The sequence below is a fragment of the Bos indicus x Bos taurus genome, chromosome 4, assembly GCF_003369695.1.
Source record: "Bos indicus x Bos taurus breed Angus x Brahman F1 hybrid chromosome 4, Bos_hybrid_MaternalHap_v2.0, whole genome shotgun sequence".
Classification (NCBI taxonomy): domain Eukaryota; kingdom Metazoa; phylum Chordata; class Mammalia; order Artiodactyla; family Bovidae; genus Bos; species Bos indicus x Bos taurus.
Genome location: NC_040079.1, coordinates 43,423,882 through 43,712,239, shown reverse-complemented (window position 1 = coordinate 43,712,239; position 288,358 = coordinate 43,423,882). Strand labels below are relative to the sequence as shown.

The 288,358-nt window shown below is 47.5% G+C and overlaps 4 protein-coding genes across 4 annotated transcripts; 2 read left to right on the top strand and 2 right to left on the bottom strand.

The window, feature by feature from the left end:
* The first annotated feature begins 90,138 nt into the window (after positions 1-90,138).
* IGFBP3 (insulin like growth factor binding protein 3) lies at positions 90,139-98,625 on the top strand. Its single transcript, XM_027539295.1, has 5 exons — positions 90,139-90,709; positions 93,661-93,887; positions 94,362-94,481; positions 95,532-95,668; positions 97,215-98,625. The coding sequence occupies exons 1-4, from the start codon at positions 90,307-90,309 to the stop codon at positions 95,655-95,657; spliced, it is 876 nt and encodes a 291-aa protein (XP_027395096.1). The 5' UTR covers positions 90,139-90,306; the 3' UTR covers positions 95,658-95,668; positions 97,215-98,625.
* A 6,421-nt stretch (positions 98,626-105,046) lies between these two features.
* IGFBP1 (insulin like growth factor binding protein 1) lies at positions 105,047-110,038 on the bottom strand. The gene is made up of 4 exons (XM_027539294.1): positions 109,575-110,038; positions 107,867-108,051; positions 106,620-106,748; positions 105,047-105,758 (listed from the first exon to the last, which is right to left on the bottom strand). The coding sequence occupies exons 1-4, from the start codon at positions 109,918-109,920 to the stop codon at positions 105,627-105,629; spliced, it is 792 nt and encodes a 263-aa protein (XP_027395095.1). The 5' UTR covers positions 109,921-110,038; the 3' UTR covers positions 105,047-105,626.
* Positions 110,039-121,986: 11,948 nt separating this feature from the next.
* On the top strand, positions 121,987-131,759 carry LOC113890900. Its single transcript, XM_027538434.1, has 5 exons — positions 121,987-122,140; positions 122,240-122,351; positions 124,097-124,322; positions 128,620-129,093; positions 130,122-131,759. Exons 1-5 carry the CDS (start codon positions 121,987-121,989, stop codon positions 130,206-130,208), a joined length of 1,053 nt encoding a protein of 350 aa, XP_027394235.1. The 3' UTR covers positions 130,209-131,759.
* Positions 131,760-140,557: 8,798 nt separating this feature from the next.
* Positions 140,558-247,536, bottom strand: ADCY1 (adenylate cyclase 1). Its single transcript, XM_027539292.1, has 20 exons — positions 246,796-247,536; positions 232,601-232,750; positions 219,349-219,467; positions 213,223-213,334; positions 201,817-201,944; positions 193,300-193,458; positions 190,310-190,451; positions 188,474-188,629; positions 181,745-181,939; positions 181,491-181,588; positions 180,415-180,499; positions 176,832-176,921; positions 176,092-176,348; positions 175,686-175,812; positions 160,555-160,671; positions 159,597-159,743; positions 158,881-158,979; positions 152,558-152,672; positions 150,628-150,752; positions 140,558-148,679 (listed from the first exon to the last, which is right to left on the bottom strand). The coding sequence occupies exons 1-20, from the start codon at positions 247,438-247,440 to the stop codon at positions 148,341-148,343; spliced, it is 3,405 nt and encodes a 1,134-aa protein (XP_027395093.1). The 5' UTR covers positions 247,441-247,536; the 3' UTR covers positions 140,558-148,340.
* Between the last annotated feature and the right edge of the window lie 40,822 nt (positions 247,537-288,358).

Genomic DNA, 288,358 nt, shown 5'->3' with positions numbered 1-288,358 from the left:
AGGGCCCATCCTAACAGCCTCATTTTGCCTGAAGTGTTACCTCTTTTAAGAACCTGTCACAAGATATAATCACATCTGAGATGCTAGAGGGTTAAGACTTCAGCATGTGTACTTGGGGCATAATTCAGCCACATCAGGGCACAAACACATAAGTTTGGAAATTGAATACTGTTTCTAAAATTTCAAATAAGCATCATGGCTGATCATTCTATTCGCTTCATTATGTGAGGTTTGGGGCTAATCATTCAAACTTTTCTCTCCCCTGAGCACCCTCTGACTATGCCCAGATTTAACACAAATGTCGCTAGAGCCAAGAGGTCCACGACTGTTAGGAAAAATAACACATCCACAGAAAGACCAACATCAGCTCAGTACACACTGTTCACTCAGGGTTGTTTGGGGGAAGGGAATCTAGTCATCACATCATTGTCAGTGACACAGGTGAAATTAGGGCAAGTTTGTTCCGAAGAACCTTCCAAGGAACAACTAAGAATTATTTCTAATAGGACCAAATTTGTTCTCCAAAATAAATGATTTTTAAGATCTGAGCCATTACAAAAAATAAGTCCATCATTAATAGTGATTTTCTAAGAAAGGTTTAGAATAACGTGCATATGAAATAACATTTTATTAACTCAAGGTAGATTTATCCTTTCAGTGAAGACTGATAGGAAGGGCTTGGACTGAAGCCTGCAAGAGATGTGGAGCTGGGATATAGGGTCACTGCCTCAGAGAAACTTCTAGTCATAGGACCAACATGTTTCATTGTTATCAAAGGTATAAAATAACTTTCATCCCAAAGAATTGCCACCTGAATCTCAACTGAGAGACCTACACAACCTAATTCAGATCCATTAACAATAAACATTAACACATTTGTTAAAGGTGTGAGTTATTTACACAGGGATTAAAAGAATGCATAAACCAAACTGTTACTTGAGTGAGAAATAGCTTGGCTAAATGATATCAGATGTAGAAAATATGATTATTACTTTTCCCTAACTCATGAACAATGAATGATGAAGTAGCAGACACCCAAAGACTCGTGGACCTTCCGTTCAAGAAACTCGCTCCTGAACCCATACTAGATTTGTGATCCTCAAGGAGCTCCATGAGCCCCTGTGGAGCTCACAACAAATCTTCAAGGAGTCCAGTAGTCAAATTAGTGTCACAGTAATAATGAGATGTGATTTGCCTTTTTCAATTCCATTCTCCCAAGAATATATAGACGTTGTTTCAACATGATGTGTAATATCATAAAAACTGGAATTCAGACACTGATCATGAGACTCTGTCTTTCATTGAGCCAGAAATTCAAGAAATTTACAGAATTATGAAACAAAGACATTTCTGTCATTACTTCTTTTAGAAAATGCATTTTTTAAAGAATACATTATGTGCATCCATGTCATGGGTTTATTGTTAGTTTTATAATTTAAGATATAATTATTGTTACATGTAAATATCAGTAGATGTCATCCACGTAAACCAAAGCTCTCTAAGGTCCTCAACAATTTTTAAGAATATAAAGGCACCTGAGGCCCAAATTCTTGCAAGCTGCTGCTCTGTGTGAGAACGAGGCTGGATGTGAGAAACATCCTCTTCCTGGATGTGAGAAACTCACCAGCTTCTGAAGCATCCGGGCTATCATCAAGCTGCTCTAACTTTATGGATTCATTTTCTTTCTGTTGAGAACAAAATAAGACATGTTGTTCTATCATCAAGCATGTGGGTAGGGTGGGGTTTAATAGCTTCTCTTCTGTTCAATATTTTTTATACTTTCTAACTGGAACATTCTGTCTCTTTACAACAGAATGTGAGGCTGGGGCAGCAGTAAGTTACTTCTCTCTCGAGGATTTCTCTTGACAGATAGATGCACATGTACGTAGATAATATTGAGTTATTCACTGATTCTACAGTTAAATCTGAAAGAGTCCACTTTAGCACACTTAGACTAATCTAAAAGTTTTAACAGCACTTACCTTTGGGGAGGGAGAAGGCAATGGCACCCCACTCCAGTGCTCTTGCCTGGAAAATCCCATGGGCGGAGGAGCCTGGTAGGCTGCAGTCCATGGGGTCGCACAGAGTCGGACACAACTGAAGCGACTTAGCAGCAGCAGCAGCAACCTTTGGGGAAAGAGAACGTGGTTTGAAGCAGAATTTTTAAATATTGGAATCAAGTTTAAAACTTCTATACTATTCTGCATAGATGCATGCAATCCATGTCATGCATGGTTATCTGAGTGCTGAAATTCTGGATGCCTCTGTTCATAAGTTTAAAAGTAATATTTTTATGTATATCGAATTATAATATTTTCACTCTTAAAAAAATCATCCAAGTGTTTCAGTTTTCTGTGCAGAAGCTTAAAAATTGCTTTAGTCAAGAATCTTTTAATTCCCCTGCCAACTTGTATTTAAATACTTCTTTTCCACATATTTTTGCCTCTTGAAGGAAATTACTAGATTCTTTTTATCACATTTATAGACTCTACCCTGCTCAATGAATGTTAGTAAAGCTAATAAATATGAGCAGAAATTTTTTAAGACAGAAATAACCCAGTAAAGATTGCACCAGCACTGTAAGTCCTCTGACACGTCATATGAATGAGCTCAGTAAATTACAAGCTATGGTAGCTCTTATGACAATAAATGTCAACTCAGCAAAGTAGGAGAGGAAAGAACTTCTTCTAATTTATTCATAGTCCCTTTAAAATTACCAAATGTTTCCAATTATAAAGTAATGCATTTGGAGATCAACTTCTAGAATGGAGGAGTGCAAACTTCAGTGAACTTGCACTTTCACCAAAAAAAAAAAAAGCAAAAAACGTAAAGCCAAACAAAGAAAATTTACCATTTCAAAATTCAAGCCATTAAACAATATTCAGAACAGAATAAACATCCTTCCAGAAGAAACTGCAAACCTCAGCAGGGCCATAGTTAGTGATGTTTTAACTTGGAGCTATTCCTCCAGCTCAGTAAAGAGGTTCCACAACCTGGAACATTGCAGACAACAGATATGACCATTTTAAGAGCTCTACAAAGAGCACCATCCCCAGATCACAAGCAGTACCTTGTTTGAACTTTCAGGTGACTGAAAAGTCAATATTCTTAGAATATGATGACTGATTTGATTTGCTTCAGAGTTCAGCTCAGCAGGGGTGGGGACCTACTCACAGGGCATTACTGTAACAGTTATTTCTGGCAACATCTCAACCACCTAAAGCCATGATATAAGTGAGAGCAAATAAGAACCTGGTGGGGAATATTTCTTTAGTCCTGTTTAACTAGAGGACCATAGGGAACTTTGAAAGGCTACAGCATATTCCTAGGCACCTAGACTATAGGCATGACCAGGAAGAATCTGAATAAGTAGAAGTCACCAGTCACTCACCCCTGGTTCATCTAGAAACTCCACACCACCAGGAAATAATAGCTAATTAGTCAAGAATTATGAAATCCTTTAAGTTTGAAGGGCTTCCCTGGTGGCTCAGAGGTTAAAACGTCTGCCTCTAATGCGGGAGACCTGGGTTCGATCCCTGGGTTGGGAAGATCCCCAGGAGAAGGAAATGGTAACCCACTCCAGTATTCTTGCCTGGAGAATCCCATGGATGTAGAAGCCTGGTAGGCTACAGTCCACGGGGTCGCAAAGAGTCGGACACTACTGAGCGACTTCACTTCACTTTAAATTTGAATGCAGACCTTGGCAAAGGGGAAAGTCAGACAGACAAAGCATTTAGGAATCTGACCAATCATAGTGACTGTCCACTAAACTATATTGACCTCAGTGTTATCCCCAGGAAGTTGATTTTAAAGTTAAGAAAATAAAGAAACTTAAAAAAAAAAAAAGATAGCAAAAAATTCAGTGGATCCTCATTGCAGGGAATACAGAATCTATAAATCTGTCCAGGAAAGTCACTAAGCAAATAAGCAGCAACAACAAGATATCAGATACCACAGTTTTTACAAAACAAATGTCTAGATTTTAGACACACATGAGACATACAAATAAACAGGAAATTATTCCATATATACAATAAAAAGAGAAGTCAACAGAACATGACCTCAAGATTATCTAAATTTTAGACTTAGTGTACAAAGGCTTTAAATAAGCTATTATACATATGTTCAAAAACTAAAGAAAACTATTTTAAAGAATTAAAGAAAAGCATGACAATGATGTCTTACCAAGAGATATCACATACAGAATGACAATAAGGAGATCAAAATTATAAAAAGGAATGAAATTCTGGAGCTGAAAAGTGCCATGCTCCGTCACTTCAGTTGTATGCGGCTCTTTGCAACCCCATGGATTATAGCCCACCAGGCTTCTCGGCCCATGGGATTTTTCAGGCAAGAATACTGGTGGGTTGCCATTTCCTTCTCTAAGGAATTGTCCCAACCCAGGAATCAAACACATGTCTCCTGCATTGCGGGCAGATTCTTTACTGCTGAGCCACTGGGGAAGCCCACTGAAAAGTACAATATCAAAACAAAAAATTCACTAGTAGAATTGAACTGTCAGAAAGAATAATAATCAGCAAACTTGAAGATAGCTCAATTAAGATTATTCAGTCTGAGGAGCAGAAGAAGAGGGGAGAGAGAAAAGAGTAGGAAAATATTTGAAGAAATAATGGTCAAAATTTTCCAAATTTTATCAAAAATATCAATCTACATATACAAGAAGTTCAACAAACTACAAGTAAAATAAACTTTAAAAAGATCTATAAACCTATACATGCCACACCAAATTGGAAAAATGTCAAAGACAAAGAGAGAACCTTGAGAGCAGCCAGTGAGTGGGGATTTGCCATGGAGGAGGCATCTCAATAGGATGAACAGCCAATTTCTCATGGAGAAACATGGAGGGCAGAACACAGTGACATGATATCTGCAAAATGTAAGGGAAAGACCACCAACCTAGAAATCCATTTAGTTAAAATATCCTCTAAAAACAAAGATATTAAAACCTTTCCAGATGAACAGAAAGTGAGAGAATGTGTTGCTATCACAGCTCTATGGGAGTCCTTCAGTTCAGTTCAGTTCAGTTGCTCAGTCGTGTCCAACTCTTTGAGACTTCATGGACTGCAGCATGCCAGGCCTCCCTGTCCATCACCAACTCCCAGACTTTACTCAAACTCATATCCATTGAGTCGGTGATGCCATTCAACCATCTCATCCTCTGTCATTCTCTTCTCCTCCCGCCTTCAATCTTTACCAGCATCAGGATCTTTGCCAATGAGTCAGTTCTTTGCATCAAGTGGCCAAAGTATTCGAGTTTCAGCTTCAGCATCAGTCTTTCCAATTAATATTCAGGACTGATTTCCCTCAGGATTGACTGGTTGGATCTCCTTGCAGTCCAAGGGACTCCCAAGAGTCTTCTCCAATACCACAGTGCAAAAGCATCAATTCTTTGCTGCTCAGCTTTCTTCATAGTCCAACTGTCACATCCATACATGACTACTGGAAAAAGCATAGCTTTGACTAGATGGACTTTTGTTGGCAAAAGTAATGTTTCTGCTTTTAAATATGCTGTCTAGTTTGGTCATAGCTTTTCTTCCAAGGAGCAAGGGTCTTTTAATCTCATGGCTGCAGTCAAAATCTGCAGATATTTTGGAACCCCAAAAAATAAAGTCTGTCATTGTTTCCACTGTTTCCCCATCTCTTTGCCATGACGTGATGGGACCAGATGCCATGATCTTTGTTTTCTGAATGTTGAGTTTCAAGCCAACATTTTCACTCTCCTCTTTCACTTTCATCAAGAGGCTTTTTAGTTCCTCTTCACTTTCTGCCATAAGGGTGGTATCATATGCTTATCTGAGGTTATTGATATTTCTCCGGGCAATCTAATTCCAGCTTGTGCTTCATCTAGCCTGGAATTTCACATGATGTACTCTGCATATAAGTTAAATAAGCAGGGTGACAATATACAGCCTTGACACACTCCTTTTCCTATTTGGAACCAGTCTGTGGTTTGATGTCCAGTTCTCACTGTTGCTTCTTGACCTGCATACAGATTTCTCAGGAGGCAGGTCAGGTAGTCTGGTATTCTCATCTCTTGAAGAATTTTCCACAAGGTGTTGTGATCCACACAGTTAAAGGCTTTGGCATAGTCAATAAAACAGAAGTAAGTGTTTTTCTGGAACTCTCTTGCTTTTTTGATGATCCAGCAGATGTTGGCAATTTGATGTCTGGTTCCTCTGCCTTTTCTAAATCCAGCTTGAACATCTGGAAGCTCATGGTTCACATATTCTTGAAGCCTGGCTTGGAGAATTTTGAGCACTACTTTGCTAGTGTGTGAGATGAGTGCAATTGTGTGGTAGTTTGAACATTCTTTGGCATTGCTTTTCTTTGGGATTGGAGTGAAAACCGACTTTTCCAGTCCTGTGGCCACTGCTGAGTTCTCCAAATTTGCTGGCATATTGAGGGCAACACTTTCACAGCATCAACTTCCAGGATTTGAAATAGCTCAACCGGAATTCCATCACCTCCACTAGGTTTGTTCATAGTGATGCTTTCTAAGGCCCACTTGACTTCACATTCTAGGATGTCTGGCTCAAGGTAAGTGATCACACCATCATGATTATCTGGGTCATGAAGATTTTTTTTTTTTGTATAGCTCTTCTGTATATTCTTGCCACCTCTTCTTAATATCTTCTGCTTCTGTTAGGTCCATACCATTTCTGTCTTTTATTGTGCCCATTTTGCATGACATATTCCCTTGGTATCTAATTTTCTTGAAGAGATCTCTAGTCTTTCCCATTATATTGTTTTTCTCTTTATTTCTTTGCATTGATCATTGAGGAAGGCTTTCTTATCTTCCCATGCTATTCCTTGGAATTCTGTATTCAAATGAATGTATCTTTCCACTTCTTTGGTTTTAGCTTCTCTTCTTTTCTCAGCTATTTGTAAGTCCTCCTCAGACAACCATTTTGCCTTTTTGCATTTCTTTTTCTTGGGGATGGTCTTTATCCCTGCCCCCTGTACAATGTCACAAATCTCTGTCCATAGTTCGTCAGGCACTCTGCCTATCAGATCTAATCCCTTGAATCTATTTGTCACTTCCACTGTATAATCGTAAGGGATTTGATTTAGGTCATACCTGAATGATCTAGTGTTTTCCCTAATTTCTTCAATTTCAGTCTGAATTTGGCAATAAGGAGTTCATGATCTGATCCACAGTCAGCTCCTGGTCTTGTATTTGCTGACTGTATAGAGCTTCTCCATCTTTGACTGCAAAGAATATAATCAATCTGATTTCGGTATTGATCATCTGATGATGTCCATGTGTAGAGTCTTCTCTTATGTTGTTGGAAGAGGGTGTTTGCTATGACTAGTGCGTTCTCTTGGCAAAGCTCTGTTAGCCTTTGTTTGCCCTCCTTCATTTTGTACTCCAAGGCCAAATTTGCCTGTTACTCCAAGTATCTCTTGATACTTCCTGCTTTTGCATTCCAGTCCCCTATAATGAAAAAGATATCTTTTTTGGGTGTTAGTTCTAGAAGGGAGTCCTTCAGGCTAAGATAAAAAGGCTCTAAACAGTAACTCAATTATATACAGAGAAATAAAGAGTGCTGGTTTAAAACACTACATAGGTGTTAGAAAGCACAATACAAAAATACTTTTGTTAATAACTGGTTTTTTCTGTTTTAAAAATAATTGCATAAAGTCATAATTATATGAACTCTGTTGATGGGTTTGTTAAGATGTCTTTCATATGTCAATAATAATACAAAGCAAGAGAGATGAAACAGATATACATTAGAGCATAACTTTTGTATACTCTTAAAATTAAGTTACTATTAATTTCAAATACTAATCAAACTCAATTAAAGTTAAGAATTCAACTGTGACCCAAATCAACCACTAGGAAAATAACTCAAGAAAATAATTCAAAATTTTTAGAAAAGCAACAGCAAGAAAAATTAAAAGGTGCACTAGAAAATATTTATTTAGCACAAAAGAAGGTAGGATTCAAACAAACAAAAAAGGAATAAAAAAGACATAATACATAGAGAAAACGTGGCAAAATTAAATCCTACCTAACCTACAAGGACATGCTATGTAGCACAGGGAGCTCTGCTCAATGTTACGTGGCAGCCTGGATGGGAGGGGAGTTTGGGGGAGGATGGATACATGTATATGTATGGCCGAGTCCCTTCACTGCTCGCTTGAAACTATCACAACATTGTCTATGCCTATATCCCAATACAAAATTTAAAAAAATTTTTTTTAATTAAATCCTATCTTCCGTATTACTGTTCAATGTTAATAGATAAAACTCTCTAGTCAAAAGGCAAAGATTGGCAGAATGGATTTTTCAGACAATTCAATTATATGCTGTGTAAGAGACACATTTTTTTTTTAACTTTACAATATTGTATTGGTTTTGCCATATATCAGCATGAATCTGCCACAGGTACACACGTGTTCCCCATCCTGAACCCTCCTCCCTCCTCCCTCCCTGTACCACCCCCTGGGTCGTCCAAGTGCACCAGCCCCAAGCATCCAGTATTGTGCATCGAACCTGGACTGGCAACTCATTTCATATGATATTATACATGTTTCAATGCCATTCTCCCATTAGACTGGAAGACATAAAGGGGATGAAAACAAAAGGATAAGGAAATACGTACTGTATAATCAATAGTTGAAAGAAAGCTAGAGTACCTATATGAATAGATTTTAAGACAAAAATTTTCACTGGAAACAAGAAGAGCATTTTTAGTGATAAAAGCATCAATCCATTAGAAGATGTAACAACTATAATACATATATACCTAAAAACAGAGTCTCAAGATGATGAAGCAAAACCTATAGAAATGAAGGCAGAAAGAGACAATCCAACAGCAATCGTTGGCAACTTCAACACCCCACTTTCAATAATGAAGAAAACAACTAATCAGAATAGCAACAAGAAAATAGAAACCATCATCACTGTGTACTTGATAGGCATATATGGAGCACTCCACCCCCCAACAGCGATTATACATTCTTCTCAAGGGTGCATGGAATATGCCTCAAGACAGAGGCCATGAAACAAGCATCAGAAAATTTAAAAGGAATTAAATCATACCAAGTATGTTCTCCAACCACAGTGAAACTAAATTAGAAATCAGTAAAAGAAGGAAATTTGGAAAATTCACAGATGTGTGGGGATTAAATAACCCATTCCTAAACAACCAACCGTTCAAAAAGAAATCACAAAGGAAATTAGAAAAGACTTTGAGATGAATAAAAAATAAAAACAACATACCAAAACTAATGGCAAACAGTGAAGTATTTAGAAGGAAATTTAGTAGAAGGAAAAATATATTTAGAAGGAAATTTATTCCTGATTTGTTTTTATTTTACATACATTATATTTTTGCTTTTATTTACCTTTCAGGAAATTCAGAAATTAAAAAACTTTTCAGTATTCTACTAGTGAATAACTTTCATTTTTAAAATATTTGAAACTATATTTATCATACCAGTTCTTATTCAGGATGAGAAGCAGAGGAAAATATCCTTCCCATTATATTAAGAAAATTTAATTATACATTACTGGAGAAGGAAATGGCAACCCACTCCGGTATTCTTGCCTGGGAAATTCCATAGACAGAGCCTGGCTATAGTCCATGGGGTTGCAAGAGTCTGACATGACTTAACAACTAAACCACCACCACCAATCATACTTATATGCTTTGGGAATAATATGAGAAATTAAGGATATTTTTCCAAGTCCTTAATTTCAAAATGTATTAGCATATGTATAGAATTTTAGACCACCATTAATGTTTCTATATCACATAATGACCCAGAGGGATGGTACAGGGAAGGAGGAGGGAGGAGGGTTCAGGATGGGGAACACGTGTATACCTGTGGCAGATTCATGTTGATATATGCCAAAACCAATACAATATTGTAAAGTTAAAAAATAAAATTAAATTAAAAAATAAATAAAATAAAATTTGTTTTAACTTCAATAACTTCTAATACTTAACCTCAATTATTATATTTTCTGCAGTGTTGAATTTGCTCTGCACTCCTTCATTCATTTTTTTAGGGTCTCAGCTCATCTTCCCTTATTTCAGGTGAATCCATCTTACAGCTTATTTTAATTTTTTTCTTGAATCTACTAAGAACTTTAACTTGAAAAACTTTAATATTTCACCCAGTTTTTTTAATGAGTTTATTTTTATGGAAACATCTCCTCTATACTAAAGTGCTTTCTCTGTTTTTAACAGAGAAAGTGGTGACTTCCTCTGTTGGTTCATGCCTAGAAATGTAGTTCCAAGCTTAATATCAAGTAGAAGATGCAGAGTTAGAGAGTGGTGGGAGGCCCTGCCCAAGCCTGATGAATAAGAAAGTGGCACTGCCAGCCACCTGTTTGATGGGTCTTCTACTCCAGGTGGCCTTGGGCCTGATATTTGGCTCAGCTAATCACTGCACCAACACTGAGAAGTTCTTGGAGAAATGATAGGAATGTTTCCACTGCTCCCACGCAGGCTGTTCTGGTGCAGATGGGAAGCTATGTCAGTTTTGAGTCTCATGCCACATGCTGTGGACACCTGAAATCACTTAAGTGATCTTGCTCCTGCTGTCCTGCGCTCAGTCACGTCTGGCTCTTTGCAACCCCATGGACTATAACCCACCAGGATCCTCTTCCGTGGAATTTTCCAGGCAAGAATACTGCAGTGGGTTTCCATTTCCTCCTCCAAGGGATCTTCCTGACCCCAGGGATCGAATCCGGGTCTCTTGTGCCTCTGCATTGGCAAGTGGATTCTTTACCTCTGCCACTTGGGAAACCCACTAAATGACTTGAGTATGTACAAATTCACCCCTAGTTTATATTTGGTAGGTTCATTTTTGTGAGATATTGAGAAAGCAAATTCGGCGTTCATCCTATTGTCACTACTCTGTATAGAAGAAAAGGGAGGTGGAGCCTGGTATAGGCATTGAATCTACTTCCAATGAAACAAAAGCTGCATATACATTCTGACGTGCTATTTCATAGCATACACAAATGCAACTGCAACTAATTCTATTTATTGTCATGTGTCTAAGCACATGAGCTCTACACTCTACTTGAATTAATTCACCTGTTTCCCCATGGAAACCCACCAACAGGAGTACTGCTATTATCTCCATTCCACAAAAAATAAAATTGAAGCTTAGTAAGGTTAAGTAAGTTTCCTAAAGTTTAGATGAGCCAACATCTAAACTCAGGCAGTTTGGATCCAATGCACATGTTCTGAACCATTGACTGTTAATGAATCCTTGACCACAAAATGGATGCTAGTGAAGTTGCTCTCTGAGTAGTTCCATGTCCTCTAACAGGGATGGAACAGCCTTGTATACCTGTTTTATTTAGTTATTTCCCCCAAAGCCCAGAAAACTGAAAAACCAATCATCACACCTCTCCTATTAGTGCAGGGCTATCTTTCCAATCCTCCTGCCTTTCTTCTCAAGGTGGGTATTTGATCATCATATGACAGCTGAAGAACCTGAGACTCAAAGACTTTGAGTCTCAGTCTTCCTCATGTTCACCTCCAGTCTCAGTCCTCTTTACCACCTCCAAAAAACTGTTTTATAGGATTATATATCCTAGGGAGCAAGAAAAAGTGATTGAATACTGTTATTTTCTCAATCTTGATGTGGGCCTTATGTGAACAGAAGATACGTACAGGATATGAGAGAAAGGAGAGTGCATCAGAACCTAGGAGACCTGGCAGGAGGAGAGCCTCACTGAGTAACTTCTGTCCTCCAGATTTTCATGTTTAATTTATAAACATGAGGGTTCATGTATGTGAACTGTAATGTCCCCTCTAGACACAGCCTTTGTGGGTGGCATGCATAAGACAAGGAAAGACACTTCGTAATATTTTTATTCATGTTTTCACTTCCTCTATGTGAACTAGGAAGGTTTCCCTGGTGGCTCAATGGTAAAGAAACCACCTGCCAATTCAGGGAGATGCAGGTTCAATCCCTGTTTCAGGAAGATCCCCTGAAGAAGGAGACGGCAAGCCACTCCACTCTGCTTGCCTGGGAAATCCCATGGACAGAGGAGCCTGGTGGGCTGCAGTCCATGGGGTCACAAAAGAGTCCAACATGACTTAGTGACTAAACAACGACAATGTGAACTAGACAGATCCATGTGAATAAAACCTGAATACAAACTTTTTCGTAGCGTGTATGTCCCCATGTGCCTCCATGGCACCCGTGGCCCAGAGGGCCTTCAGGCCCTCCCTTTGTTTCTGGCCACTTAATCAAGTTTATTTTAAGTTGCCATTTGGGCCTCACTACATATTTTCCAAAGTCTTTGAAGCCATGAGTTCATTCATTAAGAGTTGCAGCTCCAATTAAACTTTAAAAAGACTCTACTGAGAAAGGATCCATATATAATTGGATTGAGCATTACTAGAAAGAGAATTCCAAGAAGGACAGCTCAAGATGTAATACGAAGCGAATGTTAACACTCCACACACAAGCTCAAATTAAAGGACATGTTTCATTTTCCAAATCAATGGAAACCATATTTTGGCTTTAGGGATACATAATGGCATTTTGCATACTTATTCAATTGGATAATTCCAAACAGTTGTGATACGAGGTAATCTGTAATAGAAATTCAAGTTTTTGCCATACATAATGACATTAAAATGAAAGTACAATGATTTTTAAATTACATTTTAAGGAAAATATAACTAGTTTAAAGTAATAATAAAATAGTCAAAGGATTAGGCTCTGTTGTTTCATGCTAAGCTTATAAATGAAGATGTGAGCCCGTGATTCAAGTCCTCCAGGCCCTACTGCCCATAGAATGAGAATAAGATTGTCCTAAATGTTCCACGAGTGTGTTGTAAGGAACACATGAGTGATGTTTAAGAATATGCTTTACGATTTTCCGGTCGATGGAGCTGGGAATTGTGCCCAGACAGGGTGCCTGACCAGAGAAGGCCATGACACCTCACTCTACACCAATTCTCCCACTTGGGAATGAGCATAAAGGTCTAAACCATCCTTAAAACTCGTCCCTCTTTAAAGTGCCATTCAAGGCAAAGTCCCTTCCTCTTACTTTAAGATGAGAATATTTATTAGTTAACATGATGGCTGGTTTTATGTGTCAACTTGACCAGGCTAAGGGATGCCCAGATAATTGTTTAAGTATTATTTCTGGATGTGTCGATAAGGGTATTTCTAGAAGAGATCAGTGTTTGAATCAGTAGACCTAATAATGCGGGTGGCTCTCCCCATTGTGGATGCCATCACCCACATCTGAGGGGCTGAACAGAGCAAGAAGACAGAGGAAGTTTGAGTTCACCCTCTGCCTGACTAGATGAGCTGGGGCATTGATCCCCTGCCCTCAGCACTCCTGGTTCTCAGACTTCAGACCTGGACTGGAATCTACTCACTCTCAGGCTTTCAAACTACATCACTGGCTTTCCTGGGTCTCCAGCTTGTAAAGGGCAGATCAAGGGACTTCTCAGTCTCCATAATTAACTACAGGAGCCAATTTCTCATAATCTCTTTCTCTCTCTCTCTTATAGGGATATCACAAGGGTGATCAGCTGTGACAAGATGATCAGATGCCCAGGGACACTTCATGAAGACAGATGTGGATTTCAATTTTCCTCTGTGCATGAGGATGAACAAAAAGACTGGGTAATGGATAAAAAGCTGGGGGTGAGCTGCTCCTCACTGAGTCAGGGTAGTACCAGCCCCACAAAAAAACATTGCCCCAGTACCCAAGCCAAGAGCCAAGGTAACCCTCGGAGAAGAACACTGCTGACCAGCCTCAGGCTTCTGTCACTTGGCATTTCCTACAGCTTACTGGGAGTTAGCAAGGTCACTTCTGTCTACTCCTCACTGCTTTTTTCTCATTCAGTGTTGAAAGATAAACTGAAGCATATGAAAATTCCCAAGCGTTTATCTGAGCATGCGTCCATTCCAAATGGCAGCACCAAACCAAAGGTGGTTACAACCATCCCCCAAGAGAAGCTGGGGAGAGGTTTTACAGAGAAGATGAGGAAGCATCGCAGATGATTTGACTGGTGATGGCTTACACAAGTGCCTTATTTGGGACAGCCTTGGTGGCTATGTGTGACCAGCTGTCCATTTTTCCTAGAGTCAGTACACAGCTCCAGCTTATGTTGCTGTTGCTTGCATAGGTACCAAGATATCAGACACACCCCGTCTAGTGGCTCTTCCCTCAAGATATCAGACACACCCCGTCTAGTGGCTCTTCCCTTAATTACTGCAAGAGCCATGGCCTTAGGCACCATGCTGTACAATCCTAGCTTTTGTTGCCAGGAAGTAGCTCTGCTTCACATTCTTCCATCATCACAAGAGAAAGTGCATTTGTTCCTTCCCAAATTGGTTTCCCTTTGGACCTGGAAAATGGCGCCCACTTCATTTGAAACACTGTATGGCTAAGGCATCTCCTTCTAATTTACGACAATCAAAAGTATTGACCCCAGCAGTTCTTCAACATCATGGAAACTTGGCTTCCCAGGTGGCGCTAGTGGTGAGGAATCTGCCTGCCAATGCAGGAGACATGAGAGGCATGGTTTCAAACCCTGGCTCTGGAAGATCCCCTGGAATAGGAAATGGCAACCCACTCCAGTATTCTGGCCTGGAAAAGTCCATGGACAGAGTTACCTGGTGGGCTATAGTCCATGGAGCTGCAGAGAGTCGGACATGACTCAGCAAAGTGACTAAGCACTAAGCACTAATTTTTAATTACTAGCATTCCCTGCTGTGTGTCAGGCAATGTGGGAAATGCTTGAATTGTTTCATTTAAGCTTCTGAATACTCCTGCTGGTAGACAGCATCATCATTCTTGGGTCAGCGTGAGTCCCTCTGCTCCTTCCACGCATCCGGCAACACTTACGTCTTCACTCTTTTGCTGCTGCTGCTGCTGAGTCGCTTCAGTCATGTTCAACTCTGCGAGACCCCATAGATGGCAGCCCACTAGGCTCCTCCGTCCCTGGGATTCTCCAGGCAAGAACACTGGAGTGGGCTGCCATTTCCTTCTCCAGAGCATGAAAGTGAAAAGTGAAGTTGCTCAGTCGTGTCCGACTCAGCGACCCCATGGACTGCAGCCTACCAGGCTCCTCCATCCATGGGATTTTCCTGGCAAAAGTACTGGAGTGGGGTGCCATTGCCTTCTCCCTTCACTCTTTTACCCTTGTCTCATTCTTCTTTTTCTAGAAAGGGGCTCAGGCTCACTTTCTGCCTGAAAGTGAGAAAACATATGCCAGCCCAGGCACACAGAGGGACTGCAGAGGCTGGGGCAGCCCTGGCTGGGAGCCAGGGAGCAGGAAAGGATGCACTGAGGAGTTCCTGGGGGTCCTAGAAAGATGAAAGCTCTGAGTATTTTATCAAAATAGAGCAACCCAAGAGAAGCTGAGTTCTAGAACCAAGACATGGGTGAGATTGAGTGTGACAAATAGGACCTGACTCCTTTCCCACCTCTGTGTCAGGAGTAGGTTGACCCTACCAAAGGTACTGAGCAGCTGCAGCCTGGAAGAGGGGAGCAGACAGAAGGGCTCCAGCCATGAGGGATTCCTGCTCTCAGGTAGGCTCTGCATACATCCTTTACTTCTTTTCCTCCCCACCCCCACCCCCCACCCTGCCTACCTCACAGGATCTCAGCTATGCAAACTTCGCTGCCCCCCTGCTGCCCAGAAAGAAGACATCTTTCTTGTTTTTAGAACTCAGATAATTTAAAAATGGAACTACTTCTGGTTCCTTCCTTACAGACTTATTCTGTGTGCTCACATGCACTTGTACATATGCATACACGTGCACATACACATATGCACACCTATCCATGCGTGTGTATACACGAGTGTGCATGTGTATACACAAGTGCACATATGCATGCGTGTATGAGCACACGTGTGAATATGTACATGTGTGTGAGTGCATATGTGCATATACACAAGAACACATTGACGTGTACATGTATTTGTGTGCATATATGTGTGTTCTCTAACAGCAGAGATGCCATATACTGGGTAACAAGTACATGCAGTCATCATGTGAGATCACCTAGGCACATTCTCACTAAGTCCTTATAAGCTTATATCCTCCTCATTTTACGAGGAAAAGAGATTGTGGGAGGAATGCCCTTGCTCAGTGTCAAGTAGCCAGAAACATCCAAAGCAAGCTAGGGCGGGCATTGTGATTCTCTGAGGCTTGGCTGCTTCTCAGGCTTCTCAGCTGGCCTAAGCCTTCCTCTGGACCTAACTCAGCTGCAGGCCCTGGAGGAAGGAACACAGCCCTCTGCAGATGTCCAGGAAGAGAGAGGAGGAAGGAGAAAGGTGGGGTGGAGATGGATTGGGGTGAGTTACTTCAGAGGGGCCGCTGGGGGTTTCTAGGGGTGACAGCCTGAGCCTGTTAGCTCACTCTTCCTTACTGGACTGGTCTCATTTACACATTTTCCATCCCTATATGAAGAAGCTACCATCTAGTCCCTAAAAAGAAAGCAGCGACACCATCTGTTCATCCAGAAGCACTACCAAGTCCCCGGCTGACAGCCCTACAAACATGATTCTGAAGAATAAGAATGAAATGCTCCAGTTCAAGCCATAACAGTGATATGGCCCCCACTGCCCTCTGCTCTTTCTTGGTGTGCGGTCTGGCAGCCCTCACTCATCAGGCAGAGAAGGGTGGCCCCCAGTCCCCACGTCTGGCCTCAGTGTCTTTCAAGTCCATTCAACTCCATGAGCACTTTTCCCTTTTTTTTTTAGTTACCCTGGTGATTTCAGATGTTGTGCTATATATTACTGTATGGAAATGTCATCTCTCCTGAAGCTGGAGACTGAAGCACCAGAGCCATGCCAAGGTCAGGTTGGAGGTATTGCTCTGGAGTTTGCAGACGTGGATGATGGAGGAGTCTTGGACCTAATCTTGGATTGCTTCCTGAAAGAACTGCGGGGTGGTGCCTGGATGGGCAGCTGTGCAGACATCCTCAGGTGCCACATGCACTCAGTGTGGAAGCCAGTCCCGGACCTGATGCTGGTACTTGGGGATGAATTATGGAATCCGAGCTTCAGGGATGCAGACGCAGAAGAATGAAGCCTGGAGAATATTTTCTTGGCATGGTCTCTGGCAACTTGAAATGGGCTTTACTGCAGAAGAAATTTCCAAAGAAAATAAAGTATAATCAACTAGATGGTTGAAGTCTCTCCAGTGGAAAATGGTAACAGTTTGGGCTCCAACTGACAAAGCCAGTATAAAATGTGGCTGCTATTAATAGCAGGTAGAACCCTATCAAACTAAGATGGTGATCTTTTTATTTCTTCTATTCACCAGGGAAAGCCAGGGAATATCCAATACTACTGAAAAATCATTCTGATGCCACGTGTCAACGGATTTCGTAGTCAATTAAATACCTCAGGAACCAAAAGGGATCAACCAAGCTCTTAACTTGTGTGTGTGTGTGTGATATCAATCAAACCACTCAAAGAGACAATGTTATCTGCACAAGGTAACACGGGAAACAGACCTTTACTAACTGCAGGCCCAGCATCAGCAGTACACTCGTGGCAGACAACAACTCAAATGTGTATCTTTTGTCTTTGAGCAGGTTGATGGCAGGTGGAGATGTAGCTGTCCAAGAACAAAGTGGAAATGTCAAATTGCAAGCCTGGAGGGCATCACTAACCCTTCCTCCTCTCTTTCCTTTAGCCTCTAATGGCCCCACTCAACTGCATTCAGAGACTGTAAACTATAAACCTTTGATATGTGTTTCATAACCAGATAAAATCTTATTTTAATGTGCAAGTTTTATTCATTTGTTCATTCATTCATTTCATCACCCTTTATGGAAAACTCGCACTGAGCCAAGCACGCTACTAGATGTTAAGGAAAAAGGTGAACAAAGCATGAGTGCTTATCCTGATTCAACAGAGGTCTTATAAAGAAAACCATAATGTTCTATCTATACATATACACATGTGTGTGTATGCACAGACATATCCAATATATATCTATGTTTTTATGTATATGAATGGTGTATCTATGCACACACTCACACACACATACACACCCCAAACTGCAAATTGTAAGAAATTTTGCTCAAACTTCACTCTTTTGTGTCACCCCATTCCCTTGATGAAAGCCCACCATAGTTTCCCACCTCCACTGACGGAGCTCTTGGGTGAAGAAGTTGGAGACTGGCATCCACAGCCTCTTCACTGAGAACAGTCTTCCACTCAGCAAAGCACATCTTATGAGATCTCTGGTTCACATCATCTTTGAACAGAAATGATCTGTTCAAGAATGGAAAACTGAATCCAGTCTCTCCGTGGGAAGTCTTGTGTTTTACACTCTAAAAGGCACCTGGTCCTGTGGGAGGAGCGTGGAGTTCTCAGTTTAGCAGAGCTACATCAAATAACTTTCTGCTGGTTTCATTTACTGAACGTGATTGTAGCACATGCTTATGAGACTCAAAAATAATCTATGAAAATCTGCTAGAACATTTCTAACATTATTGTCAAGTCTGGTTACAAAAACGTGAGTATTTTAACAACCATATGATTTTTTAAATGATGTATTCTGTAAGCACTGGGAAATGCCTTTTCAAGTGTTTTTCAAAAGATAGAAATCATAAAGTGAAATCTTGCATATTGCCAAAGTAGCAAAGTTTAAATGGAAAACAAACAGAAGAAATGTTTCACCCATATCCAGCTGGGGATCACAGAGGTCTGACTGGGAGAGCTGAATGCTGCTCCCATCTCTTTCTGGTGATGGACTTGGAGCAAGTGGTCCACTTCTTTGAGCCTCTGTGTGCTCAGCTGTGGAAGACAGTTGGTGCTAGCTCCTGGCTCAAAGGTTATTGCTAGGACTACAAATAGGAGGGGGAAAGGTCATCAGAGTGAGCACCACAGGCATATGGTTTCAGTAAAAGGTGGTTGTCATGATGGTAGATGGCAAATATTTGCAGGCTCCCTGAAAGGAGTCAGCTGTAGAGAAACAGGAATTTCCTAAGACTCACAGAAGGCAGTGGTGGTGAATGCTGGTGTCCTGGGGCATCAGGCAGGATATAACCTGTGTGTCTACCTGACTTACCATCCAGACTTGATTCCTCCATAAGAAACAGTTAATGATGGATGAACCTAGAGTCTGTTATACAGAGTGAAGTGAGTCAGAAAGAAAAAAAACTATTGTCTATTAGCACATATATATGGAATCTAGAAAAATGGCACTGTGAACCTACAGGGTAGGTTGATGAACCTGTAGGGGAGCAACGGAGATGCAGACATAGATAACAGACTTATGGACACAGCCAGGAAAGGAGTGGGTGAGACAAATTGAGAGAGGAGCATTGAAACATGTACACTACCATGTGTAAAATAAATAGCCAGTAAGAGTTTGCTATATGATGCAGGAAGCTCAGCAGGGTCTCTGTGACAAAGTAGAGGGGCCGGATCGGGTGGGAGGTAAGAGGGAGGTTCAAGAGGGAGGGGACATATGTATACCTATGGCTGATCCATGTTGACATATGGCGGAAACCAGCACATCTTTGTAAAGCAAATATCTTTCAATTAAAAACAAATTAAAAAAAAAGAAATATTCACATACTACCACATTATCCTGGCGATTCTCTGGTGGCTCAACTGGTAAAGAAACTTCCTGCAATCCAGGTGACCTGGGTCCAATACCTGGATCAGGAAGATCCCCTGAGGAAGGAAATGGCAACCCACTCCAATATTCTTTCCTGGGAAATCCCATGGACAGAGGAGCCTGGCGGGTTACAGTCCATGGGGTCACAGAGTCGGACAGGACTGAGCAAACAACACTTTGACTTTCTTTCACTACATTATCCTTACAAATCCAATTCTAAAATTATTTGCAGGTTTGGATAATCTGTATCCAGAATTATAGCCATTGAACCAATAAAAACTGTACACACCCTCGACCACAGTTCTTGTCTTCGTTTGGTGGGTGTTCCCTGGAATGCCAAAGTCATATCAAAATCAGAGCATCTTTGCATCTAGAACTACCTCTTTTATAGTGGTCAGGAAATACCCTGGCAAAATCAGAAGAATGTGAAATCCAAGATAGCCTTGTTCTACCCTCCAAAAGCTACTCATCACCCATGGCAGACACTCAAATATACCAGACAATTTGTCTGACAAGACATGTGAGCTGTGAAACCCAGGCACCGCCCAGAGCCAAGAACTCATGAATTGACCCGAACGTTTTATAAACACAGAGCAACCTCTTCCACTTATGGAATAATTCCCAATTCATTAAGCTCTTTCACAACCTCCCAGTATGGCGATAATAACAAACTATCTATTTTCTCATAGACCTTTAGACTGAAAAAACCTCCACATGCTCTATCATGCCACCTTCAAAAAGTTGTAAATAAGTGGACATGAACATCCCCTGTTTTCAAGTAAGAAAATGAAGACACAGGGACATGAAGTAATAATGCCTGCAGGCTCAAAGGAGGAAATAAAGAGAGAAGCCCACATCTGTATTCTAAACACCATTGTTTTTCCTTGATGTCACAGCATCCTCCTTAAACCTTTCCCCAGTGGTCTCCAAGGGTGAGCATTAGAGAAACCCACCAGAGTACTGATTTCCAGATAGTATTCTGAAGTGGGGAGGGAATATTACAGAAACGGGCAGAGTTTGACCCATCAGTGAACCACACTAAAGGATTAACTTGTCAACCAGAGCCCTCCAGAAGACCCTCCCCCTGTAGGCAGGGATCTTGGAGAGAGGACCTAGCCCCAGCCTCTGATAGCTTAGCCTGATTTGCTTGGAGGCCTCACTCTGCAGTGAGTCTGCATGGCTGCTCTTCTATACCACAGCTGGCCTACCCTACCCCTTCCCCTCATGTGTCTGCCAGTGTCTTCACTTACATTTGACCAGTTGTAGGTTGCTCCTTTTCTCCTTCCTTTTCTTCCTTCACACCCCAGATCCCATCAGCAAGTCCTACATCTCTACCTCCAAAATATAACTCTAAAATGGCCTTCTGCACAGTCCAAAAGCTCAAACCATCCATATCGCTGACTTGGCCCAAACATCCCCACCCCGACCCCTGCTTCCACGCTAAGGGCCAGTCTCCACAAAGCACCAGAGCCATCTTGCTAACAGCTTCCATTTCAATCAGTGAAATCCAAACCCTGTACCAGTCAAGGCCACCTGCCTCTCAGGTTCCACCTGCCCTGCTCCCCATCCCCACATCTATTTGTCCCTCTAACCCTGCACTTCTCAAAATGTGAGCCCAGACCAGCAGCATCAGCATCACCGATGGAACTGGAAATGCAGACTCTTGGTCCCAGACCTCTGAGCTGGGGTCTAGCACCTCATGGTCTCACCAGACCCGAGGGGATGCTGAGGCAGCTGCAGAGTGAGAACGCTGTTCTAAGCTATCAGGATTCTTCGACTCCCGCCTCAGGCCTTGGGCATCACTGTTCTCTCTACTTACACGTTTTTCCCACTGGTTCAGCACATGTCTATTTCTCACAAGTCACTTCTGAGACTATCTTAAGTACTTACTTGTTTTCCTGTCCATTTTCTGCTTTCCTCACCCAATGGGAGTCTAAACCCTATGGGAAAAAGGGGCCAGCATCCTATATGCCATCGTTTTTCTAGAACTGGTGTGGAAGACCCCATCAGCACATGCCATGGGTAAACACATGAGCACAGGGAACACCTATAACCCGGGAAGCACATGCTGGACACTGTTCTCCCCACTTCACAGGTGGTCAAACTGAGGCTCAGGGGAAATGATCAGCTGGCCTTAGATCTAAAAGGCAAGCAGTTAGTAAAGGTGAAACTTACACATGGCATTTCCACACGCTTTTACTGCATGTTCTGAAAACATTACTTAGGGCTTCCTCCCCTGTATTTAGACTCACCTCCACGTCATACACAAAATCTCTGAAATACTTAGCTTTTTCCTCATCCACACCCTGGGCCTGGCACTTAAGATGCACCAGTTATAAACAAGTTCTGATGGTGGGAAGCTCATTCACTCTGCTTAACAAACCTGACAATGTGTCCCCATCCACTGGGACCTGAGTCTGGGTTAAATTGGCCACCACAACTCTTTGCAAGTACAGGGAGAGTACAGGAGGGTGCTTTATGAGATGGCTTTGGCTACTTGGTTGGACGTGATCTGGCATTCAGATAACCCAGAAGTGCTGCCCAAAAGATTTTGAACATTTTTATGCTTTGATCACACCCTGATATTTGACTTTGGCTTACTTTTCCATGTTTAACATTCCTACTACTCCTGAGCTTTTTCAACTACCATTTTTCTTTCTTGACTTTAAAAGCATTGACTTTTTTCAGAAAAATCGTCTCAATTAAGATCCATACGAGAAAGAATTACTTACGAAGTTGCAATTGTGTTCTGGGAACGTGGCTGTGCCCAGCATTACAAATGCTTTGGCAGAATTCTAGGTTGCTTGAAGCTCACCCTTGTTCTACTGTAATGGATTGAAATTTGAGACTTCAGTGACCGCATTCCAGATTCAGAACAGCTGGGTTTAAATTGCCTGTGCATTTTCTTCTATATACATTACCTTCTTTCCTGGAGCCAAGCCACTGTAACCTTTCTTGTCTACAATTGAAGACAAATCCACAGGGGGGAAAAATAGCTCTTAGTGGTACCAGCAGGGACTGAAATGTAAAATGACATTTTTATCTAATTGTGACTCATTATATCTACAAAAGGAAAACTAGTCATTTAAAATCTCATTTGTCGATTTTATGGCCTAATTTTTCTGAGTTGTTTCCAAGACCCTGGTAAGTCATAGAAAATATAATGTAGGAAAAATTGCATGCATAATTAGCTAAGGAAATTAAGTTTGCATGCTATTTTGTGGTCTGACCAAGGAAAGAAAGGAAAAGACACAAGTTCCCAGGGTCGAGACCATGCTCTGGAGCCTCCTGGGCTACAGAATGCTACACTTGTTCTGGGGAAACTTCACATTAGAAAGATGCTTCCTCACTTGGCTGTCACCTGGAGGGCAGATGGTGAGGCTTCTCATCCTCCTTCTTTCAGATGCCAGCAGGGAACTGACATTCAACAGCATCAGTGTCAGTGGATCAATCTGAGATCCATTCTCACCAGCCTTGAATGTGTCATCCTATGAGAATGTTGCCTATCATGATGGTGGGGTTGATGGCATATCCCTAGGAAGGGGTAAAATTTGGCAATTTCACACTATATCACAAACACACATTTAATCTACGCCTCTGGCCATGATATGTCTGAAATTTCCAGTTGTTGGCATCTTTCTGCAGCCCTCAACCTCCCGGGGCGCCTCAACCTGAATCCTGTGCTCTGTCATGTCCGCAGCTGCCCTCCACTCTTCTCAGCTGTGCAATGGCAAGGACCTCTCTTCTGTCTTGGCCTTGAGCTTCTCCCAGCCGATCTCCACCCTCCCCCTCTACAGAACTGCCAGTTCTCCCCTAATCTCCTTGGCACAACCTAGGACAACTTTCATATCTGATTCCAGATGGTATCAGCAGGCTCACCTGTGGTACCGGAGGACCTCTTGCTTTCCTCAGCATCCCGACTCACCCCTCATCCCTGTGTGGCTTCTGAGCTCCCTCTCTTGGCGCATTCTCAGTTCCCTCAGCCAGGGATTCTGACCTCCACTTAATCACACTCATCTTTGAGCTGCATTTTAGATGTCACCTCCTCTCATGAAGTTTCTGCTATATCCCAAATCAGTCAGGGAACTTTGCGTGATGACAGTGTAACCTCTATGATAAATCCCAACTCATGTTCTTCTGCAGTAAGAAAGATGTTTGTCTTGTCTCCCTGCCTGTCACTGGAATCCAACAACTATTTATGCGGGAGAAATTGAAGATTAATGGTATATAGAACAAAGATGGTATGTATGTGTGAACTTGTGTGTGTGTGCATGTGTGTGTGTGAGTGCACACACATTATTGAAGTGATTCTGTGTCATACTGGGAGCTGACTCTCTGTACATGAAGTTTGAGAATCCTTGGTTTCCCAAGAGAGTTCTGAGATACAGGAAATATCACTGGGGCTATAGTCCCTGCTCTGAACCAGAAAAAAAATGTGCTATGGATAGGAACATGATCCAAGGTGGATGTGGTTTTCCAGGATCAAGAACAATGATTGAGCCAAGTCAAAGGCCCTACCACAAAGTGTCAGAAATCTTTAATGAATTAAAGCTGCAGCCACTCAGTGGGAAAAGAAAGAAAGAACTCTGTTAATTTTGTTGATGCCACAAAAGATGACTTTACATTCTTGAAGATCAATATATTTGTAGACAAATGTACATCTAGTGTCTTAAAGGACATGTGATGAGTATTTTAGCATGGAGATCTACATATGAGCAAAGAGTGTAGTACTGGGAATGAAGGATAAAGGGGCGGAAATTCAAAAAAAGAGAATTGCTAAATATTTCAATGATCATAATATTTGTAAAATAGTGTTATTAAACCAAATTGGGTATATGTGAGATTTGAAATATATTAGACATCACTGAAAATGGCAGAGTAGGAAACTCCAGATCTTTCTTCCTCCATAAAAACAAATAACGAGCTTACGAAACTGCCAGAATCAACATTTGCAGACCTCTGGAATCTAGTCCATAACTTGTGACAACCAGGGGAATCTTAATGAAGAAAGAGGCACTGTGTTGCGTCAAACAGTGCTGCGGCATTTTAAATTGCTCTCCTACTGTCCCTGCTCCCAAGAACAGTGGTAGTCATAAGAATGGTAGCTTCCCCCTCAACCCTAGAGGAGGCTGCGGGTGCCAGGGGGCTGGATGAGTTCTTAGAAACGGCCTAAGAGGACTCTAAGTTTTCATGCCTGGCTGACCCTCCAGGGTTGTGCAAATAGAAAGTGAAGGCCAAGCAAGGCAGGACTGTAAATGTGCAGTGAGCATGAAAAGAGTGCTCCAACACAGAGCCAGTCTGCAAAAAGTCTAAGATAATAGGTCACTTCTGCTCAGAGCTTGTCTCCCAAAAATAGGGACACAATTGTCCCTCCTGTCACTGAAAGGGTGTGGGTAACATGGGGGAGAACTGGGTATTCCTTGAACAACAAATGTCTCATCCACAAGAATAGGTAATAATGTGGAGGCCCAACCTCATGCCCTCCTCAAGTTGGAGAAGTCCTAGTAATTCAATATGGCTGGTTCATTGGGTGCACACGGGGTTAAAGAATCATAAAAAGCAAGCCTGCAGAAGAGGACAAGGGCGGAGAATGAACAGCCTACACAGCATGGTAGGAGCCTGGACTTCCTCTGGGAGGCAACAGGGGGTTAATGCAAGATTTTCTGCAGGGACCCAGGTGGATAAAACAGACCAGCATGTGGTTAACACGGTTCAAGAATTTCCTAACATGTTGGACATTCAGGTGTTTCATAAAGGGAGGCAGAGGTGGATGGCAGATGACTCACCTCTCCTGTTCTCACCTCTGCTTTCCTAGGATAAACCCAATATAGTCATGACATCTGATGAATATTCTTGGCTTCAGTTTACTTAAGTTTAAGACTTTTGTATCTGTAATGATGTGCTGGTCAAGGTCATCAGCAACATTGCCAATGCAATGTCAAATTTCTATGTTCATTTTGTGTAATCAGTCTTGTTTGACTCACTGGACCAGTGACTCCTCTTGGCCACACTTTTTCATTGTGTTTTTTAAAGTGTCATTCATTCTTGATTCTCTGCCAGCTCCAAGGATCACTCCTCATCCACCCTTCCCACCAGCCCTGCTTTTCTTCCTATTAGAATGCCTATCTGTATTTCTCTCACGTTCTCTCTACCCTAACTCTCTGAATAACCTCAAAGAGACACAGAACTTCCATTCAAAGTTAATGACTCTTTTTTCCTCTCCCCAGCCCACACACTCTCCTGAATTCCATGTGTTTACCCAGTAGCCCAAACAACACGCACACTAGGATATCTAATAGATCACAAACTCAATATGGTCAAGACAGCCCTCACTCCTCATCTTGCTTCCTGCAAGCTGCTCCACCAATAACCTTTCTTGTTTCCATTTTGTATGACAACTTCTGCTTGTTCAAGCCGAAAAATCTGGAATCATCTCTTTATTTCATTAGACATAAGTGCATCCTGGGGGCTCCAGGTTTAAAACAAGCCAAAAGTCAACCATTTCTCACCATCTTACAGCTGGTGTCCTTCATCAAGCAAACATTCTCTCTGACCTGTATCACTCTAAGAACCTCCTAACTGGCCCCCTTATTCACACCATGGTTTCCTACCATCAGTTCCTAATAACTTAACCTTACTGAAAAATCAGAGTTTATCACTCCTTGGCTCAAACCCAGGAAATGCCAGATCATCTCATGTAGAATAAAAGCCCACGTCCGTGTGATGCTGAGAAGGCCCCATGTGAGCATCTCCTATACCCTCTCTTACGCTGTTGTAGACCCTGGACTAATTTTTCCTAGTCTGTGCTGGGTAGGATCCAACCTGGGAGCCTCTGGAGTGACTGTTTCCTCAGCTTGGGTGCTCTTCCTTCACATAAATGCATGCCTTTATCATGGGGTCGCAAAGAGTCGGACACGACTGAGCGACTGACCTGAACTGAACTGAACTGACCCTTCACTCCCTTCAAGCCATATCAAAAAGTCATTTTTAAAGTTCACCCTAAGTTTAAATTGCAAAGCCACCCCCCACTTGCCAACAGCACCCCAATAAAACTTTAATCTGCTCTGCTTTATTCATTTCATTAATCACCCAATACACTAAGACACCTACTCCCTTATTATATTATTATTTTATTTCTCCCTTTTACAAAGGGAGCTCCATGTGGACAGAATTCTTCATCCGGTCTGTTCCTTGATGTATCCTGAGCTTCAGGACAGTGTCTGGTGCTACATGGTAGATGCTAGTGAAATGTAACAATAAATGAATGAATAAGTTGTACCTATAATTTTTTGTTTTCAGGTCTTTCTCTAATTGTGGGTCAAGATTATTCTACATATCACAAATGCTTTTGACAATTTTTCTCCCTATGGTATATTCTTTTTTTAACTTCTTTTTTATTTTTGACTGTACTTGGTCTTCATTGCTGTGAGAGGGCTTTCTCTAGTTGCAGCAAGCAAAGGGTTGCTCTTCATTGCGGTGCCCAGGTTTTTGTTGCAATGGCCTCTCTTATTGACGAGCACAAGCTCTAGAACATGTTTGGGCTGAGCAGTCGAGGCACACAGGGTTACTTGCCCGTAGCATGTGGAATCTTCCCAGACCAGGGCTCGAACCTGTGTTCTCTGCATTGACAGATGGATTCTTAACCCCTGGACCACCAGGGAAGTCCCCTCCTAAGGAATGTTCTGTGACAGCTTATAAAAGGTTAAATGTAGATTTTTCCCTAACTTTGTCATAGAATTTAGTTCTAGAACAGTTTTTGCCTAATATTTTAAACTAATATTTCTCTTGAGTGTCTTCTGGCTAAGTTATATTTTTTCTGAGAAATTTTCAATTTTCTTTAACATTTTTGGCTTTCTTCACATAAAATAATTCATAGTGTTCTCAGATGAATTTTTAAATTTCTCATTTATCTTTGGTTATTTATTCAATTTTTAAATAACCAGTTTGAGTTTCTTGGATTCTTGATAGTGTCTTTAATGAAGGAAAAAGTGTTAAATTCTAATAAAATTCAACTTATCAGCTTTATTCTTTCAGAGAGAGTGTTTTAGTATTGTATCTAAAAGTTCATCACCAAAACTAAGAACAAGCAAATTTTATCCCGTTTAATAAAAATTTTATAGCTTTGTGTTTTATGTTTAGGTTTGTGACCCACTTTGAGTTAATATTTGTGTATGGCATGAAGTAAGGGTGGAGTTTTCTTTTCTTTTTTTTTTTTTTTTTTTTGCCTGTATATATCTACTTACAGCAACACAACTTGTAGAAAAGACTCTCTATTATTCAGTAAATTGCCTTTCAGTTCAGTTCAGTCACTCAGTCATGTCCAACTCTTTGCGACCCGATGAACTGCAGCATGCCAGTCCTCCCTGTCCCTCACCAACTCCAGGAGTTCACTCAGATTCACGTCCATAGAGTCAGTGATGCCATCCAGCCATCTCATCCTCTGTCATCCCCGTCTACTCCCTCCCCAATCCCTCCCAGCATCAGAGTCTTTTCCAATGAGTCAACTCTTTGCATGAGGTGGCCAAAGGACTGGAGTTTCAGCTTTAGCATCATTCCTTCCAAAGAAATCCCAGGGCTGATCTCCTTTAGAATGGACTGGTTGGATCTCCTTGCAGTCCAAGGGCCTCTCAAGAGTCTTCTCCAACACCACACTTCAAAAGCATCAATTCTTCGATGCTCAGCCTTCTTTACAGTCCAACTGTCACATTCATATATGACCATAGGAAAAACCATAGCCTTGATTAGACAGACCTTTGTTGGCAAAGTAATGTCTCTGCTTTTGAATATATTATCTAGTTGGTCATAGGTCTGATAGATAGAATGCTTGATGAATTATGGAATGAGGTTCGTGACACTGTACAGGAAACAGGGCTCAAGACCATCCCCATGGAAAAGGAAGGCAAAAAAGCAAAATGGCTGTCTGGGGAGGCCTTACAAATAGCTTGGAAAAGAAGAGAAGTGAAAAGCAAAGGAGAAAAGGAAGGATATAAGCATCTGAATGCAGAGTTCCAAAGAATAGCAAGAAGAGATAACAAAGCCTTCCTCAGTGATCAATGCAAAGAAATAGAGGAAAACAGCAGAATGGGAAAGACCAGAGATCTCTTCAAGAAAATTAGAGATACCAAGGGAACATTTCATGCAAAGATGGGCTTGATAAAGGACAGAAATGGTATGGACCTAACAGAAGCAGAAGATATTAAGAAGAGGTGGCAAGAATACACAGAAGAACTGTACAAAAAAGATATTCATGACCCAGATAATCACGATGGTGTGATCACTCATCTAGAGCCAGACATCCTGGAATGTGAAATCAAGTGGGCCTTAGAAAGCATCACTACGAAGAAAGCTAGTGGAGGTGATGGAATTCCAGTTGAGCTATTCCAAATCCTGAAAGATGATGCTGTGAAAGTGCTGCACTCAATATGCCAGCAAATTTGGAAAACTCAGCAGTGGCCACAGGACTGGAAAAGGTCAGTTTTCCTTCCAATCCCAAAGAAAGGCAATGCCAAAGAATGCTCAAACTACTGCACAATTGCATTCATCTCACACACTAGTAAAGTCATGCTCAAAATTCTCCAAGCCAGGCTTCAGCAATACGTGAACCGTGAACTTCCAGTTGTTCAAGCTGGTTTTAGAAAAGGCAGAGGAACCAGAGATCAAATTGCTAACATCCGCTGGATCATGGAAAAAGCAAGAGAGTTCCAGAAAAACATCTATTTCTGCTTTATTGACTATGCCTTTGACTGTGTGGATCACAATAAACTGTGGAAAATTCTGAAAGAGATGGGAATACCAGACCACCTGACCTGCCTCTTGAGAAATCTGTATGCAGGTCAGGAAGCAACAGTTAGAACCGGACATGGAACAACAGACTGGTTCCAAATAGGAAAAGGACTACGTCAAGGCTGTATATTGTCACCCTGCTAATTTAACTTACATGCTGAGTACATCATGAGAAATGCTGTACTGGAAGAAACACAAGCTGGAATCAAGATTGCCAGGAGAAATATCAATAACCTCAGATATGCAGATGACACCAGCCTTATGGCAGAGAGTGAAGAGGAACTAAAAAGCCTCTTGATGAAAGTGAAAGTGGAGAGTGAAAAAGTTGGCTTAAAGCTCAACATTCAGAAAGCTAAGATCATGGCATCTGGTCCCATCACTTCATGGGAAATAGATGGGGAAACAGTGGAAACAGTGTCGGACTTTATTTTTCGGGGCTCCAAAATCACTGCAGTTGGTGACTGCAGCCATAAAATTAAAAAACTCTTAGCATATGGCTTTACTATTTTGGTCATCTGGTATAACTAAGCTAAGACACAATATCATCTCTTGCTCTGAATCTCTCTCAAGGCACGAATGTAAAATTGGATAGTCCTCGTGTCATTTTATTCACAAGGACTGTTTATTTTATTTATCCTGTTTATTAATCCCTTCATCCTGAGCTCCTCTTTCTCCTTCTTCTCTCCATTTTTCATTGACTTTTTTACCCACGCTTTTCCACTTTTGGAAGGGATGTTTGCTTAGTGCTGGTCCAGACTGCAGGAGGCAATATGAGTCTAACAATGCCTCATCCTCAGTCCAAGCTCATTTGTGTAGGGCAGGGTTACATTGAGCCAGAACTGATGAGCTATCTAAATATGAGGCAAACAGCTGCATTCACTGTCAACTCCAATTTTTCCAGATGAGGATTCCACTAATTCCTCATTCTCTTATAGAGGCTAAGATCAAGAATCCCTAGGAATTATGCCATAAAGTTTAAAGATAAAGCAGTTTTTTATTTAGGACTTGTGGTTGCTCTCAGTACCTGCTTTGCATCTCTGGTCCTGGGACAACTGCATCAGGTAGGAAAGAGAAAGCTGAAGTCAGGCTGAAACCCTGGCTCTTTAGTCAACACTTACACTAATGAGTTTAGGTGGCTCAGATGGTAAAGAATCTGCCTGCAATGCAAGAGGCCCAGGTTTGATCCCTGGGTCAGGAAGATCCCCTGGAGAAGGGAATGGCAATCTGCTCCAGTATTCTTGCCTGGAGAATTCCACGGACAGAGGAGCCTGGTGGGCTATAGTCCATGGGGTCGCACAGGGTCGGACACAATGGACTGTCTTTCATTCACTCGCTACACAGATTAGTTTATAGGACCATCAACCAAGACAATTCAAGTTCAATTTTCCCATTGTCTCTGAACCTTCTAGCTTATTTAATTCCCCCAAACTAGGGCAAATACAGCAGATTTATTTTGGACCTTTCAATGCTGGGGAACCAGCAGGACTTCCATCTACCCCCACAGCCTCTGATAGTGCTGCACTAAGACCTTTGCTTTCCCCAGCAGTGTTCACTTTTATTTTTTAAATCTCATTTCTTAATAACCAATCAGAGTGTTCCAACTTGCTGGAATTAGTCCCTTGACCCTTACTTTGTCTTTCCTAATTCTCTTACAAATCCCACTAACCTTCTTAGCTATCTGGCATCTCAGTAAGACTTTCTCCATTGATGGCAACCTTGGGGTACTGGCTATAGGTTAGACTTGTTGGAATTCAGGATCTTCCCCAATACCTTACTTTTAGCTATTAAAAAGTACAAGAGCTAAGAGATTGTATATTCTGCTTATTTCTCATTACTTTCATGTCTTTATGCAATCAGTGAACCAGTCTTCTCAGGAGTTGCATCTGTCACCTCTAAATTTCATCGTCACTGTTAACCTCCTTTAACTGGTTATAAGCACAGCTGCCTGGAGAAGGCAATGGCTTCCCATTCCAGTACTCTTGCCTGGAAAATCTCGTGGTGGGAGGAGCCTGGTAGGCTACAGTCCATGGAGTCTCCAAGAGTCAGACACAACTGAGAGACTTCACTTTCACTTTTCACTTTCATGCATTGGAGAAGGAAATGGCAACCCACCCCAGTATTCTTGCCTGGAGAGTCCCAGGGACAAAGGAGCCTGGTGGGCTGCTGTCTATGGGGTCGCACAGAGTCGGACATGACTGAAGCGACTTAGCAGCAGCAAGCACAGCTTCATTTTCATACCACGGGTGACACCAAGGCCTTCCAGATACCAAATATTTGTCAGTTCTTACCACCACACTCTTTATTTCCCCAACCTACATATTTCAGTCAGAAAGGGTCAGTCTAGTGAATCCCACTTTTAACATCAAATACAAAGTTAGAAGGGAGTCTGGGGGTTCTCAGGACCAACCTCATGTCTACTAGAAGGATTCATGGAACTCTCTGAAAGCTGTTATCATGTTTGTGGGTTTTTTATAAAAGGCATGGATTAAAATCAGAGATGGGACAGCTAAGGCAGAGCCTAGGAGAGTTCCAGGGCAGAGCTTCCTGTTGTCCTGTCCCAGTGGAGCTGAGAGCAGCACCCATTACTCCCAGCAAAGACATGCGACAGCGCACACAGAGTTCTGCCACACAGGAAGGTCACCTGCACCCCAGGGGCTTTGTCCTCTGGGCAGCCTAACCATGTGACTTATGATAAGAGTTTGAGCCATTGCAACATCACTGTCTCTCTGGATAGGCTGAAGGTCAAAGGTTGGTCAACCTTGCCTATGTGATCAAGATCCAGGAGAAACTTGAATCCAGCAAACCATGTACATTTCCCTAGTCATCAGTCCTGCGGGTGTACTATCACATGTCACTACCAGCAGGAGATAACGCTGCTCACATTCCCTCAGGAGAGGACAGCTGCAAGCTCCCTGCTTGGAACCTCCCTGCTTGGAACCCTTCCCAACTCTGCCTCTGCATCCCTTCCCTTGACAGATTTGAATCTGTGTCCTTTTACAGGAATCAACCATAGTCATGAGCAGAGCACCTGCCAAGTGAGTTCTGAATCCTCCTACTGAGTTATCAAAACATATAGCTCAGCAATCCCCTAACTTCACAAACACAGAGAAAGAATCTTTTCCAGAAACACTTATCTGCACATGAAGCCTCTGTAGGATTGGCCCAGCTCTCCCTGCCCTCTGCATGGATGGAGCCCATACCTCAGTATGGGCAAGGTGAATATGGTGTCATTACCTTCATTCCACTCAGGAGGACAGAAATTCATCTGCTTACTTAATAATCCTGGGAGCCAAGAAAAGAACAAACACATTTTAGAAGAGGAAAAAAGAGTCTTGTCTAAAATAAGTTCGACAACACCTCACACAAACATACACATAGAAACATTTGTATCATCTTTCTTAGGAAAATACTAACTTATGAAAATGCACATTTTTATTATTCATGAAATTAAAACTGGACTTCCCAGGTGGCTCAGTGGTAAAGAATCCTCCTGCCAGCGCAGGAGACACAGGTTCGATCCCTGGGTCAGGAAGATCCCCAGGAGGAAGAAATGGCAGTCCATTCCACGATTCTTGCCTGAAAAATCTGGGTGGAGGGGAGGGGTCTGTTCAGCACAGAGGGGACATAGGTATGCTCATGGCTGATTCACATTCAGTTCAGTTCAGTCGCTCAGTCGTGTCCAACTCTTTGCAACCCCATGGACTGTAGCATACCAGGTGTCCCTGTCCATCACCAACTCCTGGAGTTTACCCAGACTCATGTCCATTGAGTCAGTGATGCCATCCAACCATCTCATCCTCTGTCACCATCTGCAGTGATTTTGGAGCCCTCCAAAATAAAGTCCTGTCACTGTTTCCACTGTTTCCCCATCTCTTTGCCATGAAGTGATGGGAACAGATGCCATGATCTTAGCTTTCTGAATGTTGAGCTTTAAGGAAACTTTTTTACTCTCCTCTTTCACTTTCATCAAGAAGCTCTTTAGTTCTTCTTCGCTTTCTGCCATAAGGGTGGTGTCATCTGCATATCTGAGGTTATTGATATTTCTCCTGGCAATCTTGATTCCAGCTTGTGCTTCATCCAATCCAGCATTTCTCATGATGTACTCTGTGTATAAGTTAAATAAGCAGGGTGACAATATACAGCCTTGACTTACTGCTTTCCCAATCTGGAACCAGTCTGTTGTTCCATGTCCAGTTCTAACTGTTGCTTCTTGACCTGACACAGGTACACTTATGGCTGATTCATGCTGATGTATGGCAAAAATCATCACAGTATTGTAAATTAATTATCCTCCAATTAAAATAAATAAATAAATGTTTTTTAATCCCATGGACAGAGGAGCCTGGCAGGCTACTCTGTCCATGGGGTCGCAAACAACTCTGCACAAGATTTTTAAATTAAAGTTAGATTTTTAAACCATACAAAACTTCAAGAAATAGTCATGCCAACGTCTGCCCCCTATACCAGCATCATAAATGTCAACACTTCCCAGTGTAAATGAAGGCAAAGGGTGCTGTGAGAGAAGAAACCAAAAGAAAATGACTGAAGAAGAGAACTACAAAGAGCATAACAAGGGAAACAGGAAGACAATGAACCATCAGTCAAGAATGGACAATCAACCAAGCCCAGACAGTCTCAGAATCTTTTTCAACACAGTCCCCAGTCCCCATGAATAGATAAGATATGAAATGCCTTCACTATTCCATAATTAAATTAATCAGGATTAGAAACATGGATGAAAGGCATAAAAGACCAGGGTGAATTCCATTAGTTCATGCCTGGCATTGCAATGGATTCAATTGCATATATTCATCTGCTGGTGACTGCAACCATGAAACTAAAAGACTCTTGCTCCTTGGAGAAAAAGCTATGACAAACTTAAACAGCATATTAAAAAGCAGAGACATTACTTTGTTGACAAAGGTCCATCTAGTCAAAGCTATGGTTTTTCCAGTAGTCGTGTATGGAAGTGAAAATTGGACCATAAAGAAAGCTGAGCACTGAAGAATTAATGCTTTTGAACTGTGATATTGGAGAAGACTCTTGAGAGTCTCTTGGACTACCAGATCAAACTAGTCAATCCTAAAGGAAATTAGTCCTGAATTTTCACTGGAAGGACTGATGCTGAAGCTGAAGTTCCAATACTTTGGCCACCTGATGCAAAGAATTAGCTCATTGGAAAAGACCCTGATGCTGGGAAAGATTGAAGGCAGGAGGAGAAGGGGATGACAGAGGATGAGATGGTTGGATGGCATCGCTGATACGATGGACATCAATTTGAGCAAGCTCTGGGAGTTGGTGATTGACAGGGAAGCCTGGTGTGCTACAGTCCACGATGTCACAAAGTGTTGGACATGACTGAGCAACTGAACTGAACTCGGCATCTTCAGACTGACCCTTGTTTTGAAATGAGGATAGTAAGGTATAGCAGGAGAACGTGACAAACCAGTGTCGCGGAAGCTGAACTGTGTAATCTAGGACAGGGGCTGGCAAACTGCAGCCCACACACCCAATCCAGCCCTTTGTCTGTTTTTTTCAGTAGAGTTTTACTGGTACATAGCCATGATTATCATTTTTGTATTATTTACAGCTGTTTTTGCAATAAAAGGACAGATTTGAGTATTTGCAACAGAGACATTATGGCCTGAAAGGTCTAAAATATTTACCATCTGGTCCTTTTCAGAAAAAGTGTGCTGACCCCTGGCCCAGGACACTTTTCACTACACACAGTTTTAAAATCCCAGAATATAAAGCACTGGCACTTGTACTTCATGTTTAGCATTATTTTAAATTAGGGTTGCCAATGATCAATTTCTTATTTTGTGAGAAGAGAGTAAAAGAAGAAAACACAGGGCAAAATACTTTTCTTGCCAACCCTCTGACCCACAAATTGATTTCCAGAAAGTTAGAATTTTATATCCCAAGAGCATTTGGCATATGACAGTTCTAGACATCAAAAGGAAAAATATCAATGTGTTTGAGGCCCTTCTAGAGTTGAGAGACATTTTATTCTAAAAACAGTGATAGTTACCATGAATTAAGTATTATGATGAACAACAAACTTGTTAAATGCTACATAGTACTTCTTTTTTTTTGGAGAAGACTCTTGAGAGTCCCTTGGACTGCAAGGACATCCAACCAGTCCATTCTGAAGGAGATCAGCCCTTGGATTTCTTTGGAAGGAATGATGCTAAAGCTGAAACTCCAGTACTTTGGCCACCTCATGAGAAGAGTTGACTCATTGGAAAAGACTCTGATGCTGGGAGGGACTGGGGGCAGGAGGAGAAGGGGACAACAGAGGATGAGATGACTGGATGGCATCACTGACTCGATGGACGTGAGTCTGAGTGAACTCTGGGAGTTGGTGATGGGCAGGGAGGCCTGGCGTGCTGCAGTTCATGGGGTTGCAAAGAGTCGGACACGACTGAGCGGCTAATCTGATCTGATCTGATTTTTTTTCTCTACCCTTAAAACAAATCAATAAGACAGGTAAATTTTTGCCCTCTTACAGAGGCTGGTAAAGGTAAAAGAATTTTCCCTAAGACAGTCAAGGAAAGAGACCCCCTGTATTCAAACTCAGGGCTGTGTGACTTGAGTAGGCACACTGCACCGTGCAGAGCAAGGACTCTGGAGTGGAAGACAAGGGAGCACCAAGGCGAGGGGAAATCACCCCTGGTGCCCCCCACTGCTTCAGGCACCAGAGCCAGCCTTGGGACCTCTGCGCACACATTCCTCCCTCCCTGCTTCAGACGGAGAAACTGAGGCTTAGAGAGGCAAGGATGTCCCCAGACTGTTCTCATTCGTGGCACATCTTCCCCGTCTGCTGTGCTTTGGACAATCCATGATAACATCACACATCATTCATCGACTTTATACCAGCATTCCACAATAAGATGGGGCATCACTGAGTAAGCCATTCTTTCTCTTGAGAACCATTTTCTGCAATTATGACACATCGCTGGCCACATCGTTGCCCTTGTTTCAACATGTCCAGCAATCTCTCGCACCCCTGAGATGAAGCATAGCCCAAATAGAGAGAAACTCACAGGAAAATGCAGCCAAGAAACCAAACTAGCCACCTGGACCTCAATTTTCATGCTGTGAACCAGAAACTCCTCTGCCAACTACAACTGCAGAGACCATGTAGAGAGCTTGTCAAGGGCCCTTTTCCTTTCGTTTCCTTGTTAGTATCCTGGGAAACAGACAGTAAACATCAAGACAACAGGACAAGGAAATAAAACCTTAAGTGACTAATTATTGTAAAAAGCTCCACACAGGTTCCAAGATTGAGGATTAACAAGAAAAGTGTAGGACTGGATAAACATGGTTTTATGTGATTTTATTCTTCCAAATTCCTTCTATATACAAACTCCAAGTGGAGCCCAAGGCTTAAAAGCTGGGCTGTTTTACAACACTGTGGGGCTGAAAGCTCGAAAAGGGGCTACAGCCCAGACCAGTAAGCCTGGAGCTCAAGAAGGTGCCTGCCGGATCAGGCAGGACAGGCCACACAGTGCCCGTGCTCTGCAGGACGCTAATGTAACAAAGGTCTGCACCAGGAGACAGGCAGTAGGGTTCAAACATTTACTGTGGCACTGGTGACGTTTAGCTTCTATAATCTATTTTTGCCTTTTTAATTTTAAAATAAACACAGGCCAAGGAATGCTTTTCTCCCCAAAAGTTGTATTATCATGAAAAAGCTATTCTCCCATTTGGTTAAAAAAAAAAATAAATTCTCACAAACTCCTTGGAAATCATACATAACACTGTTTCGAGAGGATATGATGTCATCCTTGCTTTCTGAAAAGCAATCAATGTGACATTTCAACGGGCATCAAAAACAGGAGAATGTATCTCTCCTTGCCTCAGTTCAAACAAATCTTCCCTAAGGTGGATCTGTTTATCTTTGACTGACGTCATAGTCAAGTCAAGGATGAAAAGTGAACTAGACCATCAAGGAGATTACTAGCTGATTCACATCAAAAGGTCAGGGCAGCACCCACGTCATGGCTGGGTCTGATTCAAGCAGACTATTGTGCTTTCTGTGATAATTATTGATTCCGTTGCCACCTTGGTTTGCTGCTGTGATGCATGGGTTCCCACACTCAGCTCATATCCACTGATCATGTTCTGTGTCCCAAACACTACACTGGGCACCAGTGGCTCAGATGACAGCAGGTTTGACAGAGGCTCACCAGGAGCTGATGGTACCCCTAGGGGACAGCCTAGCCGGGTGGTGTAGAGAAGTTTCCTGATCCTCTCAGAACACCTGAGCAAAGTTCTGGAAAATTACCAAGAGTTATTCCCATGGAGATCAGGAAAAGGGCATCCCAGGAAGATGTGCAGGGGAAGATCCAGAATGGCAAAAGCCAGCATTAGTCTGCTGGGCTGCTGTAACAAAACCCCATAGGTGAGGCAGCTTAAAGAGCAGATATTTACTGTGTCACAGTTCTGAAGACTGAAAATTGGAGATCAAGGCATCAGCAGGGTCTGTTTCCCCTGAGGCCTCTCTCCTTGGTGTGTGGACAGCGGTTCTTCTCCCTGTGTCCTTACAGCTTCTCCTCATCACATTTAGCCATCCTTCCCGAATCTGGACCATAAGGTCTAGCTTGACTTCTTTCACTCAACAAATATTTATTGAAGACTATCTAAGTCCTGAAAGTTCTGAAGAGAAGAGAGGGGGAAAAGACAAAAATTCCTGCTTTCACTGGGATTATGTATGGGATTCCAAATGCTGCTGGAAAAAAAAAAGATCACAAATTTAGTGACTTCTTGTTGCTGTTCAGTCATTAAGTCATGTTTAACTCTTTGCACCCCATGGACTGCAGCATGCCAGGTTTCCCTGGCCTTCACTATCTCTCAAGGTTTGCTCAAACTCATGCCCATTGAATCAGTGATGCCATCCAACCATTTCATTCTCCGTCACCCCCTTCTTCAACTTAAGTCAACACAAATATATTCTCTCACAGTTCTAAAAGTCAGGAGCCCAAAATGCTTCCTTAGGGGCTAAAAAAAAAAAAAAAAAAGACGTCAGCATGACTCACTTCTTCAAGAGCCTCCAGGGGAAAACTTGTCTTTACTTCCTTCAGGTCTAGAGGAGGCAGCATTCCTTGGCAATTGGCCACATCACTCCTCTCTGTGCTTCCTTCACCCCATGCCCTTCTCTCCCTCATTTTACTTATGGTTAGTATTCAGATGGAATATCTTGGCCATCTTCTTATTTGTATAACCTCCATTAGTGAATCTGTCTTTTCCAATATTGAAAGTTTCCACTTCAAAATTTCTATTTGGTTTATTTTTATATTTTTTATCTCTTTGGTAATATTCTCCACTTGTTTAGACATCATTTTCATGGTTTCCTTTAGTTATTGGTCTATGGTTCCCTTTAGCTCATTGAGCAGATTTAAGATCACTGATCTAAAGTCTTTTATAGTAAATCCAACACCTGGACTTCCTCAGGGAAAATTTCTCTTATTTTGTTTTTCCAAAGACTGGGTTATACATTCTTGTTTCTTTGCACAGATTGCAACTTTTTGTTGATAATTGGACATTTTAAATATTGTAATGTGGTAACTCTGGAAAACATAATCCCCTTCTCATGAGGGTCTGTTGTTTGCTGCTTTATGTGGGTTGCAGTTGCTTGTTTAATAACACTTCTAAACTCTTTCTGTAACAACTGTCCTTTGTCATGGTGATAACTAAATCCCACTTCTGTTAGTTTAGTGGTCAGCTAGTGATTTAACAGCATTTCCTTAAATGCCTGAGGCCAACATAATGACATATTCTTCCAGTCTTTGCACATTGGTTACGTGTTTGGGCAATCTTTCAATGCTTTTGCCATTCACAACTCTGCCTTAGCATTCATTTCCAGCTTGAGCAGAACCTAAAGATCAGCCAGAGATAAAATTTAGGGTCTTCCCTTGTCTTCTCTGAGCTACATTCAGCCCTGGGCACACACGTAGCCTCCTATATTCTCTAGAATATGTGGAAGCTTTGTGAAGCCTTATTGCCTCATTTATATCCTTACCCCTCCTCTTCCTAAGGCTTCCAGTCTGTCTGTTGCTTGTCCATCTGCTATCCTCTGCCTCAAAGTAGGTAGGTACATGCAGAGTCACTTCAGTCATGTCTGACTCTTTTGCAAGTCTATGGACTGTAGCCCACCAGGCTCCTCTGTCCATATTGGAGTGGTTTGCCATGCCCTTCTCCAGGGTATTTTCCCAACCCAGGGATTGAATCCACTTCTCTGGCATCTCCTGCATTGCAGACAGAATTTTTTTTTAACCCACGTGAGCCACCTGGGAAGCCCTGTAGCTAGTATGCACGTGTGCATGCTAAGTCTCTTCAGTCTTGTCTGATTCTTTGCAACCCCTGCTACTGTGGCCCACCAAGCTCCTCTGTCCATGGGATTCTCCAGGCAAGAATACTGGAATGGGTTGCCATTTCCTTCTCCAAAGGATCCTCCTGACCCAGGGATAGAACCCACGTCTCTTGCATCTCCTGCATTGCAGGCAGATTCTTTACCCACTGAGCCACCTGGGAAGCCCTATAGCTAGTATGCTGCTGCTGCTAAGTCACAGGTAGTATATTTGCCTCTAAATACTTCTGATAAATGCCATCCAGAAGACTACTCTAGCCCCAAAAAAATTCCAAGGGAAGTGAAAAAACGAGCCCCGACCAATCCCTCAGGGAACCACCCGACAGACACACAATCATACGTATTTGAGACCAAGGTCTATACTGCCTCCTCTGGAACCAGCCAGTCACATGAGGAATACAGGTCAACATCCCCATAGCCACTATGGAGCTGGGAACTGGAGGGTTGTAGGTGGGTGAGTTAAAATGCCACGATGATGCTCTCATGCTGAAATCTAGGAGCTTCTTCCTTCATAAAACACTCTCCTGGTAGTTGTAAACTTTTATTAGATTCTAGAATATGAAAAAGTTGATTCCTATAGCTTTTTTTTTTTTCCAGCTTCATTGTTGTTTTAGTGGAGGAACAGAGGTCTAAGAATCCTTAATCTGTCATGTTCAATGATATCACTCCCCTGACTTACATTTTAGAAGATCCATTGGTGGCTGCGTTAAGGGGAGACTAAAGGGAGGCCTGAGGCCAGGGAGCAATAATGAGATCAGATGTGAGGGTACCTTAGACCAGGAGCAGAGGAAGCGATGAGACACAGACAGGTTCTGGAAATTTTGGAAGTTATAGTCAGTGGATTGTAAGTGATTTGAACTTAGGTCATGAAAACCGTGGAGCTGAGATGCCTGATGAAGGATGGATACACCATCTGACCTGGATTCCTCCAGAAACGTCCTGACTGGTCTCTCTGCTTCTATGCTGAGTCTTCTACTGTGTATTTTCAACAGAGTGAGCCTTTCCTCTTCTACTCTAGTGCCCTATCCCAAATCCGTACGATGCCTGCAGAGCCCTGTGTAATCTGGTTCACTGAGACGTTTCTGTTCACATCTCCTAACTCTGGTTCAGCGCTGCTCCGTGCTGGCCTCATTGCTGTTCTTCTAATTCACCATCCAGGCTTCTGCCTCGGGACCGCTGCACTTAAGTTCCCTGATACGCACGATTTCTCCCTTACTTCTTTTTTTTAATTTTTTGGTTATGTTGGGTTTTGGTTGCTGTACATGTAGGTTTTGTCTTGTTGCAGTGAGCAGGGGCTACTCTCCAGCTGCAGTGCACAGGCTTCTCGTTGCAGTGGCTTCTCTTATTTTGGAACGTGGGCTCTAGGTGCGTGCACTTCAATAGTCTCAGCACATGGGCTCAGTAGTTGTGACTCACAGACCTCAGAGAGCATGGGCTTCTATAGTTGTAGCACACAGGCTTTCGTTGCTCTGCAACATGTGGCATCTTCCCAGACCAGGGGTCGATCCCAGGTCCCCTGCATTGGCAGGTGGACTCTTGTCCATTGTACCACGAGGGAAGTCCTCCTCTCTTATTTTTTTTTTATGGATCTATGCAATGTCACTTTATTAGAGATGCCTTCTCTAACTGCCTTGGGTAAGCCAGCAAATTTAGCCACTCCAGCTGCCCTGACACTGCCGCTCCTCTTTCCTCTGCTGCATTTTCTCCACTTGTCACTTAGCTGTTTCCTTATTTGATTATTATCCTTCTGTACATCCCACCCCACAGGTTAGCTCCTTGAGCATAAGACAACCACTTTCCTCAGGGTTGTATCTCTAGCACTTTGAACAGTACCTGGCAGGGGGAAGAGTTAAGTTTATCCTTCCTGAGGTCATACATTGAGACAAACAGTCCCATGAGAGATAGAATCATCCTGTTCAGGGATTCCATGTTTGAGAAGGAAAGAGAAACAAGCACCCCAGTGATCACACTGAGAGCATGGCTCCCATGCTCAAGATGGGCACAGGGGAGCACGGATGTCCACAAGACGTTCTCAGGACTCGTGTAACCAAGTTGGCACAACTGCACCAGGGGAGAGGGACAGCCCCCCAGGCCCCATCAGAACTATTCTGCCCTAATTGCCTCCTATTGTTGGCCCACATAAGATTGCATTTGACAAAACATTCCTTAGCCTTAAAGTAATGTTTAAAATGACAAGTCTAGGCAGAACTCTCTTGCTTGCCCACATGCATCTCTGACAAAGGTCCTGTACCAATAAATTTACTTCTTGCCTATGACTTGGCCTCTCACTGAATTCCTTCTGCACTGAGATGCAAAGAACCTGAGCCTCAGTTAGTCCAGACACAGGCCAAACACTGACTCAAACTGCCCACCCTGGCCAGGCACCACAGTAACCATTCGCATGAGTTACTTTACAAGAGGAGGTCCTGGTAAGGAACATGGAACTAACAAGCCACCACCAACCAGAAGAATTCAGGAAAGGTCAAGAGAAGATGCCACTTGTCCTACCAACCTCCTAGGACCCACCTCTCTAGAATCCATCTTGGTTGAGCAATGCATGCATCTCCAAGAAAGACCCTGAGTCATAATGACTGTCCAGAGACAACCCGGAAACTAATTCCCTCACCATAAAATCTGAGATTGTGAGCCACGAGGCAGGGCAGTCCTCCTGGGTTCCTTCCCCCTCCTGCTCTCCACTCAGTCACCCCTTCCCAATAAAGTCTCTTGCTTTGACAGCAAACTAAATAAATAAAATGACAGGTCTATCCTAGTTGGTACCTAATTCTTACTGGTTTGAACTAATGCACTACGCCAGCCTGCTTTGGGTGAGTCCTGCCACAAACCGCTGGAGGTCCCAGGGCACCACTACCTATTTCTTAATTCTGGAATGGATGTGTTGGAAGAGGTTTCCGTTGTGATCCCTGAGCTACAACATTTGTAGTCTGGGTCCCTACACACTAGGCCAAAATAAGACAAAGCATCCTAGTGATAGAAAACAGTTAAAACCAAGAATTTGTCGACTACTTTATTTCTCCCAAGAGAGTTTCCAACACTCTTTGCTTTTGCTATTATTCCTTGGAATTAAGTTTAATGAGCAGATGTGATTTATGCCATGTATTTATAATAATCTGAACTTCGATATTACATTTTCCATCATTGGCTTCCTTGAATTTGAGATATTTGCACCAGGTTTAGAAAGGCTCTTTTCTCTGTTTTGTTTACAGCAGATGCTAGAAAAATATAGCCAAGAAAGAAAAAAGCAGTCATCACTTATCTGCATAGCCTCCCACCAGTTTCTCAAGGAGATTTGAAAAATACTGCATCAGCCATACAAATAGCACCGAAATGCAAAGGGGTCATCCTTTCTTAAAGATGCACAATCCTTGGGTCATATTTTTTTAATCTTTTCAATTTAAAAGTATGCCTCATTCATATACAAGCTGTTTTTGAATAATTCTGATAGACTGGTTACACAAAAACAAATTCCATGTGGTTCTTTAATCATTAAAAGGTTTACAGATAGGCTTAAAAACTAGGAATCATCAATATTTAGAAGCACCATACTGGGGAATGGACAGTGCTTGCTAATGGATAATGGGCTTTTGTTGGCAGAGAGGGGGGTGTGACAAAAAGGTTCTAAAATAAGATTGTCATGGGGGTTGTACAACGCTGTGACTACACTAAAAAACACTGAATGTCCAATATAAATAGGTAACTACAAGGTATATTGGCAAATGAATTACACCCCAATAACAGTGCTCCTCTAGGGGGTCGGCATAGGGCTTAGTGGGTCACTGAAGATCTGAATCAGTTTTGATTAAATAAAAAGTCATATTTTGAGGCAGGACAAGAAAAATGTAAACCTAAAGCTTTTCTCTGCCCACTGCAGGCCACCTCCCTTCCCTCTAGTGAGCACTGTGCGTCTGCATGATGCATTGACACCCCCCATCCACAATGACAGAGATACCTGCTCAACCATAAAGATCAACTTTACTTCATTTTCCTCAATTTCCTGACAGCCTTTTAACTCCCTAAGTAATAACTCCTTTCTCAATCCTGTCACGGGTCACCATGACCCACCACTCATCTTGTACATGTAGACATCTTTGCTGACCTCTGCACACAATGCCAGTGAGCCATTTCCCACAAAGACAGTGACTGGGGCAGAAGAGACTGGTCAGATGACCTGGGGAGACACTGGCCAGGCTCGTCTGTCCATGGGATTCTCCAGGCAAGAATACTGGAGTGGGTTGCTATTTCCTTCTACCCAACCCAGGGATCAAATCCACATCTCTTGTGTCTTCTGCCTTCACAGGTGGATTCCTTACCACCAGTACCACCTGGGGAGCCCTAATTTTATGATACATTGTTACCAGCTGTATTACTTGTGTTCTGCTATTTTATAAGATTAGTTCCTTGCATTATCCAATGTGTGACCAAGTCACAGATGATTAGGTGATTTGAATCGATTGATCAAATATATAATTCTATAAGATCAGTGATTGAAAATAGTGTCAAAACTACAGATATGGGGGGAAAGCAACAAGAGGGAACCTAGGAGTGAACATTCTAAGCATTGCAGGACAACTTGGTCACAGAATGCCTCCCAAACCTTGGTCGTAATTAAGGTAAAAAGGGAAGGGATTGTAAAACAAAGATCGGTGCCCACCATTCAGTTCAAGAACCAAATCATTAACACTGCAGTCACTGACTTACAATACACCCTGAAAGGAGTCTGGGGCAAAGATCAGGATGAGGCACTTCGTGCACTAAGAAAACTGGGGGGAAAAAACTAGTCCTCAGACAGTTAGATATTTTCAGGAGCAATTTTTTTAAACCTAGTTTCCTGCCTCTTCCCATACTTAGAAGAGCCTTGAGGCCACTAATTAAGATACCTGTTTCTGGATAATAGCAGCAACCTTCCACCAAGATGTGTGCCTGGTTGTATGTACGCCTTTGTCAATCACATCTATCCTGGCCGCCCCCTTTACCACTTCAGAACAGTCCTCAGAGCCCTCTGAAAGACCATCTCCCAGGTTATAAAGCTCAGGTTGGCTCAAATAAGTTTTTCCATCTCTTTCTTAGATTGACTATTGATTAATTTTTTCATCAACAGTTCTCTTCAGGGAGAGGCAGAGAAGGCAGGATAGAGACCGCTTCACACAGAAGTCAGACATCAGACTCGTGTATTCCCCTTCCAGCACCCCTACCCATGGGTTGACTAATCTACATCTCACACTCCACGTGCCCACAGCTGATGCCTAGTCTCTCCTCCAGACCCCTTGATGGGCAGTGTTCCACCTCTGCTGACTGTGATGCTGTCACTGGGGGACTCTCTGTGAAATCCCATCATTACCTCCATCCTCACCCCACCCTGGGATGGGTCATTTGTCTCAACAGGCTTGTTATTTGTCTCCCTCTGTCCAACTTTATCCTCCAATGACCATTCTCAACACAGCAGCCCAACTAATACTTTCAGGTGGATGTCATCTGCTGGAGGCATTCCTCAAGACGCTGACAAGTTCCCACCTGCCCCAGGTCAGGGTCCTGTCGGCCCAGTGCACCCAAGGCTGCTTTAACGTGTGTCTGCCACAGGTGTCTGCTCTCCCCTCCTCGCTTCCACTTCTGTGAGCTTACATATAGTGATCATTTGGCTGACAGGGCCTCCTTTACTTATAAACCAAGTCAAGAAAGAGAAACTTGAAACAGAGATAGATTCACAGACCTAGAAAATATACTTATGGTTACCAAAGGGGAAAGGGTGGGGAGGGATAAATTAGAAGTTGGGATTAATATACATAACACTACTATATATAAAATAGATCACCAACAAGGACCTCCTGTATAGCACAGGGAACTATACTCAGTCAGTATCTTGTGATAACTTATAATGGAAAGGAACCTGAAAAGGAATAGATGGATAAACACATATTTTATGAACGTTCTCAGTTCAGTTCAATTCAATCACTAAGTCGAGTCTGACTCTTTGCAACCCCATGAATCGCAGCACGCAGGCCTCCCTGTCCATCACCAACTCCCGGAGTTCACCCAAACTCATGTCCATCAAGTCTGTGATGCCATCCAGCCATCTCATCGTCTGTTGTCCCCTTCTCCTCCTGCCCCCAATCCCTCCCAGCATCAGAGTCTTTTCCAATGAGTCAACTCTTCGCATGAGGTGGCCAAAGTACTGGAGTTTCAGCTTTAGCATCATTCCTTCCAAAGAAATCCAAGGGCTGATCTCCTTCAGAATGGACTGGTTGGATCTCCTTGCAGTCCAAGGGACGCTCAAGAGTCTTCTCCAACACCACAATTCAAAAGCGTCAATTCTTCAGTGCTCAGCTTTCTTCACAGTCCAACTCTCACATCCATACATGACCACAGGAAAAACCACAGCCTTGACTAGACGGACCTTTGTTGGCAAAGTAATGTCTCTGCTTTTGAATATGCTATCTAGGTTGGTCATAACTTTCCTTCCAAGGAGTAAGCGTCTTTTAATTTCATGGCTGCAGTCACCATCTGCAGTGATTTTGGAGTCCAAAAAAATAAAGTCTGACACTGTTTCCACTGTTTCCTCATCTATTTCCCATAAAGTGATGGGACTAGATGCCATGATCTTCGTTTTCTGAATGTTGAGCTTTAAGCCAATTTTTTCACTCTCCTCTTTCACTTTCATCAAGAGGCTTTTGAGTTTGGTGTCATCTGCATATCTGAGGTTATTGATATTTCTCCCGGCAATCTTGATTCCAGCTTTTGCTATTTCCAGCCCAGCATTTCTCATGATGTACTCTGCATAGAATTTAAATAAGCAGGGTGACAATATACAGCCTTGACGTACTCCTTTTCCTATTTGGAACCAGTCTGTTGTTCCATGTCCAGTTCTAACTGTTGCTTCCTGACCTGCATACAGATTTCTCAAGAGGCAGGTCAGGTGGTCTGGTATTCCCATCTCTTTCAGAATTTTCCACAGTTTATTGTGATCCACACAGTCAAAGGCAGAGTCAATAAAGCAGAAATAGATGTTTTTCTGGAACTCTCTTGCTTTTTCCATGATCTACTGGATGTTGGCAATTTGATCTCTGGTTCCTCTGACTTTTCTAAAACCAGCTTGAACATCAGGAAGTTCATGGTTCACATATTGCTGAAGCCTGGCTTGGAGAATTTTGAGCATGTCTTTACTAGCCTGTGAGATGAGTGCAATTGTGCAGTAGTTTGAGCATTGTTTGGCATTCTCTTTCTTTGGGTTTGGAATGAAAACTGACCTTTTCCAGTCCTGTGGCCACTGCTGAGTTTTCCAAATTTGCTGGCATATTGAGTACAGCACTTTCATAGCATCATCTTTCAGGATTTGAAATAGCTCAACTGGAATTCCATCACCTTCTCTAGCTTTGTTCGTAGTGATGCTTTCTAAGGCCCACTTGACTTCACATTCCAGGATGTCTGGCTCTAGGTCAGTGATCACACCATCGTGATTATCTGGGTCGTGAAGATCTTTTTTGTACAGTTCTTCTGTGTATTCTTGCCATCTCTTCTTAATATCTTCTGCTTCTGTTAGGTCCATACCATTTCTATCCTTTATCGAGCCCATCTTTGCATGAAATGTTCCCTTGGTATCTCTAATTTTCTTGGAGAGATCTCTAGTGTTTCCCATTCTGTTGTTTTCCTCTATTTCTTTGCATTGATCGCTGAAGAAGGCTTTCTTATCTCTTCTTGCTATTCTTTGGAACTCTGCATTCAGATGCTTATATCTTTCCTTTTCTCCTTTGCTTTTCACTTCTCTTCTTTTCACAGCTATTTGTAAGGCCTCCCCAGACAGCCATTTTGCTTTTTTGCATTTCTTTTCCATGGGGATGGTCTTGATCCCTGTCTCCTGTACAATGTCATGAACCTCATTTCATAGTTCATCAGGCACTCTATCTATCAGATCTAGGCCCTTAAATCTATTTCTTACTTCCACTGTATAATCATAAGGGATGAATGTTCTACTAGATATGAAATCAGAAACTAGTGACAACTTGTTACAAGACTGTTATTTTCAAGATTATATTGGTTATGTTATTTGGGAACTTAAATTTCAATGAAAAGCATTTGTTGCAGAGTCTGTACCTCTGTGTTCGGTTCCTTAAACCCAGCTTTCCACAGCCTACCTGAAGGGATAAGCCTTCCTAGGCTCCTGCCAGCCAGGCTTTGCCGAAGTTGACAGATCTCTGTGCCCACAGATGGTGACCCCAGATCAGCAACTGATCGAGGCATGTACTCTGGAAGAGAACACCTAGAGAGCATGTATCCATCAAGCTTCAAAGTTAAAAGGCACACCCTCCTGTTTATTCTGTCTGGCAAGTTCTCTATCTTCTTCATCTCCAAATCAGTCAATGAATAGCTGAGAAAGTCACTGTCAGGATTAGAATAAGTGGCCTGCACATTTTCAAAGATTTTCCCCAATGATTTGGGAAGTGTTAAAAGTCCATTTGGGGGGCACATCCTGCTGGCAGGAGCAGGTGGACCACCAGAATCAGAGCTTCCTCCCCCAGCAGCACCGAGACAGCTGACAGATGTTGATGCTCTGCCTCATCCCCCCGAGTCTCAGGGAGACACCCACCTTCTGCTGTGATGACAGAAGAGTGACTTTAGTTGGGATGCAAACCCATGGATAAAAGCTGGTATTCCTTGCCTTCGAGGGTCTTTACAAGCCTGATATTCGGTCTTTTCCTAAGGATACCTCCTGTTCACCTTGATCAGACTCCAGAAAACACTGCCGTCTCCCTCCCCTTTCACAAAGTGTCCCCCAGCATGGGCCCCTGAGGATGGATGCACACACCGTCCTGCCATCTTTCTCAGGAGTATCTGAATTCCTCAGGACCCCTTTAGATCCAAGTAACACAAATTCAACTCAAATCAGCTTAAGCAAAATGACAAACAAGAACTACTGCTTCACATTCAGGTGTGGACTTCAGGAACTGCTGGATCCAGGGGACCAAACACAACCAGGCTTTGGTCTTTCTCCAACCTTTATTTTGCCAACTTCTTTGGTTTCATCCCAGATTCCAAACTCCATCAGCTCAAAGTTTCTAAGACAGAAAGAACCCCAATGAGCCCACCTGCCTACTGGTTTTGAAGAAACTCATGTAGCCTGTGTGCCCCCAAACTCAAAAGTTAACACCCCTACTCTTGCCCAGCCCAGGGGACCTCAGTGATGCCTACCAGCCAACAACCCACTGTCAAAAACTTCTGACCTTAGCAATGTTTACAGCCTTACACATGCCCCGTTCCAAGCTGCAGAATTTTACAAGAGTAAAAGCAGCTTTGTCTTCTGCCAGCCAGAGCACTCCTGGGATCCAGTTTGGACCCAATTTGGATGGGGCACTTGAGGACAAGGCTTGTTGGGTTGCTGCTCCAGGTTCGAGCCCAGTCATGGAGAGAAGATCAAGGAAAAAAGGGTTCTTATATAGAGAACAGTTCTACTCAGAGATGCATGAGAGTGGCCACTCCTGCTTTTAACTTGATTATTTGACTCTGGGAAAGTCATTTCTGAAACGTCTGGGAAGGGCCCAGGGTTACACCTGCTGACCAGTGAGGACTGACCTCAAGACCCTCTCACCCCAATCCACATCTGCAGCCCCAGCCCTTCGGTCACAGCCCCTCACAGTGATGGGGGGATGCATATCCACATGACCCAGGGGAGGTCACCACAGAGCCAACCAGGGTCCCTGCCAAGAGGTCAGGCTCTGAGCCCCCCAGGACTGAAGAGAGGGTGACACCCCAGGGGCCATCTCACATCCACAGCTTTGTCTCCTGCCCTTGGCCGCCCCTGAGCCCCTCCCCCTCATGCTCTGCCTGGCTCATCCCTCCGACTGTGGGTCACCCCAGTGTTTCTCAGAACCCGGGCCATGTGATAGGAAACCAGAGGTCCTTGTTTAAGGAGTCAAGGCGTGCAAGCCCACCCTCCAGCTCTGTGATGGCCCAGTTTCTGCTGCCTGGACTCCACCTCTGTGCTGGCCTAGGGATCCTTCTGGCCTTTCACCTTGTGAAGTCAACTTCATGCTCCTTCTGTCTGGTGTGCCCAGGCACTGCCTTGACTATGGGGTTCCCCCTCCATCAGCACGCAGCCTCTGCCTGTGCCAGTCACACTCCTCGGTCCCAGGTTCCTGGGGGCCCTAACACACCTCTAATCAGGAAAGCTGTCCCATGGTCATACATGCAGGATTGGACGAGCCACTGTCTTATAGGCTTGCCCCTCAACTTGGGGATGGGATGCTAATTTTGTCCACCCATCAGTTTAGGTTAAGATCCAATGTGGGAACACAAAGGAGAGTTTTGAAAGCTGTCAAGAGCTGTGAAGGTATCAATAGGGAAAGCATCCAACTCCCTCTGCTGAGATCCCAGTGCAGCAAAGTAATTCCCAGTCTGACGGACCAGGCCTCCCATCACAGCCCTGCCATGCATTGGCCCTGCAACTTGGGCATGGGACTTTCCTCTGAGCCCCCATTTCCTCTTCTTCACATGGGACAATGATGTCCCATCTGAGACATGATGGGAGTGGAATGATAGAAGCAATGCAGATGGTGCTCCCTTCGTGGCCAGCACACTCCAGCTTTCAGCATGTCATCCATTATTTCTGTGTGCTCCCAACGCTACCTTTTTCCAACTAGAAAACCCCAAACAGGGACTTGAATCTTGGGGCAAGGGAGGAAGGAACGGGGAGGGAAGAGGGAGAGGGAAGTGGGAGGTGGGTGCAGAGCATGAGGCAGGTCTGACCTGATGATTCAGCAGGGAGAGGAACAGAGAGGTCCCCCTGCTCCCATTCTGAGAGTTTATTACATGCAAGGATGCAGGGAGGAAGAGCAGACAGAGGTGCCAGCTCCCCAGATCCTGGTGCAAGGTGGCACCGAGACAAGGGGGCCAGAGAACAGACAAGCAGTAATGGGACACCCTGGTCCACTGCAGAGAAACAGTTCTATCATCTAAAGGGAGGTGAGCAGAAGACTTCACACCTCCTCAAAATTCAGGAGGCAGTTGAGAAAACATCGAGATAGCCTTTTTGATCCAGGGAAGTGACTGAGAGATGGAAGCCCCTCACAACCAATCCTGGAGTCTAGGAAGACCACAAGGCATTCTGAAAAGACTGGAGTTCAGCCATAGCTCCAACCCTGCTCCATGGTCTATGCGGACACCTGAGAGAGGCCTTGGAGAAGCTGACCTCCTTTCAGGGGAGAAGGTTCCAGGTGGAGTGGGGTGGACAGCGTGGTAAAAGACAAGACTGCATAGTGAGAGCCCTGTTCAGGGCTGAGATTTCCTCCAAAGGGCATCGGCAGCCCTTGGGATTTGAAGCATCCCGATTTTGCTTATTTGAAGCAAAATAATCTAATCAAATTGGCAACATTTGTCTGTTATGTTTCCTGAAAGCAGAAAACTCTGAAGAGAATGAATATTCAAATCATCCTTAACAGGGGGGGTAGGCTTTTTGTTAAATAATACAAAATAGCAACAGATTTTAAGTTTGGCTCTGCATAAAATCTAAACTTCACTACTCAAGAAATTAAGAAAGATATTTTGTAAGATTTTCTTAGTGGGTTATGATGTTTCCCAGACTGCATTGGGCTTCCTAAGTTCTTCCGGGTTTATTTTACGAGATACCAGCTTTTTAGCAGTCAGTCCAAAGAAGGGGATTGCTACAGGGGAAAGTTAGGATGCCATTAATGTAGTTTTTAAAAAAACTGAAGTTTGGGCTGGAGACAGCATCAACTTTGTTAATATTTATTTAGTATTGCAAAGTCAGATCTGACTTGAGACGTAACAGTCATGGAAAGGATGCTATTCTTAGAACTTCTCCTGGGATCTCTGCCCCTGATGCCAGGAACTCGGGAGCCCTGAGGCACCAAAAAGGCCTGAGCAGGGGACAGTGGCCAGTTGTTTATTACATGCAAGGATGAGGGAGTAAGGTCCCCCGCCCTGGAAGGAAAGAGGGCTCACTGAGGGCCACTGTCTGGGTTACCAGGTGGGGGCCAGCGTTGCCTCTAATTGTGCTGCCCCAGCGCCTGGCCAGAACAGAGGCAGATGTGCTGAAATAGATGAAGAAGCAGCTTCTATAATCCATTCCTTCTTCTGACGAAGAAACGAGGCTCAAAGAAGTAGGGTTTCCAGTGTGGACCAGCCATGATGCTCTCCTCTGATCCCATAGCACGCAGCCAGCAGCCTGTGAACAGGGCAGCTGCCCAGACGCCCCGCCTCCTCACCGCAGCCCCATCTGGTCCCTGACCTGCCTCCCGCTCATGGGTGGGTTCCGCCGGCTCTGGTTCCGCCCGCACATGTCTGACCCCCACCCCCAGCCACACGGGACAGCTGCAGGCTGCTGGTCAAGGACTTACACTACAGGGCCAGTCACTCTCTTGTAAATAAAATCTCCCTGGAGCCATTTCTGGCAAATGACACCTGGACAGCTGGAGTCTGTGTGGTTTGCTTTTCAGAGATTTCCTGATTTCTGGTGGTGGACAGCCAAGGCGAAATCCAAATTCCCATAATTTAGACACAAAAGCCTTGGGACGGTGTGCAGCTGATGGGACTGAATCCCCGAGTTCCCATCTAAGGGTGTGAAAGGGTTTATCTTTGTCAATCAATCCAGAACAACTCACACTTGAAACAGGGAGATTATGGACAACAGGTCAGAGACACACCCCAAGCCTGGGTCCTCCTCACTGCCTTCACTCCCCATGGCCATGGTCACTATTTGTCTTCAAAAATACATTTCATAGACTACCTTCTTGTAAAATAGCTAGCAAAGAGTGGAGGAGTCTTCTTTTTTGGCAACTGTCATGACTCAACATGACAGCAATGTTTCAGCCAGCATAATTCTGTTTTCCTAATGATTCTTCTTGGTTTCATGAAATCAAGACTTGCAATGTCAGGAAGGAAGATGTAAAGGCTGTGAAACAAGTGTACTGAACAGGGACCCAGTTGAATGTCTGCACTTTGCAGTGGTTCTTTCACAGGTCATTTGTGAGGATCAACTGCCCAGATCCTTCCATGTGCCCCCATGAATCAGACATGTGCGTGTGTCCTGGCTTCTCCCTGGGAGCACCTGCAGGGCTTGACAACCCCAGACCAGTGACTCAGGAGTTCCTAAAGGCCATCAGGGGCCACCCAAGGATCCTTCCTGCTTCATCCTTTCCCAAGGGAACTCACCTAAGGTCTGTATTTGAAGCTGCTGAGTTGGTTCCTGAGTCAGGACCTTTGCAAGCTCTTGTCCTGCCTTCAACACTTTTCTTGGCTCTTTTCACGGCTGATCCCCACATGGTTCAGACTTAAAGCAAGTGTCATTCTTCTGATAGGCCCTCCTGTCATCTCTGTAACTCTGCCTTCATTTATTACAACTCTTGATGAAAGTGAAAGTGGAGAGTGAAAAAGTTGGCTTAAAACTCAACATTCAGAAAACGAAGATCATGGCATCCAGTCCCACCACTTCATGGGAAATAGATGGGGAAACAGTGGAAACAGTGTCAGACTTTATTTTTCTGGGCTCCAAAATCACTACAGATGGTGACTGCAGCCATGAAATTAAAAGACGCTTACTCCTTGGAAGGAAGGTTATGACCAACCTAGATAGCATATTGAAAAGCAGAGACATTACTTTGCCAACAAAGGTCCATCTAGTCAAGGCTATGGTTTTTCCTGTGGTCATGTATGGATGTGAGAGTTGGACTGTGAAGAAAGCTGAGCCTGAAGAATTGATGCTTTTGAACTGTGCTGTTGGAGAAAACTCTTGAGAGTCCCTTGGACTGCAAGGACATCCAACCAGTCCATTCTGAAGGAGATCGACCCTTGGATTTCTTTGGAAGGAATGATGCTAAAGCTGAAACTCCAGTCCTTTGGCCACCTCATGCGAAGAGTTGACTTATTGGAAAAGACTCTGATGCTGGGAGGGATTGGGGCCAGGAGGAGAAGGGGACAACAGAGGATGAGATGGCTGGATGGCATCACTGACTCAATGGAAGGAGATCAGCCCTGGGATTTCTTTGGAAGGAATGATGCTAAAGCTGAAACTCCAATACTTTGGCCACCTCATGGGAAGAGTTGACTCATTGGAAAAGACTCTGATGCTGGGAGGGATTGGGGGCAGGAGGAAAAGGGGACGACAGAGGATGAGATGGCTGGATGGCATCACTGACTCGATGGACGTGAGTCTGAGTGAACTCCAGGAGTTGGTGATGGACAGGGAGGCCTGGCGTGCTGCAATTCATGGGGTCAAAAAGAGTCAGACACAACTGAACGACTGCACTGAACTTAACTGAAAGTCATCTTGGCCATTTTGGTTTGTTCCCTGGTGGCTCAGAGGTTAAAGTATCTGCCCGCAATGAGGGAGACCTGGGTTTGATCCCTGGGTTGGGAAGATCCCCAGGAGAAGGAAATGGCAACTCACTCCAGTATTCTTGCCTGGAGAATCCCATGGACGGAGGAGCCTGGTGGGCTACAGTCCATGGGGTCGCAAAGAGTCGGACACAACTGAGCGACTTCACTTCTTCTTCTTCTTCTAAAAGTCATCTTGGCCATTTTGGTTTGTTCACTGCATCTCTCCACTTCACCTACCTTAGAAAGCAAGACAGGACCTTCTTCTTCCTGCCGCCTTCCTACAGTCACTCAACAAAAAACCATTGAGTGTTTACTCTGTGCTGAGTGGTATTCCAGAACTGTGTGAGCAGGACAGCCATGGAGCTGGTATTCTGGGTGTTGTGGAGACCAGGGTGAGGGTTGGAGCTTTAGAAGAAGATGGGGGAGGCTGTTTTAGTCAGTGGTCAGCAAAGGTCTCTCTGGGAGCCCAGGTATTGGGAAGGTGCCAAAATCCCTGAAGAAGTAATCAAAGGACAAAGAGAAGCCCCCAGGTATTGAAAGTCCATACCTCCAGCCCCCCATGGTGCCTAACACGTGTCTGGGTCACTGTCCAGGGTCCTGAGCCAGACTGTCCAGTGGTGTCGGGTTGCCTAGGCAAAGGTCTAGGCGGAGGTGGAGGCAGAAAGAGTAGAAGCTTCGGGGGCTTAGATCTTCAATATAATTGAATAGCTGGTTTCAATCCCAGCTATTTCCTACCAGTAACTATGTGTGAGTTAGTTTCTCAGTTGTGTCCAATTCTTTGCCATCCCAGGGACTATAACTCACCAGGCTCCTGTATCCATGGAATTTTCCAGGCAAAAATACTGGAGTGGGCAGGCATTCCCTTCTCCAGGGGATCTTCCTGACCCAGGGATCGAACTCAGGTCTCCTGCATTGTAGGTAGATTCTTTACTGCTGAGCCACCAGGGAAACCCAGCAGTGACCTTGGATAGTACTTAATCCTTGTATAATGGGGCTAACAGACCTACCTTGAGGGTTGCTGTGAGGCTAAAATAAAGCCCTGACACACAGCACAGGAGGTGCAGCAGCAGAGTCATTGTTCCTTATTACCGTCAGGGCAGGGTTGACCACTGAGGCAGGAGGGAAGCTGAACTCAGCACACATCCCACGTTTTGCTGTCAGAAGGGCTGTTTGGGGTATTCTGGCTGCCTACCACCCAAGGCTTGAATCCCACCATGGGCAAGAGTTACTCATCTCTCCCACATGCACAGGATGGTGGGGAGAGGCAGCCTCAGGGTAGAAGAGCACCTATTTGGGGTGGAATGTTTGCTTCAGATGAGCCAGTCTGTCTCCTTGCAACTCCTCCATCCTGGCCCTCGTCCTTCGTGCTGATGGCCACAGAGAAGCAGCACGTGGCCTTTCTCAAGGCATCTTTGCAGGATCTCCAGGCAGCCCCGACAGTTTCCTGACTCCAACATGGACTCTGCACATCACCATCCACCAGCCCTGCAGGGGAAGCACAGGGGAGGCACTCCTGACAGGGGCTGTGACGGAGGTCACAGGAGACGGGGTTTGGGGGCAAGTGATGCTGGCAGGACAAGGAGGTGGACAGACAGGCACTGAGGCTCAGAGTTGCTTCAAAGTCACTGAGAGTGATTCTCACAGCCCAGGTGTGTCCATGACATCAGCTCCTCACTTCCCCTTCTGGGACTTTAATTCTCATCAGTTAAATGTGACTGAATTAGCCCTCCTGAAACCCCATCCACCTGGGAGCCCGGTGACATCATGCTCCTACAGGCGCCCACCCCCCACCCACCCAACCCTGCCATTGCCTGCTGCGCCTGCCCCTGAGCTGTTGTCGGACTGAATTACCCTGGTTATTAAGATCTCACACAATGGAATGACGAGCAGCTGGCTCTGCCGTCCAGCCCCAGAGCATTGAGTTTCTGTAACCCTGCTCCCAGCTCTCAGTGCCGGCCTCTGCCCAGGAACAGGAGGCCCCCAGTGGGAATATGCTGTTCTCTATGACCTCTCCCAATGCCCAGACTCAGCTGCTGGAAATTCAGACTCAGAACCTGTTCACAGACATGTGTGCCCACCAGATCCCCAGCCTGAGCTCCCCGGGGGAGACAGTGGGGCCATGGCCCACAGGCCTGCCTAGTTGGAATGCTCAACAGGGCGCCCGTGGAGCCTGGTGCCCTGAGGCTGGCCACCCTCACGGAACACTCCCGGCATCCTCAGCGCCCTGTCCTGCTGGGTCCTGGTGGACACCCCACTCCATCAGTGGTCCACAAGAAGACAGAGAAGGGGCGAGTGGGGTTGCCCAGAGCCGCCTTGAGAGGAACCTCAGGTTTCAGATTCCTCTGGCGCCCCAGCCATGTTGTCAGTCTCAATTTACGCTTCCTCCAAAATCCATAAAACCTGGAAGGGGTCTGAATGCTGCCCCCTCACCACCAGAGGACTCGCACTTTCCTCCCTCGTGGGCTTCATCCAAAGCCACTCTCTGAGGATGCCTGGTAAAGTGTAACAGTGTGAGGGGAGACCCAGGGCAGGAAGGAGATGGCCTGGCCCCAGGAGGCCTGGGGCACAACCCAGAACATCTGTGCCCTTCTGTGAGCTGTGGGCCTCCTTGTCGGGCCCTCGGGGTCTCAGCACCTGTGGGAAGTGGAGGTGGCAACGGTGCTGCCTCTCTGCCTTACTGTAGGACTAGAGGCAAAGCCCGAGCACACTCAGTGGCCCCCTGGGTGGGCCCTCCTCAAAGCAGGGACCCTTCGGTGCTGTGGCAAGAGCACACTTGATTTGGGACAGAATTTTCACACCGGTGTTCTATGGTGCCTAAACCCTCACTGCTCCCACCCACCAAGGCATCAGTTCTTGAGGAAAAGAACTCTTCCTGCAAAGGGGGAAATTGAATGCCGAGGAGAAAGGCAGGTCCTGGGGACCCCTGACAGCTCTGAACCCAAGGTTTGCCACCAAAGACAGACACTTAGATGTATGTCTGCAGAAGCGGGCCTGAATCTCTCTGAACATTGGCCTCTCTGTCTCTAAAAATGAGATAACACCCACTTCAAAGGACAACTTTGAGAATAAGACCATGTAATGCAGGCTTGGAGCCCTTGTTGTTTTTCAGTCGCTCAGTCATGTCCAACTCTTTGCAACCCCATGAGCTGCAGCACGCCAGGCTTCCCTGTCCTTCACCATCTCCCGGAGTTTGCTCAAACTCATATCCGTTGAGTCAGCGATGCCATCCAGCTGTCTCACCCTCTGTCGCCCCCACCTCCTCTTGGAGCCCTTGGATGATGCCTGGAGATGGTGAATTTGGATCCTTCGTACCACATTGTTTCTGGAAGAGAGCAATGCCCTTGGCTCTGACTGCATATCTGTGGTGGCTGCCTCTGGGGCAGATTTTAACAGCTGTGGCCATGTTACCTATTCCCCGACTCTAGAGTAGTGAAGAATCTCTGGGATTTCCGGCCTCCACACAAGGAGTCCACAGAGTCCACATCTTTTCCTGGGCAGTGGCACCTAGTGGTCAGCCCAAGGCCCCGGGTGATCCACAGCTCATACTTCCCCACTCACACATCATCAGACTCCACAGGGACAGCTGAGGCTCCCTCCCAGCAGCACAGAGGAGGAGTGGGTAAATTCGCCATCCTCTCCTGAAAGTAGAGGACAGGATCCACCCAGGGACACTGGATTCCAGAGTCAATGTTTCGGGCTGCTGACTCCCAAAACAGAACTGATGTCTCCTTAGAACTCCAGGAGAAGAGACTTGTCTAGAGGTCACCTCCCGGTTTCCCCCAGCAGCCCTTCTGCCCCTGCCCCCACATTGAGCACCACCGACCATGCAGACCAGGTCGGTGATTAAAGGGCTCCACACAAGTGCAGGCAGAGAACTAGAGTGTCTTAGTGATCTTGGGCCCCTTAACTAAGTCCAGGCAGCCTAAGCATTGATTGCTTAGGCTTCTGAAGGTGGGAAGGCTGAGATTAGGTTACCAAAAAGTTTGGATTCTGGTGAGCACTCACTTCTTGGTTTGCGGACAGCTCTCTTCTCATTGTGTCCTCACATGATAGGGAGAGGGGAGAGAGAGAAAGGAGCAAGCATTCTGGTGCCTCTTCTTATAAGGACACTAATCCCATTGTGAGGGCCCCATCCTCATGACCTCATCTGACTCTTAGCACCTCCCAAAGGTCCGACATCCAAATATCATCCCACTGGAGTTAGAGAGTGAGGTCTTCAACATATGGGATTGGAGAACAAGAATATTCAGCCCACAGCACAGGGTTTCAGGATACCACCTGTCAAGGGAACCCAGGATTGGGGGTGCCTATTGACACTAAGCATGGGGTAGAGTTCCACCATTGTTTTGCGATTCACCTTTTTTCAGGACACAGGGCACCATGCCATGGGCACTGCAGGCCCTGACCCTCAGGAACTGCTGGCTATTTTTCTTCCTATCTGGTTGAGATGGAGGTTTTGTTCTGGGACATACAATGTGACAATAGACTCCTAACTCCTCTGGGTCTCCCTGAATCCATTTCAATGTGAAGTGGAGGTTCCAGTAGTAATAATAACAAAACCCACCTTGAGACACTGCAGTCTGGGTTAAATGAGATACCGCAGCATTAAATTTCCTTCATAGTAAACAGTCTAAAACATGACACTTACTTAAAATAAAAAGATATATTACAGTGTAGAATACAAGGCAAGCACCTACTTTTAATGTAGATTGTGAGCACTCGAGCTCTGTGCCTACTCCCTCAGGGTGTACAAGCAGGAGGGGCTGTTCAAGAAAATTTTACACTCAGCTCAGGCCTCTGTGAGACTAGTCAGCTTCTGGGCTTATGGATCCCAGGACCACAGATACTGCAGCTGTGTCTCAGGGTCCCTGGGGCCCTTGTGCCTAGAGCCCTGCCTTCAGACCTTTGCTCTCTCCTGAATGGAGAAGCTGCACCTGCAGGCGTTGGGCAGAGGGGAAGTGGGATGTGCAGCTATTTCAGAAAGCAGCTGTATTCCTTCCTCTTAGTCACCTCTCCTCTTGCCCACATCCTGGGTCTCTCCTCTGAAACAGCTCTGGGTCCCCTCCTACTAAGGGAATGACCTTGACCCGGGTGTTCCCCCAGTTCTCATGCAGACACTGACAGATGACCCAGACACACCCTAGGCTCCTCCTCCATGAGTCTCACCCCACACCTGGGGGCCCTGGGCCCAAACACAATGTGTCCACACCCTCACCTGGCCCCATGGCTCCTTGGGGCCTCACAATCTAATGACTGCCATCCATGCTGGTCTGCTGAAGCTCCAGTCAAGGCCTGTACTGTTTTAGGCAGGTGCTTTGACCTCCCAGCCCCAAAACCCAGCCACAGAGCCAGCTTCATGCTGCTCTGCTCTGCTCACTTGACATCCCCAGCTTCATGCTGCCATCATCTTTCCACTGAGGCCCTCCACAGCCAGGGCTCATCCAAGAAACATATCTCTTCCTGCTCTCAGGGTCCAGCCTCCTGGTCCAACATACAGGACGCAGAGAAAAGAATATCCTCCATCAGGAGGGTCACAGGCAAAGCTAAAGTAGATAAATCAGAGAGTGCGTGTGCCAAGGGTGCGGGGGATAAGAATCAAGCATCCAGAGGGCTTTTCCTAAAACAGGGCATTTGGCAGGGGACCTGTAAAAGACTTAGCTTTGAGGTTTCAGGCCCAACCCAGCTCTGAACATTTCCTGGGCCCAAATGCCACATGTCCCTGTTCCCAGCTCAAGGTAAATGCCCCCAGTTTTACTGCATTTAACCTGCCCTTTGAAGCGGTGAAATGTGGGCATCATGAAGGAAAGATGGCATCTGCAGCCCCAGGGCACACATGAGAAGGTGCTGGGAGAGTCAGAGTCAGCTCATTTCAGGGACAGTGGAACACGGGGGACCCCCCCACCTGTGCCCATTTCAGCCAGCAGTTTCTGTGCCCACCCAGGGGGACCAGCAGCCACTGGGTCCTGGACAGGTGGACTCCTACAGCACTGTCTTCCTTGAGGTTGTGGTTGTTATTCAGTCACTCAGTCATGTCCGATTCTTTGTGACCCCATGGACTGGCACACCAGGCTTCCCTGTCCTTCACTATTTCCCAGAGTTTGCTCAAACTCATGTCCATTGAGTCAATGATGCCATCCAACCATCTCATCCTCTGTCACCCTCTTCTCCTCTTGCCCTCAATCTTTCCCAGCATCAGGATCTTTTCCAATGAGTCAGCACTTTGCCTCAGGTGGCCAAAGTATTGGAGTGTCAGCATCAGTCCTTCCAATGAATACTCAGGACTGATTTCCTTTAGGATTGACTGGTTTGATCTCCTTGCTGTCCAAGGGACGTTCAAGAGTCTTCAACACCACAGTTCAAAGACCTTCTTGAGGAGCAGAAAACAAATAAAAAGAGAAGCACAGAATGAGGTGAGTGCTTTAAAGGAATTGCTGGGAATTCACAATTTGGAGTGAGGACAGGGTCCTCTTGAGGAAGCAAGCCAGCTGGCCTCTCTGAAGAGAGCTGGGAAGGGCCGAGGTACCACCCTGAGGCCTCCTACATGGGGAGGGGCTCAGGGAAGAAGACACTAGGAGAGGGCCAGGGGCACCAGGAGTGAGAATGGGGCCGCAGCCCCAGGGGCCGTGCCCCACTGACCATGAAGGTCCAGACACCACACCACTTTTAATAGTAATCCTATGAAGGGCATGGCAACAGGTCAGAGGGAGCAGGTGAGGCGCAGGCGAGGACAAGAAGACAGTGAAGGGACCAAAGGAAGGGTACAGCCCCAGATGTAAACATAATTGAGCCTCTATTCCTTGTTGGTGATGGTCATTCTTTCAGGGAGGTGTTACCCAACTCAGATTCAGCTGCTCGCTCCTTAAAAGCCAATACTGAGAGACAAGTGCTGGGGAAAAAGACAGACAGCTTTACTGAGGAAGCTGGCAATTCTGGGATGAAGGTGGACTTATGTCCCAAAGATTCAACTCCTCACTGTCAATCAGGTGGTGGTGGCTTAGTCGCTAAGTCGTGTCTGACTCTTACAACCACATGGACTGTAACCTGCCAGGCTCCTCTGTCCATGGGATTCTCCAGGCAAGAATCCTGTAGTGGGTTGCCATTTCCTTCTTCGTGAAAGATTCCCAACCCAGGGATGAAACTCAGGTCTCCTGCATCACAGGCAGATTCTTTACTGACGAGCTCTGAAGGATATTGTCAATCACAGGGCAAGAGCTTTCAAAGGGGACTTCCAGGGGTGCAGAGGCTGGGGAGTAGCTACATGCAGAACAGCACTGTCAACTCTAAAAATCACCTTGAAATTAGTAATGCAGTGGTCTGATCAATGTCATCCTGATTGTTTTAAGTACATTTAATGTTCAGTTCCAGAGTCAGTGTGTTCCCATTTCCTTGAGGCCAATTCTCAGCATTGTGCATGATGGAACAGCTTATGTCACGGCTACTGTCTGGTCATCATGTAATTAAGTTTTTCCACCTGATTGGGGCCTCAGTATCTGCGAAACAACTCAAAGGATACAGCTCGGAATATTATCTATAGCCCTCCTGCATGTGTGTGCGCTCAGTTGTCTCCAACTCTTTGCAACCTCATGGACAGTAGCCCACCAGGCACCTCTGTCCATGGGATTTTCCAGGCAAGAATACTAGAGTGGACTTCCATTTCCTCTTCCAGGGGATCATTGAGCCCTCGAGGAGGAACTAAAGGTCTTTGATCCCTTGTTTAATGGCTAAACTGCTACCACTTTGTCTTATTTAACTATTTTCTTTTGTTTCTGCATTTCCTCCCTTCTCTGATTAAATTTGTTGATAAAGTTTTTCTATAGGTAAGAAGCAGGCAGAGAACGTGGTGAGGACAGGTGCAGGTTCTGACCTGAGAAAGCCCTAGAGGGTCCTGCTTTGTTATAGAGGAAGTCCTTCACCCTCCTCCATGAGGCTGGAAGCCTCTCCAGGTCTACAACCTGAAACTTTATAACCACAGGGGATACCTGTCCTCCCTGCCAACTCCACACAGAAAAATCTCCTGGGAAGCACTCCTGGCTGAGAGCAGGTCATACGCCCATTCCTGGAAGGAGGCATTTGCTTTAGGATGTCTGATTGAGCACTGCGAGTGCCCCCACCTAAAACGTGCTTCTCATGGGGAGAGGCAGCCCCTCAAAATGAAAGGGATGCTTTTCTGTGAGAAGACACTGCTGGAGGCCCTAGAAGTCCCGAGGAAACCTAGAGCAGGGACAGCAGCCCAGGTCTCCAGGAAGATGACTTTGACAGAAGTGCAGGCTCTGTGGGTACACAGCTGTCACTGAAATTAAATGAGAGGTGACCCGGGACATTTTCTCAGAAATGAGAGAAACAGACAGGATGAAGGAAGTGAAACAAAAGCAAACAGAATCAAAGGGAGGGAGTGAGACGAATTTCAAGGCCAAAAGGCAGAGTGGAGGGACATGGCATGCCTGGGGTCATTGTTCTTGTCCACGGATACTTGCGGTCAAACCTGTCTTATGTCGGTTCCCAATTCATCAATAGGTCTCAGCTACTTCCCTGCCTAAGACCAGAGCACTTCACACCCACAGAGGTCTTGTGGCCCACACCCAACATTTCCCTTCTGAACGAGATGAGAAGTGCACACAGCAGCCCAAACCCATTAGCTCTTCTGGCACTTTTCAAGGTGGCAGACTTGGATCCAGGCAGGAGTGCTGACCCGGCTTATGAAGCTTCTGCAGAGGGTCAGCAGCTCTGGAAACAGAAACCACACTGGCCCCAAGGAAGAAGCCTGCGAGGGCAGCACCAAGCAGGCCCTCACGCTTACCACAAAGGGCTAGAATAACAGTCAGGTCCATTTTTAGAAGTCCATCAAAATGTCCTGCCAAAATGAAACAAAAGACAATAACATAAAAATTCATGGCAGCAGGGTATGAAAATGAGGGTCAGACACAGTGCAGGCCACACAGGGGACCACCCACTGTCTGGTCCCAGAGGGCCCCCAGACTTCCCTCCTTGACCTCACAGAATTCTCCCTTCATCCCAAACATGCAGCATCTCTGAGCCTCCTGCACCTCTGCTCTCTCCACCACTCCGGGCTGCAAATGCCTAGTTACCCTTGAGGCCGGGTCCCAGCATCGCTTGGTCTGGGCAGCCTGCCCTGAACCCTCCCCCATAGTTCTCATCTCCCAGCCCCAAAATCACGTCCCCAGAGGCCATGATGCTTGGGCGGTGTGCCCCTCTCCACCACTCTGTATTCAGCCTCTGTCCTGGCACCTGGCACCCTTCACACTCAATAAATGTCGGGTACCCGTTTGGTGATTGATACAAGGCCTCTGGCTTAAAGGCAACTGCCCTAAGGTCATTTTTCCATTCCAAAAACAACTCCAAAAGGCCAGAGGCTCCAACCCACACCTTCTCCTGGTGCCAAAACCCATCTGAAAAAGAGCACAGCACCAGGAAGTCAGCTCACACTGGATGGTTTCTGAACAGCAGTGCTCTGAGAACACCTTCCCCAGGGCTGGTGGCCTCACTGTCAACCTCTGAAATAGCACAAAGCCATGTCAACTTCAGAAACAGTGCAATAAGAAGTGGCCAACACTAAGGCCACAAAAACAGCAGGGTTTTAGAAAAGGAAGTATCTCTATGGATTGGGACATTTCAAACCTTTGCAGGAGGATGCCCATGAAAAGTATTAAAGGAGAAAGCTTCCACTTACCTGGCTCATTTGATCAGGCCCCTCCTTGCCCCTCAGTGGGCATCTGATGTGTCTTTTCTGATGGTTCAGGAAGGCAGCAAGAGACCGCTAAGTCCCAGGAGGTGGCAAGCACCTGCACAGACAAGTCGCCTGCAGTGACTCGGGGCTAGAACCACTGTCACCACTCCCAGTGTGGTGAAGCTTCAGAAACCTTCTCCACCTGAGCCATGGCAGCTCTGGTCCTCACTGAAATAGAATATTTCGTGCTGTGCACAGGAGGAGGACAGGTAGCTAAAGCCAGAATGTTAACCACTGATACACTTACGCACTACGTATGGTCCTCTCAGACTTAACAGCCTGGTGTGCGGTGTCACAGAACACGCATGCTCAGAGTCGAAAGACTCTATACTGACTTGAGAGCCAGACTGCTTGGGGTTCCTCCTTGCAAAGCTTTTGGGAAAGCGAGGGGAGCTCTGCGCACAGGGAAGGTACACAGAGAGGAGAAAAGCAAAACAGAACACAATACAGCCTCATCTCTCTGCAACCAAATTTTCGAAATGGTCACCTAGACACCTCTCAATTAATGAATATTCTTCATCTAAAGAGAACTGAGTTTTCTTCACAATTCAACTTTATCAGAAAAAAAGAGTCAGTTCTATAATAACATATGGGGAAAGAATCTGATAAAGAAAGGATATAAGTATATATGTAACCGAATCACTTTGCTGTATGCCTGAAACTAATACAATATTGTAAATCAACTATATTCCAATATAAAATAAAAATTAAATTAAAAATAAAAGAAAACGATGAGTCAGAAGGGAAAGGAAAGCTCATTTGGAAAGCTTGGCACCCAATAGATACTCTTGTTGATGTCCAACACCAGTCATGGTGATTGCTAGCTGATTAAAAGCTTCACACCATCATCCCATTGCTATTGCTTAGTCACAGATCATGTACCTGCCTGGAATAAAAGGGGGAAGTTCAATATATCAAGTTTTATCCACCATGCAAAATACCCCGCATCCATTAAAAGAATGAAACAGATGTCTGTGTGCTGTCATAGAAAGAGCTGGAGACCTACTGTAGGAACAAGTCATGCACACCTCTAGGGACATCGTGATCCTGGTTATGTGCGCGTGTGTGCTCAGTCACTTCAGTTGTGTCTGACTCTTTGGGACCCTATAGACTGTAGCCCTCTAGGCTCCTTTGTTCATGGGATTCTCAGGCAACAATACTGGAGTGAGTTGCCAGGCCCTCCTCCAGGGGATCTTCCCGACCTAGGGATTGAACCCATGCCTCTTATGTCTCCTGCCTTAGCAGGTTCTTTACGACTAGTGCCACCTGGGAAGCCTGATCCTGGTTAAATCCTACTCAACACAGAAGTGCATTGGGGGGGTCCTGCAGGACACTTACCAAGCAATAGCCACACCCACCTCTGGGAGGAGAGGGAACAGGTGAGGGTGGGTGAGGACATGTGAGGTCAGGTTAGGGCATGAAGGGACAGGTGGGGAACAGGTAAAGGCAGGGTAGGGCAGTTGGTGACTGGTAAGAAAGAGCAGGTTAGGGCAGGTGAGGGCAAGAGGGGACAGGTGAGGATAGGTGAAGACAGGTAAGGGCAGGTGAGGACAGGTGGGGTTTGGTGAGGGCAGGTCACGGCAGGTGGGGACAGGTGGGGGCAGGTCAGGTGAACTGGCTCATCCTACTCTACACTTCCCGTGTTGCTGGCATCTTTCTCTGAAAAATGGGAGGGAAAGACTTCAAGCTCCCCCTAGTCTGTGCCCCTCGATACAAGAAGACCTTGCCAAATGCCCCAACGTGTACCCCAGAGGAAAAGGAGGACAATGACCAGCTGGTGGAGCAGCTGGCAGAGAGGAGTGAAAGGCAGGCTGGGCCAGGCGCCATGAGGGGAGGGGGCAGGAGGCTGCCTGGCACCCTCTGTGGGGCAAAGGGGACGGGGTTCCTGCTAGGACCTCTCTCTTGTGAAGTTGACAGGTCAGACGGTCAGGCACTAAAGGTGAGGTGGAGTCTGACCACGGATAAAATCAGGTTGAGCCCCCAACTTCCGGGGAGGGGTAGCACTCAGAGGCATCAATTCCTCTCTCCTAATGTTAAGTTTTCGACAGTGAACACAGGGTCACAGGGAGAAGCTGTTCCAAGACAGAGAATGCAGAGTTGCCCAACACACTCCCTCCATGGCAGCCAAATGTAAGCTCACAGGTGAGTCACACAGGCCGGCTGCGTCACTTGAAATCTTTCATCTGTACCGAGGATTAGACTTGGGTGTGAGACAACCTGGTCAAGTTCAAGTCAGATCTAAGGGCCCAGAGTCCACTTTGGAGGAGGCAAGCTGTTGGTGAGTGCCAGAGCAGCTGGGTTCTCCTGGAGCAAGCCTTCATTCTTCACTCACCCTGGGGGGCTGCCACTCATCCAGCTACTCTGCAGGGAGGGATGACTTCACACTGGCTTTCAGGGACCTGGAGAGTTCAGTGTTCTTACAGGAACAGTTAATAACATAGTTTTGCAGCAAAGGGCTCCTCCCCACCCCACCCCCCAAAAAATATGAATTTGACATCCCCCGTGTCAGACAATGAGGTTCTGTTCTCTTGGCCCAAGTCCTTTCTCACTAAAAAATCCAGACCAGACACTTCAGGATATGTGCCAGGCTGGTCCCTCCATCCTTGGCTAGGGAAGGCTGCAGGGAGGGCCGGAGAAAGAGGGCCTGTTGGAGGGGAAAGGAAGATGGAATTTGAAAAGTGAACTCATGTTTTTATGTTGATCCTCTTCCTCAAGTGGAATAATGAATTTGGTAAAGAACTATATCCCAGTTTACAAAAAAAAAAAAAAAGATGCAGGAAGAAGGCTAAAAGGAAGCCCAATGGTGTGTCCTCTTTGTCTGTGGAAGACCACAGTGCACCCTCTTTTTGGTACGGGAATGCTGAGCTTGGACATTCTGTAGGCCCTGGGGCTGCCCCGTGTATCTGCAGCCTTAGTTCCTGCCAACAGGTGTGCACAGAAGTAATTCATGCAGAAGTGGGACAGTGGCCTGGGAGCAATTCCAACATCACTGAAAAGAACGACTAAAGGATGCTAAACCACAAACCAGAGGACCTGCCTCGGTTGTCTCAGGACCATCGGCTCACCCTGTACCATCAGCCGTATCTGCCCACTGAGTCAGCCACTGTAGTGAATCTCTTCCTCAGCCTTCAATCTAAAATACGTTCATCCTTCTAAAAGCTTCTGTAATAAGAAGAGTAACCAAAAAAGTAATAAAATGTGCCCTTTAGGACTTAAGTTAGAGTTAACAAGACTGACATATGCAGGAGTGGGGCTTCCATTCCAGGAAGGAAAGATATTTAGCAGATATTCTAGAGTCCAAATCTATTAATACCTGGGGAAATCTATGATCATAGAAGCCAATTACCTTCTGGAAATGTCTACTCTGATATAAAATGGTGGTAGTAGGTGGTTTAGTTGCTAAGTTGTGCCCAACTCTTAAGACCCCCTCCTTGGACTGTAGCCCATCAAGCTTCTCTGTCCATGGAATTCCCCAGGCAAGAATACTGGAGTGGGTTGCCATTTCCTCCTCCAGGGGATCTGCCTGACCCATGGACTGAATCCACGGTTTCTGCATTGCAGGTGGATACTTTACCACAAAACCACCAGGAAAGACCTTGACATAAAATGGTTATATATAACTGTATTTATTACCTTTTCCTAAATTTTCTTAAAGGTAAATCAGCATTTTAATTTCTTTGAGGTGATTACATAGTACTTAGTATTTCCAAATAACTGAGTTTCCACATCCTGTAGGATCATAGTAAAGTACTCATTTTTAAAAAAAGAATAGAAAAAAATCTTGTTCTGTTTAAGCCTGTCAATGCATCTGTACAGACCTTCACAATTCTTATTCTTCATTTCAAACTGGCAGCCATCAATGAAAATGGACAAAGAACTCCATTCATTCACCCGACGTTTTAAGAACCTCAGATCACAACCAAACACTTAACCAGTTTAGTTGGCCAGGCTGCAGCAGGCAGACTCCACTTAAGATATTTCTGTGGTTTCCTGCTCCAGATGAAGCTGAAAATCCCCTCACAGTGGATTTTCTGGTGGGTTTCTACCCAATGCTAATAGCACTCCTTGGAAACAGTTACTGCAGAAAACAAAGTTGTAACCACTCACTGGGAATTTAGTGGCATCTGGTCTGTGAGCAGAACTGTTTTCCAAGAGCCACAAACAGTCAAGACCACTGTAAGGGATCTCACAAAGGAATCAGGGGCCAAAAAGTGTGTCTCCAACCACTCCCCAGGGCAGAGAGAACCTGCTAGGTTCACATGATATTCTAAAACGGGCTGTATCATCAGCTTTTTTATGGATTTGATTAATACGTTAACATATTGGGCTAGTGTATTTTATTATAAAATATACATAATTTGATCTTCATCCCCTTTCTGGCACAGAGGTACTAAAACCCTTGGAATTTCTTGTGATATGAGTTATAAAGGTATCTCATTATGTTAATGAGGTGGTTTTGGAAAGTACCTAAGGATGGAGCCTGGTTGCCAGGAGAACAAACCACGTGATTAGAGGGTTAGAACTTTCTCCATCACTGACCTCCATTAAGGGAGAGGGGCTGAAGGTGAAATCAGTCACCAATGGCCAATAATTTAATCAAATGTTCTTACATAATAAAGCCTCCATAAAATCCCAAAGGACAGGGTTCAAAGGTTTTCTGGTTGGTGAACACACCAACCAGATTTGGGGAAGTGGTGCTCCTAGAGAGGACACAGAAGCTCCACACCCTTCCCCCTAGCTTGCCCTGTGTATCTCTTCCATCTGGCTGTGAAATAAAATTCATATCTTATGGCAAGACAAGAAAAATTTTAACATAAAAATTTTCTCTGCCCTTTGGCCTCCTCTCTCTCCCCACTGTGCATTGTGCATGGACTTAACCTCCCCATCCATATGAATACCTGCTCAACCATAAATGGCAACATTCTCCTAGCATCAACAAGACAACTCCTTAAAAGGTAGCCTTCCTTCTTGATCTTGTAAGGGGTCATAATGTTCTTGAACCAAACTTGGGTCCATTCTCCAACACACAGTGAAGCCAAGCTACTAAACACCCAGTTGTGGTTAAGGAAAGTGCAGCGTTTGTCATAAGGCACCACAGGAAGAGAATGGGTGGCTCAAAAACCCTGAACTCCCAGAAGGGCTTCTGAAAGGCATTTTTAAAGGCCAGGTTGGAGGGGAGGAGGGTGAGATTGGTAATCAGCCTGTGCACAATTCTCTGGTTGGCTGATGGCAAGATAACAGGGCAGTGTCACATGGGTCAACATTATTGACCCTTAGGCTCCGGTAAGCCTGGAGGGCTACATGCTCATGGTCATCAAGTGGTTAATTCTTCCATTTGGTGGAAGGTTTAGCATCTGTAAAACAACTCAGGAAAGGCACATCATATGCTATTATCTAGGTACTTCAGAGAGGAGCTACAGCAGAGGATATGGGGAAGGAGTCTGTCCCAGGAAGGCCCCATAGTATCCTGCTCCCTTACAATGATGATCCACCACTTTGTACTCGCAGATCTGGATTTTGTAAACTGTCAATAATACGTCATTTAACATACAGCCCTCAAAAAACTTATATAACCGTGCTTTGACTTCTAATGAGCTGAACAGTTCTTGGGGCTTTCTGAGATGCTCTTCCAGGGTTATAATCCTCAATTTGGCTTGAATAAAATTTTCCATTTCTTTCCTAGATCAACTGATTAATTCTTCATCAACAATGCCCTTTCACCATACCTAGCCATATGAATCTCTTCCATCTGGCTATTTCTGAGTTATATGTTTTTATAATAAACTGTTGCTCTCGTGAGTAAAATGTTTCTCTGAGTTCTAAGAGCCACTCCAGCAAATTAATTGAACCCACAGAGGGGGTCATTAGAACGTCCCATCTATAGCCAGTTGATCAGAAGCACAGATGACAACAGGGAACTGGTAACTGCCCTCTGAAGTTGGGGCTCCCAACTTCCTGGGGTACAGTCTTGTAGGAAAGAGTCCTTAACCTGTGAGGTCTAATATTCCTGAGGGTAGACAGTCAGAATTGAGCTGAATTGCAGGCTACTCAGTTTGGCGTCACAGAATTGCCTTTTTATGGGAAAAACTCTCAACATGGTAATTGGTGATCTGATACATAGCTGGTGTCAGAAGAGCACATACTGACTAAACATTAATTTGCATTAATGTATTAATTAACAAACTAATGACTTTTTGACTAAAAAAAAGATTTCAACAACCTGAGTTACCAATGATAGAATAACTTTTCCTTAGAGTACTATTTTCTTCAAACTGGTTAGCTGGATAAGTAACCAGTAGGGCTTCCAAGGTAAAGAATCTGCCTGCCAAACAGGATACACAAGAGACATGGGTTCCATCCCTGGGCTGGGAAAATCCCTGGAGGAGGAAATGGCAACACACTCCAGTATTCTTGCCTGGGAAATCCCATGGACAGAGGAGCCTGGCAGGCTACAGTCCATGGGGTTGCAAAGAGTCAGACATGACTTAGTGACTAAACCACCACCACAGGGTCACCATAGCATCCTTCATGATAATGTAAGTCTGAATCCATGGAAATCCAAAGGTTGTGAGCTGATAAGGGCTCTACCTGTCAGAACAGATCAGGATACAGACAGACAGGTCTGTTCTAAGGATCAGTCTGTGAAACGAAATCTTCCCGTAAGTGCTGTATGTGCCTGCGTGCTCAGTCATACCCAAGAGATGTCAACAAGGCCCACCAAGGCACACTCAGTCAGTTGATAAATTATGTCTGACTCTTTGTGACCTCATGGACTCTAGCCAGCCAGGCTCCTCTGTCCATGGAATTTTCCAGGCAAGAATACTGGGGTGGGTTGCCATTTCCTACTCCAGGGGATCTTCCTGACCCAGGAATCAAACCCACATCTCTTGCATCTCCTGCATTGGCAGGCAAATTTTTTACCACTATGTCACCTGGGAAGCCTCTCAGGGCTATACGGACCATGATAAGAAAGAGAGTCAGCCCCAGGACTTGCAGGGGAACAATCTCCCCAAAGTCCTAAAGACTGGCGTCACTTCATAGCTCGAGGGAAAAGTCTTCCTCAGGAAAGAAACCACATCAGATCTTTCAGTATGAAAATGTCGACTGAAAAAATGCACAGCCTCAAAGTTGAGAATTATGTTTCATTCAAGGTCCTTGCTGAGGACTATAGTCCAGAAGAGAATCTCTCAGATAGCTCTGAGAAAACTATTCCAAAGAGGTAAGAGAGGAGCCAGGATATAAAGGAGTTTTTGCTGAAAAAATACACTAGTGAAAAGGATCACCACTAAACATAAAAAACAGACAACTCAAGTTAATGACTTTAGTCATTAACCTTTAGTCATAAGCCTTTCTATGTATGGGGAACAGCAGGAGTCTGGACTTACTGAAGTTATTCCTTTGATATGTATCGTAACTATGGTATTCAGTCGCTCAGTTGTGTCCAACTCTTTGGGACCCCATGGACTATAGCCCACCAGGCTCCTTTGTCCATCAGATTTCCCAGGCAGGAATACTGGAGTGCGTTGCCATTTCATTCTCCACCTTAACTATATCCAGGGCCAGTTCCTACTTTTCTCATCCTGAATTCCCTCAGGGCACATCGTGGTTGGGAAGAAGGGTGCAGTGGCCGATGGCCTGACAGCAGGCAACATTTGTTGCTCACCAAAATAAACCTGTGGGTGGTGTGATCTCACTGTGATGAGTTGTGCATGTTTATAACCCAGCCAAGTGGAGAAGGCTGTCATACCTGAGGCTCATGCAGAGGCTGTGTGAACTCAGCTACCCCAGAAATCAGATCCCATCAGACACTTTAAACAGGTCTGGACTCCTAATTACTCAACCTCCTCTAGGGGTTTTCCAAATAAGAATAACCCTCAGGTAAGTGTGGCGATGGGTTTCCCTGGTGGCTCAGTGGTAAAGAATCTCCCTTCCTGTCTGCCTGTAGGAGACACAGTTTGATCCCTGGGTTGGGAAGATCCCCTGGAGGAGGGCATGGCAACCCAGTTCAGTATTCTTGCCTGGAGAATCCCCACAGACAGAGGAGCCTGGCGAGCTACAGTCCAGGGGACTGCAGAGTTGGACATGACTTAGCAACTAAACAAACAAAAACAAAGTGTGATAACTCATGAAGATGGTGTGATCATTTGAATGGGGACTCCCTTTGCCAAGAGAGCTCTATAGGAGGCTTTGGAGGTTCCTTGCTGGGAGCAACTTGCTTTGCTCCTTGAGACTAGGTGGGTCCAGGGTCATAGGTTGGGGTCTCATAGGCCAATCTCATGAGGCCTTCGTGACTGCCCTGCCTGTGCTAGGCCTGGACCCTGGAAGGGAAACTCCATAAGGGGAAACCCCTCCCCAGGAGGGAGCCCACCACTTTCTCCCAGGAGAGGCCATGTTCTGGGTCTAGCATAGACATTCAACCATTCATCTGAGAACACAACTTTGAGCTTCAAGACAGTAGGCATTTGGATTTGCCTCACTGCCTTTCCCTCATCACACAAAGTAGAACCCAATATGCTCTCAAGTTTAGGATTTAGGCAAGGTTTGGGGGCTTCTCCAAAGCCCTACCACTTCACTCTAATCAGGCAACATTCTGTAAATTTCATATAGAATATAGACCACAGGACCGCAGGAGTGGCCACAAGACTGGAAAAGGTCAGTTTTCACTCCAATGCCAAAGAATGCTCAAACTATTGCACAATTGCACTCATCTCACACACTAGTAAAGTAATACTCTAAATTCTCCAAGCCAGGCTTCAGCAATACATGAACAGTTAACTTCCAGATGTTCAAGCTGGTTTTAGAAAAAGCAGAGGAACCAGAGATCAAATTGCCAATATCTAATGGATCATTGAAAAAGCAAGAGAGTTCCAGAAAAACATCTACTTCTGCTTTATTGACTATCTCAAAGTGTTTGACTGTGTGGATCACAACAAACTATGGAAAATTCTGAAAGAGATGGGAATACCAGACCACCTGACCTGCCTCCTGAGAAATCTGTATGTACGTCAAGAAGCAACAGTTAGAACTGGACATTTGGAACAACAGACTGGTTCCAAATAGGGAGAGGAGTACGTCAAGGCTGTATATTGTCACCCTGCTTATTTAACTTATATGCAGAGTACATCATGAGAAACGCTGGGCTGGATGGAACACAAGCTGGAATCAAGATTGCCAGAGAAATATCAATAACCTCAGATATGCAGATGACACCACTCTTATGGCAGAAAGTGAAGAAGAACTAAAGAGCCTCTTGATGAAAGTGAAAGAGGAGAGTGAAAAAGTTGGCTTAAAGCTCAACATTCAGAAAACTAAGATCATGGCATTCGGTCCCATCACTTCATGGGAAATAGATGGGGAAACAGTGGCTGACTTTATTTTGGGGGGCTTCAAAATCACTGCAGATGGTGACTGCAGCCATGAAATTAAAAGACGCTTACTCCTTGGAAGGAAAGTTATGACCAACCTAGACAGCATATTATAAAGCAGAGACATTACTTTGTCAACAAAGGTCTGTCTAGTCAAGGCTATGGTTTTTCCAGTAGTCATGTATGGATGTGAGAGTTGGACTATAAAGAAAGCTGAGAGCCGAAGAATTGATGCTTTTGAACTGTGGTGTTGGAGAAGACTCTTGAGAGTCCCTTGGACTGCAAAGAGGCCCAACCAGTCCATCCTAAAGGAGATCAGTCCTGAGTGTTCATTGGAAGGACCGATGTTGAAGCTAAAACTCTAATACTTTGGCCACCTGATGTGAAGAGCTGATTCATTTGAAAAAACCGTGATGCTGGTAAAGATTGAAGGCAGGAGGAGAAGGGGACAACAGAGGATGAGATGGTTGGATGGCATCACCAACTCAATGGACATGCGTTTGGGTAAACTCCAGGAGTTGGTGATAGACAGGGGGGCCTGGCATGCTGCGGTCCATGGGGTATCAGAGGTGGACATGACTGAGCAGCTGAACTGACTGATAGACCACTACCTGGGGTTCACTTCTATCTGGTCTGCCTCTGTTGGGCTGCGAATTTGCCTATTTGTTTGTAGCTTGTTAGAGAAGATACTACTCTTATTCTTAATTTATTTCATATATCTCAATGTGTGTTTTTTGAGTGCTTAGTTGCTAATGAATTTTTGACGCTTACAAAGACCATATTTTAAATAAATCTCACATTATCCCAGGATTTTAGCAAAAGATGGAGGAGTAATCAGAAGACTTTACACGGGTTTTATTTTTTAACTCCCTCAACCTAAAATTAATGAAAATTACTCACTGCACTTCAACAAAATACAACCTATTTTGGCCATTAAAATTGTTTTCAACTTGATGCTTGCACTTTTGCCAATCTTGATAATTATTGCTTCATTATGGCTTCAGCTAATACTCTGTTAAACTAAAAACAAGTGATAAAATCAGAAAATGTGGATTTGTGTCCGCATTGCACAGGCACACACACAAAAACACACCCATAAACTCCCAATCACACACACTCCCACACTCATGTGTCTATCCACACACTCAAATGTGTGTATGCACAAACACACCCTTACAAGTTCACACACACATATAAAATCCTCAAGAAGGCTGTTTCATGTGGAATGAGGAAAACATCTGAGATCAAAAATCTTTTCCATTGCCTCACTGAGAAATAGAATCTTGTTCAACAATAAATATTCCAGCAATTCTTTAAAAGCAGCTGATGTACCCATGCAACGGGGGAAGTTTTTAATTTTTTTTAAGTCCCTGGGATATTTAACCACGAAAGCCTCCTCTTATTCTCTTAGGCTTTCTCTAAACTCCAGGTTCTGGGTCCAGCCCAGGACTCCACACTTAGGAGGCTGTCTTTGCAGAACCCAGAATGACTAGATCCTCCCAACCGCACATGGCTGTAACCCCCAGTGCATTTCCTGTGGGGCATGGCACTCGAGAGAACCCTCTCATTGTTCTGCACGTGTACTTAGCTGAAAAACCTTCCAGATTAATACAAATTACTGAAATAATAATCAAGATAAAACAAATGAAAGACTTGCCACCATGTTGGGCACCTGTACATTTGCTCTCACAGTGCTGCTGGCTCCAGGTACCCACAGAATCTAGGCCAATGGCTCTGAGGTCTGGAACTGCTGCATCCCAGCTACCCTGTGCCCAGGCTGCAAGCAGGGACCATAGGCCATTCCCACACAGGAAGTACTGGCAGGAAGAAACCACAAGGGTGGCACCCAGTGGACTCAGGGGAGAACTCCTCCTCCACTCAGGGTCAGTCTGGCCATACAGGGGCCCCTCCGCCTGCCCTGGCAGGGGCAGGCTGTGCAATTAAGAGACATATCACATTTTTTTAAATGGAGTGCAAAAAGCAGAACATGGACCTTCCTAAATAACCTACAGGGGGTAAAATCCCACCCATGCCCTTGTATTGGTGGTGTCCCACTGCCTCAACCACTTGACTTCCAACACCTTCCTGGGTTTCACTCTGTGGATAACCGGCTTCTTTTTTTATCCTATGTCCTCAAATTCAAAAAGTAAGAACAAAGTTCATCTATTTGGTGAATAACAATGGCCTCTGCATAGAGAAGTCCTACTAGAAACTGCACTGGAAGACAATCATAAATGAAGGCATGATTCTACGGCTGAGAATGGCATGTACTTCAAGGTAGGAAAAAACAATGCACCCTTAGGGTCACCACTACCCACTTTAATGGCCTCTTCAGAGAGACTCTCTGAGTCTGATTCCTGGTCTGAAGAATTCTTCCAAAATAATTACTGCAAGGATTGAACATTATAAACTGAGTGGTCTAGTACAGAGAATACCACAAACAGATGTCCAAGGAATGACTGATCTTGCCTTTATGTTCCATACCTGCACCTTCCTCTCCACCATGATTCAGCTGCAAGATTACCACAGCAGCAGCCCATCGTGATCCTGATCCCAAATCAAGGTTCCTGCCTTTCCTATAGTTACCTCTGACTTTTAAACACTCCTACCCCTGCTTCTAGTCACTGAGATACCTGATACTACTGTCATGGGTTAAAACCCCTGATATCCCAACTGCCCTGGAGACAGAGCCAAATGACAAGTCTTTTCCCCCTCTTTAAAACATCCATCAAGCACCTCAGTGCAGAACCTGAGATTTGATTCAAGATATGAGTAAGAACTGGTCCCTGCCCTGAAGAAGAGAAACAGACATGTAGTCAGTACTCTGAAAGGCAGAATATAGGAATGATGGGAGCACAAGAGAATCACGAGGGCAGTAGTAAAAAATATCTAGAGGTGGTAACTACCCAGCCTTGTTTTGAAGCTCTCAGAAGGAAGGGAAAGCATTGAGGGCTTACCCAAAAGACAGGAAACAGCATGGTGTGTTCAAGGCATATTTAGTGTGGCCAAACAAATAAAGGGGATTACTGGAAGATAAAGCCGTGCCAAAGAAAATCATCTAGGATCCTGCATTAAGTCTGGAATTTACCTTATACATACCTTATAAGTAGAAAAAAGAAAAAAACTGATAAGTACAATTGTGTCCAAAGTGACTATTCATGTCTTCAAGAATTAGATTCTAGATAGATCTTCAAAAGTCTACACAGAACATTAAAAAAATAGGAAAATAATTCAAAGGTAAAATATTTGTAACCTATATTACAAGTGATATAAAAATATTAAGTTCCTTACTATAGAAAAGAGAGAAGAAAAAGAACAAGAAATCTATAGAAAAAAATGACTTAAGAGATATGAACAGACAGTTCACAAAAAAGAATTGAAAATGACCTTTAAAGTTTATGAAAACATGCTCAACTCACTCAGAATAAGAGGAAAGCAAATTCCAAATATACTGAGTTAACTGTTTCTCACCGGTCAGGTTGGCAAAAATTCAAAAGACTGACCACCTATAATGAGGCAAGACTAAAGAAATACACTCATATACCCAGGGGGAATGCCAAGGGCACATGCCTTGAGGCGGAAAATTTAGCTAACTCATACATGTATTTACCCTTTAACCCATCAACGTCATTTCTAGGAAAGCACAGGCAAGAATTTTAAAAGATATACGCATAGGGTTACTCACTGTAGCACTATTTTACAAAAAGATAAAAAAGAAACAAAAAAGGCTGTAAACAATAGGTCTTTAAAGGCACTGTGGCTCCTATCCAGTTGCTCTCTGTCTCAGACGACTTGATCTGGGAAAGCCAACTGCATGTCATGAGCAGCTTGATGACCCAGGTGGTAAGGAATTGAAGCCTCTGGCCAACAGCCATGTCACTAGCCATCTTGGAAGTGGGTCCCCATCCCCAAGAGGCACATGATTGAGAAGGACCCAAAGCAGCATCACACATGTTCTCAGAACTGAACTGAGATTTAGACCAGAGCTCATAGGGTGCTTCCTTGGTGGCTCAGATGGTAGATGGCTCAGATGCAGGCAGATGGCTGCCTGCAATACAGGAGACTCAGGTTCAATCCCTGGGTTGGGAAGATCCCCTGGAGAAGAGAATGCCTACCTACTCCTGTATTCTTGCCTAGAGAATTCCATGGACAACGGAGACTAGCAGGCTACAGTCCATGGGGTCACAAAGAGTTGGACACAAAGAGACTAACACACACACATCACATCACAGAATAACCCCTATATGATTCAGCCCTGACGCAGATCCAAAAGAGTATCAAAAATCTTTAAAGCAGAACTGAGATTAAAACCACTGGCCACAGACAGTGAAACAGAATTTATGGTTGAACCTAACCAAGGTGATAACCTGCTAAAGCAAGAAACGGATAAACAAAGCATCAACATTTAAGAGGACCCTGCAACTAGAGAGTCTAGAGAATATACATTCCTCATGTGCAAGACACAGCTATAAAGCCAGGAGAGTATGAATAACTCTTAAGAGAAAAAACAGTCGACAAAGGCCAACCTCCAGGCAACTCAGATGTAGAAATGATCAAAGACATAAAGTAGCTACTAGAACCATGCTCCATGAGGTGAAAGAAAATAAAATCTAAGGGAAAGAAAAGTGTTCAACAGAGAAAGGAAATGTAAAAATTACCCAACAAAAATTTTAAAAGACAGAAATGTAGTATGCAAAATAAAAACTCACCGGATCAGCTCAATAACAAAATGAATATCAGGAAGTAAAGAGTAAATGGACTTGAAAATAGATTATTAGAAATCCAATCTAAAACAATAGAGAGAAAAAAGATCAAAAAAAAAAAAAAAAAAGAAAATGTGATGTGAACAGAGAACCAGAGATGTATATAAGAATCTCAAGGTAACACAAAAGAAAACAGGAAAAGATTGGCATAGAAAAAAGAATTTGAAAAAATAATAGCTGAACGCTACCCCCTCACAATGCAAATTTACAGATTCAAGAAGTGAGAAAAGGGGGAGGATAAACTCCAAGAAAACCACACCCAAATACTTCATGATCAAACTGCAGAGAGAAAAAGATAAAAACAAAAATTAAAAAGCCAGAGAATGTGATGTGTGTTTGTGCTCACTTGTTAAGTTGTTTCTGATTCTTTGTGACCCAATGGACTGTAGCCCACCAGGTTAATCTGTCCATGGGATTCTCCAGGCAAGAAGACTGGAGTGGGTTGCCATTTCCTCCTCCGGGGGATCTTCCCCACCCAGGGATAAAACCCACATCTCCTGCATCTCCTGCATTGTCAGGTTGAGTCTTTACCACTAAGCCACCTGGGAAGCCAAGAATCTGATGCATTACGTAAAAGAGAACGGAGATGTTCTCTAAGGATTTTCCTTCAGAAATAGGAAGCCAAAAACAGGTTACGAAGATGGCCACGGATTAAAAGTAAAGGGAGGTTTGTCAAGTAACCACTTGGTTGTCCAGATGTTCCCATGAAGACTTGGAGACCTGTGGTTGGCTACTAGTTGGGAAAAGTGGAATATTAAGGTTCATCCTACCCTGAATGTGAGCACACAGACTTCTGATCACCACCAAGGTCTCTATCAGAGCTGAGAAACCAGTGTTTAAACAATGTTTGGAGAAGCTGCCTCTCCATCTGCTGACTCTAGATTTCCAGGGTGGGGATCTGCAGCCTAACTACAGCTCAAGGCTAAAAGCCACAGATAAATGCTCCTGACTTTTTATTATGAGGCAGTCATCCCAGCAGATCTCCTGCTTATGTCACTTTCTACCTGCTTTCAAGAAAGCCTGGGGCTTCCCTGGTGACTCAGTGGCAACTACTGAGCCCTCTCATGCAACTGCTGAGGCCTATGCACCTTAGAGCCGATGCTCAACAGGAGAAGCCACCAAAATGAGAAGCCCATGAGCTGCAGCAAAGAGTAGCCCCTGCTCACCGCAACTAGAGAAAAGCCCTCCCAGCAATGAAGACCCAGCCAAGCCAAAAAATTAATAAAATTATTTTTTTTTAAAGAAAACCTGTTGATTCTGCCCCAGTGGAAACAGGGAGCTCTGTCTATAGTATAAATGTTTATACTGTGTTTCTAAGACATTTTTTGAGGCAAATTATCTGTGAATATGTAGGTTCTCTTTTTAATAACTCTTCAGCACAAACTGCATATTCTTATTAAATGGACACAAATATTCAGGACAGTTTATACTTCATACAGAATTGAAAATCTTCCAGTGAACACTAAGTCATGATTTTAAAAGTTTGCTTGCTGATGGTAGAAACTACTTGACTGAATTAAGTATCTGGGATTAATCCTTGAAAAACAGATATCTCCACACCTTTTAAAAAAGAATGACTTCATTTTCTAATTCTCAAATTCTTCTAAAAACAACTGTCTAATTCTTAAGTGGGTCAATTTAAAAAAGAAGAATGGGGAAAGATACAGCATGCAGGCAATAATCAAAAGAAACTGGAGTGTCTAGATTAGCATCAAATAGGCAGACTTCAGAGCAAACAAAGTTAACAAGACAAGAAGGAACACTGCGTGATGGAGAAGCATCAATTCACAGAAATCCTAAATGTATATGCAAAACTCAGAACCTCAAAATACTTGAAGCAAAAGCTGATCAAACTGAAAGAACTGATTTTTGAGCTTAAATTCTGTAGCCACTCACAGCCTGCCTGTCTCGATTTCTGTTCCACCTCCCCCCAGCTCAACCTCTTGGGAAAACCACTCCCAGTTAAATCCAACTGTCTGACAGCTCTTTGCACCTGTTGCTGAATGGAGCTGGAGAACAGGACACAGTCATGCTAATTAGGCTTACTTTAAATTCATGACATTCCAGTGGATCCTTAATGTTACCATTTTCCCAAGCCATTCCTCTACCCCCCTACCCCCTGCAATGAGATCTCTATTTTCCCTCCTCTCCTCCCACCTGTGTTGGTTTTTCTCTTTTCCCCACTGATAACTCAGCCTTTTTTTTTTCTTTTTTAGTTTCTCATGACCTCACTCACCACTTCAGTAATTTCATCCAATCTCATTGTTTCAAATACAAAATATATTCCTTTCTTAAGGCTGTATTACCACAAATGAGGTGGCTTAAAATAACAGAAATTCATTATGTCTGAGTTCTGGGGGGCAGAAGTCTGAAAGAAGGGGTCAGCTGGGCCAGTTTCCTCCAAGACACTAAGTAGACTCCTTCCCCCTGCCCGCTAGCACACGGTGGTGCCAACAATCTTTAGTGTTCCTTGGCTTCCAGCTACCTTTCTCCCATGTCTGCCTCTCTTGAGAGGCATTCTCCTCTCTGTTTGTATCTGTGTCTTTTCCCGTCCATGGACACCCCTCTCTGGATTTAAGACCTCCTCTCATCCTGTGTAAGCTCATTGTATCTAATTACATCTGCTGCTGCTGCTAAGTTGCTTCAGTCGTATCCGACTCTGTGTGACCCCATAGACGGCAGCCCACCAGGCTCCCCCGTCCCTGGGATTCTCCAGGCAAGAACACTGGAGTGGGTTGCCATTTCCTTCTCCAATGCATGAAAGTGAAAAGTGAAAGTGAAGTCGCTCAGTCGTATCCGACTCTTCGCAACCCCATGGACTGCAGCCTACCAGACTCCTCTGCCCATGGGATTTTCAAGGCAAGAGTATTGGAGTGGGATGCCATTGCCTTCTCCGAATTACATCTGCAAAGATATTTAAAACTAAGTTCACCTGCCATGTGTACCTGAATTTTGAGGTATCACTATTTAATTCAGTATACTTCACTCTCTGTCCTCCAAAAGTTGACATCTGCCATGCATACAAAATACATTCACCTCATCTTAAAATCCTCCATTCCAGAATTAACTCAAAATTTCATCTAAATATGATCAACTCAAAAAGTTCCCAGTCCCATCATCTACTTACCTAAATGGCCCAGATGGTTGATACTGAGGGTGTGACCCATCCTGGGGCAAAATCCCTCTTCATGGGTAGACCTTTTAAACTAGAAAGAATGTTATCTGCTTCTGAAATGCAATGGTGAGACAGGCATAGGATAGGCATTTCCATTTCAAAAGGGAGAAACTGGAAGGAATGAAAGGGTCATGGGTCCCAAGCAAGTCCAAAACTCAGCAGGGAAAATTCCACTAGGTTTCAGGACCTGACAATAATCCACTGTTATTTGATTCTCTACCCTCTGGGCCTGCAGAGAAGAAAATCAAAACAATTAAAAAACTTCCTATAAAGAGAACTTCAGGCCCAGATGGTTTCACTGATAAACACTACCAAATATATAAAGTAATATCAAGATTCTATACAAACTCTCCCAGAAATAAGATATTACCAGGGAAAAAACTATAGATTAATAACATTCATGAACACAGATGCAAAAATTCTGAAAAAATATGTTAGTAAACCAGGTTCATAAATACATAAAATAATACACCATGACCAAAGGGCTGGGGGAAGAGATGGGGGGCAGGGGTGGTTGCTATCTCAGGAATGCAAGGCTGGTTTAACATTTGAAAATAATTCTATGTAATTTACCAGACTAATAAACTAAAAAAGAAAAGCTACAGATCACTTTAATAGATTCAGTAAGGCATTGGACAAAAGTCAATATCTATTCCTAAAAATTGCTCTCTGTGCAAAATAGGAAGAGAGAAGAACTTTGTCATCCTGCTAACTGTCATCCATGCAAAACCTATAGCTAATATCAAACTTGATTATGAAAGTCTGAATGTTTTTCCCCCAAAATCAGAAACAAAACAAGGAGGTCCTCTTTTACCATTCCAAATCAAGCATCATACTAGAAGTTCCAGCCAAGGTAACGAGGCAAGAGAAAGTAAAAGCATCAAAATTGGAAGAAAAAAAAAGAAAAGAAGTAAAACTTTTTTATTCACAGATGATATAATAAATAATAGAACTACTAGAACTAATAAGTAAGTTTTACATAGTTGCAGGATATAAAATCAATATACCCATATTAATTGTATACTAGCAATAAAAACTTAGAAATTTAAACTTTAAAAATATACCATTTACAACCACATCCAAAAAATATGATATAGTTAGGAATATGTCTGAAAAAACATATGAAAGACTTAAACACTGAAAAATACAAAGTATTGCTAAGAGAAAATAAAGAATTCCTAAATAAGTCTATACATATATACTGTGTTTATGAGTCTGAAGACTCAGTACTGTTAAGGGGTCAATTCTTCCCAAATTGATCTCTAGACTCAGAGAAGTCCTAACCAAAATTCTGGTAGCCATATTTATAAAGAGAAAAATTGAAAATTTGGTTCTAAAATGTATGTGAAAATTACAAGACTTGAAAAGCCAAAACAATTTTTTAATAAAAAAAAGACAAATTTGGAGGATTAGTACTATATGATTTTAAGATTATTATAGAGCTACAGTAAGTAAAAACAGTATGATACTGACATAAAGATAGACATATAGAGATGGCTGATAATGGACTGATAATGAACTGATAAATGGAACAGAACAAAGAATCTAAAAATACACTCATACATATACAGACAACTAATTTTCATCAAAGGCACAAAAGCAAGTCAGTGGAGAAGAATAGTCTTTTCAGAAAACGATGCTGGAAATAAAGATATACATATAACTTCAATTCAAACCTCACACCATATTTGAAGATTAACTCAAGTGGACCATAGGCCTAAACGTAAAAGCTAAAATTGTAAAACTTTTAGAAGAAAACAAGATAAACCCTTTGTGTGTGACCTTAAGTTGGCCAAAGATTTCTTAAATGCAACACTAAAAGCATAATTTATAAGAGAAAAAAGACAAACTGCACTTTATAAAATTAAAATCTTCACTCTCCATAAGACCTTGTTAAAACCTTGAATGACCAGCCACAGACTGGGAGAAAACAGTTGTTAATCATATATTCAGTAGAGAAGGAATTGTATCCAAAAATATATAAAGAAATCTCAAACTTCAATAAGAAAACAATCAGCCCAATTTTTTTAAATGGATAACAATTTGAACAGACACTTCACAAGTGAGAAGATACACAGACAACAGATTAGCACAAAGCAAATGCTCAACATCCTTAGTCATTAAGGCAATGCAAATTAAAACCAAAACGAGATACCATTATTTAACTAATAGAATGGCTAAGATTAAAAAGACTGCCCATCCCAACTGTTGGCAACTGGAACTCCCACGCACTACCGGTGGGAATGAACATGATATAGTCATTCTGGAAAACAGTTTGACAGTTTGTTCACTTCACAAACATCAAAAATATATATATGTATATTCTATATATGAATATATATGAGTGGACATATATGACTATATATGTTACATATATATGATTATATATAATATAATCCAGGTATTTCATTACCAGTATTTACCTAGGAGAACTTAAAACTTGCATCCATACAAATATTTGTCCATGAATCTTCACAGCAGTTTCATGTTTAATAGCCAAAGAATGAAAACAACACAAATATACACCAACAGGTTAACAGACTTAAAAAACCAGGATTGTACCTATACAATGGGATTCAACTCCACAACAACAAAAATGAACTACTTATTTATCCCTGACTCAACAGGGATAAATCTCAAAATATTAATAATTATGCTGAGTAAAAGAAGCCAGACTAAAAACAGTCTATAATGTATAATTCCATTCACTGAAAATTCCAGAAAATGCCAACTAATCCAGAGTGACAGAAAGGAGATCACTGGCTGGGAGGTGACAGGATGTATGTTGGTGCCAACCAAATGAAAAATGCCCGCCAAATCTTCCTTGCTCCCTATTTGCCAGGGAAAGACTTTGTTATGTCCATGGACAATTTGAAGACTGCATACTATCCCCAAAGAGAGCAGAAACTAAAAACATGCAAACATTTGAACTAAGGAATCAGGCATCTGAGGGGAGCAGGTGCTCTGTGCTTCCATTCATTTGAGAATAAAACTTCTAATATAAGGTTTGTTCAGGTGGCTATGAGAATACAGGAATAAACTCTTAACTTCCCACAGAGTGGGCATGACTGTTTCCAAGAGTTAACCCTTCCATAGATGCCATGAGATCCACAACAGCACCCTTTCAGAAACCTGTTCCAGGTCAGAAGCCAGTAAGGGGAGGAAAGAGTCAGCAGGTGGGCAAACATTCAGATTTCCTGTGATCAAGGTCCCAATCTCCTTTTTTGTTCCCGAAGTTTCAGCTTGAACAAAAGCTGGATTTGAAACACACATAGGAATTGCCCTACTGTGAATAACCAGAACAGAGAAACAGCCCTTGCCCTGTAAATGACTGTGTGGACATGGGTACTGGGCCCATGGGAAGAACAATGCTCTTGGGAGAGAAAAGGCTGTGGCACAGAATCACTGTGCTGGACAGAAACCTGCCTTTCCACCCCTAACCCCTGGAGAGCAGGGGTTGGGGGGCGGGGCAGTCCCAGAAGGCTTGTCTTCTGCTCAGAACATGCCCAAGCCCTTTCTCTGGAGGCCTTCCATTCATCTCCAAATTGTCAGCAAAGCAGGATGGCACTAACTTTGAAGTGCCCACTCTAATGCCACCAGTGCCACCTTCTCAATTCAGTTTATTGAACTTTTCTCTCTTCTCTTCCACACCTCAGAGGTCCACTTCCTCTGACACATGCCAACACCAGTGCTGTCCATTCCAAAGCCTCCCTCATCCCTCCAGGTACACAGAGCTGAGGTCCTTGCATGCTCATCAGTTCAGTTCAGTTCAGTCGCTCAGTTGTATCCGACTCTTTGCAACCCCATGAGTCGCAGCATGCCAGGCCTCCCTGTCCATCACCAACTCCCGGAGTTCACTCAGACTCACGTCCATCGAGTCAGTGATGCCATCCAGCCATCTCATCCTCTGTCGTCCCCTTCTCCTCCTGCCCCCAATCCCTCCCAGCATCAGAGTCTTTTCCAATGAGTCAACTCTTCCCATGAGGTGGCCAAAGTACTGGAGTTTCAGCTTTAGCATCATTCCTTCCAAAGAAATTCCAGGGCTGATCTCCTTCAGAATGGACTGGTTGGATCTCCTTGCAGTCCAAGGGACTCTCAAGAGTCTTCTCCAACACCACAGTTCAAAAGTATCAATTCTTCAGCACTTAGCTTTCTTCACAGTCCAACTCTCACATCCATACATGACCACTGGAAAAACCATAGCCTTGACTAGACAGACCTTTGTTGGCAAAGTAACGTCTCTGCTTTTGAATATGCTATCTAGGTTGGTCATAACTTTCCTTCCAAGGAGTAAGCGTCCTTTAATTTCATGGCTGCAGTCACCATCTGCAGTGATTTTGGAGCCCCCCAAAATAAAGTCTGACACTGTTTCCACTGTTTCTCCATCTATTTCCCATGAAGTGATGGGACCAGATGCCATGATCTTCATTTTCTGAATGTTGAGTTTTAAGCCAACTTTTTCACTCTCCGCTTTCACTTTCATCAAGAGGCTCTTTAGTTCCTCTTCACTTTCTGCCATAAGAGTGGTGTCATCTGCGTATCTGAGGTTATTGATATTTCTCCTGGCAATCTTGATTCCAGCTTGTGCTTCTTCCAGCCCAGCATTTCTCACGATGTACTCTGCATATAAGTTAAATAAGCAGGGTGACAATATACAGCCTTGACGTAGTCCTTTTCCTATTTGGAACCAGTCTGTTGTTCCATGTCCAGTTCTAACTGTTGCTTCCTGACCTGCATACAAATTTCTCAAGAGGCAGGTCAGGTGGTCTGGTATTCCCGTCTCTTTCAGAATTTTCCACAGTTTATTGTGATCCACACAGTCAAAGGCTTTGGCATGGTCAATAAAGCAGAAATAGATGTTTTTCTGGAACTCTCTTGCTTTTTCCATGATCCAGCAGATGTTGACAATTTGGTCTCTGGTTCCTCTGCCTTTTCTAAAACCAGCTTGAACAACTGGAAGTTCACGGTTCACATATTGCTGAAGCCTGGCTTGGAGAATTTTGAGCATTACTTTACTAGCTTGTGAGATGAGTGCAATTGTGTGGTAGTTTGAGCATTCTTTGGCATTGCCTTTCTTTGGGATTGGAATAAAAACTGACCTTTTCCAGTCTTGTGGCCACTGCTGAGTTTTCATGGGCATGCTCATACCCCTCTTTAAATTCAACTCCAATGCCACCACTTCTTGAAGCTCCTTCCATAGGAAAGTCTGTACCCCTCGTCCTCGGAGTCACAAATAGACTTAGTAAACTCTGCTGTATTTCCCAGGTCATACTGCCCACCACTGTCTGGTCCCCATCAGTCTTTCCAGCAGCCTGTGAGACCCTGTGGCCAGCACATGGAGGTGCTCAGTTCGAGGACAGATAAACTCTTAATGGTGTCATTTGTAGGTTATGGTGATTTCTAGTGTTCTTCCCAGCAGTAGTGTCCTCCATGCATGCGTGATCAGATAGCTTCAGTCATGTCCGACTCTTTGCCACCCTATGGACTGAACCCGCCAGGCTCCTCTGTCCATGGGATTCTAAAGCCAAGAAGACTGGAGTGGGTTGCCATGCCCTCCTCCAGTGGAATCTTCCCGACCCAGGGATCAAACCCACATCTCCTGTGTCTCCTGAATTGCAGGCAGATTCTGTACCTCGGAGCCACTGGGGAAGCCCAGTGCATCCCCAAATTCAGGGATGCATCCACAAATTCAGGAGGCTTACCTAGCAGACCATCTGATAGAGGAGAAATTAGGTTCCCTTTCCCTACCCCCACATCTCCTAGTGGGAAATGGCAAAGCTTTAGGCAGAATGGCACCCATCCCTGAAACAGGTCTGTAACATCACTCCCCTCTAGGAGTTAGAACGTTTCTGTTCAAAGCCTACTCTGGCAGGTAAACCTGACAGCTACACCTCTGGGATGTGGAAGAGAGAGCTCGCTGCTAGAGGCAGGGAGAGAGACGGTAGGGTGGCATGTCCAGCTAGGGCAGAAGAGAAGCAAGGGAGGCAGATGTCATATGGAGACAAGGTGTCTGTGAGCTGAGCAGTGGGCTCCAAGAAATGAGCGGCTTCTGTCATGAGGTGAAGATAATCAGGCTGACCCCAGCAATCACCAATCATAACCAGGCCAGCTGAACTCTGTTAGTGAAAAGGAAATGTCCCATCCTGTCTCCTGTCCTTCATGCCAATGGTTGTCTGCTACAATTCAGCAACTGTATGCCAAGTACCTTCCCCAGGGGGAAAAGCCATCTTTCCTACTAACTGCTATAGTTTATGTTATAACCATAAACTCCAGATTAATTAAAGTTGAACAAAATTAGTATGCCATAAAATTAAGTTTTATCCCATTCAAGATCCCAAGTTTACCCTGCAACAATTACATTGGAGGGGGGGAAGGGGGGCCATGGGGAGGGGTGTGGTTCCCTGCAGTTGTGTCAAATAAAAATGACTAAAATTGAAATACAATTTTTCCCACATCACTGCCACAGATTTACTTACTTCCTGTTGCAAGATTTCAGAAAAAAGGCCATGACAGTCTATAAAACGTGGTTGTGGAATGTTATTGAAAGTTAAAATATAACCTTTAGTTTTCTTGGTCTTTGGTTTGTTGGAGGACATCCTGGCGCTTAGGCGCCCCCTAGGGACTCCCTCGCAGAACACTCACCTTTTTTCCAAATGCAAGGCCAGGGTGACTTAGACATTCTCCCTGGGCGTCCCTTGTCCACTACTCAGATGATAATGCTGGTAAAAAGTGTCATACTGACCAAAGACCAGCTCATCCCATGTATAACACAGTACTAAACAGAGGTGGACTTGCCACTCCAAGATTCTTTTGATGTAGAAACCATCTAAAATATCAGTCAAGTTATCCATGGTTAATTATTAAGGAGCAAGTTTTGTTTCCTTTAACTTTCCAATGAAATTGAAGACTCTGTTCTTGTTCTTGGCTGTCAAAGCAGATGACATACGGATGCAGAAGTAGTACAGGAGAAAGGGAATAAAGAGTAATGGTTATGGCACAGTTCACAATAAAGAGGGCAATCTAGTCTGAGTTCTGGGTGGGGTACAGTGGGTAACAGAAACGAGGGGCTGTGGCTTTGTGGACTGGGGGAGGCAAAATCCTCTGTTTGCCTTTGATCTCCTCTCCTTTGTAGAACCTCAATAATTGCGTGTGTGTGTGTGTGTGCGTGTTAGTCACTCAGGTGTCCAACTCTGTGCGATCCCATGGACTTTAGTCAGCCAGGCTTCTCTGTCCATGGAATTCTCCAGGCAAGAATACAAGCATGGGTTGCCAGCCCTTCTCCAGGGGATCTTCCTGACCCAGGGATCAAACCTGGGTCTCCTGCATTTTGCAGGCAGATTCTTTAACATATGAGCCACCAGGGAAGACTCTCAATTATTACTATTATTATTTATTTGGTATGAGTAAATTGGCCTTGCCAATTTCTAAAAGGAGGCTAGCTATGGTGATACACACACACACACACACATACACACACACACACACTCAAAGAGGAGAGCTCTGGCCAGGGTGGAGGAAGAATATGGGAGGTTTCTGTCATGAGGTGAAGATAACCAGGCTGACCCCAGCTATCACCAATCATAATCAGGCCAACTGAATTCTGTTAGTGAAAAGGGATATGTCCCATCCTGTTTCCTGTCCTTTATGGACAAGAGGGAACGCAAGGAGGTCCTCATTTGATGTTTCTACTGCAAACTGCAAAAGGCTCCTCCTAGATGCCTATCCTCCTCCTAGCCGGGGAGTATCCGTTTTCCGCAGCGTCCAGGAGACTTCGCTCCCGTGGTGTTATCGCGGGTTGCCACTGCTGATCCACAGGCTCTTTTTAAGAACCTTGAAAGTGTATTGATAATTCCCAATTCAATCCTGGACCACTGGCGTCCTCTGTTGGTCACCTAAGGAAGGGGAGGGCAGACACCCTTGAAAAGACTCGCACGGAGCTGGCCCACCGGATTCGCGGAGACTTCGGGGAGCAATTGTGCCCTCCGGCTCACCACCCCCCGCCCCCCACCCTGCATAATGCGAAGTGTTCAGATTACACAGACGAGCGAGACTCCCCGAGTCTCCATTTAAACGCACCGCTGGGAACTTGAAAAAAACTAGCCTGAAAAAAAGTGAATATCAACCAATTTTAAGGACTGTTCAGTTATTAATTACGCTTCAGCAATGCTCGTTTTATTGTTTTTTTTTATATATATATTCTTTTGTTGTGAATATAAGCTCTATTTGAAAACCTCATCAGGGAAAATACCTAAAACAAAGACAAGCGTGATGTCAAATCTCTGACAAACCCATTTGCCGCCGGTCCACTTTAGTAACCAGGGACTTGCAGACACCCGTAAAGTGCGAACCCTCATGGCATTGAGAAGTCTATCTGGAAAGAGGGAAGACAACGTGCGCACCTGCAGACGCGCATTTGTGGGGGGCGAGGTGCTTGTGGTAAAGCCCCAAGTCCTTGGCTCCCTGAGACCTAGATGCGAATCGGGCATCCTCATTCAGAAATGCATCCTCCACCCCCCGACCAGAGGAATTAAATTTTTCAAAGTTTTGCAAAGTACACACGGTGAGAAGCTGCGCTCACCAGTTTCCTTGACACCATTTCGACGCGGAGCGACCTCAGCCTGGGCCACAGAGAGAGAAGGGCGGTTGCAAGGGAGTGGCCCAGGTCAGGGTCGCTGGCGTGGCCTGGGGCGCAGGAGACCCCGGGACGACCAAGACGCCTGTGTGGCCGGAGGCACCTGGGACTGCAGACTGGTGGGGCTGCCAGGTTTCCGGGAATGGGGGGGGCGGGGGGCGGCGGTGGTGGGGGCGCCGGGCTTGCAGTAGCGAAACAGGTGCCTGCTGGGGCGGCCGCGGGCTATGCGCCCCCGCACTCGACCCTGCAACACAGGGCTAGGCGCTGGTCGGCGGAGCCGGGTCTGCGCCGGCCCGCCCCCCGCCCCGCAGCCGGCGCGCCGTTCCGGGGCGTGTCCTCGGCCGCCCGGCTTCTATATAGCGGCCGGCTCGCCCCGGACCGCCCAGATGCGAGCGCAGCAGCTATTCCAAGCTGAGTGTCGGCCCTTGCCGGCCCCGCTCGTACAGCCTCGCTCAGCTCGCTGCCGCCCAGTCCCCGCGCCCCCCGGCCGGACGAGCATCCGGCCCCCGCGGCGGGCGCCATGCTGCGGGCACGCCCCGCGCTCTGGGCTGCGGCTTTGACCGCACTGACGTTGCTCCGCGGACCGCCGGCGGCACGAGCTGGGGCGGGCACGATGGGCGCCGGCCCAGTGGTGCGCTGCGAGCCGTGCGACGCGCGTGCCGTTGCCCAGTGCGCGCCGCCGCCCCCCTCGCCCCCGTGCGCCGAGCTGGTGCGCGAGCCGGGCTGCGGTTGCTGTCTCACGTGCGCGCTGCGCGAGGGTCAGCCTTGCGGCGTCTACACCGAGCGCTGTGGCTCCGGCCTCCGCTGCCAGCCGCCGCCTGGCGATCCGCGCCCGCTACAAGCGTTGTTGGACGGCCGCGGGCTCTGCGCCAACGCCAGCGCCGTCGGCCGCCTGCGCCCTTACCTGCTACCGTCCGCGTCAGGTGAGCTGCCCGCGCCAGATGCGCTGCCGAAGCGCAGCCCTGGGCTAAGGTCAGAGGTGGTGCCACTTCGTAGCTCTTCCCGCCCCAAGGGTTGTACATGGGAAAGCTGAAGCCTCAAGACTCGAGGGCGCTTGCCGGAGGTACCTTCCCGACCGGCCTTCTACTCTCTTCGTTCTTTGAGTTGCGAGTTCTTGTAAATTGTAAACCTCTTTAGGCGAAAACGGATTATAGATTCCCTGGGGAGGGAGGGAGCAGATTTGGAGGTTAGTGGTCAATGGGGAGGTCATGGACGGAGGAGACTCTCCGGCCATTCATGCAGGCGCCGCGCGGAAATGTGGGCGTGTACTGTGTGGCCCAATTCCGATTTGGGTTTCCCACGAGCTAAGAACGAATGTGTCCGCGCGGACGATTCTTGCGGACCTAGAGGCGCAGAGGACGGGACTGGGTGCATTTGGACCGGGAATGTGGGCAGGCACGTTGTAGAAAATGGTACCTGGCTTTAACAGTACTAAGATATGCACAGATCACAGTTTGCAAAGCAGTGTCCCGTCCAGGGTGTCCCAAAACCAGGGAGGTGGGAACCGGGTATATCTTCTGCAGTCGGACAACCTGACGTTCAGAAAAAAGTGACTCTGGAGGTGGCAGGTGTTCCTCTAACTTTGAAGCATGCTTAGCCAGCCTCAGTCCTGTGAGTGAAGAAGTTTCCACATCGCTGAAGGCGAGGAGAAAAAGCCCCCACCTCCAACCTCCAGCTGTACAGAGCACAGTAGGCTAGCCTCCACCCGCCCCAACATCCGTGGCTAGAAGGATGGAAGTCCCCTTCTAATTTCCCTCCGTGCAGGTTTCCTCTCCCAGGTGAGGCTATTTCCTCTCCAAGACTAGTGGAAAAGGTAAAATTACAACTGCCTAAAACTTACACTGGCTATAGTAGACTGTTAGAATTCCTGGGTGTGTTTGACACTCAGGGCAGTTGGGTCATTTGCTGTGTGTGTACTTCACTGCTACTGTGCATTTTTGGAAATTCAAAAGGTGATCTTAGAAGTTGTTACAGATATTATCATTTGGGGCCAGACTTTCATAGGCATTATGATTACTGTCATAGGATCTCTATAGTATAGGTTGATGTAGTTTATTATAAAATTACAAAAAGATCTAAGTGACTTCTCAAATTCGCTTGAGGGGGGAGAAGTAAATTTAAGTAAGTCAAAAGTTTAAGACCATTATCTGTGGCTTAAATGGAAGGGGTTGCTCTTTGTGCTTGTCAGCAGGCATTAGAAAGAAACCAAAAGAAATTACTCAAGAGTTCTTGAAAAAGAAATGCAAATACATTCATTTACATATTCTTAGCATTCCCCTTTGGCCCAGTACTTCCCTGAAAAGAGAAAACTAAGATGAAAGGAAATTGAAACCAAATTAAAAACTTACTGTATCAGATCTGAGCTGGTTGAATTTGTGCTTTCCCAGACACCAGACCCTTTGGGAACTTTGCCACTTCTCTTCAAGGAACTGTTTCTTTTCCTGGGTGAGGAAATCAGAACCAGAGGGAATGGGGACTTCTCCAAACTCCCCGGTGAGCACACCTGTCCAAAGAGCCTCCTGAAGAGAGAAGGGTTTCTGCAACAGAGCAGAGTATCTTTCAACCTTACTCAACCCTCCAGAAGCATTCTCCAAGCTAAAGCGAGACATTTGCTCCTCAGAGCCCGGAGCCAGAAGCCTTGGCGGGCTTCCAGGAGGGTGGGCAGGCTGCCATCTCGAGAGATGGATGTGTTCTCGGGAGGGTAGAGAACAGGTCAGCTGCAGCAGTACACTCGGCACCTCAGGTGTAGTAGACACGGGATCAGACAGTGAACTGAGCCCCACCTGGGAGGATGGCCTCAGGACACTGCTTGTCAGAGTGAAGCCATCCTGTGACAGATACGTGGCTACACAGAACCAGGCAAAAGGAAGGGGCTCTCTACTGGCCCTTCTCCCTTAACATCCCAGGTTCATCCAGGAAAAGAAATGGGCAGAGCATCCTGGCTCCACATCAGCTGTACATTTAGTCAGAGTCCTTGACATTCCAGTGGCATTGTGGACATTCCAATGCCCATAGCAAGTGTGTCTGCATTAGATCTACAGTCAGAGATCTGCAGGAAGTGGCTTCCTTCCCAGAGTGAAGCTCTTTGGCACAGAGGATTGTAAGCCTTGAGAGATGGAGATGTCCTTGTCCCCTCTGCTCCTGTGCAAAGGGGGTAGGAAGGACTTACCCAGGACAGTGCCCCAGGATGCACGGGGTCTGTGTAGCTCTCCTGAGTGTTCCAGACCCTACCTGGACAGTGAGTAAGAGATGCAACAGTGAACACCATATAGAACACTACCAGACAGGCCTCCTGAGTCCAGGTGCCTGAGGTAAAGCTGCTTTGCAGAGAATTCAGTTTCTCCATCTGAGCCCTTTACCTGGTAGCGCTTAGGACAGGCTGGAATCAGAATCCCTGGGGCTTGCTGACTCCCAGATGCTGCCATCACCCAAGTGCTTCTGATGCAGCAAGTCCAGGTGGGGCGAAGATATGCTTGTCCACAAGTCCCACACCCCCAGGAGGCCTGCTCTAAAGTAGCCCTACCAGAGTTCTGAATGGGCCTGAGCCTTCACTGACTCAGGTCTGGCCCCTCCTGGTGGAGGGTGAGAGATACGGAAAAGCTGAGAGCATGAAAAGCATTTTCTTCAGCAGCACGTATGTTGTAGAAGCACACCACATTTAATTTTTAAAAGATGACTTCTTGAGGCCAAGGGAGTACCATTCACCACTAATATTATGGAATAATACTTTACCGCGGTGTTTTTTCTAAACTTATTTGGAATTGTTGAGTCACGTTTCTGTATAGATCAGACTTGATCAAAATGGTAAGATTTTGAAAAGACGGTCATTAAATATCAATGACCGTCAAGTCTGTGCCTCCTTGTGTCCTCCAAGGAAATGGCAGTGAGTCGGAAGAAGACCACAGCATGGGGAGCACAGAGAACCAGGCTGGCCCCAGCACACACCGGGTGCCCGTCTCCAAATTCCACCCCATCCACACCAAGATGGATGTCATCAAGAAAGGTCATGCCAAGGACAGCCAGCGCTACAAGGTTGACTACGAGTCTCAGAGCACAGACACCCAGAACTTCTCCTCTGAGTCCAAGCGTGAGACAGAATACGTGAGAGCTTTTCTTCTTGCTGATGTGGGGGTGGGGCCACCTGGCCTGGGTATCCAGAGATCACAGGGTCACCATTACTCAAGAGCCCAGCAGTTACTCCAGTGGTCCTGCTGATGCACCAAGCAGCTGCAAGCCCTTCCTTACAGAAGGGATATTGACCCTCCCCTATGGCAGAGATCCCAGGAGAATCAGTGCACTGCTCTCCAGGCCTCGGCTGGGCAGAGCAGTGTTCTCACAAAGCTGGCCTCTTTTTGTCACTTGGCCTCTGAGTGTCCTGGCCTGTGTGTCCCTGTCCCAGTCCTGTAGCTTGCCCTGGGGAATCACAAGAGAGACAGGGCTGTGGTTGGCATCTGCACAGGAACGGTGACAACTAAATCAGACAAAAGATACTCGAGGAGCACGTGGTCAGTTCCCTGGGCGTCACAGGGTTTTATCAGACACAGAGTTCCCAGGTAACCCGTGCCTCCTCCCCAGGGGCCCTGCCGCCGGGAAATGGAAGACACGCTGAACCACCTCAAGTTCCTGAACATGCTCAGCCCCAGGGGCATCCACATTCCCAACTGCGACAAGAAGGGCTTCTACAAGAAAAAGCAGGTGAGCACCATCCAAGCAACTTGCTCCTATCCCTCCTCCACTGACATGGACGAGGGAACAGGCTTCCACCTGAGTCGTCTGGATGCAGCCCCTGCTCCCGCTCCTATCCCCTCCCCCCCCCACCACACCCAAGACCTGAGGAGCTTCACATGAGTGTCTTCTCACCGTCCATGACTCCTTCCCAACCCGCAGAACAGTGTAAGGCCTCCTGGGACCCCTGTACTAGCCGTGGAGGGACCAGGACATGTTAGCATTGCACCATGGAGGGACATTTTTTATCAGCAATTGTAGAGAATTCCCAAGAAGCCTGATGTGATGTCCTATGGCAGGAAGCTTCTTCTGAGGTCCCATGTTGGACCCTTATACACCCGTGCCTTCCTGATGGTGCCCAGCTGTACAGGATCAGACACATGGGAGATGTGTTCATTTGAAGGCACAGGGAGTGCACCTGTGTAGATTTCAGATCATGTTCTAACAGCATCTCAACTGACTTTTTAGTGGGACAACTCCTACCACAGTACCTACAGAATTAATCACAGAACAGCACAGCCATGTTCAAAGTGTTGGTAGTAGTGACCTCAATCAGAGGGCCCCATCCTGTTCAGTGATCACTGAACAGATCTCGTTGGCCTCTTTGTATATTTCTATTAATCACTTATTTAGCAGACTTACCCTGAGAAGGTACCACGTACACAGCTCAGGGCGTACGCTGAAAGACCCAGATGTGACAAGCACAGGGAAGATGGGGCATTGTCATGCCTCCCCCATTCAGCAGATAGACTTTGCAGGGCCAACAGGGTCCAGTGTCCACCCCTGTGAGACCCTGAGGGACACAAAACCACCAGGTCCCCTCGTTTTGGGGGGCACTCACATCCACCCATCACAGCCCCAGACACACGCTGTGCACACAAGGCCTTAATCAGTTGTGCTTTCTGAGGGTAGCAGAGACCACACTGGGAAGCCATCCTGGGTGCTGACCACCTGCCCCATTGATAGGACCCTCAAGGCAGGGCCTCCTCAGGGCTCATTTAATCTGTGCTCTGCCTGCAGTGCCGCCCTTCCAAGGGCAGGAAGCGGGGTTTCTGCTGGTGTGTGGATAAGTACGGGCAGCCCCTCCCGGGCTTCGACGTGAAGGGGAAAGGGGACGTGCACTGCTACAGCATGGAGAGCAAGTAGACTGTGGCCACGTAAGTGCTGGGGACTGGCAGATCCACAGGGGCACAGGACCCGGCCCTGGTGGGAGGGGACACCTGTAGATCCCAGGGGTGGTGGCCTACACACAAGACAGAGCTCTCAATCTGCCCGGACAAGAGCAGGAGGGAGGGTCTGTGGCCAGGTTGTCTGAGACACACCTCACATGCATGCTCCCACTGGGCTCTTCTGTCCATGGAATTTTCCAGGCAAGAATACTGGAATGGGTTGCCATTTCCTTCTCCAGGGAATCTTCCTAACCCAGGGATCGAACCCACATCTCTTGCATTTCCTGCATTGCAGGTGGATTCTTTACCACTGCGCCACCTGGGAAGAGACACTTTGCTTCATTTTATTTTATTTTATTTTTTTTTCCACTTTGCTTCATTTTAAAGAACTTACAACACTTAAACATTCTTACACATGCAGTGTAAGATTTCCAAAGTTAAGCTTTTCCCCCACGAGCCTCATGGTTCATTTAATTTCACATGTAAATTGTTTTCATTGTTGAAAGAATGAGTTTCTAAAAGATGGTAGCATTTTTTTTTCTGGTAAAATACATTACAGGTCTCCTGAGTCAATGACTTGTATCATTTTAATATAAAGTTTACTTAAATCTAATATGAATGGAGACGGGAATGGCAACCCACTCCAGTATTCTTGCCTGAGAAATCCCATGGATGGAAGAGCCTGGCGGGCTATACTCCATGGGGTCGCAAGAGTTGGACATGATTTAGTGACCAAACCACCAGCACCACCAAACATAAAATTGGCCTTGTCCTAATTATACTTTGTTTGGTGACACTCTTAAGAGCCACAGAAAAATCAGATCAGTAAGATGAAAGTGTATCTGATTGTAGTATAAAATACTGCTTTTAATGAAAGATCTTATCAAAAATTAGTATCACTTAAAGCCCATGAGTCATACTTAACACTGCACTATCGTAGAACAAAACTCCTCAAGCAACAGGTACCAGCCCCAGGTTTTAGCAATGATGGGAACAATGAACATGTTTTTGGTTGAACTTTTTGTTGAACTTTTGTTTTCAGGCTTTATGAAAGGTATTTCCTTTGCAAACTAGTGACTGGTTTTGACTTGTGATTTCCTTGATTTTTGAGCAAGCTCATTAATAAATGAATCATTTGCTAAAAAAAATAATATGAAAATGAAATTTCAAACCATCGTGTGAAAGAATAAAATCATATTTCATTTTGTTTTCTTTTCATAACTGAGAGCCATTGGGAGAAAAAAAAATATATTTCATGGTCTCAAGACAAATTTAAGTAAACAGAAGAAAATGTCATTTTTAGTGATCAGTTCTGTTTCCTTGCAAGTTAAAAAAAATAATTGAATTTTAGGGTGACTATGTTAGTGGACATCGTGGGCATCTCATGGAGTCCTCTGCTTCATTAAAAAGTGCAGGGTGAGCCCCTGCCCTGCCAAATGTGTGGGTGTCATGCCTGTTATCCCAGGGTGGGCGTTGAGACCTTTTGATTTTGGGGAGATTTATTTCAACACATTCCTTTTTCTTTCTGTTTTAGTTAATGTGGAGCTCAAATATGCCTTATTTTGCACAAAAGACTGCCAAGGACATGATCAGCAGCTGGCTACAGCCTCAACTTCTATTTCTTTTTGTGGTGAATTGATTTTTTTTTTTAAACCAAAGTTTAGAAAGAGATGTTTGAAATGCCTAGTTTTCTTCCACATGGTGAACCTGGCATCTTTCCACTTTCCAGTAGTCAGTGAAACGCAGTTTGATTTTTCTCGTTGCTTCCTATAAAAATACTTGTAAGCTCAAGCACGGTGCAGCCGTAAGCTCATGCTGCCCTGGGACCCTCCCCACCCATTCACCGCAGCCAACCCTCCACTTCATGCCTTAGCAACGCGTGTGGCTCATGTAGACGCGCTTCGTCTGCACTTGTAAGACGAGACAAGGCCTCATCAAGAAGAGGAACGCCCTGTCCTTTAATGCCTGCACATCCCGACACACCCACCCGGGGCTACCGGGGCCAGGGTCCCTGGACCAAGGAGATATTTTGTATCTTCAAGGGGCCTGCACTGCTTGGAAACAAGTGGAGAGAATCAAGTGGAATCTTGTTTGGAAAAAAAAAAAAATGACAAGAATGTTCTAGGGAACTCTGGAAACCGACAAAGGCGGGGATTTCTGACCCTTCTTTGTCAGGCAGCTTTCTGAAGACACGGGCTTTGCTGAAGCCCCATAGGGCAGGGGGGCAGGGCGACTTGCCAGAGGCATCACAAGTAATAGCCTGGCTCTCCAGATGACTGCGGAAAACAGTGTTTTCCCACTCAGCCATTCAAGAGCAAGTTTATTCTTGAAGATAAGCTCCTTGAAGGCAAAAAAGGTTTCTTTTCATTTCTCCCCTTTTGTCCTCCTTGGCACAGTATAAAAAATAATCATCCTGTATAACCTGGAAGACGAGTGGCTTGTTGGGGAGCCGGTCAGGGACGCTGGGAGCACAGAAAATCGCCCTTGCTTGGTGCACTTGGACTTCCTCCTTTTCTTTCTAAGTCACAAGTACACACAGAGTACCCTCTTCCTGACTGTTCACAGTGTATACGTCATCGTCCAAATATGATAGCACCTATACTAGATAATCCTAGATGAGTTGTAAGCATTGCTAGAGAATATAAACACAGCCACGACCGAGGGAGGGGGCTTGTGCACGGGGCTCGGCCACTCTCCTGGGGGCGCCCTCCCAAGTCTGCAGGAGAGCAGGGAGGGGTCCCTGGCCACCCCCCTGCAGCCTCTGGTTGGATCCATGCTGCACACAGCCCTCCTGGAGAACACAAAGGGATCTCAAAGATGTTCCGCCTACCTATTAGCTTTCCTTTATTTTTTTAATTAAGTTTTTGAGAAAAAAAAAGTATTTTTGAAAAGTTTGTCTTGCAATGTATTTATAAATAGTAAATAAAATTTTTACCATAAAGAAATCCCCCTTCCTCCAGTTTTTGTGTTACTAACTAACCAGAGGGCAGTGGGGTTCCGGCTGTAGTTGGAACTTTCCAGCTTTCCCTGCTTGCGTCTCTGGCAAGAGAACCCAAGGAGCCACCCCAGGGCTTTGCTGGTTACCCGTGGGGGCACTGGGTATGTCTGCAGTGAGCTGCTGGTTCTAGGAGGCCAGATTGCTGACCTGAGTGACCACCTGACCCTCGTGGCCTTATCCTGTTGTCCTGTCTGTCACCACTCCGGGCAGCCTTCCTGGCTGAGCAGAAGGCAGGGAACACTCTGGAGCGTTCAGCCACACATCCTGTCCTGTGATCCACTCAGCCAACCCCTCTCTAGTCTGCAGAAGGGAGGGGATGCAGCCAGAAAGGGATAGAAACCCCAGGAGACACTGGGCGGGGTTCCAGGATCTCCGTCCCCTCTCTGCAGCCTTGGAACAGTTGCCCCTTGTCACAGAGCCTCTTCAGGCAAAGTTCTGAGCCCGTGACTTCTGGGCATCAAAGGGTGAAGTGCACATCAAGCAATCTCCTGACCTGTTAGTAGAACATCTAAGGTGGGCCCTTTATCGCAGAGCTGTATGTGCTGAGCAGAGAGCTCTGTGGGTGCTCTGGGAACCGGGGGTGTGGGAGGTGGTCCTGGGGACCTGGGCAGGAACCTGGCAGGGCCTTTGGAGCCATTATGAGCTGTGAGCTGCTCAGGATGCTGAGTCTATAAGCCCTCTGGGCTTGTCTTCCTGGAAGCCCCCAAATCACATGCCCTTTCTTATCCTCATTCTCCACCTCCTTCCACACCTGTGGTCACCTTTTCTTCCAAATGCTCTCCTGCCACGTCCAGTAAGCATGCGAATTGCACCCACCTGGTTCTTCCCCATACCTTCCCTTCCTCAGTCACCTAGGTAGACCTTCCACCCTTAAGCTTCAGCTTTTACCAGCCCTGAGTGCAGGTCCCCAGCCACCACCCCCAAGGGCACAAGGAAATGAGTGAGGGGGCTCTCTACTCACCGAGGCCAAGGCCAGGTGTTGACCTTACCATGTTTCAACCAGAAAATCAACACACTAGGAACATCTCAATCACTGATGCTGACGTGGGTGTCATGAAACGGGGCTTCTCTGATGAGGCAACTTGTCCAGAGTCATTTTCTCATGTGGTCGAAACTTGAACCAACCATACTTGTACAGAAACTTAGCAGAAAGGCCTAATTGGAATGTGCCCAGAGACCACAAGGACATTTTAAACTGAAATAACCTCTGTAGAAAGGAATATTATGCCACTACTAAAATGCTTTTTATGTTAACAAGACATAAAAATGCTCATGGTGAAGTAAAGAAAAAGCAGAATGCAATTATGTATACACACACACACACACACACACACACACAACTGAATGGAAATACACCCAGATGGTAACCTGGTTATTCTTTGAATGTAGATAACATCCTTATTTTATTTCTGCTGCTGCTGCTGCTAAGTCGCTTCAGTCATGTCCGACTCTGTGCAACCCCATAGACAGCAGCCCACCAGGCTCCCCCGTCCTTGGGATTCTCCAGGCAAGAACCCTGGAGTGGATTGCCATTTCCTTCTCCAATGCATGAAAGTGAAAAGTGAAAGTGAAGTCGCTCAATCATGTCCGACTCTTAGCGACCCCATGGACTGCAGCCTACCGGCTCCTCCATCCATGGGATTTTCCAGGCGAGAGTACTGGAGTGGGGTGCCAATTGCCTTCTCCTATTTTATTTCTATTTCATTACAATTTCAACAACTTCCATAGTGAACATGAATGAATTCCTTTTATTTACCGGAGTATCCTGCTGGGGTGTGGGGGAGGGGTGGCCCACTGCCCAAGAAGGCATCTGCTCCCAAAGTTGGGGGTGGGGTGTCTGCCCTGTGGCCATCTCAGGCTCCCACTCCCACAACTCCAGCCCAGCCATACCCCCAGCACTGAGAATGGCCTGGCCTCCTCTCCCAGCCCCACATTCCACCAGTAATGTTGTCCACGTTTTCTATCCTAGAACCGTCTGTATGCAGAGAACAAAACCCAGGATCACTGCTCTTGTAGAGAAACAGTAAACAAGACAAAGCAAGTGGGCCGTGCAGCTGGTGGGGAGTGAGTGCAGGGGGACACAGGGGGATGAATAAGGTCCAAGGCATCATTGATGCTGTTTTCCCTTCCCTTTGTTACAAGCTTGGGTCCTTGGACTCCTTAATCAAGAGAAATTGATGAGAGGCCTGATGAGAAATTCAGGCTGGGGCTCCTGCTGCAGCACCAGGGTGTGAGAACAAGTAACAAGTGTCCTTGCTGCCTTCCTGAGATGGGTCAGGAGAGTGGGGTGAGCCTGTCCCTTAAATGGAATAAGGTTAGGGGCCGATAGGTGGGCTGGAGGGGTGGCTTAGGTGGTCCAGCCACCCCCTTGGTGTGCAGGGATCATGCGCAGTCCCCCACTTTTGCTCCCAGAACCTCAGAAATGGCAGCTGGGTTTTGGCCTTTTTGTATCTTGTTCAATCACTCAGTCATTTCTGACTCTTTGTGACCTCATGGACTGCAACACGCCAGGCTTACCTGTCCTTCACCATCTCCCGGAGCTTGCTCAAACTCATGTCCATTGAGTTGATGATGACATCCAACCATCTCATCCTCTGTCGTCCCCTTCTCCTCCTGCCTTCATGCTTTCTCAGCTTCAGGGTCTTTCCCAATGAGTCAGCTCTTCGCATTAGGTGGCCTAAGTATTGAAGCTTCGCTTCAGCATCAGTCCTTCCAATTCAGGATTGATCTCCTTTAGTATTGACTGGTTTGATCTCTTTGCAGTCCAAGGGACCCTCCAGTCTTCTCCAACACCACAGTTCAAAGGCATCAATTCTTCAACGCTCAGCCTTCTTTATGGTCCAACTCTCACACCCATACATGATTACTGGAAAAACCGTATCTTTGACTAGACAAGCCTTTGTTTTCAAAGTGATGTCTCTGCTTTTTAATACGCTAAGTTTGTCATAGCTTTTCTTCCACAGAGCAAGTGTCTTTTAATGTCATGGCTGCAGTCACCGTCCGCAGTGATTTGGAGCCCAGGAAAATAAAGTCTGTCCCTGTTTCCGTTTTTTTCCATCTATTTGCCATGGGGTGATGGAACTGGATGCCATGATCTTATTTTTTTGAAATGTTGAAATTTAAGCCAGCTTTTTCACTCTCCTCTTTCACCTTCATCAAGAGGCTCTTTCGTTGCTCTTTGCTTTCTGCCCTTAGTGTGATATCATCTTCATATCTGAGGTTGTTGATATTTCCCCTGGCAATCTCGGTTCCAGCTTGTGATTCATCTTTAATTTCTTTCAAAGCTATTTTGTAGTTTTCAGAATACAAATTTTGTATTTCTCTTGTTAAATATACTACTAAGTATTTCATTCTTTTTGACACTATTGTGAGTGAAATTTTCTTAATTTCATTTTTTGATTGTTGCAAGCAATTAATTTTTATATATTGACTCTGTATCATTTATTAGTTCTAATAATCTTTTAGTGGATTTCTTAGAATTTTTTATGTATAAGATCATGTCATCTTCAAACAGATATAGCTCTACTTCTTCCTGTATCTAGATGCCTTATATTTCTTTCTCTTGCCTAACTGACCTGACTAGCACCTCCCACACAATGTAAGCAAAGTCATGAGAGCAGACATGCTTGTCTTGTTTCTGATTTTAGGGGAAAAGCATATAGACTTTCACCATTAACCATGATGTCAGCTGTGGTGTTTTCCAAGATGCCTTTTGTCCGCTTGAAGAAGTTTCCTTCTGTTCCTGGTTTGTCAAGTGTTTTTATCATGAAAAGATGTTGGATAGTATCAAATACTTTTTCTGAGCCTATTGAGATGATCTGTGGGGGTTTTTTTATTTTATTTGTATGGTTTATTACGTTAGTTGATTTTAGGATATTAAAACAACCATGCCTTCCTGAGGTAAATCCCACGTGATTACAGTGAATGATTATTCTAACACGTTGCTGGACTTAGTTTGCTAGTATTTTGTTGAGAATTTTTGTGCCCATAGTCACAGGAGGTTTGGGGCTGTAGTTTTCTTTTCTCATGATGTCTTTGTCTAGTGTGGAATCAAGGTAAAACTTTAATGCATGTAGGCTTTAAAATGAATTGAGAAGTGTTCTCCCATCTTCTAAATTTTGGAAGAGTTTGTAAAGAATTTGTAGTCTTTAAGTGTTTGGTAGAATTCTTCAAAGAAGCCATCTGGGTCTGGGCTTTTATTAATGGGCAGTTTTTTCTTTTCCTAATTCAATCATTTCACTGGTTACAGGTCTAATCAGATAGTCTATTTCTTCTTGTGTCCATTTTGGTAGTTCATGTGGCTCTAAAATGTTTCCATTTCATCTCAGTAATCCAATTTGTTCGTGTACAGTTGTTCATAGTATTCCTTTATAATCCTTTTTATTTTTGTAAAATCAGGGGTAAGGCCACCTCTTTCATTTCTGATTCTACTTACTGGAGTCTTTTTTCTTGGTCAGCAGAGCTAAAGATTTGCCAATCATGTAGATCTTTTCAAAGAATAAGTTTTGATTTCACTGATTTTTCTCAATTGATTTTCTATTCTCTATTTATTCATTTATTTCCCTCTAATCTTTCTTATTTCCTTGCTTCTGCTAGATTTAGATTTGGTTTCACCTTCCTTTTCCAGTGTCCTAAAGTTTTTTGAGATTTTTTTTCTTAATAGGGGCATGTCCAGCTGTAAATTTCCTTCTAAGCACTGCTCTAGCTGCCTCAGATTTGACGGAGTCCCAGGCTCAGGAAGTAGGGACATGTTATCCCAATTTAGACCCATAGAGTCAAAAGCATGAAAACCAGGGAGAGTTTCCATTGGTACCTTCTTCCTCTGCTGGCTGTGAGGACTAAGAGCAGCAGCGCTCCAGAACTGACGCAGCCACAGAAACCATCCTGTTAATAATGCTTATGGCCTGGATCAGACATGGAAGAGTTTCCAAACACATCTGGGGCAGAGGTCCTTCTGTCCCGCCAAGGAGCTGTCCCCATAGCCAATGCCCCCAGACACCTGTGTGCACCCATGGGACTTGCTGTTGTGACTACGTTCTCCACACGTAGGTGCACAACTTCTACCAGTGAACAGAGAGAGCTGCCCTGTATATCAATAGGACTGACCCAAGGGAGCTGCTGAGAGGTTGCTGGAGAATCAGGTGGACACAACAAGAAAAGATGCGGTAGGGGCACTGAAATCGCGAAGGACCCTTAACTCAGATGCCCTCACAAATGCCCATCAGCTCCTGATTCGTTTGAGAGAAACTGGAGCTAGAAATATAAGACACGGTGGCCAGTTATGCCTGATCCATGAGAGCATGTTCAAAAGCCTTGGGACTGGACAGGGCTGGGCCCCGCATCTAAGACAATATTGATACTTCTATAGTTCAACTGATACTTTCAATTAAACACCTAAGCAAGGCGGATGAAAGCCCCCAACTTCGGCTGAGATGAGGACCTCTATAGGCCCTGCTGTGATGGTGCCTTCAAGTTTAGAGTTGAGTCCTTTCAGTTTTGCCCAGAAGATACCTCCCACACGTCATGGGAAGGGAAGTCCACCTTCCCCCAGCTCTGCTCCCAAGTCAGGCCCTCAAGCTGGGTCCTACAGGGGTTTCATGAAGGCTCAAGTGCTGAGAATGCTTCCACTGCCATCGTGGGATAATGGGGACCACGATGCTGTACACTTTTACCAGGGTGGGATGAGGCTATCTATGGTTGACTCACATCAGACTGACTGGTACAATTTAAATGATGAGTCTGAGAGCTGAGTTCACAGGGAGCCCTGGGGACCGGGCAGAGGGAGGGTAGCAGACATGGGGTCAGAGAGTGAAGGGGCAGACCCAAGATGGGGAGCCCAGACCAGGTAGGGACCTGGTGGGATCCACTAGGAGCGATGAGATGCCCATCCAGAGGAGACAAGGAAGGAGCAGTCAGCAGGGCAGGCAGGAATGAGGAAGGGGCGGTGTCAGGAAAAGCAAGCAGAGAATAGTTAAAGAAAGAAAGAAATCCACAAAACAGAGGACTCACGCTGTGAGCTCAGGGCTTAGTCAGGCAGACAGAGGGGCAAACGGTGCCATCATGGAGGACACCACTGGAGCCTGCAGGGGACAGGGTCTGGGCAGAGTCAGGGAACAGACAGGTGAGGGGGAGGTTAAGGAAGTGATTCTATTTTGCACCGAAGATGGGAGAAACCCTGGGCTGTTTTCAAGAGGAAGGGGAAGAGCTAGTGGAGAGGTTAGGGCTTGCAAAGGGAAGGGTGCCCGGGGCAGCGGGGTGGGCAGAGCAGACCTGCCAGCTGTGGGAGCAAGAAGCCTGCAGACTGTAATCACCAATGCTGCACAAGGAAGGGGCAGGCTGGAGGACAGAAGGGATTCAGGAAGGAAGAATTATGTTCAACCAAGGTCCACCACGGTAGCAATGTTCCAGGGTGGGACATTTATTCCAATGTTTACACTGTGTTCCCATGTTTGACAATATACCCAATGCATATTTTAACATTTAATGACATCATCACATGTAACTTTGACTACATAATCAACATTTAAGTTTCCCTGCCAATTTACGCTAGACATGGTAAATAAAGTAAATCATTCTTACATGCAGCTTAAACATTCTCCATTGAACCACTTGAAAAAAAATCATTGCTACTTGCTAGGCAGTATTTTCCTATGCTCTTTAAGACAGAAGCATGAACCTCTGAAGAGCTAAAATACAAGTATTTACATACAACATGATGGGAAGTGTTTCATGATATATAAATTAATATAACACAAGTTACTGTGTAGAAAAAATAAATTTATGGTGAATAAATAAACTACAAGTAGTATGTGGAGTATAAAAAAGTAATTCCTACATATATATACATATACATCTCTCTATATAAAAGTGTGTGTGTATTTCAGACTATAAATATACTATGTACTTAAATATTTCATGTGCCGGAATTCAATCATATTGCATCTGTTTTCAGTTCTGTAAGTTAAAATACTGTTGGCATTTGGGGTCCCCTCTGACGGCCACAGACCCCAAGATCCTCTTCCCACTCCAAGGGTAGACACACCAACAGAGCCCAGGCTCTCCCTCCAGCGACGTCTCACACTGCAAAGAGAAGGAGCAAGGTCAAGAGCAGGCCCAGGGAAGCTGAGGGGGAGGGGGAGTTCTGTGCTGCCCAGCTGAGAACCAACCGTGAGCAACCCCGCTGCCACCAAACTGGCTGTGACCATGACTGAGGGCAAATCCTACATCACAATGGAAGCAAAGATCAAGTGGCCAGTGCAATAAGGACGTCAGGTGTGTGTTGAATGGTATAGCATGTGTGCAACTGTCTGCTTCACAGCCCATACATCAGAGCTTCTGAGCCCAGAGGGAGCCTGTCCGTGCATGGCAGACCTTCCCTGACAAATTCCTCATCTGTTACAAAGCACTTCCTGGTCCTCAGTTTCCTCCAGAAATATTCACAGAATCTGGGCTTCACTGAGTCTGAAACTGCTCTTCAAAATTAGGTCTTGGTTTGTTAATCTCATTTATTATCCAAGAAACAATGCTATTGTATTGAATTAGAAAGTTCATTTATTTTCCTTTGTAGGGAGAAAAATGTGAGAGATGTCAAAGCAGATAATCATTTTCCTAAGTAGAATTGTCCCCTTCCTCTCTATTATGGTGAGAAACTGAGATCCTGAGGGGCCTGTGAAGGTCCCCACCTGCTCATACTTGCTGGATGACGGAATAATGCTCAGCCCAGGACCCCTGAGTCTCGTGTCCCCCACTGACTGTAAGCACCAAGCTGATCTTCAGGCTCCCAGGGGCTAGTGGCTCCTAGTCCCAGAGAAATCAGTCTTACATGATATGATCAGTTATGGGGCTTCACGGTACTTACTTGGAGCTGGACACCCTGTTCACTGAAAGACTGGCTTAGCAGATGTGTGAGTAGCAGGGCCCATCCTGTGAGGATGCACATACCTGTTTGCTGTGATAGAATCCATTCTTGTTGCAGTTTGGCAGATAAAATTTGTAAAGTTTGTCTCCTGCCTTCTGCTGCTCCCTGGCTAATCTGTCCAGCACTTTGTAGAGTTCTCGCTGGCAGGGCTCCTAAAAGGATAAATTGACATTGGGATAAAGGACAGTGTACTGTCAGCCTCAAGTGGAGGTGAGGAGTGAATGCAGAAGGTTTTGTGTGGGCTCTGAGCACAGGCCTGGACTCACCTTCCCTGGGCCTCACTCTCTCACCTGTAGAAGGAGGGTGGCTAATCTCTGTCCTGAATTGTTAACATAAAAGATGGGAACCCCATGCCCTCCCTCCTGAACATTTGCTAAGCACCTAAAGGAGTCAAGAGCATCACTAACCCCATGAGCTCTCTGACTCTCCTGCCTCCCCTCCCCACCATGGATAATTCTGCCACCAGTCATCTGGGCACAACTTTGTGAATGGAGAACTTAGTAGCAGAGGCTTCTAAATTTTGTACAACTTTCCTCTACCAGGTTAGTTCACGTAAGCCAAATTCATTGAGGATTAAGGTATTCATTTGAACAATCTGAAATAAGGATGAACTTTTCCCTATTGTTATCATTTCCAGATGAAACTCTGAAGTGCCTAGAAAACAGTTCAATCCTCACTTCTCTGACGATGCCTGTTTGCAGAAGAGATTTTTGGTTTCACAAATGAACCCTCACTCCAACTCTGATTATTTGTCGCCCTCAAGTGGTAGAACTGAAAACAGACACCAATTAAGATGCCACCCGGAGTTTGTGTTTAATGGGGACAGAGTTTTCATTTGGGAAGATGAAAAGGTTCTCAAGATGGACAGTGGAGACAGTGGCAGAATAATGTGAATGTACTTAAAGCCAGTAGACTTTATACTTTAAGATGGTTAAAGGGCTAACTTTTGTGTTATGAATATTTTAACACAATTTCTTAAAAGTGGGGAAGAAGATGCGACCGGAGCGGAAGATAAGAACAGCTTAGCGCTCTTTAGACACTGCTAGTCTGACACCCTTATTTTAGAGATGACCTCAGAGACATGAAGTAATGCATCGAAAGTTGCACAGCATGGACTGCATTTTCTTTCTATCCAGAAGGTTCCTTTGTTGAAACTGAGAAATGTCTGCTAGGCTTTGGGGAAGTATGTGCTGCTCGCCAGGGCTCAGGACCAAACTGGCAGGGCCCAGCAGGTTCAAGCTAGAGGTTCCACCTGCTTCAAGGGTCTCACCTTCCACTTCTTGACGTCACTGATCTCAAGAGCCCTCAAGCTCTCATAATTACTGATGGCATTCCAGAGGATGGGCAGGTCCTCACTGGACTCGGCCATCAAGTGGAAATTGTCCAGAAGCTGCTCCTGAGTTATCTCTGAGCTCTCTGGGGACACATTCTCTGGGCTGGTGGTGTCTTTTGTATCTGAAAATGGAAAAACAAAAGCCCATGAGCCCCCCTCACCGAAGCATCTGCATTTGTGACCCCCTGAAGTTGCTTGCCTTTCCACAAAAGCAAATGGGGACAGGATGGGCATACTGACCCAGAGTTTTGCCTACTTCATCTTTAAAGGAACTTTTAGTGGTTTGGGGTAGAGGGGTAACCCAACAGTAATACAAAAGGCAAGAGTACCCTGTGATTCTGCTTCTAATGTAGCCAAATGCACATTTGTCAAAGCCTGGGAAGAGCCCTGAGAAAGCCATGGGTTACAGTTCAAAGAGAGAAGGAAATGGCAACCCACTCCAATATTGCCTGGACAATCCCATGGACAGAGGAGCCTGGTGGGCTATAGCCCATGGGGTTGCAAGAGTTGGACATGACTAGCGACTAAACCACAATTCAAAGCCTCACCCCATCCTCTTCTTTTCCATCCATAAAATGGACATTTTAGTAATTCCCTATGAACAGGTGGTAGGATTCATTCAGAGGTGGGGTCTAGACTGCAGTTCTACCCTCTTCTTTTCCAGGGACTCTGCCTTCCCACAGTCAAAGTGACTTCTTTGCAACCCTGGAAAGAGGAGAGAGGGTCACCAGATTTCACACAGAGAGTCCTAAGGTTTGGGTTTGGTACATGGACAGAATGATGGAGAACTGGCTCTCCTGTGGGACTCCCCTGGAGTGGGGGTGCCCTATCCTTTGAGGGCCACGGAGATGACTCTATTTCATTGACTCTGAAGGCAGAGAACCAGAAGAAAAACCATCTCCCCTCCAGCAGATCCCCATCAGGACAAAGAGCCACAGAATGGCTCCAAGAATCACAGAACCACACTGGACACGCAGCTGCCGGGACAGGGAGGTAGGGAGAGAGGGTAGAGAAGGGGGTATTTCCTCTGCTTCCCACTACAAATAAATCACTGCTAAATTCAGGAAAGCTCTAACTGTCAAGTTCTGAGCAGGCGGCACACATATCAAACACCATTTTTCTATGGCAATGAATGCAAGTGATGTTTTTAACCTAAACTTTCACATTATGTTCTGTAAACATCTGGTAAGCACATAACGGTCTGCACAGGACGTATATTACAAAGGACATTCCAAACACTTCCCCGGAGGTCAGCAGGATGGGCTCCCACTGCACGCCTTCTGGAAAATGGCAAAGAGGAGAGCCAGGGGCACCTGGAGTGGCACCCACTGCCTGGGCATCCCCATGACCTCCCTCCTTTCTCCTGTCCAGGTTTCTATAGATCAGTGGGCTGCCAAGGGGGGTCTGGGCTCCCTCCCCACTCTCTCACCAAGCTGTGTGTGTCCTCCTAATCCTGAGCGCCCCTGCAGGACCACACAACAATAGAGTTCATCTGGGCGACTTAAAACCCTTTCCCCTTCCATGCTTTGGCTGTAAGCTCTGAGCTTGGCCGGGTTTGCTCTCTACTGGCTTTGGTGGAGCACCCTTCCCTGCCTTGCCCGAGCCTCCTACCCAATCTGTCCCAGGGGAGGAACCCAGGTAGTACCTGTAGCCTCATCGCTGGGCGTGGTCATGCAGGCGCCCTGGCCTCGGGTGAGGGCGTGCAGGGGCCTGGGCTCCCCCGGGAGGGCGCGGCAGCTGAGCCCGCGAGCGCAGCGAGCAGTGGCCACACCGCATGCGGCTCCGAGAGGCAGGGCGCACATCGGGCAGCAGCCGCAGCCCGCGGACCGGGTGAGTTCCGGGCAGGAGGCGGGCACGGGAGGGCAGAGCGCCATCCTCTCGGCGGAGCAGGGCGCACAGCGCCAGGGTTGGGGAGCTCCGACCGTCGCGCCGAGCTGAACGGCCAGCGATAGCAGAAGCGGCCAGGCTCGGACAGCAAGGACTTCGGGCATCGCCAGCGGTGGGTGGCAGACAGGAACCGGCGCTCACTGGGCGGTAGGGGCGGCTCGGTTGGCGGATGCTGCCTGAGTGGTGGCGGTGGCGCAGGAGCGGTGGCCGATGCTCGCTGAGCACCGCGTGCGCCTTTTGAAGGGCGCGGGCTGGGCCGCCTCAACCAGCGGTTAATGATTGGCAGCGCCGCGTGCTCTAGGGCAGTGTTCAAAACAAGTTTGTTTGTTTGTACGTGCACAGCCCTGCGCAAACCGTGGGTGGAAGGAGGGCAAACGGTCCACGTTTCAGACTGTTTGTCCTGTTGTTAAGGTTCAGACCCGGAGCCAAAGTGCAATTCCAGCCAGGAGCGCACAGCCACGTGATGGATGGCGCTTGCTTGTTTTGTTCAAGGGATGTCTTCAGATTGAGCCTGCCAGTGCTCCCTGGACGACCTAGGGAAAGCAGGAGAGATGAGTTGGACAAGGCCAGCCCACTGGCCAGTTTTCAAGTGGGGAAATCAAGGCCCGGGAATAGGAAGGAGCGCTTTGAACCTAAGTCTTTGAAAGCCTTGTTTCTCAGTAGCAAAGCCGGAACTGTTTCTGCTTCTGCAGGAAAAAGACGAACAGGCCCCTCAATTGCTGTCTTTAGAGCCTTTCTCAGGAGGAAAGAAGGAAGGAAAGGGACAGTACCTCCCAGGACTGATGCCAAGCTCCGCAGTCTCACCATAGCCCCCAAAGCCCAGTTAACAGAGCTTCCAGAGAGTAGGACTCAGAGCCATTAAGAGAAGGGCTGAGGACTTCCCTGGTGGTCCAGTGGTTAAGACTCTGCACTTCCATTGCAGAGGGCACCTGTTCTGTCCCTGTTTGGGGAACTAAATTCCCACACACCGCATGGTGTGGCCAAAAAAAGAAAATTAAGTTAAAAAAAAAAAAGAGAGAGAGAGAGAGACAGGGCCGAGGCTAAGTAACTGAGCGCAGACCCCAGTTTCCTCTGCCTTTCAGCCTCAGATCAGATTTTTATCAGGAGTCAATGTTCATGGCTTTCTCTCTCGTTAAAATTCCTGTCTCTAGATATCCTCTTAGATGGAAAGAAAAATGTCACTGTAGCTTCCGAGAGAGTGAGAAATGGCCCTGCTCCCATCCAGACACCAGGCACTCTCTCTGGCACCCAGTCCTTGGAAACCAGGTAGCTATTGAGAAGAAAAAGGCAGTTCTATATTTACTGAGAGAGAAAAATCTCCAAGGTCTGTAAGATTAGGCAAGTAAAATTTCCCAAGGCAAGTAAAAATAGGAAGGCACAGAATATGCTATTGTTTGTGCACAAACAAGTAAAGTGAATGTGTGTGCCATTGTGATTTTAAATGTATGGACTATTTTAAGAAGAATGTGTAAGAAATTGGCCCGCCTTGCAGGGGAAGGTGCGAAATTAGGCAACTGAGGAAGAGACTGGTCTTCCCTTCACACTCTTTTTTTAGCCCTCTAGATTCACATTATCTAGTAAATACTACATTATTTGGTATAATCAGGTCCTTACATTATCAGTTATATTATCTATCTCAGGAATCTTGCGTGCTAAGACACTCCAGTCCTTGTTGGGGGCCAGCGTGAGGCACTCCGCCCGTGGCAAAGGTCATGAGGAAGGAGGCTCGACATATGCAAAGGTGGGATCGAGCCTCAGGAGTCCCCCTGGAAATCCTCGAGCATCTACCCCCATAACCAGAGCCTGCCTACTTTACTACTTTGTGCTCTCACCTACACCTCTGACTTTACGGGGGGCTGTCCCCCACCACCTCTTTCGGAGAAGGAGTTAACTTAGAGCTCCAGTTAATAAAAACTCCTGGGCGTGACAAGAGTGTTTTAACCTACAAACTCCTCTGAAGGTTCTCTAGCCTGCCTGACAGGCTTGTCTGGCCACATGTGATTGCTCACAGCCTCCCAACCATGAGAGGCATAAGATGCTTTAAACCTTCTAAAAACAGGTTCCTTAGAAAAGTTAGAAAACCATTAGTATAAGTATAGTGGGCTGATTAGAAATTGTATTGGTGAAGGGTTTTTCATTTGTTGAGCCAATGTTTGTTGCTAAGTCTCCACATCCCCTGCCCTTATACACATTAATGAATATATAGAAGAAATAAGTATTAACCTTTGATATTAATCACGTTAGATCTTAGGCTAAGTAAATTCTTTCCTTAACTAAAACCCACTACACCCTCACCCTATAGGAATGTAACTTTATTTGGGTGGCGTCTGTTTTAAGAATAATCACCCCTGGAGAAATAAGTGTCCTCGTTGACTGACCGCTGTCACAAGGAGAGGGTCATAAATTGTCAGCAGGCCTCCCTGGCCAGAAGATGATGTAACACCCCTAAGACTTCTGTATACATTTGTATGAAGCACCTGACTTTGATAAAAGTCAGGACTGCTGACCCCGTGTGACTTTTGCATAACATCTCAGTGTATAAAAGTAGACCATGGAAAATAAAGAATTGGGATCAATTTCTGGAAATACTGGTCTCCCCATGTCGCTCTCTCTCTCAAACTCTGGTTGAGTCTCCATCTGGAGCACGGAACCCACCAAACTTACTAATTTTGCCTGGGCTTCTAAGATCCGACCGGGGAGGCCTCAGGGTCTCCTCTCCTTCGGGAGAACAGAAGGACGCCTGCGGCCTACATAAAGTGGTGCAAACTTCTTGTCTTGAAGTTTTATTGATCTCCCGCATAAACCAAGCTACTCAGCCTCTTTTCTCCACTGAATTTTCCTACTAAGCTATCCTCATTCTATTACTCTTTACCACTCTAATTAATATCTAATTGAAGCTATTGTATCCTGATCCTCGCTGACGCCGTCCCCGCTTCTAACTCCCTGGATCAGCCGGGGCTGGACCCCGGCAAGTCCTGTCCAAATCTATGCAACCCCATGAACTATAGCCTGCCAGGCTCCTCTTTCCATTAGATTCTCCAGGCAAGAATACTTGAGTGGTTTGCTGTTTCCTTCTCTAAGGGAATCGTCCCGACCCAGGGATCGAATTCATACCTCTTATATATACCTGCATTGGCAAGCAGGTTCTTTACCACGAGTGCCACCAGGGAAGCCCCACCTCAAGAAGAACCAAGTTAAAATTAACTCACTAGATCTTTTTCCAGCCATTTCACTGGCTCTGTGGCCCTCACCAAGGTACTTGCCTTGTGTCTGCCACTACTGTATCAGGAAATTGTCACACACACACTTATCCTTGCCCCCAGCATCTCCTCAACAACAATAAAATTAAGGTTTGTGGGGAAAAAAATATTGCAATCGGAAGTTCACGGTCATTTTGGTCATATTTTTACAGTTTCTGGTTCAGGAGCTGACAACAGTTCTGAGTTTATAATTATTTTGAGGTGAGTTCCTAAAGGATTTTATTTCCCCCAAAGAATCTGTGCTCTGAAGTTTCTCTCTGACCTCCTCAATGTAGAATTAGAGTACCCACTTGAAACCTATTTCCAAAGCAGGATTAGAAACACAGACATTGAGAATGGACATGTGGACACAGTGGGGAAGGTGGGATGAATTGGGAGGCTGGGATAATAGGACCCTGCTATAAAGCACAGGAAGCTCAGCTTGGGGCTCTGTGATGCCTAGAGGGGTAGGATGCTGGTAGGGTGGGAGGGAGGTCCAAAAGGGAGGGGATATATGTATGCATATGGCTGATTCACTTCATTGTACAACAGAAACTAACACAACATTGTAAAGCAATTATATTCCTTCTTTTTTAAAAGAAATGTCTTCTTAATGACACACATGAAAGAGAGAATCATACAGTAAATATCTGGGGCCTGCCTCCTGTGTGCCTGGAAGTTTGCCAGCCCTGGACAGTTCACCCAGTTGTGCGTTTGCCCAGTGAGATCCCTCCCTCCCTCTCTGAGGTCTCAGTCACCCTGCACGTAGTGGAAATTCACGGAAATTCCTCTCCTGGCTGATCGATTTCCCAAACATTTCCCCAGCTTGCCTCATAGCAGCAGTAAACCAAATGGCCATCAACCCAGAGAGAGAGGTCTCCCTGCTCCCGACCACATCAACACAAATGGACAGGGCCCTTCCTCGAGGCCTGTGCAGACCACTTGTCCCTCTGTCCTGTGAGGATGAGCTGCCCTCCCCTGGCAGGTCGAGAGGTGGCTGCTCCTGTGCTCATTTCTGGGTGCATCCTGGATGCCAGGTCCCGCTGCCCACTGGCCGACATCCACAGCCAGGACAGGCCTTCCATGCCCCCTGTGGTCTGACTCCCAGGGTCTGGCCTCTGTTAGCATGAGGAGGCACTCCTGACAGAGGCCCTGAGGTATAGAGTGGGCCAGAGAGGGAACCCCTCCTTAAGTGTTGTAGCCTTGGAACCTCAACCCACCTCCCGTCTTCTCAGCCCTGCAAACCCCTGCTCATTTTCCAGGCTTAAGATCTCCCCTCCCCACACCCATGGAAAAAAAAGAAAATTACTGTCATATCTTCATGACTTTCTTCTTGCTGTTCTCCATGCTCAAATTTTCCTCATGCCCCCACCCACATCTCCCTATCACCCTAATCTTCATGGTATTAGTCCTGCTCTTCCTGACACCCAGAACTCCTTCCTGCTCCTTTTCCATCCTCCAGGGCCCACCTGAAGCTCCTCTCCCCTGAGACGCTTTCTGCCCCCCTCTGCACTTCCAAAGAGTGTGATAGTGGGTTACAGGGATACCAAAGAGCTACATAAACCTGCATTTACCCGTGTGCCTCCTGACAGGCTGGGTGGGCAAGGGACAGGCTCCCAGAGGCCCCTGCCCCATCCATACCTGGGACACTAACAGATGGCCCAGCCCATCCTCCCAAGGACTGTAGAATCCAACAGCCAGGCTCAACTGGAGGCAGGGCATGGAGAGCAGAGAGTGGTGGGGGAATGGAGAGCTGTGACTTCCTATACGTGCACGGTGTGTACCTGGCACCAGGCTGTGCTTGCCAGAGTTGGCAGGGGTCCTCCCCAGGAGCCCTAGAAGTAGGGCTTATCACACCAGCAGGAGGGAAGCCCCCTTTGCCCAAATCAAAGCTGGCACCCTTCAGGCCAAATCACATAGAGACATTTGATGTAAGGAAGGGTCAATACTGTCTGTGCCTACAAGGGCAACTGGGAGTGTATCTGGGGGCGGGGGACAGGGGTGAAAAGCAGCTTTAGGGATATATGTGGGAAGTTTTCAGAGCTGGCTGTGGAATTTGTATTTTATCAATTAGGCAAAGTGCCAAAGATGCCTTGCAGTCCACTTCCCTACCCGCCATTGTAAATTTTCTGCCTGCAGAGGAAAGGAAACCACTGTTTCCATTTCAGAAAAGCAAAGGAGCCCACATAACCCGGGCAGTCTTTCCAAGTGGCCCCAGGAGATAGGACCTGAATGGGGCTGCACACAGCATCTTTGCTGATCATTTCATAACGATTTACAGCACACCATCTCTGGTTGCAGCTCCAAGAACCCATCTCTGAGAGTTTCATCAGCCCCTAACAGGCAGGCATGGGAGCCCCCCAGCAAGCCCACCTGTGCTGACACCTTGAATTTCATGTCCAGCATATTGTGTAACCTCCCTGGGCCTCAGTTTCCTTGTCTGCAAAATGGGGATAATGCAGAGGCTGGCAGAATCAGCCCTAAACAAATGTAAGCTGTCACCACCATTCTCGGCCGCAGCGTGTATTCACAGAGCAGAGGTACTCCCTGGATGATGAAACTGTGTGGGGCCTTCCGTCACCCACTGTTTCCAATTCTGCCTTCACACCGCATGCTGCTTACTCACCAGCAGCCGGAAAATTGGGCAATCCCTGCTTTGAAAAACAATGCAAAGATCAAGGGCAAAACCAGGCTTTCAAAGGGAGAGCGCTGCAATCCAGGGGATCCTCGAAGGGAAGTTGTTTTTAACCTGGGGGAAAAAAAACAAAAAGATGTTCTGTTGTGTTCCCAATCGATCGACACACTGAATGATGTAAATCTTGCAAAGGCCTGGCCTGCTGGCCAGCTCCTAAGCAATGAAGGACACCGCTCCACAGACTGAGGACGAGTCTACTCCCCCAGCTAGTCAAAGTGGAAAAGTAAACCTTACTCTTGTCACGTCAACACAGCCCAGATCCCAAACACAGGAGCTCAAACAGAATGCCCGGGCAGGGCCAGTGCCCAAGGGCCCCACGGAAAGACCAGGGTTTACTCTGCTTTGGCAGGCCACCCATCCTGCATTCCCATTTGGGGTGCCATTGGGGCTTCAATACAAGTGCCAAGCACATGGGCGGTGTTCAAGGGTGATCATTCCCCACCCTCCTCCTGCACCAGGAGCCTCAGTCGTGGTCTAGACTAGTCTCACATCACCTGAGTCTGGATAAAAATGCTTATCCTCAGGCCTCACCCAGACACTAACTCAGAACCTCTGTGGTGGGGGCTGGTCCTGTTTTCACAAGCTCTCCAGAGGACCCTGAGGCTCACTAAAGTTTGATGGCACAGGTTTAGAAAACTCCCCGCATCCCACTCCCATTCAAAACCACCCCATGAGAAGCTGGGAATGGAAAGTTCTGGGGAAGAGGCAAAGGATAGAATGTTGCTGGAAGTGGGTGGGGTGGGCTGCATGGGGCTATGGAGAGATCTTGGAAGGACCCAAGAGACCTGGGCCCTCTGGTCTCAGTTCTACTGCTCAGCGCAGACAAGCTGTGTGAGTCATTTCCAGCAAGACTTCACTGCCCCGTGTACAAAGGAAGAGTCTTCCCCAGACCCCTGCATGAGCTGTGGGAAATCGGTAGCCTCTCTGCTACATTAGGCATCATACTGTGGGGTTAAGCGTTGATGGTCATTTCTTGGCAATGAGGCCTGTGGTTACATAGATGGATAAAGTGTCCATGACTTCTATGAGTAGGACAGACTGCTGCACCAGACTGGCCCCATGACATCCCTCAGTAGGTCTACCTCCCCACTTATCCACACAAAGACCTTAATATGTCTATGGGCCCATCAGTCAACCTCAAACATTCAGGATCCCCCTCACCAAACCCCATCCAACCAGCCCAAGGGCAGCAGGACCTCTCCCACACACACAATGTGGCAACAATGTGCTGTTTCACTCACGCCTACCAGGCATGAGGTTGCTCAACTCTGCTAATTCTCTGACCTGGGCAAAGGGCAGGGACCCTGGGCACAAAAGTAGGCGACGGCCTCCTACATTACAATCTCTAGCAGTTACCCACATCAAGTGTGTACATCACAGGGGGAAGGGTCTCAGCCACATTAGAGAGTGAACATCTGTGGATGCCCTTACTAGGAGTAAACAAGCGTTCTTTTGCTCCACACATCTTCATCAGTTGGTATTGTCGATATGTGGATTTGGGTCATTCTAATAGTTGTGTGGTTGTATCTCTCTGTCGTTATTTTCATTTCCCAGATGAAATATGAAGTGGAGCATTTTTTCCATGTGCTCAGTTACCATCTGTTTATCCTCTTTGTGGATGTGTCTCGTAAGGCCTTTGACCGTTATTAATTAAGTTGTTTTCTTATTTTTAAGTTTTAAGGGTTCTTTTAGCATTTTATCTAACAGTCCTTTATTAGATTTGTCTTTTGCAAATATTTTCTCCCAGTCTGTGGGTTTTCTCCTCATTCTCTTGACATTTACTTTCTCAGATCCAAAGTTTTTAATTTTATTGAAGTAAAGCTTACGGATTTTTGTTTTCATGTATCATGTGTTTAGTGTTGTATCTGAAAAAGCCATCACCATATCCAAGGTCATCCAGGTTTTCTCCTAGATCATCTTCTAAGAATTTATAGTTTTGCATTTTACATTTAGTTCTGTGATCTATTTTGAGTTAATTTCTGCAAAGAATGTAAACCTGTGTCTAGATTTTTTATTTTTATTTTTTTGCTTGTAGATGTGTAGTTGTTCCAGCACCATGTGTTGAAAAAATTATCTTACTATATTGTATTAGCCTTGGTCTTTTGTACAAGACCAGTTGATGGTATTAATGGGGCTCTATTTTGGACTCCCTAAACTTCTGCATTGCCTTGTTTGTCTATTAATTCAAATACATTATAATCTATTTACTGTAGATTTATAATAAATCTTGAAGTCCTGTAATGTCAGTCTTCCAACTTTGTTCTTCATCAATATTGTGTTAGCTATTCTGAGTCTTTTTCCTGTCCATATAAAATTTAGAATCAGTTTGTCGACATCTACAAAGTAACTTAGTGATTTTATTGGTATTGTCTTGAGTCCATAGTTGAAGTAGAGAAGAACTGACATCTTGACAATATTGAGTCTTCCTATCCATGATTAAATTCCATTATTAATTTTATTAAATTATTTATTAAATTTTTCTTTAATCTCGTTCATCAGAGTTTTATCAGATCAGATCAGATCAGTCGCTCAGTCGTGTCTGACTCTTTGCGACCCCATGAATCACAGCACACCAGGCCTCCCTGTCCCTCAGCAACTCCCGGAGTTCACTCAGACTCACATCCATTGAGTCAGTGATGCCATCCAGCCATCTCATCCTCTGTCGTCCCCTTCTCCTCCTGCCTCCAATCCCTCCCAGCATCAGAGTCTTTTCCAATGAGTCAACTCTTCGCATGAGGTGGCCAAAGTACTGGAGTTTCAGCTTTAGCATCATTCCTTCCAAAGAAATCCCAGGGCTGATCTCCTTCAGAATGGACGGGTTGGATCTCCTTGCAGTCCAAGGGACTCTCAAGAGTCTTCTCCAACACCACAGTTCAAAAGCATCAATTCTTCGGCTCTCAGTCTTCTTCACAGTCCAACTCTCACATCCATACATGACCACAGGAAAAACCATAGCCTTGACTAGACGGACCTTTGTTGGCAAAGTAATGTCTCTGCTTTTGAATATGCTATCTAGGTTGGTCATAACTTTCCTTCCAAGGAGTAAGCATCTTTTAATTTCATGGCTGCAGTCACCATCTGCAGTGATTTTGGAGCCCAGAAAAATAAAGTCTGACACTGTTTCCACTGTTTCCCCATCTATTTCCCATGAAGTGGTGGGACCGGATGCCATGATCTTCATTTTCTGAATGTTGAGCTTTAAGCCAACTTTTTCACTCTCCTCTTTCACTTTCATCAAGAGGCTTTTGAGTTCCTCTTCACTTTCTGCCATAAGGGTGGTGTCATCTGCATATCTGAGGTTATGGATATTTCTCCCGGCAATCTTGATTCCAGCTTGTGTTTCTTCCAGTCCAGCATTTCTCATGATGTACTCTGCATATAGGTTAAATAAGCAGGGTGACAATATACAGCCTTGACGAACTCCTTTTCCTATTTGGAACCAGTCTGTTGTTCCATGTCTAGTTCTAACTGTTGCTTCCTGACCTGCATACAAATTTCTCAAGAGGCAGGTCAGGTGGTCTGGTATTCCCATCTCTTTCAGAATTTTCCACAGTTTATTGTGATCCACACAGTCAAAGGCTTTGGCATAGTCAATAAAGCAGAAATAGATGTTTTTCTGGAACTCTCTTGCTTTTTCTATGATCCAGCGGATGTTGGCAATTTGGTCTCTGGTTCCTCTTCCTTTTCTAAAACCAGCTTGAACGTCAGGAAGTTCACGGTTCACATATTGCTGAAGCCTGGCTTGGAGAATTTTGAGCATTACTTTACTAGCATGTGAGATGAGTGCAATTGTGCGGTAGTTTGAGCATTCTTTGGCATTGCCTTTCTTTGGGATTGGAATGAAAACTGACCTTTTCCAGTCCTGTGGCCACTGCTGAGTTTTCCAAATTCGCTGGCATATTGAGTGCAGCACTTTCACAGCATCATTTTTCAGGATTTGGAATAGCTCAACTGGAATTCCATCACCTCCACTAGCTTTGTTCGTAGTGATGCTTTCTAAGGCCCACTTGACTTCACATTCCAGGATGTCTGGCTCTAGGTCAGTGATCACACCATCGTGATTATCTGGGTCGTGAAGATCTTTTTTGTACAGTTCTTCTGTGTATTCTTGCCATCTCTTCTTAATATCTTCTGCTTCTGTTAGGTCCATACCATTTCTGTCCTTTATCGAGGTCATCTTTGCATGAAATATTCCTTTGGTATCTTTGATTTTCTTGAAGAAATCCCTAGTCTTTCAGTTTTCCTCATATAGATCTCATACATATCTTGTTAGATTTATACACAAGTATTTCATTTTGGGGGAATGCTAATGTTAATGGGTGTTGTTTTTAATTTCAAATTCCATTAATTTAATGCTGTTATTTTCAAAAGGGACTGACTTTTGTATGTTAACCTGTATACTTTTGTATATTAACCTGTATACAACTTTTGTATATTAACCTGTATACAACCTTGCTAAAATGACTAATTAGTTGCAGGAATCTTTTTGCTGATTCTTCCAGATTTCTTTTTTCCTAGACGGCCATGTCAGTCTGCAAATAAACCCAATTTGAATTCTTCCTCCCCAATCTGTATGCTTTTATTTCCTTCTCCTGTCTTACTGCATTGCCTAGGACTTCGAGTACAATGTTGTCGTGTAATGGTGAAAGAGGTCATCCTTTCCTGTGCCTACTGCTATTGAGAAAGCTTTGAGCTTCTCACTATTAAGCATGACTTAGCTGTAGTTTTCTTGTAGATAATCATCAACAAGTTGAGAAAGTTCCCTTCTATTTTTAGTCTACTGAGTTTTTATCATGAATTGGTGTTGAATTTGTCAAATGCTTTTTCTGTGTCTATTGGTATTATTGTGTGGTACTTCCTTAGCCTATTATGTGATAGAGTACATTAATTTTAGTGTTTTTTTTTTTTTTTTTTTAGTTCTACCAGTTTATTGCTACCAACCCGTGACCCTCCACCCTCATGCACACACACATGCTCAGTCATGTAACCCCATGGACTGCAGCCTGCCAGGCTCCTCTGTCCATGGACTTTTCCAGACAAGAATACTGGAGTGGGTTGCCATTTCCTTCTCCATAATTTTAGTGTTGATCCAGCCTGTAAACCTGGGATAAATCCTATTTGGTCAAGTCATGTGATTCTTTTTAGTACACTATTGGATTCAACTTTCTAATATTTTGTTGAGAATTTTTGTTTCTATGTTAATGAGAGACATTGGTCTGTAGTCTTCTTTTATTGTAATGTCTTCATCCATTTTTGGTGTAATGGTAATGCTGGTCTCATACAATGGACTAGGAATTATTCCCTCTGCTTCAATATTCTGCAAGATTATTATAGAGAATTGGTATAACTTCTTCCTTAAATGTTCAGTAGGATTCTATGTGGGCCTGGTGCTTTCTGTTTTGAAGAAAATTCTGGCATTTTCTCTTTGAAAATTTGAATTATATTAAAGCAATATTTGTACTTATTTATTAACTTTATGGATGTTATTCTCCTCCTATTATTGTAAAGTGGTACCAACTATTAGCCTCTTATTTGTAACCTGGAGTCAAAGGCAACCCTGAGCATATTGGTTGTGTAGAAACAGTACTAAGATGTTATGTTTTGGGTATGGAATTTTAAAATTGATGGACCACAGGAGTAGATCTGAATAAATAAAATATGTATTTCGCTCCCAGGTCCTGGACACAGGAGGTCCAGTATGCCATGCAGAGCCACAGGAGAAGCACCAGAGTGGCCAAGAGATAGAGAACAAGAGCAAGGGAGAGATCAAAGCCATGGCCTTTCCTGAGGTCTCCATGGGAAAGGCAGGGCAGAGCAGGGTGAACAGCTTAGGACTGGCTAGTTTGGATAATGCTAGTGGCTTTAAGGCATAGGGGTGGCCTCTGGTTGTCTGGTATCTAGCCCTGGGGTGACTAACACAGAAGAATTTTGCTTACAGGGAAGCACAGCCTAGATAGAATAGGCCTGGCTCTGGACTGATTGGTTCTTATATCAAAAACATGCTCCTGGATGAGCCCTTTTCTACCTAAGGAGAGCCAATATCTCCCCAGCCAGAAAGTTTCTAAGATGCCAAAACATCATCTGATGCAGAAAATAAAAATACATATTATACAATACAGAAACAAGAGATAATTCATCGTGCTGGAGTTCAGAAGAGGCAGCAATGTGAGGTGCGAATGGAAACCACCAATGGAGGATGACAATCGTAACAGCATGGGCAAGAGTCACACTGACTCATGCCCATCGCTGAGGACTTACCACACGCCAAGCGCTGTACTGAGGCTTTCCTACACATGACCAGAACACACCGTGGCGTGACTCTCATCCTGGGCCCACACCTTCAAAATGCCCAGACCCAAGCTCTGAACCAGCCCTTCTACACCAAGAGCAGTATTTGTACCTATAATGCAGGTTTCTGTGTGGCAGACTAGCAGGCATGTGCGTGCCTGAAACTTGTACTTGAATCACACTCGAGTTTAGCCTCTCCAGGTCCTCGCCTGCACAGTGAGGGGAATCCGGGTTCTGGGCTACTGAACCTCCGAGGGTCAACACAAGGAATGTACTGGGCTGTGGGCAAAGATGAGGAGCTTGGAGACCGCGGGTCAGCTGCTGCCATGGGCCAGGCTTGGAGCCCCTGTGGGGCCTTTGCACATGCCCACACCCCCATGTTTCTCCCCAGAGGGCTGCCCCATGTCATAGTGAAAGGCACTGCTCACAGGTGACCCTGTGTGCTAGACTAATGCGACTCTGGACACACACTGCAGATTTCACAATGTTTTTATTCACAAACACAAACAAAAGAGGCTTACATTATGCTCAAAGCAGTGTGCCTAAGTGCCATGAGGTCAGGAGGACCGTAGGGGTGTACCGATGCAGCAGCAAAACATTGACCCAGACCTCAGGACACTGGGGTGGTGTCCAGGAAGCCCCCACCTTATTCGTCCAGGACTTTGGGCAAACCCTTCCCCTCTGCAGCCCTCAGTTTCCCCATCTGGAAAATGATCCACTGTACCAGGTGAGCTTTATTTTTTTAATTATTGTTTACTAATTTACATGTTCTTTTTAGAAAAATATAAAATGGATTTAAATGATATTAAAATTTACCTATTATGCTGACACCTAGATGTTACCAATGTTCCCATCTCCACGAATCTCTTTTTGGGTGTGTGTGTTTGTGTCTGTGTGTGTGTGTATGGCATGTACTGTGTAATTTTAAAATGGGATCATGTCGTACTATCTGTTCTACAGCATTTTTTCATTTAATATATTACGAACATTTTGTCTACAGTGTGTATTTACATCCACAGCATATGTGTGTGTACATACATGCACGTGGACGCACATATGTTGAAACACAGATTGCTGGCTGCAGAGCATTCCTTGTCCTTGGATGTGTGTGCACTTCTGTCGGGGTTCTTAAAGACAGCACTCCACAGATATAACACAAAATGAGTGACTACTTGGTCTGATTGCTTCCTGGTGCTCCTATAAGGGCCTTCCCCTGTGGCTCAACGGTAAAGAATCCGCCTGCAATGAAGATGACTCAGGTTCGATCCCTGGGTCAGGAAGATCTCCTGGAGGAGGAGTGGCAACCCACTCCAGTATTCTTGCCTGGAGAACTGAGCCTGGCGGGCTACAGTCCATAGGGTTGCAAAGAGTCGGACACGACTGAGCAACTGAGGACACGGGCATGCGTGCTCCTGTAAATGGAACTGCTCTGTCAAAGGCTGAGCACGCTCTCAAGCCTTGCACCTAGCTGACCTGCCCTCCAGAAGGGCTGTGTCCACTAAGAGCCCCAGCAGCATGGTGAAGAGGGCTCCCTTCCACTGCCCAGCAGCACTTGAATCTGAAGCGCTTTCTCAGTTGTGATGGTCTCTGCTAACGTGTGGGGAAGGGTTCCCTGGAGAAGCCTCGTCTCTGACAATCGCCTTCAGTACTCTAGGGTGCCTCCAGGATTCAAAGATCTCAGAACGTTAGGAAAACTATGACCTCAGACATTGCCTAAATTTATAGACAAAGGAAAAAACAGTGACGACATCCATCCACCCAAAATCACACAGTGACTTACGGGCAAAGCTCAGATGGATAACACTTTTTAAAAATAGAAGATTAGTAGCAAGGGCAAGAGGGTTGCCATGTCCTTGGTCTCAGCGCCTTAGGGGACTAAGTTGGAATGATGATCTCCACTCCTTTGAGGATGTTGATAAACCATTTGGCACGTGGTGAGAGTGCTATGCTTGGCCCATTGTTGGAGGCCGTCCCCAGGCACCCATGGGCCCTGACTCCCTGAGTTAGTACTCACAACCCAGGGACACAAAGGCAGTGAGCCAGGTGAAGACCCTCAAGGCTCGGTGCCCGGCCTCCACTCCTCCCCCGCTCCCCCCCTCCCCCTCCGCCCCAGCTGCCCTGCGCCTGCGCAGTCATCAACGGAAGACTGCGCACAGGTGGGCTCCTGCACACCTGCGTGGGCCTGCAGCACCGACACCGCAGGTACTTCAGGGCGCAGGGGCTCTCGGAGAGCGCTGCCGGCATCTGGTCCCCGCTGGGAGGCAGGATGGAGCATGGGGCGAAGGTAGGCCAGAGCATGATGTGGACCAGTTTGGAGTGAGGACTGGAAAGGGGCGGGGGAGGCGGGTGCCGGGAGGTAGGGTCAAGGTGGGGCAGTGGGGAGGGAGGCTTCCGAATGTGTCCAGGGGCAGGTAGGCAGGGACAGGATGGGGCTGGGGATGGGGGAGTGGAGGGATGCTTCAGGGGGCCGAGATAGAAATCCCCGGCTCCTGCCGCGCTGGAAACAGCCGCAGAGTCCTGCCTGAGCTCCAGGTTAGTCAGACAGGCCCTGAGCTAATAATATCAAGGGGCCTCCTGCTCCTTGTCCGAGGCGCTACACGACTTCCCTGGTCCAGAGACCCCTGTCCGCTTTTCTCCCCCCGCCAGCGACCTGTGCTCAGAACCCCGACTTGCCTGGGTACCACACCCAGGGCGCCATCCCAGAGACATCAGAGGGGATTCCCCTGTTCAGCCACACAGCCCCTTCTGCTGCCCCCTCCCCACTCCTGCGGGGGGGTCCAGGTGGCTCGCTAGTGGTGAAGAATCCACCTGCCAATGCAGGAGAGGTAAAAGATGTGGGTTCCATCCCTGGGTTGGGAAGTTCCCCTGGAGAAGGAAATGACAACCCACTCCAGTATTCTTGCCTGGAAATTTTCATGGACGGAGGAGCCTGGCGGGCTACAGTCCACAGGGCTGCAAAGAGTCGAACATGACCAAGCGACTCCACCTCTCTGGGGAAAGCCTGGAGGCCAAGGGAATCGATGGGAGACAGAGGGGAACCCAGGCGTTGCCTTGTCCCAGATGCAAAATGGAAAGCAGGGCTGCAGAATTAGGTAACAGGCCCCAGGTGAAGTTCAAAACCTGACCTTCATAACCTGTATTTTGGCTCCAGTGGCACCAGCTGACTAAGGAGCCCTCGATCACTGCACACCGCCCCCCCCCCCCACCCAAACCAGGGATTTTCTTGGGATTTCTTGAGTTTCTGTGTCTCCTCACCAGACAAGTAGGGGCTTCTTTTTCCTTTTTCATTTGTAAATAGGTAACACATGCCCCTGGTTTCAAAATAAAAAAAACATAGACAAGTACACAGTGACTCCCATCACCCTCTGTCCACCTTTATGTTTATACCTTAAGTAAACATCATGTTTTTAGCCTCTTCTAGAACTTTCTTTAGATTCTTTTTTCCTCAGTTTGTACAAAAGAATTCTACCTAAAACAAAGAGATCTTTCCTTGTCAGTATATTTAAAACACTGTATATAAAACACTGTTAAAGGTCCTAGCATATTTATCCTTTAGTTTGTCAGCTTTCTCCTAGGTATTAGAAAGATTAAGCCCTTATTTATCTCTTCTGAAATGTGTGGTTTACCTATCCTACTTAGTATATCATCTTTTTAAAAATTATATTTAGTTTAATTTTTTCTTTTTTATGGCTTCTGTATTATGAGATAGTTAGAAAACCTTACTTCTGACAAATTTACAGAGAAATTCACCATTTCCTTCCAATACTTTTATAGCTTTGTTTTTTTATATTTAAATCTTATATCCATTTGGAATTTATCATGATGAATGATGTGAATAAGAATCCAACTTTGTTTTAGATTTTTTTTAAATTATTGTTTTTTTTCTAATAATCTATGAATTTTTAAAGAGTATAATATTCAATTCCTTGTAATTTATTTTATGTAAGGCATGAGGTAGGGGCATGATTTTACCTTTTTTTTTTTTTTTTTTCCAAATGGCCAACCAGGCCAAACAACATGTAATGAGAAAAAGATCTCTCTTCCCTACTCCTTTGAAATCCCAGTTTTTTCCCATTTCTCATGTGTATGACTAGGAGATTATTTATGTAAAATAGTACTTTTTTTTATCTGTAAGCTCTGTGTATAAATATTTGAAAGCAATACTAAATCATTTTATCTGTAAACTTTCAATATGTTACAATATAATTGTATTCAAATTTCCAGAATTGAATTACTGGTTCTTTTTTCACTTTCATAAATGGGTTAGTTAAAGGTAGCTCTTTTTAATAAAAAATATCTCTCCTTGAAGTTTCTCTTTTGTGAAAGTCCCAGTTTTCCTCCTCACCCCACGTCTTTATTCTGAGATCTTGGTCCCTGTTTGAAGTAGAAGACTTAGTCTCCTTTCACAGGTGCTGATTATCTTCCAAGGCGTTTAGATCATTTCTTTTTCTCCTTGATCTGCTGCTGCTGCTGCTAAGTCGCTTCAGTCGTGTCCGACTCTATGCGACCCCAGAGATGGCAGCCCACCAGGCTCCCCCATCCCTGGGATTCTCCAGGCAAAAACACTGGAGTGGGTTGCCATTTCCTTCTCCAATGCATGAAGTGAAAAGTGAAAGTGAAGTCGCTCAGTCATGTCTGACTCTTAGCAACCCCATGGACTGCAGCCTACCAGGCTCCTCTGTCCATGGGATTTTCCAGGCAAGAGGACTAGAGTGGGGTGCCATTGCCTTCTCCGTCTCCTTAATCTAGCAGGGGCTAAAAAAAGAAAAGTGAATTATCACTACTTCATTTCTGTTTCTCCTTATTTCTCGAATTTTGTTCTATGAATGTTGATGCTATACTATCTGGTGCAAAGATAATTATAATAGAAAATTTTTCACTTTTATTTTTTATTACACTGTACTTTTGTGGTCTTGATATATTAATGTATTCTGCTATGAATTCGGCCTTTTCTGATATAGTGAAGTCCCTCCATTGTTTGATCCTACTTCGAAACTTTCTTGAGCTTCTGATCTTTAGTGCATCCTACTGTATACAGTTCGAAGTTGGATTTGTGTTCTAATCCAATCTGAGAGTCATTGAATAGGTGAGTTTATTCTAGATGTGGCAGCTGTTTGAACTTTACTCCACCAAACAAGATAGATAGTGAACATCGTTTCATTTATTTACCATCATTGGACATTATAGAAATTCAAATGAAGACTACTATGCAAATTAGATACCACTACTCATATATTAGAAATACTGAAATTTAAAAAAAAAAATTAAAAACAGACAATACCAAATGTTGGTGAGGATATGCAGGAACCAGAATCCTCTTGTGCTGCCAGTGGGATGGAAGACAGTTTGGCAATTTCTGATGCCAACTCGATTCTCTGGAGTAAATCCTATCTTTCAGGTCAATAAGAGTTGCGGCTGCTGCTTAGTGACTTAAGTCATGACTGACTCTTTGTTATCCCCATGGACTGAGCCCGCCAGGCTCCTCTGTCCACGGGATTCTCCAGGCAAGAATACTGGAGTTTATTGCCACTTCCTTCTCCACGGAATCTTCCTGACCCAGTGATGAAACCCAGGTCTCCTACTTGGCAGGCAGATTCTTTGCCACAGAACCACCTGGGAAGCCCTAGTTAGAGTTACAGCAATCTATTTCCAAGGGTTTTTGCTAAATGAAACAGTGTTCAAAAGGACCCCAAGTGCTGCACAGTAGACCGTGTGTAAGTGATTGCGATTAGCTCATCCTCCCAAGCGGAGGGAGCACTTTCTCCCTGCTTTCTGGCCCAGCTTGAGGCATCTTGATGGGTGTAACCAGGCATCCCCGAATGTGGGCATCACCAGCTCTGGTCCACAACTCAGCCCTGCTGCTTACCTGCTTCCAGTCACTCACCCCACCTGAACTGGACTTCCCCTCAGTTCCTGGGTGATGATTACACCCACCTCGATTTTGAAAGTTCCAACACACTCCATGAATTAAATGTTTCCACAGGAAACCCTCTCTAGACTGTACTTTCAGCACCTCTGATGGTTTAATCAAGGGTTTATTTTGGAAGAAGAAAAGTGGCCATGATGAAATCACTACCACCTATCAATATGTTTGGGATAGGGATATTATCAAGATTTTTGAGAAAACATCCTACCCCACTCTAAGCACCCATGCCCACCCAATGTGATTGCATTTACATACAAAAAAACCCTGCAATTTTGCTTTTTCATACTGAGTTTCAAGGTTAAGATGATTTCATTGACATTTCAAACTTTTTTTCTTAAAGAAACATTATCTAAAAGTCATCTGTTTTTCAGTCTATCCTTAAAAAAAGAAAAATCTTTTTGATGGATGCTTAACATTTTAACCAAAAAAAGAGAGAGAACTAGTAAAAAGGCAGACAGAGTATGAGGGTGGTCTTGTCCTAGGCCGGGCTTCAGCTTAGTGCTGGAGGCTCCCCTCACTGGGGAAGAACTGGAGGGCCTGCCTCATAGTGGTCACACCTCAGGAAAGTTCCCCGGAGGCTTGGTGTCCAGCCCAAGGCTCGCCCTGGCTGTGACTGACCTTCTGGGACGCTGACCTCTGTGTTTTGTTTTGACAGGCTTCTGGGTTGAGCTCCCCTGAGGATGAGAGCCTTTCTTCCGTGACCAGACGGTCATCCCTGAGGTGGGCCCTGAAGCACAGCACCCCAGCTGGAGCTGCCCTCAGCTGGCACTCAGGGTTACAGGGTGATGTCCCCAGCCACCAGGAAAGGGGCCCTGCAGGCAGGTCCCCACGACCTGCACGCTCCTCCTGGGACCTCCTGTCATCCCCAGGAGGGGTCAGCCTCATGGCCTCCTTCAGAAAGAGGCGGCTTTCTACCATCAAGGCCTCTGAAGTGTCCAGTGAGCAGCTTGGATCCAACTCAGACCCCTTTGCTTTTGAGGAAGACCCGCCCGTGCCAGCCTCAGTCACCCAGCAGCAGCAGCAGGGCAAGTCCCCACCAGCAAGGAGATCGCCACCAAACTTGGGATTGCCCGGGATCCCAGACACCACCAGGAGGAGGCCTCGGGACCTAAAGAGGCTGGCTGCTGTGGTAGGACGCAACCCGACCCCAGCCCATCCCCCAGAGCTTGGAGTCCCTGCCCAAGGCCCCCCATGGAAGGCAGCCTGGTGACAGTTGAGAGAGTAAATGCTGCTCTTTCCTCACTGATGGGTCATGTCCTGGGCATCATGAGGTCACCAGGACTGAAGGAGACCATCCAGCCCAGGGCCCTGCCTGTACCCACCCTTCCCCGACTCTGAGGGGTCCCCGTGACCCCACAAGAAGGACTTTCACTTGTACCTCCCACAGTTCCCATGTACTCCTTGAACTCCATAGCACACCTATCAGCCTGTCCTGGAGCTGGGGGGATGGAGTGGAGTCCCTGGAAAGCCGCTCTCTCTGTCCTCCTCTGAGCTGTGACTTGTCCTCTGAGATCCAGCCCTCACACCACACACTACCAGATCAGGCTAAGCCATCTGAACTTTGCCCACTGTGTTTCTACGTGCCTGTACCTTGTTCAGCAGCCTGAGTCATCCCACCCCCGTCTTCTCTACCTTGTTCAGCAGCCTGAGTCATCCCACCCCCATCCCACTGTCCTAGGGGCCCTTCCTCCTTTACCTGCCCTCAGCTGCCCTAGAAGAGCCCCTAGAAGACATAGCAGGAAAATGGCCTGTCTAGACAGCCTCACACACTCATTTGCAAGTGCCCACCCCAGCCCTCACACTCTCTGCCCATGCCTGGCGGATCCCTCCTTGTTCCTGTCTCCTCCCCTGCAACCCCTCTCTGCCCTTGTCAGATCCTGGGGTCCTAGCTCCCTCCATTCTCTCACGTACCTGCTTGTCCTCACACTGGGCTCAGTCCCCTGGGGTCTGACTGGCTCCATCATGAGGTCATAGTGCCTGGCATGCAAAGGCTGGCCAGGCTGGCTTTCACTTGTCAGTCCTGCATGGTGCCCAAGAGCAGGCCTATGTGAGGGCCTTGCAGTCCTGGATGGGCACCTGCTTTTCCTACCCAGCTTGTCTCTGGCAAAGATCAGTGTTCTTACAAGGTGGACCTCAGAGATGCCTTTCTGTTAACAGACAGAGCGAGTGAGGCAGTGGGAAATCCACCTGCTTCAGAACATCGAAGAGGCCACCCAGCACGAACTCACCATCGAGGACGACTGAGTGCTCAGCCCTGGGCCCAGGACGCAGCTGTGCTCAGAAGCTCCTGCCATGGCCTGACTTACTCATCTGTCCGTCCAACCATCTGTATGTCTGTAGACCTTCCTCAGAACTTGCCCTGGGTCTGACCTTGCTCTCCATTGTGCCTCTGGATGGGGTGGGAGGAACTGGCTGATGATCTTGTTACTCAGATTCCAAACATGGGGTCTTCATCCCCAGCAGAGATGAAGGGATGTAGGGGGCGGTGGGCAGGTGTGGACAGGGGAGATGGATGCCCCAGGGCCACCCTGGAGTACCCGGAGATGAGATACGTCTTCTTCCCACCCACCCTGCCTCCTTCCCCAGCACAGCCAGGTGAGTGTAGGGAACAGTGTAGGGAACAGGACCAAGTTTAAGGTGGGCTGCCTAGCAACCCACCCGGCTTCGGTGGACAAGCCTTCACACCTAGCAGGCTTTGAACACCATTCCAGGAAAGACCAGAGCAGTGGCTCTCATTTGGAAGATATTCTGACAGTTTGCGGGCACTGGTTTGTTTAGTGTTGTTGGGAGAGGAATTTAACCCCCTCTAGTAGCAGAGGCCTTCTCCTGTCCTTTTCTAGAGCTGAGCTCTCTGCCTCATTGCTTAGGATAAGGATCCCACCAAAGGGCTGGAGGTATCTATGACCCTCATGCTATAAGGAAAACGAAGCAGGGTGCCCGGGGCACTTCGATCAACACAAACCTCGCATTAGCCTCCCAGGTCCAGATGTCTCTGAGACTTGTCTGTTAGTGGACACATTGTGGTTACCAACATAGAGCTAGTTTTATTTTTGCAAATGCTTTCACGCCCCACTTTACCTTAAAAAAATGTTTATTTTCTGCCTTCTAAAAAACAAAGATTGCTTATGTTTTCAGTACCATCCTGCACACCTCCACACAGCCCCTCCTCCAGGCCAGTCCTAGGAGACCTGGCTCTTCTCAGGGACACAGATAAAGCCTATTGCTAGAGCAGACTCCAACAGGGCACCCTAAACAGAGTCTCAGGCTGGCCGGACATGACAGGAGACAGGACATGGCAGGTTCCAAGGGCAGGCACGGTCAAGGATGGCCTAAGAGAAAGAGGAAAGGCTTACTCTGGAGCTGCTGGGTGGGTGGAGGGCATTCCAGCTCAGGACATTGATTCCTGGAGAAGCCTCCGTTTTATGCAGAGGTTTTTGAATAAAGAAGGAATGATGTAATTCCTCATAAAGTATTAGATGCAGTTGGGGGCTGCAAGGATGAAATAGTTACTTCAAATGTGATTTGTGGGTGTTCATTTATATGTGGTAAGAACTTACTTCCTGTGTAGTGCATTTAAACATTTAAGTTTTGTGAGCTAGTTCTTCCTTTATATGGCTATTCGATGTGTTCACTTTTTCCTTTTTTATAGCAATTATCAGATTATAGAAATAAGTTTATACTTTTGTAAAAATGTAAGAAGCAGAAAAACTGACTTTAATCAAATAACATGGAGATAAACACTGCAATGTAATTCTGCCCACCTTTATTATTAAAAATAAATTGTTTTCATGAGAACTGTTTCCAAAGCCTGTGTCTGATGCAAAGTGATTCTGATGTGTAACCAAATGACTTTTATCTCTCTTCATCCTTTGAAAAATTCCTATTGAGAATGAGTCCAGGAAGGAAGGAAAAATAATGCAGGGGCTGTGGGAAAACTTGTTTTTGAAAGATTGGGAATTACAGGTACTCGGGAGAAAGTTTTACCCATGAGATAAATTCCTAGATATTTTACATTGAGTTTTCTCTTATTGACTGAAAAAAAGCACAACCTAAAAGTTGACAATTGTTTTATTCTGCAGATTTACTGAGAGCTTAAGCCCACTATACAGCCTCTCCAGTCACTCGGAGAGACTGTTTCGAAGAGGTAAAGGAGGAGCCAGAATATATTTGAGTCTAGGGGTGGCAAGGGGGAAGCGTGGTCAAACATAAGATTACTGCTAATTAAAGAAACAGACATCTCAAAGCTTTTAGTGCTTTTCTACGTATGAGAGATGCAAGAGTCTGGACTCGTTGAAGTCATTCCTTTGATCTGCACCTTAGCTAACAAAATCATTTGTTTACTGAAATGGCAGGTGACATTCTTAGTCCACACTCTCAAGTATTAAGAAAACAGATTCTTGACTTCCCTGGTGGTCCAGATGCAGGGGGAGTGAGTTTGATTCCCAGTCGAAGAACTAAGATCTCACATGCTACACAGTGTGGCCAAAAACTAGATTAAAAAAAGTTTTTTTTTAAGCCAGGGACTTCCTTGGTGGTCCAGTGGTTAAGATCTGAGCTCCCGGTGCAGGGGGCACTGGTTTGATCCCTGGTTGGGGAACTAAGATCCCACATGTCATGCAGTTTGACAAAAAAAAAATTCTTATATTTATACAATTGGAATATATGTAAGTATCTGTAGGCCCACTCCTTAAAATGTTTAAAGTGCAGTTCTTGTGACTTTCACAAATAAAACAGAGTGTGAGCATGTTCCGTCCACAGGAGGGCGCTGGTGGGAAGCAGACTGAAGAAGTTCCTTCTTCACACAAGCCAGTGCTGGCCAGTCTGCTGCCCGAGGGCAGTAAGGTGCGGTCAGAGTGGAGTCCCTCTGACCTCCAGCAGTCAGCTGTGTCCTCAAGAAGGGCTGGCCCTGGAGATGCTGGGAATGAACTGGAAGGGATATTCTCAGACCAAGGCACTCAGGACAATGGGTGCTGCCACTCAGGTGGCATAATGAGAAGCTACAAGATCTCGAAATGAATGGTTGTCTGTGGGCAAAATGACAAACCTCTGATAATAGCCCCTGGGAATTACGCTAATCATAGTCGTTTAGAGGCCAGCATGGGTGTGACTTGGACCAGCACTGGATTTCCTTAATTCTTGTTTTGTTTGCAAACTCATATGTCCTGCAGAAAATACAATTTTAAAATACATGAGCAAAGGAAATACATGCTGTTTCCTGGTGCAGTTTCTATTTAAAATGAGCAGTTATCTCAAATATTTATTTAAATAATAAGTTTTTCCCTAAAATCCTATTTATACACAATGTGTGTATTTGATGTCCACAGACCCCAAGCATTCCCCCTTGTCATCAAGCATGGTTCAGAAAATTGCTCTGTGGAGACTGCATTTGTTGTATGAACATGCCCACCTCATGTGTTCCAATTTCCCTATTGCTGAATGTTTGGTTTGTATATTAGAGTACCTTACTTTCTGTTGTGTTTTAGTTTTCTATGACTTCACAACAAATGACCACAAATTTAGCAGCTCCATCCACCTATTAGCTCAGTTCTGATGGCTCAGTTGGGCCTCTGCCTGGGATCACTCCAGGTGAGATCAAGGCAGGCTCTCACCTGGAATACCTGGGCAAGAACAGAACCCAGTTCCCTGTGGTCATGGGACTCAAGGTCCTCTTTCCTCGCTTGCTGTGGGCCAGGTGCTGCTCTTAGATCCCCAAGGCCACATGCAAAGTGGCCAAAAGAAAGTTCCCTGCTTTTAAGGGCCTTCATGAGGTCTGGTGTGCCTGGTGATATAAGCAATCGCACAGCTGGAGGTGGGGGTTATATCTCATCCCAGTCACAGGTCTGGAGATTAGAAGGCATGAAGTCTTTGGTGGGGGGCAGCTTTAGAATTCTGTCCACCAATGTGTTCCCAAGTTTTCATCATTAAAAATAACACTGTGATGACAACTTTGGTACAAAATGCTTTGTGCCCATGTCTACTGATTTTGTTAGGTAGAATCCTAGAAGTTTTTACCGGATTTAAGAATGTTAGCACTTTGTGGTCTGTTTTGTGTTACCAAGTGAGTTACAAATTCCCAAGAGCAGTGCCCAAGCAGGAGTTCACTGTGGTTTTGCCAGTGTTAAAAAGTCTTCTAGGAATTTCCCTGATGGTTCAGTGCTTAAGAATCCACCTTGCAATGAGAAGACCATGGGTTCAATCCCTGACCAGGGAACTAAGAACCACATGCCACAGAGCAAGTAAGCCTGCATACACTGCAGTGAAAGATCCCTCGTGTTACAACAGAGACCCAGCAAAGCCAAATAAATACTTTTTAATCTTTTAAGACATTTACCAAATTGAAAGGTGATAGGAAAATTGTTTTCTATTTTCATTTCTTTCACTGGTATAGTTCTGTTGAGCATATTTCCTTATGTTTTCTAGTCAGCTGTATTTTTTCTCTGAAAAGTCTGTAAATGTCCTTTTTTCTACTTTGGGGATATTGTGCTTCTCAGAATGATTTTAAAATCTCTTTCCTATGAGTTGATTTTATCTGAAATTAAAGACTCTATCAGAGAAAAACTGTACATCATAAGTGATGGTTAATTTTATGTGTCAACTTTGCTGGGATATGGTGCCCAGTAGTTCGGTCAAACATCAATCTAGATGTCACTGTGAAGGTTTTTTTTTTTTTAGATGAAATTAACATTTGTGTCAGTCGATTTTTGAGTAAAGCAGATGACCTTCCATATGCGGGTGGTCCTCATCCAATCAGTTGAAAGCCTTAAGAGAAAAGGCTTGGGTCCCATGAAGAGAGGATTCTACCTCCAGAGGGCCTTCAGACTCAAGCTGCAGCCTCCACTCTTCCCTGGATTTCCAGCCTGCTGACCTGCCCTGCAGAATCTGGACTTGCCAGTCTCTACATCCTTGTGAACCAATTCCTTAAAATACATTCCTTTCTTCCCCTCCTTCCTTCTTACCCTCCCTCCCTTCCTCTCCCTCCTCCCCCCACCAACCCCAACCCCTGGACCACACACACACACACACACAGTTGGTTTAATTTCTCTGGGAACCCTAAGACAGCATAAAGGAAAAGCAATTTGACTGAAAGATTTCTCAGCAGCAGTCACAGAAGTCATCCCTCACTATAAACTAAATTTGAATGGGATATTTCAGAGAAAATAACTGTCAACCGATAGCTGTGTCTTCAGGTTTCTTTTTTTAACCTTTTGAGAAGGGAGATGAAGAGATTTACAGATGAACATAAGGTTAATTTATCACGGAGGCCTGAGGTAAATGATCTCCTAAAAGATGAAAGAAATACTGTTCCATCAGGATAGTCTGAGATGCAAGAACTGGTGAAAAGTGGGGAGTACAAGTGAAATTTTCTAAATTATCAAAGTGAAATACAAGCATATGTCATTTTATTGTGCTCCACATCATTGCGTTTTACAGATCACACCTTTCCTACAAATTGAAGATTTGTGGAACCCTGCAATGAGTAAGTCCATCAGAGGCATTTTTCTAACATTTACTGACTTCATTTTGGTAATTCTCATATTATATCAAACTTTTCAGTATATTTGTTATGGTGATCTGTGATCAGTGATCTTTATTACTACTATGACTTGCTAAAGTCTCAAATTACAGCATTTTTTAGCAATATTTTTTAATTTTTATTTCTTTTAATATATATTTATTTATTTGACTGTGCTCTTAGTTGCGGCACACCAGAATCTTTAGTTTTGGCATACAAACTTAGTTGCAGAATGCAAACTCTTAATTCTCTGACTAGAGATTGAATCCAGGCCCCCTGCATTGGGAGCATGAAGTCTTAGCCACTAGATCAACAGGGAAGTTCCAATAAAGTATTTTTTAATTAATGTATGTGCATTTTTAGACATAATGCTTTTGTATACTTACTAGACTATAGAATAGTGTAAATATAACTTTTTTTCTGTGCCAAAAAACATAACTAGGAGGCCAAAAATATTGTGCAACTTTGTTGTAATATTCACTTTACTGTGGTAATCTGAAGCAAAACTTGTAATATCTCCAAAAGCTATCTTTTTGTGAAATTTTAAAAAGCACAGGACTAAAATAATAGCTAATAATAGCGTGTTATTAGGGTGGGACAATGATGACAGTTCAAGTATCTATTTTTCAGTAACAACATCATCTTGTTTTTACCTTTTGACCCTGAATTATTCAGAAGTGAATGCACTACTGCTTCAATGAAAACACTTTTTCTTTTCCCACTTGCCATTTTTCTTACTTTGTTTTCATGTTTATCAGAGCACCCAAAACATTCATTCTCTCTCTTATCAATAATTCAACTTTTTATAAATCATCCTCAAAGGCAGGGCAGAATAAGGCTGACTGGCATCTATCACTTGGAAGAACATGCAACAGGAAATAAGATTCCAGCCAAGCAAAAGGCTCTCGGTTGCTTTATTCTTCCATTTGACTGTTGGGTTAACTTTACCAATTATATTCTCCAGTGTTTAGAGGAGATGAGAATAGAGGCAAAACATCATTGCCATCTTGGCACTCAGCATTGTATATTGAGTGCGGGATAATGTAGCAATTAATACTGTGAATAATGAAATTTTCTTTTCCCTCTGGCAGTCTTAATACTGTGGGCTTCCCAGGTGGCACAGTGGTAAAGAATTCACCTGCCAATGCAGGAGACTTAAGAGATGTGGGTTTGATCCCTGGGTCGGGAAGATCCCCTGGAGAAGGAAATGGCAACCCACTCCCGTATTCTTACCTGCAGAATTCCATGGACAGAAGAGCCTGGCGGGCTACAGTCCATGGGGTTACAAAGAGTCAAGACATGACTGAGCAACTGAGAACACATGCACATCTTAATACTTACAATAAAGTGAATCAATAAAAAGGGAAATGAAACAAGACTAGGGAAATTGAGAAGCAAGATTGTTCAAGTTCAAAGATAGCATAAACAAAATAAACGGGTTGAATTCCCTGGTTAGAAGACAGAGCCTCACACTGAATTTTTTTAATCAAGTCATGTGATACTTTGAAGATAGTGACGACCTTTGCGAAAGGTGGGAGGCATGGGTAGCTTTGGAGGCTAAGATGTTCTAACTATTGAAGCGTGTGCTGGGTACGGGGTGGTTTACATACTGGACACTGAGGGTCTAGGTGCCCCCCTAGAGTTCATGCATGCAGCCAGGCCCAGAGCCCCAGGAGAAGATGGAGCACCACCTCAAAGAAAAACACTGAGGCACACCATTAACACCCAGCCTGTCCCACAGGAGATGAACCCCACTCATATATGCAGAGCTTTTAAGATGATGGCAAATACTCATTTCAAATGACAAAGAGAGACTGAAGTACATAAAGAGCACAAGAAACAGGTTACGAAGGCAGAAGAAAACATCAGAGAACCTAAAGTTTGTCTTCAGGGAATAATGATGAAATAATACGATGCCACACAAAGACATACCCAGCTAATAAAAGATGCCTCAGAAATTTAAAATTTAACAGAATTAATTGCATAACAGCATTAGAAGATGAAACTGAGGAATTCTCCCATAAAGAGTCCAAAAATGCAAACTGAGGAAAAATAAGATTAGAGGAACAACATCGCCTATCCAATATCCAAATACTAGGAGATTAGGAAAGTGAAGACAGAGAAACGGAGAGGAGTTACTTATCAATAGAATCATTCAAGAGTATTTCCCAAAAAGGGAGAATGTGTTTTCCATATTAAAAGGCATGGGCATGCAGTGTACAGCGTACAGCGGGGTAAGCCTGATCCATTCACACAGCACAGAAATTTTCAGCACACTGGACAGAGACCTGACCCAAGAAACCTCCTGAGAGGAAAACCCTCCTACAAAGTTTCCCACTGAGGATCCTATGGGTCCCACTTCTCCAGGGCTCGCTGGGAACCAGGAGGTGGCAGTTAATGTCCTCAAACTTCTCAGGGGACTGACTTCCAGTCTAGCATTCCAGCCCCCGGACCCAGAAGAAGGGCTGCCTTCTGCACAAACACCACCCAAATCTGTGATCTGGACCCACCGAATAAGTGAAAGGGGAACATGTGGTTTGCTTTTCTTGAGCACTGAGTCATGTTGGTTTGCCTGTTTTTCTCTTGGACTGTTTCTTTTCTGACCCATTTGTCTTCGCTTTTCCTGTGCTAGTGTTGGGACATGACCCTGTGTCTGCTAAGGGAATAAACACTTTGGTTTTGTTAGTGGTGGTTTTTCAGTCCCCTTGGATCATTTGCCCAGTCATCAGATCCCCTCATTCCTGCCCCTTGGAAACCCTCGGTCGTATCTCTTCCTCTGCCCTCCCACTTGCCCCTATCTATATTCCTTCCCGTTTCTTCTAGACCCGCCCCCACTCAGCACTGCTTATCTGACAGCTACACCAGCAGGGACTCCCAGCTGGGACAGGTTCATTGCTGGAATCTGTGAACACCTGCCTGGGGCATCCCTCTACTCTGGGCCCCTGGGATGCTGGGCAGGCAATGTCAGCCCAGGGAAACAGCAGCTGCTCAGGAAAAAGCTACTCACCTGTGTTTCCCTAAAAATCACTGTCTCTTCAGAGGCATAAATGCAGATTCCAATGTGACCACACCAGAGCATGGATGTGAGGAGGGTAAATGGGTTAATGCACATGGTGCTCAGAGCTCTTCTGATGTTGCTGCTGGTGCTCCTCCTCCATCTCCACCTCCTCCTCCTTCCCTACCATCATCATCACCACTGTCATCACCACCACCATCACCACCATCATTATCCATGGGCTACTCAAGTTTTCTCTGCTGTGATCCTCATTCAACCTTGACGACTTCCATAAAGACCTCATTTTCAAGCACAGCCACAATGGAAGATAGACTTCAAAAATATGAATTTGGGGTGCACATAATTCAGTCCATAGAAAATCTTATTTGGAATAAGGGTCTTTGCAGATATAATAAAGGTACGGGTCTGGAGATGAGATTATCTGCACTAAGGTGGGCCCTTACTCCAGTGGCAGACAGCAAAGAAGACACAGACACCGAGGGAGAAGACCACATGAAGACAGTGGCAGAGACTGGAGTGATGGGACCACAAGCCCAGGACCCCCGAGGCCACCAGAAGACGGAAGAGGCTTGGGACAGGGTCTCCCTCAAGCCCCAGGAGGAATCAACCCCATGATACCTTGATCTCAGACTTCTAGCCTCCAAACTGTAAGAGAGTAAATTTCTATGGTTGTAAGTGCCCCCTAGTTTTTGGTAATTTGTTACAGGAGACTAATACAGCCACCTAAATAGTCACACTGTTTATTCATTGATTCATGAGATAAATTTCTATTGAGTAGGTGAGTACAAAGGACAGAACCCTACTCTCAGGGGCTTACCTTCCAGTGAGGAGTCAGGAAGTGGTACAGAAAAAATCTATATACTGTACGTATATTCAGAGGTGATGATGGGCAGGAGAGAGTAAAGTGAGGCAAGGGGTGGGGAGGCTAGCTTTAACCACAGAAGTGAAGGGGCCCTTTGGGAAAGCTGACATTTAAGCAAAGACTTAGAGGAGCAAGGAGTCCAATGGGAACCAGGGAGAAGCATCCAGTCTCATATCCACATGACACAGAACCCATTAGATATTTGGGCGCTTCCAGAGCCCGCGAACCCCACCTCTCCTCCTGTCCCTTCTCCTGAGCCCACCCCTGCCACGGCTTCCTGGTAGTCCAGGCTCCCTACGGGTAGATCTCGGCGGTCCATGGTGACTGTCACCCGGCCACTCTTCATACCACCCCACAGCCTCTTCCGGCAGGAAGCTTTGCTCATCCAGGGCAGAGATACAATTTAACCTGCTCTCAAGGAGGGCCATGATATGGGCAGGGTGTCCACTGACATTCTCTGAGGATGCCTGAGTTTCAGAATCAGCCACAACTAGGGACCACACTCCACTCAGGGCTGGAATAGAACTTTTTTCCTAAATCACAAGACAATCATCATTCAGTCCGCTAAATGCTGTCCCCACAATCCCAGGGACAGGGGAGCCTGGTGGGCTGCCGTCCATAGGGTCGCACAGAGTCGGACACAACTGAAGCAACTTAGCAGCAGCAGCAGCGGAAGCCCTGAGATATGCTGCATCACTGTGGCCTCTGCCTGGAGGTGGTCATCCCCACCTGCTCAAATGGCCCAGGACCCCAGAGCCCCTCCACTGACTAGATCTGTAGGAGTGCACAGCAAGCCAACAGTAAGACTGAACCCCAACTTTCATATTTCATTCAAGACAGGCAAGATTTTTCCCTGTTCTTTTATAAAAGATTAAGCAAAAGGACACTCATTAGACAGAGAGAGACTAGTCAAGAGGAATTCCAAATAATACAAATTATCTTCCCTGGATTCTCATGTTTAGGTGAAGAAGTTAAAAAGAACTTAAGTGTGTCCATCCATTGCTCCCACTTGGGAGCAATTGCTCGTCACTCGAGGGGGCTGTTCATCAGAGGAGCAGAGCCCACACTGGGGGCCCAAGGAAGGAAGGGGTGACAGCATTTTAGAAAATTACACTCTCTCCCCGCAGGATAAGTTAAACAAATAGGGGCGTCTTTAAAATATCCACACAACCGACTGCTTTTCTATTAAAACCGCCAAGGAGTTTAGTCAAGCAATTTTTTTTCCTTTATTTTTGTTAAATAAGATTCCAGAAAGTATAGTGCAAACACTCAGTAGAAAAGTTGCAATTAAGAAATGTACATTCACATTTAACATTTCAGTCCATTCACTGTTTCAAATAAAAATAGGACAAATTATTCAATTACTTGTCTCAATTTAATAATCTTGGAAAAGACTGGAAGGTATTCTACAGTGTTCAGTGGACGTAAAAATAGACCCGTATTGATTATACAAATCTATCATGAGAAGTTACCCAGTGATATTGAGTTGTTGTCGTTCGGGTACAGACATTTCGTTTCCGCGTCTAAAGAAGCATTTTCCGTGAGCTCTACCAGCGGGACAATGTGTCACCCCAGCCCACTCTGCGCTCCCTGGAGGGACACAGGAGGGCGAGGGGTTCACACAACCCTTCTCAATGAGTAAAGAAAATCCAAGAGTGAGCTTTGGGTTTACCTTAAATGGGAGTGGAATCTGCTGCTAAGAGATGGTCAGAATTGGTACATTAGCTCTGCTTGTGCAAGATGGGGTGCAATTGGTGTGAACGGTGTGCACGAGAGACAAGGGGAGTGCACTGAGGCTGAGAGGAGACACTGCAGAAGGGGTGCAGGAGCTGCACAGGCTCAGGGTCCAGGATCCGCCGAGGCGGGACGCACTGCGGCCAGCCAGCAGACGACCCGTGGTGGCCTGGGCCTGTCCCTTTGCACATGCTGCGTGTTTTGGAATCCAAACTAAGTTTTACACGGTTAGGAATTTCACAGCATGCAATGTTGAGTGCAAACGGCTCACGCAGCCACAGTTTCAAAAGAGATGAAGGCAAAACCACGTGCCTCTCTGGGGCTAATGCCCAGGGAGCATCGGTGACCCTGGCCCGTGGAAGAGGCTGCAGCAGCGGCTTCATCAGGATTCCCAGAACATAGGAATGGTGCCCTGAGACATGTGCTGCGTGCCTGGGCCAGGAGTTGCGTGGGGGTTGCTGGTGGGAGGCAAAAATCAAGTTCTGGCTACTGGTGGGCCTGCTGCCCGTGGAGTGCCATCTGGAGCTTGAGCCCCAGACATGGCTCTCTGGCTGGCTGGTCCCGCATGCTGCCCTGCATGCACTTATGAAGCCCAAGGGTGGGCAGATCTCTGGGGGTTCGTCTAGGAATTCCTCTCTGCTTAAACATCAGTTCTCAATAAAGGACTGCCAGCTGTTTTTGGAATCCAATCCTGCTGAAGATGAGCAGCCAGCTCTGGGAGCCAGCCAGCCCTGGGGGAGTCAGGGACACCTGTGCTCCAGGGGCACCCAATCCTTTACCATCCACCACGTCTCTGCCTCACCTTCTACACGTTCTCAGTGAAACCTGCTCTTGGACGCTAATCCCCAGAAAGGAACACTGACTGCCTCCTCCACGCCGTAGCGTGACAAGGACATCAGAGGATCCTGACCTGGTAGAGCCCCTGCTGGGGACTGGGTTGGCTTCATGTAAGTGGGGAACTGTGTGCAGCTTGGGAGCGTCTGAGGGCCTGGTTCTCTCCCAGGCCGATGGCAGAGAGGCCTTATAGGAAGTGACAGGACAACAGTCCTCCTCACTGAGGGACAGTTCCTAAGACACAATGGCAGACGGTACTGCAGGATTCAGGTTTAGGACAGAAAGGATGACAAGACAGGGCAGGGATTGCAGCCCGATGCTGTAAGTCTTTGCTGGGGACCAGCTACTGGAGCAGGGGCAGCACTGAGAGGAGAGAACACACACTGTCTTCATCTCACAGTGTCAGGCCCAGCCTGGCATGCACCCCCACCACTCATGTGCACACAAGCTAAGGGCGCCATTAAAACCAACACAACTTCCCCAATTTCACCGTGAGTCAAGAGGCGCTGAATAGAACTGGAAACCAGGAGCTCGGAACGGACAGGAACAGGGTGAATCCTCGTCCTGCCGCTCAGGACTGTGTGACTTTGTCCACGTCTGTAGCCTCTCTGAGCCTCAGATTCTTCATCAACAATGTGGGGAGCATGGCCACACCTCCCCCTGCCGACTGTTTGGAGGTGGGCGGGGTGAAGCCCAGGTAAGATGCTCCGTCACCTACCGAGCTAGACGTGGGTCTTAGTCATGATGGTTTCCTTAGTTTGTGGTCACATGAAAAGTCCACCGGAGATGTAGTTTAACTGCACAGAGGAGTGATCTACCATTTCCCTGTGGTTATTAGTGTAGAACAAACTGAATCTAGGGAAGTACAGGGATTTCACAAAGGAATGAAGGATTATATTAATAACTACATGGACAGTCATTATTTGTGGCTGAAGAATAGGAGCCATCTGTAATCACAAGAGATCCGGGGCTTCCCCAGCCAATCGTGGCCCATTCCCTAGAAGACCATCTGTCCATTGTTTTCTCCTTCAGCCCAGAGATTGAAGCCAGACCTCCAAGTGGCTCCCCAGGTACAGGGAGGTGGGGGTGCCCTGCCAGCTCCTTCCTCCAGAACTCCTGAACCAACAGCCACCCACCTGCAGCTCTCCCCACAGGCCTCCACATATACCAAAACCCAAACACAACAAAAATAAAACCACCACACAGATGACAGGAAGTGGAATCAGGCTGGGGTCTTGATGCCCTGAACTTTATACTGATACTGGAGAGAGATTCTTTTAGGAAAAAAAAAAAAAGAAGGGAGGGAGGGAGGAAGCCTCCTTACTCTCTAGTAGTTGCTGGAGATGGAGGCTTGGGTTCCACCTGGATGCCAGAGGGGGTCAAGGCCCCCCTTTCTGTCCACTCCTCCCGGCCCCCTGCTTCCAGGCTCGGGACCTCTAGGGGCAAGCAGGGACGGCTTCACCTGATGCCCTGGGGGGCAGTCATCTGTCTGTATTCCTAGTTATTCCTGTATTCCTGTAGTCTGTATTCCTGTATTCCTAGTTTGTTTCTTATATGAATCCATCCTGATTCCAGGAACAAATAACTGATTCTAATTTTGCTTATGCCACGCCATGCAAACACACACGTGTGTGCACGCGCGCGCACACACACACACACACACACAGATTCAGATTAAGTTAGGCCTCTGGCAAAAAAGTTATCTTTGATCTTAGTGAACACATGTGTTATACTTTCAGGAAAATTAAGGAATATGAATGTCTGAGTTGTTACCATGAGGTCAAGCTGTTTAGGGAGGTCCAGCCCCAAATGGGGTACCTGAAATTGGGCTTGTTAATTTCATGAGCTGAACAAAGAAGACAGACTTCCTCTCACCATCACAGGACCTGCCTCCCACCCATGTGAGCACAGACGGAAGGACAGAGCACAGACCAAAGGAAAAACCGCTGAATCCTTTCCAAAGCTTCCCGGGGCTTCCTGGAAGTGAGAAGTCCCCAGGAGCTCCCCTGTATGCCCACAGTCTGGGGTGTGCCCCTGACCTGAGAGGGAAATATAGATCGGGTCCCAGCCTCTGGGGCTGAGCCCATGGTCCACAGCTGGTATGACTGACCACCCTGCTGGGCATGCCTGCCTGGCCCCAGCCACTCAGCTGTCCCCTGCATCCCACTCACCCTCCCACACTGTCTCCTTGGCACCAGGCTCCCAGCCATCAGTTCACAGAGAATCAAGGATGCCCTCCCTGCTTTTGAGGGTGGGAAACAGCTGCCTGGTAGCACTCCCCAGGTGCCACCTATGCAGGTACACTAGCCCCAATCTCCTGAAACCACTGGGAAAAGTCACAATTCCACTCCCCCCACAGCACACAAGGCCAACCCTCGGGCACCTGGCCTGGTCTCTGCTCACAACAGACCAAGAGATGTCATCGGACCCTGGGCACTGTGTCAGCGAACTTCCTAGGGTAAAACCCATCTCTGTCTCCCAACTCAAGGTGGAGGCCTGAGCCATTACAGCTAGCCTCCAAACACCCAGGCCTAGGGCCCCCTGTCCGGCCTGCTGACCTCCAGACCTGGGAGCACAGCCCCCGGTGGACCTGGAATCTGACTTAGACCCACCCCCAGCCTAAGGTTCTGTGAAGGCAGATGCAAACCCAGGAGGCTGCATGAAGAGCTGTCACATCTTTCATCGTTCACAATGGAACCGGGAATGTTACATGATAATCTAGGAAGGCTAATGCACACTTGCAACTTTCAAAGCAAACTGCAGCTGGCGAGGGGGACGTCCGGGCCCTTGGACACGTTCGTGTCCTCCAACTGCCACCAGCCACAGTCCACCTCTCATTTAAATATTTCACCAAAGCAAATATTTTGAAACCAATTGCCTCTACGAAGTTTAGATTTGGGGGTTATGTTTTGTTTTGTTAATTGAAGCCATTACAAAACCAGGGCACGTCAGTTTTCTGGGTGGGGGCTAGTTATACACAATCGACGGGCCTGCACACTTCAGAATGACAAGTGTGACAGCAGGTCTGTGGTCCCCTGTAAGGGAACTGCTTGATGCAGGGCATATCATGGGAACACGCATTTCCTATGTGCGTGATGGATGTACACTTAGGCAGCGTTTGCCTTATGAGTCAGGCATTTTGTCCCCAGCAGGACCTGCCACATAGGGAGAAACCTCCAGGATCCCAGACTCAGGGAATCACAGACACGCCATGTGGAAGGGCGGACACACCCTGGAAATGAGACGGGTCCGCCTGCCAGGGAGAAAACCTAAACACAGCTGCCAGGCCAACCCAGCTCTTCCTTCCTGAGCGGCAGGCGAAAGCAAGGATTCAAATATTATATCCAGGTGGCTGCTGGGACAATGGTATCAGATGGAAAGCAAGGAAGGCTGGCTGGACCCTGCCCAAGCCTGCACATCGGCCAGGGATTGTGGGTATCAGCGCCCCACAGTGCCCTTCGGTTTGGGGAAACGTACACATGGCCTGTCTCTGACACCAATCTGCTTTGGACCAGACCTGTCTCTACAGTTTGGAGTTAGAGTTATTGCTTCGAGTGACAGAAAGGATCGGAAGCCCTGGTGGCTCTGGAGTCTGATAAACACGGCAGGCTCACGGCGACTGGGTCTGGGGGCAGGCGTCCACCCTGTAGGACACAGACCTCCGAGTGGACCGGCCCAGGGTTGGGGGCCGTGGAAGCGTTCGGAAGTTCAGGGCTGTGTTCTAATCTACTGAGGTCAGGCACAAGAGGCATGCAAGGGTCTTGAAAGGACACAAGGACGGGGTCATTCCAAAGGGTAGCAGCCAGGCCAAGCAGGGGGATGCGTTAGGGACCTCACGCGTAGGCTAAAGTGTGCTGTTCACACCGGGAGTTGGGCTTGCCTTCATTTTGGTCAGAAGGGAGCAGGCAGCACCTTACCCAGTGCACTATTTACAGAGCATCTTAAAATAAATAATTTAGAGAGAATCCTACTCGGGAGGCTCTAACATTTGTACATGATTATTGTACAAGGTTAAAAATAAATAAGGCAATATCATACAGTCTTATCACAAATAAAAAGGAAATTGTTGACCAAACCCCAAGGAACGTTATGGCTGAACACGGCCCCTGTGCCCACAGGAAGCAGGTAGGGTTTGGAGCTGCTGATGATGAAGGTGGTTCTGCTCATCGAAGGGGAGACCTCGCCGTTTCAGAACAGCTGAGGCCCCGATGGCTTCCCGAGGTGGCGGTGACGGGGGGCCACGTGTTCCGTGGCTTTGCCAACCCACGTGGGGATCCCACGGCTCTGTGGACCCAAGGTCCCAGCACAGCAAGGCTGGGATCTCACCCCAGGCTCAGCGTCCATTTCGCTCAAGTCGATGTGAATTCAGAGCCCGTGGCTGTGGGAGCAACGACTGCTTCCTCACTGGCTGATGGCTGGGCCATCCTCACCTTCGACCAACTGCAGCCCCTCATCTTTAAACAGAAACCTCATGCTCAGAATATTCCTGACTGCCTACCTGCCTCATCCACTTCTAAGGGGCCATGTGATCACATTGGTCACACTGAGTTAACTCACGTGGCCCAGGATCCTCTCTGCAGCTTACAGCCTGCACCCTGAATGGAGCGCCCCCTTTGCTGGGTGACAGAGCATATTCGCAGTGTCATGCTCCAATATGCCGTCCACCTCCTCCCACCATGCCCTGGGGTGGAAGCTCGGCCATGGTGAGCAGATGGGCAGCAGGACCCTGGACAGCATCTCAGCCCCACGGCTTGGCACAGATGTGCACACCTGCAGAAGCCATGTGCTCTGGAGACGACTTGGTTCTGCCCTGTCTGTAGGAGGCGGGTGACCACTCAGCCAGGGTGCATCTGAGGAAACACTGTCCACCTGCCCGCCTCTGTCACTGGCCCATCCACACTGGCTAAGCGGCCGACTCTGTTGGCTACTCGCCCCCACAGTCACAAGACACATGCCCAAAATGGGGGGAGCCCAGAGGACATGGGGTTCAGTCCAAAGTGAGCCCCTGTTCCAATACAGCAAAGTCAGAACCCCCAGAGAGGGGGTAGAGCCCTTGGAGACCAGAGAAGAGAGGGACACCCAGGCTGCTGACTCTGCCAAGCAGGGCTCCCCTGAAACCACAGGACCTCCTCCAGATGCTGTCAAAGCTCTGGGTCTCAGATGGACATCCCCCCCACATTGACTTGCCTGCCCAGAACCTTCCCTCCAGTTTCAAGCTGCCCTCCTCCCTGCGGTCAAAAGTCAAGGTCTCCACGTCCAGCTATTTCTAGACAGTTCCTTCCTACTGGCCCTCCTGCACCCCTGCCCCCTGTAACAGCATATTCCAGCATGGTCATGCTCCTCATCTCCATGGCAACCACAGAGATACACTGGTAGGAGATTCCCAGACTTGCACAGAATTATTTGCAGTCACTTTCCCCGCAAATTAGAGCAGGGACATCTAAACTGACAGCCATGAATGCCAAAACTCCACATCCAGGGGACCGGTTCTGCTGGAGGAACACCTTCCATCCAGGAAGAAGCTTTCTCATGCTTGTGAGGTTCACTTATCTTCAAAGTCAATGAAGCCTTGCACTGCTGTTCAGCATACAGGAACCCAAGGTGCCACGGTAGAGAGGTAAGAAATGACACCAACCACCTTCTCTCCTTTGAACAAACAGTGGCGTGGGCAGAAAAGGGAATGTCCAGGTTTCACAGGAGCTGCTGCACTCAGGCGGGGCAGGTGGAGAACGCAGAGGCAGAACATGAACTATGCTGGTCACAGAGATGTGGCTGCAGGGCCCCCAGGAATTCCAGAAGACCCACCTCTGACTCTCAGCGAAAACTCAATCTGAAGAAAGCCAGTGGCCACCACCACGCATGCAGTGGGACAGGGGCTTCTCAATTCTTCCCAAACCATCCCCTAAGGCCTGTACAGCTCTGCCCTGCTGAGAGAGTCCTGACTCCCACTCCGGGCTCTGCAGGCCACTGCCCAGGGCTGGAGCTGCCCCCATGGGACCCACACTGCTGGGCTGACGCTGATCCATCTCAGGGCACAAGGTGGGCGCCCCAGTCACTCTGCCAGCCAGACCTCTGAGGCTCTCACTGTAGCCTATGGCCCTGGAGAATGTCCTGAACGTTCTGACACCTGGAGCTGACCCAGCCAACCTCCCTCTGCCACTGAGGTGAGGACAAAGCAAACACAGTCGCCGCTAAAACCTCGGTGTCCGTGCGGTCAGGGTTCGCCCCTCACCCGACTCACTGCTGGACTCACTGCCCAGCTGCTTCAAGTCATGCCTGGACTGTGCCCCTTCCCCAGCCCAGTCACCAGCTCCCAGCCCTGCTCTGCTGGCTGGGCTGGTCCCTGGGGGAGCCCCAAAGACCCCCAATACCTCAAGCATTTGTGCCCTGTGCCCCAAGCGGCTGGCATGGGCTCCACTAAGCCTCCTTCCCAGAGGCTCCAGGGGGCAGGTGTTGGCCTGGGGGGCCTGGGGCAAGCCCCGAGCCCTGCAGAGCCCCTGGCCCAGCTCCAACTGGGAGGCCGGCTGCAGGAGGTACCGGGGGGTGACCCGCAGCCAGTCTGGTCTGGAGGCCAGCTCTTCCGAAAGGATACATTTTCCGCTCTGAGTTCAGGGACCTGGTTTGGGAGCCATTTCCATCGGTCCTGCCTTCCAGGAAGTATGTCAGCATCTCACCCTTGCCCTTGACACTGACTTTGCCTCGGCACACGAAGCGGTAGGAACCCCGCCGCAGCAGCCGGTGAACTTCCTCTGTGACCTGCAGAGGGGAAAGGCGGTCAACAGGGAGCCCACGGGAGGGTCCCTCCTCCCCCAGCACTGCCCACCCCAGCTCTGCCTGGAGGCTGAGTCATGCTCCTCCCATGGTCACTCTGGTCTCTCTGTGAGAAGGACATGATCATGCAAAGAGCATGGGACTCAGAGGGGCCTTAACGGGGCCCTGGACAAACAGGAGACGACAGCACTCACCATGAGGAATACCGAGAGTGGACGATCAGACTGGACGGGCCCACAAGGACCCAGCCTCAAGGACTGGCATGTGAGCTCTGTGGTCACCCCCGAGCCAGATGCCTGGACACCAAGCTCCAACTGAGGGCCGGAGCTACATGGCCTTACGCGGTTCCCCAACAGGCTCAGTGCACCCCAAAGTCCTTCGTGGAACTGAGCCACAGACTAGCCGGTTACACAGGGCAGACGCTATTGTCAGAAAGGTCACCTCTCAGATGAGGCCTCTGAGATGCAAGGTGGCAAAATGTACAGTGATAAAAGTCTCTTTCCTTTCACACTGAACCCACCATTCATCCATTCAAAAAGATCTGCACTCCCTAGAACCCTGACGTCCAGCTCAAGCCCAAATATACACACTGACAAAACCCTCTGAGTCTTATCCTTATGGTGAGCTCCCTCCTTTCTTGCCTTATGAAGAATAGGAGGCAATGAAATTCCCAGATCATAGCACAAAGAATTGCTGGAGGTAAAGGTAATCCACCACTACACACAGTAAAGTTAAAAATGAAGGTTTTAGGTTGGGATGGGCCTGGGTGTCCTTCCACGTTGCCTGGGAGCTCCAGCCACCCCTGTCCTCTGCATCCCTCCACCTTGAGATTCGAGCCAGGAAGTCCCAGGCTGTGAGTCGGGGCTGTGCATGATGTTGCCGAAGTGGGTCCCAGAGAGGGTCCAGGTCAGGGGCTCAGAGACACAAGGTCCCCAAGAGGCTGAGAGGGCATCCGCAGGAAGTCTGATTTTTAACCATCTTCAGGAGAATCCCTATATTTCCCAAGAGGCTGACTAGGAACTCTCCCTAGAGTTCTCTGTGAGGCCTGGCCAGCATCAGGGATGGGGGGACACCTGCTCTGCAGCCACGTCGACCTCACTCTGTCTAAGAGACAGTGCTGGACCCCATAGAGGAATTCCAGGGAAGTACCTGCTTGATCCCCAAGCAGATGGCTGAGGTGGAACCTGGGAATCGTCACAGGTGCCTGCCTGAGAGTTAGTGCCCAATGAACGGGGGCGGGGCCCCAGGAACTGAAGGTGCATGATGCGGGACAGCCCCAAGCCGCAACCTTCTCACTGAACTGCAGCCTGCAGGATCGCACCCCAGTGTCTCTCTCAAACCCTAGGGTGAATGCACGGGTCTCTGGAGGACCGAGTGAGAAGCTGTGATAAAGTTAAAGGACCAGCATTAACTGGCTGCAAGGTGGTGATTGCTGGGTGTGCAATGCTCAGAGGCCGCCTCGAGGCCCGACCACAGCAGGAGGGCTTGGCCCTGCTCACCCAGCACTACGTTCTCTGCCACTGTCTTTCAAATCTTCAGTGCCGGCTGGAGTCATGGCACCAAGTCTCGTCCCCCATGAGCCACCCACAGGTTCTCAGGTCAGGTGGCCCCACTGCACTCACCTTTCAAAAGGCAAGGAAGCCCCTTCTCAGTTCTAGGGAGCTGTCACTACTCCCAACTAACTGTCCCCTGCCACTCATCACCCCAACTCTGCTCCTGACCACAGAGGGGTCACCCCACCCCCCCGCCGCCGAAGCCACAGACACACTAAGCCACATGGTTCAGTGGCCCCACCCAGAAAAGGCAGACAGGGACAGGAGGACGCAGGCTGCTGGACTGGGTGGCCACCCCAACACGACCCTTGCTCCTCCCACGGCAGTCTCCCACCGCCAGGATGGACACCTGGGCCCTGGGGACTTCTGAGTGAACTGACCTGGATCCTGCCCTGGACGCCGGTACTGTCCATCCGACTGGCCACATTGACCGTGTTCCCCCAAATGTCATACTGCGGCCTGCGAGCCCCGATCACTCCAGCCACCACGGGGCCAACATTGATGCCTGGAAAACAGCCACGGCGTGGTGTCAGTACAGAGGCTTCCGAGGGGAGGAGCTGCCCCTCATGAAGTCACGGCTTACGGGGTCATCGAGCAACACTCCTCCCCAAAGCAAGGACCCTACAGCATTGCCGAGGGGCAGCTCTCCACTTGCATCCCACACCATTAGCCAGCGGTCCCCACCACAAGAAGTCCCATTTCCTGGAAGCGCGACCTCATGCTGAGTCCTGCTGCTAAGAAAGCTAAGCTTTCAGTCTGCAGGTGTGTTCCCACACCCAGCTCCCTCTTCCAGAAAGGGCAGTAGCTCCTGTTTCCCCAGATGGGATCCCTCTGTTCTTTCTGGTGTGGGGCCCAGAACTAAGTATTTGAGGATGCTCTAGAGAGAGTGAGGCCCCTTTCTCTTTATGCGGTCAGGGTCTAACTGGCCTGGACAGTAACACAGGCCCATGTGCCCCAAATCTCCCCAGATCTGAGCTGATGGCACATCACTCCTTCTGACTCTGTAGTCTGCATCAATTTTTCTGAGCTTACCCAAGCATATTAATAGCCTTTCAGACACTGACCCAGTCAGGCCCCTGAAGCCTGGGTAGCAGGTGCTTGGCATCTTCAGGAGGAAGCGGAGGCAGAACAGGCTGAACTGAGCCGGGAGGCTCAGGCTCAGTGGATGTGGGGACCCAGGGAGAAGCCCCAAAAGGGACACTTCCAGATGGCTGGGGGAACCTGGGGAGCCCCCCTCTACCGCCCTGGAGGCCCTAATCCATGTGGGTGAGGCTGAGCCAGGATCCAGCCTCCTGTATGACCAGCCACCCAGGCACGGAGGTCCAACTGGCCTGTGGGTCCTCAGTAGGAGAGTAAGAAACAGAATCTCCCTGATGGACCCTTGGATCTGTTTCCTGTCACATCCGTTCATCTACGCATCTGAGCCCGCAGCCCCGGACGAGAACTGAACCCTGCAGGTGAGGCACAGAGGGCGCCCTGCTCCCACCTCCAGCACATCCCGTGGGCCGGGCACCAGGCTAGGTCAGCTCTCGTGTTTAAGCTCATCAGAACTTCCCCCACCCTGGTGGACACTGGCTACCACCCCTCAAAACCACTCAAACCCAGCTCTAAGTTCTGTTTTTAAGGTCACTAAACGTTTAAAATAAATGTCCAGTTTAACTGTATCATAGACTAAGGGGTAAGGGTGGGGAGAAAGAGGGGAGGGAGGAACAGACAAAGGAAGGAAGGGAGGGAGGGAGGGAGAAATCTCTAGTTTAACTATATCCTCAACTAATACAATTTTTTCTGCTAAACCTATCTACCCAGGGGGGAAAAAATTAATTTAAGACTAAAAAAAAAAAGAAACCCTATAGTTTGGAAAGAGCTAGAGAGGAGCTCAGATCCCAGCTGGTTTTCCTCCTCACTCACAGGCAAGGGACAGGAGCCCAGGAGGACCGAGGGCCCAGCCTGAGCCTACACCGCTGGGCTCCTGCACAGCGTATGAGATACCCAGGCCTGCCGACAGGAAGCGGGGCATCTTCCTCCAGGTAAGTGTGGGCTCAGAGGTATATCTGAGAGTCTCTAGGACAATCAAGATTTCTCCTGTGTTGTGTGAGCTGGACAATGATTCTTCCAGGCTCTAAGTCATGGATACCCAGTGTTCCCTGCATCCCTGGCACTCCTCTGGGTGGCGCCATCCTCCTTCCTGTGAGATAAGGGAGTCTGGACCAGTGACCCCTGCTCGTGAGGAAAGGCCCAAGCCACAGGCTCCCAGGGCAGTAGAGAAAGGGTGAGCTGGCCCAAGTGATGGGATAGCTTGCCGCCACATACCAACACGGAGCACAAAGTCGTTATAAGACTGGTAGTTGATCTCATCCAGGACATCAAACATCTCGATGGCAAAATCTGCCAACGTGCTGAGGTGGGAGGAGATGCACTTCTTAGCCTGGACGTGAGCACACACAGGTTATTACATTTGAGGGGTGTAAGGGCAAAGAGGACAGGGACACTCAGCCAGTGACCTGCAGAGGTGAGGGGACTACCCTGTACCCCCTCATGGGATGAGGGACTTGATCCCCATGTCAATAGCTGGCTGGGGCTGGAGGCTGGCTGGGTGGTTCTCATCAGGGATTGAGTGGCACCCTACAGCTGCCCTAGTGTGTATTTATCATCCCATTCTACAGGTAGGAGACTGAAACAGAGGTAGAATAGTATTGCTCAAGGCTTACAGCTCCTGAGAGCAGAGGCTGATGCCACTGGAACCTAAGCAGAGCCCTTCTGCAGGAATGGGCTGGTGGGATGGGAGAGGACCCTGTTGTGGGAAACCAAGTGTCCCACTGCTCAGACAGTGCTGCCACTGGCCCACTGTAAACAAACAAAGCAAGGTGAGCACAGTGGATGGTCAGCATTCACACAGCAGAGAGCAAATCCAACCCTCCTTCCTCACACTGAGACTCTCTTTCATTGTGTTGTATCTCCTTGGATACAAATCAGGTGGTTTGCAAAGATTTTCTCCAAGTCTATGGATTGTCTTTTCATTATAGTATTTTCCACAAGTTGAATTTTAAAATTTTAATCAAGTCCAACCTAACAGTGTTTTCTTTCACAGATCATGCTTTTTGTACCTCATCTAAAAACTCATCGCCAAACCCAAGGTTACCTAGGTTTTCTCCCATGTTATCTTCTAGATGTCTTATAGTGTTGCATTTTACATACAGGCCTATGATACATTTTGAGTTAGTTTTTGTGAAGAATATAAGGTCTGTGCCTGGATTCATTTTACAAATATAGATAGCCAGATATCCAATTTTTTATAGCACCATTTGTTGAAGACTATCTTTGATCCATTTGTCAAAGATCAGTTGATTATATTTATGCGGATCTATTCCTGGGCTCTCTATTCTGTTCCACTGGTTTATTTCACTACTCTTTTGCCAAAACCATACTGTATTGATTACTGCAGCTCTATAGAAATTTTTTAATATTACTTCTTTATCTGGCTGTGCTGACTCTTAGTTGCAGGATGCGAAATCTTTGATCTTTGTTGAATCATGCAGGATCTTTATTTTAGTTGGAGTATGTGAAATCTTAGTTGCAGCATGTGAGATATAGTTCCCTGATCAGGGATCAAACCTGGGTCCCCTGCATTGGGAGCCAGGAGTGTTAGCCACTGGACCACCGGGGAAATGCCATAAATCTTGGCGTCTGACAGTGTCAGTCCTCTAATTTTGTCCTGCTTCTGCTATGCTGTGTTGACTACCCTCAGTCTTTTGTCTTTCCATGCAAACTTAGGATCAGTTGGTCAATATCACAAAATAACCTGCTATACTTTTGATCAGGATTGCATTGTCTACAGATCAAGTGAGAATAACTGACATCTTAATGATATTGAGTCTTTCTATGCAGAAACACTGAGTAGTTTTTGACTGATTTAGATCTTCAATCTCTTTAATCAGACTTTTATAGTTTTCCTCCTAGAGATATTATATATATATATTTAATTTCTACCTAATATTTAATTTTGGGATGCTCATGTAAATGGCATTGTATTTGTTATTTTAAATTCCCCTTGTTCATTGTTGGTATAAAAGAAAGCAACTGACTTTTATACCCTCTTCCCACAACACAAGAGAAGACTCTACATATGGACATCACCAGATGGCCAACACCAAAATCAGACTGATTATATTCTTTGCAGCCAAAAATGGAGAAGCTCTATACAGTCAGCAAAAACAAGACCAGGAGCTGACTGTGGCTCAGATCATGAACTCCTTATTGCCAAATTCAGACTTAAATTGAAGAAAGTGGGGAAAACCACTAGACCATTCAGGTATGACCTAAATCAAATACCTTATGTTTATACAGCAGAAGTGACAAGTAGATTTAAGGGACTAGATCTGACAGACAGAGTCTCTGATGAACTATGGACAGAGGTTCATGACACTGTACAGGGGACAGGGATCAAGACCATCCCCAGGAAAAAGGAATGCAAAAAAGCAAAATGGCTGTCTAAGGAGGCTTTACAAATAGTTGTGAAAAGAAGAGAAGCCAAAAGCAAAGGAGAAAAGGAAAGATATACCCATTTGAATGCAGAGTTCCAAAGAATAGCAAGGAGAGATAAGAAAGCCTTCCTCAGTGATCAGTGCAAAGAAATAGTGGAAAATAATAGAATGGGGAAGACTAGAATCTCTTCAAAAAAAAATTAGAGATACCAAGGGAACATTTCATGCAAAGATGGGCTCAATAAAGGATAGAAATGGTATGGATCTAACAGAAGCAGAAGATATTAAGAAGAGGTGGCAAGAATACAAAGAACTGTACAAAAAAAGATCTTCAAGATCCAAATAATCACGATGGTGTGATCACTCACCTAGAGCAAGACATCCTGGAATGTGAAGTCAAGTGGGCCTTAGGAAGCATCACTACGAACAAAGCTAGTGGAGGTGATGGAATTCCTGCTGAGCTATTTCAATCCTAACAGACAATGCTGTGAAAGTGCTGCACTCAACATGCCAGCAAATTTGGAAAATTCAGCAGTGGCCACAGGACTGGAAAAGGTCAGTTTTCATTCCAATCCCAAAGAAAGGCAATGCCAAAGAGTGCTCAAACTACCGCACAATTGCACTCATCTCACACGCTAGAGTAAAGTAATGCTCAAAATTCTCCAAGCCAGGCTTCAGCAATACATGAACTGTGAACTTCCAGATGTTCAAGCTGGTTTTAGAAAAAGCAGAGGAACCAGAGATCAAATTGCCAACATCAACCAGACCATTGAAAAAGCAAGAGAGTTCCAGAAAAACATCTATTTCTGCTGTATGGAGTATGCCAAAGCCTTTGACTGTGTGGATCACAATAAACTGTGGAAAATTCTGATAGAGATGGGAATATCAGACCACCTGACCTGCCTCTTGAGAAATGTGTATGCAGGTCAGGAAGTAACAGTTAGAACGGGACATGGAAGAACAGACTGATTCCAAATAGGATAAGGACTACGTCAAGGCTGTATACTGTCACCCTGCTTATTTAACTTATATGCAGAGTTCAGTTCAGTTCAGTTCAGTCACTCAGTCATGTCCGACTCTTTGCGACCCCATGAATCGCAGCATGCCAGGCCTCCCTCTCCATCACCAACTCCTGGAGTTCACTCAGACTCACGTCCATCGAGTCAGTGATGCCATCCAGCCATCTCATCCTTGTCGTCCCCTTCTCGTCATGCCCCCAATCCCTCCCAGCATCAGAGTCTTTTCCAATGAGTCAACTCTTCACATGAGGTGGCCAAAGTACTGGAGTTTCAGCTTTAGCATCATTCCTTCCAAAGAAATCCAAGGGCTGATCTCCTTCAGAATGGACTGGTTGGATCTCCTTGCAGTCCAAGGGACTCTCAAGAGTCTTCTCCAACACCACAGTTCAAAAGCATCAATTCTTCCGCACTCAGGCTTCTTCACAGTCCAACTCTCACATCCATACATGACCACAGGAAAAACCATAGCCTTGACTAGACAGACCCTTTGTTGGCAAAGTAATGTCTCTGCTTTTGAATATGCTATCTAGGTTGGTCATAACCCCTTCCAAGGAGTAAGCATCTTTTAATTTCATGGCTGCAGTCACCATCTGCAGTGATTTTGGAGCCCCCCCAAAAAAAGTCTGACACTGTTTCCACTGTTTCCCCATCTATTTCCCATGAAGTGATGGGACTGGATGCCATGATCTTCGTTTTCTGAATGTTGAGCTTTAAGCCAACTTTTTCACTCTCCTCTTTCACTTTCATCAAGAGGCTTTTTAGTTCCTCTTCACTCTCTGCCATAAGGGTGGTGTTATCTGCATATCTGAGGTTATTGATATTTCTGCCGGCAATCTTGATTCCAGCTTGTGCAGAGTACATCATGAGAAATGCTGGGCTGGAAGAAGCAGAAGCTGGAATCAAGATTGCCGGGAGAAATATCAATAACCTCTGATATGCAGATGACACCACCCTTATGGAAGAGAGTGAAGAAGAACTAAAGAGCCTCTTGATGAAAGTGAAAGAGGAGAGTGAAAAAGTTGGCTTAAAGCTCAACATTCAGAAAACGAAGATCATGGCATCCAGTCCCATCACTTCATGGGAAATAGATGGGGAAACAGTGGAAACAGTGGCTGACTTTATTTTGGGGGGCTCCAAAGTCACTGCTGATGGTGACTGCAGCCATGAAATTAAGAGACGCTTACTCCTTGGAAGGAAAATTATGACCAACCTAGACAGCATATTAAAAAGCAGAGACATTACTTTGTCAACAAAGGTCCATCTAGTCAAGGCTATGGTTTTTTCAGTAGTCATGTATGGATCTGAGTGTTGGACTATAAGAAAGCTGAGCACCAAAGAATTGATGCTTTTGAACTGTGGTGTTGGAGAAGACTCTTGAGAGTCCCTTGGACTGCAAGGAGATCCAACCAGTCCATCCTAAAGGAGATCAGTCTGAGTGTTCACTGGAAGGACTGATATTGAAGCTGAAACTCCAATACTTTGGCCACCTCATGCAGAGAGCTGACTCATTTGAAAAGACCCTGATGCTGGGAAAGATTGAGGGCAGGAGGAGAAGGGGACAACAGGATGAGATGGTTGGATGGCATCACCAACTCAATGGACATGAGTTTGTGTAAACCCCGGGAGTTTGTGATGGACAGGGAGACCTGGCGTGCTGTGGTCTATGGGGTCATAAAGAGTAGGACACGACTGAGCAACTGAACTGAACTGATTTTCATTTTTATTTAGTTCGAAATATTTTCAACTTCTCTTGAGATTTCTCATGTGTCCTTTGTATCATTTACAAGTGTATTGTTTCATCTTCAAATATTTTGTAATGTTCCAGTTATTTCCTGGTAATTGATTCTCCTAGCAAAGGTTTCCTTGGTAGCCCAGTGGTAAAGAATCTGCCTGCCAATGCAGGAGACACAAGGGATGTGGGTTCAACATATGGGTTGGGAAGATCCCCTGAAGAAGGAAATGTCAACCCACCCTAGTATTCTTGCCTGGGAAATCCCATGGAGAAACGATCCTGGCAGGCTACAGTCCATGGGGTCACAAAAGAGTTGGGCAAGACTTAGCGACTAAACAACAACAGTAGATTTCTACTTTAATCACATTCTAGTCTGAGAATATAGTGTACATTATTTCAATTCTTTAAAAATTTTTAAGCTTGTTTAATGGCCTAGAATGTGATCTATCTTGGTAAATGTCCCATGTGAGCTTTAAAATAAGTATATTCTGCTGTTTTTCAATAAAGTAGTCTATAGATAGCAATTACATCCAGGTGACTGATGATGTTGTTCAGTTCAGTTCTCTTTACAGATTTCCAGCCAACTGGATCTACCAATTAGCAACAGCATGGGACTGAAGTCTCCAACTATAATAATGAGTTCATCTACTTCTCCTTGCAGTTCTATCAGTTTTTGCCTCCTGTTGTTAAGTACATAAATATCAAAGATTTCTATGTATGCTTGGAGAATTAACTTCATCATTCTGTAATGTACCCCTTCATCCTTGATAGTTTTCCTTGATCTGAAATTTGCTTTGTCTAAAATTAAGATAGTTACTTGAAATTTTAACAGGGCTAGCATGGTATCTCTTTCTACATCCTTTTATTTTCAATGTATCTGTGGCTCTATATTTAAAGTGTACTTCTTGCAGAAAACCTAGTTGGGTCTGAATTTTAGCAACTCTGTCAGTTTCTGCTTTTTAATTGATGTATTTAGACCTCTCACATTAAAGGTGACTGCTGATTCAGTTAGCATCTACCATATGTATAATTGCTTTCTATTCATGGATTTTTCTTTTTTTTACATCTTCCTCTCTTTTTCCTGTCTTTTTATAGGGTCAGTCTGGGGAGATGAACACTCAGTAGTGCCATTTGCCAGGATAGCAGTGGGGGGATGGTGGGGGGTGAGGAGGCAGGGCCAGAGGAAGTTTCTTTGTTCAGCCTTCTGCACTGATTTTTCACAGAAGGCTGTGACTACAGAGAACTGGCCACTGACAAGACAGCCTTCAGGCTGCTCCCTAATCCAATGCAGAGGAAAAACTGAGGCCCACAGCAGGGAGCCTGCCCATGGAAACCTGGGCAGCTGGGGACAGAGCCAGGACCCAGTCCCTGAACAGGGCACACCTCTCAGTCCACACTCACCTTGGTCCCAGCAGTGGGCGCCAGCCCCACAGCAGCCATGTACGTGCTCCCAATGGTCTTGATCTTCTCTAGGTCCTTGTAAAAGTCTTTGTCCATGAGCTTTGTTTGAAACACAAAACTGTTAAATGTTACATAACATTTTAGACAAGTCACAGCAGTGTACAGCCGCCGGAAGCAAGCACAGAGCAGATAGGTGCATTCTGGAAAGCAATGTGTCTTCTTCATACAGGCACAAGACAAGTTCTGGGATTGAACTGAGAAATGCAGGCCTCAGGGCCTCTAACAAAGGCATTTAAAAGAGGCACCAAGGAAGAACCATGCAGAACACACCCCCATCCTCCAGCAGCTGACCTCACGACCACCCAGGAGGAGGACAGGCCCCAGGGAGGGAAGCAGGCACAGACTGGAGGCCTGCTGTGGACAATGCAAAGATACCTGCCCGCCCATCCTGCAGGTGAGGCTGCCCACCTGAGCTTGGCATTCACAAGGAAGAGCACAGGTACCACCACTCACCCTCCCCGTCTTAAGGCAAAGTTTCTTCCTCAAATGTCACGATCAGCTGGCATTCCCAAGGAGACAAAATACATGTCTCCCCCTGGTCCCATGCCATCCGCAGAGCACATACTACATCAGTGGACACAATTCAGGACTCTGTTGGAGGGGGCACCCCAGGACACCCAGGCCCCAGGGTGTCAGGACTGCAGGGCAGCCCTTACCTCATCAAAGTCAGCGATGATCTCATTCAGAAGGCGTAGACATTCCACCCCCATGTTGTTGCCATCCAGCTCGATGTAGAAGTCATTGAAGTTGGGGATGGATGCAAACATGACCCCCACCTGCGAGTATGACTGGTAATACAGGTCCTGGGGGGTGGGGTGGTCAAAGGTTGGGTCAGGCAATGAATGGGCAGCCAGAGCAGCATTCAGGGCTGGTACTGGGGGCAGGCCCTGGAGACCAGGTCCTGAGATGTGGCTGCCAGGATGTGCTGGGACTCCCAAGCCACACCAGGAGGGGGCTCAGAGGATCTAGGATGATGGGTGGTCATTCAGCTCACAGATGGGTGCAGAGCCCCTCAAGGAGAGGCGGATGCACTGAGGAAGGACATACTGTTTGGGGAAACAATTGGCCCTCGATGCCCCAAGTCCCAGCAAGACAAAAAGATGAGCCCCAGATCTATTTTAGGTCAAAGCTGGTCAAGCTGAGCCTGGGGGCTTGTGCCTTTAGGGCCTAAAAACCTAGCCTGAGCCTCTTTATTCTTGAGTCCGCTTTTGTAAGCCCCGCTCTGTGCTGTCCAGGTGGTTTCAGAGTTTTACTGCAGCAGGTTGTGGCCATTAGGATGTTCAGACCAACCAGACAGCACTGAGCACAGAGCAGGGAGTGAATAGCCAGGCAGGCGGGGTGTGGTTTTGAAGGCACCTGCTGCCCAAACTCAGCCAAGAGGGGGCCACCCAGGCCTCGAGGCAGCGTTCTGCAACCTCATGTGTGACTTACTGCAGCATCCTGCCTTCCTTGTGGGGACAGTGGATGCTATGCTCTCTCCCAGGATCAAAGGGGAGGACATGCTAATTCTGAGCACCTGTCAACCCCACGTCCCAGGAGTCTTGGATCTGGCCCTGCCCTGGAGGGTGGGCAGAGGGGCCACTGCACCTCAGGGCATGCAGGCCCTAGGCTCACCATGTTGCGAGGGTTGGACATTAGGAAGTGCTGGGCAACGTGGGCTGGCAGGAGGTTGAAGAGAATCCTCTTGTTGTCCAGCTTCACTTTCTCCATGTCATCCCGCTCCTCCTCTGCCTGGGAAGGGGGTCCTCCATTAAGTCACCCAGCCACCCATTCATGCCTCCTTCCCTCACTTGACAGCCCGCCATATGACACTCCCTTACTTGACACCCCACCATGTGACAAGTTCTCACCTGGATCAGACTCTGAACCCTCTTCCAACAGGGTCTTGACTTTGGGGTGTTCGTGTGTCTAGTTTTAGCAAGAACCCTGCTAAGTCAGTTTAACCAGAGACCCCATCCTTGACATCTGATCACCCCAGATATCTGATCAGGTTCCTCATCTCCAACCCTCCCCAGGTGATGTTAGATCACCTTGACCTACCCTCAGCATGAATCCTATTAGGTCAGTTCGGCCAGAACACACCTCACCCCAGATGTCTCCTCTTAATAATTTTCCATCCACCATCCGCCACCCTGCTCCCTGACTATAAACCCCCACTTGCCCATGCTAAATTTAAGGTGAAGCTTCATCTCTCTCCCCCACTGCAGTAGTTCCTACACCTAACACAATGCTCCTGAATAATGTCTACCCTACCATCTTTAACAAGAGTTCTGAATCTACACCTTTAACACATTCTTCTCTGTAATCATCCAAACTAAACACCAAGTGCACCGATGGTCTATACCAGGTTCATCTCCATGGTCCCACCAAGAAGAGGAACTAAATCAACATTAGGGGCCCCGAGGATCCATGAAATTCTGGACCAGTCATCACCCAGATAAGCTGGAACTTTCAAAGGCCAGTGAGGGGCTCAGCCCCCATTTCCAGGCTGAGAAGCCCCACCATCTGCCATCCGCAAACTGGAGGCCCAGGAGATCTGGTGCTGTAACTCCTGGAGGTCTGAGACATAGGAGGGCTGAGGGTGGAGATGTCCCAGATGGTGCAGTCAGGAAAGAGGGGCCCCATTTCTCTCTTCCTCCACCTTTCTGTTCTATTCAGGCCTCCTTCAATGGATGGATGAAGCTCACCCACATTAGGAAGGAAAATCTGTTCTACTGAGCCCAGATTCAAATGCTAATCTTGTCTAGAAATACCCTCCCAGACCAACCCAGAATAATATATGGGCAAATAACTGGACACCTCATGATCCAGCCAAGCTGACACATAAATTAACCATCATGATGTCCTCTTCCAAAACCCTCCTGTGCTGTCTCACTTGCCTTCTGGGGTGTACAGGCCCCTCTTTGGGGCACCAAGGCTCTGAGAACCACCTTCTCCTGGAGAAGCACAGAGAGGGAAAGGATCTTTCCAAAGCACACAAAGTGAGAAGAACTTAATCTCTAACTCCGGGGCAGTCTCACTTGAGGAAAAGGCCCTTTGTGAGACGTCTGCACGGACAATCATCAGCTAGGCAGGGGATCAGTGCTGGTGCTTGTCTCCACAGAGAGCAGGTACACTGCAGAGGGGAAGAGTGTGGAGATTCAGAGGGGACCAGGCTCGTCAGACCACATGGGGGACAGAGGAGCCCCCACCCCACTGTCAAGAGGGTGAAACACGAGAGGAGATGGGGTCAGAGGAACATCAATAAAGATGATAGCAATATCGTAAAAAGCAATGCCAGACAAAAGACAGTGGAACTGTATCTTTAACACATGGAAAATAAAAAAAAAAAAAAATCAAAAACCCATAATCCTAAACCCAGCAAAAGTATCTTTCAATCATGAAGGCAAAATGAAGAGTTTTTCAAACATACAAAAGCTGAAAGTATTCATCACCAACAGACTTGAGAGAACCATATGCCCTTGAGGCAGAAGGAAGATAACACCGGACAGAAACCTGGAAGTCCACAAAGAATGAAAAGTACCAGAAATCATAACTAAGTGGGTAAACAAAAAATATTCTTTTTCATTATAATCTATCTTTAAAGTAGACTTTAATGTTTATGATGGAAATAATAATATATTTGGGGAGTTATAATATATGTACAAATAAAGTCTATGATGATGTCAATGCAAAATCCCTAGGATGGAAAAAATTGAGGTATATATTGTTATTAATATTAAGGTTCTTATATGTAAGGTAGTATAACACCACTTGAAGACAGAAAATGCTAAGTATCTATTAAAATAACACAACAAACAGTTGGAGCTAATAAAAATACAGATCAAGTAGAATAATAAAAATATTTAATTAACCCAAATAGGTAGAAAAAGAGGAAAAAGAAAACAAATAGATGGGCAGGTGGGACAAATAGGAAACAGCAACATGGAAGATTAAAATACAATTGCATCAATAATCACACTAATTGTAAATTATCTGAAGACCTCAATTAAAAGGCAGAGATTTAGGAATTAGATTAAAAGGCAAGATCCAATTGTATGTTGCTTACAAGAAATCCACTTTAAATAAAAAGATACAATAAGGGGGCACTCTCCGTCCCCCTTCTGATGTCTATGTCAGAAGCTTTCTCTTCTCACTTTAATAAAATTCTGCTATACAAAAGTTCTTGAGTGATCAAGCCTGGTCCCTGGTCCCGAAGCTAAATCTTCTTATTCGGAGATCACAAATCTGACATCATTCATCATAAGCTATCTCAGGGGCTTGTCTGGGATCTTCAGGACAAAGTAAAAACACTCAGAGCTCTAGCCTCTCTGCTTTCTCAGTATGCACGTTTTCTGTTTTACTTTACTAAATCTACGGTGTGTTTGTGTGAATGAATGACACGCCCTGCACGAAGCAAGTCATGAGCCCTCCTCTGCAGTTTCCCGGTGCCTCATAATGACTAAAGGCAGCCCCAAAAAGGGGAGCCTTGTCCAGAATTTATACCAACCTGCCAATGCCAAGAGTCACCCAAGGTCCCTGCTAGGGGAGAGGCCAGAGATGGGCAAAGCATGTGGACCGAACTTTCCTTTCTCAGTCACCTTTTCCTGGTCTCTTTGACCATTTCATAATTTCGTGGGGAATCAGAACTACTAACATAATCTGTTGGATCATAGATTATGTGGACTTGTGATTCATGCCGTTACTATGTACTTTTACTCAGACCCCAAACTTGGTAGTCACGGAAGCGCCTAGTCTTGCTAGGAGCCAAAAGTTACAAGAGCATGTTTGGGAGCGAAGCGGAGCTCTAGCTCCAGCAATGTCTCTCAGGCTAGAGGTCACTCTCTTCGCTGCCTGCCTCAGGGACAAGCAATCTGACAAAGAGTCGTTGTCATGACTGTGTCTCCTATCTATGTGGATAGAAGCACTGCTGGTCACCACGAGGTTTGAGGACACAGATCAGGAGTTGCAGGATCTGGTCAAATTGGAAGTGCAATGGGCTTCTTCCTTTGGTAGCACTAGCTCTTAGTGGACCAGAGGAGGCTTCCTGGTGGCTTTTGTCTCAACTCCTTAGATATTCCTTTTGTGGAATCTGTGGAAATGAACTGGAAGGATTGGCCCTAATAGCTCAGGAACAAAAATCACTTTTTCCTTGCTAGCCAATCCTCCACCACCTCTTTTGCTATCATGTATACTGGCATGGTGACACTCAGAAAGGACATCGTGGTTGCTGTTCATCCCTTTATGACTCACCGCTTCTACTTCGGTCAGGACTGTATTCAGGAATGTGCATAGGCACATCCTTCCCCTAGGAGTCCTAGCTTGGGAAACATTCTGGGAAAACTACTCTGCTCCACCTCAGGTGGCATCAGAGAAAAGGGCAAATCAAACAAAGGTCTTGGTGGTATGAAACTAAATCAGCTTGGGATGCTATCTGGAATGCACCCCTGGTGCATCTCCACCCGGCCTCGGTGGTAGAACCAGGAGGAACAAGTAAAATGCCTGCGTTGGTAAGGGACAGACTAAGTCCGACCAGGGAAGAAAAGCTTTGGTGGAGAGTCTGTCTACACCCCCATCTAGAAAAGGGAAGGACACTTCCAGTTGAAAAAAGCCACAGCTGTGGATGCTGCTTTTTTCTCTCTTACAGATGGGAGCAAGCAGTTCCAGAACCACTCCTTTAAAATGTATTTTTTACCCAATTCTCAAGGCAGTTACACAGGATGAGTTTTCAAATTATTGGATTCTCATAATCTCCACTTAATGATTTGTCAATTACTAGTTTTTCTTCTCAATTTTAAAATTTTTACTAAACAATAAAGACAAGTGAACCCACTTATGAAACATGCAAGTAATTTTCACTGGCAAATGTGTATCTCTCACAAATACATTACAGATGGTTCCACTAAAAAAAATAAATAAATAAATAAATAAAATGTATTTTTTAAAAGCTGGGACAAGTTTGATCTCCAGAGTTTAAAAAGACATGCCTGTTCTTCTGTGATATTGAATGGCCACAGTATCCTTTAGAAGACAGGGAATGCTGGCCTGTTGAAAGGTCTCTTAATTATGATACTATTTTATAACTAGACCAGTTCTGTAGAAAACAAGAGAAATGGGTAGAAATGCCATAGTGTTGCTCTTTATCTCTGCAAGACATGCCAGACCTATGTCCTAAGGGTGCAGATTTGGGTGTGAAACCTTCAGCTCCCTCCTGTCCTCTTACTTTGCCCCTGTATCTGGGGCTCCCAACTGAACAGGCTGAGCATCAAAGGCTCCCTTTCAGGAGGGGTTTCCTCAGTCTCAACAGAAATTCAAACCATACCAATTGTGGCCCAGACTTTCTAGAGGATCCAGAAAAGTTCACAGAAGCCTTTATAGGGCTAACTTTGTGACCTTATGTTATGTTATGTATGTCTTGGGACATACATATGTCTTGGGATGTTATGTATGTCTTGGGATGTTATGTATGTCTTGGGATGTTATGTACGTCTTGGGACAGACAGGCTAACTCCTGACTCGAGAACTCGAGTTTTGGGGAAAGCTACTACTTTTGGAGATGAATGGCTTGAACGTAAGACAAGGGAAAATAAGGATCATGAAATAGCCCTCCTTCCTACTGGGAGCCAAGCAGTTCCCATAACAGAGCTGCTTTGCTGGATGTATTCTTGAAGGACTCAAGCGAGCACAAGCTAAGACTTTAGACTATGCTAAGTTGATTGACAGAACAGGGAGAGAAGGAAACTCCTGATAAACTCCTACTAAATTCCTAGACAGACCACGGGAGGCTCTCCGCAAGTTTACTGACGTTGATCCTAAAAGCACAGAGGGAGAAATGGTCTTAGAAGATAAATTTCTCTCTCACTAAGCTCCAGACATCTGCTGTAAGTTACAAAAACAGGCGTTCGAACCAAATCAGTCTTTAGGAAAACTGTTGTAGCTGGCTCAGGCAGTATATTATGGTAGAGAATATGAGGAGGAAAATAGCAGGCAAAAAAGAACCAGGCAATAGACTGAAGCCCCAACAGTGGCAGTTAGACCTGCTCTGAAACAGGCTGAGGAAAAATTCCCAGAGGGACCCAGGTGAAAAGGGAGGGGTATCTCAAGTGGGATTGCCATCAGGCATCTAAGCCACCCCCAGCTCCACGTCCTATCTGCAAAGGACCATACTGGAGAAGAGACTGCCCTCCGAGGTGTAGGCCCCAGAGGTTAGGCTCTCAGGACAATCAGGACCAAAGGTGCCCAGGGGTCCCCACACAAGCTCCCATCCTAATGATACCTGAGGAACCCCGGGTTTTAACAATTGTGGAGGGTCAATCAGTCAATTTTCTTTTGGACACTGGGGCAACTTTCTTTGTGCTCACTGAAGCCCCTGGCCCACTTTCCTCCTGACCCACTACCATAATGGGACTGTCTGGACAAGTCAAATGTTATTATTTCAGTCATCCTTTAAGCTGCAGCTTGGACTCTGTACTATTTTCTCGAGTTTCTGATCATGCCAGAATCTCCCTCACTCCTTCTGGTGAGGGATATATTGAACAAGGTCCAAGCCTCCGTTTTCATAAATATGAAGCCTGCTTTCTCTCCCATTAATTGAACAAAATGCAAATCCTCGAGTGTGGGCTGATGGAAAAACTATGGGTTGAGCACAAAATGCTGTTCCTATCACTGTCAAGCTCAATGACCCTCACCTACTCTCACATCAAAAGCAGTATTCACTAAAGCCCGAGGTTAATGAATGGGCAAAATCTTACTGTACTGACTTCTCATGATGTAAGTGGGATCTTAAACTCTAAAGTTCAGAGTGACAATGGCTCTGTCTTTAAAGCTGCTGTAACTCAAGAGGTGTCAAATGTTCTAGGAATAGAATATCACTTGCACTGTTTCTGGAGACCCCCATCTTCAGAAAAAGTTGAAAAGGCTAATGACATTATTAAAAGACACCCACGTAAGCTAACTCAAGAAACACAAGACAGTTGGCTTAAAGTCCTACCTGTAGCTTTAATGAGGGCTCAAACTGCCCCTAAGAAGAAGGGACTGTCTCTATGACAGACTGTTTTTGCACACAGATATTGTCATAGATCCTAAAGCCTTAGATTTGACTCAGCTTTCAGCTTTTCAACCTCATCATCAATTGAAGGCTTCCCATGGTGAGTTACTCCACTTCAAAGAAAGGAGTTTCTTCGAGTCTGCGAATACCTTCACCACCAACAACCATATGTGATGCCTCTTCTTGATCTGATGACATCTAACAATCCTAATCATGAGAAACGCTGGGCTGGAAGAAGCACAAGCTGGAATCAAGATTGCTGGGAGAAATATCAAGAACCTCAGATATGCAAATGACACCACCCTTATGGCAGAAAGTGAAGAGGAACTAAAAAGCCTCTTAATGAAAGTGAAAATGGAGAGTGAAAAAGTTGGCTTAAAGCTCAACATTCAGAGAACGAAGATCATGACATCTGGTCCCATCACTTCATGGGAAATAGATGGGGAAACAGTGGAAATAGTGTCAGACTTTATTTTTTAGGGCTCCAAAATCAATGCAGATGGTGACTGCAGCCATGAAATTAAAGGACGCTTACTCCTTTGAAGAAAAGTTATGTCCAACCTAGATAGCATATTGAAAAGCAGAGACATTGTTTTGCCAACAAAGGTCCGTCTAGTCAAGGCTATGGTTTTTCCAGTGGTCATGTATGGATGTGAGAGTTGGACTGTGAAGAAGGCTGAGTGCCGAAGAATTGATGCTCTTGAACTGTGGTGTTGGAGAAGACTCCTGAGAGTCCCTTGGACTGCAAGGAGATCCAACCAGTCCATTCTGAAGGAGATCAGTCCTGGGTGCTCTTTGGAAGGAATGATGCTAAAGCTGAAACTCCAGTACTTTGGCCACCTCATGTGAAGAGTTGACTCATTGGAAAAGACCCTGATGCTGGGAGGGATTGGGGGCAGGAGGAGAAGGGGATAACAGAGGATGAGATGGCTGGATGGCATCACTGAGTCGATGGACGTGAGTCTAAGTGAACTCTGGGAGTTGGTGATGGACAGGGAGGCTTGGCATGCTGCGATTCATGGGATCGCAAAAAGTTGGACACGATTGAGTGACTGAACTGAACTGAACTGGACAATCCTAAGATGGACTGGTATAACATATTGTACCTTAAATATAGACACAATGTGACTTTTAATTTTGACTCGGTTTTAACTTGGTTTAATGACTATTTTGCCTTACATCTGTAAGTGTAAAATGGGGTTTCTTCCTAACCATCTAAAAGATTTTAAGTTATAATAAGTTGTCCAGGCTCCTATGAGTGCCACAGCTTCCTCCAACTATTACTTGGGGCCCCTGGATGAGAGACTACATATGAGGGTTAGGAGAATATGTTGCCTCAACAATTTAGGGACCATGCCCTTCAATAGCAGGAAGTAGTTATGAAATGAACACGATGCCCCTTTCCCTAGGCAACACAATTGTCCTAAAAGAAAAGGGGGGAATGAGAGGGTAACAGGCAGAAAAGCTAGGGGTCTCCAAACGGAGGAAATAGGCTGCAAGTGTTAGACATTTTTTATCTCTCCCTTAAGCAGCAGGAGGAAAAAAAACTTCAAGTGTCAGACTTTTTTCTATTAAAATTCTGTGTTGCCATGATGACACCTGGTTCCACCTGAACTTACCTTTTCTTGAACCTTGGGCTAATCAATGCATTCTTCTTATGGAAATGTTTTTCTTAATCTACATTAATAGATTTGTGTATTTGCTTTGTATTTGCAAAATCTATGTATTTGCTTTGGAATTTGCCTTTCTTCAAAATGATTCCACCTAAGACTAACTTTTGGCTCAACAAACAAGTATTCATATCAATTGTTTTATGGCTGGGGGATGATACACCTCATGCCATCCTATCTCAAAAATGCATATTGTGGGAGAGGGGACTGGTAAAACTCCGTCAGCCTTGAGGTGTCTCTCTTATCTGATTAATAGCTTCTAACAGACATAAAACATCTGGCTAAAGACTAGTAGGAGGGTACTCTCTGACCCTCTTCTGATGTCTATGTCAGAAGCTTTCTCTGTCCCTTTTTACACTTTAATAAAACTCTGCTATACCAAAAAAAAAAAAAAATACAATAAGGTTACAAGTAAAATGAGGAGAAAGACTTAACAAGAGAGCTGGATTACCTATATTAATATCAGACAAAACAGACTGCTGAGTGAAGCGCATTACTTAGGAAAAGGTCTCTTTTTTTTAAGGTTCAGTATTTATTTAGAGTTTTTGTTTTAGCCTGAAAATATGTTGAACTGTAGTGTTGGAGAAGACTCCTGAGAGTCCCTTGGACAGCAAGGAGATCAAACCAGTCAATCCTAAAGGAAATCAGACATGAATATTCATTGGAAGAACTGATGCTGAAGCTGAAGCACCAATACTTTGGCCACCTGATGCAAAGCACTGACTCTTTATAAAGAAAAGACCCTGAAGCTGGGAAAGATTGAAGGCAGGAGCAGGGGACAACAGAGGATGAGATGGTTGGATGGCATCACCAACTCAATGGACATGAATTTGAGCAAGCTCCAGGAGCCGGTGATGGACAGGGAAGACTGGTGTGCTGCAGTCCATGAGGTCACAAAGAGTCGGACAAGACTGAGTGACTGAACTGAACTGAAGATATATAAAAGGGTCTTTTTTGATAAGAGGGACAAAGGTTTCAATTTATCAAGAGGACATAATCCTAAACATTTATGCATGTAATAACAGGTCATCAAACTACATAAGACAAAAACTGATAGAACTTTAAGAAGTTAGAGAGAGTGCTGTTGGAATCTCTGTCTATAGGTATAGCTGGATATTCCCAACACCACTGTCTCTAAACTTGACAGAATGACTAGAGAGAAAATCAGTAAGGGTACAGAAGACCTGAAGGACGCTGTCAGCAACCTGATTTAACTGACATTTATAAAACACCATCCAACAGCCATAGAACCTCTCCCTGGCTAATTCCTCCAAAATCTCTAGGTATTCTCTCTAGAGGCTGATGTCACTGACTTGAGGGCTGGGTGAGGCTATGGGCTGTTTTATCAATACAATGGCACTTCTATCACTGTTCTGGAATCATCTATGACTGACACATTTATTCCTTTATCAGCCTCTGGGCATTCAGAGCAGGGTTATGAATGCTCACACTCATGTAGTGTCCCCATACAAGGAGGCCTGGTGTAGACCAGGCGCTCAATAAGCAGCTACTGGATGGAGCCAGGCAGGACAACAGGTGCAGAGAGAGGGCCACCCCAGGCTGTCTGTGCACTTCCCAACATGGTGACAGGTCTGATTTCCCTTGAGTGGGGGACATTCCTGGACTCAGAGCCCAAGGTTCAGCACCAGTGTTTGATTCTGCAGGCATTTCCTTGGCACTGTGTTTCAGAACACAGCCATGATACACCCAGAAGCACTGTCCTCAGTGAGGGATGTTCTCAACCCAAGTCCCAGTGGTGACACCAGGGGCCAAGAACAGAGAACAGGATGAACAACACACATGGCATTTCAGATGTGAAATAAGGGTCATGAACCAGGCAGCATGAACTTCCTATAATCCCAAGGACCAGGTTACTGTCCCACCTGTGGAGAAAGGAGGCCTGGGAAGGGAAGTGACTGAAGGAGGAGGTGCAGCTGGCCTCAGCTCAGCCCAACGACCAAAAGCTCCATGTCCGAGCCAGCCCCTGCTCTGAGTGCTGAGCACAGCAGCTGCACAAATGGAAATTACCCTCAGAATAGGTATTCATTGTAGATAAATTGTTTTATTATAATTGTCATCATGATTACCCACTGAGTTCAAAGAAAAAAAATCACTGGAGCAAAAGCATTCTGATAGTTACAAATTAAGAGTTTGAGAAGTCATCAGGAAGGAAAAGCCCATCTGTTTGTTTAGGTTTATAGAACCAATTGGGTCTCAATAAATAATTAACCAATGAGTCTTTGGTCTGGCAGTTTTGCAAGAGTTTGAGGCGCTCTGATACGTGCATGACAGACTTAAATATCCACAGGGCAAATGGGCAAAGTCTAGAAATGGTTTTGTTTTGTTGTTTACAGGGAAGTGGGGCGTTTCACGTTACACATTCTTAGAAAAATATGTCAGTGTGTTCCATACAGGCAAGCCTTCCCTCCATGACACAAAGGTTCTCTCTTGCACCAAACTGCCTGGAAAGTTCATTTCACGGTGGGTCTGGGTGTACAAGGGGTATTGCTGAAGGAGAATCTCAGGACAGGGTCAACCACTGGACTTAATAACATTTAAAGGGACACCAGAGATTTCCTTGGAGGTTCAGTGGTAGACCTCCCCTTCTAACACAGGGGGTGCACGTTCAATCCGTGGTCCAGGAACTAAGATCCCACATGCTATGCAGTCAAAATACTAAAACATAAAACAGAAACAATACTGTAACAAATTCTGTAAAGACTTTAAAAATGGTCCACATCAAAAAAAAAAAATCTTAAAAAATAAAGGGACACCAATGCCTAGAATGGCCCTTGCTAACCCATTTGAGAGAAACTGCTTGCCCTAGGTGAGGGAGTCCCCAGTTGGGAGAGCCAACAGCAAGGGCCTCAATCCCACTGACAGTGAGATCCAGAGCAAGCATCTAGTCAGTGAGTGGGAACCATCTCACACACCCCCAGGCCGATCCAGCGCTTCCCGGCTCATCCTAAGTCCGTTCTTCTCTAGCTCCGAGTGTCTATTCCTAACTGAAAGACCTTAAACCAGAGGGGCCAGCTGATGGCGGGGAAGACACATCTCAGAGACCAGCCAGTCTGGTCAGCCTGGAGAGCCAGCCAGAGCCAGACAAGACCAAGTTCAGCAGCGCAGTCTACCACAGAGAGGCTGTCCTCCATTACCTGGCAAGGTTTTGGCAAGCTGCAGTGGCCTGATGGCCTTTCCAGGAATGGTGTGCACTGCTCTCTTCCCCTGACATCTGCGCTGACCCAGGGCCAGCCCAGAGGACTCTACCTACCGGTCCCCTCACAGTTTCTGGTTGGACTCTGCCGCTGGAAGCACAGACAGGAGCTGGGAGGGAGGGAGCAGACTGTGATGAGGTCCCTCCCAGCACGGTCACTGCAGGCTGGCCATGTCCCTTGGACGAAGGTGGTGAGTCCTGTCTGGTGGCCCGCCTTGTCCTGGCTCTGGGGACCACTCCTTCGCCCCCAAGGTCTGGGATGGGGACACTCTACTGTGCGGCCCTGGCCACTGTACCAGTCTAGGGTTGCCCTACCCTGACCCACCTTTCAGATAGTCCAGTGCCATCAGCTCTCTTGACATTGTCAGTCAGAAATGTGCCCTCTGCCCAGACTGAGTGATATGTGCCTGAGACCACGCCCACCTCCATCTTAGCCCCTTTTCCAATGGTCAACCCTGTCCAGGCTCCACCCAACCACTTCAAAAGTGCCCTTCTGGTGGCCCCTGTGATGGTGGAGTCTCCCCCAGGGTGCCTCCCCAGGCCCCCTGCTCCATCGCACTCCACCACCAGGCCACCTTCCAGAGTCAGGGATGGGACCCTGCCATCCTGGCTGCCCACAGAGAAGGTGGAGTTCTGGATGGCCTCCCCACCACCCCGCCCCCATGAGGTCTCTGTGAAGGTCCCCCTCCTGTCACACGCCTTGTCTCCTTTCCTCAACACCAGCCCCTCCCACCCTCCCACGACCAACTCTCAAGCATCCAAGAGGCCCAGAGAAGCCCAGGCACTTCCGGAAGCCTGGCTGGGTATCACATGGACATGCCTGGGAGTGGCGGCCTGGCTTTGGCACTCGTGAAGGCAGTAGCCAGAGCCCCTCGAGGAGGAGTGCAAGCCAGAATCGGGTGCACCACTTGCATGCCCTCACCACCACCACCCCTGCCACGCTGCCTAAGAACTGGGGCCAATTCTGTACAGACAGCCCATGTGGGAATTTCTGCCCGTGGAGAGGGAATGTGGGGTTCAGATCTCAGCAGCTCCCTGCCCACCTGGAATCCAGAAGCCAGGCTGGAGTGAAGACAGGGCTGGGCCACAGCCCCTTAGAATCAGAGAATTAGGGGGTCTCTCCCTCCAAGGCCTGGTTCAGGGCTCCCACTGGCCACACACAGGGAGTTAGTCTGTCCAGATCAGGCACTGACTTAAAAGTACACACAGGCTGAAGAGTGGAAGAAGCAGGCTAATCCATGGAGGCAGAGAGCAGATGGTGGCTCAGGGCTGGGGGTGGTTAGAAATGGGGAGTGACTGCTGATGGTTACAGGAGTCCCCTGGGGGGCGCAAAACTGTACTAAAATTGACTGTGGTGACGGCTGCACAATTGTGTGAATATATTGAAAACTACTGAATTGTATACTTTGTATAGTGAGTGAATCTTGTGGGAAGTGAATTACAACTCAGTAAAGCTGCTACATAAAAAGGAATAAATAAGCCAAGTTTTTCACCTAGTATATCTATGTGTGCACAGATATACATACATACAGAATACACGTGCACACACACACATTTTCTTTCATTTGCCCTGAGTAATGGAGTAATTCCTCATGATCTTGAAGATATAACCTGGCCTGATGTGCAGACAGAAACCTGCTTAACTCGCATCTTATCTTTTCCAGGTTAACTAAAGGGTAGACAATAGTTTCATCAGAGTGGTCACTACCTTCTGCCCCCATCACAGGCAGCCTACCCCTCCATCCGCCACCCCTCCTTCCCATAGTGAGAACACTCCGCAGCGGCTGTCCTGAGGGAGTCCACGGAAACTTACGGCCTGTCAGATGCCGGGAGCAGGGTGTCTGCACCCACTATGTGCCAGGGCCCCAGCCAAGCCCATTGGGAAGGAAACTGTAATTATCCCTCAGTGCAATGGCTAATTGTATGTGTCAACTTGATGGGCCACAGAGCACCCAGATGGCTGGTGAGCATCATTTCTAGTGTGTCTGTGTAAGGACACATAAGAGAGATTAGCTCTGAGAGGCTGGACCATGGGAAGATGCTCTCTACTCCAGCCAAGGGGGTGGGCATCACCCAGTCCTTCTGAATAGAAGGAAAAGGCAGAGAAGGGGCAACTCCACTCTTGGCCTGAGCTGGGCGTCTGTCTTCACTACCCTCAAACACCAGTGCTCCTATTCTCTCACAGCAAGTGCTGATGGACAGGGAGGCCTGGCGTGCTGCAGTTCATGGGGTCGCAAAGAGTCGGACATGACTGAGTGACTGAACTGAACTGAACTGAAGTGGCACTTGGTTCTAGGACTTCTCAGCCTCCGTAACTCGCAGGCCAGTCCGTGGAATAAACCTCCTCTCTGTAGAACCCAACCAACACACTTCCACATAGGATTTGAATCATCACCCCATCGGACTGAGGACCAGGGAAGAGAGTCACAAAGACCCCAGGGGGAGTTGTGGGGGTTGGGATGAAGACCACCTAACTCCAGGCCCACCCGACACAGCTGACCAGGGCCTCAGTCACTGACCACCCACCTCCTGCCTATTCTACCACAGGATGTGGACAGGAGTCATACATCTTCCTGAAGAAAGGATGTGGGCAGGCAGCACAGGAGGAGCCTGGGCCCCCAGTAGGCATGTCTGAGCCTGTCCCTCTGCACAGAACATGGGGCGACAGCAGGGTGCACCCAGCCACCTGTGCACCCACAGCCACCGCCTTCTCTCTGTGGCCCTCTGGGCCACACCTGTTTGGGGTCCAGTTATGGATGCCCCTGTGCTGCAGCTCTGGGCTGGACCCCTGGCTACACTCTGGTTCCTGGTATGCAGACGCTCCCACCCACCTCAGACCTGCTGGGACCCCTGGACATTCCAGTTCTGGCCCTGGGCATGTTAATCTATATCTGATCCCCATCTGTGATCCCACCTCCCAGGTAGGGCTGCTGTAGGGATTGAACAGAGTGAATTCCCTCTGACAGAAAAGGGCTGCTTCTTCATGTGTCAAAATGACAAGACCCTCCTGCGGCCTCGGTTCTACTGCACACCTGCCTCCCTACTTTCAGTCAAGGAAACAAGGGGAGGCAATCTGTTCAGAGCCAAGAAGTGAGCAAGTTGCATCAATGGGGTCTGAACTCTGGACCAGAAAGAAGGCCTCAGTTCCCAGGGCCAGGGACGCAGAGCAGGTGACAAGGAGTGGGTGTAGAGGAGCAAGTGACAAGGATGCATGGAGAGGGTGACAGGGACACAGAGTGGGCAAGGAGGGGGACGCAGAGACACACCACACCACATGTGACCTGGGCTGAGCTGAGCCCCTATGCACTGGCTCCGGGCAGGCGAGCAGGGTGAACTCTGGGGGTCACCACCTGTCACCGGCCTCAGGGCCTAGGCCAAACCCCAGGTCTGCCATTCCTCCATCTCCCCCAGGCCTCTAGTGTCAGAATTCCCCCGTGTGCACTGTAAAAATATGGGTTCCTGGCCCCCAGAGCAGACCTACTCAATCTGGAATAGGCCATGTGAGATGAGACAACCTCAGGGGTTTCCCAGGACCCTGATGAGACCCGTGGTCATGTCTAGCCTACTGAGGCTGAATCCCTCTGCCAGAACGCCTGTGGGGACAGGAAGCTCACGGCCAGCAAAACAGCCAAACTCTGACCATCAGACAGGGTTCATTAGACTGTCCCCCTCCTGCCTTCCTGCCATCTTGCTCCTTGGCCCCACCACAGCCTCCTCCACCCAACAGTGATGCCCACATGGCCACTGGCATCCAGCCAGGAGCCCCCACCTGAAACTCCTCCCAAGGGATCCCCTGATCACCACCCCCCACAGGAAGCAGAGGGTCTCCTCTTGCCTGGGCCGCCCAGAGGTAGTCCAGCCGCAGCTTGACATCCACCTGCCGGGCGTGCAGGGCCAGCGTGCACGAGAATAGCAGGATGGCCATGATCGGCTCGAAGCTGCGCCCTGAGATGGCACCGGCCCTGGGGGAAGAGAAGGAAGGAAACCAATCTCAGTCCCAAGAACACGAGGCCCATCCCCAGGGGGCTCTCAGATGCGACACCCCCAGGGGTGCCCAGGAATGACTCAGGCTGAGAGCCTCGTCCACAGAGAAACCCAGGAACTCACTAGTGTACGGGCCCAGGTGAAGACAGGGAGCAACCCCAGCTCAACAAGTTTCTAATCAGCAGACTGGAACACAGGGCCCCAGGCAGACGCTGGCAATGCCTGGCCAGCGGCTCTGGCGGGAGCAGCGTACCTACCCCATGGCCTTCGTGTACCCGCTGAGCTCCAGGACGAGGATGTAGGAGGTGGTGAGCACGGCGAGCAGGATCATTTTTGGCAAGGAGGAGACCCGCAGGAATATGGCCAGCGGGAGGGTGCCCACGAGGCCGCACAGCAGGGCATGGGGCGCAGACTCGCAGGGCGGGACAGGCAGCACTGGGTCCCGGCCCCCAGAAGACAGGACCACCAGGGACCCGTTGGGACTGGAGCTCCAGGACCAAGGCAGGCAGCCCACCTGGAGGAGGATGGAGGGACAAGGAGCATGGGAGGGGCCCCACTCAGGACACAGGGCGCACCCTCCTCCTAGCCTGCTATGGCCTCCGGCTCCAACCCACTCCCCTGGTGCCAACAGCCAAGTTTCGGACACTCCTGCTTGCTCATGGCCCTTCTGGGCTCCTTACTACTAGAGGGAGAGCCCCAGGATCTGGGCCAGGGGGACACAAGGCCCCTACCATCCTCCCAAACCACTCAACTCAGTTCTGTTCCTCCCCATACCACCTCCTCCTGTTTCTCTGCCTCAGCTTCGTCCTCTGCACACAATGAAAGGCAGAGTCCCCAGTTACCAGGAGGACGTCACATTTCCTCCACTGGGAGATGTTGCCTTTCCCCCACTTCCTTGGGCACCCCAGGATGATCTCTGACCCCTCTTGTTTCACAGGACCTCCAGGGTGGTCCCTGCAGGGGAGCCCCCATCCCTGCACCCACCAGAGATGCTCACCACACAGCCTTGGGCCACAGAGTAGATTAAGACCACGATGAAGATGCACAAGACGGTGCGGATCTGGATGGTCAGGCACCCTGGAAAACACTGAACGACAAAATGCTACTTTAAAACCTGCTTCTTATCGCAAAGCCAATCATGTCCACAGTAAATTAATCATGATACACAACATCCGCACCATCTGTATGTGGCTAGATTCTCACCCACTATTCATCCTCCACACACATTTCTTGGCTGTTTTCATATAATTCATCTCCCAGGTGAAAACGCTGCCCAAACTAAACAATGAAAACTGACATCCTTAAATTTAAAAAGGCCACACCGCCCACCACTCTATGACACTGATTGGCACTGAAATTCATCAAAGAGATTAAGCTGACATTTTCATAATGTTGCATCCCTCTATCTCAGAAATGGTAAAGACTTCCCATTTATTTGTGGCTTCCTTTATAGACTTTAACTTTTATCATTTTCTTCACACAGGCTTTATATAATTTTTGTCCAGTTATTATGTTTTAAGTCTATTTAAACATTGTGCAATATTCAACAAATGATTTCATGGACAGAAGTTCTTTTTAGACTCACACTTCTTTTTTTTAATTTTATTTTATTTAACTTTACAATATTGTATTGGTTTTGCCATATATCAAAATGAATCTGCCACAGGTATACATGTGTTCCCCATCCTGAACCCTCCTCCCTCCTCCCTCCCCGTACCATCCCTCACACTTCTGAAATTAGAAATGAAACCAAAAATAGAGACCACAGTGACCTTACAGAAAACACTGACCCGTCAGGGAGCCTGGGGCCATCTAGAGAGTTATCCCCCTAACTCCCTGCTCTGAGGTCAGGGTCATTACCATCCCTGCCCTACAGGTGGGAAAAAACGCAGCCCAGACACCACCAGCCAACTTCACTCATCCTACAACCCAGCACAGACAGTGGGTGCTCCAGCTCACATGGCGGTGGGTATGGATCCGGGTCCCAGTTCTAGGCTCCTACATGGTTGTATTTTCCTTGAAACACGGGTCTCCTCTGAGCTTCTCAGAAAGATGAGCTGTTCTGCGGTGGCGCCAGCCCTGCTTGTTTACTGACCTGAATCACACCCTCCCTGTCTTCTCTCCCACAGAGCCCTGGGCAAGACCACAGATGGGCAGGGGATTCAAGCCCTCAGCCCCATGAAGCACGGGCTGCACACACTTTCACTCAGCAAACCCTGAGGTGCTCCTTCTGGTCCAGTGGACTTCAGAGGCCCCCAGGGCACCACCGGGAGTGAGGCCTGGCTCCAGTGCTGCAAAAGGCGGGACAAGAGTCTCTCGGGAGGCGAGGAGAAGAGGGCCACTGGCCAAGGCTGGGCAAGCCCTGCCCAGGGTGTGTCCCCCTCCCCCTCTGAGCATGGTGGGTGGATGTGGACACACAGCAGGACTACTGAGGCCTCTAGGCCACCCTAAGGAAGGGAAGCTTTGGGGCAGTGAGAAGACCCAGAGAAAACTGGTCTCCAGTAGCAAAAAGGAGTTACTGGATAAAACCAGCCTTGGGCCCACCCTCCCCCCCTCCCTCCCTCCCTCTGGTTTTTCCTGAATATATGGGCCAATAAATTCCTGTTATCATTTAAGGCCATTTGAGCCCCTGGATCACACAACGGTGAACAGCTGTGACTCCCAGCCTCAGGGTACTGAGACTCTTCATTCAATACTAAATGCATGATCCTACAACTGTGTTTGATTAAACACACGAGAGTTTAAATACCTCTCTAGTAATGACAATCACAGGGACCCAAGTAGAGCTTGGACTTGTTTGCTGGGAGCAACGAGAGGCGTCAGAGCACATACACACGGAATAAGGAGGGCTCTCTGTTCATCTTAAGACTAATAGCCTCCTTTTTCACAGTTAATTTGGTCAATTTATCATTTCTTTTTCATGAGCAAATATATATATATATATAGACACACACAAACCAATACAATTCATATATATACATATGTATATACATAGATAGATAGATACACATATAAAATATACACACAGACCTAACAACAGCATGAAAAATAGTTTATCATGATACAGAAAAAAGGTAGCTGAACTGACATGAACAATGAAAAGTTCCCCCAGAACGTGATCCACAGTTAGTCCCTAGTGATGGGGGCGCCAACTGTGTGGGTGAAGGTCCCAGGTGGGCCCGGCTGCCCTCAGCCAGAAGCCCTGGCTGTCGCCACTTCTATGTCACAGTTGACTCGAGGCTTTTTTGGTGATATTTGGCTACAATGGACCATCCCACTTGCGTCTCCCCATGTCCACACGTGCTGGCCTCTGCAGGAAGGCTTGTTCCCAGCCCCACTGCCCACCAGTCAGAGTCTGCAGTCTGACCCCTCCCTGTCACCCAGAGCCCCACAGGCCTCTGCACAAGCCTGGCAGTGAACTTAGAGCCCAGCGCAGGGTCAACAGAGCGGATGTGGGATAGGTAACACTTGCTGGCCGGGTGACCTGCAGCCACCAGCTGTTAGGACCATGGGCTGCAGCACTGAGTCAAAAATCACACACTTAGAAAAAATGCTCAGGCCCACAGGCGAGGGCGGAGGCGGGTGATAGTGGGAGATGGAAAGAGAGGGGCTGGTGGAGTCAGGGCCACCTCTGCCAGGAGAACAGGTGGTCCACCAGGAACAGATTCCAAACACTGGGGACGAATGCAACAGGCCATAGAAATTAACATGAACTTGCTTTCACTTGAAATTAGGTGAATAAAGCAATCTTATTTGAAGTGGGAAATCTCAATTTACCGAACCAGACGCCACTCCATCTATGAAATCAAGGATCTGGGAATGTGGTTTGAGTAAGTAGAATTTTTTCTTCTTAACTCAAGAAGTTACCTATGAATAATAAAGAATTTAAATAAAACTGATTCAATCTTCTCCCAAAGTAGCTGTTTTCAACAGTTGTGGGAAAATAACCCTGGGTCTGGCAGAGGTGACAAGTGGGGGTCTGATGAGGACATGAGATGTTTGATAATGAAGGCTCAGGACGTGAGAAAGGCATGTGAGACAAGACAGAGTCCTCTCCCAGCAGCCTCACATGACACAGGACCACAAGCTCAATCCGTAAAGGAAGCATCCTCGAGAGAATGGACGCCCCAGTCAAGGACATGAACACACGACAAGCCGCAGGACTCTCCACCGGCACGGAACAGTGTCACACCACGGGTTCATTCGCTCCATCACTGTCAACCACCACCCTTGTGTCCACGGGGCACACCGCTGAAACACCATGACAGCACCGGCACGCGACAGGCTGATATGTTCCTGCCACACAGACAACTCTTCACCTGCCAGGGAGGCGAGGGGACAAACTGCCTCCACTGCCCCAACCTGTCCTGCCAAGAGGGCAGCCAGAGGCCATCACTTACCTGTCCAGGTGATGCGTAGGTACAAGACACACACGGACTCATACCTGGACCAGATAACATGCAGGTACAGAGCACACACACACATGTACCTGGACCCGGGTGACATGTAGGTACAAGGCACACACAGACTCGTACCTGGACCAGATAACATGCAGGTACAGAGCACACACACACATGTACCTGGACCCGGGTGATGTGTAGGTATAGGACACAGGCCACCAGGAAGCAGATGCAGAACACCAGCAGGAGCAGGACAGCCACACTCCTACAACAGAAGACATACAGTCACTGCAGGTCGGGGCAGGCGACAGGCGCCTGAGAGATGCCATCTTTCCTCCCCTCCCCCAGCGGGTCCCAGCCCCCAGGAAGACACAGTGGTCTCTGGGGACTAGCCCATGCCAGTCCTCTTCTAGGAGACAGGCTCTTCCTGTGTCCACTCCAACTTCTAAGTGCCCCTGCTCCAGGGTCTCTCTAGTCCTAGGAATGCTCTCTCTAGTCCTAGGAGTCCTCTCTCTCTAGAAATGCTCGAGAGATGCCCTCCGCATGCAAGAAGGGCTAGGGTTGCACAGACTTGGCTGCTGAGCACTGCCCTCTTTCTGGGCTTCATCTAAAAAGAGTTTTATTAAGAAAGCTGAATCTCCTAGTAGGCCATCCAGGTGGCCACTGTGTGTCCACAGGGTCTTGGAGTGGGGCTGGCTTCCAGTGCCTTCTGGAAACTCACAGTTGAACTGCTCCACTCGGGAGGTTTATGAAGAAAGTGGTACATCTAGAAGAAAAGCGGGGTCTTTCCTGCCAAGAAACCAGCACTGTCACTCACTTTGATTTAGGATGATTCAGTGTTATTAAAACCTTATGTTTTTGTTCCTTTCCAGAGGCTACTTGTCCTCATTTGAATGTTTCTGAAAATGACAAGCACCCAGAAGCCAGGGTGCCCCACTAGCAGTCCTGTGTTATCTCCTGCAGTCAGTGCCACGAAGTCAACGGTGCGTGTGCTGTGGACAGAGTACACTGAAAATACGTGGTGTCTGAGGACTGAGCACATTTAAAATTAACAACCGAGAGTGAGCAGTCCCATGCATTTGCCATCAGGCATGCTTAGCTAGGTCCTCCAGGTAATGGAGAACTGGCATGTGGCTCAGGCGGTCTCCAAAAGCCAGGGCACCGTGGGAGAGTGACCACAGGAATTAAACCTGAACTTGAAAAGAAAGGGATTCCTGGCAACCTCCTATGACTGACGGACCCAGAATGGCACTTACTGTGGGATTATTAGAAGGTAGACAAGGCCGAATAAGGCGGCCAGAATGAGAGCCAGAACCACGGCGCTGGTGAAATACTCGTCCTGAAGCTGGTGGTACTAGAAGACACAGAAATAGACCATCAGCCGCCAGCTTCCAGGAGAAAGGGCGCCAAGGACGCCTAGGACCACCACAGTGAGAAAGAGCTGCACCCACATCCCCAGGACGCCCCGGGGCCTCTGACTCCCAGCCACCCTGAGCCCCCCACCACCCACCTTTCGCTCTCGCTCAGCTTGCTTGTACTTCAGGGTGAAGAAGTTCAGGTCTGCCATCTCCAGCTCCATCTGGCGGGCTTCCAGGAGGCGGCCGATGTACCTGTTGACACGTGTGCCGGGGGTGGTTTGGACAACGTTTGTAGAGAAAGACGAGCGGTTTCTGAGTTTTTCCGAGGCTGTTCTCAGTGCCCTCCGCTGACCATTACAGAAAGAAAGGCAGGGATATGGTCAGAGTCTCTACTGAGCAAAGAAAAGAGCTCTTACGCCCCATCCTCCTGGGTCCTTGCCGAGGATCTGGCAGAGTCTGGGGCAGGGGCGGGTTTGGGGATCTGAGATGCATTCTTGGCTCCTCCACCTGCTAGTGAGGAGACCCCAGGTGAGTTATCACATCCTTGGGTTGGGTTTCTGTGTTTGTAAGTGGGGTCACGTGGCGGTTGTATAGCGGCACCACATGGAGGGTTATGGGACCCCACTCGTGTGCAGTGGACACAGAGCACAGAGCAATGAAACCTGTTCTTTGAAAATATCAATAAAATCAACAGATCTCTAGCAAGCACGACAAAGAAAAAGAGAGAAATACATAAACAAATTCAGGAAAGAAGCAAATTTACTACAGACACTGCAGACATCAAGAGGATAATAAGGAAATATTATGAACAATAGTTCACATATAAATTTGACAACTCAGTGACTTCTCTGATGGTCCAGTGTTTAAGACTCTGTGCTTCCACTTCAGGGGGCACAAGCTCAACCCCAGGTTGGGGAACCCCAATATGCCACGTACAGCCAAAAAAAATTAAGAAAAACAATAATTTTTAATTATAAATAAATTTGACAATTTAGATCAATCACCTACTCCTTGAAACATACAAACTACCACAACTCACCCAACAGAAAAGATAATAATAGAAAAGCTCTATAATGGCTACATAAATTTATTTCATAATTTAAAAATTCATAAAAAAGTAATCTTCAGGCTGAGACGGTTTCATCGTGAATTCTATCAAATATTTGAATAAGAATTAACATCAATTTTATAGAGTCTCTTTAAGAAAATAAAAGTCAACACTTCCCAACTCACTTTATAAAGTATTATCCTGATACCAAAACCAGACTGAGAGTATTAAAGAAAACTACTTTTGAGGGCACATCCCTCATGAATATTGATGCAAAAATCCTTAGCAAAACATTAACAAATAGGATTCAGCAATATATAAATAGAAGTCTATACCATGAACTTTTCTAGATACATAAGGTTTAAATATTTGAACACTCCACACAAGCTATCATATTAACACCATATTAGCCACCACATGGAAAAACCCACGGTCACATCAACTAAAAAATCTTTTGACAAAATTCAATACCCACTCATGATAAAAATCATCACAAATCAAGGAATGGTGGGGAACTTCCCTAACTTGATGAAGAACATCTACAGGATGCCTACAACTAGGTGGATAAACCTAAAGCCTGTTACGTAGAGTGAAGTAAGTCAGAAAGAGAAAAACAAATGTCATGTATTAACACATATGTACGGGGGAGCCTGGTGGGCTGCCGTCTATGGGGTCGCACAGAGTCGGACACTACTGAAGCGACTTAGCAGCAGCAGCAGCAGCAGCATGGAACCTAGAAAGATGGTACAGATGAGCCTGTTTTCAAGGCAGGAAGAGAGACGCAGACATGAGAATGGACACGCGGACATGGGAGGGAAGGAGAGGGTCAGACAAATAAAAAGAACAGCACTGACATAAACACACGACCATGCGTGACGCAGATAGCTAGAGGAAGCCGCTGTAAAACACGGGAAGCTCAGGTCAGCGCTGGGACGGCCTAGAGAGGTGGCAGGGCGGTTCAGGGGGAGGGCATGTATGTACACGTGTATCTGATTCACCCCGTCATGCAGCAGCAACTAACACAACACCGTGTAGCAACTATACTCCAATAAAATAAATAAATTAAAATGAAAAGGGAGCGAGAAATTGGGAGGCTCCTGGTGTACATTCCAGAAGGGACAAATGTACTGGCAGTTTTAGGGAGAGCATCTCGCCACACTGGCCGGGGCTGGGGAGACACGTCTCCCACCTGCTGCCATGGGTGACACTGGCACCACCACCTCTAATCAGCTACACACCCACTCTCGAACAGACACTTGAGGCAGAGAAATTCATCTTACAAATGATCAGAAATGTAAATGCACATTCGTGAGCAAAAAGGCTGTGAATTACTTACTTTGATTAAAAGAAAACACACACAAAAAGCGGAAATGACCTAAATATCAATAGAAGTGGAGTAAGTAAATGCTCTCTCCTTAGGCTGGAGATTTACTCAATGACTTAAGAATCCTATTTTTGAGGAACAGTCAACAATATAAGGGAATGCTTATGATACACTGGCAAGTGAAAGAAAGCAGCAAACAGTGTATATCATCCCATCAATTTTATTTTTTTAAATGTGTAAATATAAACACATCTAAGAAGCTAGAAGAACCAAAATATTAATAATAGGTTGGCTGTGGGTGGTCAGATTATAGATGAATGGTTTTCATTTTCTTCTTTGTGAATTTTTGTATTTTTCTATATTTTCCACAATAGAGTTCTTTTATAATCGGGAATACTGAAGAAGGAATTGAACAAGTGTAAACACATGGGGGTCGGGTTTTACTGCAGGTGCTTGTCTCTGTGTATTAAGGAGAGCAGCCCCTTGGGCGCGGTCCAAAACTGGGGTGCAACTGGGCTGTTCAGGAGCTCTAAAACCAAGCCTGGAAGCTCAGGCCGCCCTGCAGGCACCTGCATGGTATCGCCACCTAGCGGCTGACCCACCCTGGGCTCCCACACTTCTGATCCAGGAGAGGCCAGGAACAGGGGAACCCAAGATGGGCTGTGTTCTGAGGCTGACCACATACACCTGAGCCACACTCCCCAGAACCTGGGACACAGTTTCTCACAAATGCAGCACAAAGGCACAGACAGTGGTGGACCCCACTGTCCTAATCCCGCCAGCCTTCCCAGCTCCATCTGCAAGAACAACCTCCATCAGGCTGTCAGGCCTGGAGGTGCGGATAAAGTGAACAGAAGACAGCAACAGAAAAGATGAGGCAACCTCATCCTAAAGCAGATGCAGGACTTGGGACCCGCTGGGGAGAATGGCCCCAGAGAAGGGGCTGCTCTGCTCGAGGTCACTGGACGGGTCACTCACGTCATCCTTCCCAAATACCCGCACTGGTGGCCAGCCCTGCCCATGCACGGCCTCTCCACTCCATCCTTTCAAGACCACCATGGACTCCCCAGCCCGGGCCACCTGCCTGTCACTGTCCTGTCTTTGCCCACTGACGCCCTCCCACAGTGCCAACACTGCGCCCTCCGCATCCTGGACTCGTTTCCACTATCACAGGGCAAAAGTGATGAAGGGCACAGAGCAGAGCAGCAAAAGTCCAGGCTCCCAGCTGGGCCCCCAGCCCCTGGCACCTGCCCATGGGGGCTGCGCTGTCTCTCTGCCTCCCCAGCAGGGGAGCTGCCTGGGCCAACAGAGGCTGTCCAGGGGGAAAAGAGGTGAGAATTGGGTGTGCTGGGGGCGAGGGATCAGAGTCTGGAGAAGACAGCGAGATGGAGGGAGAAGAAGGCTGGATGCAAGAGGGCGTCTGAGAGCAGAGCACAGGACTGGGCTGTGGGATCCTCAGTCTGGGGCCAGCCAGGCAGCAGCGGAGGTGTCCCAAGCACCAGAGATGTGGGGAATGTTGGAGCGGGGGTCTAAGGACCCTGAACCCCCAGGGGAGACTCGTGGGAGACTGTGGGGACAGAGGGGCTGAGGATGAAACCTGGGATACCACCCCTCATGCTCCCAGGGGAGACAGAAGGACCACAGAGCCATGGAAGTGACAGGCTTGGGGAAGAATCCAGGAATCTGAACTCTGGTGTGAAAGGAAGGAGAGAAGGGGCCCTGAGCATGGCTGGTCTCCCCAGAGCAGGGATGGGAAGGGTGGAGCTGCAGGGCTCCCTGGGTTCCTGGGCCATGGGGCCAGGAGGATGGGCTGCAGACACCAGCCAGAGAAGGTGGCCAGAGAGCCCAGCATATGATTCCTCCTCAACTAAGGAGCCGTGGGCTGCGTAGGGTCTGCTGCTGGCACTCTCAGGTCCGAGCGGGGACACCGAGGGGCTGCTCAGTCCCTGAGAACGAGAGACTGACGCTAACTGTGTGGGCTCATCAGACACAGTCTGAATCCAAAGGTCACAGGCTCCTTTCACAGGTCAGCAGGCTCTGCCCAGGAAAAGCTTCAGCTCCTCAATCTTATGAACCCCACCCTCCCAGGCAACCCAACAGGAATGATTCACTCTCTCCCCTCTCCCCACCCCAGCTTCTCTGAAGAGTCCTGGGGACACCAGCCCTTGCCTCGGGTTCCAGGTCAATGACTCTGCACTGCCCTGGCTTCATCTAAAATTTGATTTTTTGTTCATTGTGGGTTCTTTTGGATTACACTTGATTTTTTAAAAATACTGCACTATTATTTATCCTGATGCTTCCCAGATGGCTCAGCAGTAAAGAGTCCATCTGCAGTGCAAGAGATAAGGGAGACCCAAGTTCAGTCCCTGGGTTGGGAAGATCCCCTGGAGGAGGAAATGACAACCCGCTCCTGGAGATCAGGAGCCCCCCTTCCTTGGTTAAGTCCCTCTAGTTGATGGTACACGGCCTCCAGACTTGAAAGAGGTTCCTTTTGGAGGTGTTCCTGCAGGGCAATCTGGGTGCAGGACTTTCCATTTTTCTTCTTGGGTGGTCAGATTCACCTTCCGACCGTCTTTAGTCTTCTGCTGGAGTTGGGTGGGGCCTGGGGTGAAAGCATGGAGCTGAGTGGGAAATTAACCTCTATTCTTGCCTGGAGACTCCCATGGACAGAGGAGCCTGGCGGGCTACAGTCCATGGGATTGCAAACAGCTGGACACAACTGAGCACGCATGTAGGAAATTTATCCTGACACTGGGTTTTGGACATGTATTTAAATTGTACACCTCACTCCCCTCCCCCAGTCCCATCTCTGGAGGGTTAAGTTGAGTCAAGGGGGTTGGTGGGGTGGGGGCGCTGCAGGAAGAAGACAGCGATTAAGTCAGTATTTCTACTCTGGCAAGCTGGCAAACAGGAAAGCCTGAGAGTGCTCCTGTTACATGTTCTGGGTAAATATATCAACCCACTCATACTGTGAAATGAACAACTGAACTGACAAAAAAGTAAGGGAAATGACCAGAGGCCAGAAACAATAGGTCAATAGGAATTCAGGCCAGGGAATGGTGCCATCACGCTCTCATGGGGCTCACAGAAAACCCAGGGCCCAAGCAAGATGGGCAGTGAAGTCATAGACATCTGGCTGAACCCCAGACCCTGAGAGGCTCCACGACCAGGAGAGACTAAGCAGTGGGGTCAGTGAAGACGCTGGCCTGTCTTCGACCTGACTCTCCACCAAAGGCATGTGCATGCATGCGCCTGCCTCCTGGGACATCTAGAAACCACAGGTCGGGCATTTAGTTTAAAGACTCCCTCGTGGCAGGCAGAGGAAAGACCAATCTCCTTGGGAGACTTCTCCATCAACAGAGCTCTTACTGCGTTTCAAGATAAAGTCTTCCCAAATAGAAGCCCGTAATCAAACCACAAAAACTCCCTCTAGAATAAGGCACCACAAGTGAGAGTCAGCAGGATTTTGCTTCTTCCTAAAAAGCCACTGAAACTGTGGTGAAGGAATTCCTTTTAAAGGCATAAAACCCACAAGGCAGAGAAAACCAGAGTGCAGAAGGCAGCAATGCAATCTCAGGAAACAGGCAATCAGTCAGTGACAGATTCAAGAACACAGACGATGATGAAAGCGAGAATATTCAGAAGGTGCAGCCATTGGTGCAGGACAGGGGCTGGAGGGCCAATGACAAGAGGACTTGGGAAGAGTATGCTCAGAGCTACTGATGAAGTGATGGAGCACAAGGCTTCACCCCAGGCTCCCAGAGGACCAGGGTCTTCCCTGGAGGGGAAGGGATCAGGGGGGTTACGGATACAAGGGCCGCGTGGTTGAGGCAGACACTGAGGACCACCCCTAGCCACAGTGGTGCCTCCCCATTCAGCTCCATGCTTTCACCCCAGGCCCCAGCCAACTCCAGCAGAAGACTAAAGACGGTCGGAAGGTGACTCAAGAAGAAACCAACCCAGGAAGAAAAATGGAAAGTCCTGCACCCAGGCTTCCCTGCAGGAACACCTCCAAAAGGAACCTCTGTCAAGCCTGGAGGCCATGTACCATCAACTAGAGGGACTTAACCGAGGAAGGGGAGTCTCTGATATGAGAGCCAGAGAGGGAGGGAGCAGATGGTCAGAGATGCTCCCCACAGAGGTGAAGGACAATGTTGTGGTGACACCACGCTGAGGCTCTTGGGGTGCAGACAGAGGGGGAAGGAGTCCCCAGAAGCAGCAATACAACATCTGACGTGTGAATATCCAGAGGACAGATTTAAACATCTGGGGGATCTGGGCTCGAATTCACCGATAAATCCATGGAATGTCAACTTGTGGGGGAAAAAAAATACAAGATAATAAAAAGGTTTCTGCAGGAAAGCAAAGCAGCCTAGCTCCAAAGAGCATTTACGAGACTATGAAACATGAGGGGCGGGGCTGATGGAGCTGACCATGGCAGGACTGCACTAGGAGGACAGACAGGTGGGGATTCGGCAGGGCCGGCACGCGGGAGCAGGGCCAGCCTACCTTGTCGTCATCCTCACAGGTCATGACGTTGGAGAAAGGGATCTCGGCCTTGAACATCTTCCGGCAGTGCATGAGCTGCACCAGCAGGTAGCACACGGTCTTGAACTTCATCCTCTTGGCCGGTTTTATGTCTGAGAGAATCAGCCCTGGAAATATCTGTGCAGACATGCAGCACAGAGATATGCTGTGAGTAACAGGCACGGCCTGCCTCTCGGGCGGGGAGCGCAAATGTGATGGGGCAGAGGGGTCACAGGCAGCTAGCTCAAGGCCTGCTGCTCGCCAGGGAACAGAACCACAACCCAGTCCCCAAACATGCAGCTCTCAACTCTACCCAATGCCTCTGAAACCAGAGCAATGCCTGAATCCCGGGGTGGATGTGTGGACATCACCCAGCTAGGTCTGCACCACGCTGGTGAGTGTCACCCACCGGCCCACCAGGGTCACTCCTGTAGACCTCCCCTTCTGCCTTTTGCCTTTTTCTCTCCCTTTTTCACCCCAAATTTCTCCAAAGGGGCTGCTCATTGTACAAACCACATCATCCTGCTCATCCTCAAAGCACAGCCCTGACTGATGCTGTAGTTTAATTCTGCATGACAGGGCGGCATCCACGTGGGGCCCCAAGGCTCCCTCCTACAGCTCAGAACCTCCTGCATCCAAGCAGCCGCTCCCAGGCCTCCCTCCTTGGGCCCCGTCCTCTGCTCCTCTGTTCCCAGGCTCACCCGAGCTGGCCAACCAAACCTCTCACCCGGCCCTCCTCCAGTCCACCTCACACCTGCCCTTCTCATGCACACTCACTCGCCTTCTCCAGGAATCAGCTCACCTCACCCTACCTGTCCTTCCCTGAGCCCCACTTCTCTCGCCTTGCCAGTGCTACACCATCCAAGGTCCCCATGCCACATGGGTGCGTTGCATCCCAGCCTGGAGAGGGCTAGACCAGGGAAGCACCAGAACAGCGAAACCCAAAGCTCTCCCTCACATCTGACCTGCTTGTGTCCAGAAGGAGTACCACAGCCTCTTGTGTCCAGCGCCCCTCACCTTAGCCCTGCACCCTCACCTGAGCCCTGCGCCCTCGCATAAGCCCTGTGCCCTCGCCTGAACCCTGCACTCTCGCCTAAGCCCTGCACCCTCTCCTGAGCCCTGCACCCTTGCATAAGCCCTGCACCCTCGCCAGAGCCCTGCACTCTTGCCTGAGCCCTGCGCCCTCGCATAAGCCCTGCGCCCTCGCCTGAGCCCTGCACCCTCGCCTGAGCCCTGCACCCTCGCCAGAACCCTGCACGCTCGCCTGAGCCCTGCACCCTCACCTGAGCCCTGCGCCCTCGCCTGAGCTCTGCGCCCTCGCCAGAGCCCTGCACGCTCGCCTGAGCCCTGCACCCTCGCCTGAGCCCTGTGCCCTCGCCTGAGCCCTGCGCCCTCGCCTGAGCCTGGAAGTGGCTCAGTCACCCTTGACCATGTCCAGATCACTTCCCCAGGGTGGAGTGGCCTTTAGTGCCCACACAGGATGGTCACAAACCTTCCTTTGTGCACAGCACCCCTTGATCCACAGTACAATCCATCACTGACTTCCTGCAGAAGGTTCTCAAACCTAATTTGCAGGAGAGACAGCAAAGGCCCAGGGAGGTGCGGGAGGACTCAGACGGCCCAGCCCTTAAGGACCCCAGGGCCCCAACTCCAACTTCCCTCCCCGCCCCTCCCCCTCAGCCCTCCCCACACGTGCAGCAGGCCAGGCCCAGCACACAAGGTCAGTGGGAACACCCTCGAGTCCGCAGAGCTCAGGGCCTGAGAAGCAGCGATCTGAGGAGAATGAAGACTCTGCACAGGAGGCGCTCTGAAGCCTACCTTTCGCCGATGCGAGGGCACAATAAAAAAGGTCTCAATGTTATGAGTTTTCAGAAAACTGTTCCTCTCGTGTCCGTGTCCCGGCTCCACCTCATAGTCACCATTCAGGCACGCCAGGGTGGTCTTTGTGATGTGAACCTTCCTGTGGAAAAGGGCGTGGACATCCCTGCTCAGAGTCAAAGCGGGGCCTCCCCCACAGGGCTGACACTCTGCAGGGTCCTGGCAGGGATATCCCCTCCCCACGGGCAAGCTCTGGAAGGACCACTTAGGTTCCCTGGGGCACAAGCACAGAGGGCTGGAAGGTGGGGAGGAGCATTAGGGGGACCCAGAGGGAGGGGAACATGTGCAAAGAAGGGTTGAGAGCAGAGAGAGCTGCAGGCAGAGGGGAAAAGGGGCCAGAGGGGAATTGAAGGGGAGGAGGGAAGCAAGTGTCAGGATGCAGAAGGGATGACGAAGGATGCAGAGGGCGGCACAGTGACGGAGAAGGAGGCCTCTCCCCAGGCAGTGGTCTGTCCCCAAAATCCCCAGGGCGGGAGGACTCAGCCCAGTGTCAGGCCCTGCAGGGGGAATGGCAATGCTCTGCCTCCTCTGTACCCCCAACCCCGCAGTGCATGGAACCCTCTGCTGAGGCCACTTCTGGCCACACACAGCTGATCTGATGTCTGGTCCTCATTGTGCAGCACTGAACACAGCTGAGGGCTCTCCTCCTCCCCAGGCCCTCCTCCTGACGCCTGCATTCCCTGCATTCCTCCTCACCACCCTGCCCCTCCCCTGCTCCTCTTTCTGCCTCTTGGCTCCCCTTCTCTCAGGGACTCTCATTCTCCCTCCTCCTTGTGCTCAGTGTGGAGTTCCAGAGTTTCAGTGCCCCCGAGGGCCTGTGAGTCCCTAACTGACCTCGGTGCCTGGGAAGACCCAGTCTGACTGATGAAAAAGGGCCCCCCAGCCCTGTGTCATGCTCCCCTCTTGTGCACTCCCCAGAGTGCTCCCTGTGGCCCCCAAGTATGTGAACCCCACTGGGGCCAGGGCCTCTGTCTTTGCTGCCGACACTCCCCTCCAGGAACAGCGCTGTACCCGTCAGGCGCTCTGTAATCACCATGCTCCTGGCTGGTGGTCCTTCTTTGGTGGGGGCGGGGAGAGGAGTGTCTCCGAAAGGTGGGGTGGAGAAGAAGAGGAAAGAAGGAAGCCAAGTAGAGAGCGGGCACGGGGGATGAGGCCCCTCCTGGGGGTCTGGTAGATGGAGTCAGGGGAGCAGAGCTATAGGTCAGCCCCAACTTGAAAGAGGCCCTGGCCAGGTGAGGGGGCCTGTGAAGAGCTCCCTAACGGTGGGAAGTCCCTGTGCTTGTCCTAAACATGGAGCTGCAGAGCAGGTAGGACCCGTGGGATCTCAGCAGGCAGGGGAGGATGGAGGTGGGCAGCTCCTATCACCTCCTTGCTGGCTGATGGTCTGGACTTTGTGCCAGACAAGCAGCTGTGAGCACAGCTGCCAGAAGGGGAGGGGGCAGACACAGTGAGAAGGTGTTTACAGTGACCCCCTGAGACCCTGCTCTGAAGGGCAGAGAACAGAATGGGGGAGCACTGAAGGCCAGGGTGTGGGAGGGAGGAGTCAGTGCCTTCCAGGGTCCCCCCGGGGGATGCTCAAAGGCAGCCTGGTTGAAGACAACAATGCCAGGGTTTTTGAGCTCACTTAGAAATGCCCTAGGCTTCCCAGGTGGCACTATTGGTACAGAACCCACCTGCCAATGCAGGAGACATAAGAGACGTGGGTTTGATCCCTGGGTTGGAAAGATCCCCTGGAGAAGGGCGTGGCAACCCACTCCAGTATTCTTGCCCGGAGAATCTCATGAACAGAGGAGCCTGGAGGGCTACAGTCCATGGAGTCAAAAAGAGTCAGACACAATTGAAGCAACTGAGCATGCAGAAATGCTGTGGCCATTCCTGGGACAGATGCAGTGAGGCTTTGAGGAAGATTTTCTCTTTTTCTGCTGTTGGATTCTAATCTCCAGGCTCGCTACTTCCTCAACAACCATAAGCCTCCCTTTCCTGATTTCAAAGCCACTCTCCAGAGCGTGCTGAGCAGCCTCGGATGCCACCTGGCCCTCAGCCACGCTCAGGACCTCAACACACAGAAAGGGGACCCCTGTTTCTACACTCCCCACTGAGGTCAGGCCAGGAGGGAGGAGGAAAGATGTGGCCCAGAGGACAGCAGGCCTCTAGGGTGAGAACAGGATGCCTGGGGGCAGGCAGAGGACAGGCAGCCAGGGCCAGAGGGGCCACAGAAGAGGGCACAGAGCTTTGCCCTGAAGTTTGGAGGAAGTGTGCAAAAGCAGACACACATGTGCAAGTGTCTAACACTCAGCTCTAGCCCCTGGGAACCACAGCTGGGCCCGGTAGCAGGTGCGAGCACAGCCCACGAACCCCTTAAGGGGAGGAAAGCAGGAGGGTGTGACTGAGAGATGAGTGTCCCTCAGAGCCCCCTTCCTGCAATCACATCATCCCCCTGCTGCCCACCGCTCATGGAAGGAGGGGAGCACCCGCTCAGCTCTCAGATTAATGTTTTTACAGCAATACAATGCCTTGGCTCTGTGGAATGGTTTGAATAAAATGAGACAAAGGCAGGCAACTGTAATTAGGAGGCATTAGAAGTGCACGGACCAATAAGAAACACATCCTCATTCTAGAAGAAAATCTGTTAATTTCCCTAGTGGGGCGCTAAACCACAATGCTTTCCGCTGTGTAAGTCTGAGAAAGAAAGTGAAGTGAGAAGCAGCAGTCAGCACTCTGGACAGCTCCCAGCCAGGCAGACACGGGGCTCTCAGTCACCACCGCCTCCTGTCAGCTTGCCTGCTCTCCGTGAAGCCCAGGAGTCTCAGTCAGCCCAGCACACGCCCCTCCAATTGTCGATGGGGGCTAGGATGGCCAGGCTTCCAGGCCCTCCAAGCAGAAGGGCCATGTACTATCCCCTACCCCTGCCCTCAGGATCCCGGACTTACCCAGGCAGGCCGGCAGCCTCCATGACGTTGGCCAGGGTCACGTCGTTGGACCACACATCATACTGCCACTTACGCAGGCCCAGGACCCCGCAGAGGACCCTGCCGGTGTGCAGCCCCACACGCATGTTCAAGTCCACCTCAGTGGCCTCAGCCACGGACCTGCAACAAACATAGACACAGGGCGGAAGCTGGGACCCTGCAGTCTGCTCCCATAGTGCCATGAGCACAGGACAGCAGGAGCCTGGATGGGACGGTGGTCTCCTGACCTAATTAGCCTGACCCCTGAGCTGTGGCCTCTGGTGGGCGGGGTCCCTCCAGGCTGGCTCCCCCAAACTCCAGGGCCACTGCTCAGCTCACGAGGCACCGCACCTCCCCTCCCCGCTCCTTACCCAGGGCAGCCACAGAAGGGAAACAAGCCCAAGGTCCCAGTCCCAGGACCCTGATCCTGCTCTGTGTACCACCAACCTGATCAGGGGTGCTCATGCCTGCTGCCTACCCGGGGGCCAGCGTAAGAGCCATGGGGAACATCTGACGTGGTCCCGGGAGCCCCAGGAATGGTCAAGGTTTGACCCCAAGTTCCCTGACTGAGAAAGCAGGCTAATCCTGTGGGGAGTCCCAGGACTCTGCAAACCCGTCCGAACAACAGGCGGACTTTGTGGGACGTAAATTGTGCCACAGTCAACTCACGGGAGAAAACAAGACGCAACGGGTAGATGCTGAAGTCAGACTGCAGGGCCAGTGTGCGCTCCACCCGCCCAGCCGCTCATGTCCCTGGGCTCTAGCTTCCAGCAGAGGGTGGCTTGAAGCCCTGAGGCCCCCAGAAGAGACCACCCTTGGAAGTGAGGGCAGTGTCAGAGGAGGCATTTGGGCAAGGAAACGGGAGATGGTTTTTAAAGCTCTTGGAAAGAGAAATCAAGGCAACCTGTAGGTGGGCAGGGCTCAGAAATCCCCTGTGGGCCATGAAGATGCCTGCAGGGCCTCTCCAGGCCCACAGTGGAGTGAGATGCGGGAGGTACATGATGGGCTGTGATCACAAGTCAGAGCACAGCAGACACAGCGCTGCCACGGGGAGACCCTCTGATGCCACGTTTCTTTTTTTTTTTTTTCCACTTTTCCCCAAAAGGCAGAACAGTCTTAGAGCATATTGTTGAGGAAGCAGTATCAAGCCTGCTTGGAGTGCTCCAAGTGACAGAATTGCAAGGAAGCGTGAGGGTGGGCAGGGGGTCAGTCACGGCTCCCCTGGCCCCTCCACCCTGGGTGGGTGCAAAGGTGGCCCTGCACAGCAGGTGTGTTAGAAGTTCCAGAGCAAGAAGGGAGGGAGGCCGAGCCACACTGGGGGACACAGCGGGCCCGTGATGAGGACAGTTCCATTCCCCTCACCCACCCACAGCTCCTGAGAACCGCCAGCTCACTGTTCTCCAAAGAAAAACCCTGAAGGACTAAAAAAAAAAAAAAAAAATTAAAGAATGAGGAGCTTTGAGTGATGTTGGAATAAAGAGACTGGGAATCTTCATCTGGAACAAAATGAATGTGACCAGGACACAACTTAAGTCCACAACATCACAAGGAGAGTGAAAAAGAAGGAAGGTCCCAAAGCTTTGGCTCACCAGGCCTCTGACAGCGAAAGCAGCCAGTTCTGTGCAGAAAGGAAGACAGAGCTGGCCACCAACAGGAATGCCAGATGGAAATGGCTAAAAATCCCCAAAGACTCTGAAACCCATCATCTCTTCATAGCAGGTTATTGATAAATGATGCCCCTACTAACGATTCACAATTTATTGATCATCAGAACAAGAGTAGCAGTGTTAAAGAAGGGAACACTTATCCACCCAGGGGGCCCCACCGGCCGAGCCCTCAGAGCTCCGCCTCCCCAGCCCAGCTCTTGCACACTCAGCTGCTTCAATGCCAGTGTCCTGTCTTCAGACCAAGGACTAGAGGCTGCAGCCAGGAAGGGACAGGATGAGGGGGCGTGGTCGAGGCACAGGAGAGGGAGGACAGAGCGTGGGGGGAGCACGGGCCAGGGGAGGTGGTTTAAGAGAAATGAAGGCCTCTGGGGAAACCCCATCTGACCTGGCGACTGACCACACTGACCTCTGCCCTCTTCTGGCCTCGGTTTCACTGTGTGCAACACAGCGTGGGGCTGAATGAGCCCCCGCAGGCTCTGAAAGCATTCAAACTCAACTCTAGTGCCCCTCAGCACCCACATCCCACTGCTCCTATTGCATGGGCTGTGGAGATACTAACAGGCTCCACGGGGCACTCCAGCAAGAGGGGACAACGATGGCAAACCTGCTCGGCCCTGAGCTGCCGCCACTCTGCTCCACAGAGGCCAGGATTTGTCAGCACTACTGACAAAGTCCCATTTGTCAGTAATAACACAAGAAGAACCAGGCTTGCTGGACCCAGCCCACCTGCCAGGTCAGCATCCCCCTCACCTGCCCTCACCCTAACTTCCACTTATGCACTGCTCATTTACCCACTGCCTGGCTACAGGCGCCCCCACTGGCCACAGCCCCCTGCCCAAGCAGCCTCCACTCAAACCTTCCCCTCAATCTGGCCTCTAACCAGGAGCAGCTCTGCCCATTACTGGTCACTTCATCCACCAAGGGCCTGTCCCCCAAAACCATAGCACCCAGGGGCTCCAAAGGTGAGCTAAGACGCCACCTTCGTGGCTGGCCCTCCAGCCTAGCTCACCATCCTCTGCATTCAGGAGGCCAGACCACAGAATCAGATACATCTATGCAGGGTCCAGGGCAGCCTGGTGTTCACCTCTGAGAATCTTAGAAGTATGCATGTCACCAACTTACAATAAAGGTTTCTTGAAAGTCTGGCTGTCCATGTATCTTTAATACCTAATTAGCTGAATATATTTTGAATGTGTATTTTTTTTCAGTTTTAACTTTTTTTCATTCATTTGCCAATCTCCAGTTAAAGGTACCGAAATAAGAAAACTAAAATTTTTTTTTTAATTTTTAATTCACAAAAAGAAATCAATTTGGGAAATGTAAATAAGTAAACTTGCAAAAGGTGTTTTTGTGCATTTTAGGCATTTCTACTGTTGCAGCAATCGAAGGAGGGCAGGGGGACTTCTGGGACCCACATCCACCTCCCTCAAGGAGGCCTGCAGGGGTCCCTGGTATGTAGGACCTTCGCAAGCTTCCAACCAACCAGGCAGCCCAGGACACCCTACCAACTCACTCCATCTGTCATCCCTTCCAGCAGGTTCTCAATTGCACTAACAGATGTGCAGTTAACTGGACAATCACTTAAGATAAATCTTTCCTCAAGAACTGTCTCACTCTAGGGACTTCCCTGGTGGTCCACTGGCTAAGGCGCCTTGCTTCCAATGCAGGAGGCCTGGGTTTGATCCCTGGTCAGGGAACTCGATCCCACACGCTGCAACTAAGACCTGGTACAGTCAAATAAATAAATTAAAAAAAAAAAAAAAAAAGAACTGTCTCACTCTAGATCACCAACAAGGACCTACTGTGTAACACAGGGAACCATACTCAATATCTTGTAATAACCTATAAGGGAAAAGAACCTGAAAAAGAATATACACATATGTATAACTGAATCACTTCACTGTACATCTGAAACTAACACAATAGTAAACAACTATACTGTAATTTTTTAATTGTATAAAAAAAAAAAAGACTGTCTCACTGAGGAACATTTACCAAGAACTGAGAAAATTGAGGAGCGGGGAATGGGGCCTCGAGAACCATCAGAAATGACTTTTGCCACTTGAGCATCCTTCGCATTCGACCTCCACTCCAGCTGGGTATGCCAGGTCTACCCATGACCTGAGCACAGGCAAGCTGGCCCTTACCAGTTCAAAGATGGGTCGGGGAAAGAAGAGCACACGCCATTTACTTCTACTTGTTATAGTGAACTAAAAATACCCAGACTGCAAGCAAAGCCATGTTTGGATTAAGAATTTAGCAAAACGGCACTTGTATGTCTGGAGGTCTGACTTGTGATTGGCTAACTCCTGTGATGGTCGAAGCGCTCCCGGTGAGGTGGACAAACCCTGTCCTGCACATGCACAGAATCAAGATGCTCCAGAGCCCCAGGGACAGAAGCCACCCCGCTGGCTCACCCTGAGCCACTCCTTTCTAGGAAGGGGAGACTTGATGAATTGATGTCTGCAGTGCCTGGGGATCCAGCATCTTCCCTGCCAGCCCATTTAACCTGGGATCCCATTTAATTCTCACAACAGCTCGTTTCACAGCAGAGAAAATCAGGGATGCGAGGAAACTGAAGCACCAGCTTAAGGATGGGACAGGGGGCCCATCTGTTTCCTTGGGCAGGAAGCCCCAACCCACTCAGGAACACCTGAATCTGGAGACTGATGGCTTGAACCCTAGGAAGTGTTCATGTACCAGACACGGCTGCAGAGGAGCAGTTCCTCAGGACTGACGTAATAATATTCAAGGCCTGATGAAGGAAAGCTGGTGCTGGGGTGTGGGAAAGAGTGGTGGCACAGATCTCACGTGGGCAGCACACCCTCCGGTGGGGGGCAGGGGAGGGCAGGCTCAAGCCTGGGTACCCTGGGGATGGGACACAGGACTTAGGGTCAAGGACATAGGTCCAAGCAGCATGACGCCACCAGGAGTCCTAGAGAGAGAGAGAGAGAAAAAAGGAGTCCTGGAGAAATCTCCCCGGAACCTTCAAGGTCTAGCCCGACCATCAGGCCGCAGAGCCCAGAAGTAGAGGCCAAGAGTGGGTTCCACTGCCCTGGATTTCTGCCAGTCCAGCCTCACTCAGAGCCCTGGATGTCATGAAGCCGACACTCCCATTTTACAGATGGGGAAATATGGCCGGGGTCACAGCTCTGCAGGGGCAAACCCAAGCCAGGCATCACACTCACTGGGCACATAAGGCACTTCCCACTCTACCTCCATTCCTCCCATGGGCAGGTGCCATCTGGCCAAAACCAACAATATGTATAACTTTAAATTATTATTAAAAATCACACCAACAAAATTAATCTGTGGTGTTTCTTTTAAGAGTGTATTGCAACCAGTCAGAATGGCTGTGATCCAAAAGTCTACAAGCAATAAATGCTGGAGAGGGTGTGAAGAAAAGGGAATCCTCTTACACTGTTGGTGGGAATGCAAACTAGTACAGCCACTATGGAGAACAGTGTGGAGATTCCTTAAAAAACTGGAAATAGAACTGCCTTATGATCCAGCAATCCCACTGCTGGGCATACACACTGAGGAAACCAGAAGGGAAAGAGACATGTATACCCCAATGTTCATCGCAGCACTGTTTATAATAGCCAGGACATGGAAGCAACCTAGATGTCCATCAGCAGATGAATGGATAAGAAAGCTGTGGTACATATACACAATGGAGTATTACTCAGCCATTAAAAAGAATACATTTAAATCAGTTCTAATGAGGTGGATGAAACTGGAGCCTATTATACAGAGTGAAGTAAGCCAGAAAGAAAAACACCAATACAGTATACTAACGCATATATATGGAATTTAGAAAGATGCTAACAATAACCCTGTGTACGAGACAGCAAAAGAGACACTGATGTATAGAACAGTCTTATGGACTCTGTTGCAGAGGGAGAGGGTGGGAAGATTTGGGAGAATGGCATTGAAACATGTATAATATCATGTATGAAACGAGTTGCCAGTCCAGGTTCGATGCACAATACTGGATGCTTGGGGCTAGTGCACTGGGACGACCCAGAGGGATGGTATGGGGAGGGAGGAGGGAGGAGGGTTCAGGATGGGGAACACATGTATACCTGTGGCAGATTCATTTTGATATTTGGCAAAACTAATACAATTTGTAAAGTTTAAAAATAAAATAAAATTAAAAAAAATAAATTCTCCCTATTTTATTGGAAAAAAAAAGAATGTACTGCACACCTTAATTAGGTCCACAAGTCTGACAGAAGGATCTGATTTGGTTATTGAGAGCAGACAGGGTCCAGATGCCCCAAAGCAGGAGCCCAAGGGCCCTCAGGGCACCAGTCTTAGGCACTGCCACTCTCCTGGGAGGGTAAGAGTCCTCTCTGCTCAGTTGCTCAGTTATGTCCAATTCTTTGTGAACTCATGGACTGCAGCCCATCAGGCTCCTCTGTCCCTGGAAGCCCTGTGTCTCCACATTCAAGGCAGTACTTTTTGCTTTGTCTTTTACACGGAACATGAAAAATCTTTTCATCTGTTTTCCCCATAGAAATGAACTTTCTACCAAGCGGAAAACAATATCGTTCCCCACCTGCCATCCAAGGAGACCCTCGACCCCTCCATTCTCACACAAGTCAGAGCTGGTCAGGCTGCTCACCTACCCTGGCAGAGATTTCTTCCTCGGTTTTTATGAATTTCTTACTACACTCCTCTCTATCCTGCGATATCAAATGCTTGACCCACATAAGTTGGTCCTGTGCTCACAAGGGTCAGAATACACTGCCCTGTTTCGAGATGATCCTGGTGGATACACCGCCAGCAGAGCATCAGCCTGAAAAGGGAGCTGACGACAGTGGTCCAACATACCACAGGAGGACAAGAATATTCCAGATCCTGAGTATCCGTATCACCACACACGGGATCTGTAGGAGGTGCTTTAGGAATTTCATAACCATGCAAACCATCCCTCCTGCTTTTGGACTTCCTCTGTCCACTCAAAGGTCCCCAGGCCTGCAGCAGACCTCTCTGTGGCCTCGGCCAGGGACATCTCAGCACTGCCGCCTCTGCTGCTTCCTGGTCACTCACGGTGCCGTGCCCACCACACAGGGGCACCTGTGGCCTCCCCAGAGAACACAACGGTCAACAACCAGCCTCTCCCCCAGTTCAGCTTCTTTTTCCAGAGCAAGGGCTGCATGCTGAAATCACCTGAGGTCTGCCATGGGCTCTCTGGGCAGAGCAGCCCTTGGGGGTTCAATTCGCCCAGGCAATGCTGACACGCAGGTCCTGTCTCCCGAGAAGTGGGCTCAGACCAAGCATGCAGTCTGAGCGTGCTGAGCACCCTGTTTTTACACACAGTGTGTGGACCCTGCAATCCGCCTCACAGGGATGGTGCAGCAAGCCTGCCATTCACCCCTGTCTCATTCCATTCTTGTGCTATTAAGTCTCTTTTCCCAAGTGTGAGACCACACCAGGCCCTGGTAACCCCATGCACTGAGCCAAAGCCATCTCTCCACGCTGCTGAGAAGCTGAAATGTGAATCTATGCGCCACCCACCATCTCACCCTCCCAGCTCCACACCTTCCTTAGCCAGACAGAAGGCCCCGTACCGCCTCATCCCAGGCCCTGACGAGGACTGTGAGGAGACAGAGCGGCTTAGAAACCAGCAGGCAAGCCTCCCAGTGTTCCAGAAAGACCAGCTCCATCTAAGCCTCTCTCCCCAGAGGACACCTGACGCCTGGATATCTGGCCTCATGGGCTAGCGCACGCGATTCCTTTTCAACTGGGATTCAGCCAGATTTGCGCCAAAGCTTTCCCACAACCAGGGCTTCCCTGGTCACTCAGACAGTAAAGAATTCGCCTGCAAAGCAGGAGACTCGGTTCAATCCCTGGGTGGGGAAGATGCCCTGGAGAAGGGAATGGGTACCCACTCCAGCATTCTTGCCTAGAGAATTCCATGGACAGAGAAGCCTGGTGGGCTACAGTCCATAGGGTCACAAAGAGTCAGACACGACTGAGGGACTAACACTTTCCCACAATCAACTCCCTGAGCATCTCATCTAGCTAAGCTAGGAAGGTTCTTTCTTTTGACCAGATTAACGCACAGTTCCTTGGAAGAAAAACTATGACAAACCAAGTAAGTGTATTAAAAAGCAGAGACATCATTTTGCCAACAAAGGGCCATACAGTCAAAGCTATAGTTTTTCCAGTAGTCATATACAGATGTGAGAGTTGGACCATAAAGAAGGCTGAATGCCAAAGAATTGATGCTTTTGAACTGTGGTGTTAGAGAAGACTCTTGAGAGTCCCTTGGACTGCAAGGAGATCAAACCAGTCAATCCTAAAGGAAATCAACCCTGAATATTGACTGGATGGACTGATGCTGAAGCTGAAACTCCAATACTTTGGCCACCTGATGGGAAGAGCCAACTCATTGGAAAAGAACCAGATGTTGGAAAAGATTGAGGGCAGGAGGAGAAGGGGATGACAGAGGATGAGATGGTTGGACAGCATCAACTCAATGGACATGAGTTTGAGTAAACTCAGGGAGATAGTGAAAGACAAGGAAGCCTGGCATGCTGCAGTTCATGGGGACATAATGAGTTGGACATGACTGAGCGACAACAACAGCAACAACACACAGCTGACAATACCTGGGATCACCAAGGACAAAAAGACGCAGCCCCAACAAAATATACAGTAGGGACTCCCAGAGGCAGAGCTCCGCAGTGCAGGCAGGGCGCCTCACCCAGCACCTCGCCAAGAAGCAGGTCCCTGCAGCCACGACACAGATGACCCACCTTGGACACACTGGCCAGGACAAGGCAGGCCACACAGTGGGGCGGGGTAAGCACAGGGCACTCACGTGATGGTGTCGATCATGTCCAGGCCCATCTCCACACAGCAGTGGGCGTGGTCAGTCTTGGGCTGAGTGAGGCCAGACACGCAGTAGTAGCAATCTCCCAGGATCTTGATGCGGCGGCAGTGGTTCTCCTTCAGACGAGAGGGCAAAGGGCAAGTCAGCAATATACCCGGGGCCACCAGAGCACCTGCTCCTCTGCCACCAGAGGCTGAGCTGGAGGCACAACCTAGACCAGGGTCCAGGCAAACCGCCCCCCACAGTCAGGGCACCTCTAGAGTGCAGGCATTCCCCATGGCTGGGACTAGGGTCACTTTGGGGCACCCCACACTGCCCCACACCCTCCACCGTTCCCGCCCTTCAGTTCACCAGGGCCAAACCCACAGATCCTTCAAGGTCAGGAGGCCACCCCACGCCCGGGAGCCAGCTCCTCTCCCCAGGGAGGGGTCCTCTCTCCCAAGAGGGGCTGGGACAGTCTGACCACCAACTCAAATCATCATGTGATGGCTCTTCTGGAACATGCTAGACCCCTGCCCACCCCAGGAAGGGCCAGGCCACACGCCTGTGAGTGCCCCATAGCTTAACCCAGAGTCGAGGTCCACAGGTCATGTGAGCAGCTCTCCCCAAAGGATCACCAGCCAGGGTCTGCACCCCGACCTCACCACTCCCAGGAACACCTCAGAAAGGCATCCTATACCACACAAGGTCTCCTCAGACATTTACACAACAGGAAGAATGCTGGCCCCACCTCGCCCTCCAGTTGAGGACAGAGAGACACAGGAGACGCTTGCTACCATCCATCCTGCACCAACCCATCGGGGCCGGCTATGATGATGATGGTGACTGTCAGCTTTATACAAGGAGAGCCTTAAAACAGCATTTCTGGGACATTTTGTTTTCAACACCCCTTTATACCCCGTAAATAACTGAGGACCTCAACAAGTTTTCGTGTAAGTAGGTTAGAGCTATGGATATTGCCACATAAGAAGCTACGACTGCCAGGTTCGATGCACAATACTGGATGCTTGGGGCTAGTGCACTGGGATGACCTAGAGGGATGGTATGGGGAGGGAGGAGGGAGGAGGATTCAGGATGGGGAACACATGTATACCTCCGGCGGATTCATTTTAATATTTGGCAAAACTAATACAATTATGTAAAGTTTAAAAATAAAATTAAAAAAAAAAAAGAAGCTACGACTGAAAAGCCTTTTTAAAAATGTATTAATGCATATAAAGTAATACACGACCCTCTTCCCTTCCTCCTCCCTCCATGGAACATGTTGCTGTTCACTAGGACCCCAAAGTGGGGAGAGTTGGAAGAAAAAAGGAAGTGAAACAGATTAGTGCTGCTTCAGATGATACAAATTCTGAAGACAGCATCGTCCGTGGGGAGGGGAAAACTGTTGATTCAAGTTAGAGTGTTGGATTATTTATGGATTTTATTTATGTGTTTTTCCACTAACCTTGAAGAACTTTAATAAAGAAAACAAAAACCATTAAAAATAAATAAAGTTCTATACATCAGTGTCTCTTTTGCTGTCTCGTATACAGGGTTATTGTTACCATCTTTCTAAATTCCATATATATGCGTTAGTATACTGTATTGGTGCTTTTCTTTCTGGTCTTTTGGACTCTGTGGGAGAGGGAGAGGGTGGGATGATTTGGGAGAATGGTGTTGAAATAAGTATAATATCATATATGAAACGAGTCGCCAGTCCAGGTTCGATGCACGATACTGGATGCTTGGGGCTGGTGCACTGGGACGACCCAGAGGGATGGTATGGGGAGGGAGGAGGAAGGAGGGTTCAGGATGGGGAACACGTGTATACCTGTGGCAGATTCATGTTGATATATGGCAAAACCAATACAATATTGTAAAGTTAAATAAAATAAAATTTAAAAAAATAAATAAATAAAGTAACAGTAGCCAATCCATTATGTATTAACAAGAGTATGTAACAAATTTTATGAAAAATTATGACACTTTCCAAAACAGCCACTGTGAGAAGCAAGGCTTTGTTCTCCCTTTTGCCAGTCTCGGCATCTGTCTTCAGAAGACAGCTGTTTACTGTGTTCCATGTTCTGATTCTATTCTGTTCTGTCTGTTCCAGCTGATTCTATGTTCCACCATTCACTCCATGGTCTCTCCTGGAGGACGTCTGTGAAGGAGACGGGCCTCACACCACTGTCCTTGGATGAGACACATCTCACAGCCCCCAGATGGTCTGGAAGCCCAGAGCTACACTGAGCCCACTCTGAGAACACACTCTATAAATTATATTTAGTTCTGCTCTTCATTTTCTTACAAACAAGTTGCCTCCTGCAGGTTTTCTCAAATGCTATGAATTCTCAGCGCCCTGGGGTAGGAATTCTCAGCCTTCCCCACCCATGCACTGCCGCAGGACACTCTCCACCAGGCAGAGGGGTGGGGGACAGACCAGGGCCAGCATCCCGATACTCTCCAGAGCAGTGATCCAGGCATCAGTGGAGGGGGCATCCTCTGTGCAGATGACTCAGTGCCCCACTCCTCCCACGGGGACATTCAGTCAAAGAGGAGGAGGAGAGGGGACGCTGCCCCTGTTGGGAGGGCTCTGGGAAAGCCCAGTGACTGGGTCTGCCTCAGCCTGAGCCATGAAGGTACCTGCTGTGATCAGGGAGCTGGCCTCAGGGAGGTCCAGGATCTGGCCACTCAGCCTTCAAGTGACCAGGGGCAGTCACTCATCCATCAGACACCTGCCTCCTCATCTGCAGAAGGGATTTCCCAGTGTCCCACGGGCAGACTATGCTGCGGCTAACAGAGTCGGGGAGCCCAGGGCCAGCCAGGTGCAGATGTCCACATCATGGAGCCAAGGGCCAGGCTTCTGGCAGGCAGCCTTCTCCAAGCCAGCAGGCAGCACTGGGCTCTCTTCCGGAATCTCTAGCATGTCCGCCCCCACCTGTCTCTTCACTGCCAGGACACGTGGTGTAGACCACTGAGGCACAGCTCCCTCCCCCATCCCCTCCCCACCTCCACATTCAGGCTACCTTCACCGGACCCAAGGGCCCAGGATGAGACGAAGGTCCACTGCCAGGTTCCACCGTTCCCTGGGCACAGAGACCCTTAGCGGAAAGCTCATGAATCCCAAACTCGTCCAGCCTTCCTCCCAGCTGTCCATCTGGGGAGCTAAACCCCTCCCTCTGAGGAGCCCACAGAAGTGACAGAACCTACTCCACTTAGGCACCGCTCCTGCAGAAGATTCCTCAAGGTCACCAAGCCCCGATTCTGGGGACCTCAGGTATGACAGGCATCCCTATCCATCAGCATCCCCCTGGGGCATGAGTGTGGGTGACCGTGGACGTCCCTGCATCCCCCAGCTCGTGTTCCTGGCCGTCTCCAGGCCCCATGATCCCAGCCTCCGGTTTATTTCTGTGTGTCCCTGACAGAACTGTCCCCAGACTGGAAGGTGTGGACAGGTGTGCGTGTGTGTGTGTGTAAGTGAATGGACCATAAATTCGATAGGCTGGTCAGAAGAGGCAGCTGTACCATCAGATTCGAAGGAAAATCAGAGGCCATGGGTGGGGCTGCCCCAAACGGCCACCATGTGAGCCTGATTGTCCCCTGTGACACAGATGCTCAGAGTGGCCGCCACGGAAAGAGGAGTCTCTGTGGGGCTGGGGAGGCTCTCTGATGGCCTGACCCTCAGGACAGGAGGCGTTGGAATAACAAGGTGTAAATGAAGATGAAGGCAAGTGGTGCCGCAGCAAGCCTCAGGAGTGACCCTCCCTGCCCAGCGTGGGGGTTCTCCAAGGGAGGACGAGAGCATCTAGCAGGTGACATCCAGGCCACAGGCTCACAGGTCCACCGTGTTCTGGGGAGAGCTTCCTAGAGAAGAGCCATCCTCAGCTGGACCCGTCGACACAGTCAGGACTGGGAGGATAATTACAGTCAGTCAGTGACACACGTGTTCTTGGTGACCATCCTGAGGTGGTCCCTTCCAGGCTGGCTCCACCGCAGGGCAGCCAACACAGCCCAGAACAGACTAGGGAAGTGAAATGCTAACCCATCGCCTTGGTTTTTTTTTTATCTCAACTGTACCGGCTTTGGTTAATAAACTTAAGAGACAAAAAAGGTTTTTTCCGTTGCTTTGGGTGTTTTAGATTACAACACCTTCCCTGTAACTAATGAAAGCCGGCTCCTGGAGTTCCCCAGCAGGAGCGTGACAGCTGAACAGCTGTTTCCCAGCCAAAGCAAGAAAGAAAATGGAGGGGGAGGGCCGGAGGAGCTGGCTCAGAAGGGACAGGAGTGACAGGGACATGACAGACAGAGCCCCCTCAGAGCAGCAGAGGAGCTGCAGGGGGATCCAGGGAGGAGGGTCTCACGCTTTGGTTTCCAGACATGTTCTGCAGGCTCGCAGGTCAACTCTGGACCTGATTGGCCCTGCCAGAGAGGACGGCAGAGATCCTCAAGCTCAAAGGCTCTGTGAGCCTGCCCCACTGGCCCCAGGCCTGGGAAGAAGCAGAAAATTCAGTGGGATCAGGAAGACCCACTGCAATTTCAGAACCCAAAGATGTCCAAACCTCTCTGGGGCTGAGGGTGACTCTGAAACGGAAGTTCAGAGAGGCCAGAGGCCATCAGGTGGACCCCATGCTGCACCTGGATTCTAGGAAGGCAAGGAAGCTCCCAGGACCTGGTGGCACCCCCAGGGGAAAGAGAGGTGCGGACAGAGAGCTGGAAACGACCCAGCGACTGCACCTGATCCCCAGGTGACTGCATCCAAAACCCAACTGGCTGAGTCATACTAACTTTGCACGGTATCTGGCAATCAGTGGGAAAACAACGGGTCCCAGAGAGGCTGGCTCAGTCAGTCAGTTAATAAGTTGTGCCCAACTCTTTGTGTCCCCGTGGACTGTAGCCTCCCAGACACCTCTGTCCATGGGATTTCCCAGGCAAGAGTACTGGGAAATGACAGGTTGTCATTTCCTTTTCCAAGGGATCTTCCTGACCCAGGGACCGAACCTGCTGTCTCCTGACTGCATCTCCTACAAAGGCAGGCATATCCTTTACCACTTGAGCCACATGGGAAGCCCCCACTGAGGCATACTCTTCAATAATAAACAGTCACATGTACATATCTGCTCCTGGTCTCCAAAAACAATGGAGAGGCAACCCCAGACACAGCACAGATGCCTAAATGCATGGGGTGGGAGAGATGGTGGGGCAGGGCAGTATGTTGGCCCTGCAGATACTTGGCAGTATCCAAGTATCTTGTCTCAGAGTCTCCACTGTGGGATGGAACCATACCAATATTTTATGTACTTAAAAAGAAAAATTAATTTAACACAGCGATGCCTAAAAATCAAAACCAAACTAAATTAAACCTAATTATAACCTCGCTGGTAGCATGATCACACAGCAAAGAACTATTCCAGGTGAGGAGAAAACACATATTTGACTATATATCAGTGCTGTGTGCTATGCTTAGTCACTCAGTCATGCCCAACTCTTTGCGACCCAATGGACTGCACCCATCAGACTCCTCTGCCCATGAGATTCTCCAGGCAAGAATACTGGAGTGGGTTGCCATGCCCTCCTCCAAGGGGTCTTCCCAACCCAGGGATGGAATTCAGGTTTCCCGCATGGCAGGTGGATTCTGTATCCTCTGAGCCACCAGGATATACAGCTTCTCTGGTAGTTCAGTGGTGAAGTATCCGCCTGCAATGCAGGAGACACAAGTTCAATCCCTGGGTCAGGAGGAGGGCATTGCAACCCACTCCAGTATTCTTGTCTGGAGAATCCCATGGACAGAGGATCCTGGCAGGCTGCAGTCCATAGGGTCGCAAAGAGTTAAACACAACTGAAGTGACTGAGTACGCATGCACACACACACTAGTGGGATGTAATCCAAGGACAAGATCACCGCAGAAACCGCTAAAGAAACCTTAGATTGTATTCAGTGGTCTTATTGAGGGTAATAATATTGTTGATGCTATTTTGAATCAATTGTACATAAAAGAATGAAACAAAAAATTATACTACTGTCATTAGAGTTTCCAAAATCAAAGGAAAAGAGACACAAATGTAAAAATCAAAGGACTAAGTGAATTGGAAATATCCATATGAAGTCAGAATTTGTTTCCATTTTTCTAAAAAACATCTTCCACCTCTGTCTTTTGGAAAGTCACAGGGCCAGAGACAACCCGGATTACAGGCTGGAAAACCCACTTCCTGCTGAGAGAAACTAGAGCTTCTGAAAAATGCCACATCTGTGTATGAGGCAGGAATATGCTAGGAGGGTGTGGGCCAAGTCACCAGGAAGCAGGAGGTAACCTCAGGCTCATCCCCTTGGTGGATCCAGTCCTGAAACTTGATAAAGAAATGAAAAGAATCAAGCGTTCACTGAGGATAATCAAACAGCTCATGAGTAAATGTTCTTCATTTTTAAAGAATCACGTGCTAATAAATGCAGAAGAAACAACAGGATCAGAAAACTGACCCTGAGTGTGTAAACCCTAGTGAATACAGATCAGCCAAGCTTTTGTGGCAACTGCTGTGACCCTCGGGCACATCGTCTTGGGAAGCCCATAACAACACAGGAACCTCAGATCCACACGTCCCGGTGAGAAGAGGCCAGCAGAGGAGCAAGCACAGGGGAGAAGCAAAGTGATCAGGGAAGTGTCGTTAACACAGATGAGAGCTCAGGACCTAAGGCAGGCACAGAAGGTCAGCTCGTTCAGGTGCCTGGACAGGTCGCGAGAAGTACAGAGCACACCCACTCCTGGGGCTGAGCTGCCACCAAGGGCAGCAACGTCAGCAAGGAAAAACCAAAACCAAGACGCATGTGGCACATCCAGTATATGTGGCACAGTAGTATAATTTTTTGTTTCATTCTTTTATGTACAATTGATTCAAAATAGCATCAACAATATTATTACCCTCAATAAGACCATTGAATACAATGTGTGTATCCATCTGGTTTTTTGGTTTTTGTATGCTATGAAGGTCTGATATCTCAGGGGCCTTGCTGGTAGGAAAGGATGCCTCCTGCTGACCAGGGCTGGCTAATTCCTGGAGACAGTAGATAGCTTGTTCCTGTCCCACTGGCAGATCAGAGCCCACACTTTTTCTGTGGACTCTCATACTCCTGCCACTGTTCCCGCCCTAATCACCAGGGTAGGGACCAGGGGGCAGGAGACACCGACAGCGCAGAGCCCTCACCATCCACACTGTCCAGCCCTGTGTCTGCTCATCGCCATGGAAACACCCATAAAGCTCCACCCCCTCTCCTAGCCTCTCTGCCTCCTGGGCACCCAGTGGTCCCTCCTCTGGGGGACTGTGATTGATAGAGCATCCTTCTCTGGCCTTAGCTCCCCTGCCATCACTGTCACCTCTGAAAGATGGAGCATTTTCTGCCATATCAGTAAACAAGGATGTCACAGCCATCAGAGATTGCAGCCCTCCGTGTGTGAGCCCTGAGGGAACTCAGGAAGGAAAATACCTGCCATCTAGCAGCCATCAGACTGCAGCCACTTACTACCACTGAGCCCAGAGGAAACTCAGGACATGAAAAACCCAGGAAGCGGCCCCAGATAGCTGAGGGCATATCAAAGGGATGATTCCACCGAGCCCAGACTTGCATCTTCCCATACACAGAAAAGCACTAAGTTCCTTAACTTGGGTTATCTGTTTTTAATTAAAAATAATTTTTTGATGACCAGACTATCTGCCCTTTGTTGCAAAACCTCTATATAACCTGGCTCTCTCCTTGCCTCCTTGGAGCAGTTCTCTCGGGGTCACTTGAGATACTGTCTCCTGGGCTTGAAGTCCTAAAAATTCCCACCAAATTAAACGTAACTCTCAGCTTCTGGGTTGTGAACATTTTTTAAGTCAACACCTCCATAAATTAAAATCCACAGGCACCACCCAGACATACATCCATCTCACGTGAATCCTGACTGAAACAAATGAGCTCTGAAGAAGAGACGCGTTTGAGACAAGCAGGGTGACCACACCCAGAGGAGGACTCAAACTGGCACCAGCCACAGCGTGCCGGACAGAGGAGCCACTCTCCAAGGCTGCAAGGATGTGGCATGGTGGTGGGCAGGATCTGGGGGGAGGCTGCAGACCCACAAGACTGGCCGGATGTTAGTTCTATCAAAGAGGATTGTGAGTGCCTGGGGGCGGTTGCTATGTTACTCTCTAACTTTGTGCATGTGTGAGTTTCCTAAAACCTTCAAGGGCCGGGTTTACATCTGACTTGTTCCCACTGCATCCCCATTACCCAGGACAATTCGGGCACACAGTAGAGACCTGGCTGCTGTTTTCTGAACCCAACTAAGGACACGTGCTTTCTCGGTGACACACAGAGGCACCACATCCTCTTCTGCACGGCACTCCAGGCCCCTTCCAGGCCACCCTGCCTCTCCCTTCACTGCTCCTCTGCACCGAGGCCCCAAGTCAGCCTTGCTCCCCACATCTCGCTCCTCCCTCTGCCTGGAGCACACCTCCCCACAAAGGGACCTGAGCCACTGCAGCTGCTGAACAGAAAGTTTCCTCCAGCAAACGGGGTGGGTGAGTTTCCACAGGTGACCTAATGCAAATGACAGACTCATTAGAGTTCCAAACATCTACTGGTTTTTCAACAAACAATATTTATTCCCTGCTAATCAAAGGATAATTAAAGAAATCCAGGTTCATTATCCAGGATGCAGAAAGTTCAGAAAATTAACTATTATATCTTACAGCTTAGCAATAACCATGGTTACTCCGGGATATTTCATTCCAGACTTCCTTTTTCTCTCTGGCACTCATGTAAGTGCGTGTATAGTATGTGCACACGCAGTGTGAAATTCTATTCTATTCTATTCTATTCTATATGCAACTTTACATTCTACTTTGATCACTTGAAATCGTACCCTTGGGTCGGTTTTCCAAGCTAAGTTCAGGTGATGGTCCCATGGCCGCCCCCTCCAGGCTGTGCTCACGATATCGCTTTACATCCTGACCATTTTTCAGTCAGCAAAATCCGGGTTTCACAAAACTGGCTCAAGGTCTCCCTGGCTGGGTTGTAATCTCCCTGGCCAAGGCTCTCTGACTCCGTTCTGGGGCTCCAGTCCGCCCCTCACCCCCACCAACAGCAGGTGCACAGGCAGCTTTGCTGAAGAACACTATGGAGCAGAGGCACAGCTGGACTCAGCACGTGTCAGGCCTGGACGTGGCCAGCTCCATGCGGCCATGGGACCAGCTGTCAGAACAGGAAGGCATGACCCCCTGAAATGACCCAAGGACAGTTTCCTGAGGGGGAGGAAGAAAGATAGGGATAGGAAGGATGGACAGGAACATACAGCCAAGCAGCTTAGAACTGGGTGGGGAGCTCCGCCCTCCGACAGGCTTCCATGGGCCCCTTTCAGAATCATCCAGAGTAACACAAGTAACTGGGAAATAATGCCCTCACTAACACAAGTCATCACAGTCATCCATCAGGCACTGGACCCCTTACACTCCTGGCCAAGTGCTCCTGTGTCGGGTCCTCATGGTCTGGGAAGGCTCCCAAAGCGTCTGAGTTCAGGGACAACAAGGACTGGCCAAGCCCAAGGGCTGATGTCCCCAGGGAGAGCCCCCTGGCAGACCCCGCATACCCCAGGAATGCTTGGACCTAAAGAGGGGAAGCCTCTGCACTCGTCCGAGCTCTCTAACCACCCATGATGTGTGCAGGTCAGCTGCCTGGCCCTGGGCACCAGCCTGAATCCAATGCATCCCCTTCTCGTGCCTGACAATGGCCACGCCGGGGTCGAGAACAAGCTCTTGCTGGAAACAGTCCCTGAAGGATTCCTGGTGTTATGACCAGAGCTGAAGACCATGCTCTCACCTGCCCGTCACCCCTGAGGACCAGTCCGCCTGGCCCAGCCGACATGAGGCCAACATGGACCCAGGCTCATCTCCGTGGCTGGCACACCAGGAACCTTCCCCACCTCCCCCATGCCTCCTGGAAGCTGCCAGAGGGGCAACTGCTTTGTCCGGGAAGACCACTTTCCCATGGGAAAAACTGACATCCAGAGATGGGCCCACCCCCAACAGGTGGTGGTGGAGCAAGGCTAAACCCAGGACAGGTGTTTCTCCGTAAATCCAAAGGGTGTGGCCAGTTTCCGAGATAGACACAGACATCAGAGCAAACACAGATCTAAAATAGATCCGATAAATGGAGGAAAGGTCAAAAACACAGTGCACATCTGCGGTCATCAGCCGTGGATCAGGGTAAACAAACCGTCAGCGCCTATGGAGATGCAGACAGGCACACTGTGAGTCTAACCACCCACCAGGGCCCTTCATAAAGGAGGATGTGTTTGCTTCCCCGGGGTCGCCACAGCTTCCACACAGGGCGCTCGGACATAAAACAAGCACATACACAAGGAAAACACGCCCGGTGCTCCTCAGAACAGGACACAAGCAGATAAGGGTGAAAATATACTGAAGACACAAAATGTCAATGCACGACCAGAGAAAGAAAGCAATAAATAAGAAGCAAACGAGGCCATTTTAATGTTGGGCTTCCTCACGGTCAGTCACCTCAACAAGGACAAAAGATAGAAATTGCTTCTAGAGAAGAAACAATTTCTAGGGAAGTCGGAAGCTGCACTCGAAGGTACATGGCAGGTTAGACGCGTAGATGCAAAGATCAGCGAACCTGAAGGCACAGCAGTATAAACTGTCCAAAATGAAATAGAAAAAAAAAATTTTTTTTAATAAAGATCATCATCTTGGACTTCCCTGATGGCACAGTGGATAGGAATCCACCTGTCAATGGAGGGGAGATGGTTCAATCTCTGGTCCAGGAAGATTCCATATGCCACAGAGCAACCAAGCCCATGCACCGCAGCTACTGAGCCTGTGCTCTAGAGCCCAGGAGCCACAACAGCTGAGCCCACGTGCCACGGCTACTGAAGCCCACAGACCTTAGATGTGACCTGTCCCAGGAAAATCTCAAAACCCCAGTGCTCAACCCACAGCATAGAAAAGGGGACAGGCATCCTGAGATGTCACCAAGTGACCCCCAGCAGTCACGTTTCAAGTCCAGGTAGTCGTCCCGGAAAAGGGCAGTGCAGGCCTGCTCCAAAGAACCCTCCCTCCACCAAGGTCAGCCCAAGCAACATCTGCCAAGGAACAGGAGGTGCAGGGTGGCCCGCAGGCAGTCCACACACACAAAGGGCCCCACAACCCAGCCAGTGCCTCCGCCTGCCCAGGGCCCTTCACTGGAGGTGTGACTGGGTTCATGCAGCCTCTTGCCATCTGCAAAGGCAGCAAGCACTCTGGTCCCAGGGTAGGAACCAGTGAGGCTGAAACAACAGCCAAGACCACATCTCCACCAGAGGATCCACCAGGCATGTCCTGGCCCCAGGAGCAACTTCATCAGACGAAAGGGGTGGCTGTACTTACTGTGGCCAGCTCGTCAAACTTCCCGAAGAGCTCATTGAGGAGTTTCACCAGCTCCTGGGCCGTGCACTGTGACGCCAAGCCTGTGAAGCCCACGATGTCTGCAAAGAGGATGCTGCAAGACAGAGAGGTACCAGCTGCCCTCTTCCATGGGCTCAGACAGACGTCACCTGAAACCACAGCCCTCTGCGTATCCCTGCTGGATCCGGGACAAGACTGAGGTTGGGAGAAGCCGGGGGACTCCTCGGTCACAGAGGGAGGAAATGCTGGAGCCACTCAGAGTTCCTGCTGACTCCTCCCAGGACACAGGGAGCAGCTCAACGTCCACCAGGCCTGCTCCACTTTCTGGGGTGGCCTGGTGATGGGGTCATGGCTGGTGGCAGGTGAGCAAAAGTGACATGTTCTCAAGGAATGAGCAGCCCTCACACCATCTCCCCACCCCTACCCCACAACTGATGCCAGTGACTGAGCCCAGGCCTTGTCCAACCCCCCAGGGGTGCTGTGCTGTGTGCAGGGCGCCCTTCGGTCAGCTACAAGGGTGAAAGCAACATCTCTCTTAGATGCTGGGCATCCGTTAACTACAGTACCCATGTCAGGGTAAACAACACCGTGTCTACCCACAGTACACAACCAGCAACCTGGATGCTGCAAAGACTTTAAAAGTCTTAAGTAACGAATCAACACAGAGGATCAAGGCAGGACGGAGAACTTGTAAAGCAACAGAGAGCTTCCCCTAGCCATACATTTGGAAGAGGTGGGGTTCCTGCTGATCCCCCAAGTACCTTGATCCCCCACAGGTGTGGGGATGATGGAGAGCTGACCAGGGGCCTAGCTCAGAACAAGCTGCTCCACGGGAACCATGAGGCCTGATCACAGAGTTCCTGGACCAGTAGCAGGTGTCACCTCCAAAGCACTCACCCCAGGGGAACACCCCTCACTCCTGAAGACACTGTATGGCCAACCTTTGTCACCTTCAGCCAAAAGCACCGTCAGCTATGAGACCTGGGAGGTCACTCACATGGTACTGGAGAGACTGACGAGACATAAACGTGCATCTCCAGTTTAAACGAAGAAAGTGATGTGTACAGGAATTTGTCCTTTTGACACAGTTGTGTTCATATCTTAATTCCTGATGCCAGATCTTAACTCAGGGTTGAATTTTCAATAATACCTCATGTCAGAAAGTGGGGACCCACATTACAGGCAGAAAGTGGGAACCCACATCTCAGAGAGGCTTCTGTGAGCAAGCCAAGTGCAGAGAGCAGCTTCACCCCAGGCCAAGTCTCATATGCCGTTATAATCCTCTAACTGCAGAACAGCATCCCCACTGAGACTGAGAGGAGCTTAAGGAGGCAGACCTGACTTGTACATCCCACTGTACCAAACACAGAGCAACAGGAGACACATATCTGTGTTAGGAATGAATGAACGGGTAAAAACTGTGTCTAGGCTACAGGTGTGGCACTGATACTGAGAAGCTGAGCAAAGGGACTGCAAGAGTGGGCGGAGACAAACAACAGTTTTCTCCCCTCTGTTTAGTATAAAATTCATGCTTCTTCACACCTCTGAGGATCCAGCGTGTTTTATTCCTTCTCTATAACCACCCATGCATTCTCACGCCCTCCTCTAGCCTCTGGTTTCTCAGCCTCTGCTCATTCATTTAGTTCCATAAACACTGACTGAGCACTGCCCACCTCCACGCTTGGAAAGCCCCCAGCGTTTCCCTGCCTGTCCACCTCCACAACCCACGGGAAACCTCACCCCTAAACCACCCAGGTAGTGGATCTCTTACACCCCAGGCCCCTGTCCTCAGGAGCTCAACATCTGGGAAAGAAGGCACAGAGCACGGAGGGACAAAGCACAGGGAAGCAATGATATGGTAAGGCTAGAATTCACCCACTTCAAGGACGCAGCCAGGCTGGAGCAGGGTCTGGAGCCTATCCAGGGATTTTCCAGACAAACAAGAAAGGAAGGAAGGAGGGAAGGAGGAAGAAAAAAAGGAAGAGGGGATTGATTCAGAAGTGCAAATAGTATGTGGAAACTAAGAATGGGTGAGAAACCATATAATAACTTATCAAAAGCTGAGAGAGGCAGACTGGCTGGGACATGGACACAACAGTAAGCAGTGGGACACAAGTATCCAAGAGGAGAGGCTCCTGAGTGTGGTGAGAAGTGGCGGGGAGAAGTGGTGAGACCTTGGATTCCAGAAGGACTGTCCAGCTCTGCTGGTTATGGCAATGTGCTGGGACGTCAGGCAACCTACCCAATACTTTCACATGTCAGTCTTTCCATCTTTAAAGTGCGAATAAGACCAGAGTCCAGATGATAGGTTGTGAGGGTTACATGGATTAACAAAGCACTTAGAATAACACCTTGCACCTACTAAGAGCTCACCAATTGCTTAGTTGCAATAATTTGTGAGTGTTACAATGCAATAAATACTTAATGAAGGATCTACATGTTAGGCAGTGTTCTGGATGGATGCTTGGGACTTCGCAGTGAGCAAAAAGATCCACACATCACTGCCCTCCAGAAGTTTCCATTCTAGTTGGAGGAGGTGGATGCTCACAGTGTGTCAAAGGTGACAAGCGTAACTACGGAGGAACATGAAGCAGGGAAGACGGGTGTGGAGCTCTGAGCAAGTCAGGTGACATTCGAGTCCTGAAGGGAGGAGAAGGGGAGCCAGGAAGACACCAGACAAGGTTCCCCAGGCAGAGAGAACAGCAGCTGGTACTGCTGTGATTTTCGCTGGGTACAGAATGCTTATCTTTCTAGTTCAGCTTTTGAATAAGCCAGGCCACTGCCTGGTGGCCTCCACGGTTTCTGATGAGAAATCTGCTAGAAACTTTATTAAAGTTCTATTTTTTATTATTAAATTATTTATCTTTATTATTAATCTGATGAGAAACTTTATTAAAGTGCTTCTCTCCTCCTGCTTTCAAGATTCTGTCCATGTCTTTGGCTTTTGACAGTTGGATTATGATGCGTGCAGCTGTGGTTCTCTTTGAGTTTATCTTATTTGAGCTTCTCTGATGTAGTTAAGTGTTCTTCACCAAATTTGGGACATTTGGGGCCACTGTTTTTTTCAATTTTTCTTCCCCTTTTTCTCTTTGCTCAGACTCTCATCATGAGTGTGTTGCTACGTTTGATGGTGTCCCTCGGTTCTCTGTTCATTTTTCCTCATCCTTTTCTTCATTCTGTTCTTCAGACTAGATAATTTCAAATGACTTATCTTGAAATTCACTGATTCTTTCTTCAGTCTGCTCAAATCTGCTGTTAAGCCCCAGATGAATTTTTCATTTTATTTTTCACTTTTGAAATTTCTATTCAGTTGTTCATTTACATAATTTTTACTTTTTTATTGGTATTCTTTATTTGATGAGAAATCACTCTCATATTTTCTTTTAGTTTCTTAGACATGGTTTGTTCTTTGAACACATCTACGATAGCTGATTTTAAAGGTACTGCCAAATAAGTTCAATGTCTGGCCTTCCTCTGGGATAGTTTCTATTGACCTCTTTTTAAATATACTCTTATGTAAGCCATGCATTCCTGTTTTTAGCTTGTTTCATATGTTTTTATTGAGAACTGGGTAATATAACACGGCAACTCTGAAAAACATATCCCCCTCAGGGTTTGTTGCTGTTACTGTTTATACTATTGCTTCTTTAGTGACTTTTCTGAACTAATTCTATAAAGTCTGTATTCTTTGTTACGTGACACTACTAAAGACTTCGCTTCGTTAACTTGGTATAGTGTTCAGTTAATGACTAGACAGAAATTTTCTTAGATGTTCGGAGCAAATAAATTTCTCAATCTTTGACAATGGTGTGTATGTGAATGTTGGGACATGCTTTCAACACTCAGCCAGGCCATACTGGGCTTGGACATAACAGGACTGTAGACAGCCCAATGAGATGTCCATATTTGGGCTGTAGAAAGATGTCACTGAATCCTGATGGAGGGTAGCCAGGAGGGCTATGGTGTAGCTGGCACTATCTGTGACAGCGAACCTCAGCTTCCTCTCCTGTCTCAGGGCTGTCCTGCCTGCACCAAGCACACTGGCCCACCACAGGACACGTGCTTAGTCGCTCAGTCGTGTCCAACCCTTTGCGACCCCATGGACTGTAGCTCACCAGGCACCTCTGTCCATGGGGATTCTCCAGGCAGGAATTCTGGAGTGGGTTGCCATGCCCTCCTCCAGGGGATCTTCCCAAAACAGAGATCGAACCCAGGTCTCCCACATTGCAGGCGGATTCTTTACCAGCTGAGCCACAAGGGAAGCCCAAGAATACTGGAGTGGGTAGCTTATCCCTTCTCCAGCGGATCTTCCTCACCCAGGAATCGAACCGGGGTCTCCTGCATTGCAGGCAGATTCTTTACCAGCTGAGCTATCAGGGAAGCCCATCATAAGACTTGGACAGAGATTTTTCAGCAGCAAAGGGGAGCAGTAACTTGTCACATCTGTATTACCATTATAGGAGAGGAGAGGAAGAGAAAGGCACTTGGGTGCTCCGTGCACGTGCCCACCTCTACCTGCAGCCCCAGAAGACCCCTGATGTCTGATGCTTTCCTTGATGTATGCAGATGCTCTGCCCTGGCAAGGTGTGCCCTGGATTATTGTGGTAGTCTGGTCTTCTCAGCAGGGCATTTGGTCACTAAATCGAGTTCTTACCCAGTAACAAAAGGTAATGTGCAAAGTGGAAAGGTCTAGGCAGACATCAGCATCAGCCAATCCTAGACTAGCTTCAGCCCTATCACTCACTGGCCAGGGAGTCCTGCACACTCACCTCACTTTGCTGAAGCTCAAGTTCCTCATCTATAAAGTAGAGGTGACAGTGCTCATGGATATCAAGGGTGTGATGATATTAAACAGAACCAAGTGACCTTTCCTGACTGGGCTTGAACGTTGGCCTCACATATCAGGCCTTAATCCCATTTGGCTTCACCATCTTCTGTAGGAAGACAAAACTGGTCCTTATCAAGAGACATAACAGTGGGAGTGAGTGCACTCACCAGACAGCTGTTAGCCACACCAGCCCACACACAGGAGCGCTTGGACCCTGACAAGGACGGGCTGGCAGCAGTGGGCCTTGGCTCATTCAGACAAACAAGCACCAGCTCGTGGGGACCCAGTCTGCAGCACTCGACACAGACAGAAAGAGGAATTTCTTATCCTTTTGTGTCCACAGGGGCTCAGTGGGCAGGGAGGCCTGACACCAACACCCAAGAAAACCAGCAAAGACCACAAGGAGAGAGAGTGCGTGGGTCCTTCAAACCATCATTTCCTACCTGACACTTTTGTCAAGTATTACCCCAGACAGGAAACACTGCTATTCTAAGTACCTTTAAAGGCAATGCATGATTTAATATAATAAATTACATTTTAACAGAATCTTTAAAAACAAATTAGCAAACTTTAGAGTGTCCAGGGAAAGTTGGTTCATTCCAAGGGCTCGGTTTCCTCACCTATAAAATGGGAATAACCATCTCTACCTCCTGGGGCTGCCAAGAGATAAACAGAGTAAAAGAAACACCTACCCCAGAGCCCAGCACGAACTAGAACAATGCTCAGTTATTAACCTGATACAGGCAAATTCCCAGTTCAACGGCCACTGCCCAAGTCTGGCTAAGGGACAGAGTTCCCATGCTCTCCAGACAATACAGGAAACAGAAGGTGAAGAAATGAGAAATAGCTACTGTGAAATGCATCACCCGAGAAGCCCACCCACACCGCTTGTGGGAACTGCTTCCATGCTGGGCAAGTGCTCACCTGGGCTCCTGACCCACACCTGCTCCCTCCTTCCCCAAAATCAGGGTCCTCTGCTCACCTCTGCCATCACCGCTTCCCCCTCCATCACCTCCACCTTCACCATCACCTCCCACCTCTACCACTACATCCACCATCTTTTCCACCTCCACCATCATCACCCTCCTCTGCCATTACCTCCTTCTCCTCCACCTTCTCGCACCTCCTCCATCACTCCCCACCTACAACATTATCTCCACTTCCACCATCTCCCACCTCCTCCATCACTTCCGCCTCCCCGATCACCCCTCCCACACCTCCATCACCTCCCACCTCAGCTCCCCAGGCCCATCACAGGGCCAAACTAGCGCCAGCTCTACCTCACGTTGTCATGCCGCTGGATGTAAATCTTGTGGAAAATCCTCTCAGGGGGCTTCAGGAAGTCCTCCTTCATCTCCATGGCAACATTCCGAGGCAGGAGGCTCATGAGCAGCCGCTCCTGGACAGAAGAGACAGGCTCCTGTGACACAGCAGCTCCTCCCTGTGATTCCTGGACATGCCCAATCCAGTGACCTTGGTGCCAAGGAGCTGCCCTCCACGAGGGGCCCCAGAGCCTCCTCACACACAGCCAGCACATGGTTCAGCCGCATGGTCCCTGCCCAGCCCCAGAGCCTTGGTGGGTTGTGCCCAGGCCTGGACTGTCACCACACAGGTAACTCATTCCCAGAGCACTGGGCAAGCTTGCTGGGGAGAGCTCACCATGTGCCCCAGCTCCAACGAGTGGGGGTCACAGGGAGGAGACACCGCTGCCTCCAACCAGGCCTGTCCAGCCTCACTCCCCACACCACCACCCAACACAGCCTCAAGAGGGACCTCAAGGTGGGCTGCCCATGCCCATCAACAGACAGGAGCCCATGTTCCACAGAGATAAGTGACTTTGGATACAATGTGGCATATTCTCCTGGTCTTGTCTTCTGATCACTCCCAGACCTGCAGGAGTCAAAGGTTCTCCACCCCCAAGAGTATGGACCGAATGCCTGGGCTAATAAGCCACAGGAGCCACGCTGCCCCCGGGGGCTCTGTCACCCTTTCTGGACCTTGGTTTCCTTCTCCAGTCCCCATCTCTCCTCCTCATGACGGATCCTTCCCTGGCCTCAACCCCACCGGTCACACCGTGTCTGAGAAACCATGTTCTAGAAACCTGGGGTGAGACCCCCACTCCTCCCTTTGTCCCTTTCAGAGCCCCTCGCCAACCACACACACTCTGCTTTGGAAAGAAAATAAAAGTGCAGAATTTAGATCCTGCCTGCAATCAAGTAAGACTTCCTACTTACAGGGGTGGACGTGGGGCAGGGAGGGGGCAGTAGTCCCTCCCTCACTCTCTCTCCAGTAGCACCCCCCAACCCGGCTGGGCCCACAGCCCCTGGGCCCTCAGTCTGCTCAATGGAGGAGGCTCAGAAGGGGCCACGTGGATTTCTGGCATCTCCCACTTAGACCAGGTGGCCAGGTGCAGTCCCCAGGACCTGAGACCCTCGTAGACCCCAGGTCTACCCCGCAGTATGAGACCACATCTCTGCCTGGGAGCAGCTGCTCCCCCACGTGACATCCTCTGGAGGGCAATCACAGCAGCAGCAGTGACAAGAGTCACCAAAAGCACTGCCACCTCCAGGAAATGGCCTCAGGGGCCTGGGGTAGGGGTGTGAGGGCTTTACCCCCTTGGCTCCAGATCATAAAGTTATTTTAAGATGGGAGAATGTATCTGATGCATAGGAAGAGTCTCCCCAGGTGACACATCCCCACATACACTTTGGATGGAGGCCAGGCCCAGCCCCACCCGGCACCAGGTGGAGCTCAGTATGTGCCCCCAGGAGAACCAGGCCTGGTCTATGTGGGGTGGTGGGACCCACTGTGGCCCCCACATGGCTCGAGGCTGGACAGACCCCCACACTCAGGAGGAACATTGCAAGAGCACAGCACAGCGGGAGAGGCCCCTCCAAGATGGAAGTACCAGTCTAAGTGAGCATGTGAGAGCAGCCTCGGGGACAGAAAGTCCCAGTGCCCAGGGCGTGGGAGCTGGTGTGTAAACTGAGTGTAGACAGGACCTGATCATCCCTTCCTTAGCAGCGGGGCCTCTGGGGACAAGCCTGAGCACCACCCGTGGACAGGAGCCTCTGCAGACGAGCCTGCGGTCCCAGAGAGTACTCGGCAGGGGGCTCACTTGGGCCACCATCAAAGGACCACCTGGAAGCTTCCAGAGATTGTCACTGCCCTGCCCTGAGGCAAGGTGGGAAAACATAAGCAGCTCGATGACAAGGCAGGCCACCCTGGAAGGGCCCTGGGAACACGCAGAGCCCTCTCTGCTGCCCCACATCAGGGGCGTCTACAAGCCCAGGCCCCTCAGGCCACCTGCCAGTCTAGGGGCTCAGGGTGCACCCCAGAGCCCCATGCAGGGGGGTCTCAGGGAGAAGAGTCCCAGGGCCTGCAGGACAGCTGCCTGGCCTCCCATCCCGACTCTGCCTCTTCCAGGGCCATTAGTTAAGCTCTGTCTCAATCCCACCCTGTCTATCAGGGTGATAACCACACCAACCTCCTCAGCAGGGTGTTCTGAGAAGGGGACAAACACCTCAGGCCCTCGCTGACCCACAGGGGTCCCTATCTTGTATCACACCTCCCAGCACTTCCGATGACAGCTCTTCACGGCTTTGCTCTTCTGTCTCCTGCGTCTTTTAAATCTGTCACCTGCTCTTGGAAAAGCACTCGGGTGTCACCCAAGTCAAATCAAGCAAGGGAAATTGTCCTCCCCAGTGCCCGCCTCACGCCTTCCTTCACCGTCTCACAGCCCCAGAACCGACCACTCTCCCTGAGCCTCCCCATCGGTGTCCTGCTGAGGAGAGCCCTCCCCTCTCTCGGTCTCTCCATCACCTCAGCTGTCCTGCACGACTTGGAGTTAGAATAAGGAAACCAGGGCAGCCACCAGGAGGGAAGGACTGAAAAAGCAGAGGGACGCTGACTAGCCCGGGACTTCAAGAGGAAATCAGGGGGCAGGTACGGAGGGTTAGGCCAGGTGCTACTGCAGCCCAGGGGTGCACACCCAGCGCAGCGTGGGGTGCCGAGACAGATGGCTGGGTTAGCACTGTCCCAGGATCCCTTCTCCACCACTAGCACCACAATCTAGCCCCTCATTCTCATCAGGGGACTTGAAAACCTGGAATGAAAGCTGTATTGTCCAGCCTCCTGTTCAACTAGATGTGGCCAAGGAGATAGGAGCTGAAGAATCAAGTGGAAATTTCTGGAATATTCCCTAAAGGCAGTTTGTTCTTCTTCCCTCCTTCTGTTGCTGGGGATACAGTCATGATGGCTGGATCTGTACCAACCGTCTTAGTTCAGGAGGAGGAAAGCTACACGCTACCAATGGCAGACCATTTAACTAGATGGAGACTGTGTTGTGAGGATTGCATGGGTCAGATCTGCATCACTGGCCATAAAGTGCCAGGCCTGCAATACGTATGTAAGAGAAAGAGTTATCTCACTGCATAAGCCACTGTCATATGAAGTTCCTAATAGCAGGCTATATTTCTGACCAAGGGCTGAGCATTAACTCCATCCACAAGATTAGTGATAGTGCCTGAAGCCAACACACATTAATAATCAAGACTTGAAAGTACACAACCTCGCCCACAGGGAGCAAAGCAGCCAGCCATCTGAAAAGATCAAGTGCCCGTCCCTGATTAAAAACAAAAAGCAGCAAACAACTTAGCTGGCTGACATCATAAAGATTATACCTGAAATCCACATCCAATTCCAAACCCAGCCCTCAAGCCTCAGGCAGCAATAAACATTACATTAGAAGCAGACAGCTACATGATGAGTTCTAACTAGTGAAATAAGACACAAAGCCAGAAATCAAAGGGACAAATTTATAAATATGAATCATACAAAATATCCCAGCATTCTATGAAGGCTATATAAAAACCTCAATTTTATCTTGATTATCAAAATGTGACTTAATATATTAACCTTAATAAACATTAGATATTTAAACAACAATTATGAAGACTGTTTCTGAAAAGATGGAAAAGCACTTTTTCCTATTCCCCCACTAAGTACACAAAAAGTCCTGGACATTACATATAAAACAGTCATCTGAAGGCTCTTAAAGGCAGAGGGAAGGAGGCAGAAACCTCTGTGCAAGGGATGGTCTGCAGGTAAGGGCCTGGACTTTCTTTTTGCCTTACATACCCCAGACTGGGTGCTGGAAGGTGGGTGCCCCAGAAATGTCAACAGGCACAGCAGTAAGCTCCAACAAATTCGACCCTCTCTGACTAAAAGATCAGGACAGGGGTAGCCTCAGGAGATGGAAACTGCTATACAATAATTGTCCCACTCCAGGCAAACCACTCCAAAAAATCAGCAAAGCTCCATCCTCCCCAGGCTGGGGTGCAGAGAAGCCATGCAGGGAACTCTGCCTGTGCTCGCCACCAGCTGGTAACACCCAGTGCACCCCACCAACCCTGCCCCACTGCATCAGCAGAGCCAAGGGCTTTCCTGCTCCTCCCTCCAAGTCAGAAGCCAGAACTCCCTCCTGCACAGCAGTAAGGAGGTACCCCCACCACCATAAGTCCCAACAGAGGCTCAGTATGGAACCTCGACTTGTACCTCAAGAAGGAAGTATTGAAGTGGTGGTCTCCACTTTCCCCTACCAAATGAAGTCATAGAAATAAGTTCAAATAAGACACAGAGTCCCACACACAATACCCCAGTTGTCCAGGTTCCAATCAGAAATCACTCATCATACAAAGAACCAAAACAATCTCAACAAATGAACAAAGGTTATCAACAGACTCCAACACCAAATGACAATAATCAGAATAACTAACAAGATTTTAAAGCCGTTATCCTAAGAATGATTCAATGAACAACTACAAATATGCTTGCAAAAGTGAAAAAACAGAAACTCTCAGCAAACAAATAAAAGATACAAAAATAATAAAATAAACAAACAAAACAAAACAAAAAAATAAAAAAAGAATCAAATGGAAATTTTAAAACTAAAAAGAAAAACCTGAAATAAGAAGCTCAACAAATGGGAACATCAGAATGGAGGGGACCAAGGAAAGTTTAGTGAACCTTGAAGACAGAACAGTAGAAATTGACCAAACTGAAAAACAGAGAAAATAGACTGGAAAAACAACAGAAGAGTAGAAACAACCCAGACATCCATCAATAGATGAATGGATAAACAGTGAGGTCCATCCACACAGTAGAATACTATTCAGCCATAACAAGGCATGAAGCACTGACCAATGCTACAACACAGATACACCTTGAGAACAGTATGCAAAGTTAAAGAAGCCAGACACCAAAGGCCACATACATATGATTCCATTTATAAGAAACTTCCTGAGCAGGCAAAACCATAGAGACAGAACACAGATTAACAGTGTCTAGAATAAGAAGTGACCACTAATGGGTACAGCTTTCTTTCTGGGGTGATTGAAAATTTTCAAAAAACAGATTATTATAATGGTTACACACCCAAAATATCAGAAAAGTCATTTAGTTGTTTTGAACTTTAAATTGAACTTAATAGTATGTAAACTGAAGAAGGCAATGGCAACCCACTCCAGTACTCTTGCCTGGAAAATCCCATGGACGGAGGGTCCTGGTGGGCTGCAGTCCATGGGGTCGCTAGGAGTTGGACACGACTGAGCGACTTCACGTTCACTCTTCACTTTCATGCACTGGAGAAGGAAATAGCAACCCACTCCAGTGTTCTTGCCTGGAGAATCCCAGGGACGGCGGAGCCTGGTGGGCTGCCGTCTATGGGCTCACACAGAGTCGGACACGACTGAAGCGACTTTAGCAGCAGCAGCAGCAGTATGTAAACTACAGATCAATAGGTTTTTTTAATTAAAAATAAATAACATCTATGGTGGTTTCTAAAGGTGCTGTGAATGAGTCAGATCTGTTTAAAAATCCATCCTATATCACTTTAAAAGAAATTTGCTTTCTCTTGATAGATTTCTTCACACAATGGGAAATCAAAATTGTCAAAGTTTCATTTATCTTGTTAGAATGACAAACTGAGTACACATTGCAAACAATTGCATGCAATTCTGGAATTATGACCTAACAATGGCATTTGAGGCATGTTAGGGACTTTGGAGTGGTGGCCGCTGCAGTCAGGGCAAGGACACTGATCTCAAGAGTCAGACCTTGCAAGCCCAGGCTTCTTGGCCAGGCTGTAGGGAGCAGTAGGGAGGAGGCCCCAAGGAGCTAAGGGGTGACCTTCAGAGGTCTCTCACTCCCTTCCCTATGCTCCCCAGCTCTGACAGGCTCAGACCTCAGGGTTAGACCGCAGTGGGGAGCTGTGATCACATGAGGCCCCCAAGTGGTCTCTGTCTGCTCCCTACCCCCACTCAGTGAAGCAGGTTGTCCAACTCTGCCCCAGCTCTCTCCAAGCTGAAGGATGACAAAGCTGCAGCTTACCAATCTGCCTGCCCTGACTGGAATACCCCACTGGGTGCCCCACCCCACCCCCCATTTACTGAGTGAAAGCCACCTACTGCTCCCCATCTCCCAGCCTCTACCTGGCAAACTCCTACATAACCTTCAAAGCCCCAATCAAATATTTCTATATTTCTTCCAAGGCACACCCCTCCCCCATGTAGCATGCTTCTCAGACCCCCCCCATCCTCCAGTTGGGCCTCCCCACAGGAGCCAACTGCTGCTGTCTCCCATGCAGTCCCACATTTGGCTGAGACCAGGTTCCCTCCATCCCAGGGTCCCTGGAGCCATAGGCCAAGCATTCAGATGTGCTGGGTCAAGGATGACCACCCCCCACAGAAATTCCAGCTGGGCCTCTCCCAACCCACTTGGCACCAAGAGGCAAAGGGCCTCAGGGCAGATACCAGTCATGAATGCAGAACTAGGGGGGCAGAAGCTGCTCCCCTGTGCATCTGTCTGACCTGCATTTCTGAGATTCTGCAATTCTGGCTCCGTCCTCCAAAATCATGAGCAAGGTTACCCTGCACTCTCACAAGGAGTTTCTGTCCTATGGATGATCAGCTTGGAACAACGTTTTCCTCAGAAGTTTCTATGACTCAGCTGTAGAACCACTGGGGTCTGATGATGACTTTGGGGCAAGCTTTTCAGTACTGAGTCAATCGTTTTAATGATCATAGGATGTTTCAGGCTTTCTTTTTCTTCTAGAATCAATTTTAGTAACTAACACCTTTCTGGGAATTTGTCCATTTTGTCTAAGTTTTCAAATATTCTGGCAAAAAAAAATTTAAAAACCTCTAAGTATTTCCCTCTTATCTCTCTTTAACCCAGCTTTATCTCTGTGGCTTGTGTATTCCCGTCCCTAATCATCTTGTGTCTGCTCTTTCTTCTTGGTCAGTCTCTCTAAGGCTTTTCTGTTTCAAAGAACCAACTTTTGTCTGAAACTGAAAGAGACCTATTAAAAAGGCCCTTTCACAGCCCTTTGGAATATTTTAACCCAAAACCTCTGTGTGAGCCTTTTCAATGGCTGAGGAGACATGGGCTATAAAAGGAGAAAGTGGGCCACGGCTGGTTTGGGGGGATTCTGGGCTGTGGCCTCTGCTGTTCTCACTTAGTCACTAGCTACTTTGTGACTCGCCTTATTATCCTTCCCACATCATTTAAATTCTTCAAGCCAGCCCCAGTTCTCAGATTTATAAAACAGAACAAGGTTCTTACATGCTCAGCTACGGACACAGAGACCTAAAATTAAAGATCTAAGAACCTAGAGGAAAGAACCCTTTCAGATCAAGCTCATTCATCTGTTCTGCCAAGACTAGGACAGGACAGAGTTGGGCAGCTCTGTGCAGGGGCCACTGTCTGTTCTGATTCCGGGGGCGGGGGGGTCACTTAAGCATACACAAGTCTCTCTTATAGGAGTCAGCCTCGGGGACACTGACAACTCAGGTAGCTACTTCAAAGCACAGCAGAGAACCTTCCAGAACGAGAGTGTGCCCAGTGAAGCAGATGGGCCCCGTGCCCATCCTCTCCAGCCCCTCTGCTCCTGCGGGCTGCATTGAGGGGAACCGACCACTTCAAACATTCCCACTGGTGAAAACGTCAGAGGAGGCCTTGCTCTGGGAGACTCATCTGGGAGACGAGTCTGGGAGACCATGCCTGCCCACATGTGCAGGAAGGAGGGCAGGAGATAAATACAAACTCAGATTTTGTAGACAAAGCAGATGGATTTCCTTTCAAAACAGCAACCGCAGGGCTAATTAGTTCTAAACAGTGTAGGAGGTGAGGGGATGTTCCTGATTACTGGAGCAATTATCACCTTCTTCTCAGGGTTGTCTTAAAAATCAGTGATTACAGGCATGGAATGCCCACGGGTCCTTCCGGGTTGAGAGCAGGTGAGTGGTGAGAGCTCACGGTGGCATCCTTCCCTACGACAGTCAGAGGCTCTCCCCAAGGGCTGTGATGAAGTGCACCCTGAAACCTGCACAACTAAATCACTTTGCTGAAACTATTTATAACACAGTATTGTAAACCAGTATGTGCACTTAGTCGCTAAGTCGTGTCCAACTCTTTGCGACCCTATGGACTGTAGCCTGCCAGGTTCCTGTGTCCACAGAATTCTCCAGGCAAGAATACTGCAGTGGGTTGCCATTTCCTTCTCCAGTGGATCTTCCTAGACCAGGGATCAAACCCATGTCTCTTGAATTAGCTGGCGATTCTTCATCACTGAGCCAACCAGGGAAGCCCCTATAAACCAACTACACTTCAATAAAAAGTAACCAATCAACATAGGCAAGAACAATGTTGGTGGCAGATTTATGCAGAGTGGGCACATCCCAGGGAGAAGACATCTCCTGGGGCTCAGGAGAAACATCTGCTTCAAGCCACGAAGCACAACCTTCTCCTGCCTACCTCTCAAAGCCTCCAACCGCGATAGCTCCAGGAGGATACTCACCCTGGAAGAAAGGAAAGAACAACCCACCAACATCTAGAGTATCTGCCCTGACCTGCCTCCAAGTCCTGCCTCCACACCGACCCCCCCAAACCTGCATCTGACCCACTGTCTGACCTGCTCGAACACATCAGAGGCCCCACGTCACATGCACATGGTCACATGTACATGCACGTCCTTCCACAAAGTGCAAAGCCCAGCCTCCCTCTCCAGCTCGGCCTCTGCGCTCAAGCTCCTCCCCAACTCAGCCTCGTTCAAGGACCCCACTCCCACCCCTCCAGCCCCAGCGCAGAGTCACCCCACCTCCTGCAGAGGCTGATAGGGGCATACCTGCCGTCACACGGGGGTCACTCTGGAGCCAGATACCCCAGTAACCCCTCCAGAACTGGGGTGCACCCCCAGCATCGCCTTCACAAAACTAGGCTGCACCCACCAACGTCCCCCCACATCACCCTGGGTGCCGCCTGATGGGGTCAGGGCCTGGAGAAGACTCTAGAAGCAGCTATGGAACTGGAATGCTCTGCGACTCGAGCTGAGACATGAAAACACAGACAGATGACAAGCCCGTATGGTTGGGGCACCCCTCACCTGCAACTCAGAGGGCTGCGGTTTTCACACTGACACAGAGGCATGAGTTGAGCAGAGGTGGCTGGCCACATGCAGGCTCCCCTGGCCCAGCCAGGCGGTCCCCAGGCAGGCTTTGATGTCTCAAGTGCCTACGGGTGCTTGAGAGCCCCGAAGGGGTGCCTGAGCCCCATGTGAGCTCGAGGGTTTCCCTTCTGCCACCCAAAGAGACAAGGCTCCCTGAGCTAAAAACAGTCAGGCAAACCAGAGGCAGGGAGTAACCTGAGTGCTGGGTACAAGGCTGCCCAGGGAGACAGCTGTCCTGTGATACCACCTGCCGGTGCAATCGGAAACAGAACAAGTCAGGATGCTGCCTCGCCTCCTCGCAGGACCAGCCAGGGGAACTCATGGGGATGACCCGTCCTCACTCACTTCCACATTCCGTGTGCTCAGCTCTGCAGCAATAGATGAAACCACCAAGGAAGATGACTGATACATTGGAAAACATGAAAGATTGAGTTTTTACACAAAGAAAAGCAGAGCTAGAGGAACAGGCTTGGGCAACACGGGGATCCCTTCAGATGAAGCACCAGCCTTTCTCTAGTGAGAGGCTCGTTCAAACCCACAGGAAAGTCAGAGCATGAGCAGGCAAAGGATTAGAACACACACTCCACACAGAAATACAAATGGTAAGCACACGTGGAGAAGCGGCCACGGCTAGTAACCAGCATCTGAATAAATGGGAGGAACCACGTTCTAACAGGAAGCAGGGAAAAGGGGAGGGAGGGAAAAAGTGCGTCACGAGCAACAGTGGGAATACACACCAGAACCCCGAACGCTGGGCCCACCCCACCCACGGGACTGGGTAGGCCTGAGAATCTCTATTTCTGACAGGTTCCCTGTGAAGCTGGCTCTGTTGGCCCCAGGACCCCACTCAACCACTGCTCCCCAGAGCCCAGTGTAACTAATTATTACTTATAAAGATAAAATGAAGCACAACATGTTTTGGAAAATGCCCAGGACCCAGAGAGAGAAAGAACATCCCATTTGCACTCCTGAGGATATAACCAAAGATATTTCAAGTCTATATGAATAAAGATGCTTATGAAAAAGAAACATTTTTAAGTATCCAAATGTCAGATGCCATACACGCACACAGGAAGCAGCAGCTGTTTTCCATTACCTTTAGAGCACCGGCTGGATACACCTATGGGAAATAAGTCAAAATGCAGAAATAAAATTGTGTATACACCAAAATGACAATGACATGGGGAGAGAATGTGCATAAGGACAAAGACTTGAAAATACGGAGCGTTTAGCTGGGTTGACAGGACTGGGTGACATTTACCATTTTGTAGATTTCCTGCTTAAGAACATCAGGCCTGCTATTAGAACTCAGACGTGTCTCTGAGCCTCCACTAATCTGGGTTTCCTCAGCTGTAGGACTGAGAAAATAAACCCTTGCTCTCAGAGCTGCAGAGAAGTCACATATGAACAGCAGCAGAGGCTGGGCTCGCAACTGCTCCATGAGAGCAAGAGAGGTTGCTCAGCCACTGTGTTCCCAGGGCAGGAATGTGGGCATAGGGGGAGAAACACATCTGCAGAACCCACATGTGCGGCCAGCACCCTCACCATTGACAGGCAGGACCCACTCGAGAGACAGAGGGCGCATCAAGCATTTAAACACGTTTTAAGGGTGGAAGCTAGGTAATCTGTAGGAAAGGTGGCAAGAGTAAGAAAAGAAATGAAGACAAAATCAGAGAAAGTAAGTCCAGAAAAAACCATAATTCTAAAAAATACATGCACCCCAGCGTTCACTGCAACACTGTTTCCAACAGCCAAGACAAGGAAGCAACCTAAGTGTCCACAGACAGATGAATGGATAAAGAGGATGTGCTATACTTACACAGTGGAATATTACTCAGCAATAAAAAGAGAATGAAATAATACCATATGTAGCAATATCGACAGACCTAGAGATTATCATCCTAAGCAAAGTAAGTCAGACACAGAAAGGCAAATATCAAATGATACAGCTTATATGTGGAATCTTAAAAAAAAATGATACAAATGAACTTAAAAACAGACTCACAGACACAGAAAACAAGCTTATGGTTACCAAAGGGGAAAGGTTGCTGCTACTGTTAAGTCACTTCAGTCGTGTCCGACTCTGTGTGACCCCATAGATGGCAGCCCACCAGGCTTCCCAGTCCCTGGGATTCCCCAGGTAAGAATACTGGAGTGGGTTGCCATTTCCTTCTCCAATGCACGAAAGTGAAAAGTGAAAGTGAAGTCACTCAGTCGTGTCCGACCCTCAGCGATTCCATGGACTGCAGCCTACCAGGCTCCCCCATCCATAGGATTTTCCAGGCAGGAGTACTGGAGTGGGGTGCCATTGGGGGGATGCATAAATTAGGAGTCTGGGATTAACATATACACACTACTGTATATAAAATAGATAACCAACAAGGACCTACTATACAGCACAGAGAACTCTATTCTGTAATAATCTCTAAGTGAAAAGAATTTTTTGAAAAAAAAATATATATAATTGAATCACTCTGCTATATACCTTAAACTAACAGAACATTATAAATCAATTGTACTGCAATAAAGCCAAATAACTTTTTAAAATTAGAAAATGTGGGAAAGGAAAACATTTGAAAGGAGATGGAGAAGAGGGAAAACAGAGGGGATGAAAAGGAAGATTCAGATTCATCCACACAAGAGTGGCCCCCACATCAATCTTTCCAGCACTTCAGCAGATGTATTTAAGGGGAGAGAACTCTGAAGACTCACTTTTGGGATCTCTTGGACGTGATGAAGGTAAGGACACAAAGTTCAAGGCCCTCTAAGCAACAAAGACTCCTCATTGGTGCTAATGATGCTGATCTGGAAAAATACACTCCTTATACTCAAGCATGCACAAGTATACACATGTGTGCACACATATACACACATCTACATGCGCACATACACACAAATGCACACACATCCACAACCATACACACATGGACACGTGAACACAGACATACAGGCATGCACACAAGATCCACATGAATGCAAATCCACATACGTGGATATACCCACACACTAACATGAGCACATATGCACCTCTACACATTTGCACACAGGCCCCACATATCTAATACACATGTGTACAGAAATACAAATCCACACATGTGCACACAAAACACACACGTGCACACGTGCACATCACACGTGTGCACATTTCCTCACAGACAAGTAGCTCCCACACCCATACACCATTCACAGACAAAGCCACCCACGGATCTACACACGATCTAAATATACATAAGCCATCTACTTCTTTTACTGTAAATACTAGGCATCATTACAATACCTATAAATGGAAATATGTACATTTTAAAATGTACAGTCAGTACTTCATGCCTTATATTTACCACAATAATAGCATCTCATTTATAAACCCATCCCATCCACCCCACCCCAGGAAAACAAGCCTCTACACTTTCATAAAGCCCAGGAGTCTGGGGGCTCCTAGCTGAAGGCCTCATCTAGGGTGCTCAGAGCAGCCTGGTGGTCCCAGGACAGCAGCAGAGGAAACATCACTGTGGGAGTGAGCCCAGGACATGCAGCTGACAGCGGCTGGGGCGGGGGGAACCCAGCCCGGCTTCCTCCAAGCCTTCAGATCACAGGGTACAGTGCTCTGCGGCCTCAGCCAAGCTCAGCTGTGGGGCTGCCAGGGTGACCCCCACTTCCTAACAACTCAGCCCTTCCAGAGGCACCAAGTCCAGCTCTCCTCTACCTCCACTTAGGGCATGCAAATGCCCCAGGGCATCTCCTCCATAGTCCTGTACCACATATCACCAGCAGGTAAACTGAGGCCACAGATGGCAGTTCTTCTGCCTTCACTCCCACAGTGCCCCCAACAACTGTCCACTCTTCCCCAATAGGCCGAGGGAGCTGGCCCACAGAGGCACAGGGGCCAGTGGGGGCCTGAGACCCCTATCCGACTCTCAGATGAGTCAGGCTGGCCCCACCCCCAGAGCCCTCGGTGTAGAAGGCTGTGAGGCTCCATCCCCCGACCCCAGGCCCCCCACGCCCCTCTGGGTGAGGCCCTGGGCACTGACCTGCTTCTCATTCTCATCCTCCAGCCTCAGCCGGTCCTCAATGCAGTTCCGGGCCTGCAGGAAGGCCTTCCTCTGGGCGCGCTCAGCCAGGATCCTCACGAAGATGCCATACACGTTCACACCGAGGAAGAGCAGAGCGTTGGCACCCAGCTGGGGGGAGAAAACAATGCAGAGGACTGCACCAGGGGCCTGGCTCGGCAGAGGCTCCTCCACGCCCCCCAACCACCAGCCCACGAAATGACCACGCCAGCCAGACCCACGCGCCAAGCCAGCCTCATGTGGCCACAAGCCAGGCCTCATCCCGCACCCTCTGAGGGGTCATCTGTGCTATAAGCTTCATGTCATTGAATAGTGGGCAAGGATGCAAGGTGCGTCCCCCAAAATTCACGTGGAAGTCCTGACCCCCAATCCCCCAGAGAGGGGCTATACTTGGAGACAGGGTCTTTCAAGAGGTAATCAAGAGAAAGTGAAGCCATTGGGGCGGCCCTAATCCAACACAAGGGGCCTCCCTGGTGGCTCAGTGGTAAAGAATCCGCCTTCAACGCAGGAGACACGCATTCGATTCCTGGGTCGGGAAGATCCCCTAGAGGAGGGAATGGCAGCCCACTCCAGTATTCTTGTCTGAGAACCCCATGGACGGAGGAGCCTGGCAGGCTACAGTCCATGGGGTCACAAAGAGTCGGACACAACTTAGTGACTAAACAATATCCAGAACAATCCCACATGACTGGTGTCCCTGTAAGAGGAGATGAGGACACAGACACACACAGAGGGACGGCTGCCCGAAGACACAGAGAAGACAGCCATCAGCAAGCCAAGGAGGGGCCTCGCGAAACACCAGTCTCCAGAAGGCCGAGAAGGGGCGTCTGCTGTCTGAGCTGCCCAGTCTGGACACTTCATTACAACAGCCCAAAGAAACACTACACCTAGAAGTGTCGAAGGTGCAGACAGAGTGGTTATTCCCATAAAGGCAGCATGGAAGGCTCTGGAGAAAAGCAGCGAAGGCGAGCGGATTAAAAACAAAGAAGAAAGAATGGCATTTGGGTACAAAGTGGACTTTTGCACGTATGAAGATGAAGAAAATACAGCGTCCAGAGCCTCTGATGGCTCCAGTTCTCACTCCGCATCAACAGACGAGAAGCCAGAAAGGGACCTGGCCAGGAAGGACCCTTCCAGGGCAGCTTCTGTCCAGCCTGGGAGTTAAGGCAGAAAGTCTGAGGAGCGCAGTGTGTGACCACTTCCTGCTTTCACCTGCCTAATCGCAAGTCCAGGCCAGACTGCCCAGGACTGAGCCTGGGGGACTTCACAGGAACCCACGACAGATGATGGTCACACCGCACAGAGTGGCAGGGCTGGGGAAGGATCAAACCCCATGTCCCCTGCTCAGCCTCCTCCGCTGACCTGTACCTACCTCTCATGGCCACAGGGCCCAGGGCCAGACAGAGGTGCCTCCATGGACCAGCAGAACCCCAGCACATCCCCCTGGAGCCCCCAGGCCACTGAGAGAGAAAGGGCACCCACCCACCTCCCTGTGAGGCTGCAGTGTTCATAAAACCGCTGCACCCACCCACCCCCGTCACAGTCACTGTAAAAATGGATGATTTTGTTTGATTAAACTCCAGCATTTCCTGCAGGTTCTGAGTGTCACCGCTCCTCATGGATTAACCCGAAATACTCCCCACCCAAGACTGATATCACACACGACTACACAGGACAAATAAACACAGTGGCAGATGGGACAGCAGTCCACAATTAGAGGACACCTGCCAGAGTCCAGGCAGTGACGGGCAAGGTGGCCCGAACAGGGAGAGTTGAGGGACAAGGACAGGGAGCCCAGGAAGGTCGCAGTGGGCAGTAACATCCATCTAGAGACATGGAAACTGTTCACAGGAGGACACAAGGAGACAGGCCAAGCAACTGGAATCCACAGGACCCCAGCACCCAGTGGTCATCTCCCTAAACCCCCAGCAGGGGAGTGAGCCCCCAGCAAACCCAACAGGGACAACTCGCCCACTTACAGTTGGCAGAGGATGGACACACACTTACACCTAACACGGACTGCGTACAAAATACTCTCCTGCAAACCACCTCCTGGATCCTACCTCTGCCCCCCAGAGAGAGGGACGGCCATCCTGAGAGGAGTCTAGGAGAACAGCCGAAAGTCCAATAAAAATGGTGCCTGCCGTTACCTGGAAGGTCGCATTGTGACCTGACCATCTCCATGTGACCCTGATTATCTCCCTGTGACCCTGATTATCTCCACACGATCTCATCATCTCCACATGACCCTGAGTATCTCCATGTGACCTGACCATCTCCAAGTCAGGTCCTGACATCTCCATGACCTCATCATCTCCCTGTGACCCTGCATGTGACCCTTCACCCTCACTGTGACCCTGAACACCTCCAAATCTGAGCGCCCCCCTAGCTGGAGCATCCATGCTTTCTCCAGGTGCAGGACTGGAACACACATGCTTCTCCAAGGCCAGTCCAGTCGGTCTCAGTGCAGGTCCTGGCGGCCAGCACTGTGCTCCCAGGGCAGCTGCACTGGGCCCCCGAACCAGACAGTGTCTTCTGTATCTAAAGGACCACCTGCTGTATTCTGGGACCAGTTCATGCCAGTCTGTTGATGAAGGTGCTTTTCTGGTGGCACCAGGAAGACCAGAGTATATGAAACAACACACTGCACATTGGTGGAATCAATATTTGGTCTTCCCAGGTCGTGCCAGTGGTAAAGAATCTGCCTGCCAATGCAGGAGACATAAGAGACATAGGTTCGATCCCTGGGTCAGGAAGATCCCCTGAAGGGGACAGCCTTCAGGGTTGTGCATGGCACAAGTGCATGGAAACCCACTCCAGTACTCTTGCCGGAGAATCCAATGGACAGAGAAGCCTGGTGGGCTACAGTCCATAGGGTCGCAAAGAGTCGGACACCACTGAAGTGACTTAGCAGGCAGGCAGGCAGAATCAATATTTAAAAGCATACTAAGTGTGTTTAAAACACCCACAGGTACAGGGCTGGACAGGTTTCTAAAAATTTAAATAACAGTGAGTCTTTGCACAAAACACTCATCTCCCAGTAGAGCCTTAATCATTCATGGCTTCTGCATGCCGTCCTAGCCTCAATTTAAGCTTCTGAACATGGAGACGAGATAACACACAGGATGCCTCTTCTGAGATGCTGTCCAGCCCGGCACCCCTGCGGTGAAGCCCTCAGCTGTCACTGTCAGGACAAGGACAAAGAGTCCAACTGAGGGGCCAGGCACCCAAGGTCAGCTGAGCACAGGGTGCACGAAGCCATAGGTCACACTTGAGCCTGGAAGCCAGGGCTTTTCAGGTGGCCTGTGGCAGAAACAGGGGAAAGTGGAGGTCCCCAGTGAGGTCTGGGCGGAGAGGCGCGGGCCAACGGGCAGAAGGGCTGGCAGAGGCTGGGCAATCTGGTCAAGGGAAAAATCAGTAGCAGAGTGGCGGTGAGCTGGGTCCCCTTGTCACCCCCTCTACACCCACCTTCCTCACACCTGCCCTTTACTCTGTGGCCACAGTGATCCCCAGGGATACCAAGGCCCAGCTGGATGCATAGCTGGCTGCCTTGTCAACACCATCTGAGACACTCACACAAAGAAGAGCCCGATGGCCTGCCCCACAGCTGGAGTCTAGCAGGCAGAGTGGAACAGAGATAGGGGGTCTTCCCTGCCCGATGCTCTGAATTCACATTCACAAACCTGCCAATCTTCCCCCAGGAAATCAAAGGAGGAGGCCGTCCACATGATGCTAAAGCCCCCAGCACACCTGCCTCCCTGCCTCCACTCAATTCCCACACACTCCACGATCAGGAACCAAGGTGACAGGCACAGCAGTGACAAGAGGCCCAGGTCCTGCCCCACAGGGCACAGAGATGTTTCAAGACTGGCTACCTAATCAGTGACCAGGGAGGAGGGTGACAAGGCAGAGAGAAGCCCAGAGGTCACCTGCTGGCAGGTGTGGCCTGAAGAGGGCGCTGGTTCACACTGGCTGCAGTAGAAGCGGTGACGGGGGAGCCAGGCTGAGGCTTCTGAGCTTGGGGAAGGGTCCGTGCTGGGGTGGAGGCTGAGTACCACACAGCCCGGAACACGCCTCCCGGGACTGACAGGTCCTTGCCACCCCCACCAGCATCCTCAATCTACAGACACAGGGGTCCTGAGGAAGGGCAGGGCCCCCAGCTGCAGAGGGCAGGGCACACCCAGCAGCCCCACCTCCCGGGCTCCCTGTAATTGCCCTCACTCCTGGCCTCAGGGCACCTCCCCCACATACCTGGCCTCAGCATCCAGACCCCCCAGGATCCCCTGCAGCCTACACCCCCCTGGATGCCTGGGCCCTGCCAGGAACCCCATCTGCACCTTTCTCACCCCTGGAAGGCTTGCCCTTAGAGCTCTCTTCTTCTCCAGCTGAAACTCCACGGCCCAGCAGGACACTCTCCTGCCACTCCCACTCTGGAAACGCCGGGCTGGTAAAATCCAGCTCCCCACACACCGCTGGAGGAAACGCCAGGGCCTGCCCACCCAGGCGTCTCCTAGGAGTAAGTGCACCACCCCACACCCGTAGCCCGGAGAGCTTCTCCATCCCAATCCTCACCTGTCCCTCCACCCCTCTCTCTGCCTGGCCCAGCCACTCCCACTGCCCATGCCCCAGGGTTCCCTGAACCCTCCAGCTGGGACCTACTGCTCTCTTTCTCCTGAAAATGAGACTCCTCTTCTTCTCCTGGGCCTGCCCAGTTTTCTCCTCTTTCAGCAAAACTCTTGGAAAGGCCCCGTGGTGTTCCAACCTCCGTCCCCTCTGCAGCTATGCTGGGTGGTCTGTGACCAGGTCAGGACCACCTTCATATCCTGAACCCAGGCTCAGGTCCCAATGTCCAGCCCACCCTGCTCAGGCCATGAGCTCCCCTCCATGGGCACCCTCCCCAGCATCCTCTGGTCCAAGCCTCGCATCTGGACCCCTCTCTACCCCAAACTCCACCCTTTGTGGTATCTCAGCCACACTCCACTTGGGAGCCCATCCCTGTGCCAAAGACCCCCAAACCAATACCTTCAGCTTGGCCTAGCCAGTCATCCCCCTCCCCTGTCCATGCATGTCTCCTGTTGGGTGTCCGTTCAAGCCTGCTTGGGACAGGCCCTGGTGGGACCCCTGGTGGCACCCAGCACTCACCCCAGCAGCCTCTCCCACCTCAGTTGATCCAGGCCCCTGGAAACCTCTCAGGCCACGGCCCTTTTCCACCACCAGCAAATCCTACCGGCTCTGTCTCCAACACAGGGCCCCCTGACTGCCCTCCCTGCCATCCGCTGCTTGGTTGCCAAGCTGCCTCCTAACCCAAGCCTGTGCCCCTCCTGGCCCTTGAGGCTCCTGGACGGTCCTCTGCTCTAAATCCCTAGTCCTGAGTCTCCCTGGGCCCAAAACTCTCTGTGGCTCATGCCCTACAGCCTGTCCTCTTCGTGTACCCCTGGCCTGGCCCACTTTGCTTGGGGCCTCTGTCCTGCATTCCTGGGAAGGAACCCCCTTCCTACACAGTGCCTGATGCACTCCTGACCTGCAGGGGCTCCACTCAAATGTCACCTTATCAAAACCACTTACCTGACCCCTGGCGAAAAGTGCACACACTTCCACCTCAGCTTCTGGATTCTCCTGCTGGCTGTTTCTATTTCTCTCCTTCTGCTGCTTTTAGAAGTTACTATCTTCCAATACTATTAACTCATCTGTCACCTCCCCTACCTGCTGCTGCCTCTCAAGGGGCCTCAGTCTGTCAGGTCCGCGATAGATCCGGGAACCTCTCATAATATAGCAGGTGCTCTGGTGTTTGTTGAATGAGTAACTGAGGGCATGTGGGTGGGGAGGTGGCCTGGCCCTGGCACAGCCCTGGAAAGGGGCGGAGGGAGGTGCAGGGAGACGCCTGCACTGCCAGGGGCACTGCCCAACCTCTCTCCAGGTTGTCTCAGACAAGACCTGATAAGACTGCAGCTCAGCTCTCGCATCTGTCATCAGCCGGGCAGTGGGGAGGGGTCCCAGCGTTTCCACGACCGACAGAGGCACATGAGAGGCAAGGCGTCAGCGTGTCCTGGTGTCTGCAGTGACACGGCTTCTGGGGCATGCTGAGCTGGTGGGAGCCGGGCGGGGCGGGGCGAGGCACAGTGCACAAACGTGTGCACACAGGGACTGGTCACACACCGACTCTAGCCCCACAGAGGCTCTCACCTCACCGATCATTTCGGACCCTTGAACACACTGGACTTCAGGAATGGATCCCACTGCACAGGGTCCTCCAGGGACATGGTGAGGGCCCAGGAACCACTTGTGATTCCTGCAGATAAAGACCTGCTTTACAATAAAGTAGCAGAGATATTCCCAAATCCTTAGGCTACACCAGTGACTCCCCAAATGTGCTCACTGAGCTTTTCGTCCATAGAGCAGGGTGAGTGTGTTTGGAAAAGCAGCCATCTTGCAAAACAAGTTCAAAGAGCACACATTTCAGATCCCTTTGGCCACGGATGATTCAGAAGGCAACACACTCCAACAACATGACAGCGTTTCTCACATAAGGAAACTAGGCAAAGGCACCAAGAAAAACACACTCTTTCAGAGAAGGCCAGCACTCAGCACAGCACTCCAGCACGAGGCTCTCAGTGAGCACCCTCCGCCCTGACCACCAGTGCTCACAACCCAGTTCTCCCAGCAGCAGTGGACAGAGAGTCCCAGAGCACACACCTCGCTCAGATGCTCAGATGCGGCATGGAGCTGCCAGTGCAGATGCGGGAGGCACCCAGGCTGCAGTCTCCCAGGAGCTCATGGGGCAGCTGCCGAGAAGGGCGGTGGGGGGACACTGCATGTGATGACAGGTCACGCAGGAGGGCAGACCACGGGGCCAGGGTCCCAGGCCCGGCCCGGGTTGGAGCAGCCAGGCCCTTCTGCAGCTGGCCATTCTCCTTGTCCAGAGTGTGGCATCTGACGTCCAGCCCGGGCACATGGTGCCTTGGGCCCCAGACGAGCTGCTTCGTGAGCTATAAGGCCCATTCACCCACTGAAGGAAGCTGTGCTCCCAAAGGTCAGGGTCTACTTCAGCACAGGGAAAACTGAGCTCTGGTAGAGCTACTCTGTACTTCAGAGTCAAAACACAAATCCGCCCTCAGATTGGGAATGTGGCCCTGGGGAGGACTTCCCCTCTGAGAGTGGGGACGGCAAGAGGGACACCCAGCTTTCCAGAGCTCCTGAGGCATCATAGGTGGGAGTCCCATCCCCAGGGTCCCTAATTGGCATCCTATCCCCTTGCAGCTAGGTTACTCATTGGGGCAGACGACCTGTTCCCCTACACTCTAGTCCCTCAATGGGCATCCTGGATCCCTCACCTGGGCACCGCCTCACCTGGGCACCCCTCACCTGGGCACCCCTCACGTGGGCACCCCTCAGGAGCATAGCAGGACACCCTGGTCTGGGCCTGCAGCAGCCCCACTGCCCACAGGATCACTATGGACCATGACTCCTGGCCTGCCCCCTCTTAGCTACACTGCCCATTTCACCAATGCCCCTGACTCCAGACCTATACACACAATGGCCCTGCTCTCCATCCCTGTGTGCAGACTGTGGGCCCTCAGACCACACACCCCACACCAAGCCTGGCACAAGGCGGGTGCTTGATTCTGGAAGAACAGTGGGTGGCCTCAAACCCAGGGACCCAGACTCTGTAGGTCTGGGGTGGGACTTGGGCCTCTGGATGCTACCAATACGTGCACACACACACATGAACACACTCACATTCCTGTACAGGAGGACGCATGCACAGGTATACACACAAGCAACTACATGCCCACACAGATGCACACACATTACACATGTGCACTCACTTGTGCCCACATTCATGCACACATGTACACACACGAGCCCCATCCCCAGAGCTGCGTCCATGCTCTGCACAGCCCCACCCAGAGACCCAGGAGTCGAGAAGCTCTCCCTCGGCTGGAGGCAATGTGAACACCGGCAGCTCGGGTACAAAGCAGATCCCGCCACCCTCCAATGCAGGAAGGCAGGGTCGGGAGCTGCAGGAGAAAAAGCAGGATCTAGGAAGGACGAGGACAGGAGGGACACAGACGCAGCACTGAGGGGCAGCCTGCACTGGGGCAGTGAAGGCAGTGAGTGTCATTCTCACGCCACGCCCCACACACGGATGTGTGCACAAGGAAGCCCAGCCTGCCCTGCTGAGACTCACACAGAGCAGACAGAGGGGAGAGAGCCCCAGACAGTCGGGGATCCTGGTCCTTGTCACCCCATGGCTCTCAGGCCTACATGCATGGCCCCCCTCACCCAGCCTCCCCATCTGGGTGCAGTCTGGGGCCTGGTCTCATTCCAAGGGCTGGCCTCTGAGGTCGCGGGGCTGGAGGGTCCCAGACCCCATTTTCCTCAGGGAAAACACATCTACCCAGGAAACGGGAAAAATAATCAGTGCAGTGTGTGAGCGTGTGCCTGTATGTGAGTCTGCATGTGGGTGCATGCATTCCTGTGTGCATGTGCAAGGGTATGCATCTGTATGTGTGTGAGTGCTCGTGTATGAGTGCATGACAGGAGACGGCTTCCACTTCACTGAGTGCCAGCCCCACTCCTGGGGGCCACCTGTGCCTACACAACCACAGACATGGCCTCAGAGGAAAGGGAGGCACAGGGTAAGGGCCCTGCCCTCAGCTACAAAGCTTGGAGCGGAGCCCCTGCGGTGCAGGGAGTTCCCACCCCACCCACTCTGCAAGCCCACCCACCACCATCTGAGTCAGGAAATGGCCCAGGGACATTTCTGGGCTCCAAGTTTGCAACACAGAGCCAGTTGGCCTATCAATCTGGCCCTCTGGACATCAGAGATGTGAGGGGAGAAGGGCAGCACCCCAGAACCACTGGGAGGGAGCCCGTGGAAAGGGCAGTGGGTGGGGACGTTTCCCCACAGGACCCGCTTAAGGAAGGCCTCAAAACATTCTGTGCAGCCCAAACCCCAGGGCCTCCCACACCTGCCCCTTCCTCCACACCCGCCTCACCGGCCCCACGGTGACCAGCTAGTTCCCTCAGCCAGCTGCCTGCAGCCCCAGAATCCAGCAGCCTCTTGGCCTCATCTGTCCGGGACCTTGGAGTGTGCTGTCCCCAGGAGGCAGGCCTGAGCCCTCCCTCTGCCTTGTCCTCTTTATTCTTCTCCGAAGGTCACACACACTCCCCCCAACACAGATTGCAGTTCCAGTAGTTGATCAGGGTCCCCGAAGACTAACTTCCTGGAGGGCAGGCGGTCCTGTCCCCTGGCTCAGCATCTGGCACCCAAATGTGAACCCAGAACCATCTAAAGAAAGTGCCACAGCCTGAGAAGCTGCAGAGGCTTCACAGCTGTGTCTGCTCCAGTGGTACCCAGCAACGCCCCCTCCTGCCGCTGAATCTACCCAGGGGGCCAGACTCCAGCACATGGACAGTCTGGGGATCCAAGGCAGCAGAGGAAAGCCTGGGACCCCCAGGACTGCCCGGAGGGGGAGCAGGTGGGAACCCTCATTCTGATGCAGGATGGTCTCCCCACCCAGGCCCTACCTCCCTAATTCCTGCTGCCCTGGTGTCGGCAACTCTAGGTGCTTCTTACTGTGGGAGCTGGCTGCCGAGCAAGAGGATGACACAGCTGTGGTGGAAACAGACCAGGTTTAGGGAGGGACCCGCCCATCAGACAAGAGGGCTGGGAGCCCAGGTTCCAAGGACTCAGGAGTTTCTGATGGGATGCCCACGGACACGAACCTGCAGGCCTAGAAGATGCGCTGGAAACTGCCCAGGCTGAGAGGTGCAGAGGATGGGAAGCCGGTGCTGTGCCCTGCCCAGCAACCGGAGGCCTGGGGGAGGAGCGGCCAGCCCAGGACAAGCCTGTGCCGGGGAGCCGCCTCCTCCTCCCTGCTCGGCTCAGCCAAGGCAGGTGAACAAACAGGTGACAGAACCAGTCAGGGTGGGGGTTGGGGGGCAGGGAGGTACTGGTGGCAGTGGCCAGGAGGCTGGTTAGGGGAGCAGGAAGAGGGCCCCACCTGGGAAAGAGTCCAGCCCGAGGAGAAGGGGCGACGCTGGGTGAGGGGCCAGCTGTGGGGCAGGGCTGCACAGGCGGTCAGGAGAGGGTCCGGTGCAGGGAGTGCGGAGAGTCTGCAGAGGACCAGAGGGAAGAGGGATTTCCTGGTGGCTCAGTGGTAAAGAATCTGCCTGCCAGTGCAGGAGACATGAGCTCGATCCTTGGACTGGGAAGATCCCCCGGAGAAGAAAATGACAACCCACTCCAGTATTCTTGCCTGGGAAATCCCATGGACAGAGGAGCCTGGTGGGCTACAGTCCATGGGGTCGCAAAGAGTCAGACACAACTTAGTAACTAAACAAAGAGGGGAAGAGGGCCAGCCAGTGGGGCAGGGCAGAATTGGGGTGGGGGGCGCCTGAGGAGGGGCTAGGCTGAGGGAGGGACACAGGTCCTGACAGACGCCCCAGAGGCCTGCCTTGAAGGAGGAGTAGGAGACACAGGGGCAAGAGGCATGGGTTGCCAAAGCCCGTGTGGCAGCCAGCACCGCCAGCACGCGCGGAGGTTCTGAGATCAGTCACATGGCTCCACATGCCAGCACTCTGAGCTCCTCAAGAGCTCAGACCACACTACAAGGTGGGGAGTGGAGGGGGTGGGCTGGGGATGGAAATCTGGCCAGCTCCCACTTCCCCAGGGCAGCCATGATTTCTGTTACCGTTCCGTGGTTCAGGCACTAAACATATTTCCTTTATATTGACAGGACGCCACACTGCAATGCAAATTGCACGCTGCAGTGGACCCTCACTGTCCCCCTTCTGAAAACTACAGCAGCCCTGCCCCACCTGGCTGAGAAGCAGGCCTCTGGGAGCTGTGAGCAGAGGGGCAGCACAAGGAGGAAGCTGGCAAGACACCTGGGGGGTAGGGCAGGCAGCATGAGCCAGCGAGCCATCTCCAGAGACACCCATCCTCCCCACCACCACTCCCCGGCAATGACCTTCGGCAGTGACCTTCACAAGCACTCCCCTGACTCTACTTCCCCGCCCTGTACCTGAGCACAGCCACCTCCAGTATGCAAGTCAGCAAGGGACAAGTCTGACGTTGCCAGCTTCCCTCCTTCCCCCACCCTTGAAAGCCCAGGACTCTGCAGCCTGCCCACTGCTGCTGGCTCTGAGCAGGCTTCTGGTGTTCTTGCATGGGATGCCTTCAGTTCTGACATGTCACCCAGTTAAATAAAAGTAACTGTGCTGAGGTACAACCACTGGGCCCTGAAAGCAAGGGACACAGAAGGGACTCCGTTCGATCTATATTTATGGGGCCCAGCCTTGGTCCTGGGCCACAGGGGAGTAAGGCCATTTCCCTTAAACTCTTTCTGCCCCAGGGGAAAGCAGTAGCAGACACACCTTCCCGGGAAAGGGAGGAGCACCAGCCCCCCAAATTTCAGCTGTGCAGTCACATGTCTGGCTTTCTGCGTGTTCTCCTCTGCCTCCCAGCATCTGGGCTAGCCTGAGCCTTACAGAGCCCCAAAGCACACCAGGGCAGCCCAGCACTGCTGCAGAAAACCCCTGGAATCCCTCTATGGAGGGCCAGAGGAGCCCACACTTTAACCCAGATCTCAGGCCCCAGCACAGGCTTTCTCCAGCAAGCACACGACATGCTGCGTATCTGCAGCAAAGACAGCACCCCAGCACAGACTGGCTCATCCATCCAGCCCTTCTGCCTCCTTTTGGCCTCTACCCTGTGTCCTGCAGGGCTTCTGCCTGTCCTGGGTTCCATCCTGCGGGAGTGGAACTGTCAGCAGGTGAGTGCACTGCAGGAGGGCAGGTAGGCGTAAGCATGACTAGCAACCAACACGCTTCAGAAATGTGGGTGCCATCTTCTCCACCAGTCTCAAGTACCAAGTTGCAGAGCTAAGGACAGATTTCACAGACTCCCAGAATTTTCTCATTGGAAGGGAGAATCCCTGGAGCACCATGCGGTCCGATCACCGCATGTTTCTCCGCATCCATCTCCATCTGTCCGTCAATATCACCACCACCTGTGCAGACTGGTGGACTTGAATAACAACATTCTAAAGAAGCCACAACAATTCAGAAGTGGCACAAGATTCTGAATATGTGTTTTTCCAATGTGGACTTTTTTCACTTTCACCACAGCCCTGAAGGTGAGCTGTGATGCCCTGTAAGACAGGATGGGAAACTGAGGCTCAGTGAGGGAAGGGTCTGCTTAGCCCATGGAGTCACAGCCATTAGCCAACTGAAACCCAGGTGTGTGCTCCCTAAGATTTCACCTAAGTCCAGGATGGGCTCCCCTCCTCCCTAGAATACTGGAGCCCATCTTATCCGGGGGGAAGGGTGGAGTTCTGAATGCCTGGGGCACCTTTACAGACTCTTCCCGCCCTGCCCCCCTCCCTTAATCTTTTAATTCTCTAAAAGGAATGTCTACAGGCTACCTAGAACATTGGTGATTATAAAAGGAGACAATAGTACAGCCTTTCATTGAAGCAGTTGCCTGAACCCCTGGGGCCACCAGAACTCAGCCGGGGCCTGCCCAGGTAGCTTAGGGCCCCTCTCACCTGAAGCTGACCTGGCCACTGAGCCACCCTCCCTGTCCAGATAGAGAGGTGGTCCTTGCTGGGGGGAGCTGGCTGGGAGGAGGGGGGAGCAAACACAACACATAGTAGGGCTGTGGGGGGGAAGATACAGGAGTGCCCCCTGAGAAGGTCAAATAAGCCCCACTCAAAGCCTAAGGATGCAAGGCGGGAGGCCAGCTGGAGAATGGAGCCCTCCCCTCTCCACTCCTTCCTTCCTCTCCCTGGGGGCAATCAGCCCCCTGGCCCTTTTCCCTTTTTTTCTGCCTTTATCTCTGCCTCCTCTCAGTCTCTGGCCTTCACCCCTATTTCTCCTCCTCTGTTCCCCCCATCCCACCAGCCCCTCTCAGCCCGCTCCCTCCCACATACTCCCTCCTCCTCCCCCTGCCCCTCCACAGCCCCTACCACACACTGGCTTCTCTGGGCCCTGAAACGTGTGTCACTCCTGGGTGTCCCATGGCCCCTCTGACCCTGTGCATTCCGGGCATCACCGTCTGGGGGCACCTCCTTTGGTCCTTGGGTGGAGGGGCCTTGGTGGGACCCTGGAACCAGCTATCTGACTCTCATCACTCCCCCCACCCCCAGTTGTTCTTCCCAAAGCCAGCTCTGTCCAGCTGCCCTTCCTCACCCCTGTCTCCTCACATCCCCCTTTTTCTCTTTAGATGGGCTCCCCCAACCCATCAGATTCCCACCACCCTCCAGCCAAAATAAAGCCAGAGGGAGAAACAAAACCCTCCCTCTGGGCCCTCCAAGACTAGGTGGGATGGGCTGGGCTGCACGGAAAAGCACCAGGCTGGAAGACACCTGCCTAAAACCCCTGGGGTCCTCGGGCTGGGGAGGAGCCCCTAGGAAGCAGTCAGCATGGGGTCCTCACCAGGATCTTGCCCCTAGGGAAAAACAGTGACTAAGTTCAGGCGCTGCGAGCCTGGATGCCGGCTGAGGCAGAGCAGGTCGAGAAGGACCAGAGAGAGCCCTGTGCGACCTTGGCAAACCCTGTCTTTCAGGACCCCAAACGGATCCGCAAATGGGAGCCAGGGTGGCTGGAGGGGGCCAAAGTCTTTACCCGCTTCCCACATCCCCCATGATGGCAGGGTTGGGAGGGGGACTCTGCGAGGCTAGCACGCGCTCCGCGCTCCAGGCGCAAGAGAGAGGAGCCCTGGGCTGAGCGCACAGCCCGCAGCAATCCTGCTTGCCGAGGCCGGCTCCTCGTACCTACTTTTTGTCCATCCTTTGGGGATGGGTGCAGCCAGACAGCATCGGACCAGAGCTCTGGCCTCACCGGCCGCTCACCAGCTGTGTGACCTTGGGCCAATCCTTGCCCTCTCCACACCCGCTAGTTTCGGGTCTCCACACTCCACACCCAGGAGCGCTTGTGGACTGTAACTCGGGAAAGAGTCCGGCCCCAGGGTGCCAGCCCTCAATGTGTCCCCAATTCCCTGAGTGACCTTGAACGTCCCCCTTCCAATTCGGGGCCTCAGTTTCTCCACCTGCCCAGTCGGTAGATTCGCACCCTTCTCCCCGCGTTCCCAGTCCCTCCCGAGAGCAGGTGTGTCCCAGACCGGATCGAGGGCGCGCGGCGATACTTACCGTTCTCCAGAGACGTGGGCGCTTGGCGGGGACCAACGTAGCCGTGACCAGCAAGTGCGAGGCGGCCACCACGAGCCCGAAGCCGATGGCCAGCAGGCTGCGCACGGGCAGCAGGGCATAGGACACGAAGGTGACCAAAAGGAGCTGCCAGACTCCCTGATCGGCTGTCGCCGGCACCGCTGCCGCCCCGGCGTGGGCACCGGCGGGGCCGCCGAGCGCGAAGGGACAGCACAGCAGAGCGAAGGTGAGGCTGAAGAGCAGCGCGAGCTGGCCGACCTGCTGCAGCTGGGGCACCTGCAGCGAGCGGACGTTGGTGACCACGAGCAGCGCCAGGAAGAGCACGCAGTGCACGGGGTGCGAGCCCTTAGCCAGGCCGGGCGCGGGCCCCGGCGCGCCCAGCAGCTCGGCCAGGGCCAGCGCGCCCGCCAGCAGGCTGAGCACGGCCAGCGCCTTCAGCGTCGCCGCCTGCTCCAGCCGCAGCGTGTAGCCGCGGAACAGCGCCTCCAGCTCGGGGCACGCGAACTCCTCATCGCACGCCCGCAGCCCGCGCCGGCCGCCCGGCCCCGCCGCCCGCTCGGCGCCCCCAGACTCGCCCGCGCCGCCTCCGCCTCCGCCGCCGCCTCGGCCGCGCGGCGCCCCCGCCATCCCAGCGCCATGCAGCGGGCGCGCCCCTCGCCGGCCGGGGCGCCGGGCGGGCGGGCGGGCGGCGAGGCGCCGGGGCGCGGCGGGCCGAGTTGGGGCGCCGGCTGCCCCGCGCGCGCGCCCCGAGCGCGTCCCCTCCCGCCCGCCGCGCCTGCGCACTGGCGCCGCCCGCGCCCCGGCCTCGGTCCTCCCGCGACCGCGCTGCGACAGCCGAGCTCTGAGCCGCGGGCCTGGCGCGCGAGGCCCACGCGCGTGCGCGAGGCCCGCACCCCAACTCCACAATCTATACACCCCGCCGCCCGAGGAGTCGCGTGACCTTGGGCGCTCAGCCTACTCCTCCCGGCCTCAGTTTCCCCACTGGTGCGCAACGCCTCGCACTATGCTGTCTCTTGGGGCGTTAAAAGTGCTGGAATTCTGCACCGTTCCTCCCGAGGGGGCAGCTTACCTTGTCTAATGTAACCCCCCAATAAAAGCGGGTCACTCTATTCTAGAAGAACCCAAAATGGGGCCCATGCTTGACCACAGACCCATACCCAGAGCCCTGAGAGGTGAGGGGATGCCCTAGGACCCCGGGGACAGGGAGGAAGGTGGTGGCCTGCGACATCTCCCTCCGCCCAGCCTCTCTACACCCAGAACCCGCCATACGACAGGCTGTGGGCAAGTCCTGTCCTGGTTCCTACAACCCCTGTCATCGGGTGCAGGGGTGGAAGCAATGACCAGGTGGTGAGATCCGACAAGCAGAAACCCCAGTCGCCTGGATGTAGTGTGGCCAGTGCCACCTGAGTGCTGGAGGAGCCAGGTTAGAGTCACAGCAATAGAGGCTAGGGAAGTGGGTGTGAGGCTGTTGGTGCAGGTATGGAGTGGGAGAGGGAAAGGAAAGGGGAAGCTGCAGTTTGCCCTAAGTGGAAGCTGGAAACCGGAGTGATGAGATGTTTTCTTCAGCAGGACAAATGTAGGGACCGTTGCCGTGGCACGTGCGTGGGACCCACTGCTTACACTCACTCTAAAGGAAAAGGCTTTGTGCCAGCCTTTACCTGCATTATGCTCATAGTAGCCCCTGCGTGGAGAGTGTCGGGGTTGGGGCGGGGGCGGGGGGGGGGGGGGGCGGTGCGGGGGGGGGGGGGGGCGGTTTCTTATGTCTTATGTCTCCCTTAACACACAAGGATCTCAGAGTAAGCAGCTGACTCCAGGAGATGTGGAAAGGTGTCCGGACTCCCAGCAGAACCAGTGTCTGCTCCATCATCCCCTGCTGCTTCTCATATGAGTGGACGTGGGTGGACTGGGAACCGGAGATCCCAGGGAGTCACAGAGACCAGGAGGCTAGCCCCTGGCAAGGGATTTTCCCTGAGCCCAGTTCCAGACAAACAGGTTAAACTACTGTGGCTCAGGCATGGGTCTGTTTTAGAGGGGCTCTAGGGCTGAGAACCCCTGCACCATATACTGTTATATGGACACAAGAACTAAATTTGAGGTGCATGTCACATATTTCTGGAATCAGTATTAGTTGAGCCAGGTGAAGTTGCCATTGTTATAAAAGGTCCAAAGTAATCTGGTATCAGCTGTGATAGTTGTAAAGACAGCACCTCACAGTCTCTGCCTAGGCCAGGAAAACCTCCACCCCTTGTTCATATCAGCAAATTTTGGGTGGCCATCTGGTCCCTCCTCCTGAAATGGCCTCCCCACACAGGACACCTCCTCTGTGAAGCCTTCCTGACTCCCCCTGCCCCAGCCAATTGCTTCCTCATCCTGGTTTCTACTCTCCCTAGTACCCACCACTCTGTTTGGTCATCAGTTCATTTGTCTCCAACCCCAATGGATCTGGCAGCTCCGGAAGGGCAGCAACTGAACCAGGAAGATCTCCTGCCTCCCCCTCACTTGGCAAAGTGCCCATCTTCCATCATCTGGTTTTCTGCCCGTCCCCAAAAGGTAGCAAAGGTAGCAAAGTCTGCAAGGTTTTTCTATTTAAGTACTGAGTGTCAAGAGTAGATTCTCTTGTTAAATGATGCAGTATATTTCTATATCTTAATGACTTTGTGAAAGGCAAGCTGAATATCCGAAAATGGATCAAACTACAGTAAGAATGCAAGAAGTATGATAAAGTGATCTGGGTACAAAGTTCACAAATCAGTAACACACTCTTCCTTCACCCAACAACTTTAACGGGCAAGATCAACTCTTTTTCTACAGAGCCTGTGTATCACAGGGTCAACAGAAAGAGATTCAGCCACGGCACCACGCCTTTTGTTCGCTGCTACACACAAAGCATCTCCTGACAAAGCACATTGCTCCTCCTGACAAAGCATCCAGGGCCATGAGGCATGGTTCACAGATCATTGTCACGTCCATCATGTCCTTTGTGCCTCGTGGCATCCTGGTGAAAAGGTTTATCACCCTTGTCTTGTTGACCAGGAAGCAGAGGCCTGGAGATGTTCCTGCAGGGCCAGAGATGGGGATGCACCAGAGCCTCGTGGGAGCTGTGGAGGCTATGGCTCCCTAACTCCAGCTGGTGGGAGAGATTGTTACTATCACAGTGCAGACGTGCACTGCTCATAGGTTCCTCTTGTCTCATCCCGTTGGCTGGAAGGAAAGGAGAAGACCTCACATGGACAATTTGCAGCCAGGGCTATGGGGGAAATTATCCGAGAGTCAAGTGCACACATCCAGTACACTCACTGAGTGTCATGGCTTGAATTGTGTCCACCTCAGATTTATACTCTGAAGTCCTAACCTGCAGTACCTCTGAACATGACCTTATTTGGAAATGAGGTTATTACAGATGCAATTAAGTTGACGCCATTCTGGAGTAGGGTGAGTCCTAACCCAATATGACCGGTGTCCTTATACAAGGGGGCATTTGGAGACAGATTCACATGCAGAGAACACCGCGTGAAGACTGGAGTGATGCTGCCACAAGCCAAGGCAGCACCTGAAGTCTGGAGAGAGGCCCAGGAATGGATCCTCCCCCAGTGTCTTCAGAGGACGCATGGCCCTCCCCAATGACCTTGATCTTGGACTTCAGGCCTCCCACTTCTGTGAGAGAATTGTTTGAAAATCTCTTTTCTGTTGTTTAAGCCCCCAGGGTGCAATACTTTATTACAGGGGCCCTAGCAGACTAATACCTCTAGCATATGGTTTATCTTGGGTAATGTTCCATGTTACAGAGAGTAAATATTGACAGATAGCAAAGGGGTTGCAAAGATCACCAGGGGAAATTTTGTTCTGGGGAGCACGTCCTCCCCAGCGGAGGTGAGCAGATAGAGGGCACCATCGTGGGCCACATTGAGTCCTGCTGGCCTGGGAGGACAGACATTCGGTTACCTTCTTGTCACCAAACACATGTTTTCCTCTCCCCTGTGGAGGGCTGCTCACAGTCCTCTCCCCACTTTCCTAAGGAGAGCTGGCACATCTCTTGGGGCAAGCAGGCAGTGTTTCTTGCACCAGTAATGCCACCAGGCCTCTCTCTGACTTTTGATTATTTACAAATCTCATGTGTTCGTTTGCATTTGAGCATCACAACTGCCAACGGCCCTGAACTTCGCAGAAACTAATCCAGTTTCAGATCATGAGTGAGTATGGTTCAGGGTGGACCCAGCTTGAAGCCGGATTCAGCATCACAGACACCACAGAGATGGTGGACCCTGAGTCACATAGCCAGGCTGGTGTCCCAGCACCACGCTTCCCAGCTGTGTGACTTTGGGCAGGTTACTCAGCCTCTCTGTGCCTCGTGTCCTCCTTAAACTGAGTAGGTAACAACCCCTGGCTCACAGGGTTCTGGTAGGAAGAGAGGCACAAATGCCCAGAGAACCTGCACTTACTTCATAAGCACAAAATAAATGGGTTTTACCTCTCATGGGTCAGTGATCCCTGCATACAGGAATGGGGCAAAGGCCATTCAAACACTTTGAGGTAAATGTATAAGTTTCAGGCATTCTGAACAGAGACCATGATACCAGGGTAGTTGCTCTAAGCCAGCCCATGGACTCAAGTGTTTGCAGACAAGTGTTTCTTATTCCACATGCCACCACTCTGTATTTGGAACAAAGTTCTGCCTGTGGGTCTGTGGGGAAGAGACCTACCTCTGGTGGACTGATTCTGGGCCACTGTGGAAATGCAAGTTGATTGGGACAGAGATAGGAAAGTTCAACAGGAAACTACATTCTACAAAGTTAATTTTGTCAGAGCCATTGCTTCTTAAGCAAATGACCCACATGACAGGTTCAAAAGAGAGCCATTAAAGTGGAATAGCCCTGCAGCCAGGTGACTTGGGGGTGCTCAACCTCCAGGGACGCTGGGATGCACGTTCCTGACACCCGGGGCAGGCACACTTCCCAGGCCTTCCTCAGATCGCTCCTGGTGGACTTGTTGTTTGGGGCTTGAGAGGCCCACGAACATGATTTGTGGACAGTGATTAGAAAAGTTCAGGGAGTCTGTTCAGGAACCCTCCAGTCAAAAGGGGGCAGGAGAACTCCAACCCCAACTACCTTAATCTGAACACTTGAGTCAGTTCTAGTGAGGGGAATGAACCTAAAGCCTATTATACAGAGTGAAGTAAGTCAGAAAGAGAAAAACAAATATCGTATATTAACGCATATATTTGAAATCTAGAAAGATGGTACTGTTGAACCTATTTGCAGAGCAGCAATGGAGATGCAGGCATAGAAAATAGTCTTGTGGACAAGGGCATGGAGAGGGTGAGATGAATGGAGAGAGCAGCATGGAAGCGTATACACTACCATAGGCAAAATAGATAGCCAGTGGGAATTTGCTATATGACTCTGGGAACTCAAACTAGGGTAACAACCTAGAGGGTTGTTACTTCTGTAACAACCTAGAGGGGTGGGAATGGGTGGGAGGCGGGAGGGAGGTACAAAAGGGAGGGGACATATGTACACCTGTGGCTCATTCATGTTGATGTATGGCACAAATCAAACCAATATTATAAAGCAATTATCCCTCAATTAAAAATAATTTCTTTTTTTTAATCTGAAAACTAAGAGGCCCCTTTACTCTCCCAACTGAAAGCCTGGATGGCTGACCCAGGACCACAGCTTGGAGACCCAGGAAGACCACCAAGGGAGGTGCTCCCCTCCTGAAGTCCTCGAGCCCAAGCAGGGGCTGCCCCTGGACAAGTGGACGGATGACAGTAGGCTGACGACCAGCCTCCCCTTCACATGTCACTGTCCCCTGCAGTGCCAGCAGGAAGAGGGCTAACTGCAGCTTCAAAGTGGCTCTACCACTTTCCTCCCCAGGGTGGTGGGCTCGCAGATCCTGGGGGACTCAGCGTCCTCACTTCTGCGCTGGCGTCTCTGGCCAGCCTAGGGGCAAAGGCGTCAGATAACATCTGAGTGTCCACCGCTTCTGCAGGGAGACCCGGCTGGCGGGAGGAGGTTGGTGTGACAGGCACTTTCGCCGATTGCCCTTGTCACTGAGGATTTGGCATCAAGCAGAGCAGGACTCTGGGCTGGTGGGAGAGGCGGGTGCCGGCCGAGCAATCACACAGGTAGATACGTGATCGCACCTGTGGCGATCATCTCCCGGGAAAGCAGGATACATCCTCGGAGGACCCCTGTGGTGGGAGAGAGGGGTCAGGCTATACTGGGCTCTGTGAACCGCACCCATGCGCCAGAAGGGTGGGCTACTGTTCTTGATGCCCAGAGCACACTGTGGGGCCTAGACGATTAATCCAGACTTGGTGGTGGTGGGCGGTGGTGGGCGTGGGGGTTGCTGACCTCCTCTACTGCCCAGAGCCAAGGTTCCTGTGAGGTTTCTGTGTCATCTTGGTGAGACAACAAGTGGCCTCTTGAGGAGTGAACATCAGCCACAAGCAGTGTGGAAGGGCCCAGATGACTCTGGGAGGGTTGACATCAGCACAGATAGGATGAAAAGGTCCATTGACCGGCCCTGGGACGGAGGCCATGGTGGCCACTCTCAGGTGCAGACAGCAATTCATTCAAGCCCCATCCATGCCCACTCAGGTGCTCCAGGGAAAAACCGTCTGCCCTAATTTAACACACCTCCCTCCATGAGCCAAAGCAAGTGCATCCCCTTCCTGTGTTCTCTATATTGCATTTTTTTTTTCCAAAAGAAATTAGATTCTGGGCAGGTATGCAGTGGTGTTTTCTGAGAAGGAGGGGAGCTCTCCATTTAGATGGTAACTGTCCAGGGGCCAAGTGTTCTCACAGGAGTGTGGTTCTGTCCAGCAGGAGGAAGGAGGGGACACAGTGTCCTGATGGTCACCTCTGCTGTTAGTGAGGACAGGGTGGTCAGTGCAGACAAGGACCACCTGCCCCCGAGGCAGTGCCTGGCATACACCCTGACACCAAGCGGTGTGCCCTGGGTGATGAGAACAAAGCTGGGATTCCCTGTGGATTCCCTGGTGACATCTGGGGTCCTTACAGCTCCTGAAACAATGCTCTTAGTACCGGCTCTCCTGGCAGACCATCCACCACAGGGACAGAAGGCGACAGGAGAGGTGCCCGCTCAGTGCTGCCCCAAAGCCGCCTGCCGACAGTTATTTGTAGTGACCCAGGGGACCTAAGCTGACCGGCACTAAATGGATTTGTATAAACCCTCCCCAGGGGGTCGAGCTGAAGACAGGGGGAGGCAGGGGAGGGGAGCTAAAGGCTCACCCTGAAACGTGCCGGGCGGTGGCAGAGAGGGGGGGTAGGGGTGGGAAATAAGCTGTGCAAGGCGGAGAGTCGGCTCTGACAGCTGCGCCCGAAAGGCAGGGAAGCTTCAGCCTGAGGATTTGCACTAAAAATAGAATCACTGGCTTGTGGGTAGAGAATTTGACCCAATTAGAGATTACCAGTTTCAGGAATTACTGGAAAAGAAATCTCATTAAATAGGTTAAATATAGGCGCCAGAGGCTGAAAAGGCCATCTGGGACTAAAAGGAAAACCAAAACTCCAGAAGGATTTTTAAATGCATTTTGCATCCCCTGTAAAGGGAAGGGAATTAGAGTGCTGTAAATGCAGCCCAAGGCACCTGGATGATGAGCTCCCAGCCCTGTGTTTTGCATTTTGCAGTGGGTGGAGGCTGGTGCAGAGCCCCGCTGCCCACTGGCCCCCTGCTCACCACTGTGGGGTCTGCCTAAGCGGACCCTTTCCTGTGTTAAAGAGCTGCAGGTCTGAGTCACACTCAGTGTTGGTAACAGCACTCAGGTCAGCCCCCGGGAAATGTGAGTGGGACCACACCCCAACCCACTCTGGATTCCCTGAGTCTCCAGGCACCGCCTTATCCCCATCAGGAGCCCTGCAGCCTCTCCCTCCAAGCCTGCCTTCCTCGCCTCATGTCCAATCTGCCTCCAAGTCCTATGAATCCGACTCCTGAAATAGCTTCCTCCCGTGCATCTCCTCTCTCGCCCGCTGCAGCTTGCCTTCATCCGGGTCTTCACCGCTTCTTGCCAAGACCACTGGAACCACCCTCCCTCCCGTCACTCAGACGCTGGCACATTTTCCCTAAAATGTAGAAAGCATCTTATCCATTCCATGCTCTAAAAAAAGATGCTTCCTACCGCCTCAGAGCATCCCCCAAGCGTGTTTTTTTACAGCACACGTGTCCTGAGGAAAACCCTAAGAAAAGAAATGCTGTGTCTGAAAGCTCTCAAGAGATGCTGCAGACAGGAGCCCCGCTTACCTTGGCTGAATGCTGCCTTTCAACTAACTTGACCACGGAACACCTAGGGGCACCGTGTAGCATGAGTGCTGCCCTGGGCAAGGCTGGGCAGACCGGCACCCAACCCGTCCCCTCTCCTACACAACTGAACACTGGTTGCCCCCAGTTCAGACTGGAATTCTTTAACTGTTCCCTGCCATCCCCTGTGTTGTCAGGTCCTCTCTGAACCTCTCCTCTCTGAAACTCTGCCTTGCAGAGTCTCATCCACTATATCAGCCAGAAACCTTCCAGGTCAATCAAGAGGAATGGAAATCACAGTGGCAGGTCGGTTCACAGACATCTCTGATGGGTCCTGAAGCCCAAATCGTGTTTTCCTGATACCAGTGGGAGCAACACAAGGAAGGGCAGGTGCCTCCTGTGCCTTGGGTCATTCCAGGTTAGCTCATGTCCTCCACGTGCCAGCAGAGGCAGCCCAGTGGCCCCCATGTGCTCACTGCTGGGACCATTACTGTGCTAGGAGCCCAGGGTCTCCAACAGCCAGCCCGAATCTGGGTCCTGTTCCTCCCTAGGCAAGAGGGCATAAAGAAAACACGCAGTTTGGCAGCCCATTGGAACCATGTCAACTGGGGAAGGTTGGGACGCTAGTAGGATAAAACACCATCAGCATACCCCCATTCATGGGCCAGCTCAGTTCCCTCTTCATCTAAGGAGCCCCACACCAATTCCCTCCACACTCCCCTGCTTCCCACACTCATCAACTTCTATCTCTGTAGCAGGTTGAATGGAGTCCCCCCAGAACTCATCCTCAGAATGGGACTTTAGAAATACATTCTTTGCAGATGCAATTAATTAAAGGTCTCAAGATGCCATCATCCTACATTTAGGTGTCTAAGTGGAAACACTTATTTTCTTGGATTCTAAGTCACTCCAGACAGTGACTGCAGCCACCAAATTAAAAGATGCTTGCTCCTTGGAAGGAAAGCTATGACAAACCTAAATAGCATATTAAAAAGCAGAGGCATCACTTTGCTGACAAAGGTCCATATAGTAAAAGCTATGGTTTTTCCAGTAATCATGTATGGATGTGAGAGTTGGACTATAAAGAAAGCTGAGGGCTGAAGAATTGATGCTTTTGAACTGTGGTGTTGGAGAAGACTCTTGAGAGTCCCTTGAACTGCAAGGAGATCCAACCAGTCCATCCTAAGGGAGATCAGTCCTGGGTGTTCACTGGAAGGACTGATGCTGAAGCTGAAACTCCAATACTTTGGCTACCTGATGCGAAGAACCTACTCATTGGAAAAGACCCTGATGCTGGGAATGATTGAAGGTGGGAGGAGAAGGGGACGACATCACTGACTCAATGGACATGAGTTTGAGCAAACTCTGGGAGATAGTGAAGGACAGGGAAGACTGGTGTGCTGCAGTCCATGAGGGTCGCAAAGAGTCAGACACAACTTGGCGACTGAATAATAACAAATGAGAAGAAAAGATGGCCGTGTGAGGATGCAGGCAGAGCTTGGAATGATGCTGCCACAAGCCAAGGATGCCAAGGCTGGCCAGCCACCACCTCAGCTGGAAGCTGAAAGGCAGGATTCCTCTACAGGTTTCAGAGAAAGCACAGCCCTGCCAATACCTTGATTTTGAACTCCTGGCATCCACACCGGGAAAGGATAAATTTCTACCATAAAGCAACCACCCAGTTTGTGGATTTTTTTTTTACAGCAGCCCTAGGAAACTTTTACAGTCTTAAAAGACAATTATTTAGCTTCCTCCATCTCCCTCCCTTGTGAACTCCTGGAGCACACGGTCACTTCTTCTCATTGTCATGTCCCTCTCCTCTACCCTCAGGGCTTAGCTCCCCTCAGCAGGTTCCCAGAGAATATGGATGTTTGTTTTTTCTCCTATGTATGTATGTTTCTATGGCTTATAAAATTTTTATGAAAAATTTTTATAATCATAAAAATGTAATTTAATATCATGAGGTTGGAAATCTAACACATTACAGGTTTGCTATGAGGACTAATAAATAAGTCAGAATAGATAAATTACAATTCAGCCATTGTAAAGCATAAGCAAAATATACATTATTATTGTAATATGTCTTTTTCAGGTCAAGACAAATTGTTATCAGTGAGAGGAAAGCAGGCCAGTTTATAAGTGCTTTCAGTTCACAGTTACCAAGTCCCTGTTCTTGGCCTGCAGGGGAAAGATGCGCTTGCCTCCAGGACCTGGCCGGAGGTGATGGCAAACCAAGTCTTGGACTGCCCTGAAGTCTGATCAACGCACTTTTTCTTTGGTCAGATGTTGTTTTAAAAGACAGCTGGAACACTACAGGTGGGCATCCTTCTCCCAACAGACGGTTACAAGCAGGGAATAAATGCTTATTTATCATGTATTAATTAAAGTTCCCAGGAAGAAACAGAGAGTTAGGATGCTAAGAAGTCCTGCAAGAATCCAAACTCCAAGGAGGTGCCAATGCACCTGGGGGGATGGGCAGTCCTGGATGCTGGTGAGGAGGTCACAGTGTAACAGCCCACTGTGCAAGGCTCGTGGGGCACAAAGTGGTGTAGCCCAGGTCCCCCGTGCGGCAGAGTGCAGCCTCAGCCCTGAGCACACCAGTGTGCACACCTGCACCCCTGAGCACAGCAGGCAGGCTGGGCGCTTCCCTGGAATTTGGTGGAAGTTATGGGAGTGGGGGCAAGGTTCATTTTGCAAAAACACTCAGAGCTCAGCTGTGGCCTTGCACAGCCACGGGTTTGCTGCTACCACTGACCGTCTTCCAGAGCCAACCTCCATCAGCCTCGCTTCTCTCAACTTTGACATTTTCATCTATTAGAAGGAGGGTAACGGATGATCCCTCCTTGCTGTGAACATGAGGTGATCTGCCCACTCTGGAGGTGTCGGGGAAAGCCCCTGACAAATCCCCTGAAAGAGATTGTAGGGAGGGGGAGCCAGTCACCTCACCTACAGAGGAGAGGGTCAGCACCCCGGTGAGGGTGATTGAGGAGTGTGGGAATGAGAAAAGGGGTGGCTCAGGGGCTGGGGGGCAGGCTGTCTTCCACTCCTTCTTTCCCGATGGCAAGGAGAAAGGGACAACCTGGAGCAGTCACCTTGGGCACCCGCTGAAGCTCATTGGTGTAGGTTCAGCCAGTCCCAGACTCCTCTTTGAGAAATTACATGTTAGGTGAAAACCACTTTTATATATTAAAAAAACCAGGGCTGGGGGGGAGACTGTTCTAGAATAAAAGAGACATAATAACCAATAATAATATATGAACCTTGATTGAATCCTAGTTTTTGATTATTTTTTAATTGGACTACCATTGATTTATAATATTGTGTTTGTTTTAGGTGTACAAACTGATTCAGTTACACATATATAGGTTTATCTATCTATTCTTTTTCATATTTACTTCTATTATAGGCTTTTTCATGATATTGAATATAGTTCCCTATGCTATATTGTAAATCTGCATTTATTTCTTTTATATACAGTGGTATATGTTAAACCCATATCCCTAATTTATCCCCTCACCTTTCCCTTTTAGTAACCATAAATTCATCTTCTATGTCTGTGAGTCTGTTTCTGTTTTGTAAATAAGTTCATTTGTAATATTTTTTAGATTCTATGTATAAGCAATATTGTATAATATTTGTCTTTCTCTGTCTGACTTACTTCATTTAATATGATAACCTCTGGAATCCTAGTTTTTGACCATAAGCTAGCCTTTGGGGACAATGAGGGAAATGTGAAAATGCACTGGGTCTGAGATGATATCAGGGAATTAGTAAGTGGCCAGGTGACTTGGTTTCCTTAAGCATGATAATTATGTTGCAGTTACAGAGCGTCTTGTTTCTTAGGACATGGATGCTGAGATATTCAGGGATGAAATTTCACAATGTCTATCAGTTCAGTTCAGTTCAATTACTCAGTCACGTCCAACTCTTTGCGACCCCATGGACTGCAGTATGCCGGGCTTCTCTGTCCATTACCAACTCCCAGAGCCTACTCAAGCTCATGTCCATAGAGTTGGTGATGCCATCCAACCATCTCATCCTCTGTCATCCCCTTCTCCTCTTGCCTTCAATCTTTCCCAGCATCAGGGTCTTTTCCAATGAGTAGGTTCTTCTCATCAGGCGGCCAAAGTATTGGAGTTTCAGCTTCAGCATCAGTCCTTCCAATGAACACCCAGGACTGATCTCCCTTAGGATGGACTGGTTGGATCTCCTTGCAGTCCAAGGGAGTCTCTAGAGTCTTCTCCAACACCACAGTTCAAAAGCATCAATTCTTCAGCCCTCAGCTTTCTTTATAGTCCAACTCTCACATCCATACATGATCACTGGAAAAACCATAGCCTTGATTAGACAGACGTTTGTTGGCAAAGTAATGTCTCTGCTTTTTAATATGCTGTCTATGTTGGTTATAACTTTCCTTCCAAGGAGTAAGCGTCTTTTAATTTCATGGCTGCAGTCACCATCTGCAGTGATTTTGGAGCCCAAGAAAATAAAGTCTCTCACTGTTTCCATTGTTTTCCCATCTATTTGCCATGAAGTGATGGGACTGAATGCCATGATCTTAGTTTTCTGAATGTTGAGTTTTAAACCAACTTAACTCTCCTCTTTCACTTTCATCAAGAGGCTGTTTAGCTCCTCTTTGTTTTCTACCGTAAGGGGGGTGTCATCTGCATATCTGAGGTTATTGATATTTCTCCCAGTGATCTTGATTCCAGTTTGTACTTCATCCAGCCCGGCATTTCACATGATGTACTCTGAATATAAGTTAAATAAGAAGGTGACAATATACAGCCTTGACGTACTCCTTTCCCAATTTGGAACCAGTCTGTTATTCCATGTCCGGTTCTAACTGTTTCTTCTTGACCTGCATACAAATTTCTCAGGAGGCAGATCAGTTGTCTATAACTTTCATCAAATTGGTTCAGTCAAAGAAAACTCTCTTTCCATTTTCCCTTATGTTTGAATGTTTTATATTGAAAGTTAGAAAGGGGAAAAGGGAGGGAAGGAAGAAGGGAACCCACAGGAAATTCAACCCAGAAGTGCCCCTTGGCTACCAACAGAATCACAAGTGCTAACCTTGGTCTGAGTACCTGATTCTCCTCAGACTAAGATAAACAACCTGAGTTCATACTCAAAGATCATCAAAGACATAAGAAAGCAAACTACTGAGAGTGATGGTCAACAGAAAACAAACAACCATGGATTTAGACCCTCAAAGACCTGAGATAGTGTAATGATCATATACAGAGTATCAACTAATGATGAATATATTTCCTAAGGAATTAAAGGTGTAGTTACAGAAATGAGTGAGCAACAGACTATAATAAACAGTGTCTTAAAAGCAGCCAGAAAGGAAGGATCTGCTACTTACAAAAGAACAACAGGTGGCCTGAGAACAGACTTTTCAGACAGCAACAAAGAGCTCTCAAAACAGAAGAATTACAATTTTTAAGGACTGAGTAAAAATACCTCTCAACTGAGAATGGTGTAATTTGCAGAATAAACTTTCCTGAATGGAGACAAAATATATTTTCAGAAAATCAAAGATCAAGAGAATTGCACCAATATAAGGACAATAATGAAATTTCTAAAAGAGTGCTCCAGGAGGAAAAGAAATGAACCCAGAAAAATGATCTGAACTGTGTGGGGAGTAGAAAGACAAATATTGGGCATACGAACAAAATTGAGTAATTTCTTGATTACAAGAGTTAATAGGTAACAACACCCAAAGATGAAAAATCAAGAAAAAATAAACAAATGGAAACACTGGACAAAGGACAACTGGTTAATGAGGCTAACACCAGGCAGGATAAGCTTTATACAGAAAATGTTCCTGCGGACAGAGAAGATCACAGCATAATGACGATAGCTCCACAGGAAGACACAATTGTGGTCAGCTCAGCCTGCTATAAACACCACAATAGCAGACATTTCTTTTCACACAGCTCTGAAAGCTGAAAGTCCAAGGTCAAGGTACCAGCATGGTAAAGTTCTAGTGAGAACCCCCTTCCAGGTTGCAAACAGCTGACTTCTCTTCTACTTCAATGGTGGGAGTAGGTCAAACTGGCTCAGTGGGGCCTATTATTATTATTATTGGCCTTGCAGCTTGCAGGATCTCAGTTCCCCAACCAGGGATTGAACCCCAAGCCATGGCAGTGAAAGCCCAGAGTCCTAACCATGAGGCTACCAGGGAACTCCCTGGACCTCTTCTTGCTGCTAAGTCTCTTCAGTTGTGTCTGACCCTGTGCGACCCCACAGACGGCAGCCCACCAGGCTCCCCTGTCCCTGGGACTCTCCAGGCAAGAACACTGGAGTGGGTTGCCATTTCCCTCTCCAATGCATGAAAGTGAAAAGTGAAAGTGAAGTCGCTCAGTTGTGTCCGACTCTTCGCGACCCCTTGGACTGCAGCCCACCAGGCTCCTCCAACCATGGGATTCTCCAGAAGGGCACTAATCCCATTCATGGGGGCTCAACACTTATGACCTAACTACCTCCCAAATGATCTACCTTCTAATGCGATTGCATTAGAGATTGGATTTCAACATATGAATTTGGGGGAAGGAGATAAATATTCAATCCATACATTATAATAATTCTGAATTTGCATGAAAAAAGTCAACTCCAAATATATAAATTAAGAATTGGCTTGGGACTTCCCCAGTGGCCCAATGCAGGAAGCATGGGTTCAGTCTCTGGTCAGAGAAGTAAAATCCCACATGCCTCAAGATACGGCCAAAAAAAAAAGGGAAATTGGTAGAACTAAGAGAAATTGACAAGTATATTATCAGAGTAGTTGAGATCAATCCTCCTTTTTCAATTATCAATAATTTAAGCTGACAAAAAATGATTAAAGGTAAATTAGGTTTGAACATTATTAAACTTGATTTATTCAATAATACACTCTTCTAGGTACATATGCAACATTTACAAAAGTTAAACACTAGGTCACAAAGTAAATCTCAAAAATCTGAGTCAAAGACTCAGATATTTACAAACCAGTCATCCAGCCACAACAAAAGTAAAATATGTGTAAACATAAAATGATTACTAAATGTTCCTGTATGTCAAAATAATTCATGACTCAAAGTGAAATAATACCAGAAAAATTCAAAATACTTAAAACTGAGCAATAAAAGATACTGCATACCAAACCTTGAGATACAATGAACACAGTATTTAATGGGAAGTTTATAGCCTCAAAGACTTTAATAAGAAAGAAGAGAGGCTAAAAATAAAAAACTAAGAACCCAACCTAAGAGCTATATAAAGAACTATAGAATATCATGTGAAATATAAATTTAAATTTATATTAAATTCTAAGTTAAATTAAATTCTAAAATTAAATAGAAAACAAATATTCAATCTTCAAAATCAACAAAGCCAAATAAGTTCTTTAAAATGACCAAGAAAATTGGCAGTTCTTTGTAGAAGTTGATTGGTTTAAAAGACGGAAAGTATAAGAAAATATTAGGGGGACTTCCGTGGTGGTCCAATGGTGTGGATGCAATGGTAGGCCTTGCATTGCAGGGGGTACCAGCTCAATCCTTGGTCCAGGAAGATCCCACATGCAGCAGAGGAACTAATGCCGTGTGCCAGTTCCTGAAGCCCTTGCGCCTAGAGCCCGTGCTTCACAACACGAGAAGCCGCCACAGTGAGAACTCATCACACAACTGGGGAGTGGCCCCTGCTTGCTTCAACTAGAGAAAGCCCAAGGGCAGCAGCAAAGACCCAGGGCAGCCAAAAATAACTGAAATAAATAAATAGAAATCATAAGGAAAAAAAGAAAATATTATGAATATGAAAGAGGACTTAATTACTGAAACTACAGTTTAAAGAAATTAAAATGATGCCATTTACAAATCTGTGGCAACATATTTGAGAGCGTATATAATCTGAATCCTGCAAAAAATATAACTTATGAATAACATCTTGAGGAAATGAAACATTTCAGTAGTGGTATAATCATTAAAAGAACTGAGTCAGTAGTTAATAACAAGCCTGGGAGATTTTAGTGATCAGTTCTGCCAAACTTTTGAGGAATCCATCGCTCCAGAATCAGAGACAATTCCCAAGAATAGAAAAAGAGGGTACACTCCACTTTGTTTTATGAACTACTAGGCCTTGTTAGCTGAGAAGGCAATGGCACCCCACTTCAGTACTCTTGCCTAGAAAATCCCATGGACGGAGGAGCCTGGTAGGCTGCAGTCCATGGGGTCGCTAAGAGTCAGACACGACTGAGTGACTTCACTTTGACTTTTCACTTTCATGCATTGAAGAAGGAAATGGCAACCCACTCCAGTGTTCTTGCCTGGAGAATCCCAGGGACCGGGGAGCCTGGTGGGCTGCCGTCTATGGGGTCGCACAGAGTCGGACTCAACTGAAGCGACTTAGCAGCAGCAGCAGCAGGCCTTGTTAGCATTAGAAAAAAATCTATAAATATCATTCTCCAAATTAATAGATTAATAAGGGAGAAACCATACCATCATCTCAACTGATGCCACAAAAGCATTTGATAAAATCCTTCACACATTCTTCATCAGTCTAACTGAATAAAAATGGAAGCAGACTTCTTATTAAAAATCTTCAAAAACATTATCCCTTGTGATGAAATCTTAGAATCATTTTCTTTAAAAATCAAGAATAAGACAAAGACTCCCATTCTCATAATTTATATGCACTATTTATTTGAGATCATGGCGAAGTATAATAAATAGTATTAAATCAATGTAAATGGTATTAAAGAGTTTCTAAAGATCTAAAAGCTTTAAGCATTGGAAAATCATAAGGAACCAAGCTATTATTATTTAAATATTATGTGATATTCTATTGGATTGGCCAAAAAGTTTGTTTAAGTTTTTCCGTAAGATGCAATGGAAAAACATGAACAAGCTTTTTGGTCAAACAAATACATCAAAAATTCAGGAAAATCCATACCTAAATCATCAGAAATGATATGTGTTTAACAATATAATTGGCTAGAAGATCAGCAGCAAAATTTAAGAATGTATTTATATCTCTGAAACAGGAACAGAGTTTTCCAAATGATCCCATTTATAATGATAGTCAAAACTGTAAGGTACTTAAGAATACATGTAACAAAAGAGGTGCAAGTCCTATAGAGATAAAATTATGAAACTTTAGGAAGGCACACACATATTTTAAAAGCCTATTTCACAAGATCAGGAAAAAGCTGAACTATAGAGACATTCAAGTTATCTGTCATTCAGACAGAACCCCCTCACTGCTAGCTCACTGTTTTTTCCTATGAAAGTAAGAGAGAAACTTAAACTGTTTTTGTATGTGTGTGTGTGTGTGTTTTGCTGAACTATGTAGTCGAGAATATTACCCCAAATCCCATGCTGTGAACCGTGCTCTCGCAGTCTTTGCAACTCCAAAGACTGGACTGGACTGCAGCCTGGGCTTCCCAAGTAAAGAACCTGACTGCCAATGCAAGAGCTGGTAAAAGATGTGGGTTCAATTCCTGGCTTCGGACGATCCCCTGGAGGAGGACACGGCAACCCACTCCAGTATTCTTGCCTGGAAAATTCTGTGGACAGAGGAGCCTGGAAGGCTGCAGTCCATAGGGACACACAAAGTCAGACACGGCTGAAGCAACTTAGCATGAAGCATGCACGGACTGCAGTCCACCAGGCTCCTCTGTCCATGGAATTCTCCAGGCAAGAGTGGGCTGCCATTTCCTCCTCCAGGGGATCTTTCCCCTCCAGGTATTGAACCCGCGTCACCTGCATTGTCAGGTGGACTCTGCCACCGAGCCACCAGTGGTTCTCAAATTTGAGTCTGCATCAGCATCCCCTGGAGGATTGCCCTCCCCTCTCCCAGCTTCCAGTTTCGCAGGTATGGGCTGGGGCCAAAGGATGTGCATTTTAAACAATTTCCCAGGTGATGTGAGGCCGCTGGTCCAGGGACCCTACTGTATTTATTATGAAGTACTACCAATAAATATTTCTTTCTGCTTAAAGAGCCTGTGTTGGTCTATTTTCTCAATCAGTTTATAAGATAAAATCACCAAAATCTGATTGAAAACTTGGGGAAATGCTTTTACATTATTAAAATTTGCATTTCCCATTATCTGAACAGGAATAGAAATTAACAGTTTTATTTGACAGACATAATGTGTTCTATATATAACTACATAATTATAGAAGCAGTGACTCTTCCCATTAAACTGTCAAGGTGGTCGCTGTGCTGTCTCTCACTCAGAGTGGGTCAGCAGGCAAAGCAAAGGGGGAAGGCTCTACCACTCCCACCCACCAAGGGGAGGAAACCACCACGGGACCAGAACTGTAATTTACATCGCTAAACCCAGCACAGCAGGATTTGAAAGCTAAAGGAAGAATTTTCACATTCACCTAAATGTTTTTCCATCACTTTAAAGATTAATGTTGATGACTTCAGTGAGTTTTATTCTGACTAGATCCAGACTGAGTAGTTTCAGTGGGGAAGCACTAGAAACTCCCCCACAGTTTCTAGTTCATATATTCACACAAACAAAAATAGAAAGCTCTCAGTGCATCTAGAGACCTAAAATTATTAATGAGACAATGGGCTTTCATGAACTCATGCTGAATGGAAAAAGTGAAAGTCAACATTATGCATTCATATGATTCCAAGCAGGTTAAAATGTTCAATGTACAGAAGACACAGCTTGCTAAATATATTTTCCTATTTTCTACAATGATTATAAATAATCAGTTCAGTTCAGTCGTTCAGTCTTGTCCAACTCTTTGTAACCCCATGGACTACAGCATGCCAGGCTTCCTTGTCCATCATCAACTCCTGGAGCTTGCTCAAATTCATGTTCATTGTATCAGTGATGCCATCCAACCATCTCATCCTCTGTCCCCGCATGAGTCAGCTCTTCACATCAGGTGGCCAAAGTATTGGAGTTTCAGCTTCAGCATCAGTCCTTCCAATGAATATTCAGGACTGATTTCCTTTAGGATGGACTGGTTGGATCTCCTTGCAGTCCCAGGGACTCTCAAAGAGTCTTCTCCAACACCACAGTTCAAAAGCATCAATTCTTCAGCCCTCAGCTTTCTTTATAGTCCAACTCTCACATCCATATATGACTACTAGAAAAACCAAAGCTTTGTTGGCCAAGTAACGTCTATGCTTTAATAAGCTGTCTGAAAGTGAAAGTGCAATAGCTCGGTTGTGTCCGACTCTTTGCAACCCCATAGACTGTAGCCTATAGGCTTTTCTGTCCATGGGATTTCCCAGGCTAGAGTACTGGAGTGGGTTGCCATTTTCTTCTCCAGGGGATCTTCCCAACCCAGGGATTGAATCCGAGTCTCCCGCATTGCAAGCAGATGCTTTACCCTCTGAACCACCAGGAAAGTCAATAAGCTGTCTAGGTTGGTCATAACTTTTCATCCAAGGAGCAAGCGTTTTTTTTAATTTAATGGCTGCAGTCACCATCTGCAGTGCTTTTGGAGCCACAAAAATACAAAATCTATCACTATTTCCACTGTTTGCCCATCTATTTGCCATGACATGATGAGACCAGATGCCATGATCTTAGTTTTCTGAATGTTGAGTTTTAAGCCAGTTTTTCACTCTCCTCTTTCACTTTAATAAACAGGATTTTAGTTCTTCTTCACTTTCTGCCGTAAGGCTGGTGTCATCTGTGTATCTGAGGTTATTGATAATTCTCCTGGGAATCTTGATTCCAGCTTGTGCTTCATCCGGTTCAGTGTTTCTCGTGTATTCTGCATGTAAGTTAAACAAGCAGGGTGACAATGTACAGCCTTGATGTACTCCTTTCCCAATTTGAAACTAGTCTGTTGTTCCATGTGCAGTTCTAACTGTTGCTTCTTGACCTGCATACAGATTTCTCAGGAGGCAGGTCAGGTGGTCTGGTATGCCCATCTCTTTCAGAATTTCCCACAGTTTGTTGTGATCCACACAGTCAAAGGCTTTGAGATAGTCAATAAAACAGAAGTAGATGTTTTTCTGGAACTCTCTTGCTTTTTCGATGATCCAACAGATGTTGGCAATTTGATCTCTGGTCCCTATAAATAATGTTGTTGTTGTTTAGTGGCTAAGTCGTGTCTGACCTTCTGTCCACGTGATTTCCCAGGCAAGAATACTGGAGTGGGTTGCCATTTCCTTCTCCAGGGGATCTTCCAATCCCAGGAAACAAACCCAGGTCTCCTGCACTGCAGGCAGATTCTTTACTGATTGAGCTATGAGGGATGCCTCTATAAATAATAGGGATTAGTATTTAGAGCCCTCACTGTGTGCCAGGCCCTGCTGTAAAGATACACTTTATGTATTTTGACTCCTGCAGTCCGATCCTGGACATGGGGACAGGTGGGGACACTGAGGCACAGAGCTGCAGGTGGCTTGCCCATGCAATCCCACAGCAGTAATCTGGGACTCCATCAGGTAGCTCTCACTCCTGTACTGAGTTACTGCTGTTATTACTTTAGTTCTATAGTAAGTTTTTTTTGATTGAAATATAAGCTCTCCAACTTTGAAAGTTTATTCTTCTTTTTCAAGATTGGTTGAATATTTGGGACCTTTGCATTTCCATGTAGGTTTCTGAATAAGTTTGTTGCTTTGGTAGGGAATGGGGAAGGCCTTTGAAGTTTATGAGGGATAGCATTGAATCTGCAGATATTAATAATCTAGGGAGTATTGCTATCTAAATAGTATGACTTCAAATCCATGAATATGGGATATCTCTTCATTTATCCATTTATTTAAACTGGTTTGTACACTGATCTTGTATCCTACAAACTGGTTCAATTTATTAGCTCTGCTGATTTATTTTGTAAATTTCTTCCTTGTGATTGTCTTTTACAAGATCATGTCATCTTCAAATACAGTTTCACTTCTTCCTTTCCAATCTGGGTGCCTTTTATTTCTTTTTCTTTTCTTTCTTTCTCTTGCTCTCTCTCTCTCTCTTTTTTTTTTTTTTTTGGCCTAATTGTCCCGGCTAGAACCTGAAGTACAGTGTTGAATAGAGGGTATGAGAGCAGACATCCTTGCTTTATTCCTGATATTAAAAAAAAAATTCAACTTTTCACCATTAAGTATAATGCTAGCTATGAGTTTTACACAGATACCTTTAACATATTGAGGAAGTTTCCTTCTAGTTTTGATTTGTTGAGTGTTTTTATTGTGAAAGGGTGTTGGATTTTGTCAAATGCTTTTCCTGTGTCCTTTGAAATGATTATTTTCTCCTTTTTCCTATTAATGCTGTGTATTTGTTTTTTTACTATTTATTTGACTGCACTGGGTCTATTTGCAGCACGTGGAATTGTTAATCTTCTTTGTGATATGCAGCATTTTTGGTTGCAGCCTGGGAATTCTTAGTTGCAGTGTGTGGGATCTATTTCCCTAACCAGAGACTGAACCCACGTCCCCTGTATTGGGATCATGGAATCTTAGCCACTGGTAATGTTATGTATTCTTTATTAGTGTCCTTGAGCTGCCATAACAAAGTACACAGGCCAGGCAGCATAAACAGCAGACATCCATTCTCTCACAGTTACGGAAGCTGTAAGTCCAAGATTAAGGTGTCAGGAGGGTCTTTTCCAGGCCTCTCTCCAGTTGCTGGTGGTTCCTTGGCTTGTGGCAGAATAATTCAGTCTTCACATGGCACGCATATATGTGTGTGTGTCCATGTCAAAATTTTCCCTTTTAATATGGAGACCAGTCATATTGGATTAAGCGTCTACCCTATTCCAGGATGACATCATCTTAACTAGCTACATCGTCAATGATGTAGCTGTTTCCAAATAAAGTCATATTATGAGGTTCTAAGGATTAAGACTTCAATGTGTAAATTTTGGGGAGACACGATTCAGCTGAAATACAATAACATGTATAGATGTTAAGAATACGGATTAAATTTTACTTATCCATAAACCCACAGATGTACCATTCAAATCAAGATATTAAATATTTCCAGCACCCCAACAGGGTCCCTTCACCCCCACTCAGGTAATAATTTCCCTAAAAGCAATGACTATTTTAGCAAGACTCGATTTTGAAACCAAAGATCTGTTTTGATTTTCCAACATCCGTTTGAAACTACATTATTTCAGCAGAACGCTGATATCCTCCCCTCTCTGGGTTCTGACCTTTTCCAAGGAAAAGGTCCCGTCTAAGCCTGTTGGTTCTGTGGCGAAAACCAGAGGAGACACCTGCTAACAGCTTCAGATCAATCGGGGTCAATCCTGTCTGGATTCACTCCTGGCACCGATGCACAGCTCAGTCGTCACCGTTCATCTGGTGAGTGTCTGGGTTAATAAAGGAGCCAGGTTAACTCATTCTGTCTTCCAGGACTAATGTCTCTGTTAGATTCCCCTGCACATCCCAGACCAGCTCCTCGCTGTAAAATGACAGAGGTGGCAGGTATTTCCCGCACCGCCCACGGCCGGCTTCTGAGTGGCCAGATAATGATGTGAGAGAATTCCTCCCGTTTGTCCTGAAGGCTCACATACTGCACTTGCACTGCCTCTTCAGTCACTTTTCCCCAGTGGTCTGTTCATCCTTATGTTTGTCTTACAGACTCTCAGAGCCGAACCACCGGAAACACAGAGCAAAATTCAGCAACTGCAGTGACGGTTTATTCTCAGTCTCCTCTCATAGAAGCCTGTGGCCTGCAATATGCCCACCAGGGCCTCTCTAAAGACCCTTCCTCTGCTTACTGAACAAACACTGCAAGCTCAGTCTGTGAAAAACTGAAATCTCCTCCCCCTGGTTTCTCCTTAAAATCAAACTGGTTTGCCCTTGTTAGTTTTTTCTCTTGTCATTATTTCTCTTGTTTTGTTTTGATCTTTGGTTTATTTTTGTTTAATAAATCACTGTTTCATCTACTCATCATCCAAGAAAAACTCCTGGGGATTATGCTAAATGCTTCTATTTTCCTGTCTCCAATCACATGCCTATCTCTCGGACATGTGAGTACCTCTGCATCTCTTTCTCCCCATCCCTGCTGTTTGAGAGGCACCAGCCTTTCAGCTGTTTTCCCACCACGGTGGTTTCTCCGCTCTCTTACCCACCCCCACCTGCCCACTGTCATTAAGCTGAATTCTCTAAAGGGAAATACGGGTGTGTCTCTTTGTGCTAACACTGTCCAGAGCCTCCTACTCACCTCTGGTTCAGATTGTAAAGGTCACACGTGCTCTGGGCTCCCCCTGCCTTTCTGTCTGACCTCCCAGCTGTCCCCATACCCCAGGCCCCAACCAACTCGAGGGGCTTGCAGTTTCTGGAAATCACCTGGCTCACCATGGCCTCCAAGCCCATTTTGCCTCACTGCCCTTGCCCATCTTCTCTACCTGGGAATCCTCGCTCAGCCTTCCTGCTTCACCTCTCAACTCCCACCTTTGGAGTCCTAGCCCCACGACTCTCCTCCCCCTGCTAGAGTGAGCCCTGTCCTCTGCACCCCAACTTCAGGCCACAAAACTCTGCTCCCAGATTAGTTATAAGTTCAGCAGTCAAGAGTACCACTTGAGTTCAAGACCCTCTTTCAACACTTCTAGCCAAATAACCTTGAACAAGTTGGTTGACCTCTCTGGGCCTTGACTTTCATCTGTATAATGGGAGTCATAATAGCACAACTCCAAGGCCATTGCAAGGAAGGATATTTTAATATTGCTACCCAGGAAATGGTCAGTGCTCAATAAATATTACTCGTTAATATTGCCTTCTCCCTTTTTCCCATTAAACTGTTCCCAGAATAGAATAATATCTGAATTCATGAGGTTGAATTCATGAGCTTCCTGAGAGGGAGAACCATTGTTGACCATCCCCCTCCAGGCTGAGGTGAGGCTCAATGCCCCCAAACAGGACAGAAGAAATCATGGCAAAGATCTTCACTGTGTTTATTCCATCACTCCCCTGGTGGCTCCGATGGTAAAGAATCTGCCTGCAATGCAGGAGACCTGGTTTGATCCCTTGGTTGGGAAGATCCCCTGGAGGAGGCATGGCAACCCACTGCAGTATTCTTATCTGGAGAATCTCCATGGACAGAGGAGCCTGGTGGGCTACAGTCCATGGGGTTGCAAAGAGTCCGACAGGACTGAGCAACTGACACTTTCACTTTCCCCTAGGATGGAGGAGGAGGCGCCCCCTAGTTTGCATCATGTGTGTTGCAGATTCTAATGAAATACAGCACTTCATTCACTTCTCCCCAGGACATTGCCTCAGAGATGATCAACCAGTCACCCTTGTTTACTGAATGACTTGGTTGATTCCATGGGCTCTCAGGCCCATGGTTGCATCAAGGAATCAGGTAGAATCATCTGGAGTTCAGGAATTGCTGCTTTGAGCTGAAACTATGTGAATTCCAGTGGTGATAATTGACTGAACCTCTTGGTTAGAACCTAGATGCCAGTTCTGTTCATGGCCTAGCAAGCCAGGCTGACCTGCTGAGCCCCAGACACTGACTGGGTTTGATTGGGACCCTTCACAGCTCTTCTCCCTCAGCTGGAAAATGGGGAAATAGTTAAACCAGCCTCACCAAGGCTTTGTAAATATCACATAAATATAAAGAATGAAATTAAATGAAATGTAAATATCACATAAATATAGAGAATGAAATTCTTATTCATAATAAAGGGAAAACCACAGACAGCACAAAATGTGGTCCTGAGCAAGTCTGCTCATGAAATGTTCTCTAAAGGTTACAATGAAGAGGGGGTTTGTCCTGACAGCTGGCCCCAAATATCCTGGGGAGGGCTGTTGAGGTTTCCAAGAATCCAAGAAGAGCAGCCTCATAGAGCCCAGCCTCCTCATGAGTAGAGTCCCGGCAGGCCCCCACAGTCTGCCTTCCCTGGGTGGCAGTAGCTCAGCCAAGCAATTTTTGAGAAAGATGTAAAAGCAATCCAGTGGAGGGAAGAGTGCTTTCAACAAACACTACTGAAGTGTTTGTACATCCATAGACAGGAAAATGAACCGTAGCTTCAATTTCACACCTCACACCTTATAAAAATTAATTCAACAAAGATCACAGACCTGCACATAAAAGGTAAAACTATAGCACTTCTAGAAGAAAGCAGAGTAGAAAATTCCCAGGATCTAGAGTGTGTTACAAAGCTTTTAGAGTTGACATCAAAACAGAATTCATAACAGAAAACAAATGATAAATTGAACTTAAAATTTAAAATCTTAGCTCTCTCTGCAAAAGATGCCATCAAAAGGATTTAAAAAACAAGCTACAAACTGGGGGTGGTGGGGAATTTTTGCAACTGCATAGCTGGCAAACACTAATATCTGGAATATATAAAGAACTCCCAAAACTCAACAGCAAAAAAACAAGTATTTCAATCTGAAAATGGGCAAAGATTAAGATACACAAATTGTGGAAGGGGATATTCAAGGGACAAATAAGCGCATGGGAAGATGTTTAATATCTGTGGCCATTAGAATAAAGGCAAATAAAAACCACTCCTCATCTATTAAATATTAGTATAGCTAAAATAGACATAAAATTGGGTCCTCATGTTGGCAGGCATGCAGAAAAGTTGGCTTTATCATGGTGCTGATGCAAATGTAAAACGTATAGCCACTCTGAAAAATTGTGTAATGGTTTCTCAAAGAACTAAACATACACTGATAATACACAGCCCAACAATCTCACTCCTGGCTGTTTATCCCAGAGAAATGAAAGCGTACGCCTGCACAAAAACCTGTACGCGAATATCAGCTTTGTTTGTAATAATAACTCAAAACTGAAACAACCAAAATGTCCTTTAGTGGACGAATGGTGAAGCAAACTAGTCTTCTTCCGCTGAGCCTCAGAGCTGGCCGTCCCAACATGTGCCACAGTGGCATATTTGAAAATGTTGAATTCAGTTGAGAAACAGCCTGTGAAAGAAAAAGATATAAAAACACTCTGACTTCCTTCCACTCTTTTCCTCTGAAATCAGGAAATACATCTCCCACATCTTCCCATACCGGGAGGACAGAAAGCATCTTTATCACCAGAGTTGGGGGATTCAAGACTAAGAAAGCTGTATAAACAAATCTTAATTCTTCATTAGTTTGCTATCTCAAGCATAAGCCCCTTCGTTTTGTTAAATCTTCACAGATTATTGTTTCTTTCTATTGTATCTTTCTAAAAAATGATGCATAAATAGTCTGCTTTGGTCACTTCGGAGGTCCCACCTCTATGAAACCTCTATGAACACAAATTAATTCTTTTTCCTCTCCTTAACCTGTTCTGTGTCAATTTAATTATTAGACTAGCCAAAAGAACTCAAGAGGGGTTGGGGTGGAACCTCTCCCTTTCCAACCATCCAGCCAGAGGAATATTACTCGGCAGAGAAAAGGAAAGAAGTGTTGATACACACAGTGATTTTCAAGATTTCAAGAACATTGTACCGAGTGAAAAAGGGTGGTTCCATACTGCATTGTTCAGTTATATAATCTATAATTATAGCATATGATTAAAACTCTTGAAATGACAAAATCATAGGGGTGGAGAAGAGACAGGCGGTTACCATGCAACAGGGATGGTCATGGGAGAACGAAGGCAGGGTGACTGTTGAGCAGATAGACCAGGGGATGCCCAGAGGAAGAACCAGGCCCTTGGACAGGCCTCAGTAATTAATAATCTTAAGGGAACAAAAGAAGGCAAGAACAAACAACTGATAGGAGGGAGAAAAGTAATAATAGCAAAGATAACATATCAGTTGTAAGGATCTCCAGTTCTCTTTCAGTGGTAAAGATTAGCCTGAAGCTCAACTATCAGGTCAGCTAGAACCTAAGGGATGATGACGATGGCCTTTTCTGACCCTCGTGACTTCTGTCAACTAAGGCTGGGTCTCTGTCCACCACCCAAGCGCCATCATGAATATGCATGTACCCTTAGCTTAGAACTTCCCCAGTTTTGCTGTTGGGAGAGACACTGCTTTGGGAAACATCTCTGGTGTTCTCTTTACTCGCTACAAGTAATAAATCCTTCCTTTTCCTGATCTTTGGCTTGGTTGTGTCTTTTGGCTCCATACCTACCAAGAGGTGAACAGGCCTACAAACGGGTAGCACAGGGAGGTCTTTGCCATAGTTCAGTAATTTGATTGCAGTGGTGTTTATAGGCATCAGCACATGTAACAAATGACATAGGACTATAACCACACACACAGTCTACCTGTGTCAACTTCCCGGTGTGGACAGTCTTCCACTGTTAGGCTACAACCAGGGAAACCAGCTGCAGGGAACAGGAGACCACTCTGTTTTACAACTTCTTATCAGACTGTAATTATTTCAAAGTGATAAGTGTTTTAAAGGCCAAGCCTGCACACCTTTAAGAAAACTGAACTGCTGTTATAGGCAACACCTGGATGAATCTCAGAGGATTTTGAAGTCATAACTGAGAGGGCCTGCTGTCTGCTTTCATTCCTGTGAAGTTCAGCAGTGACCACACTAATGATGTTGCTTTCAATCAGCCAGCAGTTACTTCAGTTATGGAGGGACGGACTGGGAAAGAACGAGACAGACAGGACGTATGAGGCACTGAGAATGTTCTATGGCTCTTCGTTCAGAGGGTATCAGGGGATTCACAGGTTTAAAACAAATCAGCAAGCTGCAGACTTGAGAAAAGTGTGTATGTTTATTATATTTAAACAAAAAAGGGAGAAGCTTTGTCTAATCTTGTTTTATGAACTTGTAACTGCCAGAAGTGTCACTGGCAGAATGGCAATTTCCTCCGTTCTTGCCCTTCTCGGGGGAAAGAATTCAGTAGAGGGGCATAAAGCGGTTTAAATTAGCAAGACTTTTATTAAGCAGAAAGAAAGTCACACTCAAGAAAGGATGACAGCGGGCTGTTTGGAAACCAGAAGCAGCCCCGTGGTGGGGTTGGTTGTTTCGGAGAGGTGGCAAGTCCCTCCCTGTGTCCTGTGTCACTTGACTGACAAGTTGATTGACAGCTTTAGGTCACATAACTTTTCTCCTAGTGCACAGGCACACATAAGCACCCAAGCAAAAGGAGGTGAGGGCAAAACCCACAATGCTAATTTAGTACGAATACAGTGTAATGAACCCTGGGTTACCTTGATTCACTTTTTAGATCTTGATGCACCTGTGCCAACCTATGGCTGGAAACCTAGCAGTGGTCCTTGACCAAGAGAGCAAGGATCTCAGGTAATGCTCCAACCACCACTGTTCAAGTGGGAGAGGGAAAGCTGAACCATCTCAGATGTGGGAGCAGGCTGCAGGGCAGCCTACCTAAGGGCAGGTTTCCCAGGTGGAACTAGAAAAGAACCCGCCTGCCAATCCAGGAGACATAAAAGATGTGAGTTCGATCCCTGGGTTGGGAAGAACCCCTGGAGGAGGGCATGGCAGCCCACTCCAGTATTCTTGCCTGGAGAATCCCATGGACAGAGGAGCCTGGTGGACTACAGTCCATGGGGTCGCAGAGTCAGACACAATTGAGCACGCGTGCATACACCCTACCTGAGGGGAGCTCATTCTGACACTCACTCCGGGGTCTCCTCTACTTTAAGTTCTTAACCTCAAGCTGGGTACAGGGTAGAGGAATGACTTTCTTCCTTATTTTTTCTTAGAATGTCCTATGCTCCAGCCTGTATCTGTGTGAATCTCATTTACAACTATAGAGCAGACCCTGAACAACCCAAATTTGAACTGTACAGGTCCACTTAGAGTAAATATTGTAGTTCAACACGATCCAATCAGCAGTTGGTTGAATCCAAAGATGCAGAACAACTAATATGGAGGAAACCCGGACACAAAGGAACCATGACTAAGGACGGTTCACTGTAAGTTACACTCAGATTTTTATTGTGCAGATGGTGGGTGCCCCTGACCCCCAAGTTGTTCTAGGATCCACTGTATTTGAATGGGAAGCATCATCATATTTGTCTAGAGCGGTGGATCTCAAATGTGGTTCCCAGGCCAGAAGCATCAGCATCATACAGGAACTTCCTAGACATGCAAATTCTGGGGCCCCACTTGCCCTGCTGAATCAGAAGCTGTTGCTGGGGCTCAGCAACACGCCCTCTGGGTCATTCTGTGTTGCATCTTGCTGTTTAGCTGCTAAGTCATGTCCGACTCTTTGCGACCTCACAGACTGTAGCCCGCCAGGCTCCTTTGTCCGTGGGATTTCCCAAGCAGGAATACTGGAATGGGTTGCCATTTCCTTCTCCAGGGGATCTTCCCAGCTCAGAGATCGAACCCTGCATTGCAGGTGGACTCTTTACCGCTGAGCCACCATGGTAGCCCATGATGCATCTGAGGAGCCCTAACCCAGAATTGCTGTTTCTTGGGATGCCCGGGGGTGCTGGGGAGGACCACTTAGCCCAGAATACACATCTCCTTTATCCAAGATCACTGTCTGGCCGCTGTGGTCTCTTCCTCCCTCCTCTCTCTACACCCAGTGGAGAAGGCCAGATTTCACTTCTGTCAGGTAATGCTCTGGAGTCCAACCAACTGCAGCCAGCCTAGGAACCAGGAAGAAGGTCTCGGAGGACAACTTTGGAGAAAAAGAAGGCAATTCTTAGAGAAGAAGCTGGGTTAGGCCTCCCCACATTTACTGCAATATGCTGGAAAACATGTTTGTAAACGTGTCTTGAAAACTCTATGACTCTCAAGTGCAATGTTTTCTCCTCATTAGAAATGATAGAATCAATTTTATTCACTGGCTTTCATGATGCCTAATCTATTTTGAAAGGAGAAAGAAAATGATTTAATTTTCGGGGGTTTCAGCGTGAAGGGTAAATTAAATAATGACATGGAGCATGTCAGCTGCAGTTTTCCTTCACCCCACGCCCAGAAACCACATTTTCTTTCTCAGTCATTACAGATTACTTTAAATTACTTTGAAAAGAAAAATGCTGCCCTAACAACTATGAATGGCTTATATTGTAGCTCTCAACCTTTTAAAAGATGTTCTATTTTGCAAAAATTAAGTGGCATCAAACTCAGAATCTTGGGAAACGGAGCATGCAGACTCCTCCAATTAAACCTCCCTCCAGCATCTGCTGCAATATTTTGCCAATAAGCCCTTCCAGTCCAAATATAGTTCTGATGCTCGCAGCACTTTCTGGAGCAATTAAGTGTGTAGTTTTTAAAATCTCCACGTTGCCGTTGGCGCTCGTTTTCCCAAGGCCTCCAGATCCGTGACCACCTGCAGTCTAATTCTGGTCTCTCCTGCAGACTCAGCCTGTCCTGCCTCCCTGTTGCAAGTCCATGGAGAACAAAAGAATATGGTGGCCATTTTCTTTGCAACCAGGTCGGTGAAGCCCGCTGATCCACAGCATTCCCCGTCAGCTAATGAGGAGGGCATCTCTCCCTCACTCTGAGTCCCCACCCTAACTATCCGCTGCCTCCCCTGGAGCACTGTCTGGAAGGTGACATACCCTGGTTAGCTCCCACCTGCCAAGGGCCCCTCATATCCCACCAATGGCATCTCTTTAGCCCGAAGGACCTCCCCAGGAGGTGTGATGATCGCCAGGCCCTGCTGCAGACTGGGTGGCCCCAGAGGCTGTCTCTGAGATGGGGGTCCATGTGCAGGAAGTTTGCTGGGTGTCCCCTCAGGATGAGCATCTGTGGGTGGGAGAGGCAGGCTGAGCAGCAGACACACAGAGCTCAGTCCCACCACAGGGAGCTCCGACCTGTCAGGCCCACAAGTGTCTCTGCTAGGAAAGGCAGCGGGTCCTCATACCCACTCCCCCGTCAATATGGGGGGCACCGCTATCACCCACAGGTGCTGAGGAGATGGATCAATGCAGTGAATTACCTGTCTGAGTGAGCATGTGAGAGTGAAGAAGCAAGCGGGACACACCCCCAGCACAGACTCCCAGTGCAGCGTCTCACACAGTTACAGTGAAGCTAGAGTTGTTTAGTTTCAGGTGTACAGCAGAGTGATTCAGTTACAGCTATATTTTTAAGATTCTCTTCCATTATAGGTTATTATACGATACTGAATAAATTTGTGCCGTACAGTAAGTCTCTGTGATTTATATAGTAGTATGTATCTGATACGGAGAAGGCAATGGCACCCCACTCCAGTACTCTTGCCTGGAAAATCCCATGGACGGAGGAGCCTGGTGGGCTGCAGTCCATGGGGTCGCTAGGAGTCGGACACGACTGATCGACTTCACTTTCACTCTTCACTTTCGTGCATTGGAGAAGGAAATGGCAACCCACTCCAGTGTTCTTGCCTGGAGAATCCCAGGGACGGGGGAGCCTGGTGGGCTGCTGTCTATGGGGTTGCACAGAGTCAGACACGACTGAAACGACTTAGCAGCAGCAGCAGCATGTATCTGATAATTGCATACTCCTATTTATCCGTCTTCTTTCCCCTTTAGTAACCATAAATTTGTTTTCTATGTCTTGTGAGTCTGTTTCTGACTTATAAGTAAATTCATTTGTGTTATTTTTTAGATTCTACATATAAATGAAAACATACAGTCTTTGTCTTTCTCTGACTTATTTCACTAGGCATGATATTCTCTAGGCCCAACCGTGTTACTGCAAATGGCAATATGTCCTTCTTTTTGTGGTTGAGTAATATTCCACTGTATTCATCTGTTGATGGACACTTAGGTTGCTTCTAGGTATTGGCTATTGTAAATAGTCTGTCGCTCTCATTTCTTGTTCTACGGTCACTGCCTTATTCTGCATGGTCCCTGGCTATTGTCCAGACTGAGAAAATCCCCTCTGGATGCTGGCACTGCTTCCAGGCCCTCTTTTCCCCTCTTGCTATTAACATACCAGTGACCATGGACCACAACTCCATTAGACTTCTTTCTCAGAAAGATCCAATCATTTCCCACACCTGGTTGAGTGAGTCCAACCCTACCTGCTAGTCTGCTTTAAGGCTGTCAGTGCTCCAGGTCACCCTCCACCAACACATCCCTGAGCCCTGGGTGGTAGCCACATGGCCACATGGAGTCCTCTTAAAGGTGGTTTACCCACCCCATGTTGAGCCCTGCAGACCATCCCTCCCTCCTGGTGCCTAAGATTGATTCCCCTTGCCTCTTCCCAAGAAAATCACTCAGAGGCAACAAAACCAGGGTAAGAAATGGCAGTGGTGGCTCAGGCCTTGGAAAATTCTGCAATACTTCCTGACATAGCTTGAGCAGGAAAAAAGAAAGGCTGTTGAGGAAAACTGAGTAGAGAATTATTCAGAAATGAGAAGAAAGAAAGACTCTAGCATTGATACATGATTTTAAGAACTTACCTTTTATTACCTTGCAATGCTTATTCTACTTGTAGGTTAGGGAGTCTAAGAACAAATGTACAATATTCCTCACTCTGGCACAGGTTGGAGAGTGTTCCCCAGATTCATGTCTGCCCAGAACCTCAGAATAAGACTATATTTGGAAATAGGGTCTTTGCAGATATAATTCAGTTAAGGATCTAAAGATGAGATCATCCTGGATTTAGGGTGATGATCCGAGGATGAGTGTCCTGATAAGAAGAGGAGAGGACACGCAGGAATACACAGAGCAAAGGCCACGTGAAGATGAAGACAGAGACTGGAATGATGTGGCCACAAGCCCAGGAACACAGGAGCCATCAGTAGCTGGAAGAGGCAGGAAGAATTCTTTCCTGGAGCCTCTGGAGGGCACACAGGCCTGCCCATGCCTTGACTTCTCCAGTAAGTTTCTATCATTTTAAGCCACAAAATCTGTGGTCATTTTCTCTAGCAGCCTAAGAAACAAATAGCTCTGTATACTAAGAATTTTCTTAAAACAAGTTACTCATGTCCATATAGCATGATCACTGACTTGAAATCAGCTGATCCCAGGCCTGAATTTGACAGAATGCCTCACAAGACACAACACAGCCTCCATGCTGAACATCGTAGGCGTAAAGGAGGCCCAGCAGATATACAGAGGCCAGCACTCAAACAAGCGAGTTGTGAATGACCAGAGCACGAAGCCTCTAGGGCAGACGTCCAGGTTCCTCCAGTGCTTGGGGCTCAGCCAGTGCAAGGCATGTAGAAGCGGGTGTCGGCCACACTCTGAGTTCCTGGTGGACCTTGATTCTGACTGGCACCATGTTATGGGCAAAATTCATATGTTAAACCCTAACATCTCATATGATGGTTTAGGAAGCCAGAACTTTGGGAGGTGATTAGGGTTAGAAGTGGGCATGAGGGTGGGCCCTGTGATGGGATTAGTGTCCTTCTAAGAAGAGCAAGAGACACCAGAGCTCGCCGCTCTCTCTCTCTTTCTGTTGGGCGAGGACACAGTGAGCTTGCTGCTGTCTGCAAACCCTGGAATCCGGTTGGCCAGCACCTCAATCTTGGGTTTCCAGTGTGCAGAGATAAATGTCCGTGGTTTAAATCCCCAATCTGTAGTGTTTTGTTATGGCCACCAGAACTGACTAAGACACATCACATCCTCTTTAAGGTCACAGCCAAGTGGCTGCAACTCATGGGTCAGGCTGCCCCAAGGAGCCGTGTGACAGATAAGCCTTGTCCACGTGAGTCAGCACTCTGCCACGTTTATCTTACCTTCTACGTTATGGACAACAGAGGAAAGGAAATGGAAGCACCCCTGGTCTGGAGCAGTTGGCCTTCCTTATTTATACCATATACCTAACTCCCTGAAGTAATTTTTTTCTTTTGGGATTATTTTTAAAACTTGCCTAACTTGTTTGTATCTGCTGTAAAAATACTTAACAGAGAAATAACGTGAGATGATGGCTAGTATAGTTTATTACCCTTTGAAATATTAAGACTATGCAGGCTATAATATGTAGATTATGCAATTGCAATAGTTTTTATGACTGGATTCTCAATTAGTTTTGCTAGAGATTTTTATATAAATTGTTCTTTTGGTTTAAAATTTTCTTTAAAGGAAATTGTACATTCCTTATATTTTTATATATTCTTTTAGCAACTAATGGACTTTACCAAACTTGCCTACAAAGTTTGTCATAATGATTTTTTAAAAATCACTACTGAAAATATAATCATCCCTTCTCTATTCCTATCTACTTTTTATTTCTTATTTCCTCCCCCTTCCCCTAAGGTAAAAAAAAAAAGCACTCTGTCTTTTGAAGATGAAGGCCATTGGAATTGTGTTCCCTTTACCTGTGTCCATTCAAAATAAATAATACACAAATAAAATTAAATTCAATACTAATTTTTAATTTTAAAACATTTTATTGAACTAGTAATAGAAGAAACACACTGCTTGACATAATAAAGAATAATCTATTTCAAATGCTCATCTATCATTTTAATACTGCATGGTGACACAATGGAGACAGTCCTATTAGTATCTGGAATAAAATGAGAATATTTTGCTATCACCATAAATTTTGCATTTTTTCCTGGGCATTCTAACCAACGCAATATGAAAAGAGTTGGGGAGAAAGTACACAAGTACAAACATTGTAAAGGAAACACCAAAGTTTTTGCCAATGACATAAATATCTATTTAGAACATGTTTTCTTTGGTTTTATTTTGCTCTTTCCTAATATGAAAACTCAGATTACTGATTCAAGACCTTCTTCTCTCTTTTTTTTAAATATGAGCATTTAATGGTATAAATTTCCTTCCAAATTCTAGTTTAGCTGCATCCTAGAAATTCTGGTAGAATTTCAATTTTGTTCAGTGTAAAACATTTTCCTATTTCCTTTGACTCATGTATGATTTTAAAATATGCTGCTTTATTGCCTAGTGTTTGGAGATGTTCCTCTTTTTTGTTTTCTGATTTCTACTTTAATTCTGCTATAAAGAGAAAATCTGTTTCATATTTTTCAGTTCCTTTTTATTTGTTAAGGTTTAATTATGACGCAGGAGATGGTTGATTGTGATGGATGGTCCATGCTCACTTGAAAAATTGTGTTCATATATTCTGTTGCGGTAGAGTGTTTTATTCAAGTCAATTAGATCCAGTTGGCTGATTGCACTGTTCAGTTGTTCTACATTCTTGCTGACTTTCTGTCTACATGTTTTATAAATTACAGAGATAGGAGTATTGAAATCTCTAATTGTAATCCTGGACCTATTCCTCCTCTCAGTTCTGTTGGCTTTTGATTTCTCTCTCTATTCTGAACAGGGAAAGTTTAATATTAATATTAAAAATTATTAGCTATAACAAGGGGTAGGAGTTTCATTTCATGTATTTTGAATCTTTGTTTTAGGTACACGGATATTTAGGATTTCTATGACTTCTTGGTAAACTGACTCTTTTTTTATCCTTAGGAAAACCATTCTTTTCCTGGGTAAGGTTTTTTGCTCTGAAGTCTACTTTGAAAAGAATGTAGCTATTTCATCTTTCCTACTCAGTGCCTGTAAGCTATATCCTTTCCAGCCCTTCACTTTTAACCTAACTATATCATGATATTTGAAGTAAGTTTCTTCTAGGTAGCATAGTGTTGGGTCGTATTTTGTATCCATTCTGACATGGCTTTTAACTGGTTTGCTTAGACCACTAACATGTGTTAAAATTGTTGCTACTTTTGGATTTAATCTACCTCTTGATTACTTGTTTCCTGTTTGTTTCCTCTCCTTTTTATCCTTCTGCCCCCACCCCTTTTCTCCTTATGTTGATTATTTGAACATTTTTAGTAATCCATTTTAATGTTTCTGTTGGGGGTTTGACTATGTCTATCTTTTTACCTACTTGGTGTATTGACTGCTGTCTGGGTTACAGCACACACACTTTAACTTTTCCCAGTCCACTTAGAATTGGCGTTTTATCACTTCCAGGGCAATAGAGAATTTTTACCACCATAGAAAATCCTTTATCCTTCCCCTCTATACCACTTTCTATGAATTGCATTTATATAAATTGACAACCCTTTCAATCAATGTTATATATTTTGCTTTCAGTTGTCACAGAATTTAATGCATTCAAGAGAATTGTAGGTTACTACATTTGCCCAGATATTTCCCATTTCTGCTCCTCTCCTGTCATTCCTGATGTTCCATATCCATCTAGTAAAAACTCCCCTCCTGTCTGAGTAACTTTCTTTAGCAATTCTTTTGGGAGAAGTTGCCTGGCACTCAGGACTCTTCGTTTTCCATCATTTGAGAATATCTTTATTTTACTTTCCTTCCTAAAGTATATTCTCTGCCTGAACTTAGAACTATGGATTGATATTTCTTTTCTTTCAAAACTGTTTTTCCACTTTTACCACAATCATTTCCATCATTTTTCTCTTATCGATAGGCACTGCATCATTTTTCAGTGACTGCTTTCAAGATTTTTTCTTTGGTTTAGTGTGTCCTTATAATATGGTTTCATTGTATTTCTGTGAGTTTACCCTTCTTGAAGTTTGCTTTGCTTCTTAAATTTGTAGGTTCAGGCCAAATTTTGGGAGCTTTCAGCCATTATGTCTTCAGATACATTTTCTGCACCACTTCCTTTCTCCTTCTCTCTGAAAATCTCCGTACACAAATGTTAGCCCTTCCAGCCCGTGCCCCACAAGTCACTAAGGCTTGGGTACTGCTTTCTGTTTTCAGCCATTTTCTTCTGCAGTGTTAAAATCTGGCTACTCTCTCACCTCCATTATGCATTTTTAAAATGTTTGGCTATTGTATTCTTGAAGTTTATACTAAATGGAACTTTCCCTTTAGTTTTCCTTCCATTTTTCCATTGCTTTTCTGAGACTATCTATCCTTCCATTTACTTCAAGATTATTTGCTATTACTTCTTAAAGTAACTTCATAGTAACAGGTTTAAAGCCTTTGATAATTTAGTCATCTCTGTCATCTTGGGTCTTCCCCAGTGGCTCAGATGGTAAAGAATCCACCTACAATGCAAGAGACCTGGGTTCAATCCCTGAATTAGGAAGATCCTCTGAAGAAGGGAATGGCTGCCCACTCCAGTATTTTTGCCTGGAGAATTCCATGGCCGTCTTGGGTTGGCAATCAACTTGGCATTGACTTCTGTTGATAGTTTTTTCCTGTGCAAAACTGATATTTTTCTGGTTCTTTGTATGCTAAGAAATTTGGGAGTGTATCCTGAACTCGTGGCATTAGGCCAGGTTCAGACCACAAGCTCAACCTACCTTCTGTGGGTTATGAGGCCAGTGCCTATTCTATTGTCAAAAGCTCTACAGCACTACCCAGACCTGCCCGCCCGCACACTACCTTTCAGCCAGCCTGGGGCCTTGAGGTGGTGTTTGCCCTGGCTCAGGTCTCAAAGTCATTGGTAGGTGTTTGGAGTCCGGAGTTTAAAAAGCTCACCAGCAACCACATGGCTTCCTCCCTCTTTCCTGAGATTTCCTTGGTACTTTCTGATCCCTGTGGATCTGAATGTTAGTGCTGGTGCTATAGTTACCCTTCTCCACCTATACTTCCCATGTCAGCACCTGCCTCCTGGGCCAAGTGATTGGAGACCAAGGAGAAATCAGCAGCAGGAGGAGCTCGTCCTGCCTTCCTGGAACAACAGTTCCTCTGACTGGGGAGAAGGTTCCTTTCTCTAGCACTTCGAGAACCTGGGGACCCTGCTGCTGCTGCCACTGCCACCACCTGAGCTGGTAGGGTCTGCCTGGGGGCTGGAGGGTGGACAACCCAAATAAAAGGGGAAAGGAGGAATATTTCACCCCTCTCTGTCTTTTCCCACTCTCAGAGCCCTTGCTGGACGGTTCTTCCTGAGGTTCTGGTCACATCAGTGCTCACTCCTCCTTGGGCAGTTTAAGTTCAGCCCAGTGGACACTGAAGAAGAAAAGAGACCAGGAAGCGAGTGCTGGTTCAATGGTCCCTCAAAATCTTGTCCACCTCCCCAATCCATCCATCATTAATGACTTGTCAGGATCTCACGTCCCTGCTTCAGGCCCTGTGTCCATGATCCATAACCTCATTCCATGGGCGAGACACACAGAGTGTCCTAGCTCCGTCTTACCCAGAACCAGAACTCCACCTAATTTTTACATTTGAATCTTTATCCTTTATAAATGTGTTTTGATGTCATGAGAAGACATAGATTCCAGTTTTATGATGTGGTTAATCAGTTGTCCCCACATAGCTGAATGTGCAATCCACCTTTCCCACAGGCTGTGCTACGGATGTGTTTCATTTGAAAGTCTAATGAATTTGCAAAGAAAATTGTGATGAGATCATTTTTCTTAAATTGTTGGCAACTTCCTTTTAATGTTTATTTGGAAAAATAAGTCATTAAAATAGCCAAAAAAAATTTCTTAGAAAGAAGAGTGGAATATGTGGACTAATTTTCAGGATTATATAGATATAATCATTTCATCAATAAATTGATGATTTTCTGGTTAAATAATCGATCAGTGAATGGGATAGAGGAAATAGAAAAGAGAGGATGTAAATGTATACCCACCTTCCTAAATATAGAAGGAAAAGTAGCATGTGCGTGTAGAGTGGAGAAGGTTGGTGGTACTAAAAAGATTTTATTGATATTTTTGGCAAGGAAGGTCTGAAAATAACAAGAGAAGTGACCTAGTAGCCAAATATGCCAGTATACACTCAGGATTAAAACTCATTGATATGGAGACACAAGATTAATAATCAGCAATATATAATTGGGCTGGTTTCCCAGGTGGCTCAGATGGTAAAGAATCTGCCTGCAATGTAGGAGACTCGGGTTCAATTCCTGAGTTGGGAAGATCCACTGGAGAAGGGAAAGGCCACCCACCCCAGTATTCTTGCCTGGAAAACCCCATGGACAGACAAGCCTGGAGGGCCACGGTCCATGGGTCACGTAGAGTCTGATGTGACTGAGCGACTCATACTTCCACTAATTAGGCTAGAAAAGAAAGAGATTGGGCAGGGTGGAGCTAGTCTGGTCACTTACTGCTAAAGCCAGCAAGTCATCCTTCAGACCCAAAACATCTGCCGGAGATTGAGGGTAGATTGAGCGTGGCCTTGCTCAGATGAGAAGAAATTTAAGGTAAAATTTATAACCAGGGACAGGAGTCTAGTTTCCACATCAAGTTGTTAAGAGCGGGGTGGGCATGTTTAGTAGTAACATGTGAAGGCACAGAAAATGAATAAACTAGTTAATCACTAACCAAGAATCAAAATGCAAAATCCTCGCTGGAATCAACTTGTCATGGAGACGTCCATTTAGACTTGACTTCAGTGATAATTACTCCAAAAAACCACCAGCTGCCTTCTGGTGCTTTAATCACATTAAAATGTAATCTCATATATTCTTCCTTAGGGATTGTGAAAAAAAGAGGAAGAGGCCAGAGAACAAAGGAAATCTTTGAACAGGGAGAATTGAGGATAAGTTCTTCAGTGTTAATGGAATTCAGGTGGTTTGTTGGATGTCAGGAAAACTTTAAAGTTACAAGTGTGTATAATATGGAATTTTAAGAAACTCAAGGATAAAATGAGATAACAAAAGTAAGTTGAAAGCATACAGAAATACAACAGATCCTCAACATTATACAACCTCTGAATGACGTGAGCTGCTGTGAACCGCATCTCCAAGTCCACTCAGACCAAAGGGATGTCTGTGAACGTCACGTCATGGGAGCTCAAATGAGGATGACCACACTGAATGCACAGCCCCTCCCAACAGCCTGCTGGCCAGATGGTCCTTGAAATTCCTGAGTTCTCTGTCCTGGGAAACACCTCATTACCGGGGTCCATTCTGCCATAGAGCAGCTCTATTAGCAAGCATTAGTGTTCCTGCAGTTGGGCCAAAGCCTGCCTCCCTGTGGCTTCCACCCTCCGATCCTACTGGAGGCTGCTGAAATGTCTCTATTCCCATTTCTGGTATAGAACCTGATGTGTGAGGAATCTCCAGGGTCAGTGTTCCCAGTTCCTCCAACCTTTCCCAATGTGGCAAGACTTATCAATCAGTCAGGATCTCAGCCGTGCTGCGGTGGCCACTGTCTCTTAAAGAAGGGCATGTGGCGCTGCCAGCAGCAGTGGTGGCCATACACAGCATGTAGTGAGAGCAAACTCTACTACGCAATCCACACAGCTGCACACAGGTCACACAAGTTTATGAGCAGGCTGGACTGCTTGTGTGGTGCACAGGAAACCCTACTGGGTTGGGCTTGAGCACACCGACGTGCCAGGAGGGCAGTGCACTCTCGTCTCAGGGGACAGAGGATCCCTTACTCGGGAACCCTCCCACATTGCTCTATGGTGCTCTTCCTCTGGCTATTCCTCCATATCCCTCTGGATAAATCAGTGATCACCAAGTACAGCGCCTTCCTGAGTTCTGTGTGTTGTGTCAGCAAATCATCTGACCTGAGGGGCTCGTGACCCCTAAATCAGTAGTCAGTGGGCAGAAGTGGGGACCCCATTGGTGGTTGGTGTCTGAGGTGGAGCAGTCTCTTTGGGAAACTTGCCCCTAACCTAAGGGTCTTCTCTAACTCCAGGGAGTTGCTGTCAGATTTGAACTGAAGCATGGGACACCCTGCACCAGCCTTCCCTGGTGGTGTAGATGGTAAAGAATCTGGCTGCAATGCAGGAGACCTGGGTTCGATCCCTGGGTTGGGCAGATCCCCTGAAGGAGGGCATGGCAACCCATTCCAGTATTCTTGCCTGGAGAAGGCCTTGGACAGGGGAGTCTGGCAGGCTATAGTTCACAGAGTCTCAAAGAGTTAGATACCACTGAGCTACTTTCACTTTTCTATGGGACACCCAGCTGGGGTCAGAGAACTGTGTCAGAACTCTCAAGCTTCCTATCCTTGTGAGCAAAGAGGCATCTTTGCATTTGCTTGGAGTATAAAGCTTCTCTTCCACTGGCTGTTAGGAAGAACCAAAACCGGATAGTAGTAAAAGAAGTAAAAATGGATTTTACCCAGGAACTGTTGCATTAGGGAAAGGAGACCTCAGTACAGAACTGGGCCCAACCCCCAATATAGCATAGGCAAATGTGGGTTTACAGCCAAGGAGCAGGTTGGGCAGTGGATGGGAAATCACTATGAGGAGATGTTAGGGGTTTGGGGGATGATTCAGGCTAAACCAACTTCCCAGGATTCTTGCTGAGGGCAGACCAGGATGATCAGACATCACGCAGGCAGACCAGGATGATCAGACATCACGTAGGGAGGGTGGGAGATAAGGAATTTAATCAGATGTAAAGTAGCCTCTCTCCACACAGGGTTAGCAGAGTTCCTGCTATGAACACCTCTGCCAGAAAGAACAGAAAGCCCAAGGTTGAGATCTGGTGGAGAAGTGGCTCAGAGGAGCCTGGTTAGGGTCAATCAGGGAGAGGAACTGTCCCAGCAGGCATTTCTCAGATGAACCATGGTGTCGGGAACATTAAATGATGCAAGACAGCACACTGCAAACGCCTCTGTCTTCGTGGGTCTGCAGATAATCTCTGTGTAACTCAGTAGACCATACATTTGTGAAAATGTGTAAAATCTGTGGCCTGAGTGAGTGGATGTCTGGAG

What these genes read in the sequence shown, in the direction of transcription:
- LOC113890900 (XM_027538434.1), top strand. Translation starts at nt 121,987, where the DNA reads ATGCCCATCGCTGAGGACTTACCACACGCCAAGCGCTGTACTGAGGCT. An exon ending in GCCCTTCTACACCAAGAGCA is followed by an intron (nt 122,141 to 122,239) that starts GTATTTGTACCT and finishes TAGCCTCTCCAG; the next exon opens with GTCCTCGCCTGCACAGTGAG. An exon ending in GGATGGAGCATGGGGCGAAG is followed by an intron (nt 124,323 to 128,619) that starts GTAGGCCAGAGC and finishes TTGTTTTGACAG; the next exon opens with GCTTCTGGGTTGAGCTCCCC.
- IGFBP3 (XM_027539295.1), top strand. Translation starts at nt 90,307, where the DNA reads ATGCTGCGGGCACGCCCCGCGCTCTGGGCTGCGGCTTTGACCGCACTG. An exon ending in CCAAGCGTGAGACAGAATAC is followed by an intron (nt 93,888 to 94,361) that starts GTGAGAGCTTTT and finishes CCTCCTCCCCAG; the next exon opens with GGGCCCTGCCGCCGGGAAAT. An exon ending in GCTTCTACAAGAAAAAGCAG is followed by an intron (nt 94,482 to 95,531) that starts GTGAGCACCATC and finishes CTCTGCCTGCAG; the next exon opens with TGCCGCCCTTCCAAGGGCAG.
- ADCY1 (XM_027539292.1), bottom strand. Translation starts at nt 247,440, where the DNA reads ATGGCGGGGGCGCCGCGCGGCCGAGGCGGCGGCGGAGGCGGAGGCGGC. An exon ending in TGCCCTCGCATCGGCGAAAG is followed by an intron (nt 188,630 to 190,309) that starts GTAGGCTTCAGA and finishes ATGTCTGCACAG; the next exon opens with ATATTTCCAGGGCTGATTCT. An exon ending in CGCCCACTGCTGGGACCAAG is followed by an intron (nt 152,673 to 158,880) that starts GTGAGTGTGGAC and finishes GCTCACGTCCAG; the next exon opens with GCTAAGAAGTGCATCTCCTC.
- IGFBP1 (XM_027539294.1), bottom strand. Translation starts at nt 109,920, where the DNA reads ATGCCCGAAGTCCTTGCTGTCCGAGCCTGGCCGCTTCTGCTATCGCTG. An exon ending in GCCCAGCGATGAGGCTACAG is followed by an intron (nt 108,052 to 109,574) that starts GTACTACCTGGG and finishes TTCCATTTTCAG; the next exon opens with ATACAAAAGACACCACCAGC. An exon ending in GATTCTATCACAGCAAACAG is followed by an intron (nt 105,759 to 106,619) that starts GTATGTGCATCC and finishes TTCTCTTTGCAG; the next exon opens with TGTGAGACGTCGCTGGAGGG.